Here is a 254430-nt window from a genome sequence, read left to right as displayed (position 1 = left end):
CACTTCCAGAAAAGTATTAATACTTGGACTGGGGAAGAAAACACAGAGAGATGACTACTTAAGCATCCAAGGTTCTTAAATTGTATTTTATTCCTGTCTTCTGAACCGTGTATATTCTATATCTCACCTTATAATTTATACCCTATCTATACTCTAAAGTTCTGTTCCTGAGCTTTCTGTAGTCTGCCTCATCATCAGAACCTCAGGACCAGCAAGTGTAAAGTCAGAAAAGTGGACTGCTTCTGGCAAGTAGGAAGTGATGTTTTGTATTTGGGGCTTGATTTTTCTCAGATTAATAAAAGGAACAATGACATATCAGTCATTTTCCCATAATCGCCTCCCCTGGCAAATCCCATTAGGGCCAAGGAGGTTGAAGCCATGAAGATGAACATCTGGTACAATCCATGTCCATATAGAGCTGAGACTGTCCTGAAAAGAGATGGTCTTAATCAGTGAGATCGAAGTGATGTACACAGACACCTCCATGAAACCATTGGTGCCATCCTGTGGTTCAGTGGGCTCTGAAGTGTGAGGAGGAGCAGGGACACTCTGACCAGGGAAAGGGGACAAAGGAGTCATCAGAAGGCAGAGTTAGGAGAAACAATGGAATGGGAACAGAGGGGAACATACTATGGCACATAGCAATGGATTTTGCACTGATACAGAGTGAGCAGCTGCCCTGCCTAGCCACCTAAAACTTGAAAGGCTCTGAGGGAAAATTCATCCCAGCTATTTTAGTATGGGATACTTGGTCCTTGGAGGGTCTGGCTTCTCACTACTGCTTGTAGAGGAAGCCTAGACATAAAAATTAGGATACATGCCTACTTTTACTGGCACTACTAATGTTAAGTGAGATAAATGTAACTCTGTTCCCTGATGAATTCCCACTTTCTGAGAAGCTGTCCTGTCTCACTGAAGTCCTGATAGTAACCACTACGTTTAGTTTATCTGGCAACTGCTTATGTCACGGGCAATAATCCTTTTTCTGCTAGTACCAACTGAAAACTCTCTAGAAAGCGTGGTTATAGGGACCGACCAGACCTAGAGGTCTTAGGGTTCAGAAACTGCAGTGACTGTAGCACCCAGCAATGCTGCACACAGCTTCTGAGGTTTGATGTTCTCAAACTTGAACAGGGTCAACATCACAGCCCTCCCAACAAGGCAGGTCTCCAGGACTCACAGTCCCTGTCACTCAGAGAGGGGAAAAAGAGGTGGTGAAGTAGAAACTGTTTTACGTGCGGCACCACAGCAGCCAGGCAGCTAGGCTGTCTCATTGCCTCACCAACGATGCGGTGGTTGCTGGGGCAGGGCTCTGGCGGGAGTTTTTCCTTGTGTGTCATGGCTGAGGGCTACTTACACCCACAGAGACCTTTCTTCCTTCCCTTGTTGGCACCAATATCACTGGGGGGTCCCTGGAGGGGAACATTTAGTGTAGGAACAAGCACACGTGTGAGAACTATGCTTGGGTCTGATTCTCCAAATTCCTATTCCCTTTGTAGGGACTCCTGCTGCAACAAAGAGAGCTCCAACTGGAAAGAAATTTCAGGTTAAAGAACTTGCGCTGACCGTGACATCGTAGGAGCTGCAAATTATGGAAAATCTGAGCAAAGAGAAAAGATGGTAGACATTTCTAACCGTGACTCCCAAGGCTTCACCTCTGACTTTGTACCAATGCATTGGCCAGCCAGTCCTGATACAGCTGGAAGGCAGTGGATGTGACAGGCAGCGCTCATCTCAGCCCTGGCAAGAAAAGAACGGAAACTGCCCATATGTAGACACTACCCTCCACTTCCTGCAGCAACCATTTTCATATTACTCAGAGGCTTAAAGGTTGCTGAAACCACAGTGGTATTTGCTGGTAGCTCAAATCAGGTCATCTAAAAGCTTCCTCAGGCACCCTTTGCACTGTTTTTCTTAAAATCATTCAGCAGTAAGAGCAAGGCTACTAAATGTGGACCTATTTTTTAGGAAGAAACAGCTTTAGAAGGAATTGTTAGGAAATATAACACATTATGTTGTGGTAAGCAGCACAGGGTCTAGTTGGAGGCCTGTAGCTAGTGGTGTGCCCAGTCCAGTCTTATTCAACATTCATCAGTGACCTGGACAAGGGGACAGAGTGCACCCTCAGCAAATTTGCTGACGATACAAAACTGGGAGGAGTGGCCGATACACCAGAAGGCCGCGCTGCCCTTCAGCGAGATCTTGACAGGCTGGAGAGTTGGGAGGACAGGAAAAAATTAAATTCAACAAAGGCAAGTGTAGGGTCCTGCACCTAGGGAGGAATAACCCCAGGCACCAGGACAGGTTAGGGGTTGACTGCTGGGTAGCAGCTCTGCAGAGAAGGACCTGGGAGTCCTGGTGGACAACAAGCTCTCCATGAGCCAGCAATGTGCCCTTATGGCCAAGAAGACCAATGGTATCCTGGAGTGCGTTAAGAAGAGCGTGGACAGCAGGTCGAGGGAGATTATCCTCCCCCTCTACTCTGCCCTGGTGAGGCCACATCTGGAGTTCTGTGTCCAGTTCTGGGCTCCCCAGTTCAAGAAAGACAAAGAATTACTGCAGAGAGTCCAGCGGAGAGCTATGAGCATGATGAGGGGACTGGAGCATCTCTCGTATGAGGGAAGGCTGAGAGAGCTGGGTCTGTTTAGTCTGGAGAAGAGAAGACTGAGAGGGGTCTGATCAACACTTATAAATATATAAAGAGTGGATGTCTAGAGGAAGAGACTGGACTCTTTTCAGTGGTGCCCAGTGACAGGACAAGGGGCAATGGGCACAAACTGGAACACAGGAAGTTCCATCTCAATATAAGGAAAAGCTTCCTTACTTCGAGGGTGACTGAGCACTGGACCAGGCTGCCCAGAGAGGTTGTGGAGTCTCCTTCTCTGGAGATATTCAAAACCCACCTGGACGCAATCCTGTACAACATGCTCTAGGTGATCCTGCTCTAGTGGGGGGATTGGACTAGATGATCTCCAGAGGTCCTTTCCAGCCTCTACCAATCTGTAAATCTGTGATTACTACAGGCTGCTTTGTAGCAGGCAAAATTAAGGTGGAAATTGCAGAAGCAATCCAAAGGCAGAGTAAGGGGCTTTACGGAAACAGAGGGTGTCAGCCTCCGGCTTCTTCTGACGTGACGAGATCTGCTCGTGATCATAGTTCTAGCAGACATGAATGGTTTTGAACTTGTGAACACAGGGCCAGAAAAGCATCTGTAACCTGGTAAGAACTGCTCCAGGAACTAGTAATTTGAAAGATTTGCAAAATTTGTTTGCTCTTGTTTTTCTTCTGACTGTATGAGAGCATCTACATTCTATTAAAGCACCTTTACTGTCCTTTGATCTGTATCATAAAATCTCTAGGTAGTTTCCTGCTTCTTTACATGGTGTCAGTGCCACTTACAGGAATTTTGATCTTCATTTACATGAAACATGTTTTGAAGTGGAATTTTGAGAAATGTGGTTTTATTACATGTTGCACTGTAACAATGTTCACAACACCATTAAAGTATTTACAAAAACAAATGTTGTTATGTTTCAGAGTTAAATGAGTTTGTTTTCCCAATGCACCTAAGTGATAGCAAGCCACTCACACCTGCTAAAAAGATAGTTGCTTTTAGGCATGTAAAGAGATTTCTCAGACAGAAACCCCAAACATTGCAAAATGTTTCCACCAATTGTGTAATCAGAAACTTGTGGTTCAGGATTTTCATAGCATTTTTATAGTTTATGGGAGACATCATTGACCTAACAGAATGTTACAGCATCTAGAAATCGGAGTCTGGCTTCACAGCTAAGGGAACAAAATAGGATATCAAAAGGATTTACTCAAAGTAACCGCGGAGCTTGTGATCAGCAGTTCCCAGCTCTTCCCAGCATTGCTGAACATCTACACTTCCTACTGATCTGAGAGGCAGCTGTAGAAGACTACCAATGTGAGCACTGTGGCAGCGCTTTTGTCAGTTTATCTACATTCTGTTTTAAATTTACTGTCCATGTTGCTTCCTTGCTCAAGCCACAGACATTGTGGAGCACCCCAGCCACTACAGAAGAGAAAACCTCAGCTGTGCCTTTTACTTCAGGGGTCAGATGAGTGCCCCATTCATAGCTGCACTGTTTTGTCTTCCCTGTCTTTCCCATCATGCGACAATGTCATCTCAAACATACTTCCCAGAAAGACCCTAAGGTAATCTGCCACAGAGCAGCCTGAACTCACGTGCACATCGCGGGGACAGTGAGCCTGCTTTGGGCTTCAGGCTATTCGTGAAGCCTGCCCGTCCACCTGCCACAGGGGGTCTGTTCTTAGTTCCCAACATAGTCACAAAGAAAGTGTGTAGTCTGATGAGGAAAATGTAAGAAAGACCTATCTGTTTTGTGCTTTGTCCAAAGCTAGACCTGAAGAATCTTTGCTCAATTGCTGGGGCTTGTTCTCTCTGTAGGCTGCTCAACTGTACAAAACATCACATGTGAAGTGCAGGGCTCCCTCTCTTCAAAAACATCAAGAGCAGAGGCACGTCTCACTGTGGCCTCAACCCACAGAATCACATTAGGAATCTCACCACCCCAACTGGAAAGAAATACAGAGATTAAACAGTCTGCAGTCAGTGTTTAGGAGAGGGAAGCACATAACTTAACTTACCAGAAGTCACGTCCCATCACTGGGTCTGATGCTTCAGACCTCTGTGTAAACACAGGAACAGTGCATCTGCACATGGTGTTAACTGTTGCCAAAACCAGAAGAAACACTTTTCAAAGAAATCTACAGTGTAGCCTCAAAACAATACTGAGATTGGCTTTGCCTTACAGGAGGCCTGATGCAAATTGAATTCCATCAAGAGAGAATAAGTGAGGTGTAAATTCAGTATAGGCGATATATTCTTGGAGACCTGACAACTTATGCATGCTGCCAGTGGTGCTGTGAAGCCAAAAAAGAAATTCTTACTTTAAATGTCCTTTTCATTTTCCTTAAGTCAAATTGGTCAGATCTAGAAGCACTTATTATGCACTCTCAGGTATTTCTTAATATAATTGCTGAATTTCAAAGACTAGATGCAAACATTACAAGCCCGTGAGCAAACACACAAATTACATCTATAATGGAAAATGATTGTAAATGTCAGCAGAGGATTTGTGAATTCCTATGCGAAGCTTCATTCTACATGTTAACTACAGTAACACACATGCTGGGGAACTCATTTGTGTTTGTGGTGGTAATATGAAAAGACAACACACCTGTCTGAGGCTTTAGCTAATGACCAAAGCTAATTGAATTAGAAGGGGAAAAGGGCAATTTTGTAAGGGTCCATGGAAAAGTCCCCTTTCTAAAAAAAAAAAAAAAGTTCACAACCAGCTCTATCAGCCATATTTCTTAACAGTTTTTCATAGGAGCAAAATTAATGAAATACAAAGCATTATGCAGCAAACTTGTTAAGTAGCAAATGTTGGGTTTGCTGAGAATTTCTATGCCAGGAAAATTCCTCTTTCAATGAAATGTCAATATGTTGTAGTAACATTTTAGTGTGTGACCAAATATCGTTGACTGACTATAAGCCTTTCTATTCTGTCATTTGTAATAATTTTAATAATAAATGAAGGAGCATTTTGATTCCAGGCTGAGGTCACTGCTACTAGCTGCCCATACTAGAGGCTGTCATGCAGAAAGATCAGAGCTGACAACACTCAGGGGAAGGATCTCTCATAGCTCCATGGAGGAGTTGTATGGAAGGGGACAGCGCTTGAAGGGTTTGCTTCTCTTACAAAAAAAGCTATGGAGGTGTACAAAAGCATAAAAAGAATACTAGCCAGTGTTGAGAAATTTGCACAAAGCAGATTGAAAAATTTAGAATTAAGCTTGTCCTCAAAGTTTTAATGCAGATCTTTTGCGTGTATGCGTACTTGTACATAATTACACACTGCCTTCTGCATGCTGAATAAGTAGTGCAGGTAGTATTTCCTCCCTTATTTTTTTTTCTGAAAAAACTGCGATTGGATATATGGGATCATTAAGCAAAAATACTCTATTGGTAATAATAAATAGAAAATTCTGAGCTACTATGAACCTAATCATTAAAACATCATTAGTATTTATTTTCTGATAATACAGAAAGCTAAACAAATAGTGACATTTTGCTGAGAATCTTAAATGTAATCAGCCTAAACCTATTTACAACATAATAGGATATATATAATTTTTTTTAGTGTACTATGCAACATGTCTATTTATTTATTCTTATTCCTTTTAGATATCATGGCAACACTGACTTTGAGCATATTGCTGTTCTGGTCTCTAAGAGCTGCAATGATAGACCTCAATCAGCTCACAACCTTCTGATAAAGAAGAAACATTCTGATGAAGAAAATGAATTATTTCATCATCAGTACTGAAGTTTCATTGATACAAATCAAGAAGTCATTAGTATCTCAAGATCAAAGTGGTTTGCTTCTCAGTTTGATGTCAAGGAATATCTGCTTGATCTCCCTGGATACTCTCTGGGAGCTGCAGTCTATACAACTCATGTCCCTGTTCTCCCTTGGCTGATGTTTGTCCGTCCAGTTTCAGAGTGATATCCCTGGTTGCAGCCTGCCATTGCTCTTTCTGGAAGTTCTATGACCGTGGACAATTTGAGCAAAAAAATTAGATAGCACTTGCAACTATCTACATGTTTTACAAGAAAGGGCTGAAAACACAGACAAGAAGCCATGAAGACTCAGAAGACTGCTACAGTATTTGATAATAGGAGAACCAAATTAATACAATTAATATAATTAATATAATATGTATATATTATACAGCTGTAGTGTCATACAAATTGATTTAATCAACCTTTTATTTGGAAAGAAGGCTTAAATTAATACCCTGCCCTGACAGACAGTTTTCAATTCTGTATTCATATATAATTTCCCTGCAAAAGAGAAGGGATGTTAAAATCAGATTCTTCTTTTGCAAGTATAGTGAGTTAAGGAAAGTACATAATGGGTAATGCTTAAAAAATCATGTGCTTTTGTTATGGAAAAAAAAAATTCCTGTATTAAGAGTTATGGACTCAAGAACACCTTACAGAAAGTCAGTACCTTGGAGTGCATGCACAAAACAAAGTAGATGAAGACAAAAAGCAAAATCGTAACTCCAAAGGTCTGGACTGGGAGATTGTTTCATTGTTTTCCTGGTGAAGACCAGAATACTATTAGAGCAGGTCTATACATTTTCATTTTAGAAGATGGTGTATGCAGTGAGTTTTGGACTTTTTTCCAAATGGAGAAAATGAGGCAGAAAACTGAAAGTTGATACAATGTCCATTTTTATAGTGAAGCTATTTTAGATTATTGGAATAAATCATGTCTTTTCAAGTCAAAACTGACCACCACTAAAATCTCATGCTATGGAGATTTTTCTTTGCAGAGAGAAAATAATGGAAATTTTGGAGTTCAGAATTATTCTTCAACAAATTCCCTTTGATGTGTGAGACATGATTTCCCTCTAAATATCTTTCACTAGTGAATATATTTAGCCACATGATGACAAATTCTTTTCTTTATTTGAGTTTGCAGTTTTGGGTGGTTTTTTTTCCAGTATAAAGATCAGATTTGCAGATTGGAAGTACTCCAGATCTCCTTTGAGATCTTTAAAAACTAGACTCACCTTCTGCATATGACTCTTAGCAGCTTGGCTGTCTGTTTGCTGAGTTCCTTTAGAAGTCTTGGATGAATAGCACCTGACCTTAGCTGTTTGGGCCTATTAATTTTGATGGTTTGTTTCATAACCTCTTGCACTGACCTTCTGAATTGAGACACAACCTCTCATGTGTCACCCAAGAAAAAGATTCTAGTATGGGAACAGAACTTTTGGTAGGTTCCCTGCTCCTGAAAGAAGGGAGGTTTTGTTATTTTTATGTTTCTTGCAAACTGCTGCTCAGTCTCTTTCTTGCTTTGGTTTATTGTGTTTTCATATTCAACCTCGCAGAATTTATGGTCCTCTCCTTTGCTTCATTTCAACACCTATGTTTTTATAGGTTGGCTTCTTGGTGTTCGTATCCTTTCTCCCCTCGTTGTTTAGTTCTGCCAGCATCCTCTGGATCTATCGTCTCAGTAAAAGGAATATAAATATCCTTCCAAAATAAAGAAAAAAACCCAAGTGTTTTCAACTTAGATTCACAACAACATGTTGCCAAGAAAGGATGCTTGTTTGTCTTTCCCAGAATTCAATTTAAAAGCTCTTGTTTTCAGCTAGAAGCATATATTGTACTTCACAAAAGAAAAGGAAATTATATAGCATTTTATATACGCATTTAAGTGTCTTTGAAGTTTTCTTTCTGCTGAAATAAAATGTGAAGTGTGAAGTCTGTTTGAGAAACAAGAAGCAGGATGAAAGAAAGATGAAGCTAGTTCTCTGAGCATGCAAAAATAAGAGGAACTAGGTTTGTGATCTTGTAAAGTACTGTGCACATCAACTGTAAGTTGATACACACATAGTAAAAAAATTCCATGTAGACACTCATGTTTAAATATAAGCATGCCTACATTTTCCTGGATTGCGCCTCTGGCTTGGTGTTTGGAGCCAAGTCGCATGCTTCATCCTTCTGTTGAGCCAGTGACCTACATTTTCAAGACTTGTGACTGTCTCTTATCTTCATCCCTGCAACATTGGTATCAGGTCCTACTGCAAACCAGTGAACAACTTTGAGCTTAACTTAACTTACTAACTTATTTAATAAACAATTTTCCTCCAGCCTCTGCCACAGCTGGCAGACACTGACTGTAAATATCTTACTCCTTGACTTTCCTCTGGTACTTTCCCAAAGCTGCCCTCTGCTAGTGTGGAACTAAAACCTCACTAATAACTTAGCAGATATTTTTATGAAATCACCACTCATCATGCACAGCATTATTGGTTTACCTTTCTTGTGTCCTCCATGCTCCTCCATTTTCCTTTGGTATCCATCTCTTTGACATATCTTTTCGAAGTAGCTAATAAGCTTTGACACAGTAAAATCACCATCTTGTCATACATTGTATGGTACTCACTGTTCCAGGACAGCATTGCTGCAGTACACAAAATTAATAATAATGCCATCCTTGCTGGAATGATATCAAAACCCCAGATCCTTGAAAATACTATAACAAGAAGAGATGCTCAAAGATTAGCATTTTGCTGCTACATGGGATTTAGTATCCATCTTTATTGGCTGTATCGTTATTGGATGTGTACTGCATATATGCATCAATTGCTTGGTTAATTTGGGGAAGGTGGAGGTGAGATCTATTCTTTTTAGCCTGAAAAAGTGTTTTTCCTGTCCTTGGGTGGGCTTTCTGAAATTTTTATCTGTAGATATATGAATATATTTTCACTTATACTCCAAACTTTTGAGAGTGTAAAGAGGATTCAGTACAAGTGAAACAAGAGACTATAACATTCGAACAGTTTATTTACCAGATACATGACTTTTTAAAACTGGTTTGTTCTTATGTAAGAAGATAATCCACCTGGGAAACAATTTCTGTCATTATTCCCATGGGTGATGCCTTGCTCATCTTTTTAAGAGCTTCCTGAGACAACCACAGGATCTACTGCCTTTGATTTACTAGAGTTTTACACAGCTTAGCAAATATATAAGAAAAAAAGAAAAATAATATAGACTGGTAAAATGATTGTGGTGGCTTGACCTTGGCTGGCTGCCAGATGCCCACCCAGCTGCTCTCTCATTCCTGCTCTTCAACAGGACAGGGAAGAAAGTAAAACAAAAAAGCTTATGGGTCATGATGAAGGCAGAGACATCACTTATCAATTACCATCATGGGCAAAACAGACTCGACTTGGGGAAAGTTAATTATTTATTACAATTTAAAATAGATTTGGTTAGTGAGAAATAAAGACAAAAAAGATTAAAGCAACACCTTCCTCTTGCTCCCTCTTCCGAGGCTCAACTTCATGCTTTATTCCCGACTTCACTACCCTCATCACCCACCACCCCGAGCGGCACAGGAGGTGGGAGTTACAACAGCTCCTCTCTGCTGCTCCTTCCTCCTCACACTGTTCCCCTGCTCCAGCGCTGGTCCTCCATGGGCTGCAGTCCTTCAGGATAAACCTGCTCCAGCGTGGGCTCTGTAAGTCCCACATATCTGCTGTGGTGATGGATGCAGAACAATCTAAGGCTTGTTTGGAGTTGTCGTGTCTATGATTTGATGAGCTGTTGCATCTGATGAACATAAAAGCTATAGCTCAGAGCATGTAAATCATTCCGGGACTGTTCTAGAAACAGTTTAAAACTTCATATTCAAACTTTGCCTTCCAAGCATCTTCCGAGAAAATGATTCAGAAAGCTGGTAACACTGCAAGGCTTTGTCTGCACTGGGTATAGGAGAGTTATTTAGCATTGTGATGCTGCACGGTTAAGTACGACCGCCATGTAGAAACAGAATATATTTGTTGGTCGCTCAGCACCTTTTGTTTCATACTTATCTATCAACCTCAAGTAGTATGTCCGTGTTTGAAAGACTTCTCTGGAAATAACTTTATTTTTGCAGTATGTGGTTGCACTGCATACAGCTTGACCCTGGCTTTCAGGTGCTAACCACAATATAAAAGCTGAGGTAAAGTTGCTTTTGTTTCCAAGCTTATATGACCATTTCTAATAACCAGAGAAGTTTTGTTTAAGAAATCAGTGAATAATTTTTGTCTAGTGCTCTGGATGCATTTATATTCCTCCAAACTGAGATAAGTGTTTAGGACACTAAGTATTTAATTGCACACTACAGCTAATGACATGATGGTCTCTGTCTCCCATGATGTATCACCATTAGACACTATATGGCCACATTAAAGGTGAAGCCAGGATGTAGTCCTGACCCAAAGAAAACCTTGGTGAAACCTGTTGAATTTGACAGCAGCCAGAAATCATTATAACCATTTCAGAGGAAAAAAACCTTTCAACTTTCTACAGAATCCTCAATTTACAGAAAGAAATATTCCAGACTAGCACTTAAAAGATCACCAAGAACTTGCTAGAATCTCCAACTTCATTTTTTTTGGAAAAGACCTTGCATAGGAATTTAAAAGTAAACAACTCTCTGCTGATGGAAAAAGCCCAGGCTTGTCCTTTTGAAGTGTAAGAGAAACATTGCAAATTGTAAGGTTTGAACAGATCTGCTTCAGTAGTTCCATGCCACACAAGTCTCCATTTAAAGAGAGGTATTAAGTCGCTCAAATCTACAAACAGTTACTCAAGCGGTCAGGCACAAAGCAGAACCAAGGATCAATATGTGTATTTACATGCTCTTTCCAGCTATTTAATGAGACATATGCACACAGTCTTCTTTTCACAAAGCAAGAAGCAATTCCCAGCATTTTAGAAAAACACAGGAGTTGACACAGCTGATTTTAATGTAAGATAAATGAGAAAAGTCCATCAATCTGGTGAAATGGGCTTGTGGGGCTCAAATCTATTCTCTCATGTGCAGGAGTGTGTGTGCATCAAAAGACTCAATTTGAGGACTTGGATATTGCATTGGAGAAAATGCAGTGTTAGAAGTATCTCTTAGAAGGGTCTGCAGTTTGTCAGAGAAAGACAGTGGAAGTGAAAAAGAAGAGAAAAAGAGTTCACTTGTCCGTGCAGTTTATACTGTTAAGTTCCTTTTCATAGACTGCTACTGCATGGCTTCAGCTAAAAGCACAAATGGCCATCCGCTGTCCCCTTCCTGTTTATTACACTCATTTGAAGCATTTCCCTTAGCCTGGTGTGACACCAACAGTCAAACAGTCTTCAATAGGAAGAAGTGATAAAAAGACCTTGAGATGGAGAATGAAGAGGGTTACACAGTACTTCATTTCAAAGGAAGGAAGAAAAACTCCAGTGCAGGTGAGCATATACGCATTTATGCTATGCCTTCAGACTTGTTCTGTAAATAACAAATCTCTCCTGCTATATTCAGCTATATTTGAGTTATCATAAGAAAATCCAAATATGCCAAAATTTTAGTTGGTGTAACTAAAGTTGCCAATGATATACGGCAGTATACAGCGAAATATGATGGGAGGTAGATAAAATGCAGTACTAATAGTACCACCAGGCTTGGAGTACCAGTGCTGACAGTCCCAGTCCGAAATGGAGACTAGGAGACAGAGGCATGAGGAGATAGGAGGAAAACAGGAGGCAGTAGTTATCAGCAAGTTTGGCAGCGGTTAATGGCTCGTTAGCCATTTAAGTTTTCTACTGGGTTTTTGTTTGGGTTTTTTTGTTTTGCTTTGTTTTGTTTTCAGGAATCACAGCTAAGAAGAATTTAAAAATAATTTAAATGAAAACTGTAAGAGAGTAACTTATTGTGCAGTAAGCTTTTTTCAACAACTTCGGGGCATGTTGTCAAAAGTGTCAGGAGCAGCAAGGGAGAAAGTACAAAGATATATACTGGAAGGCTTTCAAGTTCACCCTTGTTAACATTTATTTCTTTTAAGTGTCCCAGGGAAGAGCTTCTCTGATCATAAATACCAAGTCCTCAGAGCAATTAGACATCCAGTTTCCAAATGGTTAATTAGCTATGATGATCAGTTCCTGAGAAATCCGGGCTGCACATTTATGTAAGAACAATTTTTAACAGAAAAAAAGCAAGAGTCAACTTCAGTTACTCAGTATGGTAGGATAAATTGTGTGCAATTCTATTGATGTAAATTGTGCCAGTTTGTCTATTATTACAACTTAGCTGAGAGCCTGTTCCCAACTGCAGTAAAAGCACAGAACCAGCCAAGTTGAGAAAAAAAACCCCAAAACAACCAACCCAGAAAACTGACCATAAAAGCTAATATTTATTTAACTAATAATTTTCAATTGTCTTAAAAATACTTGTCAAAGTGCACAAAAATATTGCTGTAACAGAGTAGATGATTGAATATTTCCATTTAAAAGAAGCAGAAAGTCAGACAAGGCGTATGTGGCGCACATACAGAATAGTCTGTGACCACAGAGCACACAGTGGCGAAGCCAGGTCTAAAATGCTCTATCTTCATCATCTACCTACCATGCACGGTTGGGTAGCATGACACGACAGGGCAGCAGAAAGACTTCAGATAAGCAACTGAAGAGAACAGTGCTTTCATTTAACTTGTTAAACAACGCACTGCAAGCTGAGTCTCTACTTGTAGTGAAAGGTGTGTGCCTTGGCTTTAGACCAGACGCAGACTAATCATGGTAGCATGATATACCTGTGGAGTACAGAAGTGTATTCACTGGAGTGGTTAGAAATGGTCGCAATATCTCATCAGCATAATCTAGTGCAATATCTGTGCCACTTCTTGCAGTACAGGAGGAAGACCACAACACAGAGCTACCCTTCCCCCCTTGCAGTCCCATCTGGTCTTGCCAAGTGGTGCAAGCTGCAGAGCTGTCTTGAGAAGTTGGGCAAACGCTGAGCTGTTAGCCCACGCTGCATTGTCAGCACGGCGGTATTGCTGCTACCAGAGGTCACGCTGCGCAGCTGAGCGCTGGCCTGAGCATTTACACAAATCGCTGTTATTGTTTTGCCTGCAGTCTGGCCATTGTGCAAATCAAGTCAGAGTTAAGATTTGACCCCAGATATCCTAATTGCCTTTTCTTATGTCGAAATTACTGCATAGCACCCAAAGGAAGAAGGAAAACACACACAGATACTTAACCATAATATGTTGCATAGCTAGCGAAATGTACTGCCTTCTGTTTACATATATTTGCCATCTGAATAGGGTGGCAATATAAAAACAGTGGGGATTAGCTGTTTGAATATTTAAAGATGACTGGTCACAGATACAGCATTTCCCAAGTAAGTATGGTTGAATAGACAAATGAGGAAAAAGATGTTTGACCTCTGTGCAAAATGATAATAGCTAGAAACGAGACATGAAATGAAGGTATTAGTGGAAATGAGTTTATCATGTAGCACAAAGTTCAAGTTGTTTCATGATTTAAAATGAATGCTACATGCATTAGGTTTTTGAAATAATAGTGTAGAAGCAGAGAACTTTTCAAACAGCTGATTCACATCTGATCTAGACCACCAGCATTTGAAATGTAATGGCTTTTAAAGGACACTTCTGTGGGGTACTTCCTGATCTTATTTACTAGATAGAGAACAAGTTCTCTACAAGGTACAACATGTTGGCACCCTGTTCTCTTTTCCAAGAATGGTCATTTCAATGAAACAGAAAATCATCCTTCTGTTATTCTCTGACTTTATTCCTGGGTCCTAACTCAGCAAGTTCCCATGTAAAATCCTTTTTCCCATGAAGTTAAGTTTGGACAAAGAGAACAGTCTGTTATGCCTTGGTCTTTCTAGAAGAATATTCACAAAGTATTTCCTGAAAACGCTAATGTTAGAAAGCTAGGAAGAAAAGTTAACATGGCATTTCCCACATAGCTGAGCAACTTCTAACTGTTCTCCTCCCTGCTCCAAGGAATCCTTTGAGGTATCATAGAACATCTTTTATGCCTCAGTTACTTTAAAGAGCTTTGCTGTATTGCAGCCTACATTACCTATATTACTACGCCTTCCAAGACCATGCTGACAAACTGCTGGAAAAAGTCCAGTGGAGGACTCCTGAGATACTGAGTGAGCTGGAGAAGTGACACAGGAGAAGAGGCTGAGATAACTGTCTTTGTGCAATCCTAAGAAGAGAAGGCTGAAGGGAGCCTTACCTTTCTCTTTAACTACCAAATGGGAAGGTGCAGAGAAGGCAGAACCAAACTCTTCTTGAAGGTGCACATTGAAAGACACAAGCTGGAACATAGAAAATTACAATTTGATACCAGAAGATTTTTCTTACTGTGGTGGTGGTCAAACGCTAGGACACGAACCTGGAAAGGCTGTGGAATCCAATCCTTGGAGATATTTAGAAGTTGGCTGGACAAAACCTTGAGAAACCTGCTGTAACCTGACCCACCTTAAACAGGAGTCTGAACTAGATGGCCTCCTGACATTTCTTCTAGCATACATTGTCGTTGATTCTATGTCAAGATATGTAGAAATCCTGAAATAAAGTGAGTGAGCAAACAGAAACAGCAGTTGCACTAGGAAGTTGTATGCCAGGATTGTGACAGTCCTACAAGAACAAATTTTAAGATTGTTGGGTAATACTGAGAAGGAAGGTTCATCATGACCGTGCATTTCCAGGCTTTTCTGATTCTAATTAAAAGTAATTTTCTTGGAGTTGCAAGGGAGCTCATTTTTGCATCTCTATTCACTGACCCTAATGAAGCATCCAGGATGAAAAGAAGCCCTGTTTAATGCACTGCTACTTAATTTTTCAAACATTTTGTAGTAGTCTTCCAGGTGGGATTGGCTGAAGATCAAGGACTCAAGCTAGTCCAGAGGAGGGCCACAAAGATGATCAGAGGGCTGGAGCACCTCTCCTATGAAAACAGGCTGAGAGAGTTGGGATTGTTCAGCCTGGAGAAGAGAAGGCTCCGGGGAGACCTTAGAGCAGCCTTCCAGTAGCTGAAGGGAGCCTACAGGAAAGCTGGAGAGGGACTGTTTACAAGGGCATGGAGTGACAGGACAAGGGGTAATGGGTTTAAGCTGAAGGAGGGTCGATTTAGATTAGATGTTAGAAAGAAATTCTTTACTGTTAGAGTGGTGAGGCACTGGAACAGGTTGCCCAGAGAGGTGGTGGCTGCCCCATCCCTGGAAGTGTTTAAGACCAGGTTGGATGGGGCTTTGGGCAACCTGGTCTAGTGGAGGGTGTCCCTGCCCATGGCAGGTGGCTTGGAACTAGACGATCTTTGAGGTCCCTTCCAACCCAAACCATTCTATGACTCAATTAAAAAAAAAAAAAAAATAAAAAAAGTTTCCAAATTATAATGTGGAGTTTTCTAAACACCTTTGACTTGGCATCCAATGTACAGGTGATAAAACTAATTAGTGGGTCCTGGAGTTACAGAGTTTAATTTTCAGAGAATCTGCTTGTCCTTTCTTGATGGATAATGTTGGTATTCATAGCCCTAGAACCTCATTTTTGTTCTTATATGTTATATAAGTATCTTTGCAACTGTTAGGAACTTCAGTTCTTCCTTGTTCACTAACTTTCTGAGGTTTTCTTTAGCAATGTTTGTTAAGTGTTTGCTGTGACATCTAACAGTCTTCATATCTGCAAGTGACATCCCCCTGCTATGAAGAAAGAGAAACTGTTCATTAGCCACTCAAAACCTCAAATGAAGTGGCAAACAGTGAAGACAGTATGAGAAAATTCAAGCCCCCCAAATGTTTTCATAAATGAAGCAAGAGCCTTCTGATATGCAGGAGGCAACCAGAAGGGAAAAAGCAACTGTGACAAAGCACAAGGCAAAGTGACAGTGATGGATGTTCTGTCTGAAAGATGTCTAGAGAAACCCGGATTTATGTCTTGGGTAGCAATTCATGCTGTGTTTGTAAAACCCTCTTATTTCTTGCAGGACGTCCCTCTCATTCTTCAGGCTTGCGGTATTTTGCTGCTTTCTCAGGATTTCTGAATGTTGTATTGCTGGGAGCTGTGATCACATTAATTCAGCAATGTGAGTGACCAAGTGAAATGTTTTGCTTTAATTCTTGTGAAACTGACAGGTATCAATCCTTAACTTTAACAGGTTTTGCAAATAAACTGTTTTGATAAGGTGACAAGACCATTCATGCTTTGTACTATTGTGTTTCTGATGAAGGCAGGAGGGAGTCACTGACATTTTGAGGCTGTGGATCTGCAGAAGGTTGGTGACTTTCAGAGGACCATTGCACGTTTAGGGTGTATGAAGAGGGCTGGAGTCTTTCTCACTTTCCAGTCCCCCAGTCTGAGAGTCCGTTGTATTGCTTTCCAAAGCTGAAAAAACCACCAAGGTTTCCAATGAAAGAATCCATCCATCCATCCATCCGACTGGAAAAAGTCTTTTAGTAATGAAACAGAATTCACTCCAGGTATATGGTACAACTGGAACCCCTGCTATCTCCTCCTTCCCTCACCCTCATAGCCAATCTTCACCTCCTGATGCCCTGCTTTGCTTACCTTAAGTCTCAGCCAGTCCTCCCCAGCATGTACAATGGGAATGTGAGCTGGACATCAGGGTTGGGTGACATAGGAGGCTAGAAGATGGTACACATAGTTGGAAAAGACCTCTCTGAACAGAAATAAGAATGTGTGCTTCTAAGTTTATAAAAGTGGCCTTTGCATTGTCCACAGAATTTGTGCATAAGCACTGGGTCACTGCCAGCATTGATCATGTGCGTACAGAGCTTACCTATGCATCACAGATGTGTGCCATTATCCCTGAGCATCTAAACTTAGAGATCAGAGAGAAATGGTTGCAATTGCCCTGGTCAAGCAAGTTGAACAAGTTTTTAGGATGCCATCAACAAGCATCTGAATCTTGACCAAGGAGTCTAATTTTAGTTTCCTCCTTTGGAAAATCTTGGCCTGGCCTGGTAGTCCCAGTGTTCAGCCTGCTTCTGGAAATCAAAATCACTTTGCACATCAAAATCACATGAGAACACAGGAGAAAAATGAGAATTCAGAAGCACTTCTGGGCATAAGTATCCTACAGTCCTGTTCTCCCTTTCTCTGGATGTGAGTCGTGCCCTCTCACATCAACCCATTCTTTTCTCAAATAAGCTCAATACAAATTTCAGGATCTGGAAAATCAAAGGCGCAACCATGTTATTTGAAAGACAACTGTTGCATACCATGTTGTCAAAAGCACGATGATAATGGACTCTACACTGTCTTTGTGAAGTCGGTCACCTCATATATTTGTTTAATGTATATGATTTGGATGCTCAACTCTCCATTTACCATTTACAGGAGACCTGGAAGGATAAATGAGCAATCTGATTTTCCACTTAAAGCTCATATTGGAAAAATAGTATGGGTTTTTTACACAGTTTACTTGTGAGCTTTACATTAAAATGCTGGATATTCTTGTCCAGGTGGCTTGCTATCAAGTGAAGTGTGGAAGCCCAGAGAAAATCTTTCTGAAAGTGACAGTATCTTTGAGAAAGATGTTCATGAAAACAGCTTACTGACTACATTAAAGGAAAGCTTATGCATGCATACAAATGGTAAGGAAATAAAGTCTTGCTCATAGTAACATAAATGGTTTGAACCTCTTGAAAAGATTAATATAAAAATAAACACCTGCACAAAGGAATTGACCTTTAGATACTGGAATAAGTATGTTTATATTGATAAAGATGTATGAAGTGATCTATTTTAGTGTTCCATCCTTGAAAATTTTAGCAAAAGATAGAAGTGGAGCAGTGTTACTGAAAGTCTTTGTTATTTCTCCATGGATGCCATTGAATTGTACTACTCCTAGTGATTTCAGCAGAGCTGGGATTTTTTCCATGGCTTTTACCCAATTACTATGTAAAATATTTAGTAGAATTATCCAGAGTTCTGAAATATTTAGAAGCATAGAAGGATCCCTAATCAAAGAATGACTATCCATGTTACCACTGTAAAGCAGGGACATTGTGCTTTCTTAAAATGAGCTATACCATCACAATTTCTGCCCCACCCTTGGTTTAAAGCTTCTTTATTCTCTTATTCAAAAGCTGCAGAAAAAGCAAGAGCCAATAATAATGATAGTTGTAAAAAAAAAAAAAGGTGAGAAAAATCCCTTCATCCCAAACTCTTCACAGACTCCGCATGTGAACTCTGTCCCACCGGCTGGAAGCTGCATTATGGGAGATGTTATTTCTACTCAGAAACTCGTGACACCTGGGAGAATAGTAGAAAGTATTGCTCAGGAAAAAAATCTGAGCTCCTGATTATAGAGGATGATACTGAAATGGTAAGCTTGTAAGGCATTCTGTGGTTTAAACATTCTTTTTACTTATACCTTGTGAATCCACATACCTAAGTATAGCTTTCCATGTATTTTTAGAAGCCATTTCTAGTCCAGATATGCTCCTAAAAGGTATTGTGAGTAGAAAGTGCTCTGATGATCGGCTTCTGCATGTTAAGAAACATATGTGTCAAACAGAAGACCAATAGCCTACATTTCATTTAAATAGATGGAATGATATGCCTAGAGGTTATCTTCAGCAAGAAGCAGCTGGTATTTGAAGGATTCTTGCATGTTTTATTCCAAATCAAACCTGTTCAGAACTAAGCTGTCGTAAAGGCCGTTGCCTTTCTTTGGGGGATGGAGCTGTTTCTCTGTACTTTGTGTATTTTTAAATGTCAGCACCAGGTCTGTGGCAATGAAAAAAAAAACAGTTCTGTGGACCAAATCCTCCCTTTTGTGCACTTGATTTTGCTTAAAGGTGACCAGGTTTAGACAGTCACTTCTAGAGCACCCAGGAGGGTGAGCTGGCAAAATGAGCACCTCCCTTCTTTGTAGGGGTGAAAAAGAGAAGATACCTTCAGCTCCTGTTATTCAGATCAGCCTGATCCTCATCTGAAATGTGCTAGTGCAATGGGCCTGGGGCCAGCAAGGAGCCAACGGTTAGCTCCTTGGTTGCTCCACTTACCATCATCAGTCACAGCACTGGTGTAGTTAATTTCCATGTGGTTGGTTTTGTTTTATTTTTTTCCTTCTCGATTTCTTGGAAACATTCTCTGGAATCTTTGCGCATGAAAGCCTTGCTGGTTTTAAAATATTAAATACTACTATACATTACTGGTGCCGGAGTTTTATGAAGTGTCATTATTATGAGAGTTTAATGACATACCTGTCTCTAGGATTTCTTAAATAAACTGAAGGATAAAGACATTGGCTTTGTTTGGACTGGACTAAGCTTTGATGAGGAGGAAGGAAGATGGGTATGGCTCAATGATCCCAAACATCCAGGGCACAGGTAGGTTCATTCTGGAATGAATCTGTGTTGGCTTCCATGACGTGTTCTCAACTCACTGTGCCCGGGCTGTTCAGCCATTAGACCCTGAGAAAGTAGCAGTGAGGTATCAGGGCTCATACTCCAATTAGGCAGCTCAGTCTATTCTGATTTTTCTCATCACAGAATTCTGATCAAAACATGCAGTTAAAACATGAAAATCCTTGACAGGTCTCAGAAGAGAAACTGATTTTATTAGGAGGTGTCTATGCTATGTAAGCTTTTCACTTCCAGCTGTGTAACAAGTAGGGGAACAGAGAAAGGACGAAGCTTACTAAACAAATAAAACCTGTCTGTATGTCAGAGAATCAAAAGAATGACAAGATAAAGACAAAAAAACCCCAGTCTTTGTGGTTTCACTCTTTGTATATGCAAACAATTTTTTTCAATGATCTTCATATCTGTGTGTTGTTTGGCTCTTGCAGTTTTACAATAAAAGGAAGGAAGAAAGAAGAAAAATGTGCTGCCTATAAGTTGACAGAAATGCATGCCGATAACTGCCACTCCCTGTACAAGTGGATTTGCAAGAGGACTGCAGTATTTCTGGGTATCTCAGATATTGTAAAGTGAAAGCGAATAGGGTCTTTGAAGGTTTCCACCACTTTCCAGTGGGTAGGATATCTGATGTAAAATGAAGGGGAAAGTGTTGACCTGAATTGTGATGAATCAGTGCATTGTGATTCTATTTGTGATTAAAGTCCAGGAATATTTCAGGCTTGTGTCTCTCTTCTTTTCAGGATGATGGTATAAAATCTATGTGTCTGTGCATGCTGAGACATTGCCCTTAGAGCTATTAAAATAAGCAGCTTACTCATTTTAAGTAACTTATAAAGTCAGTTGTGTAAACACAGGTAAAATAAGGGTTTTTTTACCAGCCTGGCAACTAGATCATACAGCAGGCAAAAAGTTGTTGCTATTTACTTCAGGTGAAGAGGTGATAATCAGTGCTATGCACTTAAACGAGCCAGCAAATCTACCCACTGGGAGTCCAATATGAGAAGACAGCATAGCTCTACACAAGAGAAAGTCAAGTCTGCACTTGCAGCCCAGAAAGCCAACCATGTCCTGGGCTGCATCAAAAGAGGTGTGACCAGCAGGTCAAGGGAGGTGATCCTGCCCCTCTACTCCGCTCTGGTGAGACCCCACCTGGAGTACTGCATCCAGCTCTGGGGGCCCCAGTACAGGAGAGACATGGAGCTGTTGGAGCGAGTCCAGAGGAGGGCCACGAGGCTGATCAGAGGACTGGAGCACCTCTCCTATGAGGACAGGCTGAGAGAGCTGGGGTTGTTCAGCCTGGAGAAGAGAAGGCTCCGGGGAGACCTTATAGCAGCCTTCCAGTACCTGAAGGGGGTCTACAGGAAAGATGGTGAGGGACTGTTTATCAGGGAGTGTAGTGATAGGACAAGAGGATGCCCCCTCCCTGGAAGTGTTCAAGGCCAGGTTGGATGGGGCTTTGGGCAACCTGGTCTAGTGGAGGGTGTCCCTGCCCATGGCAGGGGGGTTGGAACTAGATGATCTTCGAGGTCCCTTCCAACCCAAACCATTCTATGATTCTATGATTCTAAGATCTAGTATTTTTTCAAAAAAGTTTAATTGCATGTACATTATTCAGTGTTACAGAATTTGGCAATTAAAAACCCCATAAATACCTCTTCAATTTGGATGTGAGATTTAGTTGCCTGATATGATGTCTTTATTCCATTAGCATGCTAGAAATGGCAAAATCATATTCATGGGGCTACAGGGCTATAATCCTTCCTTTTGTTAGTCCACTTCACAGACACTTTTTACAAGTTAAAAATTGATGTTTTAATCCTTCTACATCTTGAGGCTACTGATCAGAATGAGGCAGCAGATCTCAGAGACGTTTGCTTTTTTCTGTCTGATCTTACCTTGAGATAACTTGTACAGGCCTGAGAATAATCTATAGCTCTTCATTGTTGTGTATAACCATAACATACTTAACATTTTATTTTTATACCTAAGAAAAATCAGTATAATGATTAAAATGATGACTCTAGGATATAAACGCAACTCTTCTATTTGAGGAAGATTGCTCTAAGAGACACTTCCACTGCACTTTGCACTGTGGATGTGGTTTAGTTGGTAATTTTTTTGGTGTACAGTAACCTCTCCCTTTGTGGCTTCTATACCACATGTCAGACTTCAGATGTAAGAGTGGGGTGCTCTAACATTTCTGGCAATTGTTTGAAAATTGTTGAAATTTGCTTGGTAACTCCTAAAGGCATTGAGCCTAACATATCATACAATTGCAGTGATTTCTGTGAGCTGAGTGTTGCTTCCATAGGTATGATGTAATTAAAACCACATCCTTCAGCAGATGTTACTTTAATTACACATCTATTATCAGATAAATCATATACAATGAGGTAATTCACATTAATTTGTGAGCACTTGATGAACACACAGTTGCAATGGTGTTGCACATTTTTAACATTATCTGGCTAGCTCCTTGATAACAAAAAGTCTTTTTCATAAAATTGGTACATGGTATGCCATACTTGTATGTAGTTTTTTATATCTCTGTAATTGAGGAAATTCTAGTTTCCACCATGATCTGTTTTCTACCTAGCCCAGAAGCATCCATTTTTACATAGCTGTTTTATATCTCTGGCATCATACATAACACTACACAAACATGCAGTTGTCTCAGTCCCAACATTACAAATGTACACGTAATAGCATACATTCTTCTAAAATAACATTTACCATTGTAATTATTTCTATACGTAGTTGATTAAGCTTTGCTTTTTGTAGCACTTAAACTATTACGTTTTATAAATACACAGCATCTCATCCATTTATGTTTATGTTGCATATAGAAACATCATATAATAGTGATCATGATTTCTGAGAGAAACAGGGTTTCCTTGCTTAGATATGGGAACACCTTACAATTGGTTCCATTTTCCCCCATTATTCATAGATGAATGTGATGGTCTTGATTTTAACTTCAGCCATAGGAATTGACTAAAAAAACCCAGTACTATAAATTTTTAATTATATACATATACAACAATAAAAAGAAAGAAAAACCAGCTAAAGCAAATCAATGCAATCTATAAGTAGTGATACCCTTAGGGTTGAAATGTATTACTTGTTCTTCTGCACTACTCTTTTTTATCCTTCCTTGCTTTTCCATATGCAAGGTCCAGACAACACTGGGCACTCCTATCACACTTACCCTCTTTCTCCAGTCCCACTGCTGCAGTCCACTGTTAGCAAATGCTACAGATTGGACTAATTCCAGTGTGTTATTATCCCCTTTCTCATTTCTCATAATGCTTCCTGGATTCCTTTTGCTAATTCTATCCAAGCAATAGTTGATCTCACTGCTTGGTCTGAATCTGTTGCTCTGTTTGTTGCTCAAGCTAGATTCTTATATGTCAAGCAAGGGCTTTTCTTTAGTTTAACCATCCCTTCAATGCAAGTATCATCATTTAGGGGCCTTAACGTCTGCATTATTATACTAATCTGTTCTGAGTCTAATGTGATGGTGATGTGCTCTGTTCTGTTGACCATATCTCTGGCCCTTTATGTTTTACCATGGCTACAGAAAATAAATGTTCTCTCAGTTTTTCAGCTGGTTCTCTATTGTGGAGCTCTTTTTGCAATGGGGCAGATGGGAGTGGATAACCATACTCCTCCAGACTCTTCCTAGCACAATTGTTAGAATTCCTTGTCCTGGGTGGATCCCAATGTTGTCTAAGTTCCCCTTAAGATCCTTTTCCTGCTTTATGTCCTGGGGCTAGGACATACACAACAACTGTAAATGCAACCTGGTCATAACTCGGGGCTTGTCTGCCTCTATTGCCTAGAAGACTATGGGCAGAGGCTGACAACTTTTTCCATGCCAAATACATTTCTACTGTTACAATTGGCTTGTGCTAATATATATAATACAATGTGATGTATCTACTTAGAATTATCATTTACTACTGCACAGATTGCATCTGTATCAGTTATTATTCCATCAGTCCCCCCAGAATCTGTAGCAGATGCTCAAGAGGAATTCTCTTGATCATTTGTGGTTAAACAAGTATTAGCATCTAACTTAAGAAGCCATTTAATGCACAGGGTTTTTGTTTAAAGGATCTGCTTTTGGGGCCAAGACTCTTAATTATTCTGGGGTCTGATGAGCAGTGATCATTATTTCTTCCCTAATAACTCAGTCTGACTCTGTGTATTTCTCCTTCTTTCCCATTTGTTTGTCCATCTTCTGTTTTTACAGTAACCCAGGCAGTTATGGGTGATACAGGTTTCACTTTGAACACTGGCAGCACCTCAGCATCAGAGGCATCTGGACTTTTAGCCTTATACTTCTCTGTGGAATGGTCACTATCTCCATCAAACCATTAATTGCTATCCCCTAAGTCAGCATCATAATGAGAGGGTGCTTTGGTAAGAGCTGTGCCCATGTCTTGCTTTGCACATAATGTTGCTCTACAGCTTCAATTCCTTCTAGAGTTTTATTTTCTCAGTGTTTTAACTCAGCAGGCTCCTATTTCAACTTTTAATTTCTTGCCTTTGCTTTTGAAGTCTGAATTTCCTGATCTAGCCTATGTGTCACTGACCACATTACCCTTATGCAATATGATGTCTTTACAGGAAAGTTTTGTCATTAACACTTCAAAGTTTGCAAACTCTCAGTCAGTATCTGTGTTATCAAAATTGGGCTCTGACTGCTTCAGCAGCCCCGTTCCCCAATTCCAAAAGCTCTTATAAAATGGAGATGGAGTATAACCAAGATGCTTGCCAGGAACATGTTAGCTGCATTCTGGGTCTTCTGTGATTGCTGGAAGCAGCTATCCACAGAAGGGCTTTCATAGAAAAGCTGTTTGCAGTCTTTGTTACACTCAGAGTCTTATTACGGTCCAAAAATAAACACACACCTTGTATACAAAGTCAAGAAGTCATTGTTTGGCTAGATAAAGTTGTAATGGTCTAATCAGAATATAACAAATTATTAGTCCAGTTACAGTAATACTTCACAGTCCAAATTATCAGAAAAAGAGTCATTAATAATACATTAAAATTACCGACATATACTTCCTAGTAGAGTTTTGTTCATCATTGCAATGCCCCATGAGTCCTATGGTTGTGGTATGTGTCTTCCACGAGAAGAATAGGATACCTAGCCAAGCCTGGAGAGCTCAGTAGCTTCTTTGCTTTCTCTGCTCTGCTGATTTTGCTGGAGCCCAGCAGGCCCACAGATGTACAATGAAACATGCTAAGTAAATATACTATAACCAAAAGGAAATATTATGTCACCTGTCAATAGAAAGGTTCACGTAGCTAACCACATACTACTGTTAAAGGTGCTAACTAAACAAGCTAAGTAACAGATCAGTGAAAGATTATCACCTCAGGGTATGGTTTGTTCTATAATGACTTTTGATCACATTATGAACACAGCATTTCAAACTGATATACAACCAGTTGGGCTGTGCCCAGTAAACCAGAAGAATATGAAACAGCTTTCCCGTACATGTGGGGTAATTGAGATCCCTCTGACCAGTAGATTTATATGCTGAAACCACAAAGTCAGGCTAAGGAGTCCTGATTCTTGAGGACTCTAGCACTGTGAGCTGCACTTCCCTGTGAAACACAACGTGCTTTCTTCCCCGAGGATTTCTAGCTCTAGAAGCCATGCAGTCAGCCTTCTAGTTCATAGTAAACTGTTAGTCTGTTAGCTTGCTAGGTTCATTCCTCTGGAAAGTTTTACAAAGTGTTTTTGTAGGGAGCTAACCTTGCATAGAAAGCCAACCAAGATCCACGTTTTACTGCTGCACCTTCTCCAGGGGCTGACTTCAGCCTCTTCTCCTTGTTCTGTGCCAGCCCAGGAGGTACACTGTAGTTCTGCTGACTTTGACTCCTTGCAGCTGAGAACTGAGCCACTACCTCATATTACATGTGGTAAGGCCATGTATTATATTCCTCATCTTCGAGGCATTTTGATCACCATTTATATTCTGGGGTTTAAGCTGTTTCCTTTTGTTAGACAAAAATATATTTCTTTAAAACTTATACAGAATGTTATGAAAAATATAAAAGACATGGTCTTCTTAACGGGTTCCTAGCTAGTCCTTATAAAAAAATTCTATAAAGACTAAAGCATAGTGTTCAGGTCCTCAGAATTACTCGTGAAAGCTGGGAACAAATCCCTCAGCTTCATGTAAGTTGGTCCCAGGATGAACAAGCACTGGTGCTCTACAGAGTTGTAACTGAAAGAATTAGCATTTGAATCTTGAAGATGTATGTTCAAGAAAAATTTGTTCATGGTTGTGTTTCTGCCTCCTGGGGAAAAATGTAAAGGTGTTGCATGCTTGTAGTTGTAAAGAAATAACGCTAGAGAGCACTGGAAGTTTTGCAGAAGGAAGTGCCTATTGTACTCTCATTTGTTCCCTAAACTAGACTGAAAACCACGTAGTAAAGGCTGGAGAGCCCCAAAAGGGACCTCCTGGTCTGATGTTGGTCATATGCCTCTGCGTTCCTTTAAACCTCTGGAGAAAAATCATAAAAACATCAAATAAATTGGGGAAGAAGACACCTCTGGAAGTCTCTAGTCCAACCTCCTGCTCATAGCAGAGCTAACTTCAAAGCTAGACAATGTCACTCAGGGCAGCTATCTTGTCCTTGTGGGTTTTAGCCAAGGACAGTGCTTACGCAGCTTCTCTGGGCACCTCTTCTGGTGCTGCGTCACTCTCATGAAGGAAGAAATTTTTCCTTCTGCAGCACTGCAACTTGTGCCCGTTGCCTGTTTTGAACATCTGAGAAAAGTCTGGCTCCAGCTTCTGCATACTGCCCTCTCCATTAAGTGGTGGATGGTGGCAAAACCATCTTCCCCTTGATTTTCTCTTCTCCAGGCTGCCTGGACCCTGATTCTGGCACCCCCTCACCACCTCAGTGGCTCGCCACTGGGTTTGCACCAGATTGTCAACACCTCTCTTAAAATAGGATGCTGGAAAGAAGAGACAGTACTCCAGCTGTGGCTTCATGACTGTGTTGAACAAGGTGAACTAAGCACTTGATAGCTATGCTCTTTCTTGCCAGCACAGCCCCTCCTTATGCAGGTAGCTTTCCTCGCCATAGGGGCGCACAGCTTATTTACCGCTCAGCATGTTTTGCTGCATGGAACATGGTGCTTGTTTTCTGTGTTCAGATATCTAGTTACAGGGTGGGGTTTTTTGTGTGTGTTCTGGTGTTTGTCCTAGGCTTAATACCTATTATATACGTGTATTATATATGTACACATACTTTCATACTCTTTCTAAGAGATTTTAAACACTAGTAGTCCATTTCCTGGTTTGCTGGTGCAGAACAATCCTATCATGATGAGACCTCAGTCAGATCTCATCTCATTTCCAGATTTCTGCCCTAATGATTGCAGCACATCCAGAGACACTTGCGGAGGGGGGAAATGCTCATCTTTTTGTATTTATATTGCAAGCTGATACTGTCTTTGTAACTGATGGAGAGGGAGGCAGTGTCAGGGGAATCCTTATCTTGGACACCAAGTTAGAATGTGGTAAATCTCCTCCTGGGCTGCCTAGTTGCTTCCACTTAACTGCAGAGGGCAATAAGACTGTTACTGTAAAGGAGGCTTAACACAGATCACTAGACAGGTGAGATGCTCCCATGCAGTTTTGCTCATTGCTGCAGTCTGGGGAAGGTTAGCATACTGACACAGTACGTAAATTGCAATTCAACAACACTGTTACTACTTATAGATACATTTGTCCCTATCATCTGCAGATTGTAGGAACATTAATTTAAACGTAGCTCAGCAGCAAATCTAAAATGTTTGTAAAGCTGCTCAATGGATATTAATTGCAATATCTTCTGGAAGAATTATAAGATGTCTGTGATCTAGCCACTTTTTGTCCATTCAGTCCACACAACTTATAGATGATTGGGCTTTTACAACAGCTTTGCTTCCAATTTCATAAGCAGAAAGAAAATTATTGCCAAAAACACTGTGACAGTAAATAAATACGTTAATGACCAAGGAACGTCTAACTCTACATGTGAGTGCATTTACAGAAAGAGTTATGGAATACACGGGAAGAAGGAAGCTGATGTATCTGGATTCAGGTCTTAAAATTTGTGAAGCAACAACCTGCAAATACATGATGCATCAGTAATCAGCCTGGCCTACTGGAAAGGGTACTGTGCTGAGGGACAGGAGTGCTGAGCAGTCTTCCAGCCTCTGCCACTGGCCTGCTGGGTGACCTTGGGCCAGCCTTTTACTTTTTCCCTTCCACCTGCGTCCTGGGAATACTGACATGCCCTTCTTTGCCAAGTGCTCTCAGACCCACAGGTTAGAATGCTACCCAAAAGGTAACTCTTGCTCATTCATGAGGGTAAGACACAGGAGCTCTGCTCGACCTGAGGGAAGGCAGGCTATGTCTGTATGGCAGAACAGAGCACATCGTGGAAGGCCTAAACAAATAAACTTCAATCTCAAAGTCCACATGGTGCAGTGCTGCACTGTGCTGGAGGGATGTATCCAGCATGCTGCATTAGAGTGTATTTGCATTGAACAAGGATGGTTTCCCTCAACCACAGCACTGTGGTCATGCCAGGGTGATCTGCAACTGTACCAACACCTCTGCTGTGTCTCACCTTGCAGAGACATCCTCTGTTGTCCAAAGCACTAGATGTTGTTGTGTAGATGTATAGTCTGCAGAGAAATGCACCACTTTTTCCCCACCAATCATTCTCCAAGTCACAGATATGCGGGTTCCAGAAGACCAGAACATACCTTATAACATCATCAAGAACATATTACCTACGGAAGTGGTCCCACCAGGCTCACTGCTTCAATCCTTTGAAGGAAAGCTTAGAATGCAAGAGTGCAGAAAAGGAAAGAAGGCAACAGAGCAGTGTGCTGGAAGGGGTGTTCACCAGCTCCCAACTCCTTCCTGACATGCCATCACCAGACTGCTCAGGAGACAGCACATTCTTCTGCCCACATATTCACCCCACCACTGCTTAGTATTGAAAAATGCATCCAAGGGAATACATGGCACTCAGAATAAATAATCTGCACAGCAATATCTTTGGGAACTAACCTGAAATTCAAAGAGTCAACATGCCCCCCAAAAGCTCCAAAACCCTGCATAGGGAAGAAACCCATCTCACAGGCTTCTAATTCTGTTTGCTGCCCACCTACTCCAAGTCCCACCTGCTGAACACGAAACCACCAGCATGGAAACATTCAGCTCGCAATCCGTGAGCACTGCTGGTTCACTGAGCTCTTTTTTTTTTTTTTTTCTTCCCTTTTCTTTGTAAATTCATAGGTTTGCTCTGTTTAGATGACATCTTGATAAATTCATGGGTTTGCTCTGTTTAGATGACATCTCTTGCTGCAGTGTGGGATAACAATGCATAGACTTTCATTTATGGCAGGAAGTGTCTTTGGTTGTAGCCCTAGCTCTGATCATGCCTTCTGGGTGCCGCTCTTGCACTGCATTATACATACAGACTCTGCTGTCACACAAGGTTTAGAATTGAAACCCAAACTGGAGACGTACTCATGGGATTCACTCAATTTAGCTTGGAAGTATCAAGGCTTGGAAGCCTTCACGAAGTATAAAGGTCCATTTTGTTGTCAGAGCAGCAGTTCAAGTTCTTCAAAATGTGCACCACGAGGCAGCTGAAGCCCTGGGCTGAGCTGCCTGTTCTGTGGCAGAAGGTGCTGAATTCTGCTTTGCAGCCCACATTGCTGTTTTCAGTCTAATTTTGCCTTTGCATGCAATGAAGAAAATACTGTCACACCCACAGAAGGGGTGTCATCTGCAGTTGTTATCACATTTACTCTGTGCATGACTGGAACTGGTAACTGTGATAACACCAGAACATTACTAAGCGACGTTACTCAGGCATGACGGTTAGAAGTGGAGAAGGTGTCTATGTGCAATCAAGAGCACGTGTCAAGATGGGGAAGAGTGTGAGCTCGTATTCATTTGCCTACCTAAACAGAGCCACTGAAGCTCCAGACTGCCAAACTCTAAATGATGTGCAGAGGAATCCTAGACAACAACCCCACCATCTTTCCCTGAGGCAGCAGATGCTCCAAGAAAGCCTGAACCACCAAATATCTCCATATTTTGGCAAACAGTCCGAGAACTCAAGGCTAACAAATCACTACCCCCTGCTCCCCGACACGCGGCTGACTAATGCACAGCAAGCCCTGCTGTTTTACTGGCCTCACCAGCGTTCGTGTACTGTAAACTAAGCATATTAACCGGGTGGCTGGGAGGAAAGAAGAGGGTGAGGCAAGGCTCTACCAGGTGAAGTCAAAAAACATGAGGTGAGGGTGGATCCTGGGAGAAGTTAGGTCACATGGATACATATCCCGGATTACAGCTGTGACCTAGGCTTGTGAAGAAGCATTTTGATATTTAAGCAACGTTTTTTCCCCCAGGTGTCACAAACCGAACAAACTACTGAATGATTAGATGTGAAAAGATGACAACGAGGGAATGACTAGGCTGAACCAGGCTCTGGTTCTGAAGCATTTATTCTGCAAAATACACCAGTAGGCAGCAGCGTGTTGTCACAAGCAAAAGACGTCTTCAGCTTCTGGGGTTATTCAAATGAGAAAAGTGCAGCTGTGACACTGTCTGCACAAAGCAGAAGAACTCTGTTTAGCAGAATTTACAAAAAATACCAACAATTTATTTTAAGATACATGGCATATAGTGAAAGAGGCTTGCTTTAGAAAGTTTAACATTAGCCTGTTAGCTTGTCTGCAGTATTCTGTTAGATAACAAGAAGAGGGTTACGGAGAAGTCAGAGGCAGTCTCTTCTCAAAGGGGCACAGCAAAAGGACAAGAAGCAATGGGTACAGGTTGCAGCCCAGAAATTGTGACCAGGCAGAAGGAAAAGATTTCTTCCTTCCTGAGAATGGTGCAGCACGCCAACAGGTGCCCAGGGAGGTCATGGGATCTCTGTCCGTGGAGATTTCTAAAACCTACCTGGAGAAAGCCCTGAGCAAACCGATCTAGCTGTGGAATTAGCCCTGCTTTGAGCAGGGGTTGGACTAGAAGATCCCAGAGGTCCCTTCCTCCCCAGATGACTCCATGATCCTACAATACACAAGCTGGCAGTGCTGCTTAGCCCTGGACACCTGGCTTATTGATCTGAGTGGAGCTGCCACCCTCAGATACACGGGCAGGAAAGAGAGGGCTTTCCATCATCTTTATGAGCAGTAGGTCATTTTGCCAACAAGTATCTCTTGTTTCTATGGTTGCCATTTCCTACAACAGCCTGGATTTTTTCTTCTGAAAGTGCTATTGGCAATGAGAGGTCAGTGGGTCAGATGTGTGACCCACATCTGGGTATTCATAAATAAAGCTAGAATTTAAAATTAAAGCAAAGAAAATAATGAAAATACTTACAGAGCTAAAATTATTAACACTAAAGAAAATACTTATTAAATGAAAATTCTGTAGCAGTGCAATATCCATTTTAGAAGTGAGGAAAAGAAAAATCATAGTTTTCCAGCAGGATAGAAAGAATTCAAGAAAAATGCCATGCAAAGGCTTCTACTCACCTATTCCTTCTAGAAATTAAAATTCAATTTCCTTTACATTATTAGTCCTAATAGTGAACACAGCATGTAGACTTCAAATCCAAAATAAAACTGGCTATTTTGTAAGTTTACTCTGGAAAATAACTGTGCATTTGTCATTTTCTTGAGGGAAGTGAGAATCTGCTAGGTCACAAAGGATATAATTGCCTAGTCTGCACTGCACTCTTACTGAGATTGCTCTTGTGTCTGAAAATGTGTTTTTCAGAGGAGAGGAGAGGAGAAGACATGTTCCCTTAAAATAGAAACACTGTTTTTTTCCACTTGCTCAAAAAGACTCATGCTTACACTGACTATATGCGATTACATCTTGATGGTTTTGAATCATTTAGAAGAGAGTGATGTGAAAAAAGACTGCTTAGGTGTATATGCAGTGATGGAAAGAGAGACTGAGAGTTCAAGCAACCCGTTTGGCCTTCTAGCTCTCCTTTATGGACTAAAGTTTTTTTTAAAAAAAGACCAAATAAGGAAAGTGGGGTTTGGTTTGGGTTGAGTTTTTGTGGGGTCTTTTTTTTTTTTTTTTTTTTCTTTTCCATTTCAGAGCCTAAATATCCTGCTGTAAAGGATGGTAAGTTCAGGGGGAAACAATGGAAAGTGATTCAGTCAGAGGAGAAAAGTTTTGTTTCGGGTTAGGACCAGTCATATGGCTGGTATGTAGGTTGTCATGAAACAAGCCTTATCAGTATCCAGTTAACAGTATCCACATCTGCATACTGATCACTTTGTGGCTGATGATAGAGCAACAATGATTTAGATATGTTGCATATAGACTGTACCTGAGCAGCACTTCTGAGTAATCTGTTCCATGACTATCAAAGGTTCATTTTTTTCCCTAAACCTTTTTGTTTCTGCACTTAACACTGTTACCAACGTTGAAAGTAGGAAGGGAAAAGATCAGTAATAGAAGATCACGAAAATAAACTTTTTTTCATTTTAATCTAGAGTGTTGTAGGTCACACTGAATGTAACAGAAAAGGTGAATAGGCTATAGCACAGAATAGAAACATTCAATTGACCCATGTGGGTTTGTAAAGCCTGCATGTGTCAAACTCAGAAGGAGTTTTCTAAGTGGGAATAAAGCACAAAAGCAATAACGTAGCTCTTAGCAGGAAATGTCAGGACTGCATGCACAGGACTTCATGTCTGTGTGTTCTGAAATATATTTTTAGGGTTTAGAAGGGCTTTAAGTTTCAATTAAAATCTGTGGGGCTTTTGGTGGTGTTGTGTTGGGGGTTTTTTGGGGGTTTGGTTTTTTTTTTTTTTTCCCCAAAATAGATGACAAAAACATTGTCATCAAAATATGCTGTAGGAAACACATGGTTCATGAACAAGGCGTTAAAGACAGCTCAGGCTTTCTGCCTGTGGAGCTGCTGGGTGAAGCAGGGGATAGCTCGAGCAACTGAGGAACAGCAGCTCTGGTCCTTGTAACTACTGTTACAGTAAAGTGTTGAAACATTCTTTTAAAAGGCATTGATCATATAACTTTTAATTTTATTTTGAGTTAAATTTAATGCATCATTAATATAATCTGAATTTAGTTGTTAAACCATTATAGTACTTGGTGGATGGAGCAGGTTAGAATTTGAGTTACATTTTTATAGCTTTAACTGTTGCTGCAGTTACATTAACCCCAAAATATTTTATACTGATATATATCTTGTTTATCTTCCTTTTAGGTGAATAGGCTTTGTAAGATCATGCACATGAGCATAATGCATCCACAACACAGATTGTACTGCTTTAGCTATTCTCATGAGAACCAGCAAAGCTTTTGTACCTGTGCCAGTCCATTTTTGGGTATTCCTTAGAAATTTTGCTCTGCTTTGGCCAAAAATACTTTTAAAAATATTAATAAAAAGAATGGTTTTTAGTCTTCATTTTCTTCTGTATTCTGAAGGGCAAGAGATCATACAAGAAGAGACAGAATGGTGGCTGAAAATAGGCTTTGAAGCTGTATTGACAGAAGTAACTTCCTTCCTTTTATCTGTTTTTCAGCCTTGCTCAGAGTCATATCACAGTGTATGTATACTTCTGGAGGCTGGCAAAGCTAATACAGGATGCAACCCACTGTATTAAACCAGCCCGTTCCATAACTCAGAGGGACTTGCTCATCAATGGCAGGTGATATCACGTATGTGGACGTGGCAATGCTACCGAGGGAAAGACCACACATTCCTTCTCGGACACCGGTTTCAGGTAAAACATCTACTCGGCTCTTGGGCGTACACTATTTTTTCTCGTGTGCTCTCTCTTTCTCTCTCTCTCTCTTTCATTTTCAAAATTGTCACTGGATAATACTAGAAGAATGCTATAAAATGTTGAATGCAGAAGTTACGGGAAGGGTGAAAACTTGCAAATGGTGGAAGAGATCCTCATGAGATACAAACCACCAAAGCTACTCCTAAGTCAGTATCACTATGGAGTAGTGTCTCAGTTCTGGCCCCTTGTTTTAAATAACAGAATGAGAAACAAAAAATGTTCATTTTTGAATAATGAGCATAATCTCTTTTTTACATATGAACATCATGATCAAAAACCTGTTAGAATATGCTCCACCAAATTATGACCTAGTCCAAAAATCAGATCAATGCATTTTACAATGTCTTCATGGAAAAGGTGTAGTAAATTAACTAGTCAATCAGAAAACTAGTGGCAGTCGAAAGTGCAGTCACTGTCACTGAAGAAAGTACCGAATGACTCCTAAAACCCTCCTGCTCTTCCTCTTTAATTTTCCAGTATTGATTTCCCAGAACCACATTATCAATCTGCGATCACTTCACATATTGGTAACAAAAGACAAAGGGTTAAGTCAATATTCAGGGTAAAGAAATGATTTAAACCAAATTTTTTTAAGAAATAAAATTTCCACTACATGGAAAAAATGCAATAATTCATTCATGAAAGCATTTTGTCAAAATTCTGGATCACAGCTAATATGAATGACAACTTCTCGCTATGAGCAAATAGGAAATGCTTGTGGTCAGAGTAAGATGATATTTTCATGCTTTCAAGGTTCATTAGTAATTAATGTATTTAATTACTTAAGGAAACAACATGTAACGAACATTTTTTGAAGATGTTGTACTTACGATGTAGATTAATAGTGATGATGGTGCTCTGAATGCATGTACTTAAAAGATGAGAAAAAATATTTTTTCATATTTTTACGAGACCTGTATCTAAAAAATAAAAGTGAGTTTACTCTGTTACATATCTAACAGAAAATACTACCTTAGACTGTATGTTCATGCATCCATGGATATTGGTTGTACTACTGTAACCTGTACAACGCAAAGCACAGAGGGTTTGCCTAGAATTTTACCCAGTTTCTAAGGTGATATCATTTATTTGCAGAGGGAGACAGACATCAAATCTTGATTTGAAGACTTCAAAAAATGTCCCTTGATCATGCTGTATAAAGGAAAAACTTGAATTTGAATAGGCCAGGCTTTAATTTCGAATGGAAGTTGTTAAAATCTAGATGGTTCTTGTTAAAACTTTGTCAAATAGATTTTAGCACTCAATATTTTCTCACATGAAGTTACTGGCCACACTAATCAAGTAATTTCTCAGTGTCCTTTTGCCTTTAAATCTTTTCCTCTAACTTTCTGAAGAACTTAAATTATTTTTTGGATGTTTTTCTGTTCATTCTCCAGTGTCTGCGTCTCCTTTAAAAAAACTGGTTACTAGAGATATAACCAGTATTACTCTAAGTCTCAGTTATGCTGTCTCAGTTATACAGAGACAAAAATCTCTTAAATAGTATTTTGTTCACTGTTTATAACTCCCATTATCACCTTTTCCCCATCCTTATATCTGGTTACACTCAAACATGTTTTGCTTGACTGGGCTTGAACTTACTGGGCTGTCATTATGGCTGCCTTTATTGATTGTTTTGTTAACCTTTCTGTTACTTTCAGATTTTATTAGCAATTATTTTTCTACTTACTTTGAAACAAATGGAAAAAGCACCAAATAGCGTTAAGCAGCATTGGACCTCATATCAGTATAGAACATGCTAGAAATATCTCCTTGATGACAATTATTTCTGTCTTCATCATTAACATATATTAACATGGGGTGTATTGCTATTAAAATAGACAAGAACTTGAGCCATATTATCATGCTTTAAAAATTCAAATGAACAATTTCAGGCGCTTGTTCCTTCCTTGAAGTTTTAACGCTTTTACCGAAATTCACACGTACTTATCCAGGTGGTGAATGTTCTTTTATTACAAGAAGTTCTCCAAAAAGAAGAGTTACTTTTACCATAGGAAGAATGGGAGAAAATGCATTTTTTTCCACAGAATTAGTTCTGTGATTTTTAAAACCTTGGTAGAAAATTCAGGAAAAAAATCCGGAAAGGTGACGGGCATGTTGAGCAATGTTCACAAAACAGACTTAAGCTCAGCGTAAGTAAAGCAATGATTAGTGTTGAGGTTCCCCACTGCAGAGTGGACCCCCGCTGAGGTGCCCTGCATTTCTTGATAGCTAAAGGAGGACAATCTAGGATCCCAGCATGGCGAGCTAGGAACTGCCCAACGTAGCTAGTAGGATAGAGCAAGAACGCAAGGTGCTGCTCAGCCAGCCGTTTCTGGGAGTTAGGTCCTTCCCTGCAAGCCAGATAGAGCTGTCTCCTGCACGGACTGGGCTCAAGGTTGCTTCGGACAGGACAGCTTCTGCATACCAAACACACTTACAGCATGTCCCCCTCTATGTGCAGAGGTTTCAGTGCTTCCTCCAGTTTGGAGCAGGAATTCGAAGCTGATTCTCAAAGTGAGGGTCTCAGCTCAAAGGTGATGGGACTTTCTGTGGCAAGGATCGCGAGCTCTCCCTTTGGCTCTATCCCGACTCTGTGACATACTGAAATGTTCGCTGGAGGCTGGCTAGTACCCTTTGCCAGATCTTATGCCGGTCTTGCTCTTGGCCGGGGATGTCTGACTATTTTGCGGAAAAAGAAGCAGCTTCGAGATGGGCATGACGGGAAACACTGCATGGTTAAAACTCTCACCTCAGGGGAGGGAGAGCTGGGTTTAATTACAGCTGCAAATTTGGGAGATGAACGCTCTGAGTGGTAGATTCCCAGACTTTAGGCAAGACTTCAGATCACTAGACTTTGGGAAAACAGAACATGCCCACCACCTCCTGGCTGCATTTTGTGCAAGTTTCAGACCACTAGATGCAATTTTTTGGAGCAGATACTAAAAAACGTGAGTCAGGGGCATAGCTAATTTGCCCTACTAAAACATAGTTGCTGTCAAGATCTAGAGCACATGAGAGGTAAACACGTGGGGAGCTGAACTTCTGCCAAGGTTCTCTAGTAGTTGAGTAAGTGTTTGAAATATGTAAAATTTGGATTTGAGAATGAAAGTCCCTTTACAGATCCACTGCCCACCTCTTTTTTTTTTTTTTTTTTTAGCTTTTCCTTATCCATGAGAAAGGGACTCGGTTTGGTCAAATTATGCAGAGTTTGTTGAAGTTCTCCCAAATGCTGTTCTTATCTCAAAGTCTATTAAATGTATTTTATGAGAATAAATAAAAAGATATAAAAATCGCTGGTGGGACAGTTGCAAAGAATGTGTCAGTTTGCAATGTAATGAAAAGGAAAGCTTACTCATTGAAAACTATTGGGATAAACTTGACAGAATGCACTAATGGTGTTAAATAACATTTAACACAACTTAGCAATACAAAATGTCTGCAGCTGTAAGTTTGGGAGGCTGCACCCAGAAAAGTGATTAAAATGGATTTGTTGTGATCCTGTTCCAATGAGACAGTCAACATCAGGTTGTTGCACAATCAGTTGGACTTCAGCTGTCAGTCACGTGCTTTGCATTACAAGGACGAGGTGATTCTTGGATGCTCAAGCAGAGCATGTTGAGGAGGAGTTAGTAGGTGGTACTGTCTGTGCACATGCTTTGCTGGGCTAGCAGATGCTACTGTGGTGCATGCGGTTCAAAACAGATGTTCAAAAGTAGAAAAGTCTTCCAAAAATACAAGCAAGGATAAATATAGCCTGGAAATCCATTTTCTAATGAAAGGCTCAGACAGTTTTCACTTTCTAGTTTACTAAAGAATAATTTATTCCCCTCCTTAGCCTCCTCGGTCCCTCCAGGGGCTGGCCAGGTCCACCTTCTGCCGGACCCTCACGAGCTTTCCCCATTCCCCCCTGAGCAGGGCGGCCCACATCTGGACACAACATTCCAGGTGTGGCTGCAGCTGCAGCAAGTGGAACAGCACGGGAACTTCCCCTGCTCTGCAGGCCAGGGCTCTCCAAACACAGCCCCGCTGATGACAAGGGTGCACTGTGGGCTCATGCTCAACCTGGCGTCCAGCTGATTGCAAGAGCCCCATGGCTGTAAAGCCTGACTCTTCGAGGTTTGTGCAGATAATATTTATTTTTTCATACAGTCTGAGAGATATTCTTTAAATGAATGGATATTTATTTGAGAGAGAGAATACTTAGCAATAGTAGCAGATTTTCTTAAGCACCTATTTTAGAAGAATTGTGTCCCTTTATAAGGCTAGTGCATTTAAAAGTTTAAAAGCTCTGACTGTTCTTTGAAAATATTTACATTCTAAGAAGAAAAACACTTATGAGCATTTCTGTTTGAGAACAGTGACTTATCTATAAAGTTAAATATAATTTACAAATTTTCTGTAGTTTGTTGAACTAAAAAATTGTAATAATGCAAACAGCAAAGTGTATTAGGGCAGGTTCTCTAAAGCATAGAATATCTTACCTGCATGAATAAACCTTATTTGCCAATCAGGTCCTCAGTATTTTTCTTACTGTAAAACCTCTCCGCACCTTAGCAATTCTCATATCAAATGCTACCTCATTTTAGCCTAATGAGAATCTCTTCTTCTGCCAAGTTTTCCCCTGATGAGTGAGATTTTACACAACACAAATTGCTTACTTCTTTTTAAAAGCCCCAGTGATCACAAACTAAGGCTGTAGCACGGAAGCTTTTTATTGATTCAGATTGATAAAATCTCACCATTTATTGAAAGAAGATCAGTCTACCAAAGGTCCAAATATCTTCCATAAAACTAGCCAGTAGCTCTACAAAATACCCAGCTAAAACAAAATCGAAAATGTGTTCAGAAAGAATCCATGTGCATCTAATTCACACCGTGCTGCTTTAATGGCTTCTTTGTTTTGTTTTGGCAACGTGCATCTGGAAAGGGATGTCTTCAACCATCAGGTCCATTCCTCTGCTATTACAGGCATCACCTAATATCCTGGCAGAAACATTCACAAGTCAGGAATGCCCCCAAGAACCGCCTTGCTGCAGAAGCATTTCTCTGAGTGGCAGTTTTCCCTTTGAGGTCTCCCTACTCCACGAAGCGGTCACAGCTCTGATGCCCCTTAAGCCCCTATGATACCTCCTGAGATGGCTTAGCAACAAATAGGATGTTTGCTACAGATAGTAACCAGGTCTTACCCATCCGTCTGTCTGTCTGCCTCCTGGTCCAGACACACAGGACCCACGTAGTTCAAGCAAAGATTATGGAGGAGGCTTTTAGTTACTTCCTGACAGCAGCAGGAAATGATAAGTCATCATCTTGCCTGTTGTTTCTTAAAAAAAAAAAAAAAGAAAAGAAAAGAGCTGAACTAGCAGCTCTGGAAACACATGCCCCTTTTTATACAGCCTCAGTCATCTATGTAATTCTTTCTTTATTGTTTCTCCACTTCATGGCTTGCACAACCACAAATGTCAGCATTTCCCTACTCCTTACAGGAAACTTGATCACATATGCTGAGCTGCGCATGAAGCCGAAACCCAAAGGGAGCAGCAGATCAGAGACTTCCTCTCCTGGTAGTGTGCTATTTTGTTTGGTTGTTGGTTACTAATTATAGATTTAGTCTTTCCTATTACCCAACAGTAAAACCTGTTATCGAAAGTCTTTACATGCAATCTCTTAATAAAGAACTGATTTATCATTTCATATTTTTTTTTGGCTGGGTTCTCCGATTATACACTTTCCTTGTAAAAATAATACTGCAAGAGATTTTAAAAATACTTTTTAAAAATGCCTACATTGAAAATTTAGCAAAGGAAAGTAAGATTCCACATTTTTTTGGAACCCTCCTGTAAGTGTCTCTACAGGAACAGCAACAGGGACACATTTGGCTTTGGAAGTAGCATAACACCCAGCTCTCTGTGTGCAGTTAGTGCACTGATGATTGCCACCCTCTCTGTACAAGTACTGAAGGACACGTGCCAGACAACGTCAGGCCCACAGAACTCTGCGAGCTGTAAGGGAACATTACAAAATACATCTCAGGCAGCCAGAGAACGGTGCGGTTGCTCATCTTACACATGCAAGGTCAGGAAAATGGCAGTTATGAAAGTGTGACTCTGTGGCTTGTGGAAACACCTTGACCCCAAATTTCCTCAGGTCCTGCCTCTTCCTGAGTGTTTCACTCTCACAAGCTGATGAATGCCAAACGGCTGGAGAGATGCTTGGTCATATGTATACTTCACTGTGCTATGGTGTCGGCATGGGATTTTTTTTGTCTTTTCTGTGCATTCAGGTAAGTTAGCTTGCAGCCACATGATAGGCATGTTAACACAGGAGAGCGTGACCAGAGAGGAGGAACATATCACAGACCGTCCCTGATACTTCCCCTGAACTGCTCTGCAAGGTCTTTCAGGGTGTGGGTGGGTAGGTGGGAGGATGCAATGCTTGAAAAAATTAACTCAAAGGAGAAAGAGAGAATTCTTGATGGAATGGTTGATTGAAAATAATTTAATTTATCTGAAAAAAAAATCTTTCTATTTCACTTTCATGTATGCCAAATGGATGCAAATTTTTACTAAGTAAAATGTCCCCGCATACTTCAAAGAGAAGACTGATGTCAGGCAGATGATTTCTCTGTTGTTTCCACGTATGAAACTAGCATACATAAAGGCAGTGTTAATTTTAATAGTGCAAAGACCTTAAGCTGCTCTTCCTCCTGCCTCCTTTCAGGTTGTCGACACAGGCGCTCAGCCTGGTTCTACGTGGCCCTGGCCCTGGGAGTCCTTGTGCTCGTCCTGCTAGGCATCATAGCCATACTAGCCAAGCAATGTGAGTAGATCCTACTGTCCGCTTCATCTCTTCGTTGCAGACACGGCTAAACCTCACAAGCAGAGTGATGACAAAAGAAAAATTCCCTTAGTGTCACATTAAAGGTGTCAAGTTATACACAAATACAGGAAAATAAATGTAGTGTTCCAAAGGGAACATTTGCTACCTGTCATTTATCATATATAGCACAGATGAAGGGGAGTTGCTACAGTCTACCTTGTCATCAGTGATGCTGAAAGGCTGTAGAAGCAGATTTCAAATCATTATGACAGTCAAAACATTTGGTCTTCGTGACTTAAAAGTTAAAAGTTGCATCCATGATGCTACCTTGAGGCCATCTCACTTAATTACTTTGTAGGATTGAACGAATAAAATAAAAATCAGACTTCAAATCACTTCATTTCATCAGACTTCCCTGGTACCAGTAATATAATCCACAGCATGCTCCAGTTATAAAAGAGCTGTTTCAGAGAAGATATTAATTTCCTAAGAGAAAACAGTTTTGAAAAACTTCAGAAAAACCACGGACATCCCAACCTTCCCTAAAATCTCACCAAAATATTGTGTATTCTTTATATATCCAACTATCAAAAATGACAAACTTATTTTCTTTTCCTGTGCCGTCCATATTATTCAGCAGCTACACCCTTTGCCAGACAGTTATACTCACTAAGTCTGCTCACAACTGAGTGTGTATACCTCCCCAGTGTACACACACCACACACACATATCCTCACATTCACAATATAACACTGGATACAAAGACTACCTTTCCTTGACCCCATTGTTAACCATAATATCTTGTTTTGTTTTGTTTTGTTCAAGTTTTGAAGGACAGAGCAGGAAAGTCGGAAAGTTTGCCTCACTATCTAAATAGCACTGGCAATCATGTTTCTTCAGAGAAGACGGTCTCGGCTGTGCCCCTGAAATGGCTCATGGAGGAACTGTGTGAAGACGGACGGCATGAGGAAAGTTAGTCCTTTCACAGCAAAGAGGATGTGCTGTACGCACACTTCTGTTGTCTCTGTTCCCATTTCTATGGCAGCCTGTGGTTTATGGGAACTCACTGGTACTACCCAGGGAGCATGGTGTTCCTGCATAGAAGTGACGACCAGATCTAACCTAAACATTTTAATGACAATAGTTTTGCTCCTCTTTCAGTATAAACAGTTTCCAGTACTTTCTTTACATTTTTTTCTGCCAGGAGATGCTGTCAGAAATGCCATATATGGTAGATCCTCCCCTTGTCCTGGAGAACACTTTCCAGACAATAATTGTTCGCAAAGAGTGGAAGGGAATTTAGCTTTCCTATCCTTTTGCAAGGATCAGGCAGGGGAAGACCTTCCAAGTCTTTTTATTGTGGATCAATTATTTGTTGGCAAATATTAATGTTTTTTCTAAAGATTGATTGTAATGATGTTACTTTGAAACATTAGAGGAAGCCAAGACAGAAAATGTGGGGGACGTTCCACCCAGATGCTCTGCGTGAAATGGAAAGTAGACCTGGGAATAGCAGTGTTCCCCTTATTTAACACAGTTCCTTCCCCAGCTCCATGGACATAGTTTGGACGTCATCTAAATGCCGGTGTTTTCCGGTCACATCATGTGTCAAATCCACACACTCCACATCACGTCACATCGCACAGTGTCTCCTCACAAGGGCTGCATGTGGGAGGACAAAAAGCGTCTGCAGTTCTCTAGATCCTCCTGGTGCTCTTCACCAGGCAGGTGCACAGGGAGGTGGAGAGCCCGATGGTGTGCAGTGGGAGTGCAGAAGTGCATAGCACCGTGGCAAGGGAGCGGGAAGCTGAGGAGGGGATTGGAGCCTTCAAAGCTCCCTCCACACTCAGAGAAGACACTCTTGGGAGTGGGGACTGGCCGCTTTTGGACCAGCCAGGCACATGAACGTAAAACGCTACAAGGCAACTGGAACAAGTCACGGTATGAGCTAATGGTTCCCTCTCTCCACCCACAGGAGCAATATGTGAGCTGTGTCCTCCTGGGTGGCAACTACACAGGAGGAGATGTTACTACTTCTCTGAGGACACTGTAAGCTGGCATGACAGCAAGAAAAACTGTCTGGCCAGGAAATCCCAGCTTCTTGTCATTGAAGATGAAATTGAGATGGTGAGTCTTGCAGCAGCCCTAAAATTGTGTGACAGGCATCTGCCTCAGCCAAGCATCTCACCCAGTGAACATGGCCCAGATGTCAGGTGTACATACAGGCAAGCAAGAGCCCCATCAAGTGCAGAGCATCTGACTCTCCATGCACGGGAGCTTGTTTTGGGAGTGACAACCGAGTAGAGCTGAAGAGGAGAAGCACAAGACATGCAAGTGTGGAAGTCAGAGTAGTTTTGACTGGGAGGAGGAAACGCTGAGGACTTCCCACCCATTTCCATTACTTGGCTCTGGGAAGAGGGGTCTGATTCAACCACTAAATGGAAATTCAAAGAGCCAAACCTCCTTCTCATTTTCCTTTGGGAAAATGAATAGCAAGGTATGACCAAATGGCTCTTCTGAGAAACTCATCATTACCTTAAAGACCAGGCTTTGCAAGCTGGCTCATTAGGGTGAAGAGCATCACCGAGGGGCTTTTGTTGACAGCTGACAGGAAGCTAGTCAGCCTGAGTTCCAGCCTGAATCAAAACTCTGTGGCAGGTCACATGGATATGGGCTCCTGTAATGGGCTGCTTTGCCTGGTTGGAGACCTGCCCTTGCTCTCCATGTGAGGGACTACATGAAAAGCTGTGTGTGAGACAGGACAGTGACCTGAGCACAGCAGAAGAGCTCTGCTGTTGGGTAACATGCTTCTACTTGTTTCACAGGAATTTATAGACAATAAAGAGAAAGATACCAAATATATCTGGATTGGGACGAAGATTGAAGACATAAAGAAACAATGGACTTCAGCTGACGATCCTGGAGTAAAAGAAAACAGGTGATGATTTGTGGGGGGAGGCTGTCTTCAGCAATAGCAAAGTTATTGTACTCTGCATGGAAATACAACTCTGAATAATCCAAGCTAGTTTCCCAAAGCACAGATCTAGTCCTGCAGCCTCAGACACCTATTCAGGGTCTATCTCATGGCCAGCTCAGGTTAACTGGTTACTGCTGGGCACCTTTGGAAACAGATTTGTTTTCTGCCTGCAAGACCAACCACAGACTCAGTTCATGTATGTATTAATGCAGAGGGACATTAATACACACTTCTCCCACTAAAATCAACAAACTCTCACTTTACAGACCATGTGTTGACCGCCTCCATTGAACGTGACGCCTGTCACATAGCATGGGTGCTCGGATCTGTGCAGCTGAAGGGTCCTTCCCCTCCTCTTACCATTACAATTCATCATCGTGGCTGCATGCAGAGGTTTTCTCATCCTTCTCACACTAATGTTCCTAGGCATCCATCCCTCAGCAGCCAGCAGCCTCTGCTGTGGGTGCCCATCCCACCTACGCACGGCTGTTGAAGAACCGTGCTTCAGTGGGTGACCAAATGGGCGTCACCCAAACCCTTCATTCAGGATATTATCAATATTTTTATCCAGTACTGAATTTAAAGCTGACAACTCATTGCATTTCTTTTGTTTTCTCACCAGGATACCTATAAATAGGATTGAGACTGACAAGAACTGTGCTGTTTACAGAAGAAAAAACATGATCCAAGCAGATAACTGCCAGACTTTAAAGAAGTGGATCTGCAAGAAGAATGCAACTTTGTTGACGCTCTGAGCCAAATTGTCAGACAGGAGGCAGAGCTTTTTGTCAGAAGACTCATCACTGATAAAATAACATGTGATGTAAATAATTTCATGAGACTTGCACAGAAATTTGCATTTCACTGTTCTGTGCTCCCTAAGACTTTGTCTGATGCAAACAGGGAACCTGGAAACTGCCAGGTGTCAGCGTGAAGGTCATGCAACAGGATTGCAAGTCAGCACCTGTGGATTTGGGGGTGCTGAGCCTTCCCATGGACAGATGTTGGCAACAGCTGCCTCTAGGAAAGGGCAGGGGACAAGGGGTACTCATGTGAGGATGAGCACTGTGCACATGAACTGCGTGATGCGCAGGAAAGATGTCATCTGCGGAGGCTGAAGAGTGCGTTGGAGCCCACTGCTGTTGTACATACCCCTCAGGCAGCTGCTGCTGAGCAGAGGCACTTATTTGGATTTCAATATTTTAGTGTTTTCTGAAGTTTGTGTTTTTTTTTTTTTCCTTACAGGCTAATTGCATCTTACAGAAGCCACTTAAGGGCTGGGGAAAAATGCATTTATTAGACAGTGTCTTATTCAGAGTTGATCTGCACAGCTACTGGGTATACAGACACCAGACCAAGCACGAAGTGACTCATAACACTTGTGGTTAATAAGCTGATGGCTCCTATCTTCTGATGCTGAACCTTGGGATCTGAAAGAAAGCTCTTAACTAGGGAAGGGGCTTGGACCATAAAAGGACATTGCAGTGCAAGGAAATGAAGATGATAGTCTGCCTTTCCACCTATATTTTGTCCCTTTACATTGCAAGTTCTTTAATGCGGAACCATAGTTACTGCCTGGAAGGTATGACGATGAGGTACTGAAGCTAAAGGCTGGTGAAATTAATGCCTGTGGGTGCACTCAGTAAATACATTGCTTGGGCATTCAAGTGTCATGGACACACACTATTTCCGGATCTAGAATACAAAAATGTTAAAAGCAGTCTGATTTAGTGCCTTTATTAGATTCATGTATTTGAAAAAAAACCCCAAATAATGTAATGAATTGATTTTTAAGAAATCAGACATATCATTTGTTTCAGCTTTTAAAAACACCTTAGTCTAATAAAGGTAATAACTCCTCTAGCTCTGTAGTTAGCATGTGTCTTTAAAATCCGAGTGCCAAATGCAAGGCAAATCTTTGCACCATTGTTGAGATATGTCCAGCGACTTGTGTTGCAACAGTGAGGAAATCAAGTAATGTGTAAACAGGGAAATTAAAAAAATAACATAGAGGACAATGGAAGTTGGGATGTAATAAACCTCCTGTTTGCAAATCATCTACCTCCTCCTGGGTATTGCCAGGGCCCTGAGCGCTCTGATAGGCCTTAAGGGTCCTCACCAGCCTCTCCTCCTGAGCCTCTCTGGGTCTCCAGCCTCTGCCCAAGCTCTGTCAATGACGTACCTGCCTCCAGCCCTGTCCCATCCCCTGGATGGGACAGCTGAGTCCTACCTACATGACGGGCTGGACAGTTCAACTGGTAACCAAACCAACATTTTCTGTGAATAAAGTATCAAACACTTCTGATGCAAAAGCTAATATTCAGAAAGCTCAAAAATTAGTCCCCTTTCTAAACTGTGGATCTCTAATCTCATATTCTCAGACTGTGGAGCAAAGCAGCTGAGGCACTCTCATACTTACATACTGCTGTCTTGCAAAGGTGTAAAATCTACTTATCCATGCTTACAGACAGGCTTGCTTAAGTAAATTTTCATTTTACCCACCATCATTCAATTTCAGGCAGGATTTCTTCAAATGCCCCTGAAGTTTACTATGTTGTGCTTTCCACAATAAGAAGCTGAATTCTTACCTCATTTCATAGAATTATGCAATAATTTATAGCAGAAGGGACCTCAAGGCCCTTTTGGGGCCAGTCAGGGGGAGATTCTAAGTTCCCGGAGTTTTACTATAATTTTATGTACTTTTATGCTAGCTATATGGGGTTAGCTGTGTTTGCAACAACCAAAAAAAAGTAACATTAAAATCCAAGGTGCTAACAAAAAATGCACAGACTGGAATTAAAGTCCTTATTAGCAATGAGAGAGAGAGAAACAAGTCCATCATGACTTTTGAAATGTAGAGCCTTTAGCTCATCTTTGCTATGATACACATAATTAAAGGCAGCTGCAGTTTCCCAGGTACATTGTCTTATACCAGCACTAGATGTCCAGTGCCTCCATGGAGGGCTGTGATTAATGTCTAGCAACTTGAGAAGAGTAACCAACAGATATTCACACACATGAGCTCTTGGTGTAAAGTACCACAGCTTTAGCACGCACATGACTGCAGCTGTGAAACAAAATGCTCATGAGCAATATGATAATACCAACATACTGACACCTCTCCATCTATGGACACTGACGGGTAACACCTCATTTAATTATGGACAGACAGAGATGCCAGGAGCATAGTAGGAGCTTATAAGTGAAAGTTGAAAAGGTGTAGAGAACTTCAGTGGAAAGAGACCAAGCATGTGATGCAGTCTGTTACGTTCCACTGGCACAGCATGAGGGCTCTTGTGCTGGGTTTGGCTGGGATGGAGTTAATTTTCTTCACAGTAACTAGTATGGGGCTCTGTTTTGAATTTGTGCTGAAAACAGTGTTGATAACACAGAGATGTTTTCATTACTGCTGAGCAGTGCTTACGCAGAGCCAAGGCCTTTGCTGCTCCTCACACCGCCCCACCAGCGAGGAGGCTGGGGGTGCACAAGGAGTTGGGAGGGGACACAGCTGGGACAGCTGACCCCAACTGAACCAAGGGGTATTCCATACCATATGACAACATGCTCAGCATATAAAGCTGGGAGAAGAAGAAGGAAGGGGGGGACGTTCAGAGTGATGACGTTTGTCTTCCCAAGTCACCGTTACACGTGATGTAGCCCTGCTTTCCTGGAGATGGCTGAACACCTGCCTGCCCATGGGAAGTGGTCAACAAATTCCTTGTCTTGCTTTGATTGTGCACGCGGCTTTTGCTTTACCTATTAAACTGTCTTGATCTCAACCCACGAGATTTCTCACTTTCACTCTTCCGATTCTCTCCCCCATCTCACTGGGGGTGGGGAGTGAGCGAGCGGCTGCCTGGGCCTGAGTTGCTGGCTGGGGTAAAACCACGACGGCTCTTCAGAAGGATTTTGGGGCTTCAGATTAAAAAGTGAACTGTACCTTCAGTGTGACTGACTTCCTTGCAAATGAAAAATCAACACAGATTTACCCTACAGAATGCAGCATCAGCATTCTGAGCTAAAGACTCATTTGAAAAACTGCTGTTATTCTCATGTTAAAAAACAACAAAAAAATCCCCCAAACTCAGTGCAGCCAGCCTGTGGGGAGGAGTATTAGTTTGTTTATTCTAGACAGAGAAGTAAAGGCAAGGAAGGAGTCTGAAATGAATAGGATATATCTATCTGTCTGTCTATATGTGTAATATATATATAATAGACATTTATATAGATATAGAGATAGAGATAGATATATTCCTCAATGAGAAAGTGTAACTTCAGGAGACTTAAAGCATACCCTTCTCCATGCATTGAAGATGCCTGCTAAATTGCTGGTTTTCTGGCAGATGTTTCTCAAGTCATGCTGAATTTCACAAGAAAAACTCCTGAGCTGGCTTCTCTCAAATTGGTTGTGGTATTTAGGTTTTAGCAATATTCATGAAACATCTAGTATTTGAGCATTCTTGTTATTACTAATGTAATTAAACATATTTTTGCAGGGCCTTACTGAAGGTCTTACCTACATTTTAAGCAGTCACTAAATCTTGAGTAATTCCACCAATTAAAAAAAAAAAAAATTAAAAGGCCATTGAAGTACTTCATCAAACCGCACTGTGAGTAAAGTGAGCTCGCAGCTCGACCCTTCATTTCTCTGTGTAGCACCAGAGAGGCTGAGGAGGAGTTAGATAGCTGGTTCCAAGCGCAGTCTGCAGTGGACCCACAGCCCATGGCCAAATGCCCAGTAACTCCCCCACTGGCACACACAGAAGGGAGGGGGGGCCAATAATGCAGAAGAATGGAAGCTTGCGACAACAAGGACCAGCAGGAGGAAGACACTTCCCCCAAAGCCTGAGGTGCCCTTGCAGAACCGCTTCACAGCTCTGCAGGCTGAAGAGGAAAGACCCACCACATCAGGAGAGATGCTGGAGTTGAGCAAGGCAGCCCGACCCGCTTCCCGTGTAACAACCAGCACAACGAAGAAAAGGCGACAGGTGACAGCAGTAGGCGACTCTCTTCCGAGAGGTACAGAGGCACCATGTGCCGACCTGACACACTCTCTAGAGAGGTGTGCTGCTTACTGGGGGCTTGGATCAGGGATGTCACCCAGACACTGCCAAGCCTTGTACAGTCCACAGCTGTTGTTTCACACGGGCACCAGTGATACAGCCAGGAGCACTCTGAGGAGTATCAAGGAGGATTACAGAGCCCTGGGAGCGGCAGCAAGGGACTCTGGAGCACAGGTAGTTTTTTCATCAGTCCTCCCCGTCAAAGGGAAGGGGTTTGAAAAGTCCAGTCAAACCTGGCAAATCAGTAAATGGTTACAGGACTGGTGCCACAGCCAGCGGTTTGACTACTTAGACCATGGGAGTCGCTTTGAGAAAGCTGGTCTACTGGGGGTTGACGGGGTCCATCTGTCAGAGAAGGGGAAGGGCATCTTCAGTCATAGGCTTGCCAAGCTGGTGAAGAGGTCTTTAAACTAAAGTTGCTGGAGGAGGGGAACCTCAGTTCATCCCACTCCTATCAGTTTGATGCCAGTGCCAGCAATAGATACCCAGAGCCTGGAGAAGGATCACAGCTCAGCAGGAAAACACCTAAAGTGCAGCACAAAGGAATTCCAGCCACTCCAGCCAGTAAGTCAGCTTCATCGGGGGCCTAACTCAAATGCCTCTATGCAAATGCATGCAACAAGGGGAATAAACAAGAGGAGTTGGAGACATGCACATGCCTGCAGGGCTATGATCTTATTGGCATCACAGAGGCGTGATGGGATGGCTCCTATGACTGGAGTGTTGAGATGGAAGGATATGGGCTCTGGAGGAAAGACAAGCAAGGGAGATGAGGAGGGGCTGTCACCCTCAATGTCAATGACCAGCTGGAGTGCATGGAGCTCTGCCTGGGGATGGATGAGGAGTCCACCAAGAGCTTATGGGTCAGGATTAAAGGGAGGGCAGGCACAGGTGACACTATAGTGGGGTAAGGAAGCCAAGCAGATGAGGCCCTCTGTAGGCAGATAGGAGCAGCCTCACATTCACAAGCCCTGGTCCTCATGGGGGACTTCAACCACCCTGACATCTGTTGGAGGGACAACACAGCAGGACACAAGCAATCTGGGAGGTTCCTGGAATATGCTGATGATAACTTCCTTCCCCAAGTGATAGAGAAGCCAATGAGGAGAAGCGCCATGCTGGACCTTGTTCTCACCAAGAGGGAGGGGCTGGTGGGGGATGTGAAGCTCAAGGGCAGCCTTGGCTGCAGTGACCATGAAATGGTGGAGTTCAAGATCCTTAGGGCAGTGAAGAGGACACACAGCAAGCTCTCCACCCTGGACTTCAGGAGAGCAAACTTTGACCTCTTCAGGGATCTGCTTCGTAGAGTACCATGGGACAAAGCCCTGGAGGGAAGAGGGGCCCAAGAAAGCTGGTTACTATTCAAGGATCACTTCCTCCAAGATCAGAAGCGATGCATCCCAACAATGAGGAAGTCAGGCAAAAACACCCAGAGGCCTGCATGGATGAACAAGGAACTCCTGGACAAACTCAAACACAAAAAGAAAGCCTACAGAGGGTGGAAGCAAGGGCAGGTAGCCTGGGAGGAATACAGAGAAATTGTTCGAGCAGTCAGGGATCAGGTTAGGAAAGCTAAAGCCCAGATAGAATTAAATCTGGCCAGGGACATCAAGGGCAACAGGAAAATCTTCTGTAGGTATGTCAGTGATAAAAGGAGGATGAGGGAAAATGTGGGCCCTCTCCGGGAGACCTGGTTACCCAGTATATGGAGAAGGCTGAGGTACTCAATGACTTTTTTGCCTCAGCCTTCACCGGCAAGTGCTCTAGCCACACTGCCCAAGTCGCAGAAGGCAAAGGCAGTGACTGGGAGAATGAAGAACCGCCCACTGTAGGAGAAGATCAGGTTCGAGAATATCTAAGGAACCTGAAGGTGCACAAGTCCACGGGACCTGATGAGGTGCATCCACGGATCTTGAGGGAACTGGCAGATGAAGTTGCTAAACCACTATGCATCATATTTGAGAAGTCATGGCAATGCAGTGAGGTACCCACCGACTGGAAAAGGGGAAACATAACCCCCATTTTTAAAAAGGGAAAAAAGGCCCAGGGAACTACAGCCCAGTCAGTCTCACCTCTGTGCCTGGCAAGATTATGGAGCAGATCCTCCTGGAAACTATGCTCAGGCACATGGAAAATAAGGAGTGATTGGTGACAGCCAACACGTCTTCACTAAGGGCAAATAATGCCTGACAAATTTGGTGGCCTTCTACAATGGGGGTACAGCGTTGGTGGATAAGGGAAGAACAACTGACGTCATCTACCTTGACTAGTGCAAAGCATTTGACACTGTCCCGCATGACATCCTTGTCTCTAAATTGGAGAGACATGGATTTGATGGATGGACCACTTGGTGGGTAAGGAATTGGCTGGATGGTCTCACTCAAAGAGTTGTGGTCGATGGCTCCATGTCCAAGTGGAGACGAGTGGTGTTCCTCAGGGGTCAGCACCTTTGTCAGTGACATGGACAGTGGGATTGAGTGCACCCTCAGCAAGTTCTCTGATGACACCAAGCTGTGTGGTGTGGTCAACACGCTGGAGGGAAGGGATGCCATCCAGAGGGACTTTTGCAGGCTTCAGAGGTGGGCCCATGTGAACCGCATGAAGTTCAAGAAGGCCAAGTGTAAGGTCCTGCATGTGGGTTGGCGCAATCCCAAGCACAACTACAGGCTGGGCAGAGAATGGATTGAAAGCAGCCCTGAGGAGGACCTGAGGGTGTTAGTTGATGAAAAGCTCAACATGAGCCGGCAGTGTGTGCTTGCAGCCCAGAAAGCCAACCATGTCCTGGGCTGCATCAAAAGAGGTGTGACCAGCAGGTCGAGGGAGGTGATCCTGCCCCTCTACTCCACTCTGGTGAGACCCCACCTGGAGTACTGCATCTGGCTCTGGGGGCCCCAGTACAAGAAGGACATGGAGCTGTTGGAGCGAGTCCAGAGGATGGCCACGAAGCTGATTGGAGGGCTGGAGCACCTCTCCTATGAGGACAGGCTGAGAGAGTTGGGATTGTTCAGCCTGGAGAAGAGAAGGCTCCGGGGAGACCTTAGAGCAGCCTTCCAGTACCTGAAGGGGGTCTACAGGAAAGATGGTGAGGGACTGTTTATCAGGGAGTGTAGTGACAGGACAAGGGGTAATGGGTTTAAGCTGAAGAAAGGTTGATTTAGACTAAAGAAGAAATTCTTTACTGTGAGGGCGGTGATGCACTGGGATAGGTTGCCCAGAGATGACGTGGCAGCCCCAGTCCCCTCCCTGGAAGTGTTCAAGGCCAGGCTGGATGAGACTTTGGGCAACCTGGTCTAGTGGAGGGTGTCCCTGCCTGTGTCAGGGGGGGTGGAACTTGAAGATCTTTAAGGTGTCTTCCAACTCAAACCATTCTGTGATTCTATGATTCCTAGCATGACAGACTTTGGATACTAAAGATGCCAACTGCACCCCTTAAGAGTCAGACGACAAAAGAGTTTTCATTATAACCTACTGTGCTCACAGTTTCTCCAAAACCTCCTTTAAGAACCAAAAATTTCCCATTTTTTCTGAGTCGATCCATAGATGACACTGATGGAAAAAAACCGTAAGAATGACATTATTTTGGAGTTAAAGGAAACATTCAGGTAAATCAGCTCATTAAGAAAGACTAAGACACAACATGGTACATACTCCAGATCCCTTACAATCCCATACAACTCCCGATCCCTTACAATTTCTACCAAATTTGTGAAATGTACCTCCAATATGCCCATAATGCAAATTCTCAGAAAACTTTGCAAGAGTGAACTGCAGAAAATTCCATGTTTCCCTCCAAAGTGACTGTACTGTGTATTTTTTACTATGCGCATAGTACTTCAGCATTTCAGTTAAATGCTTTTACTGAAAATTGACACATTTTGAAGTGTGAAAATGTGTTAGAAGTGATAGAAAGTGAAATGCATTTTTTGGGGGGTCAAATGTCTTATGTCAACCCCAAAAGATTAAAGATCTTTTCATATTCAAAACCTGAAAATTTTAGTTTGCTGCAGTCTGGTGATTTCCCCACCCCACCCCAATGGTGCCTAAGCTGAAAAATACTTTTAATGGCAAAATATCAAGACATAAATCACTGTAATTCAGAGGCTCTGTAAAGATATTTATTGAGTATCTTTTCAGGACTATTGCACATACCATATCCTTCAGAGCTAGTTAATTTAAAAACATTGCAGAATACCCTTCCAAATAATTACATATAAATTAACACATAGATTATTAGGCTATTCATACTGTAGAGTCCTGTTACTGTGCCTATAAAGAATGCAAGCAATTAAAAAAATTTCAGAAAAATTAGTGATCATATATAAATAAATATCTTTAAGTCACAAGGTGTTAACAATATCCATACTCCATGGTCCTGTTAGCATAAAGTCTTACTGTCACGGAAAATAATGAAGGCATAAACAAGACACTGATCAAAACTAGACAGCAGTTAAATTTGCATAAAAACACAGCGAAGGCAAAAATAATTACAAATAGGACAAAAAACCCCAACGAACCAACAACACTTCAAATAATCTGTCAAACACGGTGGAATTTTACAGTCTTAAAAAATGAGAAGACACAATTATCTTCCCTTCCCTGAAGCTACAGTGCACTCTAGTGGCTACTCCAAAATCGGCTCCACTTGCTCCGTGAAGAAGTCCCACGGAGTCCATAGTCCTTTCTAGAGCACCCAGATCACAAGAAAACCAATTTTCCAGATTTTATTCGGAGCAGGGAAGTATTTTGCCCTGCTATGCACGTGAATTTCCCATTCCTCCTTCTCTAGAAACACAATAGGAATAGTCCTTCCAGGAAAATAAGCTGCTTTGCTTCCTCTAGGTCAAATGGCACTTTCAATCTTCAGGTTACCTGCTAGACATGAGCGGACAGAGTTCAGCGGGATTGTGCCCCAATTCTGTTCAGGCTCATAGCAATTCAACAGCACTGGGTGTTGCTGCTGACAATGATATGCACACAGAAGAAAACACTGATTGTCCATCCAGAAATGTACCACTTGCTTGGAAGCCTCACGCTCTGACAGGCACAGGACACAAGGAAACCATGGAGAAGCATCCTTTGCTATCAATACTCTTATTCTCTACTCATGATTTTGCCTATTTGCACTGAGGACTATTTCTAACTTTACAACATTAATGCCTACAGCTTCACTATTATTTTTTCAGTTCAAACTTTTTCCCCATCAGTGCAGATGCTCAGGTAAATAAACGTTCTACATATTCTGACTTTTTTTTGCTAAGATACGTGTTGAGGAAAGGAGACCTTCAGGTGCGGTGCAGTTACATAAATCCTAATGATAGTACTGTCAAGCTAATTTAACAAAATTAATGTAAAATAGCATTAACAAAACATTGAATACAATGCACAGTCACACAAAACGCATTCCATGAAACTGGGAGAGCGAAATCTGCAATGATCCTGCCTAAAACAACAGCGCTCATTTCTGCATCGCCCTGTATCTGAGAGGCGCTTGCTGACCTTCAGGCAGACCCACTTCCCAACCCATCCCTGCACACAGAGCTTGGCTAAGAGAGAAGCAGAAAAAATACCTCCAACTGCACACCGAAAAGGAAAAGAACGAACAGCTGCTTAGGATCTTACAAGAGAAGAGTTAATGGAAGAAATACACAGGCTGAGCAGTAGCTAGAAAAATGGGGCAAGGAAATGACTTAACAGGATGCTGCTGCAAGTCTTTTAAATGGTATCTTTAAAAACAGAGGCTTCCTCCATGGGCAGAGAATTCTGGCTACCAGAAAAGTTATTCACCTCCAGGCAGGAGATGCGTTCCCAAGTCCCAGAGCATAGACATGGCCTGTGTTTACATCATATCAGAGTGCTAAGTGTCAGGGGTGGTGGCTTCATCCACTTTTATCGTGCTAAGCTAATATTCAAGCTACAGACCCACTTCCTGGTTAAATAACATCCAGAGGCTGAGACTCCTTTTGACTCAAGATAGGCACAGTTTCCAGAGCCTTTTACTTCAATCCTGTAAGGAAGAATGAAAGACACGATTACTTTGACACCCACAATCAAATAATGCAATAGAGCAAAGGGAACTATGGGGATCACAGGTTCTCTCTGTACAAAGCCTGATTTACCACAGGCAAGGCATTGCAGGAAGATGATAGCTTGTGCTTTGAACAGAACACCAGAAACATTGTCTTTTTTTAATGGAACCTGGCCCCTAGAATATAAAATCTAGGACTTGGAGTACTCCTGCATCTTGTCTAGTGGTTGCTTAATGCGAAATACGCCCTTAGAGTGGAGACTGGAATTCAGGTTTGCCTTTCTGAAGGACACTGTGCTATCAGGACTGGCTCCACCTTTGACTTCCATATCCTCCTATACAGCTAATACGTTTCAGCAGAAGCTGTGAAACAAATGCCTCTCTCATTTCCCTCTTCCTCAGAACCGAACTCAGCACTATGGTTAAGGGGGTGGTGGAAAACAGGAAGTGAACCTCAGTTCCCACATTGTTGGTGTCCCTATGTAAGAGGTAAGGGTCTCCTTAGCCAATTCTGTTTTCAAACCAAGTGTTACAGTGTTCTGTAATAGGCCAACCAAACTAGTACGGTCTCTGGAAAAGCCACGGAACAAATCCCCACCAGTGTTAACATGACTCTAATAGCAACTGAGCTTAGACATCAAAGTGTTCACCCCTCTAAAGACAGAAGGGGCAGTGTGAGGCAAGCACAGAGGCAGAAGTCTAAAAACATGAAGAACTTCATCACTGAAAATGAAAGCATCAGTGGACGTTTGTATCACAGGCGGGGGATAAGCAAGACCAGGAAGGACTGCAGTTTTCAACCTGAGATGTCTACGTGCTGCTCACATCTCGCATTAAATGCGTAATAAGGTCTTTATCAGATCAAGCCCTCAAGTCTTGGGGATGAACCGAATACAGTCACGTATCACTAGTAATGTCACAAACTTAAGAGTATTTGAATTTTCCACTTTTTGAGTTTATTTCAGACTTGTGAAATCTCAATGCTTTTTACTGTTACTGGTAACTCTACCAGCTCCTGCTGGCAGCTGCCCCAGGATGAGAAGCAGCAGTCTACAAGAAGATGGGACAGCCGTTGGTGGAAGGAACAAACCTGACACTGCCCCACACCTAACACCGGTGGCATAGAAACAGGGCCATGACCACAGAGCAGCTCATGCAACATAAATTCACAGCTTCACCTTTCCCTCCAGCAGCCTTTTGTAGGCTGCTGTACGTGTAGTACGCACGTTCTATAAGAAGTATGAAAACATCTCTTGGAAGCCTCCCAAATATCTTTGCTATAAACATCATGCAAATTGCATGTAGGTTTGCACTTTTGCAAAAAATATTCTATAATGAGGAATTTGTGTTACTGTAATCTTCCATTCCTCCCCACATTGCTTTGGTGTCTTGGTGGTCTCTTGGTTTAACTTTCACCTTGCTATGCTGTCTGTTACCATGAGCTCCCATCTCATGCTGCTTCTGAACCTGGCATTATAAATTTATCTCCTAACTTTCATCTGTCACAATTTTAACAATGCTGTGTGAAATCTTTATTGTATTCCATGGTCTCTCCATAGTCACTCCTTCATTACAGATATTTATTTCAGGTCACTGCCTATATCTGTATTAGTTATTCTTTCTTACTCCCCTATAAACTAGTATCACCAGCAAAAAACCTCAACATTGACTTACAATTTATTGTCTAATGCTTTCCCATTTACCCAAAAGAACTCTTCATTTCTTTTATAGAGTCCAATCCATGGGTCTTGCTTTGTTATCTTCACCATAAAATTCTGTAGGAATAAATCCATATGAGACAAGAAGATTTGCATTTGTTCAGTTATCAAAATACAAAGTCTTTGTTCTAGGGCTAGAAAGCAAAAAAATGATCTTGCCTTTCTCCCAAAAGAAACTGTATTAAAAAATGAACCTACAGAGTCCTGCAGCATCTGGGTCTTGTGCGATCCACATAACTAAAAGAGAACTTACAACTCAATCACAAATCAAATGGATTAATTTTGAGACAGGACCCCTGCAGCACTTAGATATCGTAGTGACAGAAATGCCAACTATGAGAAAACAAGTATGCTACTGAATATTAAGAACTGCTATGGAACTGCAAATGCATCCATTTACTTACTCTCCACAAGAAAGTCTTCAAAGAACAATGAACACCTTTGCAGCTAATGCATTTCTCCATTGCTGATATGTCCTCATCACACTGAGTTTTTATTATCAGATAGCAAGGATTTGTGGAAGACGTTTCAGAGATTAGTTAAGGAAGATCCTTGCCCCAGTGTGTGCAACAGAATTGACATTTGCACCCAGTATGTCCATCATACTGGTGTCTGTGATAGGGTTGACTGACCTACGAGGAGGCTGTTTTAAAATATCAAGGTCTGCAACAGATATGTAAGAATATATTCTCCTAGGTCTTTGTGCTAGATGATATCTTTCCTAATACTGTAGTATAATACAGAAAAAGATGCTCCAAGCTGTAGTTAGGGTAACTATCTCCTAACTGCAAAGGTCAAGACTAATGTATCCACCACCTTGATTGTCATTAACCTATATTGCTAAGAGAGAACGGTTGTCTAATTAAAGACAAATGAGATGCAACCATGTTTACCCTGATAGTTGCCTTTAATGTGAGTATTTATAGCTGTGAGCAACACCAAATTTAACTCAGATAAGCTCCAGGCACTTTCTAAAACATCAACTGCAAAAACTGATGTTTGCAGTTTGCAGAGAGATGAGGCATGCAGCTTTCAAACCATTCAGCTTAAGAGGCTGGAAGAACACACTGGTTCATTGTGCAGCTCCCTAGAAGCAAGATGGGGTGAAACCAGGACCCCCCTTTTGTTCCCTTACCAGTTCCTGATGATTTTCAATCACCAGGAGGGAAGCATTGTACGAAGAGCAGAAGCTCTGACTGGAGTTCCAGTTGGCTTCCTTCTCCGAGAGGTAGTAGCATTTCCTCTGGAAATACAGCCAACCTGATGGACAGAGTTCCAGGGAAGGACAGGCAGGAAAATCTTTGGCCGAAGAACGGTTTACTGTGAAAAGACAAAAACCATTCTACCTACTTTTTCCAACTGGAAAAGGTTTCTGGAGCTTTTTAGCTTGCTTTCTGACTGCATCATCTAAAATCATCTAAGTCTAACCATAGTGTTATTACTTCTGCCCACCAGAATAATTATTGTAAACTACTTATATACTCTGGCTCCTGCACCTTTATGGTTGCTGACATACCTTTGAAGTGATGACCGGGGCAGGTTGGTAGAAGTAGCGGAGAAGGTGATAATAACGTATCCTCCAAGGACTCTTTTATAACTTAAATATTTCTGACAACTGTAGTTTTTGCTTTGCAGTTTTCAGCTGCAAGGCAGTGTTGCTTCCTTGCAGCTGAATTAATAGCTTTGTTTATTATAGTGTCATTTTCTGAAGGACTACAGATTGGTTGCAAAGAACAATCTTCCATCTGTTATTTGTTTTCCTGAACTTGGATTAAGAACAACAGTGCGGTTATAAACTTGAATGCCAGAAGTAAACTAAGACTAAACCGAGCACTCCCTAATGCCACTGCAACTAGTGGGTCACTTCTCCAGCACTTGTCCACAGTTTTAAACAATATGTCATGAGACATCTATTTAACTTGGAGATAAAGTAAGTTCTGAATAAAACTTTTGAGGGACTTCTGACAACCTAAGACTCTGGTAATTTCTAAGGCTAATCATATTTTCTTTTTAAATGACTTAAACACTTACCAAACTGAATACACAAAATCAAAATGATAGCAGCAGTAAGGACTCCAGCAACACCTCGCCACAACCAGACATTTAAGAATAGACCTGAAAAAAAGAAATGTCGGGAATTAAAAAAACCCAAACAAACACAACCAGCTGACAGGGGAGTAGAGTCCAGGACCTATGAAACTGTTCCAAAAAAAAGGTCACTCTCCGTGCAGAGCAGGCTGGGAGCAGAGCTGAAGACTAGGAAGTGTGTGACATTTAGCTTGTCATTACAAAGCTACTTAGCTAACAAAACCTCTGAATTACTCTGAATTTTAGTTACATCATCTGGAACTTAACCTAATAGTGAGGTAGTTCCCAACACTCCGAAGTGATCAAAAAAGAAAGAAATGAGCGTGGAATGAATGAGGGTGAAGACAGTAAGTCTGAGGTTGGCCTGATGCCTAAACATGGCACAGATAAGAGAAATAAGGCAAGCCATCAGTTCCAGAGCCCAAAACTTCTGAGGAACATCCAGCCTTATCCCACAGCGACAGCTTTTCAGAGTCTCCTTTTCTTCCCGCCTCCCTTCCAGGGGCCAGCAGCGAGCTGGGTTTGGAGGTGGGTAGGACCCACCAACTTGCCACGGCCAACTTCACAGACAGTAGCGGGGGACGAGGTGCCCCTGAAAGGCTGCACAGGGAGGGTCCCCTCTCACTGGTGGGCACCCTGCTGCCAGCACAGGGGTCTGCCCGGGCAGCCTCCTACCTCTGTGAAGAGCCACAGCACACAGGTGGGCTCATCTAGCCTCCACGCACAAGGTGAGCCCCACGGCATGTTGGCACGGAGCTGATTCCCAGCCGGCCCCACGCACGTCGCAGTCCACACCGTGCCCGGCAGCTCCAGGCATTTCTCGGGTGGGTCTGTGAGCCCGGAGTCAGCCCAGGGCTGCCCCGGGTGGCCGGCGCCCCTCGACGGCGAGACCTCCACCGGATCGGCCCTTCCGCCGCCGGGCGGGCACCCCGAGGCGTGCCCTGGCCAGGGGGTGTTTCCAGCGGCCCGGCGGCTCCCGGGACGCCGCAGGGCAGCAGACAGCGCGCCCAGCCCCACGGCCCCGCTCCCAGGCCGGGCGGAGCGGGCGGCGTCCCGGGACCGGGAGCTGCACGGCGACCGCCCCCCCGACAGCACGCCCTCTCTCGGTCCCTCTCTCCGGCGGGATCTCCTGCGGCCACGGCGGCCGCCGCCACGTCCCGTTCCTCCTCCCGGTCCCTCTCCCTTTGCCCCTTCACCTTTGCGGGTGCCCGTCTCCCGCTCCGGGGAGCTGCCGCTGTCGCCGCTGCCCCCTCGGCGTCCCATGGGTGCGGAGCGGCTTCTGGGATCACGGGGCCGGAACTGCCGGAGCGCCCGGCCTCGGGGCGGGGAGGGAGGCCGGCCGGGCCCGGCGGATGGGATCCGCTTCCCGCGTCTCCGCGTGCATCCTTGCGGCGCGTGGGCTCGGTGCCAAGCGTACGCCTTTCTGATTGGAAAAAAAAAAAAAAAAAAGGAAATGGGAAATGGTTTCAGAAGAACTTAGCTCCCACCAGATCTCTCTGTGATTCTCTGAGATCAGCAAATTTCGGCACCTCTGGGAAGAAGGAAAGTCCGCAAATTCCTCAGCACAGGTCGCTCCCGCCGGCATCTCTGGAGGCTCTTGGGGTGCTGAGGACAGCTGTTCGGAAAAAGGAAAATGTTTATTTTTGCAGGAAAAATATGTCTCCCGTAAGACACTGCAAGGGCCACATATTTATTTTTTTATCTGCATATTTGGTTTCATGAAATCTTCCCACATTTTATAAAATCAAGATTGAAAAAGAAGATAGGAATTTCTTAAAGGAAAAAGGCAAAAGACAGAGATACCCTCCAGATTGAATCACTGGAAAATGACTTTAAAGTAGTGCCATGATATAGGGAGAAAGTGCAAACATTCTAAGTAAAAAGCATGGCATTTTCCAAAAGAAATTGTTTTCTCGGGGGGGGGGGGGAAGGGTCCCTGCAATACTAGGGGTCTCATGGGATTGACTCCAAAAGTTACAGTTGGATTCTGTGATGCCACCTCCTGTTTGCTGCTATCACAAATGATCTTTGATTACCTTTTATCACCCACTAACATGCTACCTCTAACTTTTCGGAAGAATTGCGTTCATGTGCCACAAGGAGAAATCACTGCACGTCAGAAATTTAGAGTATACACATAGGAAACACCTGCGCTGTGGTCACAGCAGCGTACAGCAGAGAGGCCCACATTCAACTGCCACTAGACAGCTCCCATGCTAGTAGTGATGTCACTGTGATTGCACAGACTGGGGTGGACTAATTTACCCTGCTCTCGGTTGACTTTGTCAGTTCATCTCTATCTCCCTCCCCAGCCAATGGAAGAACTATTAGTGAGTTCAAAATCTTTAGTCAGACCTTGAGGCATTTGTACCCCAAACAAGACATTGACTTCTGATATTTTGGGGTGCTTTGGAAGCTCTCATAAAGTCTACATGTATTAGTCAACTGTTAGTTTCTTAAGGTCCCACTGAACTGGTCCAATCCATTTATTAGAAAAGGATCTGAATTAATGCTGTGTTTCTTTTTACATTTTTTAAAGCTAGTAACCCAGCACTGATCCACTGATAAGTACTTCACATGCAGTAAAAACCACAACTTATTTCTAATGTTTCGATTGTACTCCCCCAAAGCCTCCTGATATCAGTATGCCTCTGTACCATAGGAATCCTGACAGTAAGTAAGAAGGAGGAAGGTACTGAAAGATTAGCTTTTTGCTTACAGTTCCTTAAGTTTTTTTTTTCATTAGTCATATATTCAGCTGAACAAAAATACATTTCTTTCTTAATAGTTATAAAATTTTTACTGTTCTAGTGCCTACTACTTTTTGAGGTGATATATTTTCAGGACAATATTGAGAGGTTCCTGCGATTCCCAAAGTGAAATTGTTTCATGTATAACATGAAACTAGTCAGATGACTAAAAATAATACATGAAATATCTACATTTTAGACAAAAAAATGAAAGAAAAAGATGAAGGATGAATGTAGCAGAAATAACGTTGAGCGGCTTATGGAACATCATGTGTGCTTAGTAGTTTTGAACATTAAAAAAGTTAGTCTCCTTTAGAAAGTATTTAACAGAGGTATTAGCAAACTGTATTTACTACAGAAGTTAAGTTAGTATTTGAGAAGTACTAAGCATTTTATGAAGTCCCAGGTTGAGAATGTTGCATGTGTCAGACAACTAGGTCTTTTACACCAAAAAAGCTCAGTCATTCACCTGCAGAAGTCTTGCAAAACATTATTTTGTAATGTTTTGGAGTAGGAGGCACAAGAGAAAGGAATCCAGCTATGTTAACAGCTGTGTTTGTGTTTTTGGTGAGGCTAATATTCACTAGGATTGTTATTTACTTGCTTATAGCACTTATGTGTTGTTATGTAGTAGAAGACATAGCCCCCATCTTCAAGAACTGACAGACTTAACACTGAAAATGACATGGAGGAGGATAGAAATAAGTAGGGAGGGTTAGAATACGGAAGAGAAAGCACCACAGCATTATAACGACATGAAAACAATTAACACTAGTAAGCTGAATAAGACAGATAAAAATATAAACATAAGCATGACAGGGAGATTAGGGTGGAAACCTCAGATGATATAAAGAAGCTTATTTGCCTTTATCTACAGAACCTGATGGTCTGGCCATCAGTAACGATTAGTAGCTGTACTTCCTGTAAATGTTATCTTCCAGGAAAGCGCAGAATTTCTTTATACGTGATTCGCCATAGAGCAAACATCACGTTTAACACTTTTCAAAGTCACTCACCATTTGAAGCCTTTGCAGTCACAAACCAAAAAAGGTTCCAAAAAAGTCCAATTGTAGATTTTGCCAGTTGAGTTTGGTGTCATCATGTCCCCAGTATGGGTAGCCGACGTCAGAAGTTTCTCCCCAAAATGTCTACAGGCTGTGTATCTGCACCGGGAAGATCTTAGAGGCCTGAACTGAAACGAGAGCATGCAGCTACGTCATCAGCCAGAGACCTCCATTGCTTTTACTGATAGGTCCATTCTCCACCAGAGAGAAGAAAAGAAGCGTGCGTAGCGATCACCTGTGACTTTTGAAATGGTGAGTCATTCTGATAGGAGTTTGCCAGAGCTACTCAACTCAGTTTCCTGTTCAGCATCCTGTGCAGTTGTCTCATAGCTGCAGACAGTGGGGCTGAGCACCTTCCATCAAAGGCATGAATAACATTTGGACTGCTCAAAAAGGTTTCTTTTCCTAATCTGTATCAGTTTAACAGCTTTTCTTCCCAGCATTGCCTGCTGTAGTGCTGAAGGTACTGTAGCAAGAAGTGCGGTCCTCACTGGTGGACCACAGCAAGGGAAGGATGTTGAATGAGAAGTACAGTAAGAGACCCGCAAAGAGATCAGACCATCTCATGGTATGATGAGTATGTGCTAAGAGGGAAACCCATACATCATTGATTTATAGGAGCACTGTAATATTGTCAGCGCTGTCCTTCACCATATTCTTTATGTGTCCTGTAAGCCTGCTTGCAGTTTGGACAGCAGATCTACATTGGCAGTACATCGTTACTGAACTGTCTGTCTGGCAGCGAAGTCCTTTCCTTACATTGATACATTTATCATTTAGAATGATATAAATTTTTTTTTCCATGCACAATAGTGCATTAACTTCCTTTTTTTTGGACATAAAATGTCACTTGTCATTGTAAGGTCAATTCACATGTCTTGCATAGGCACCTGCATTTCTTCACTATCTGTTGAAGTCCTCGATCACCTAAATAATCCAGCGTAGCTGAAAAATTTTCCTGTGTCAGTACTGTCTTCTTCCACCTCAGATAATATTAAATCAGTATTAATAGTAAATAGTTTAGCAACATAACTAAATTTGGTCTGGTGGTGGATTAGGCATATTATAGAACAGAAAGTAATCCTCATTATATATATTTTCAAAATTGGAGTGAGATAGGGAAAAATAATCGGTGTACATGGCATATATGAGTACTACTTGACCTATTTCTGTTTAAAATACTTGTTTTCAAAGACAGTGGCTGTTGAGGTAGGAAAAAAATGCTGCTGGTGGTTTGGAAACCAGGCATGGCTATAAAACTAGAGTATCTTTCTTTCACACTGAGGTCCTAGGCAAGATTCTGTATGGTAAATACTTAGAGCAACAGGTATCTCTGCCAGGAAGAGCTTGCAGTCTAAATAGAAAAGGTCTGCATAAGGTCAAAGAGAAATGATTGTTATCCACATTTTACAGGTGAGAATCAATGTGCAGAGGGCTACAGTCCTCATGGCTACAGAGGAGATCTACAGGCAGGAGAAAGAAAGGAGAAGACCCAGTCTTGTGTGTCATCCTTCCTGTCATGAGATAAATATCCATACAGACGTCTGAACGAAAAGGAAACTGTAGAACAAGTTGCTCAAAGTAGATTTGTTATTGAAGGGCTGCAGTCTCACAGTGTGCAAGTAATTTGAATACTTTTTCCTCTTTTAATATAAAAATGCAGTTTAATGATATTTAAAGTTCTTGACTTGGGATGTTAAACAAACAGTTCCCCACTTTGAATTTCCTGTCCTTAATTAAATTCCTGTCCTTAATTTTCTTGAGTATTTGAAAGCAACCCAAGAGACTATGTTAGCAAGTTAAGAAATGTAACTAAATGACAACAAACTGTTCTTCCATCTCTTTCCCACCTGCCAACTTAGACCCACAGAGAATGAAGTGGAAAGCAAACTGTACCAGAATATGGATTATTTCTTTAAATGTGGCATTTCTTACATGCGTAGGAACATCAGCACAGTGCAGTCTGAAGGTCTGTTCTCCAGTGAGCCTGGAGTTAACACCAGCCCTTTCTCCTCTGCAGAAGAAAAGCTGCTGAGACAAATACTACCCTGTAAAGTCTATGAGAGGAATGAGAAACGTTTTCTAATCAACTGCCTAGTGCAAAATAGTATTTCTTCATTGTAAGGACAGAGTAGTACCTTTTTTTGTTTCCTATTAACTAAAAAAAATAATAAAAAATGGAGGGGGAAGGGATCAAGAAGGGCAAGGCACAGGGCAGTGTGGAGCATGTGCTTGGAAGGGACTCCACTTTGTCCGTCCTCCTTTCAGTGTTAGCGTCTGTGGGGTGTGCTGTGGGGTATGATGGAAAGGGGTGGCAGCTCCCCATTCTGTGGGCGATGCGTGGGCCAAGGTGATAGCATGTAGTTGTGGCCCATGGCTCTGGCAGTGCGGGACGGCGAGGACATCACCGTGCAGGTGCAGATGGGGATGGAGGCATGGGTTGTGGCACTAGCGTGGCCGTTCCTGTGGTTGTAGTGAGGTTGTGGTGGTGACTGCAAGCTTTCTTGCTTCTGTTTCTGTTTGTGCAGGGAGGATGGTGGCTACCAGGAAATGAGCTCTCTAGGAGCAGGAGTGCATGCTCCTGCTACTGTAGCACTTGGCCGAACTGCCACCGACTGAATTGCAGAAAGTAGGGGGGGTCCAGTCCTCCTTCATTTCCTGGCCACTATCTCTACTGTTTATTTCCATCCATTGGGGTGATTTTTCCATCCATAACAAAAATGAATGCTGCCTCCTGCCTCAAAAATGGGGTAGGAGCAAGAAAAAAAGGGAGTGCATGGAGAGAAAACGATTGCAGAAGAGAAGGGATAAAAACAAAGTGAGGGCAAGGGCCAGAGGGTTAAAAATAAGGAACTAGAGAACACCAAGCAGAGCAACTCTCACTGCACTTTTTCATCCTTGAAAGCAACCTAGGAGCCAGCAGACATTGTCCATTGATGCTGGACCCAGAGACATAATAGGGTGAGAGAACAGAAACAGGCCCCACTTCTGTGAGGATCTCACAACAACTTTCCCCCTGATAGAAGGCCACCTTCTCCAGGATAGGAGGAGCTTAGAGCCATATTAATTTCTGCACAGATTTCCAAGTGCCAGTGGTAATGAATGATGCCATTATCTGCCAGGGACCAGAAGGGACGCTCCAGCTCCTAGCACAAGTGACCCATGTCTTCATCACCTGCAGAGCTGCTCAGCATAGTCTCTTCTTAAGTGCTGATGTTCTCAACTACATTTGCTCCCAACAGCACTCTGTGCCGCCTTCCTCTTTGAAGACCTACTTGGCTTTGAGAGTTTTCCTCTTTTCTAATGCCTTGCTGTTTCAGTGCAGCACTCTGCACCAAACTAGAAGCTCTCAGCTTTGAAAAGCCTCCCTGAAGCAGCAGAAAGCTCTACCAGAAGATGTTATATTCTGAACAGTGGTTGTGGAAAGGTTGATTTGCAATGTAGAGATGTGGTGCTTACCCCCCTACCTGCTAGGTGAAGCATTTCAGTGCCAGCAATGCCCAGCATGGGGGGAGCTGCTGACGCTTCCCATCCCAAATGAGCATAACTCAGGTTTAAAACTAGTGCTAGAGCCTCCACGCATAAAGCTGCAAAGAAAAGACTGCCACTGTTGACAGGAAATACCAATACTGCACAGTTTATAAAACATTTTGAAATGCAGTGCCTGTGCCTTTTACCCTGACAAACCCTGAACTACGTTGATGCAATTTTGGGTGTCATTTTTGTATTCTGAGGCATTCTGATGCAGTATTTCATAATGAGGAATGAACCTAGAATATACTTCCAGTACCAAACAACTGTGGAATTGCCACTGTAAATGTCGCTTTCCAATTACATTCAGGCTCATACATGAGGAAAAATGTTCTTTTCTGCCATTGTGAAGATTCAGCTTCAAAGAGATTTTGAGCAGCTGGTATTCAGAGTTGAGCTACACGCATGATTCTAGCAGTATGCACTGCATCGTTCTTGGAGTACAGTTGTTGCCATACAACTGATTGTCAATCAACTGATTGTTGCTATGCAATTGATTGATATTATACTATTGAATGCTGATAGTAATTTGTAATGGCTTGAGAGATATATATATATATATTTGCTTTCTTAACCATAGGTGTACTTGCCAGAGGTGTTTTTTTGCGGTAGTTTACTTGCTAACCCAGTAAACAAAGCAGAGAAATTTAGAGGATAAATGCCTCCGTGTCCTTCTGTATTACAGACTCCTGTGAACTCACGGTTGTGATCTTCACACCCCCGCAGACTGGGGAACCTTTCGGGTTGGGACAAAGTGTCAGCTCACAGGTGTGTCGGAAGTTACTGAAACTGTAAAGAAAAGTCTGTGGTGTCTCAAAATCTGCATAACATGTATGATGGTGTAACGACTGTGATCTGACCCGACCGAGGGTATCTGCCTAGAGCTCTGACTCCTGTGCAGAGGAACTGTTTTTAATTGGGGAAGCAGAGCTTTGCCTGCTTTGCCAGGGACACCCCGCACAGCGTTTGCTCTCCCATCCAAACAGGCAGTGCCCCCATGGGGGCCACCCGTGCTGCGTGCTTGTGCGGTTTGCTCCTGCTTCTACCAATTCCTCTTGCAGCATGATATGTAGGAGGAGGGAGACTCGTCCCCACCTCTACTGTTTGCCACCCCAGATCACAGAGCCCCCCACTTGTAGCAGGGAGCTGTTTGGGAAGGGGGACTGTCTGGCTGTGCAGCAGAGAGCCTGCAGCAGCAGGCAGCACATGCATAGTTGCAGCTGCCTGCATGCAAGGGAGGACCGGCTGCAGTAATCCTCGGGGCGGGGGGGGGGGGGAAGTGGGGGATGGAGGGATTAGGGTTACCTTGGTCTACTTTGGCTTTGTTGTTGGGGAAACCACCAAACCCCATCAAACCAAAACGTGCAAAACCACACCTAACGGAGCTGAGTAGTTTATGGTAAGGTGTTGCTGAGGTGCACACTGCGGTTCAGGGCCTCGTTCCTGTATGGCTTTGAGTATCTGAGATCTGCATGCTGCAACATGGGTGAAGCTGGTGAGACCTACTGGATCACCTCTCAGTTCCCAGTAATGGCTCCCTGCCCAGTATTTTTGCTGAGTCTGGCTGAGAGCAGGGGAAGTTAAGGCTGTGGAAACACTTTGTGCTCTACTATGCAGTTATAGCTGGCTGGCACAAAATGTTTTGGGAGAAAGTTATCCTGTAATGTGTATTGAATAAATACATGGTATGGACAGGGAGGTTTTTGATTTACAAAATATTTTTACAGATTTTTTTTTTTAACACTTTGACAGTCTGCATTTATTGAAGTGACTAATCATAGTCTTAGACATGCAAGGGTGAGCAGAGATGGGTATATTAGAGAGTCCTTGGGTAGAGGAGGAAACAATAACAGAAGCTATCCCAATCTTTTGTTGAAGAAATTAACATTATAATGTTAATTTAATATCTCATCATCTCAGACATTTGGTGGCTGTGGTCTGCTTGTCTGACTGTCCTGACTGAAAATCCCTTTGCCCTCTCTGCTTTTAACTCCTTTGACAATACACACTTAGGATCACTAAGGACTCCAGGGCACTCTTAATGCACCCCAGGATACCACTGACCTTCTTGGCCATAAGGGCACACTGCTGGCTCATGGAGAGCTTGTTGTCCACCGGGACTCCCAGGTCCTTCTCTGCAGAGCTGCTTCCTAGCAAGTCAACTCCTAATCTGTACTAGTGCTTGGGGTTATTCCTCCCTAGGTGCAGGACCCTACACTTGCCCTTATTGAATTTCATATGGTTCCTCTTTGCCCAATTCTCTAGTCTGTCAAGATCTCGCTGAATGGCAGCGTGGCCTTCTGGTGTATCAGCCACTCCTTCCAGTTTTGTATCGTCAGCAAATTTGCTGAGGGTGCACTCTGTCTCCTTGTCCAGGTCATTGATGAATATGTTGAATAAGACCGGACCCAGTACTGACCCTTGGGGCACACCCCTAGATACAGGCCTCCAACTAGACTCTGTGCCGCTTACCACAACCGTCTGGGCTCTGCCATTCAGGCAGTTCTCACCCAACCTCACTGTCCACTCATCCAACCCACACTTCCTAAGCTTGCTAACGAGGATGTTATGAGAGACGGTGTCAAAAGCCTTGCTGAAGTCAAGGTAGACAACATCCACTGCTCTCCCTTCATCCACTCAGCTGGTCATGCCACCATAGAAGGCTATCAGATTGGTCAGGCATGATTTCCCCCTGGTGAATCCATGTTGACCGCTCCCAATAATCTTCTTCTCCTCCACATGCTTATTGATAACCCCCAGAATAAGTTGTTCCATCAACTTTCCAGGGATGGAGGTGAGGCTGACTGGCCTGTAGTTTCCTGGGTCCTCCTTCTTGCTCTTTTTGAAGACCAGAGTGACATTGACTTTCCTCCAGTCCTCAGGCACCTCTCCTGTTTTCCATGACCTTTCAAAGATGATTGAGAGTGGCCTAGCAATCTGCCAGCTCCCTGAGCACCTGTGGGTGCATCCCATTGGGGCCCATGGATTTGTGGGTATTGAGATTGCCTAGATGTTCTCTAACCCAATCCTCCTCAACCTAGGGAAGGTCTTCCTTTTGCAAGACTTTCTCTCTTACCTCCAGGTTCTGAGTTTCCTGAGGGCCAGCCTTAGGATTAAAGACTGAAGCAAAGAAGGCATTCAATAATTCCACTTTCTCTGTATCCTCCATCACCAAGGCATGCACCTCATTCAGCAGCGGGCCCACATTTTCCCTAGTCTTCCTTTTGCTGCTGATGTATTTGAAAAAGGCCTTCTTGTTGTCCTTGACATCCCTTGCCAGTTTTAATTCCAAGTGGACTCAGCCTGAAACAGGTTGGTGTGTATCTGTGCTGTGTGTGCTGTAGGGGTATTGACTTCTGAGGGACTCAAGACTCCTGAAACCAAGTCACCAGACTGCCCATGCAGCAAAAAAGGCCAACCACATACTGGGCTGTATTAACAAGAGCATAGCCATCCAGCTGAGGGAGATGATGGCTCCCCTCTATTCAACCCTTGTGAGACCATATCAGTACTGTGTCCAGTTTGGGATGCTCAAAGACAAACATAAATTGGCATACTGGAGCGAACCTAGTGGAGGGGTAGGGAGCTGAAGCACATGGTGTACGAGGAGAGGCTTTGGGACCTGGGTTTTCTCAGACTTGAGAAGGCTGTCTAAAACTAGGTAATGGGAGAGTGTGGAGAAGAGAGAGTTGGACTTTTCACAGAGGTGTAGTTAAATAGGACAATAGGCAATAGACACAAGTTGGAACGTGGGAAATTACAGCTTCATAAAATGGAAAAGAATGTTTCACTGTGAAGATAATAAGGAACAGATGCCCAGAATGGTTGTGGAGTGTCCATCCTTGGAGATACTGAAAACTTGACTGGATATGACCCTGAGCAAACTGCTCTGGACCTGCTTTGAGCAGGAGGTTGGACTAGAGACCTCCAGAGGACCCTTGTGACTTGGATGACCCTGTAATGCTTTGAAGGGTTGTGGTCAATTTCTTTGTGTACTTGTAATGCAGGCAGCTGAACCAAGAAATTCTTACCATCATTTCCTTGGTAGGTTCATGTGTAACTTCAGTGTTCCAGTTTGGTAAACAGGCTTGAACGTGTTCCTTTAGCATAGACTTCCTTGCTTAATTTTGTTGGCAATAGCCATAAGATCTTATCTTCCTTGGGATGATTTTGTGAGTCATTGTCACTGTCAGGACTGTGATCTCATTAAAGCATTAGAAATCAGTTCTGCAAGAGTGGATAGAGCTTTTAGGCCTTTGGGTCTATAGCGGTGCTGGCTATAGAGCCTCAGGGTCATCTTCCTCTCATTTGTACCTCCATAGTGTCCTCCTCCATGAACTGGCCTCCCTGTATACTTGGTCATATGGTGATACAGCTGAAAATAGAAGTGAGGTAGCTGGAAAAATAACTGTTGCCCTGTTTCAGCTGTTTTAGTTCCCTGATTTGAGACAGGCTGGAAAATAAGTAGTGCTCATGACACAAGAGCAGGGCCATGCAGCTGAGGAGGACGATGACGGTGGAGATGCCTTCATAAAGAGCACTACCTAGAACGTATAAACAAGCTGCAGGGTATGGTTCTGCGATATATGTGAGTCAAAGTGCCAACTCACCATGACCAAAACAGTCTCGCTCCATTTTTAGCCACCTGCATGTAGTTCTCTCTCTTCCCCCATTGCTTCTTCTCTGTCACTCATCTGATTGTGCTATAAACTCATGCAGCTTGCTAACACAGGAAAAGAAACACCTTGCTTTTTCTGACTTAATTTCCTGAGGTGGTCAGCTGAATCGACTCCACATATAGTCAGATAGGAACGAGAACTGCCTCAAGGTAAGTGGCAAGAAGAGGGGAGAACATAGGATGAGTGAATAGGATCTCCTCATTTTGACAGCAGTGACCTGTTAAATTAATGCATGTCTGATTGTGAAACCTTGTTCTAAGCTGCTTCATTTAGTTTCACACTTTAACCTCTGTTTAAGTAAGGAAATTGTGAAGGGAAAAACCCCTGTGCTGAAGAATCAATAGGATCGTCCTGCCCATTCATTAAGTGTAGTCTGGGAGTTGTTTCTTCTAGCTCCTTTATATGATTATTCCAAAGGCAGGTGCTGCTCTGAGTTTTGATGCATAAAAGAGGTAAATAAACATGATGTGGATGTGTCATTGCCTGGCATCAAGCTATAGCTTAAGCTATATGTTAAAAGGCTGTGTCTGGATCACCAGGGAACATCCAAGTCCAAGGGAGGAATTGTCTGGGTCCTGGTGTCAAAAAGTTCAGGTGAATCTTTCATACTGTTCAGTATTTGAAGGATGGAGGGAGTATGTCTGCAAAGTGTGCTTACAGGGAAGACTAAGTGCAATTCCACAGCATGTTTCGTTTCCATGCTCCTCCATGTCTTGCCAGGCTATTTACATCTCTCTTGGCTTTGTTTTGTCTTTTTCTTAATCTGGGCATGTTCATACACAGTGTTTACCTGCCTGTCCTACTTCCTTCCAGTTAACTGACCGTGGAGCCCACTAGTACTGGCTCCTATCCCTGAAAGGTCCAGCATGTGGAATGCAAATGCAGAGTGTGTGAAGTGCAGGTGGAAAGGTCACCTCTAGGAACATGGCACTGAAGTGATGGATCCACCTGCTTCACCCCCTTCCTCAGATGTGAGACTATCAGCAGGTGAGATTAGCAAAGAAGTGGTATTTTTTAGCTATCATTGCTATGGATGAAAATTGCAATACTTTATTTGGCAAGACCTTTAAATATTTGAGCCTCTTGCAGCCTTGTATGTCTTCTCTGTTTGTAGCTGAGACGTATGTGCAAAACCTTGCACAGAAGAGCAGAGGTGAAGGGTACAGCCATAGTGGTCAGCACCTCATCCCTCCTTTGCAGTACTGGTGTGGAGAACAGCAAGTTTGGGATCAGGCAATGACTGTTAGAGTGGAAGATGGTGGAACAAACTAGTTAGGTGAAACAGTGATAAGACTTGTTCTGATGCGATTGCTGAACTTGGTTCACCTTTTCCCTAATAGGTGGTATGTCTTGATGTAATATGTGTTTAGCTGAAGAACAATTTTAAATATAGGAGATCCAACTCTTTCAGCCCATACTTATGTTCTGGTCATACGAATCTGCAGACTTACAAACATCTGATTTAGATGAAATCCTGGGGGAGGCTGAAGTGAAGAAACTTGTTTCAGTAGGTTTAATGTAGAGCAGATGGAGAGGAGTAAAGGACAGCAAACAACTAGAATTAGGTACCCAAGTTTGCTGTCTAAACCTGGGCAATATGAGTATCAGCCACCATGTTAATATTTTTCTGTAAACTGGTGCATGTGCAGCACTGAAGCACTTCTGTGCTGTTACCCAACAAAAGGTTTTGTTCCTTAACATGGCAGACACTGGATGGATTTTGTTGTTCTTTCTCTTTGAGTTGCAGGCATCTGAAAGTGAGGAGACTAGCTCAGAAAACAGTTACCACACTCTGGTAAAACAGGAAAAAAACCAACAGAAGCAAAAGAATGAACTAAGTGCGACAATCTGTGTAAAGAGATTATGATTTAACTGATTATCTGTGCTTCTTTTACTCGACTAATTAATCTGGATCATTTTTACAGATCTTTAGGGTGAGCCTTTGCACACTTACTCCTTTATACAGAGTAGCTCTTTAACTGACCCATAGGACCTCATACTCCATTCTTGTCTGCATTGCTTGTTCTGTGAGGTTGGGCAAAAAGCTTATGACATTTGCATTGTGCTTCTGACCCGCTCCTGTGCTTGCTCTGAGTGCCATGGATGGCCAGTGCTAAGGACCAGCGTGTTCGCCTGTGTGCAGTATACCTGAAATGACTCCTGACTTGTGCATACACAGCTCTGCAAGCATTAAGACAGGTGTCGGTGATAAGAGATGAAGGAATATGGCCACCATTCTAAATTAAAACTCAAATGTTGTATTAAACTCCCCCTGTCAGAGATACTACAGAAATCCTAGAGTTTGTCCTTCAAATAATGCAGAAGAAAATGGGAAACAGTAGGTGGTGTATTATAAACCTGTTTCCATCTTGCTTTGATTTCCAGAAATGTTTTCTGTACTGTATGAAAACGTTGGGAAGGCAGGCTTTCCTAGCCAAGCCTGACAAAAGTTCAAAAGTTTCTCCTTCCCTGGGACAAGAGGAAGTATTTTGAAAGAAGACAACAAAGAGAGCAGTGGATGAATGGGGAATAAGGGAGGATCCCATTTGATACACACAAAAAAATAATATTCTCTCTGAGAAGTAGGCAGAGTAGTGAGGGAAGAAACTATGAGTGGAAGACTACAGACAGACAGTGCGAGTGGAAAAGAGAGAACCATGTATAACCAAAAAACCCTCCAAACCCTACATCAAGGCTCTTAGAAGCTTTCAGAGAAACGTGAACATTCAGGAATGCAGGCACTGTTGTGTCTAAGGGTCAGCCAAGAATTTGAGCTCACGTTAGAGAAATGGCAGCAAAACCTGGCTTTTGTGGTTACAGTCTAAGCAGATCAAATAGGCGAAGGGGTGCAAGCAAATTTAGCGGTCACTTGGTGGCAGCTTCGGGGAAACTGCAGTTTTGGGGAAGGGTGAAATAAGTCAAGTAGAAGTGCAGAAGGCTCTGAGTTGCTGCAAGCCCTTTCCTTGGCTTGTTGAATAGCTGTTTGCAGAGCCTGCAGACTGCCTGGCTGCTCTCTGCAGTTCTTCCTCTGGGCAAAAGAGGGAAGAAGAAACTATCCTGCTGCCTCAAATTGAGGCAATTTCTTCTGTGCAGCACAGGGTCTTGAGGAACTGAAGGGTGACATAGGAGGGGAACCCCTCTGTCCTCCACAGTTTGTGCCTGTGTCACCAGAAAGTTAATCTGAAGTGAAGGCAGAAGAGCAAGTACCTGGAGAAGTGAGAGGTCATCCACTGTTTTCATTTTGTCTGGTTGTAGCAAAGGATTTGTGCCAGGTTCTGAAATGCTTTTTCTGAACCGGGTCATCAAAGGCCAGACTGCTGTTTGTTAGAGTGTTTTAAAACTAGCACTAGTTGCATGTTTTCTTGAATTACAGAAAAATATACACACAGCTCCTTTCGTGTTCTTATTTTTTTACCTGGGCTTGCATTTTGATTGGAGAAGTTAAAATAAAAAGCCTCGATATGTAGTAGGCATATATTTTGTCATGTACAAGTATTAGACGTGTATTAGAGTATGTCTCAGCTGTAGTGCTTTCGGATAGCTTAGAAATGAGTAGTGATTTTAGGGAATGTGGCACCACCTCCACAGACCCTGCCTGCCAGCGAGAGCTGTGCAATCATAAGTTTAGTACAGTCCCAGAGCGGCTGTAACATCTACTACTCTCTTTCTTCAGCATAAGAGGACTTGACCTTGTAGGCTTTCCATGGCTTTCAGGGTTCTCCGTAGTTTGCTCACTGTTGGCACTGGCGCGTGCAGCGTGCATTGCTGTAGAGAGCCAGCTCTGCAGGGTACGGTACAGATTTCCTGAGCACAGGGTGATACCACTCATAAAACATGCTAACTCCAGTATAGAGCAGCATGTTGACTCCAGAACGTAACAGCTGTCAGCATAGTCTGATGCAGTTACCCACCAATTTAATTTTTCTCTTGCAGCTCCAAATAAGGCCCCTCACCTTTTTTTTCTTCTTTTTCCAGTGAACCCATTCAAGGCAGTGGCACATAGCAATGCACCCATCATTGCTGTTCTGGTGTGGATTTCAGACATTGCTTCATCTGCAGCTTTGCGAAGTGTGGCATCAGCAAGCATATTGCTACTGTTTTGAATGACCCGAGTGCTGGTTTGCTGGGTGGGTGATTTCAGTGGGACTGGTCCAGCGATCAAGATGCTTGAGAGTTCATTGTTTGGAGGAACTTGAAATGCTTTTAAGATGTTTTCAGTACTAGCAAATCAGTGTCAGATTTTGACAAGAGGACTGGTTCTTTGTTTGATGACATCTTTTATTAAAGGGGTCGTTACATCTTTATTCAGTTTTCATTCCTGTAGGGTTGAAAAACACTTCCTTTTTGCATTGGCAATATTGTGTTTCTTTCAGACATTTAAAAATGTATTTTGTGACTTACAGGTTGCTGCCATAGATCACTTATGCACTGTGTAATAAACCAGTTGGTCAAAACACAGTTAAATTTCTTTCTCACTCTACTTTTCTCACTTGGCTGCCAGGGAAGGAGTGAGGCTATGTGTTATTCCAGGTCCCAGCACTGGGAGCCTTAGGAAAAAGTACAGGATGTGGTGTGTCCATCTGTATTTTGTGATATAACTTGAAAAAGTACAGAGACTGTATCATTGTATGTGCAAATTCGGACCCGTGCTCTCTGCATGGAATAATCTATTTAATAAAGTGTACTATAATTGTGACGGGCAATGAATAGAGCTCTTAATGGTGAAGAATTAATTTTTGTGGGATGGCGTGTTTGCATGTGTCTGTTTTGCTCAAGATATATATCCTATTGTGTTCTGGAAAAACAAATTTTAGAAGCATGCATAGCTTCAAAATGTACTAATATAAAGCCAGGAAACGCTAAAAATTTCTGAAATGCTCGTGAAAGTTTTGATCCATTTAACTTCACATCGATGAGTCAGTGATCATATCACTGGAAACTTTTTAACAAGATCTTGCCTCTTTTGTGTTCAGAAATTGTTAAGTTCTTGTTGTTCTACAAGGGCCCTATTTTGTCTAGATCTTATCATTCCGCCAAAGTAATCTGCTTTCACATCAGTATGAACTCAGACTAATTTCTTGACTAGACAGTTTCTTGACTCATTGTGGTCATTGTAAATGATACCTACATGAAAGCAAAGCACAGAACCATATGATTTTTATTCCATTTGCTGTAAATTCTGTGCTGAAATTCATTGGCAATAGTAGGGCACAGCTATAGATAGGGACATGATTGGTGCTTGCCAAACCTTGAGATTGGCCTGCAGTCACTGAATTGGGCCAAAATATAAAGAAGCTTCTTCCTTTGCCATAAAGTACTGATGCATTTAGTTGTCTTTCTATACCTCTGACCCACCGTGGTTGGGAGGAAGAGGTGAATGCCAGCCTAGCTGAGGAGCGGTAACTCAGCACAAGGAGCTTCTGCAAAATGGTGCTGATTGTGCACCACAGAAGAAAGGTAATTCTTCAAACTCTGGAGAATGGCAGATGTCACAGATTCTTTGCTGGGGTAGACAGCAGCAATGTGATCTTCTATAGAGACAAGATTCACCAGATAGGAGCTTGTAAGAACAGGGGTTTGTGACTTCCTATATCTTCTAATAATGCAATTCTCTTTGGTGGATAAATGAAGAAAGCACATGAGAAACCACCCAAGTGAGTTCAAGTGATCTGCAAAACCAATGAATGTAGGGTATTGCGTGAACTTCATTGGCAGCCATGAGTGAGTGACAGTGTAACCTTCAAGAGGTACCAGATCACAAAAGGTTCTTCCTGGGAGGAAAAATAAAAGGGCTTTTAAATCCTTTTATGTCTTGGTGTCATAAACAGCTGAAGTGACGAGATGCCTTGCCCTCCCCATATGCAGACCAGCTTTCATGCTCTTTGGATTGCTCTGAGACTGGATTTATTCTGTCAGCCTAGAAAGAGATGATGCATTGTTTTCTTGGGTTGATTTTCTGCTGAGTTAGTGAGCTGTACGGGCTTCCTACAACTCCTTCCTGGTGATGGGGAACTCTTGGTTTGGCTCATGCTATTTCTTGCATGTATCTTTGTCTTTCTTATAAAACTAGTAACAGAACATGAAACTCACCTGTAGGATTTCTGAAAGGATGTTTGTTGGCTTTCCTGGTGAAAGATAATAGCTGGTTTGCAGATGGATGAAGAATTGTTTCGTGTCCATTTATACCAGTGTTTGGACAGGATTATATACTCACAAAAGAGAATCTGGGGAGACTTGGACCATAGTCTAAAGGGAAGAGCTCTCTTCAATAGTAATTGCAATGAAATTAGCTTTTCTTGTCTGCAGCAATAGAGTCTGGAAGATTTTTCTAGTCCTCCCTCAAAGTCCTGTCCTTGAGCAGAAGACATTTGTCAATTTTGTGTAACTGCAGTTTACACTACCAAATTCTTTATGCTTGAAACATAGTAATTAAGATTCAACAGAGAGCAGGAAAGACAAACACAGTAGATTCCTGGCAATTACGTTGTACAAAATGTTTTCTTCAACTGTAAAAGGATGTGATAATTACATTAGGTAGGGCTTAGTATGTCAGAGCTCTTGGTTGTATACCTTCTGTTTATTCAAATATTTTAACAGTAAGCCAGAAAAGAAAACCACTTCAAAATTTGACAATCATGGTAATGCCTTCAGCATTTTTTTTCTCACTTTTTATGAAATATTTGGTTGCTTTGCAAGCCTTTTTGGTGTGTCCAGACTTTGAGGTGCATGTATACCAGCTAGCAGACCTCCCTTTTTTTCCCCGAATACACTCACACACAGGCTATCATACCCAGCCTTTAGCTCTTGGGTGGATGTTTTTATTTCCTTCATGTATTGACTCAGGCATCTAATTTGTAGAGTTGGTGTCCAGACACAGCCTTGTGCTTCAGTGTGGTGATTAGCAACAAGTATTTCACATCCCATTGTAATCCACCCAGTTCTTTTCATGTGCTGTGCAGGGAGCTGAGATGCTCTGGATTAAACTGGAAGCCAAGAACCTGATGCTCAGATACTTCAGGACCTTGTATTTCTGCAACATGCAAGGAAGCACAGTCCAGATATACACCAGCTAGGACTGTCCAGATGTGAATATTTATAGGAGGCACTATGAGGATACATTCCATGCAGCATGAAAGCAATTTAACCATGGCAACATGGGGCTTGAGATCGCCCTTCCTCTCTACTGGGCAGTATAGCTGTGGATGCAGGCACGTGGCTTGTGAAGCTGGCTGGGACTTTGGCTGTACATTATACAGTGGGGTTCTGGATTCAACTTTTAAGTCCAACTTTGTTATGTGCATCTTGTTAATGTGATGGATAGATTGCTTGCAGAAGTTTTGAGCAGCCCCTGTGCATTGTTTTTGTTGTCAGTGAATCAGTGCAGATCCTGGCGTCTATATGTCTGTTCTGAAGAGCGTCCTAGCCATAATGGCACCAGTGTTGAAAAGAAGCAATAGGGAAGTACAGAGGTGGTGGAGGCAGGGATGAGGCTTCACCAGGCAGGTTATACTGAGTTTTGTGCGAAGTGCTAAATAAACGCAGGAAGAAACAGGAAGTCAGGGACAGCTGCTGTATGTGGTAGGCTGGACATGACTGTATCAGTCAGCGTACGCTTGGTAGAAAAAATGCTATGAGTATCTTGGCAAGAATCACAACCAAGGGATTTAAATTCTTAGGAGGAAACAGTGAATGAAGGCAAGGTTCTTAAAAAAAATAAAAATTAAAAGCCCCAAAGCTGTTGTATAGAAGTAACTAAGCAACAAGGCAGTAGTACACTAACAGAAAGCAAGTACAGCAGAAAGTGGATGAATAGCAGCCAAACCAGAACTGTACACAAAACAGAAAGAACAAATCAAACTTACACAAAAACAAGATGGGGGAAAAAAGAGGGATGGGGGTGGGGAAACACATACTTTTGTCTCTTTGTGCTGAAAGCTCTCTGAGTACAGGTCTCTCATAGATCTGAATTGTTCATGTGCTCTGGATGTTTTCCTTCAAAGGATCGAGCAAAGCCCAGGACCCTCTGCTTCAGATATTCTCATACCATGGTATTTATTCTGTTGTAAGCAATTGTGGACTCCTGCAAGAGCTGCATTTTGATCATCCAGGTGCACAGTGCAACTTGCTTCCAGACTTGCACCTCTACCTACCCAGCCTACTTGGCTGTCACAGAGGAGAGTCAGATGACTCAGAGGAAAAGTACGCAGGGGAAAACAAGTACCTGTGATTTGTGTCTAGTTGAGTGCAAAATGAAAAAAGAGATTTTTTTTCTCTTCCCATGGGGTCTTTTGTCTCACTGTTACAGCTTACATTTAGCTTTACATGCAAGGTAGGTGAGCAAAAAGGCAGGAAATTACATTTGAGAGACATGAACAGAAGCAGCACCTCATTGAACAAAGGAGAATTTGCAGGAAACACCTATTGTTATAAAACAAATTCAGGCAAACAGAACCAAATACATTTGTACTACAAGAAAGAAATTTCAAGAAAGGAGTTCTGTGATCTCCAAGTGTGCAGAGATGTCCAGGCAATGGGACAGAAAAGATTAAGGTACCCATGTACTGCATGGTTTAAGCTAATGCCAGTTTACAGAAGGCTGTGAGAGGTTCCAGTGGGAAGATTACATGAGGACTGTTCCTTGCATCCCTTTATGGAAGTAGTTTTTGGGTCACAAATCTCATACTTAGAGAGACAGAGTCTACTGTAACAATTTTGGGTTTTGGAAGGTACAGCTGAGCTTTTGTTATGCATTTTCTAATTGGATCTTACTGTAAATAGGAATAAATTGTGGAGATCTGCTTTGTGGAAGGCCAAGATTTGCAGTAGTTTTGAGCCATTTTCTGATACGGATAGAAAACAGAAAGCCAGTCTTTACCTTAGATAAATGAAGAAGTGAAAGAGAAAGCAAGATGATTTGCTGCTGGTTTCAATTAGATGTGCTAGTATCGTCTGCCAAATTGCTTAACAAAAGCAAATGGTGATCTCCCTGCTCAGTGCTGTTTCTCTGTGCCGATGTTCCATTGCCCAGTTCAGTAGCAAGCGTGTATATTCCAAGGTCTGATATTCTTTGGCAACTAAAAATGGAAAAACACTATATTCTATTGAGACTTTCCATTTATTTAATCCACTTCAATATAAAAATTCATGAAAATTCAGCTTCATTTTGAAAGTGTTTTCCTCAAAATGTAGAACTGTTGTACATGAGTGCATGTACTGTATGTATGACATATTGCAATGCATTGAATAAATGTGTGCTTATGCACATTTTTCTGCCAGTAAGAATTAGAGTTGTATCAATTGTATAACTCCCAGTGAAAAAATGAGTAAGTGCAAAATCTGTATTAGTTGATCTATAATGATGTTTTTTCAAATAAGGAATAATAATTCTGCTTCCTGCTAAAATGATCAATGATGCCAAAAATGTTGAAGCAGAACCACTAAAAAGAAAAGGCATGAAAAGCATTGGCTGTCACCAAATCGGCAGAGGTGAGAGCTGCAGCTGCGTGCAATCCCATAGCAGCAAGCAGGGCTTGTCTGAAAGGTGGGTACCCTTGGGCCATGCTATCCTGGTGCTTGCGCCTGGGTGTCAGTGGCCTGCCTTACCCTAGCTGTGGGGATATCCTCTCTCCTCCATCCTGTCCCCATTTCTCCACCCTTGTGTCTCTTGCTCTGTGGAATGAGTTTTTCTTCCTCTTCTAGTCATGTAACAAAGAGTTATCCCTTGTGCTGAGGCACGCAAGGTCCCTTCCAGTGATCGCACTGGAAGACAGCCTTGCCAGGCAGCTTGCTCATCCAGAGCTGCTCTTCTCACCCCTTCATTGCCACACACCCCACCTGGGGCCCCACCAAGTGCTGGGACCAACCTCCTCACCCAACTCCTCAACGCCTGACCAAGCTAGCCTCCACCAGGAAAAGCCGCGTGGACAGGTGGATCCTGGCCACTGTAGGGCCTCTTCTTCCATATCTGCTCAGGACTCCAGGAACCTGGGCGCCTTTTGCTGTGCCCCTCCTCTTGCCATCCATGTTCAAACCTCTTTCTCCATACCCACCTCCTTTGTGGTTGCCCCCCCAAATAGTCGTTCATTTTCCTCATGTTTCTTTCTGCATTGGCCCTGGAAGGACATGGCATGTTGGCCAGGGCTGGGATACTGCGTGATGCTAGGAGGAAGACCTTCCCATACATCTGGTGTGGAGAAACCTACGTGGCCCTTGGCCATGTTGTGATGGTGCTTTCAGGAGAAGCTAAGAAAGCGGAGCTCCACTGTGGGCAGGGCCTGAGCTTTATAAACCAGGAACGCATCAAATATTTATACAAGTACCCTCCCCTTCTATCGCTCTCTTTCTGAGGCTAAGGCTCCTCCTTCCCAGCAGGGAAGTCAGAGTCACTGCAACCAGCAGCCGCTGGGCCTCATGTCTCATGTCTCGCCTCTTCCCAGGCTGTGAGTAAATGCTTCCCTCCTACTTGCCACACAGCTCTCCTTCATGCAGCAGTGATGATGCTCCACTCCCGAGGCGATGCCCCACTCCCAGCACCCAAGGGCCGTGGTGGGAGATGTAGGGAAAACAAAGATGGGTGTTGCTCAAATTCCAGGTCTCTCTGCTGGTGCTGGCAGCTCCAGTTAGTTTTAGTTTCAGGTCCTCGTGTGAGCTTAGCAGAGGGGAATTCCTTTCTGAGGTGGAGGAGGAGAAGGGCAGGAAGAAGAGGAGGGCCTCGCATGCAATCGGCTGGTAAAAGGGGGAATGAGGAGGCTGGAGGCGCTGGAGAACACCCTGCACTGCTCATACAGTTCTCTGCAAGCTCCATGTGACTTGTTCAGGTGCTGGGCTTGCCAATACTGGGTGAGATGAGAATATTTGGCAGTAGAAGGACACGTCTTATTTCTTTTTTGCTATCATAAAGCAAAGTTGCTTGAAATTTTGCATGCCTGGTCTTTGCAAAAAGTACTATTTTCTAAGAGTAGCGAGGCCTCGGATGATACAGGGAGCAATATAGAGTGGCAGTACTCGAGCCTTGTTACACCTTGTCGTCCATGGGGAACAGGCATCTTGCACCTTGTGTTTTGGAAAGGTCATTGCATTCTCCCACAGCCTCTCCAGTATGGATGGATGGATGGACTTCTTCAGAGAGATTTTCACACCAAGAACAAAAACCTCCACAGCGATTACACCTAGCTCTTTTACAGGGCTCCAAGGCAGTCTGTTTGCTCCCTTCTTGGCTTGCATGACTAGGCTGAAGTGAGGGACAGAATGTCTGAGAAGGTTCAGGACACTTTCTGGTGCTCTGTGGAGAGCTGTCTGAAGAGGGCTGCTGCACTTAGGGTACTAGTTCTGCTTCTTGCTTCTCCGTGTTGATATCAAAAGCAGTGAACAATATTCTGTGCATTAATCATACTAAATTCCAAGTATATAGTATTGATATTTATCACTAAGGAACTTTGCTGTTGCAAATGCTTGAATGGAATATATAGTTACTTATAAATACATTGTACTTTAATTAGAATTCTGTCTAGGTGGAAAACATTTGCTCCCAGAAACAATTCCACTGGATGAAAATAAAAGTATGAATCAGTGCTCACCAATGTGACTGAAGTTTCCAGCATGGAGTTGAGTTAAAGCCAAGGACTAAGCCAGATGCTTGATACCCTGAACTCAGAGTCTGTCACCATTATCAGTGTGTCTGTGAATGCAAACCCACAAGTGTATAGTGTAGCTTGAGAAGAGAAACATGGACAGGCAAAATGGTATGCCTTTGGTATGCAGAACAGTTTGCAAAAGTATGCATTTTATTTCTATCTGTTTTTACAAAGCATGATTTTGTCATTTGTGCTTTTGCGGTTTGCTTTTGCAGCAAAGAATCATGGATCATTGAAAACATGGCTGAGGCCATTCAAGGAAGCCAGAAAATTTTCTTAGTCCTCAGCCCTGACTTTGTCCAGAGCAGGTGGTGCCTTCTGGAAGCCAATCTGTCTGTCTTCCCAGACTATTTAGAAAGGAAGCCAGTGATCCCTATCATGTTGGTGCCCTGTTTTGTGCTGCTGAACTTCTCCTGTTTGACTTATATTGACACCAGTGATGTCCACTTTTTGGATAAAGTTATCAAGGTCATTTCCACTCCCAACCATGAGATGAAGAATGCCACCATGGTTCCTTAGAGCCTCCATCCCTTTACAATGGGAAATCCCTCCTGGCCCTACCTGCAGTGGATGATCAGGTCATTCAAAGGTGGAGAGGAGGCACATTCAGTGAGGCACTGCCTGACTTGCTGAAGATAATTTGTGAAGATACTGAGGTCTCCCAAAAGGCCATCTGGATCATTAATGAGGTATTATCTAGGGTATCACCTTGTTCATCAGTCAGTATTATCTTTGGGATATCAGCTTGCCTGTTAGGAAGCTCACATTTGATGATTGCCATCTTATTTGCTGTGTTAGGCCAGGGCTCTGGTGACTCCTATAAAATTTCCTTGGTCGCATTGCAGTCTTTGCAACTTTGTCTAATTTTTCTGCTTTGTTAACTGTGCCCACAACTACAAAAATCAGCTGTTGAGAAACTTCTGGAGATGTCCCAAGTTGCTGGTGAAGCCAACTCACTGCTAATAAAGAATTCCCTGCTTGTTGGCTGTGATTCACGAGCGAAGCTCCAGTTAGTTTACATTTTCCTTGCGGGGTGCAGAAGGCACTTCTCAGAGACTTCTGTGGAGGAAGAATCCTCTGATGAAGAGATGTTCCAGTGTGCCTTGCGTGATTTCTTCTCTGACTATTCCTGTTGTGTAGCCAAGAGGCACTTCCAGTTCTCCTACTTGGGGGCCACACCAGGGCACTGGGATAAAGGGCCCTGCTTTTGCTGGTTTGTTTCCCACTGCATGGAGGAAGGGTCCTGGCACTGGAATACTGATTATCGTTCAGATAAAAGAGAACTGGGAGGAGGTTAGATACTGGAGAGTTTATACACTGAGCAGTTGGCAAGAGAGATATGTAGTGGACGCTTCTTAGTCTCATCAGTCCTTTTTCTCTTGACAAAAAGAGCTTTGTGTAGCAGGAAGAAAAAGATATTCTCTTCTATTTTCACTTGAACGTGAAAGAATTTCAAAACTAAAGTATCTGCAGCAAAAACGTTTATGGTGTAAATATCAAAGGGAAAAAAAGTCCTTTCTTCATCTATTGAGGTAGCTACACTTACGCACAGCCCTGAGTAGCCACCCACAAGACAAAGGTTAGGGGAAAAAAATTTAAAATACAAAGTGGTTGGAACTGCAGACATTCAAGCACACAGCAGAGGGCTTGTTAAAGGCTAAAACAGGGGGATATGTCCACTAGAGAACTTTATTTAGCCTCCATTCTAGGCTTATTTGCAGGGGAGTTAAAAAGAGAAGGCTAGGTGATTTACTGTCTCTGGAACACAGCATCCTCTTTAATTAATCTTCACTTTAGGTTGCACAAAACAGATGGGACAAGTGTTTATCTCCAAGTCTAGTCTTGACAACACCTTGCTGTATATGAATGTGGGGTAGGAAAAAAAACCCCGGAAGAGTACTAGTGAAAAGGGCAGCAGTGGGCAGAGCTGAGCAGCAGGAGAATCAAGGGAGACCAGTGTGGATTCTGGAAATTCATCCCTTCTGGACAGCAGTGTCTTTAGATGGATGCCATCAGCTATGCGCCCCTTTCTTTCTGGCCTGGATTGCTCCAGTGAGGGCAGCTGGGTAACAACAGTGGTCTGTCAGAAGGACAAATCCCTGACTTCTCCTTTCCAGGGACAACATTTTTAGTCCACACAGAATGTTTTACAAAGCTGATTTCTGGCTACATCAATATGTTTCTTCTCTCTTCTGCACCTCAGTGACCCTCTAAACATTGATTATTTCCAGATGGTAGCTGTTGGTATAAACAGTTACAAGAAAAGGGAAGGGATATTATGCAGGGGGCCTGACTTCATGTGGCAGGGAAGGAAACATGGGACAGTTGCACTGACACACTGCTACCATTGGGCACCACAGGTTGTATGAATTCCCAGACCAAAATTGTTGGGTCCCAGACATTCAGTTGTGGTGTTGCCACTCCTGCTGCTGGCCTGCTCAGCCCAGAAATAATACTGAGACATCTGTCCAGATACATCTTTAACTGGAGACCTAACTGAGGTATCAGGGATATGAGGCATTTTTGTGGACAGGTGATGGATCAGGCACTAATACCTTGTACTTACACTGCATTATTTGCATTTCAAATCTGATTGTACTTTTTTGGCTTGTTCATTTTATAGGCAACCCTTTTTAGTAATGACTGTTAGTCAATTTTGTAGCTATTCTGTCTTTGATGGCTTGAATTTCATACAAAAGAAATGCGAATACTTTAAAGTTCTTTGTATTAAATCATACCAAGCAAGATATAGAAGCTTTCAGGCTTCCCAATGGATTGTGAAAATGCATCAGCTGCCAGGCTGAAGCCTTTCTGAGGTTTTGAAAATACGCAGAATATTTTTGTACAGATACTTTTACACAAAACATGTTTTACGGCTCAAAAAATCAAATATAACTTTGATTGGCCCACTGGCTTACCTTCAATCCAGAATAACCAAAATAGTTTAGAACAAAAGTAATGCCAAATTCTGTTTAAGCACAGTGAACTTATGGAGGGATTATATAGGATATAAACAATGGCAACATTTGGTCTACTGTATCCATCTACGAGTTTTTAAAATAAAGCACTTGGATAAAAATCAAGGCAATAGTGTTATTCATTGTTTGTTCTACTTGCCTCTTTCATTTGTATTGCAGCTTAGGGGATCGTTCATCTCTTAAGTCTTACATGCACTTCAGCTGAAAGATTTATTTATAAATAAAAAGGGTGATACTTTCCATCCAACTTGCAAATTCAACTTGGATCCAGGAAAGCAAAGCTAGGCTCTTAAGGATTCCTGTCCTAAGCTACAGGCTCATTATTCACATAGTGAACTGATAAATTTGATTAAAAGAGGATAAACACATTGCTGTTGATAGTAACCAGTAACAACATCATCTTTCTATCTGTGCTAGTTTTGGCTGGGATAGAGTTAATTTTCTTCATAGTAGCTGGTATGAGGCTACGTTTTGGATTTGTGATGTAAACAGCATTGATAACACAGAGATGTTTTCGTTACTGCTGAGCAGTGCTTACACAGAGCCAGGGCCTTTTCTGCTTCTCACACCACCCCACTGTAACCGTGGGATAGGGGCCGTGAAACAGAAACTATAGAATCAGTTTGAGATAATTAGTGTGTAACCAAGGTAATAGGTAATGAAGCTAACTGACCATGGCAAGGTACAGTGCTGCTATGTTCCATGTACAGTCCCTACCAAACTGAACAATAGGTTTGGAGATATTAATCTTATGAAGTAAGCTGCTATGGACAGGTGCATCCACAGCAAGGATACTGCACATGCCTCCAAGAAGAGGGTCATGCAGCGGACATGGGTGTGAGACCACTGACGACCACCAGAGACCCCTGAGGACCACTGACTCAAATCACTGAGCATGCATGACGGGGAGGAGAATATGGAAATGGATTCTAAGAAATGATTATCATAGGACTGCCTATGGAAAAACGATGAATATGTATGTTTTGATCCTACATAACCTGTGTGTTGGTGCTCACCTGGCATGCACGTTGGGTGGAGCTATCCCCCGTGCATCCAGCGCTGCAATAAAGAATGCCTGCCTTTTAACACTACGTTGGTGTTACAAGGTTTATTCCTGGATTTCGGTGACACCACCAGCAAGGAGGCTGGGGGTGCACAAGGAGGTGGGAGGGGACACAGCCAGGACAGCTGACCTCAGCTGACCAAAGGGATATTCCATACCGTATGACAACATGCTCAGCATATAAAGCTGAAGGAGGAAGGGGGAGGAGGTTTGTAGTGACAGCGTTTGTCTTCCCAAGTCATCGTTAGGCGTGATGTAGCCCTGCTTTCCTGGAGATGGGTGAACACCTGCCTGCCCATGGGAAGTGGTGAATGAATTCCTTGTCTTGTTTTGCTTGTGCACGTGGCTTTTGCTTTACCTATTAAACTGTCTTTATCTCAACCCATGAGTTTTCTCACTTTCACTCTTCCGATTCTCTCCCTCATCCTGCCATGGGGGGGTGAAGTGAGCGAGTGGATGCCTGGGGCTCAGCTGCTGGTTGGGGTAAAACCATGACAGTATCCCACATATCTGGTGGCTGTCCATATTCAACAGAGTGAGGAAATCCCTGTGTTTATACTCTCCAGTTTTGTGTTCTCAGCTGCCAGTATATGCCATGGTATCATAGCAAAACGTGATTTATTTCTTGTTTTTCTATTGCCTAAAATATTTGCAGATTGTTTTGTGGGTAAATGGACATAGTTTCTTTTTTCTAATGAAACTGATAATCAGAAAGATAAACTTTGGTCAAAACTGATCAAAACCCACCACCATGCTGTCTGAAGGGGTAAGATTGTGTAGAGAAGAGAAGATTCAGGGGGATCTGGTCAATGTGTATAAATACCTGATGGGAGGGAATAAGGAAAATGGAGCCAGACTCTTCTCAGTGATGTGCAGTGAAAGTACAGGAGGCAATGGGCATAAATTTAAATACAGGAAATTCCATTTAATCATAAGAAAAAACCCTTTTACAGTGATGTTGATCAAACATTGGAACAGGCTGCCCAGAGAGGTTGTGGAGTCTCCATCCATGGAGCTACTCAAAACCCGCCTGGACACTGCCCTGAGCAACCTGCTGTATCTGACCCTGCTTTGAGCAGGGTCGTGGACCAGACGTTTTCCAGAGGTGCCTTCCAATCTCAACTACTCTGGGCTTCTGTGATTCTGTGATTTTGATATAGCTGATCACTTGCAAAGCAGAAAGAAATTAATGATTCACTACTGAAGAAAGCCTATTTGTTATGTAAAAGCCCTACAGTTCCCAGTAAGACCCACTTAGAATTTTACTGACGATGTTACATTTAGCTTTGTGTTATGTTTGAAGCATGTCCAAAGAAGAACAACGAAGCTGGTGAAGGGTCTAGAGTACAAGTCCTGTGAGGAGCAGCTACAGCTACAGCTCGGTCACAGCCGTGCCTGTGCCTGGCCATGTACACTGTTGATCCAGACCCTGACCCTTGGACCGACTTCTCTGCTTAACCTTAGACTTGATTCATTGCAATGGACCTGCCTGACAGTCACTGGGCTGTGTCTGACCCTGATTACTCCCTCCAGACCTGATTTTGACCCTGGCTTCCTGGCTTGACATCTTGACTTGGCCTTCTATTCACCTAGCAGCTCTGGCTTTCTGTGGTGGTCTGGACTCTTGGCTTAACTTGGTGGCCACCACTAGTCCTGCCCTGCTTTCCGTGCTTGGGCTGTGTGGGACTGAACCCTTCCTTGCTGGTGAGGCCACTGCCTCCACCAGCCATGTTATCATGCATGGCTCCTCTTCCTTTAGGGAGAAGCTGGCCCTTGCTGTGCCTTGACACTGTTTGTCAAAAAAATCTTCAGTTTCCTAGCTCTTCATTCTGTCCCTCCTCATCACTTTTTCTTCTTTCTGAATCTTATTCAAACTATTTTTTGTCAGAAGTTCCTATTATCATGTAGTGAGAAGCCTTCTGGAAGAACTGGCTGCCAAAAACATTCAGACCCTAGATTTTGGTAGCCCTCATGACTGGACTAACTCAGCCAATGCATGGTCTTACATGTTGTCCACTGTGATCTGGATCTAACTTTTAGTTTTTATACACATATGTAGGTAACACACACTGAGCCATACCTATCCATACAGCTCTTTCCTAAGCGTTAAAATCATGTACTTTATGCTTTGTTCCTCTGTGCCCTTTGGGGCTTCTTCAGAGTAACAAGTTGTGGGTAAGACCTGTTTTTCCAGCCTGCACCAGTCCTGGGACACTGCAAGAGCTCTGCTAAATCATCGCAGGTCTTTCCCACCAGGGCACAAGACTGTCACACTGTAGTGAAGTTGCTAAGCAGGTCAGTCAATCGAGCAACACTGAAGACTGAGAAAGAGCTGAAAAAGTAAAATAAGACCAGCAGTTGAGTGGTCAGCACTGGAGCAACAGCCCCAGTACAACCAAAGCCAATGTGGTTAAAATGTTGCTGCAATCAATGACAGCTGATGCAATCTAATATGAACTCTAGTTATTGCTCCAATGCAAATTGTTGTAGTTCTGGTAAATTTATCATATCTTTCATGATCATTGGCATTTCCCTTAAGTTTCCGGTTCCTGGAAACACCTGAACGTGTAAGAATCCATCTGTGTTTTTTTTAAAAGGAAGCACATACCTCCATGTAATTTAACATTGAGAATCAGAATAACTGACATCAAAATAAATTAGTATTATTTTAACAAAACATGTGTGACTCACACTTTGGTCCCGGCAATACAGCAGGGACCATGAATGCATCTGACAGCAACAGGTGCTTATTAGCAATTTTAGTAGCGAAGCTATGGAGGGCATGACAGGCTGGGTAGCTCTTTGATATTTCTATTCACAGCTAGTTTTGTCTATTTATGCTCTGGGCAGTGGCAAATTCTGAAGGGAGGAAAGACTTCTCTGAGAGCATCGAAGCATGCTCAGCTGGGCAGAGGGAAGGGAGATGCTCCCAGCACGTGAGGCAGGGGTTCTGCAGGATATCCAGCAACTAGAAAGACGTTTGAGTGGGGGCAGAGAAGAGCTGCACAGCTTCATCTCAACAACTTTCTGTTATTTTCCAGCCATTCAGAAGTTGCTGTAACCAGGAAAAATACGGCAAGCATTGCTAGACTGACAATAGACTGGAGGAAAGGAAGGTGCTATGGGTGGGAATGGTTTATTCATAATTCCCTTGTATTTGTCTTTTGTCTCAATCTGGGGTCGTTGTCATACATTTGCACTAGTAAAGGTTACTTTTAGTGATTCAAAAATCCCTTTGGGATGCATATAATAAGGGAAAAGTGCAGACTTGTCTATTCCAAAGCTTTAGAGGTGAATCTTTGCACAACAAAAGTCCCTGCACAGATGGCAGTCTCTCTGCCTTTCAGAGTTGCCCTGGAGTTTCCATGTTAGGATATGTGGTCAGTGACTCCGTGGGATGCTTGCTCTGGTGTTGCCTATGCTTACTCACTTAGGAGCTCTTTACCTCCCCTATTCAGCTATTTTAGACTGTGGAAGTAAATAATGTTTGATTCCCCCTAGACTTTCTGATGAAAAAAAAAAAAATTACTGTGCTGCTACTCTTGTTTTGATTGGGGGGGAGGAGAGATTTGTTTGTTTATTTGTTTATTTTTTGAACTAGAAATGCTAGAGGAGTAAAATTTGGTCTAAGGAGATCGCACCGAATTTCCCCATGTTGGTCATGGCATTGAAGAGCAAGGAGCCTGTTGTGTTTCCGAAGAACTGGGATGGCAAGGTTCAAAACTGAACAGACTTCTCATTTTTTCTGTTAAGTACATATGAATAAAAATGGCAAAGATCAAATGATTTGAATAGTCAGAATTAAAATAATTTTCAACTTCAGTTATTGTGGGTTTGTTTCCATGCATCTTTTGATACCACATAGACTTCCAAGAAGACTGGGAAGAGAATGCCTGAATTTCTGATGAAAAAGTAAAGCACCCTTATATATTTACACAGAGTGTTTATATATAATGAAAACCTATCCAATTTCATAAATACTTAAAACAACCAGCAGCCTTTCTTCTCCATTTCCCTCTAAACCAGCAGCCTTTCTTCTCCATTTCCATCTTATTTTTTGGCTTGTTTTTTGGTTTTTTTTTTTTTTTTAACCCGTGAATTAACAACTTAATGATAAAAAACTGTTTAAGACTCAATTGATTTACTTAGGAGGATTTCCATAGAGCATGGTGGAAAGGGCTGGAGTAAATCAGAAAGTAGAAATGAAAAAGGAAGAGAGGGTTTGATACCTGTGAATATTGAAATATTAAGATCTATTCAAGCAATTAGAGCCATTGCTCAATAGATGTAACCAAACAAAAGGGAAACCATTGTAACTTAGAGAATAATTAGTTGTAAGATAAGAAGCTCTGGAACAATCTCATTTTAAACAGCTCGGCCTTGGAAGAACAGATGCGCAAAGATAAGAAAGTTACAAGGTGATCACAAAACCAGCCTTGAGGGATGAGGCAGACGTGATACCAGGACTGAGTCTGAAGACCCCCGAGGAGGTGCCAACAAACATGCGCGAAAGACATTAGCATATGCTAACGAGTTCCCGGAAAATCCATGAATGTGATAAGCACTACTCGGAAATGTAATGAATATGTGTATTAACATAGTATAAATACTTGCTAGTTTTGTCTTTTGGGTGTGCACGTTAGGTGGAGTTATCCCCCGTGCACCCAGCGCTGCAATAAAGAATGCCTGCTTTCTAAAACTTCAAAATAAGTCTTAGAGGGTGAATTATTTTGCCGCTTTCCGGTAACAGATTTTGGCACCCCAGATGGGACACTGCTCTTGAACATCGGCGGATCCGAGGGATCACAGGACTTCCAGCCGGCACCGAGGGATTCTCGGGGAGAACCTCTGATCCCCGGACCAAAGAGTTCTGAGCAAGGACCATCAATAAGGTAAAGGCATTCTTTCAGTATTATTTTCTGTTGCCTGCCCATCAGTCGTAGCGAAAGCAAATCTGCGCAGGGTTGGGCTGTATCCCTGGGGCAAAGGGAAAGTACCCTTTGATTGAAACTGAAGGATAAGTCTCCTTCCTGAAACCGAAGCTCGCTTTGATTAAAACTAAGTCTCCTTCCTGAAACCGAAGCTCAGAAGTTTGTCTGTTGAATGTTGAATACGGTCGTGATCGTAATTGTGTGTTTTTGTGTTTGTTGTTACAGTGTTTGTAAGTGTGTATTACTGTTTTAAAAAGCTGGGGTTAAAATTGTTTTGTGCCCTGTTTTTAAAATGGAAACTGGAACTTCCAAAAGGGAATTGATCTTAAAGAAATCTCCTCTTGGGTGCATTTTATTAAATTGGAAGCAAATAGCAGGACCCCCAGGAGGAACTGCAAAGAAAGATGATCTAATCAAATATTGTAATCAGTGGTGGCCATTGTATAGACTGAATGATGGAGAAAAGTGGCTGGTTAATGGCACTTTTATGATACTCTGTTACAGTTGTTGTTATTCTTAAGATGGGAAGGAAAATGGGATGTTGATTTATTCTCTGCTTTACGAGATCATCCTGAATGGAGCAGGGAATGTAAATTAATACTGAGAGATCCTTTGGTTCTGACCTTGGAAAAAGATAATCAGAAACTCTCTAAGCGTTGTTGTTCGGCGTGTAGTATCAGTAAATGGTGCGTCAAATACGGAGGACCAGACGAGGAGGATGTTTCTGATGAAGGGGAATCTTTTGCTGGAAGTGAGAAATTCGGTACTATTGCAGGGAGAACGAGGGGAGGATTGGGAGGTCGAGTTGTGCAAGCTCTGCTGCGACAGGCAGTGGGGGCAGAGGGACCAGTGACCGGTAAAGTACCCTTCTCAGTGACTGATTTATGCTTGTGGAAAAAGCTGGTGGGTATTTATAGGGAAGATCCTGAAAAGGAGGGAGATGCCTTGCAGTTAGCATTTATCTTTCGTGGAACAGGCATCTCTGGATATTTGAAGATTCGAGGAATTTGAGCAAGTTGTTGGAAAGGGCTAGGAAAATGTATAATAACCGAGAAGTGGTTAAAGAGAATGGGGAAAGGAAAAAGTTGTTGCAGGAAAAGGCAGCGGGAGGCTGTGAAGGTGTTGCTCTGCTTGTGGTACAGGGCAACGGTGTTTGAAGTGCGGGCGTGATGAGGAGGATGATTTGGAATTAATGAAAGATGTTGGAGGTTGCATGGATGGTTTTTGATAACAGGGAGAAAGAGAAGAAAATGAGAGAAGAGCAAGGAGAAAACGAAAGAGAGCGGAGACAGGCACGGAGAGACAGGGAAAGAGAGGGTAACCTGAGAGCTGCACTGCAGGGAGAGTCAGCAAACAGTAACTTCAGGGAGGACGGCAATACTATGGGGGGAGAGGCGAGGCCCCTCCAGCACAAAAAAACCCAGCAATACCTTAGGAGATAATCAGTGTGCATATTGTAAAGAATTGGGACATTGGAAAGATTAAGGACCGTTTTACGCGTCCTATTCCCATCAGTCCAGAGGTTCTGGAGGAGGCATGATACAATCAAGAAGCAGCTCCCTTTCCACATCAGTTCCCCCTTAACTAAGTCCTGAAGGGGACCGGGGGAAACCTCCCCAGCAGAACCCCACAGTAGAGCTGGGGAAATGGAGAATAGATTTTCTTGTAGATACCAGAGTAACTTATTACTTGTCAAAGAAAATTGAGCGATGATACAGTAAGCGTTGCAAGTGTCACAGGGAAAGCGGAACAGCGTGCCTTTTTCCATGCTTTAAATTTTAAGCTCGAAAAACAATGAGTAACTCACCAATTTTTATATATGCCTGAATGTCCTCTACCACTCTTGAGACGGGACCTATTGAGTAAAGTGGAAGCGCAAATCACCTTTAAAGATGGGGAGGTCGAGGTGTTAATTCCTGAATCTAAACTTGTACAAGCATCTGTGCTCCTAATGCAGGAAGACAAAACTTTAGAAACCGGCATTCCAACGGAAGTGGAAAATGCAGTGACACCCCTTGTATGGGCTGGAGAAGTCCCTGGTAAAGCTAAGAACGCCGAACTGGTAAAGATTGAACTCAAAACAGGAATGAAGCTGGTAAGGCAAAAACAATATCCTTTGAATCTAGAGGCTAGAATCGGGCTAAAAACAAGAGTGGTTCACAGTTATAGATTTGAAAGATGCCTTTTTCTGCATACCTCTCGAGCGAGAAAGTCAAAATATATTTGCCTTTGAGTGGGAAGACCCAGAAACGGGTTGCAAATCACAGTACACTTGGACAGTGTTGCCACAAGGATTTAAAAATAGTCCCACAATATTTGGAAATCAATTAGCCAAAGAATTGGAAGCTTGGAAAAGAAAACATAAAACAGGGACTGTGTTGCAGTATGTTGATGATATTTTCATTGCAACTGTAACCTGGGAAGAATGCTTACAGTTAACCATTGATCTTTTGAATTTTCTGGGATTAAACAGTTACTGAGTTTCAAAAGAAAAAGCTCAAATCACACAAGAATAAATACTTGGGATTTGATCTTTTAAAAGGACAAAGAAGATTGAGCACAGAGAGAAAAGAAGCTATCTGTCACCTCTCAGAGCCCCAGAATGCACAGGAACTGCGAACCTTCCTTGGAATAGTGGGGTGGTGCAGGCTGTGGATCACCAATTATGGACTCACTGTGAAACTTTTATACGAACTACAGAAAAATTCACCACCTGAACATTTGGAATGAGACCAGAAATGCTTTCAAACAACTAAAAAGAACTCTGATGAAAGCACCAGCTTTAGGACTCCCGGATCTAACCAAAACCTTTGACAAGCTGTAGCTCTGGGAGTGCTCTCTCAGATGTTGGGAGGCAACAGCAATTGGACAATATCAGCAAAGGATGGCCAGGATGTCTGAGAGCTGTGGCCGCTACTGTGCTGCTAATTCAAGAAGCCTGGAAACTGACACTGGGACAGAAGATGACTGTTTTTGTACCACACATGGTACTCACTGTCCTGGACCAGAAAGGCAGGCACTGGCTGTCTCCAAGCTGAATGCTGAAGTATCAAGTGGTGCTTCTTCAACAAGATGATGCTGTTTTGAAATCCACTGCAGTAGTAAATCCGGCAGTTTTCCTGTCATCCCGACAACTGGAAGAAGAGGAACCCACACACGATTGTTTACAGACCATTGAGGAAGTGTATTCCAGTCGACCTGACCTGAAAGACACCTCTCTGGAAAACCCAGATTGGGAGCTACATACAGATGGGAGCAGCTTTGTGAAAAAAGGGATCCGGATGTCAGGGTATGCTGTGACTACAGTGGATACTGTTGTAGAAGCAAAAGCTCTGCAACCAAAAACATCAGCCCAGAAAGCAGAATTGACTGCGCTAACAAGAGCTTTAGAACTAAGTAAAGGAAAGTGAGTGAATATGTGGACCGATTCCAAGTATGCATTTGGAGTATTACACGCACACGGAGCAATTTGGAAAGAAAGGGGACTGTTGTCATCTCAAGGAACCAGAATTAAGCATGCGGATTTTAAAATTACTTGAAAGTGTACAGAAACCAAGAGAAGTGGCTATCATGCATTGTAAAGCACATCAAACCAGATGAACCCCACAAGAAAGAGGCAATCAACTGGCTGATGTGACCGCTCATAAGGTTGCAGAAAAGGGTAAAGGGATATTGGCAATAATACCTGAAAAGAAGACAGAATTAGGAGAATTCCCTAACTAGGATAGTCGGGATAAGAATTTAATTGAAACACTGAAAACTGAAATACACGAAAATGGATGGGCTGTTACTCCTACCGGGCAGGTAATTCTAACCCCAATTTTGATGCATGAAATAGTAAAGAAAGAACATAATAGCGTTCATTGGGGAACTGAAAATTTAGTGAAACGTACAAAAATCAGTGGTGACTGGTAATATGGTAGAAATTATAAAGTCTGTAGTTGAAAGGTGTGAAACATGCCTTAGGAATAATCCAAAGACACAGAATAAAATTCAATTTGGATCAACAAAACCAGGAAATATTCCAGGAGAACACTGGCAGATAGATTTCACTGAATTACCAAGAAAAGGAAGGTTGAGATATCTATTAGTATTGGTGGATACTTTTACAGGATGGCCTAAAGCTTTCCCATGTTGCACCAACAAAGCCAGGGAAGTTGTTAAAATCTTGCTTGAAGAAATAATACCACGATTTGGTGTTCCTTTTGAGATTTCTTTGGATAGGGGACCACATTTTTTTGCAAGCATTATCCGAAAAGTAAGTAGAATATTACAAATAACATGGGAACTGCATGCCCCTATCCACAATCTAGTGGACAGGTAGAGGGCATGAATCAAACCTTAAAACTACAATTGAGTAAAATTTGCCAAAAAAAAAAAACCCCAAACAAAAACCTCAATGATCTGGATACAAGCACTTCCACTTGCTCTGTTGATGAGAGTGGAAGGATATCTGAAGATTTAAAAAACATACATGACCAAACACCTAATTGGTAGTGGTTGAAAAAGCTATTTTTATTAGTGATTTTTATTATAGTAGTTTGTATTCTTGCCTGCATAATGATTCAATGCTGTCACTGCTGTACTAACCTCTGTTCAAGATACAGTAAGTTTGTATAGTGAGAAATTGTAGCATGTAAGCTACAAATCCTCAAAAAGAAAATAAGGGTTTGATACCTGTGAATATTGAAATATTAAGATCAATTCAAGCAATTAGAGCCATTGCTCAATAGATGTAACCAAACAAAAGGGAAACCATTGTAACTTAGAAAATAATTAGTTGTAAGATAAGAAGCTCTGGAACAATCTCATTTTAAACAGCTCGGCCTTGGAAGAACAGATGCGCAAAGATAAGAAAGTTACAAGGTGATCACAAAACCAGCCTTGAGGGATGAGGCAGACGTGATACCAGGACTGAGTCTGAAGACCCCCGAGGAGGTGCCAACAAACATGCGCGAAAGACATTAGCATATGCTAACGAGTTCCCGGAAAATCCATGAATGTGATAAGCACTACTCGGAAATGTAATGAATATGTGTATTAACATAGTATAAATACTTGCTAGTTTTGTCTTTTGGGTGTGCACGTTAGGTGGAGTTATCCCCCGTGCACCCAGCGCTGCAATAAAGAACGCCCGCTTTCTAAAACTTCAAAATAAGTCTTAGAGGGTGAATTATTTTGCCGCTTTCCAGTAACAGTATCAGCATTTAAAGCAGACATTTGGGGCCCCTGTGTCTACCAGAAAAGTGACCGGAGTCTTAAAGGGACCAAGGGGAAAAGTTACCAGTAGGTCCCCACTGCTTGTTTTCAGCGAGCCTTCTGAAATACACCCACCGGCCGTCCCCTGGCTCACTCACTGGGGACGGTGCAAGAAGTTTCCCAACTTTGAAGAGCTGGTGAGCCCCTCCACGGGAGCCGTAGGAATGGCTGATCTCTGAGGTACAGGGACTGTGGAGACGCTTTCTTTTCCCGACCGACCTCTATCTATCGGTTTCCACATTTTTACAAGCAGCTGCGAATTGGGGAGGGGTAGGCCATCCATTAATTCTCGTGGAATACCCTTATCTCGACCTTCCTTCCACAACTAATTCCTTGAGGCCCCCACCACAAAGCTTCTACCTTGGGGGCGGAGTATTTTCTCCTCTGTCTCAGTCCTACGGACAGTTGCTTGTGCCTTCGCCTCCTTTCCAACATACCCCACACGCCTGCCATAGTTGATCAGTTGCCGTGCAATTTCCCCCCAGGTAAGACCCGGTCTGCCCTGAGGTCCCATGGCTACAGTGGCTCTTAGTCGGTCTTGAATTTGCACAGCATAAATCTTCAGTGAATCAGGTAACCCTTTAATCAAGGGAGTCATCCTATCCGGATTGGCAAACGACAACATCGGGGAAGGCTGGCGGGGAACTAGGCGCCTGTCATGCATTAGTTGGAGGCAAGCCGCCATCTGTACACTCTCTGTAAACTGGCTTACTCCAGGGGTGGGGATAGCAATAGGATCTCCTCTCTCCAAGGGGTCTAACCCTCTGGCCCAATACGCCTCTGGGTCAGGGACCAAGGTTCCCGCTTGTCATCTACGGTCAAAAATACACCAGGACCCCAATATCCCTGAGCCTCTTCCTCTGAAAGCCTTATTCTGTCTCCGCCTGTCAGGGAGACCCTCCACACATATTCAGTCTCAGTTTCCTTAGCCTGCCTACTATACTTTTCCTGTAGTTTTGCTAATTCAGTAACAGTATAAGGTATCTCTTTAGTGGTAACGGCAGGTTTTGCATCTTCACCGCCATACATGACTTCAGTTTTAATAAGTGGCCGGAGCTTGGGAGTAGGGTCAGGTTCTGTCACTGCCCTGAGCTCCTCCCATGGATAGTGAGGGGCAACCTCCCTCGCAATGGGGTCAGCTTCTTTTGATAAGCTAGAAAATCCTGGGTCACTGTCAAGGTCCCCAGGGAGCTGCAACTTCAACTCTCTTTCCCTCACAAAAGCATCTCGTAGGCTACCCTTCAAGTTTTCTGTGATTCTTTTCTCATCCGCTAATGCTTTTTCGGCTAGTTGCCATCTCAGCCATTCCGTTTCCAGTTCTGCCTGTAGTTTTTAACCAGCTCCTGAAGGGACTCATTTGCCTCCCGCTCAGCTTGTGTGACAACGTATTTGTCCTTCTGGGCAGCTATCAATGAGGCTCCCAAGACACCACAAACCACAGCTTTTCCCTTTCCAGGCTTAAACTTACTTTCTTTTGCCAAGTCTCTTATCTGTTCTGCTACAGTTGTTGGGGACTGCCAGTGTCCCTCAGCCCAGCTATGCCCTTTCAGGGTCGGGCAAGCTTTATAGCTCTTCAACAAATCCAACAGTGGGGAGCAGTCGAGATCAGGCTTATCCCGGGTTGCCATTACCTACTGCTGGAGATTTCGGCTTCAACCGAATATCAGTTCTCCTTTCTTCAGCACTCTGGTTGATACCTGTTTTATGGAACCTCTTTACCACTTCTTACAGAGAATCCTGCCAACTACGCCAGTTTAATGTCCCATCCCACTCAGGGGGTGAGGGTGAGGTTAACTTTTTAATTCTCTGCGTGGTAATCAGAAGTAACGACAATTACTTCAGAAGTTCAAACCAATCATAAATTTACTTAAAACTCAGTGGAACTACAAAAGATAGAGGCTTGGCAAAGGTCATAACAATGCTCAAAATCTAGCAGAACTATGAAAGATAAGGGTTTAGCAAAATGTGTGATAATATTATCTTAATGTGCCAAAAATTAAGTTAGAGACAAAGAGAGTGATAGAGAGGAAAAGAAAGAGAGAAAGAGAAGAGAGAGAGAGAAAAGATATTACCACCCTTGGATCCAGCAATGTTCTCTGCTCATAGTTGTAGTCTTCAGGTGGTGGGCACGCGCCGAAAACTTACGTTTGCACTTTTTATAACCCGATGTGCCCGCCCCATTGGCAGGGGTCTGTCATCACTGAGCAGTATGTGCTCAGGAATGTTCAGAAATGTTCTAGAAATGAGTCGGTGGGCTGTGGGGGTCCGGGGGACTCACTGTCCCCCCCCCCTTCAGGGCTGACCAAGTGAGTGGTGATCTGTCACAGGCACATGGCACAGATGGTCGTTGTTTACGTGTTTCAGGAATAGAGGAGTGGTCTCACAAGACGTTATCTGCCTCCACAGGCTCCGTTCTTGTTCAACATTCCCTGGTCATCATCAGCCCATCCCTGTCCATGTCGAGACGGGTGTTTGCGACATCCACTTGTTATCAGAGCCTCACAATAACAATGACTATTAATTTTAGAAATCTTAACTTTGATGTGTCTGCCTTCTAAAGAGCAGCTTTAAAAAGACGTGTGAGCAGCCCTGAAAACTGTTTATTTTCATGCAAGGCACACAAAGCTGGTGGGCACAAGTGGTTGAATGTGACTTGAACGTGCTACAGTGGCTGCTGAGAGATTTGCTGAAATGCTGGCACCATTCAGTAGCATGCAGACATGCCACGTGGAGAAGAGCTTATTTGTAGATTGCTTGTAAGATATTTGAAATATCCTAGATCGGTAGGCAAAAGCAGTTTGAATGGGTATATGGTGTTCCCTTGACTGATTATTACGCTCACAGGGCTGGTACAAGACTCCTTTTTTCTTATCTACTCTACTGACATACCTATATGGTTTTTTTCAGTAGTTAGTTATTGTTTAGCTCCTGTAATACCTGATACTGCATATAGAAATGTAAAATGGAGGACTTGAAGCACCCTGTGCAGTCTTGACTAGGCACAAATAAATATGATACAGTTGGGTTTAGAAAACATATCCAATGCATGGGGTAAAATGTTTTCTGTATCTACGCCTCTGGTGTACTGCAGAAAAGAGGAGCTGAGCATTGCCCTAGTACTAAATGCCAGTATATATACACACAGACATACAGACACAGACACACGTATATCTACATGTTCTTCTTGTCTGTAAAATTCTACATTACTGAGTCACTGTACGATTCATTTAAGGAGTTATGGGAATATATGAAGAAATCAATTAATTATTATATACTGACATAAATTCTTTTTATTGAAATTATTTTAGATCATTTAAATCATTTAAAAGCCACAGCGGTGTGACTCCTTACTCTCCCAAACTTCTCCAGTATCTGCAATGCAAATAGATTGGATGACTTGGCACTTATGTTCTGCATTCATGATCATGGTCATGATCAAAAGTGTAACTTTACCAGTTTCCATGTTAAAATTATTTTTTTCTCCTATTAGAGATCTTATGATGGCATAATAATCTTGTTTCTTTGTCACCTTGACATGACAGCCCCTTTTGAGTGAGGAAGAGTTTCAAAAAGCCAGTCATACTGTCAAGGTACTTCCCATTTACTACATGACCTTGGTCCTCCTCTGCTGCACTTTGCAAAGGGCAAGTGTTGTAGACACTTAGGTGGTAAGGAGGGCTGTTGCCCAAGGAATGCCACCGGAAGAGGGAGCAATGCAATTGCAGAGGGAAGTAGTTGCAAAGGGGTGTTAATTTTGGCTGAGAAGATTTTCATTCTATCTTGCATAATGTTGTTTCACAGCTGGGACTTCCTCTTTCTCTGTTAGATGAGACTGTGTGGGGGCAGCAGGATGTGGAAGGAAACTGCCTGCTTATTTCTGTGGCAGGGTGAAAACCAAGAAACAGTTGGAATTTATATGCTAGGCTGGAAAGCGTCTTTTGAAGCAAAGAGAATAACTGTGATGGCTCAGTCTATTTGCATGGGACTATCCCTCCACAGGAGCTAGGAGGGTGAAGCGATGGCTGTGGGTGCACAGACACCATGCACAAATCAGGCCAAGGATGTGTGCTAGCGTCAGCTGTTGGAGTCCAGTGTGGGCACAGCTGAGGTGGCCTGATGACATCCTAGTGGCATGTGGTTGGGACAGTCCCAGGGGGAATATGATGAGCACTGTGCATCACCAGCCTAGGGCAGAGCAATAGCTCTTCCCAAGCTCACCATCACACTGTGGGCAGTCGCTGTCTTCTCTTGAATAGGGAGGGTAAATGCCTATCTGAATGTTTTTATAGACATTATTAACACTCTTCTAGGTATCAGTGACCAGACTTCTGTTCAGTTCCAAAGATACGCACTTCCCAGGGACCTTTAACTTCACAGATGAGAAGAACAGGACAAGCAGTGAGTTACTGGAGAGATTCAGGTGCTTGCTATGAAATTCTGTTGTTCTTTGCTTCCTTGGTAATGGCTGGCTATCTGCACTAACAAGCATGTTCTCAGCTGCAATTGCTGCCATGAACCTGCTAAGACAAGTGTTATGTGCTTACCATGGTGGAGATGACTTTCAGGTGGTTGGCAATGTACCCTGTAAACCATGCCTCTGTCCAAAATAGCATCCTGGGCCTTGAAAAGCAAGATGTTTAGCAACATGACACCCCAGAATGACATGAGTCAGGCAATGGGACCCATTTCCAAAACAATCCCATGGAACATGGCATTCATTGGGCATATCACATCCCCTGTCACCCACTAGCCTCTGGAAAGACTGAGAAATACAATGAACTGCTAAAGACTATGCCGAGAGTGATGAGTGCTGGGACATGGAAACACTGGGATGTAAATTTAGCAGAAGCCACTTGGCTGGTTAAGACCAGAGGTTATGCTAACTGACCTGGCCCTTCCCAGACAAAGGCCCTACACACTGTAGAAGGAGGTAAGGTTACAGTAGTACATGTAAGGGAACTGCCTGGGAAAGACAGTTCGGGTTGCTCCTCCCTTGGAAACAGGTAAATCCATTTTTGGGGTTGCTTTCACTCGAGGACATGGGTGCACTTGGGGGGTCATGTGGGACGATGGGGAAAACTGGCGTATACCTCGGGGAGATTTAACCTTGGGGGAAAATAAGTCACGATTTGAGTTGTATGTTATAGGAAGTACTATAACAGGAACCAGCTGAACCATCAGAGGATAAAAGCCTCACAATAAACCAGGCAAGTGCAGCGATAACCCTGCACAGACTGGTTTTGGCACCCAATAACCCATGACAACATGCCACCTTTCCTGTCCTGAATGACCACCGTAATAGATAAAAGCCCAAGTCATCGACTAAGTTAACTGAACAGACATTAATGGATATTTGAATGGATATTGGAATCAACATTTGATGGGGACGGCCTGTAGACTTAAGGGAACGACATCTGTGTAGATGTCAAAGGATGGAGTGAGTGTTGATGAGGGAATATGAGCATAATGCAAATGATATGGAATAAAGGGTGGGGATTGTATGGGGCATGGCTGGGATGGAGTTAGCTTTCTTGATAGCAGCCTGTATGGTGCAGTGTTTTTGATTTGTGGCTAAAACTATTTTGATAACACAGTAATATTTGTTGCTGAAGAGTACTTGCATAGCATCAACACTTTCTCTTTTTCCTACTCTGGCCCCTGCCTCCAACTACCATGAGTGGGAAAGAAGGTGGGAGAAGACACAGCCAGCACAGCTGACTCGAATTGACCAAAGATTTTTTTCATACCATACAGTGTCTTACTCAGCAATAAAATAAGGCGGGGTGGGGGGTGGCTTTCAAGGTGGCCGTTGCTCAGAGACTGACAGGATGTCAGTTTGCTTGTGGGAGGTGATGAGTGACTACTTTTCACGACTTGCTTTTTTACTCTTACCTTCACCTATAAAACTGTCTTCATCTCAAGGCATAAGTTTTCTCACTTTTGCTTTTCTTATTCTCTCCCCTTTCTTGCGGCACTGGAATTTCACTGGGACTGTCCTGCAGGAGCTGGCTGCTGTTGAAGTTGGTATTTTTTTCAGTGACATCATCTCACTTTAACATTTTCAGAGGGCAGTACTGGAAAATATACTGCTACATCAGCAAGTCAAATGGATAAAAGACAGACACTGCATTTGTTGACACTATTTAAAAATGTTTTTTAAATAATCTAGATTCCCACTCATCATTCTCTCCATATATATTTCGTCATGCTGATTTCTTTTTTGTTAACATAATTTATGTAGAGTTGTCCATTGTCTCACAGACATTATATTTACCTCTCAGTGGCACAACTTTAATTTTGCAATGCAACAGAAGGAAATGAGAATGAGGATTTCAAGGTATGTTATAGGTGTTTGTGGTGTAAATAAAAGGAATTAAACTGAATGCACTAAGATACAATGAATGATACAGTACAAATAATCTAAAAGAAAAATTATATACTAATGTTATGGGATATACTCTTATGGTTGAAAGCAAATTGTAAATTTCAAGCAGCAATCCTGAACTGTAATGCGTCAGCTAAAGTAGTGAAATGCTGTAAGAGATCTCTCTCTCAAAATGAAATGCAGTGAGAATCCTGAGTGTGATATCTGTATGGCAAAGCTATTTGGCTTATTGAAAATATCTACTCTGCCACTGAAAATACATGGAGTGGTGATCGATACATCTGAGGACAGTTTTAGAGCCGATTGTTAGAATAGCCTTGGATACAGCCTCAGCTGCTAGTCTTGAAGCTTCATCTACATTTTCTCATTTCTGATGCCTTCCATCAAAAATATCTCAACTTACATCCTCATACAAAGTGGTTTGTTTCAGGATGAATTTCTTAAGAGCTTTATCTAGAATACACTGAGACAGGAAGAAACTGTTAAGGAAACAGTCATGCATTGCACCACTTCTCCTATCTTTAATGTCTTTATCAGTGATCTGGATGAGAGAATCGAGTGCACTCTCAGTAAGTTTGCAGGCTTACAAGGCTAAACCAAAGGGAGGTTTAGATTGGATATTAGGAAAAATTTCTTCACCAAAAGGATTGTCAAGCACTGGAACAGGCTGCCCAGGGAAGTGGTTGAGTCACCATCCCTGGAGGTATTTAAAAGACACGTAGATTTGATTTAGTGGTTGGACTTGGTAGTGCTAGGTTAATGTTTGGACTTGATGATCTTAAAGGTCTTTTCCAACCAAAAGAATTCTATGATTCTGTATCATTGAGCTTAATTATGCAAGTATTCATTGTCTGTGATAGATAACGATAGAAATTTGGAATCTCTACATTTCACTGCAAAATCAGTGCAGTTTCATCTGCCAAAGTCAGATCCATTACCAAGGAACTTGCTAAACCATTAAATAGTAATGCTATCCATGTTCTTATTAATCTGTAGGAACATGCTTGTCTATAGGTATCTGTCCCTGTGGCTAGTTTTCAGGTCTGGCATTGTCTCCTATCCCAGACTCCTGTCCAATATGGAAGTTGAATATACTTTTGTAATCTAACAGGGTGGGACAGCACAAGACAGATCATTCTCAGCATCTAGTTGAATTTCAGCACAGCTGAAATTGTTGCTTTCAGGCTTTCAATTTGAAATAAGAAAGAGAAAAAACTGAAAGTTGGAATCATGTGTCTAGGCTGGTTTTGAGAACATCATTGAAAATGAATGATATTACTTCTACCAGTCATGCTTTATGTTGTATAATGGATGTTCAATCCTCCTAAGACATGTCACTTTACCCTTCTTTTCATACAAACATCTGCTTCTGAAGGTCCACAGCCTCCTCCGAAATATGCAGAAACACAGTCAGTTATTTCTGAGTAACTGATTTATATGAGATGTTTCTCATTTCCTCTGGTCTTTTGCCAGGGACAGGATTATTTCCAACTCACAAGCTTATTCTAATGAGTTTTCTTCCTTATGCCTCGACAATATTCTGTTCATCTACGAAAGCTGTGAGAAAGTAGCACATCAAAGTATCTTCCATTCATATGCTAGAAGATCTATTATAAAATTATTATGCAAATATTAGCCATCTGTTAATTTATCTATCAGCATGCCCATTGCTTTCTTAGTCACTGTATCTCTAATATATCTTGATACCTTACACACCTAGAAGATAATACTAGCAAGTTTCCATAATGAGGCCTCTGACTCATTGGTTGAAAACTGATCATGTCTGTTATTTCCTATAATGAAGGAAGAGTGCTTCTCTCTTTTCCAAAGTAGAAATTTGCACCATCCAACAATCTCCTTCCCTTGATATAACCAGATATATAGTTAGAATGCAAATGATAACACACACACACACAGAGGGCAGAGGGGGTAACAGGTGGGCCCTTCCTTGGCCAATGGTGCAATCACAGAATCACGTCCATTTCTTTGTTCCCTCCATCAGTTGTTTCTTGTCTTGTGTTTGGGTTGCATAAAAAGCATCTTTTAATCCTATATTTGCACCTGCTAAACTAGGCCCTGATCTGTGGCCTCAGTACTAGCACTTTGAGCTGTGTTTGAGGAAAGCATTGCACTGTAAAAAGGATTGGACAAAGCAGAATATAAGAAGGACAAAGATAAGACTAGCAGCGAAAACTTCCTGGGTATTGTCTTGCTTGCAGGCTGCTTTAAAACTCAGTGCTGTTGAGTTGTTACACTTTCTTTTTTTTTCAGATTTAGCCTGAAACTTGCATTCTCCCACAAAAAGCTAAGTATGATCTGGTGACTAGCATGTGCCAAAGTTTATTCTGGTTACGTGGCCTGCATGCAGCCAAACCGCTTTGGAAGGAGAGCTGCGCTGCAGACAAGTGAGTTGTGTCAGATCAGGTGTCATCTGAGTCAGAAAAGGATACCGACCCATTTCACTTCCTAGAATAGACATTACATTAATAATCCTTCCCCCATCCACATGCAGATCTTTTTCCAAAGAGAGAAAACACTGATTAATATTTTTATCAGCAGAAAGATTTGCAGAAGTGTAAGTGTGGAAAAAAAAGAAAAAGGTCAAGCAGCAGAGAACGCCACTGCGTTGTCACAGCGTGTAAGAACACACAACTACAAGGGCTGGAATTCAGGTAGACACTGAAGTTATTATGTCCCATAAATGTGACATACACATAAACAGGTGAAGAATATAAAATATTTTAATTCATTTCCTCTGAGCTATTACAACTAGACCTTGGCCCTTTCCATAGAGAGGCACTGTTTTAATACGAATGGATGAACTGCTTGTGTTTTGGAGGAGCTTGGCACAGTCTGGTGCCCAAGTGCCGGGTACTACTGCCCCATTTCCCATCACAATTATCTCTAAAGTTCTCCTTGTGCTGTTGTACATTTCGGAGCCAAATCCAGAGTGCCAGGTCTCAGCTACTTGGAGACACAGTCAAAAGCTCACCTGATCATAAAATTTATCATTTCAAGTTAAATGTTCTAGAAAACTACGTCTGGAAATTAGGGAACATAGACTTCAGAGCAAATTGAAAAAAAAAAAAATAATCTTATATCCTAAAATGAATATATGGTTTCTGAACAGTCTTTATTTTTAACACTGGACTGGTTTTCAATGCAATCCTGACATATCTTACCCTAAATCAAATTTTCATTTTAAAATTAAGATGGACAGTGTATTTCTCACTTCATGCCAGATTTGTACTTCACCTTAACTTTTCTCCCTCCATCCTAACCAATTCTGATATGCTTATGGTCAATAAATGCATTCTTTCATATGTGTAATTTCACTAAGCTAGTCCACGCAAACTTTCTTAATCATCTCTTGTAAGATCCATCCCCTTCATATTCTGGCGCTGCTAGTTATTATTCTCTGTACTTGTTACAGCTGATATTCAGGTTCAACATGGATGGCTTGAACTCTTCATATTGCTACAGATAAGGGTGGGGTTTTTTCCTGTAGAATGGTAGTAATATCTCATCTCTACTGTAAATATTAATCCAATACATTCTAGTACTACACTGCTTTTTTTTCCACAGCTTTGCTACACTGGTGGTTCCCTGTCACTTAGCATAGACTGAGGTGCACAGGTCTTTTGTCATTTCCAACTGCTAAACTCCCAGGTTAATTCTTGTCGTTAGTATGTACTACTGCACTTTCTGTTGTTCCATTTAATTCAGTTTCTTCTACTACAGTCCTCCTCAGGTCATGCAGTTCTTACTGTATTAGACTTTGATCTTCACCCATTTTGACGTTTTCTGTTATTCAGACATAACCTTATGTCACTTTAGATGTTACTAGCAGGTGCCTGCATTTTGCAACAAGGCCACTGCTGAACATATTAAATATTATATTTTTTCCAAAAAGCTTGTTAATAATTTCCTAGGTGGAATCCTAGTCAAATGTTTTAATAACATCCTAATTTCAGATGAGTTAGCCATCTTCTCAGAGAAAGCTGACCAGGATGAGCTATCCTTGTGAATATAGATTCACGTTGGTTTGGGGTTTTTTTCCTCCCATTGACCTCTGTGATTTGTATTACCTTTTCCTTCAAAATTTACTTGAAAACTGCCTATGTTATTGAGGTGAGTCTAGCAGTCTGTATTTTGTCTAGCTATAAGGAACAGGCAATATCTCTCAGAGACGGTATTTGGGGAGCATTAGCTGATCCTCCATAGCAGTCAGTGATACTCCAGAAGCCCTGCGGCAGAATAAACTTCATCTGACAGTAAGTGAAAGGTGCTGTCCCTTCATCGAGGCTTTACTTGTCCCTGTATCTATGCTTTACTGGCCCTTCGAAGAAGACTGGGTGCATTAGAGTCATCAAAGGACAGGGGAATGATCAGATGCCACAGAGTTACGGTATTTACTGCCAGCTTTAACACCAGCTGGCAGAGGCTTGTGACCAGGATGGGTCCTCTGGGATCACAGATGCCTACACATTATTGTGTCTCATGTGAAACATAGCTAAAGGGCATTAATTATAGCTAGTTTTCCTGTAATTTATAATTTCAAACCTATAAAAATAAATCGAATAACAAACAGGCCTATTCATGCCCCAAACCTGCCTTCCACATCCAAGGGAAATGGATGCTATTCTCACGCAGTGAAGCTGCATTGAAAACATCTTCTTGGTCTCTCAAGATCCTTTGTTTAATTAGGTATCACAAGTGGCTTTTGCAGATTTTTTTCTATAAGGGTAATGGTGTCACTGACATTTTTCTAAATTAAATCTGCATGATTTAGTTGGAATCTGGCCTTGAACAAACGTCCTCCTGAATTGGCAAAGGGGCTTCCACAGGAAAGGTTCGGCATAGCTTCATTTCTCCACCAACACCGAATCCAACTTCCTCACTCATCGCATGCCCAAGGTCTACGGACAAGGCACAGGCATCTTCAGCTTTCATGAAACAGGTCTTTGTGTCATACAGTGATCCAGTACTAAGGGGACAAGAAAAACTACTAAACACAGTACGTCAGGAAATGAACGAACAACATGTACTCTAGATGAATTGTGCATTCGGTACATGAAAATGATACCTGCTTTACTGAGTTTTATTGGCATAAGTAATAATGTGCTACTCGCAGTGTAGCTGAATCAAAATTCCTGGGGGAAATGAAGATTTTTTAAATTGATCTGACCTCTACTACTGCACTAGTACATACCCTACGTTCATTTTTATACTGTGTTAATTCTCCCAGAGAATAACTTTTATGTTGATATTTTTTCCATTTTCAAGCTACATCAAAGTCCTCTCTAGGCCCCTCTGTGTTCCCAACTCTACCATCTGAAGTGCTCATTACAAATTCTCGTAAAGTACTGGTGCAAGTTATTTTCTGGATATTGTGTTATCCCCCTGCTTGTCTGGTAAAGTACTACATGGTTTAGATTCGATACTCATAGCAATTGTTATAGAATAATTAAGGAGCATATAGCAAATATTTAATTTGCCTGTATTCTCCTTGCCATCTCTAACTCGTAATGTTTCAGCAGGGTTAGTCTGTGGGCTACTTTTCCTTAATATTGTCACTGGATATCACTGATACACAACTGAATTAAAAAAGCATGACTTCCACTTTTGAAAACTGGATTTCTCTTGTCTTTTCCAGTTCTTTCTACAGTCAAGATGGGATCTGGGGAGCCAGCCAGGCTCTCCAAAAGCCATTCATTGTATTCCATTGTGAAATTCTTGTTGAAGAAATGAAGTAACCGCAATTGCAAGATGAAGTTGTGGTGTTGATTTATGAGACAGGAGAGAAGACTGGCATATTTCAGTTAATGGTAAAGCATCTCTCAGTGTTGTGCAAGGCTGGAAGTTGCTGTTAAATGACCTGGAAAAGATGGTGAGCAAGAAGTGGGAAAACAATTTACATCTGAAAACAAATTTTTGAAATTAGGTTAAACATGTTAGTATAGCAATTGCTACCCTCAAGCCTTTGGTACAGTTGCAAGTTTTTACAGTCACCTATGCTATCATCAGTTAAAAAAATGAATTCCTAAGCACATTAAGAACACAACAAAGTACGGGGATCTGTGTTATTGTTTATTCCACTACTAAGTTTCCTGATATATAATTTTCTGTTTGTATCTCAATTATAAAAAAAAAGTAAAAGTATGTTGAAGCCCAGTGCAGAGAAACTGCTTTCTCAGCAAACTCCATATTTTTCTTGAAAACTACAATTAATCTGTTCTGCAAATGCACTTTATTCTCTCAGAGGATTCCTGCACAGTTGAATTTTTTTTTTTTTCTATTATGTGTCTGGTTGTTTGATATTTAAATTTTGTCCCAGCCCTCATAATTCTCCCTTTTGATGATGTTTTACAATTTACACTCCTTTCCACTGACTTCCTGCAGAATATATTCCTATATTTAAAGGAGGCCCGTGGGACTCACGTCTTGTTGAAAGCTGAGCATTTGTCATACTTGTTTGTTGCTATGTTGTTTCCTTTTTTATTTGAAAATGTGAAACGCTGTGTTCCTAAGTAATTTCTGCCACGATCTAAGGCTTTTGTCCTAACTTAGTGTCCTTTTGAACTCATTTCTTTAAAGCCTTCGTCCCTAAAACTGTACTGCCGTTTCCCTCAGAGCAGAACGCCTCAGCTAGTTTTAAACACATCCATGGTCTCCATCTCTAACATTTAAATCTAGCATCATGGTGACACTAGAAGTGAGATTTACCTTTCAGTGTTTTAGTTTCTGTTAGCACCTAACTGCCTTAATCTCCAGACGGGATTTCCCTTCGGTGACTTCTTTGAGGTATTTTTTGTCATAAGGCTACTTTTTCTAGCAAAACATGCTGATTTCCCAAATTCAAAAATGAAAGCAAAAATACGTTTCCAAAAATATGGTACTTCAAATATGTTGGGGTTTTTTCTTCGTGAAAGAAGAAGGTTGTCTAGTTACTCTGAGATTATCTAGTTCTCTAAAAAGATAAATATATGTATATGAACACTGACAAAGTCTGGAAGCCAAATACAGGCCTGGCTTCATCTTGTTTTTTATAGAAGAACCCTCAAGAAAGAAGGTTGATATACATTTTTAGGCCTTTGTAATGCTGAAAGATTTAAAACTTTAATCACACAGGCATAGCTAATATACAGTCACTCTGCTGGTCAGCTCATGAAGGAAGGAGAATACGTTTTACAAGTATAAGCTACCTTATATCAGAGCTACATTAGAGGGTAATAACTGACCAAGCTGCATCAAGAAAATATCACACCTAGACAAAATAGTTATACTAATTGCAACGTAGAGTTCAAGCACTGGCTTAATTGTAGGAAGTGTTTGTACTGCTTGCTTGCGCTCAGACTCTAGTCTAGGACCAGGAGGAGCAAGGGGGTCTGGAGGAAACTCCTACCAGTCAGGGCTACGCCAAGCATTTCTGTTCATATAGAAGTGTAACTGTGGGGATAGGGGCCGTGAAACAGAAACTATAGAATCAGGTTGAGATAATTAGTTTGTAACCAAGGTAATAGGTGATGAAGCTAACTGACCATGGCAAGGTACAGTGCTGCTATGTTCCATGTACAGTCCCTACCAAACTGAACAATAGGTTTGGAGATATTAATCTTATGAAGTAAGTTGTTATGGACAGGTGCACCCACAGCAAGGATACTGCGCATGCCTGCATGAAGAAGGTCATCCAGCGGACACAGGTGCAAGACCACTGACGACCACCAGAGACCCTTGAGGACCACCGACTCAAATCACTGAGCATGCGTGACGGGGAGGAGAATATGGAAATGGATTCCAAGAAATGATTAGCATAGGACTGCCTTTTCTGAGAAAAACGATGAATATGTATGTTTTGATCCTACATAACCTGTGTGTTGGTGATCACCTGGCATGCACGTTGGGTGGAGCTATCCCCCGTGCATCCAGCGCTGCAATAAAGAATGCCTGTCTTTTAACACTACATTGGTGTTACGAGGTTTATTCCCGGATTTCGGTGACAGTTTTGGCGACCCAGGTGGGACACTGCTTTTGAACCTCGACGGATCCGTGGGATCGCAGGACCTCCAGCCGGCACCGGGGAATTCTCGGGGAGAACCTCCGATCCCCGGACCGAAGAGCTTTGAGCAAGACCCCTGGGAGAGGTAAAGGCATTCTCATTTAATTGAAGTATGTGAAGGTACCTTAAGTAAGGACCCCGTGGCTCCGGGACAGGCCCGTATCGGGAGAGACCCGTATCGGGACAGGCCCACGCCGGGACAGGCCCACACAGGGACAGGCCCACACCGGGACAGGCCCACGTTGGGACAGGCCCACGCGAAGAGCACGGGAGGCCTGCTCGTAAGGCGCGGTGAAAGCTGCGCAGAGTTGGGCTGGAGAGACGTCTCAGGTAAAAGTCTCTGCTAGGCGAAAGCCTGTGGAGCAGGGCCCAGAGGGGAGGGGAAGCCTCCAAGGTTGGGATTTCTGGTGGCAGGAGAAATCCCTGGGATTTCCGGTGGCAGGGGAAATCCCTGAGGGAGCTCTAACACGGGTTGGGGTCCCTCTGACTAAGTGCTTGTGATAGTGCACAATCACAACCACTAAGTCCCTGGGAGATGGGCACTTTTCCGAGTAAGAAACCAATCCCACGAAAAACACCACTGGGATGCATTTTGGAGCACTGGAAAGATCTGGGAAATGTTGATCCTTTGACTCGGAAACAGTTGATTGAATATTGTAATCATTGGTGGCCACTATACACTTTAGAAAATGGGGAAAAGTGGCCGGAAAATGGGACATTGCAATATAACACCATTTTGCAATTAATGTTATTTTGTAAGAGGGAAGGTAAATGGAATGAAATGGCATATGTAGATCTGTTTTTCACATTGCGAAATCATCCGGAATGACAAAGGCAATGTGAATTGGTTTCAGCTAGTTCTGTGGTAATGGCATTAAAGGGGCAGGAACCTGATAAAAATTTGGAAAAGGTTGCTCAGCTTATGATATTGGTAAATGATGTTTTAAATATGTGTTTAAAGAAGATGATGTTAAATTATTGGTTAAATATTGGATATTTTGTTGGAAGATACTGAAAGGAAAATGGTATTAAATACGGCCAGAAAACAAGTAGAAGGAGCTCATGCTCATACAAGGGACAGTGGACCAGAATTTTCCATCCACAAATCCTGAGTGGGACCCTAATCAGCCGGGACCCAGAGGGATGCTGACTAGATCTCAGAAGTGGATTTTGTTTGGTGATAGATATGCAATGCCAAAAGCAATTAAACCCCCACAAACAAAACCACAAACAAAAAAAACACCACGGAAGAAGCTATACAATTGGCCTCTATATTTATGGGACAATCAACCCTAGAAAAAACTCCAGAAAATGGAAGGGGCTGAGTCCAGAGACTTAGGTAAAATGCTTGAAGTAGCCTGGACTGTGTATAACAACAGAGAAAAAGAAAAAGAAGTCAGACAAATGCAAAGGGATGGAAAAATTCTGGCAATCTTGACTGAGAATAATAAATGTGTAAAGCGAAACTCAGCCATAAATCAGCAGAGGGTGTTGGTGCGACGGGGCGGAAAGAGAACTGGCCTTTCTTGAAACTGTTAAAATTTAAGCTGGGAAAATAGTAGATAAAACACATCAATTTTTGTACGTGCCCAAATGTCCGTTGCCCTTATTGGGACAAGATTTATTAAGCAAATTAGATGCACAAATAATTTTTAAAGATGGAGAAATCAGATTACTAATACCAGAATCAAAAGCCATAGAGGCGAGGGTGTTTATGTTACAGAATTCCTCCAAAGAAGAACAAATTCCAGAAGCGGTGGACAATGCAGTCACTCCCTTGGTATGGGCAAGTGAAGTTCCAGGATGATCCAAACTGGCAGAACCGGTAAAGGTGACTTTAAAACCTGGAGCCAAGCCGGTAAGACAAAAACAGTATCCTATTAAGTGGGAAGCCCGGAAGGGATTAGAAGAATTAATTACAAAATTTCTAGAGTATGGGTTGTTGGTAGAATGTGAGTCAAAATACAATACCCCTATATTACCAGTAAGGAAATCGGGAGGTAAGGAATACCGATTGGTTCAAGACCTGAGGGCCATAAATCAAATAGTTCAAGATATACACCCAGTAGTGGCCAATCCATACACTTTACTGACATCTTTAAAGGAGGAACATAAATGGTTTACTGTACTGGATTTAAAGGATGCCTTCTTTTGCATACCTCTGGGTATAAAAAGTCAAAGCATATTTGCTTTTGAATGGGAAAATCCAGCTACAGGACGAAAGATGCAACTAACATGGACTGTACTTCCGCAAGGATTTAAGAATAGCCCCACAATATTTGGAAATCAATTGGCAAAAGAATTAGAAATGTGGAAGAAACAGAATCAAGGACAAGGTATATTATTACAGTATGTGGATGACATTTTGATAGCAGCAAAAAGCAAAGAAACATGTTTTGAAATGACCATCAGTTTACTGAATTTCCTGGGCCAAGGAGGATACAGAGTTTCCAGAAACAAAGCCCAGATAGGGAAAGCAGCAGTGATTTATTTGGGATTTGAGATATCTCAAGGACAGAGACAATTGGGAAATGAAAGAAAAGAAGCCATTTGTCAGATCCCTGAACCTAACAGCCCAAAGGAATTGAGAGCCTTTCTGGGAATGATTGAGTGGTGTCGACTCTGGATTTTAAATTATGGACTGTATGTGAAACCCCTATATGAAGCCTTGAAGGAATCCAAAGACCGATATTTGATTTGGACACCTGAATGCCACAAATCATTTAAAGAACTCAAAAAGACATTGATGACAGCCCCCGCATTGGGTTTACCTGACTTAACCAAACCTTTTGAGCTGTTTGTTCACGAGAGGCAACATCTGGCCCTTGGAGTGCTGGCACAACGGCTGGGATCCTGGAAGCGACCAGTGGGATACTTCTCTAAACAACTTGACAACGTGAGTAAAGGATGGCCGGAATGTTTGCGTGCCGTGGCAGCGACAGTGCTGCTGATTCAGGAAGCCCGAAAATTAACCATGGGCCAAAAGATAGTGGTATATATACCACACATGGTTATAACTGTCTTGGAACAAAAGGGGGGTCACTGGCTATCCCCTAGCAGAATGTTGAAATACCAGGTTGTCCTATTGGAACAAGATGATGTGGAATTAAAAGCCACAGCAATTGTAAATCCAGCAATGTTCCTGACAACAGAAAATCCTACTGAGAAATTGGAACACGATTGCTTGGTAACTATTGAACAAGTTTATTCCAGCAGACCGGACCTGAAGGACGAACCTTTGAAGGATCCTGATCTGGAACTGTTTACGGATGGAAGCAACTTTGTGCAAGAGGGAAGGCGAATAGCCGGATATGCTGTTGTTACCACCGACAAGGTATTGGAGTCAGGAACACTACCTGCAAATACATCAGCGCAGAAAGCAGAATTGGTGGCGCTAAAGCAGGCTTTACAGATGGCAGAAGGGAAAAGGGTAAACATACAGACGGATTCCAAATATGCATTTGGGGTGATCCATGCTCATGGAGCCATCTGGAAAGAAAGAGGACTGTTATCAGCCCAAGGATCACCGATAAGGCATAAGGAGGAAGTTCTTCAACTCCTACAAGATGTGCAGAAACTGGATCAGACGGTAATCGATTGGCAGACAAAGCTGCAAAAGAGGCTGCAGGACAAGGTATCCTTGCACTAGTACCAGTAAAACAGATGAAAATTCCAAATTTAAAAGCAAGATACAGCAAACTAGATGAACAATTGGCAGAGCACTTAAAAGCATCTCAGAATATGGAAGGATGGTGGGTAACACCAGAAAATCAGGTAATAGTAACTCCACAAGTTATGTTAGAACTTGCAAAAGAGAAACATGAGCAGACGCACTGGGGTGTAGATGCTACGGTTACAAGTTTAAGAACATCTGTAATGTGTCTAGGATAGGAAAATATGAGTGGAAGTATTGAAAAGTGATTATTTCAAAACTTCCAAAGGGGGGAAATGTAACCGTGGGGATAGGGGCCGTGAAACAGAAACCATAGAATCAGGTTGAGATAATTAGTTTGTAACCAAGGTAATAGGTAATGAAGCTAACTGACCATGGCAAGGTACAGTGCTGCTATGTTCCATGTACAGTCCCTACCAAACTGAACAATAGGTTTGGAGATATTAATCTTATGAAGTAAGTTGTTATGGACAGGTGCACCCACAGCAAGGATACTGCGCATGCCTGCATGAAGAAGGTCATCCAGCGGACACAGGTGCAAGACCACTGACGACCACCAGAGACCCTTGAGGACCACCGACTCAAATCACTGAGCATGCGTGACGGGGAGGAGAATATGGAAATGGATTCCAAGAAATGATTAGCATAGGACTGCCTTTTCTGAGAAAAATGATGAATATGTATGTTTTGATCCTACATAACCTGTGTGTTGGTGATCACCTGGCATGCACGTTGGGTGGAGCTATCCCCCGTGCATCCAGCGCTGCAATAAAGAATGCCTGCCTTTTAACACTACATTGGTGTTACGAGGTTTATTCCCGGATTTTGGTGACAGAAGGGTCCCTTTCTTAACAAAGCAAGTTGTAGGTGAGAGAAAAAAATTGGCCTTTTAAAAGCAATTCAGTATCAACAGGCACTTTTAGAAACATTTGGGTTTTTTCTTTTTTTATAGATGGAGCAAACAGTAATGCGTATAGTTTAAGTCTCAGTTCAATAATTCTGTTATTTCTAATGCTGAAATAAGGAAAAAAGCACATTCTTAGTCATGTTAAAAGGACATATACAGCCACTTCACGGAAACTTTGTAGCACCTCCACCAATGGAAATTATAATTTTGATAGGGAAATTACCCTTTCCCCCACATACAGCCTCCCTATATGTCAGTTTGTACACGCTCATTAGGGACTCGGTAGAGTCTGGTAACTTGTTCTCCAAAGATTTGGTATGTACTCAACATGCTCAAGTGTAAATTACTGGGGTAGGAAAAACAAACAAAAACTTCAAACAAAACCCAACCAACCAACAAAACCCTGTATGGATGAAACTTGCATTTCCTATGCTGGAAATGATCCTTCTCCCGGGGTCCTCCTCCTCATCTAGCAGTTGATTCAGCAGGAAAGGAAACATTGGCTTTTTCTTCTTTTCAGAATAGCACCTCCTTAACATGGAATGTGGGAAGAGCTTAATCAGCAAACAGGTTTAACTAAGGAAGCTTTACAGAGCGTTAATGTGTATATTTGTGTCCATGTGTATGCATACACACACACACATTTTCTTTTTAGCATGTATTCAGCCACTTCGCTCTGCTTGTTGATACTTTCATGAAGGGATCATTCCGGTTAACTAAAATCAAACTGTGCAGGGGGAGAATTTTTATGTGATCTGCATCACAGCTAAAAGTGGAGGAGACAGCTCTTACAAACTCGGGATTCCCTGTCCTTGGCATCAGGATGAGACCCTGACCAAGTCAGTGTGAAATGTTTCACCTTTTCCTTGCAGTGGGCATGCCGAAAGATAATAAAAGAATCCCAAAGTGTAAACTTAAGGTTTATTTAAAAACTAAGATAACAAAATCAGAAAAAGATAATTTTGTGAAAAAAGAAAGCACAGAAGCAGAGAAAATAAATCACCTCAAATCAAACTTCCTCCTTTGTTAGGGATTTCCTTGTAAGCAGTGTTTGCTCCTTAGTCCTGTGACTTTCTGTGGCTTTCTGGGTTTGATGGACTTCATGTAGTTCCACAGTGGCCCTAGGGCAGCTTCCCTTTTTCTGTCACCTCTGATGCATAGTTGCTTGGATCTGCTGCTTGCTGAAGTCTTCAAACTCCCCCTAGGACCAGTGGCTCCCAGGGAAGAGAGATTTCTCTGCCTCTCACCTTCAGCAGAGCCCACCTGATCAAAGGAAAGCAGCTGGAATAGGAAAATACAAGGGCAGCCCTCCTCCAGACTGCTCCATAACACAATATAGAGCCCAGTAAATTGAGCACAAACAAATAGCCTCTCTAGCATAGCTTCCTCCTGAAATAATAATTTAGGTTCTGGTTGCTGCCATTGATATTATTCTGTTACAACTACATATTCTTACTTTGGTCAGTGGGGGAAATACAAATATGTTTCTAAAGAGTCCTGATGGATGAGGGCAGTGAGAAGTATTGCTTGTCTGAGGGACATCAAAATGTGCTTTGAAGTCAGAATAAGAGAGTTTTTTCCCTGTTTGATTCCATTTTCACTACCCTTGGCCACAACTTTCTGAGTAGATATTCTTTGATTAAGCAAAACCTTTTTTTTTTTCCTAATGAGAAAGCATGACATCACTATCACTTCATCAAGGAATTCACAGGGCTTTCTCTGTCCTGCAGATGAAGGAGAGATCCATGAATGGCACCATTTTAGGTGGGAATGATTCTGCCTCAAAGGACATGGTAAGAATGATAATCCTCATAGTCACAAAAGCCCCAGTGTCCCAAAAGCTGCTGAAGCACATTGGAAGATCTTTGGTAATATTCACTATTTGCTGATCACGTCTCTGCTCTACTGGTACCACCTGTTTCTGGTGTTGACTCTAACTTTTCTGTGCAGCAAAAACCTGAATGCATGATTTTCTTCTTTGGTCATTATCCAAGAAAAACAAGAGAGTCCTCTGTGTCGTCATTCTCTGTAGGTCACTCATACTTCTCACCAGATTCTTCACAGATAACTGTGGTTTTGATTTGACTATTTTCTGTCCAGTTGAAGCTATTATTGTGACTCTGTTTTTCAGGCTTGTGCTCTCTACTGCTCTTCCTCCTGTTCAGGGCTAGGTCTAAATCTGATATACTTTCCCTGACCTACATAGGACTAGTGGTGATTCTATGCACAGAGCTGTGGTGCAGGATCATTTCTGTTTTGGTGAATCACATTTTAGCCCCACAGGGTCTGGTATGCAGTGTGGTTTTTTAACAGAGACAGCTTTTTACAGAGTAAGGTTTATACACATTTGACTTTGTTCTGTCGATCATATCTATGACAAATGACAATGAGTGTGATTGCACTTTTCTAACAGGATATGCAATATAAATACGTGTTAATCTTTGCTTGTGGCTGCAGGGAAGAGCAGTGCATGGCAAGGCTTTGAAGTGTCTCGTTGTGCACAAGCAGGGCTGTGAATGTACAGGTATGTATGCACGTGCCTATGAGATATATGATCTGTTTGTGATCGCACCTATCACCGAGGTTGGACTCGTATCATCTAACAGTGGCTGCCTGAAAGTCTGGCATCTGGTATGAGCAAGTCACCCAGCTTCCTAATGTGTGAAAATACAAGCTCCTCTGGAGAGGGATCCATCCAGTCTCAGACACCCATCTTGGGAAAGAGCGTGCTAAGCTTTGCAAGGTCTCTAGAGGGAGCCTGTAAGAGTCCCTTTGACTAGATATTTAGACAGCTGAAGATAAATGAGGTAAATCCCATCTGCCATTCCTACAGGAAGCTGGGGATAACATTCCTGCCTGGACCTCTTGTTTTTAGCTCTCCTTCTGCCATTCTGAAACATCTGCAGCTTTTTCACACATATTTTGTGTTGTTATGGATCCATCACAAGATGCAGTTTGTACTTTGCCATATCCAATGACAGCGCAGGAATAGTAAGTAGTATCTCCTTCTATATTAAACCTGAACAGGCAGAGAAAGTCAGATTTAGTTGCATTCCTGACCTAGCTGGATGCAATGCAATCATTATCACTTCCATGAAAGACAGAGTGACTCCTGGACTTGCTGTTAAACTATATTATTGTCAGTGGGATTAGTGGGATTAGAAGCTGCCTTGTTGGAGTCTCCCCCACATTACTTTCTTCCCCAGGCTTCAACAAAAGTATATGGGCTATACTTTCCCATCCAGAGACCTTTCCCTTCTTTGGTAGCCTCCATTCAATGATGCTGACATCACACTCTCTCTCGTCCCTGCCAGGTATATCCTTACTTTCTCCACTGAACTCCATCTAGTCAGGTTCCTCCTTCCCCACCAGAACTACAGCTGTGTCCTCTCTTGCCATCTGAAGTGACATGCCTGTGTTCCCACGTCACTTACAGGCTCCCTTTGACTTGTCACAGGAATGTGCTGAAGCACCTGAATCTCAAGGAATCAGGTTGCTACAGATCACTGTACTCCCTGTTGTTAGCTCTGGGTTTTTTTTTTTTTTTTAACTGTTTCCAGACGTTGCATCACAGTGACTTGCTGGAATGAGCTTACATGCTTGTGTTATGTTCCACGTTGTTACTCCACTTCCACGTGTTCTCTCTCTTAGAGCGTATGAGACCAAGTAAGTAGTAATGACCTTCTGATTGTGACTGAAGATATTTCTAGAAAGGAAAGAAACAATGTTAATACATTAAAATTAGATTTTCTTCACCAGAGGTACACAGAAAACATAGTGCTAAATAGCCAACACAGAAAGTACAGTGTGCATCCAGCCACACCATCTCTTTCCACAGCTTCAGAGGCTGAGTTTTTCCATTTTTATTTAATCTCATCTCTCTTCCTGGGGCTTCTTAGGAATAGACTAAATAGAATAATACACCTGTGATACCATTAAAGCTATACATTGTAGTTAGCCAGGTATGACTTGATACCTGGAGATACTCTCCTATTCTGATTGTGATGAGAAAGCCTTTTCAAAGCAATGGCTCTCACAATGTCTGTTCAACTTGTTTGGTCTTGGTTTGTGTGCTAAATCTCTTTAAAACATAAGTCAGTTAGGCAGAGAGTTTGCTCCTTCCCATGGGAGCATGCCTGGCAAGAGAAGCTTCCAGATGCAAGACTTCAACCATCAAGATGCATCTTACTGTGGAGGTTTTTGCTACCATACAGAAGTGCTTGGTGTATATGTCTAGCAATAGATTATAGACCCCTAAAGACATCTAACATGAGAAGACACAAGTGTAACTCATACAGGTCAAGCAACCCTGGAAACAGCCCCATGAATTTAGATCTCACCAGTTCTTCCTCGTTGTCAATGATCACTAGGTCTGACTTCATCTTAGTACATATGTTACGGGAGGCATTCCAGTCTTTTTTTTCCATCTTTTCGGAAAAGAAGTAGCATCTTCCCTCATTTTTTTGCCAGTGTTGGGGGCAGCCTGCAGGAGGGAACAACAGGTGTGGAAAAATCCATGTTCACACTAACAAAATGATCCCATTACAAGGGAAAGGTAAGAGAGTAAGTTACAGCCAGAAAAGTACCTGTGTGGTTCTGCTCATTGTTTTCACCAGGCCTCCAGGGCTCCCTGCCAGTCTCCGTAGCTAATGCCAGCCCAAGAGTTACTGGACACAAGTCAGAGAAGTAGAATCACAGATAACGTTATCCTGCCTTCTAAATCTTTGCTCAGGAGATAAACAGAAATGGCCAGGGCAAACAGCAGCTTTCAGTTTTCAAAAGTTTTATTTGCCTGCTGCAAAATATGGCAATAATTATGCTACTGAAAGAAAGAACATTACTTTCCATTGCCAGGCAGGGTACCGGGAGGAAACAGGGACCTGGAAAGGGATGATTCAGGGAGACAGGGACTGCTTGATATAGCTTTGTTGGTTATCCAGCAGCTCTTAAACAGCAAAAGGGGATTGCACTTAGTTAAAATGCTAAGAATGGAGGGGTATTTGAAAAGCAGTACACACACATTGATCCATCATGCTCACTACAGTGCTATGATACCTAAGGGACTGTTATATTCATGTCCGTTCACCTAGCCATGGGCTCCTCTGCACTAGCATGAGAGAGTAATCAGTTCTGCCCTCTGGAACAGTAATGCCATGCTGACCAAGCACTGCTTTTAAATAAGATGAAAATGTGAAACGTCTCCGGCCTCGAGAGCTCATCCTATGAGTGTACAGGATTAGGTTGTTTATTCCTGAGCTGTCAGATTGTTTGTTTTTTTTCTTCTGAATAAAATCTAGACAGCCCCCCTGCCTCCCCTTCAAAGGCAATCTAGCAGGCTTCTGGAAACTGTTTTTTCAATGACAGAGGATTACGTACCTATTTTTGAGTGAGGTGAGCTGCTTGCAGCTGGATAATCTGGAAATAAGCATACAATTTCTGCTTTGAATGGCTGACCGTTTTGCCATACTCTGTCAGAGCTCTTCTGGACCTCTTGGCCCCCACCATCACCCCACACAGAATGCCTACTCCTCACCTTTTTGCTCCTCCATTGAAAAAAATCCAAAACTATAGTACCATACTATGGAGCAGATTTCCAAAGATCCTAACTCTGAAACTTAAGAAAAAATGCTCCACACGTTTTCAGCATTGCAGTAAATGTGGTGTACAGTATACGCGTAACTATAGCAATAAGAAATAAGAGCCCTCTTTGAAAGATCAGTGCCCAAGCCAATCTGTTCTTGGTTAAGCGTGCTCCCACACAGCTTGGAGTTGTGCTCATTGTCTGCTCCTACCCCAAACAACTGAGGTGAGATATTCATGCAGAGCACAGCTGTGCCCCAGCTGGAAGCTGGTCTAACGTTCCCCCAGGCCGAAATGAGACAACAGTGTTCAGACTACAGGCCAGTCAGCTTCACCTCCATCCCTGGAAAGGTGATGGAACAGCTTATTCTAAGGGTCATCAATAAGCGTGTGGAGGAGAAGGAGATTATCGGGAGCGGTCAACATGGATTCACCAAGGTGAAATCATGCCTGACCAATCTGATAGCCTTCTATGATGGCACGACTGGCTGAGTACATGAAGGAAGAGAGTGGATGTTGTCTACCTTGACTTCAGCAAGGCTTTTGACACCATCTCTCGTAACATCCTCGTTAGCAAGCTTAGGAAGTGTGGGTTGGATGAGTGGCCGATACACCAGAAGGCTGCGCTGCCATTCAGCGAGACCTGGACAGGCTGGAGAGTTGGGTGGAGAGGAACCATATGAAATTCAACACGGGCAAGTGTAGGGTCCTGCTAATAAATAGTGCTAATAAATACAGAGTCTGAGTGCCTTTTTTTTACTGGAATCATAATGAGTTTGCATCTCCTAGTGCAACACAGTTGTTGAACTACTCTTTTACAAATTGCTGAAGTATGAAATGTAAAAGCCACTATAGACTTCAAAAACACACTGCCTAGGAAGTCCTACTAATCTACATTTCTTTCCTGATAGCAAGCAAGAACGAGACTTTTGGAGTTGTGAGAAAAAAGTTTCTCTGTAGCACCTAAACCCAAATGCTGGCAATGTATAATACTATTTTAACGTTTGCAATTCAAAGATCAAAGTTGATCAATAAAAGTCTAATTTTGTGAAGACTAAATTGTATGGTTTGCCCTGTTCCTTTTAGGGATTAACTTCCGATATATTGGTATAGGGAAAGTGAGTCTTAGATATCACTGTAAAACAAAACAAAACAAAACAAAACAAAACAAAACAAAACAAAACAAACAAGGAAAGATGTCTGTCTGGACATTTGAAAACAAATGTTCTTAAAGCTCTGGTATGTAGAATTACATTCAAACTTGTATACAGAGATGCACAAGATAGAGTACGCATTATATTTTATAGAGTATTAAAACAGATAATCATGGTGGAAATAATGAAGTTAAAGCTGGGGATTGAGAAGTTGAAGAAGCAACGACATGTTTGGAAGAGGGGGAAACAGAATTTACTCTTCAGGAAAAGTTCTCAGAAACATTATATGAACAAATGTCAGGGAGAAGATGAAGAAGCTGGGTTTTGCATATAGCCTGAGCCTGTGGGTGGAAGCTTGAACTACTTCTTGCAAGTTTACCCTGAAGTCCTTAGTATATAATAGTACCAAATACTGGTACTAAAACTACCTAACATATTTTTAAAGCATATATTTCTATGAAAAATTAGAAATGAATACATACTGGTATGCATTACAAAAATGAACACGACCCTACTAATTCTCCTACTGGACAGAAATCAATTTACAACACACAAATGGTGGGTCCAGATTTTCTCCTGGAATATTGTCACCTTTACCTCTGAAATCTGCCTGAGAGATTCAGACAGCAGCATTACTGAAAATGGTTCAAAGGCACCGAAACCTAACAAAGTAACAATGTGGTATTTTCTAACTGGAGCAACTTAACACTGAGTTTTATCGTGCTTTAGTCATATGCTAATTGGAACATTAAGGATTTCTTTGCCTTTTACCGAATCCCTAGAGCAACAAGGAAAAATAAAACAGAAAAATCTGTTTGAAATCATATGTTTTTCATGCATATATGCATTACTATGCATATATCTTGAGGCTGGATATCAACTCCTGGTTTCAGAAAAGAGCAAATTTAATTCATATGAAGACGCATTTGAAACAAAGTCAGATCGGCCTGTTCTTGCAAGACCAGCTCATGAACTGCAGGGCCAATTTTTTTACTTACTGGCAGATAAATTTTTTCTCCAGAAAAAAAAGAAAATAATATGACACTAGTATAAAAATCATAAAAATTTTTGGTCAGGTTCCGCTGAGTAAAATTGTGGTCATTTTAATGAACAGAAATGTTCTATGCCTTCTGGCTTATAGACCTCTTGTATGATGGAGCAATATCAAGAGGTGACAGTTTAGTTCATTTAAACAAGCTGTTCATCAACAACGGTATATTTGGCAAAACAAAACAATATAAAAAACTCATTAAGTCTTAGAAATAAAACAACCAAAATGGCAACAGTGAAAACTATGCTATTGAAATTAAAAACTAATTTGATTTAGTTTCTCAGGTGTCGTGGTTTTCGGCTGGGATAGAGTTAATTTTCACACAAAGCTGGGAGAGCACAGACAGGACAGCTGACCCAAAGTAGCCAAAGGGATGTTCCATACCATATGACATCATGCTCACTATATAAGGGGAGGAGCTGGCCAGGGAGGAGGGGTCACTGCTCGGAGATGAGCTGGGCATCAGCCTCTGGGTGGTGAGCAAATTGCATAGTGTATCACCTGTTTTGTATATTCTAAGTACTGTTGTTGTTATTTTCCTCTTCCTTTGCTGTCCTAGTAAACTGTCCTTATCCCAACCCACGAGCTTTACTTTTTTCTTCTGATTCTCCTTCCCATCCCACTGGTGGGGGGAGGGGTGAGAAAGCGGCCGAGTGGTGCTCAGCTGTCAGCTGGGGCTGAACCACAACATCAAGCTTGATCTAGATCTCAAGTCTCTTAGGAGTATTTTTTTGGTTCACTGAGGCAGTACTGAACCCAACAAAGTAACTATAACTGAAACAAGTCTAATGACTCCTCATTCAACTCTTGATTTAAAGCTCTATTAAATGCTGGTAATTTCACCTTGTTATGTTGTGTTTTTTAAAATTTTGCCCTTCCTATGGTATTTTACATTTTATAAAGGTCAGAGCACTATCAGACATCTGTCATTTACTCTTTGCCTTGAAAAAGAGAAAACAATTACCTTCCCTAACCCTATTTTTTAAGTTCCATGGATCAAAGGTTTTGGCATGTCTTCACAAAGAGTTTCTCCATGTGCATCTCTGGTGGCAAACTCTGGGACTGGAGTGTGATTGATTGTGGAAACGTCTTAAGCTTGCTCAACTATCAAAGGATGAAAAGAAACAAGCAACCACATCTGAAATTTAAAAATGATTCCTTGAAAATATTCAAAGGAAAGTACCACATGACTCAATTAAATTTTGTATTTTTTTTTAATGGCTCTAAGAATACTTTCTTTCTAAAAAAATTATCTTTTTATGTATTTCAAAGATTGTTATGAACCTAGTGATATATATGCAGAGAGACCTAGTGCTAGGCTTTTATTTGAGTAAGGTGTAAACATATTCCTTTAAGTTGTGACTTAGCCACCTCTTTCAAATGAGCCTTTATTCATATTTATTTAAAGATTTTTGGTATTACGGACATCTTGGTGACATGATACAAGATCATCACCTTGAAATATTCTCACAGATAACAATCATAATACTAATAGACATTATCTAATCTTGACTTGTTTCTTTAAAATGTTTGTATAATGAATTATTTATTGTATGAACATTGTCAATTTTTTAATTGGATTTTGGCTTTTTTTCCTTTTGGAATTTTAAACTTTCAAACCGCTTGACCGTTTTACAGATTTCCTCTTATGGCCACAGTTGGCTAAAAACTACTGTCCTGTGCCTTCAAACTAGCCTTTTGTTGCTACTGGTTTTGGATGTCATGACTTAGATGCCAGTCAGTGGGTGAAAGTCACAAATTAATTGCAGTTATTACATTTTTTAGCAGGACTTACACAGGAGTATCAGACACACTGCTAAGACCAGTAGGAGGATTATCACAGCAACCAATACAGTGACACGTGTTCTGGAGCAACAGCTTTTACCTACAGATAGGCAGAAAAAAATAAAGATTAGGGGAACAACTGGAAAAGGAACCCTTTGTCTTCATTCAAAGATGCCCTTTTCGGGCTCACACTGAGAGAACTCTTTCAAGTTAGACAAAGCCCTTTGGTGCTGTCCCTGCAGGTGTTTGTTCTTCTTGTGATAGATACACTGCGGACACATTCTTTTTTCCATCACAGACATTCAACCTGAACCCTTCTGCCACTGCCTTGAATGCTTTGATAAATTCTGCTGTACTTGATACTAGAGTTAAGTGCTCACTGGGATCTGCCTTCTCAAAATACTATGAAAGCAAAACCCAATCAACCTACTAGATAAAGGTCCTGCCATGTTATACTCCTCAACAAAGCAAATTTTTCAGAGGAGTTGAACTATTTCTATTTTTATTGTTGTTTATGGACTTTTGTTCAGGATTTACTTCAAGGGGATCCTTGCACTATTCATTAGTCTGCCAACTCAGTGGATACTGGCTGGGTGATATAGAGCACAAGCAGGTCCAAGAGGGGACAAATAATATGTTCAGTGGCTGACTGGACTCGTCAGACACTGAATTAAAAGGTAAAAGAGAGCTTTCCAACTCTTCCTGCTTCATATATCTGCTAGACTATTTACTTACTCCTTCTGCTGTCTTTGAAGTTCGTGGTGTCTGTAATGACAGCTAGGATCTGAAAACCAAATTGAGGTTTTTTGCTGCTACTACCCCTGCTTTGTAAAGTAAAGTTTTAGGTAAATGAGGAAGTCACCCTAAATATTCATCCTAACTGCGGTCAATATCTGGTCTGTTCTGTCTGGTAACCTCATTTTCACACCTACTCGTGCATTACTATTTGAATTACTAAAATGTTAAGGAGCTGTCATACTTAGTATAGTATTAAACTAAGCTGATTTTAAAGCAGTCTTTAAAAGAAGGTGGCACTCAAGAAGAACTCCGTGCTGTTAAGTTTTCTGCCTGAGGAGTTTTGGTCAGGAAATGGTTGCACCCTGAAAACATGTCGATTGCACTAATCAACAGATCTATTTGATATGTGCAAATTATCTACTGATGTATTAGTCCATGTGGTTACCAACAAGAATGGGAAGGGTGGAGAGAAGTTTTAGTGGCAAAATGGAAGCTCGTAGGTAGGAAGTAGGTGACCAGGTGGCAATTCCAGAAATGAGCCCAGTACGCTCTGCAGGACTGGAGGGAGAAATGAGAAGGCAGCATTGTAGCACCTGGCTGAGAAGATGGAGTAAGGATCCAGATTTCTAGTTCTTCAGGAATTTGGGACACATCTGGTGCAGAGTGTCCAAACACTCTGGAGGAACAGATTTCATCTTAACTATAAAAGAGTCAAGCTGCTGGACATGATATCTAGAAGGTTTTAAGTAACTTTTAAAATTAATAAGAGCAAGCTGGCAGGGCGTGAAAGTTGTAAGTAACTCTTAAAATGAGGAAAGAGAAGCTGACATGGGCTATAGAGCAGTTTAGGGTGATATTACCATTATGTGTGACTTGAAAACCACTCCTCAGGAGAAGGAAATGTCAGACTGTAGAAACAGTCAAGCAGAAAATGCAAAACTGACTGTCATTTAAATAAAGTGCTAAGAGGCAAACAACAGCTATGGCACACTTGCTTCTACACATATACGAGAAGTCTGAAAAATAAGACTGGAAGACCTGGAATGTCCCACCCAAGACTAAAATACTCAGATGTCAGGTACCTGAAAATGGGTGGCTTCTGCCACCTGACATACCAATATGCTATGTATACGAGGAAGTGGTTAAAAGGAAGAGTCATCATAGTACTAGACTACATAAGGAAAAATAGAGTGCTAATGGGTAAAAGATGGGAATTACAGGAAGGAGCTGAAAAGGACTGCTAAGAAAGAATGAAATCCATGCAGGCAGACTATATACTATTGAAGGATAACATCCTGGCAACACATGGCCAATACAAAACACCTGCTAAGAATGATCTGGGAACAGGCAAAAGGCAGTTGACACAGCTGTTAGAAGCAGATGGTAAACTTTCCATAGCGGTAGACATTAAATGAAGAAAATAGAGAGTCTCACAAACCCTGGGAGATCAAAGATTACCTATAAGAAAAAACAATTGGGCAGAAAAGAACTTGAGAAGGAAAAGACTTCAAACATGTTTTCGAACACATGTTTCAAACACATTGTGTCTTCAAACATCAAGAGATGCTGGAGGTCTGTAGGCCAGTAGATGGTAGGCTATCCAGGAAGCATTCAGAAGATAAAGACGTAGTAGAGAAGCTAAATTAATCCCTCATATCAGGGTTGACTGAGTGAGAACTGGGTAGATCTTCCATTTCAGGGCAGTTCCTTATGAGGAGCCACATGAACTGGAAGATGTATAGCCCAAATAAAAAAAATGGATATATGTGGTGGGTTGACCCTGGCTAGAGGCCAGGTGCCCACCAGAGCCGCTCTCTCACTCCCCTCATTCACTAAACAGGGGAGAAAAGGCATAATGAAATGCTTGTAGGTCAAGATAAGGACAGGGAGAGATCACTCACTAGTTATCGTCACGAGCAAAACAGACCAAACTTAGAGAGGGAATTCATCTAATTTATTACTAGGCAAAACAGAGTAGAGGAATGAGAAAATAAAATCAACTCTTAAAACACTTCCCCCCACCCCTCCCATCTTCCTGGGCTCAACTTCACTCCCGGCTTCAACCTTCCCCCCCTCAGCGGCACAGGGGGACGGGGAGTGGGGGTTACGGTCAGTTCATCTCACGGTGTTTCTGCCGCCTCTTCATCCTCAGGGGGAGGACTCCTCTCATCGTTCCCCTGCTCCAGCATGGAGTCCCTCTCACGGGGTGCAGACCTTCAGGAGCAAACTGCTCCAGCGTGGGGTCCCCCATGGGGGTCACAAGTCCTGCCAGCAAACCTGCCCTGGCGTGGGCTCCCCTCTTCACGGGTCCACCAGTCCGGCCTGGAACTTGCTCCAGCGTGGGCTTCCCACGGGCCGCAGCCTCCTTCAGGTGCCTCCACCTGCTCCGGCGTGGGGTCCTCCACGGGCTGCAGGTGGAATCGCTACACCCCCTCATCCTTCCTCCATGGGCTGCAGGGGGACAGCCTGCTTCACCATGGCCTTCACCACGGGCTGCAGGGGGATCTCTGCTCCGGCGCCTGGAGCTCCTCCTCCCCCTCCATCTGCACTGACCTTGGTGTCTGCAGAGTTTCTTACATCTTCTCACTCCTCTCTCCGGCTGCAAAAGCTCGCTCTAAGTGTTTTTCTACTTCTTAAATATGTTATCACAGAGGCGCTGATTGGCTTGGCCTTGGCCAGCGGCGGGCCCGTCTTAGAGCCGGCTGGCATTGGCTCTGTCAGACACAGGGGGAGCTTCTAGCAGCTTCTCACAGAAGCCACCCCTGTAGCCCCCCCCACTACCAAAACCTTGCCACGCAAACCCAACACAATATACTAACAAATTCCAAGAGACATTAGGTGTGAGATAGCTGGATTACTACTGTCATTTTGTAATCCCACTTTTAAAGCTGTCTTTGTACCCAGAGACTAGAAGGTAACAGATCTAATGTGAATTAAAAAAAAGTTCTAGAGGAGATCTGTGAACCTCATGTCTACTGTCCTGACTACATAGTCACAGAATCATTTAGGTTAGAAGCAATCTTTTCAGATCACCTAGTCCAATTTCCCTGCTCAAACAGTATCAGCTAGAGCAGGTTGTTCAGGACCATGCACACTCAGGCTTTGAATATCTCCTGGGATGAAGATTCTACAACCCTATGCATTTGGAATTATTCAGAAGGAAAGCAAACAAAAATCAGGGATGTTTTGTCTGCCACATGGTTTTATAAATCCATGATTCACCTCTACCTTCAATGGAGCATGCAGTTCTACTATCCCCATTTCAAAAAGCTTATAAGAAAAGGTTCAGAGAAGGGAAGCAGTAAGTGGCTGTGCAGACTAGGGTTCTGCAGTATGGAAAGGAGATGACTAAGAAGAAGCTATGTCAGAGTTATATGAAATTCTGAGTGTCATGGAGACCTTGGATAGGGTTTGGCTGCTTATTGTCTCTTTCAGGGAACATCAGCTGAAACTAATAGACTAGTTCAGAGTAAAAAAATGCAGCTGTTTCTTTGTGTGATGTTAAAATGAACTGTGGATTCCCTCATCGAAAGCCATTATAGAAATCAGGTCCGTATATAGAACCAAGGGGAGACTGGGCAAGTTTGTAGAAGAGAAATCCACTGAGGGTATGTAACTAGAACCACAATCTCAGCAAGTCCCTGAGTAGATGCATGCACGTGAAAGTATTACAGGAAGGTATCATATACACCTACCCTCTTCTTATTCAACTCTAGTTGTTCACTTATGCCCGCTGTTGGAGACAGGAGGCTGGGCTAAGTGGTTTCTTGGCCTGGCCCAAAATATCGTTGTGTTCCTATACTAGTGAAGCCAACAAGTGTTTAGTTGCATATAACACAACACATCAACTGCCCCCTGCTCTGACTATGTAAAGCAGACAATTATCTTCCTGTCTCCCATACGGTTTGATATCACTGCATTTTTGGAAAACAGGGTACTGCCTCCTCTCACTGTTTAAATTCATATCAATTTAGTAGACAGCTAAAAACTCACCAGACGACGTATAGCTAGCTGCAGCATTTCTGTCTAGGGATTGCACTTTCACTTCTGCGTATATAGAACCTAAAACCAGGCAAAAATAACAGAGGAAGATGAGAAACAACTTAAATGGAACAAAAATGACTGAAATTATGAGAAATGCTAAACACATGACAGCAATTGATTTATGTAACTCTATTTAACTATGCTGAAATAATATTTTTCTCCATTGCATTCACACCCTAGAAGACTTGCTATAGGCAGAAACAGATCAGGTTTATTTTCAGTGCAGACAATAACAAAGGAGATATGGGCATGGGCACACACGTTTTAAATCTAAACAGAAGCAGATAAAAATGTCTAAGGTTGTCTGATTGTCTTATTCAATTCACATGCATGTGTGAGTGGTGAGAATGGCTACAACGTCAAAGTAAACCTGAAAACTGCAGACTACGCTAAATTTGAAGGGGTTACCAGTTAATGATAAGATGGTGAGAAAAGAGAAAACTATTCTAACATCTGCAGATAATAAATACAAACAAGTATGGAAGAAAGCATGTGGGGAAGGAAGGAACAGGGACACATAAAAAGGGGCTAGAAAGTAAGAAATATGATGTTGCAATTTTGTAAAACATTCAAAGTCATCCTGATACACAACACTGTCCCCCTTTGTTTCTATCACCATACAGAGTTAATGTCTTCTATGAGTTTAAGTGCATTCTTCTGGCTTATGGAATTAATTTCATTCCTTTGTGAACACTGCATTTGATCCAGGGAATCCACTATCAAATAGAAAATAGCAAACTGGAGGAAAAAAGAAAAGAAGCCAGAAGCCAGTGTTTGAGCTCTTTTCTGTAAGATTTGCGTAATCACTGGGAAATACTGTGCATAAAATAAGTGAACACATAGAAGAAAAAAGTTGATAGGGGTTTTCCAGAAAGGCACAAGCAGAGAAACATAAAAATGCTATTGAAATTGTATTAAAAGTGTAAGTAGGAGTACATGGATTAAATTATAAGGAAAATGGAACTTTTAATCAGATGGCATCTCTTGTGGCTGCCTGTTAATTTAGCTGTGAAGTAATCTGTTGAAAAAGGTGATAGAAACCCTGTTTCTTGGGGCATTAGAAACTCCAGCCATCTCAAAATAGATGCCAAGGGATCACACTTTATGCAAAAGACAAGCACAGGATGGCAAGAAATAGAAACTAGTATTTCTGTCAAAGGGATAGTAAGGTTAAAAAGAAAGGGAAGAAAAAACAAAATTAAACAAAAGTTTATGCAATAATTCTTAGTGCATTAAAGATAGATAAATTTTAGGTTAGAATTTTGCAAAGTTATTTATACTAAATCAAAATAAATTTGTCTATGAAACATTTTATGCTTTACTTATTAAACAAGTAGTTTGTACAGACAAAGTCAGGAGGAAAAAGCCCCAAAGCAAGGCTAAGCAGGCTGTGCGTGAGACTGCTTCAAACAACAGAAACATTAGGCACTCAATCTCCTGATTGATTTCCTGTAGGATTTGCTGCCTGAGAACGCGCCTGGTGCAGGGCCAATTGATATTCAGCTATGGAATAGTCTCCTAAATTGATAGAAACTGCTCTTAATACCACACAAGAAACTCTCCCTCACACTTGTGCCTTAACAAATGAAAAGTACACTTTATAACAATCCCCCTTTTTTTTGTTAAAAAACTTGCATAGACACCCCACTTGTGCATTTTTCATGGCATTGGCCCTCACATTTCCTTCATTTACTTTGGGGCTTTGGTGCTCCACAGCACTCTTTCAAAATAGTGGAAGGGAGGCTCCAGAGTACAAAGAAAGCTCAGTGCAGACCGATTAACCTACCTTGGACATCAGTGATCTTCTGTAGTCTGGGCCTGCTTGAGTCAGTCAAATTCAATTCAGCGTAAATGACATTTTCTGACATACTTGCTCCCCCTTCTTTTTGACTCTTGTTGCTGTTCTAAAAATGGTACTCTGGACTGAGGATGATTCATAGCTCCCTCCCCCCTCTAACCTTCAGCAGGAAGTTCCTTCTTTCTGTCACACAGAAGCTTGTAATAAGAAGGGAAACCTACTTCTAATTGATCTTTTGATAGTAGCATCTTAAATGTAAGGTTGTAGCCTTGATGTTGGGAAGTCGTTGTGGCATTAGTAGTATTTTGAGTTTCCAAATCTTGACACTCTGTCCTCCCTGTCTCCCTTTGTATTTTGAAAAGAAAATCTTTATTCCATGAAATGGAAAGGAGAAGAAAGGTACAGAGATTTGGAAGTCAGAGCAAGGAATCAGAGTGAATGTCTCAGGGTGGACCCATGGCACATCATGGGGAGCAGCCCTGTGGAGTCCAGAAGACAGCGCTCTCAAAAGCAGACATCTGAAAGCATGATGCGTTTGCCCCTGATCCATAGAGGAATGTACCCAACGCTGTAAAAACAGGACCCTGCCAGACTTTAGGGCTCTGTCATGTGTCTGCAGATCTTCTAAACCAGAACCAAGCTGACTTGCTGTGTCCTGAAGAATGTGGGTTTTGTGCAGCTCAGAAACATGTTCTTCCCATCTGTAGGTAACTTCTGATGGCAAATGGGGATTCATAAAGTGTGATTGTCCAGCTTGTTTTCAGAAGGGCAAAAGGTGCTTAGTATGCAAAGGCAGAAGCTAGAAATGACTAGTCTAAACTAGACAAGCCCTAGGCTTTCCAGGTTTTTAATTCCCACATGACTAATGCTTTCACAGAGGGGGAGGTGGCAGCTATGTGGACACTGTGATGTGAATGATTGTTAGAGGAAATATCCTAGCTCATAACAGCATTTACCAATTGAAAATGCCAGATATAGCTTTTGCACTGAGAGCAGCTGTAGTCTGTCAGGAGAAGCCCAATCACCTAACCTGATCTGATGGCTGACAGCAGCTCAATGTGAGCCAGCAGTGTGCCCTGGCAGCCCACAGGGCAAACCACATCCTGGGGTGCATCAAACACAGCGTAACCAGACGGTCAAAAGAGCGGATTATTCTGGTATATCCAGCCTTGGCACCTCCTCACCTTGAGTACTGTGGGCAGTTCTGGGCCTGTTGTGGTTTTACCCCAGCCGGCAGCTCAGGCCCAGGCAGCCACTTGCTCACCGCCCCCCCGGCAGAATGGAGGAGAGAATCGGAAGGGTAAAAGTGAGAAAACTTGTGGGTTGAGATCAAGACAGTTTAATAGGTAAAGCAAAAGCTGCGCAAACAAGCAAAGCAAGACAAGGAATTCATTCACCACTTCCCATGGGCAAGCAAGTGTTCAGCCATCTCCAGGAAAGCAGGGCTCTGTCATGTGTAATGGTGACTTGGGAAGACAAACGCCATCACTTGGAACGCCCCCCCCCCCCGCCTTTCTTCTTCTTCGCCCAGCTTTATATGCTGAGCATGACAACATATGGTATGGGTATGGGTATCCCTTTGTTCAGTTTGGGTCAGCTGTCCCAGCTGTGTCCCCTCCCAACTCCTTGTGCACCCCCAGCCTCCTCACTGGTGGGGCGGTGTGAGAAGCAACAAAGGCCTTGGCTCTGTGTAAGCACTGCTCAGCAGTAACTAAAATATCCCTGTGTTATCAATGCTGTTTTCAGCACAAATCCAAAACATGGCCCCATACCAGCTACTACGAAGAAAATTAACTCTATCCCAGCCAAAACCAACCCAAGGCCCCACAATTTAAGAAGGATGTGAAGGTCCTTGAATGCATCCAGAGAAGGGCTGGAAGAAATGTCCGCTGAGGAGTGGCTGAGGACTTTGGGCTTGTCTAGTTTGGAGAGAAGGAGGCTGAGGGCTGACCTCATGGCTCTCTACAGCTTCCTAAGGAGGGGAAGTGGAGAGGGAGGTGCTGAGCTCTTCTCCCTGGGATCCAGTGACAGGACATGTAGAAACAGCTCAAAGCTGTTTTTTTTTTTTTGTCAGAAGAGGTTCAAACTTGACATTAGGAAACATTTCTTTACCAGCAAGGTGGTCAGACACTGGAATAGGCTTCCTAGAGAGGTGGCCGATGCCCCCGGCCTGTCAGTGTTCCAGAGGCATTTGGACAATGCCCTTCATAACACGCTTTAACTTTTGGTCAGCCCTGCAGTGGTCAGGCAGTTGGACTAGATGATCGTTGTAGGTCCCTTCCAACTCAAATAGTCCATTCCATTCCATTCCATTCCACTCTAAAGCCTCCTGCCCTACTTGAATACAAGGGAAGATGAATGTCTCAATACTACCAGCCTTGCTATGACTTAGCTATACTGTGATTGAGAAGGAATGTGATATATTCCCACAAGAATTTGAAGGGGAAAATGTTTAGTAAGAGTTAAGATCATGTTAGTAAGCACAGCACAGCGATCTCATTTTTTATTTGGGACATAACTCTGAGTTGCGTCTGGATGATTATTTTGGAATCTCAGGGATTCTCTTCATAAGCTTGCTTTCAAGGCAAATATTATTGTTTTTCTGTCCATGCTTCAGTTTTAGCCAAGATAATTACTAGCTAATAAATGTTAATCAGCCCAGTGAGGAAGGAATCCACTCTGATGGTTAGTTACCCTCCTAATCACTCTGGGGTTTGATGCTGGTTTTTAAAGTCTGAGGGTGATTTTACCTGGTGTACTAATTATTGTCAAAATAAGCAGATACTCTGCCTTGGGGAATGTGGGGAGAGAATTTATTGAAAAGTACCAGTATGAAATTTGAAATTTGGAAGAGTCAGTATAATGACAAAGGACATAACTATCATCGGATTTGCTCTTCTAATTGTTGTGTATACATTGGGGAAAATATAAGAAAAGAGAACAGCAGATGATTTAGCTTTTGTAAAATTGGAATTCATAGGTTTGCACAGGTTGTGTGTTTTTCAGTAAAAAAGTCACTGCCTCATTATTACCTGGCAATCAGCAGGTAAATTCCCTGCCATGCAGTCATTGATGGATATGGCAGGACCAGTTTTAGAATCAATCACATTATTTAATAACTAAGGTGCCTAGTTTTCTATACTGACCTAAGTACAGGGAGTATGTAGATAGTTTGAGACTAGAGAATGATTACTGAAATGCCAGTGAGCAAATACATACAGTAACCCATCTATGAAAGCTCTGGATTTAATAATTAAGCAGCAGCTGTTGAAGAGATGACTGTATTCCTGTCTTCACTGCATTTTAGTACATTGCTTTTCTGATTTTGAACAAACTATACTAGAAAGTATTTTTTATGACAATAAAATAAATGCCATTGCCCATTGAACCTATTTCTTCCAAAGGGGGACAATTTTCTATTATGTAAGTATCTTGTCATGTTCAGGGCCATCAGATCTGGAATACCCTGCTACCAGGTGGTAATTACAGAGACTTCTTCAACGGGACAGTGATATGTTCTGGTATTCTGGCCCTCACTTCTTATACTCAGAGGCCAAGGTAAGCCAAGCAAACACTAGCTGTGTGAGAGAAAGAAGAGGAAGTGAAGCAGTTTCTTTGGTGGTTGATGACTCAGAAGTGCATAGTGCAGTCAAACGAACATTTGCAGTGGATCTCAGACCCGACAGTGAGAGGTGTCCAGAAATATTGTGACAGGCAGCCTGCTCTGGAACGCTAATGTCTCTGATTAGACCACTCTCATTTCTCTGGAGCTCCTGGGGATGGAAGGAAAAAGGGAAAAATAAAATTACACGATCCGTTTTTAAATTGGGAGCCACAAGACTCTGGCATAACTGCAAGTTTTGGATGCATTTTAGGCAGTTTTCCTGCTGTTTGGATGCATAACTAGCCATCTCGGAGAAAGTCATGACATGAGTCCCTCCTCTGACAGCAGAGAAGCTCTCTGAGAGAGGAGAAGAAGGTGGAATTTTGATCCTTTTTCAATTTAAGAGATTTTTTTCCCTAATTTACCTCTAAGATGAGTAGGTACCAGACTCATGCACTGAAATGCAGTCAGATAAGTAAGAGCCAGGAAGCTATGTTCCATGTATGTGGATTTTCTGGATCATCCTAACTCCCTTTGCGTGCACATTGTCTGAGGGACCTTCAGCACTATTTTATTGCTCATTTTGCCAAAAATGCCCTGCCATAGCATCACCTCCTAGGCACTGTTATACTACCAAGACACAAAAGGGGTTTTTCTCTTTGGAGAAGAATTTTTATCTTTTGTAGTTCAAAGTTAAATGATGACTAAATATGTCTTGGACAGTTACTTGCAACTGCAGCTAAGAGACAGGAATTTGTAATTCACTTAATCCCTTTCAGTTCCTATAGCCACGGATAAGATATGAATAGCTGGTGTTACCCAAGGTGTTGTGTGTTGGCTCTATCTCTCAGCTGTGCTTTACTCTCAGAATGTCAGAGCCAAGTCCATTTCCCCACCCACAAATTGCTCAGAAGGGGGACTTACATTAATGGTTTTAATCATGACTACTTGATCTGCCTCCTTGGCTGCTTTCTCTGCAATTTTGACAGTATCATTGTCCCAGTCAACAAAGTCCATGGCCATCATTCCTTCCACTGTACTGGGGAAAGAGTAAGGGGCAATGGGGAGGTGAAGAAAAACATAGAATCATAGAATCACAGAATTGTTTTGGCTGGAAGAGACCTTTAAGATCATCAAGCCCAACTGTTAAGAACAATGAGAAGATAAGGAAGGAGATGGGAGAAAAAAGATAAAGGAGGAGATTGTTAAAGTATCACAGTTGATAGATTCCTGCAACAAGGGAGTTCAACTTGGCAGATCCAGGTACATAGCTCTTTCTTCCCTATCAGCAGCATTTCATTTTCATTATCTTTTCCATTTGCCATTCCTCATAGCTACATTTTGCTCTGCTACTTTCAGAAATGTGTTGACTCAGGACTCACTCTGAGGCCTCCTGCTTGAGTATGTGTGCAATGTACAAAATGTCAGGGTAGCCCATACAACTGGAGATGTTGTTACGAGGGTAGTAGAAGAGGAATGTGAGACACATCTCATTCATGGTGCTTGGCCCACCCTGCAAAGACAAAAGGATGACTCAGAGCTCTGCTGAGACACAACGAGGAGACTATTTCTCCTCAGGAAAGCACTCTTGTTCACAGCTCATGCAGATCCTGTCTGCTTTAAAAAAAAAAAAAAAAAAAAGGAATTATTTTGTTTGTCTGAGAGTTAGAGAATCAAAGTATCCTCACAAGAGTCTGATAAATAGGTTACTCTGCACTTTTATAATGTAAATCTACTTATTCTCTCCTTCAGGAAAACTACCATATTTTTATTTCAATCTACAAGATCCCAAAATCTGAAACTTTGGAAAGTTAAACTAAAACATTCAGGGAATTAACGGAGTGTAACATCCAGATCAGAATTTTTTAGTTGATCCCTACTTTTGGAATGAGGCCAACCAAATCAAGTTATGAAGCTTCAGTATGACAATAATTGTTTACATGCAAAGTTCTGCAAAACTGATGTCTGGTCTGAATAAAAAGAACTAAAAAGAATGTTTTCATATTTTGAGAAGTCCAAATCAGATCTGTCACCAGATTATGCCAGTTTCTATATTTGACTTGCGCCTGTCCACTAAATCCATGTGTTCAATGATTGAAAACTGACTCGGCTGCAAGTTTTGCTACTTGCACTTGACGTTTTGGACAAGAGTTAGCTTGTATGGTATTAGACGCAACAGAGCTTTGGAATCTCTTCATAAGCCTATGGTAGGAGGGTCTTGCTGGAGACCAACTCTCCAACCGTGGAGCAACTGTGCAGGGCATGCCTCGGTATGTCTATAATATTGTGTCTGACACAAGAAGCTTTTGCCAGGGCTGTATTTGTTTGGGAAGAGAGAAATATCTGCCCAAAAGATTTTAATGGTAAAAAACTAATTTTAAAAGCAATGGAAGATTTGTAGGTAGAAAAACAAACTTACAAAAGTAATCCCTGACCGATCCAATGTCTGAAAGTTGCATTCAACCAGGATCTCATCACCCTAGGGAACACAGTAGGTCACACAGTCAGAGCAGTACAGGCAAAGCACACAAAACAACCGCTCACGACATGGGAACTAGGAAACTGTGTGAAAACAAGGGGTCACAGCCTGAAGTGGAAGGAAGGACAGAATATGTCGCTGTGCTCTGACACCTTTGGTACTGACCACCTCCCCAGCCCGCCCGCCCATGGCTACATCCCAGGGAAGGATCATACTGGCTTGATTATGAGGATTTCCTTCATGTCTCGAATCTCTTGCAGTCTGAAGTCATACTTATTGTCCTCACAGATGATCCTCAGCTGCTCACCATTCCTGGGGAAGACAAACAAGAGGAGAAAGTTGTAATGTTTCCAGGAAGGGGCGTGTAATAACGGATTCCTGGATGAAATAAAGAGCGCTGAGAAAAATCCCCTCCAGAAATCACGCCTCATCTCTTTCGCACCATAACTCACAGAATGTATTTTCAGCAACGGTCAGTCCCAAACATACAGTTGAAATTTCTCACCTAACCTTCTTTGGTCTGGAGTCCAAATATGGACTTTTTACATGTCAGTAACTGTTGTGCCTTGAAACTTTCACCTTTCAGATGACAGTCTGGGATCACAAAAACTAAGAACTCCAACACTTGCATTACAAAACACTGTCCTAACTATAAAGACTCTCTGACCCTAGCAGACTAGATTTGGCAGGCTGTGTAGGATCTCCCTTGCAGATGCAGATGTATCACACGTGAATTCTTCCTTGCTATTTCTACAGTGCTTCATGATATTACTTCTTAGGTGGTCTCTGCTTTGCTTGAGCTCTGCTTCTCCATCCAAGTTACAGGTCCTTAGATGTTGCTAAGTACATCCACAGTGCATGCTGCAAGGTGCATCAAGGCACCCAGCCCACAAATCTTTGGAAAGTGCTAGCTAGCGAGACAGAGGGAGGCTCACTCCTTGTCTCTTGCTCTCTAACATAGCAGTCCAAGTGTTAGGCCAGTTTGGGCTGGAGATCACAAGCATTGAAACTGAGGGATGGCTTTGAAGCCAATAGGTTTTATTGATGACTACTTTGCTCCTTTTCCAAGAGACAACCATGTTTGCCAGCTATAATGTGCGACTCCTGCAAGACACTGGCAGGCATAATTGGGGAGCAGATATATTCACAACGCACCTTTCAAGTTACAAGATCCCTGTTTATTTAGATTAGTTATAGCAGACTCAGTTTGTTTCCTAAGGTTCTTAAAAAGTTTTCCCCTGCTTTTGCCATGTCAGAATTAGGCCGCAGAAGCTGCTAGGTGAGTATTGTGCAGATACCATTGGCTATAGAGAGGAAAAGATGCATCACAAAATTATGCTGGTCCCACTTTTCTGTGGTTGCCTTTGAAAGAGCTTCTGGTCACTTGGCCCCATGCTTTGGCATGCTGGGGAGTAGGTAGAGAGGTGCAGGGCCAGGGTGTTTAAACCATGTTTGATTGTAGGCTGCCATTGGTGTTTAAGGATAACTGAGGAAGGCCGTCTTCAAGGGCAGATGTGCATTTTTGGAACAACCTAGATTCTTCTGAGTAATATTTCGTATCTGTGCTTGGAAGCCAACATCTGCCCTGCTCATGACTCAGCTTTGCATTGGTTGGGGGCGGGGGGAGGGAAGGCCAGGCACTCTGCTGTTCCACAGCTTGCCTACAGTGCAGTTCAGGTTCCCTGCATACCTACATGGTCAACTCGGTATGTGTGGAGGCTGCAGAGTGAGTCAGCATGTGAGGCAGTATGTGAGACAGTGCAGGGGTCTGGGGATTTGGCGTTAGAGCACAACCATCTAAGGCAATGCCAGAGTTTCCCCTTGCCATTCACATCACACCCCAGAGCATGCACCAGCAATGCCATCTAGACAGGCAGGGAACTTGATCTTGAAGGTGTCACAGTGAGCACGCTAAGATTAGAGTATCACTGCAGCATCTTGGCTACACTCATGTTGCTAAATATTCTAGGATGGTGGATTGTTCTATGACTCACTGGCACGGACTAAGTGTCTGTCTCCCTGTAACTGCAAAGTGGTGCTTGGCTCATGTTGGGTTATTCTGACATTAGAAACCTAAGGACGACATAGGTGTTATACCTGTACTACTGAGCACTTGGACCTCTATGATGCCTCTTTGGCCTAAAGCACAATTGTTTCTTAGTTCTGGGTTTGATTTTTTTTTTTTCCCCCCCAAATTCTAAGTGGCTGAAGTAGTGTTCAAATGTTATGCTGCAGACCATTATTTGCTGTTTTCATAGCTTGAAACTGAGAATTCACGCTTCATGGGCTGGGGTGTGATCAGAGAGTGCATAGGGGTGCTGAAGTTTTTAGTGCGACAGGATGGTGGAGGAAACCAAACCCAGTGTAGTTTTGCCCATACAGCCCACGGGAATCGGTACACACAATCCCCAGAACTGTGCCTGTGCAGTCTCAAGGTGAGTCTGGTTAGCAGAACCAAGCTATACAAGGGCACTGTCTAGCAGCTGATTAGTGTGGATGAGCAGCAGTCCAGTACTTGACCTCAATGCCTGGACCTGTTTTATTTAACAGAAAGCACAGTCCCGGCCTCTTAGTCTCTGCTGAGCTGACCCTTCTTTCCCTAGAAGCTAGTTCTTTGTACTATAATTCAGACACCACAGAGTCTCGTGCACTGACAGACAGATGGAGACTAAACTGGGAACATCATTCTCATCCACTCAAGCCCAAGAGGCAGGGACTGATCCCATGGCATGGGCAGCAATACTATGAGTTTCCTTCTCTTACCGGTATTGAGCAGCTTTCACTCCTCTGCCAGACAGGTGGGTGTGAAGCAAGTAGGCAAAGACATGCAGATCTGGAACCAGCATCCCATTCATCTGCAGTTCAAAATGAAGTAGGTCAAAGCCTGGCAGTCAGAGCTCAGCACTATGTTTCAGACCTGCCCATCAAGTCAAAAGCTTGATGAAACTCGTGTAATTGTCAGCTTAACTTTTTTTTTTTTTTTTCTTTAAAAAGAGGTTGAAGCCCATTTCCTTAGGCAGGTCACTACTCATTGAAAGGTTGCGGTGGTGAGCCTTTCTGAAAATTGCTCTTCTGGCTTTAGATACTCTGGCATAGTTGTCTGAGTTTGTGATAACTCATGCTGGGTACTGTAAGCATATCTTGCTATCAGCTATGTAAAAAAACAAAGACAAGATACCGGAGAGGTAATAAGTTAAACATGCAGATACATGAACTGTAAGAAAGAGCAGATAATAGAAAAAGTAAAAGCAGAAATTGTAAGACACTGATCAATGGGCCATTAAAAGAACCATCAAAATGTAAACCTTAAAAGGTTCAAAGAAAATCTTTGAAAACTGATGAAAAGAAGAAAAACAAGATTACTTCAGGGAGCAAACTTATGGGGACTGTGGCACTGCGTAAAACTTAGGATGTTCTAAGTGGATTGTGGGAACACACAAAATTTATTGTGGGATGCTTAGGGAAGAGAACAAAAGTAGGGAAAGAGAGAAACAAACATGGGAAAATGGAGACAGGAAGAGGAGAGTCCAGTTGTACTTAAACTGCTGGTCAGTATGTTTGTCTGACCAAGACTGGTACCTGATCGCTGCAGTCTATACTATCTTATTAAACTCTGTTCCTGACTATTTTCTATGTGTGTTCTCTATACTATATATATGTGTGTGCCTGCGTTTTTAGGGTGGGCTGATCTACCAGGGAACTTCAAGCTGGAAAGACCCAAGGTCCAGGCCAGAGACTGCATAAAATGGACCCTGGATCTGTGCACAGATGCTGAAAGGACTTGTGGTCTGGACCAGAAATCAGAGACCCACAAATGTGATTACATATGGGAGATGAGTGAGTGAGTGTATGGTTGTGTTCCTCTGGTGAACTTTAAGCCTGATTAGTCAGAGAGGAAGAAGAGGATTGGGTCCTATGTGTTGTCCATGCTCGTGTGGGCATCATTTGCGTCTGTGTGGTGCCTGTCAAAGTACTATACTCCTGTCTATGTTGATCTGTTCGCGGCCAGCTGAGTCTGCTCTCTGAGTGTGTGTATTTGGGTAGGCTGTGGGTGTCTGTATCTTTGGAGTTTGCCCCCAACCTCAGCACTGACGGGGCCTGGAGAAGAGGAAAGTGGCAACCTCATGTCTAGCAGTCCTGGAGAGGATAAATCCCCTGGATCCCATACTCCACTGAGGCTGATTATTGTTATCAGCCTCTTGGCTGTGTTTTGAGGGATGTTAGATCTCCGCTCTAGAAGTCCCTTCTTGACCTGAGAGATAGCACCACATCCTCTCAGGCTGGTACCTGCCTTCCTGCACCAGTATCACACACCTATGGTGGGACAAAGGCCTCTTGCATGTGGTGGAGAAGACTCCCTTGGGGGTCTTGGGAAGTCACTGCATCCTTTGGGTTTTGTTTCCCTTTCACTTAGATGGGGTGAATAGGTATTCGAGCCACGGTTCTGATATGCTTACACAGCCCTGCTAATGCTCGTGGGCCAAGTCTTGGGGGTCTTCTGAGCAGTTTTATTGGAATAGATATCCATATTTCAATATGCAGAAATGAAGGCTAAGATGGCACCCTGTACCAAATGGCTTTTGGACATGTCTAGAGCAAGATGAAAACCCAAAGTAGGAAAGATCAAGAAGGATTTCTTATGGCTTTGCCAACACTCACTTCATCAAACTGACTGGAATTGCAAAGACCGTAAGATCTGTAGGATTCTGCTCCAGGAGGAATGAAATGCACAGGGAAAGTGAAGATGCCTGTTTGCAGAACCCCCACGTCATATTTCCGTAGCTCAGGTGTATAGTAGATTCGTATCCCTGAGCTGTCGATCAAGCCTGTGAAAGAAAAATGACCGCTTCTTCAGAATGAAGAATGACTCCAGAAACATCAGAAGTGGGGCCTGAAGCACAAACACAATTCCCAGTCACAGGTCGGGAACAGGCACGGATTAACAGGAAGGCCTGCTTATAGTCTCAGACGATTCTCATAAAATTACTCCACACTTTTGTTTCCTCTTGTAAAATGATAGCAAATACCATGGTGGCATTCTTCATCACCTGTCATAAGGACTGAGTGCTGGAGGTCATGGTAGAAGCCTGAGATGGTATTATTAGGCTCTCAGGACTTCATCCTGACCCTTGATACAGCTATTTCTCCTGCAGCCACTCTGTCCCTTCCCACTCTGCTCCTTTTTCCCATGATGCCCACATTTCCCTGACATTTTCCCTAACACTCCCACTAGTTACATAGCAGAAAAATGTGCTCAGCTTTTTTGATGGCAAGATGTGTCTAATCTAAGCAGATATAGCTATCTGTGTTTCTAAAGCTAGTTTAAGTTCTTAAATGGGAGTCCAGTCTGGTTGACTCTTACTGTCCTGAAGGTTGTACAAAGCAGCATATGAAAGGATTTCATGCAGAAGGATTTCATTTCTAGTAGGCATGTAGATGAGGTCTGAAACTTCCATCCTGAAGATGTTCTTTGTCAGACAACTGTCAAGCATTACCCACCTGGTAACAAGTCAAAATTGCTGTAATGGATTTCTAGTCGGATGTACTGAGGGTCCCAAGGTGTCCCTATGGAAACTGCAGCTTCATCTGGAAATTGGTAAGACTAAAGAGGAAGAGGAGGAATAAAGTTATATGGAGTAGTTAGTTTGTAACACTTTTCTGTTTTTTTCTTGACTGGAAACTTACAAAAAGAAAGTTTTTATTTTCTTACATTTCTGAATATTTATTTAGACGTTGTTAGAACAACAAGGGTGGTACTGTTCATAACAAGAAATGGGACCTGCAGGCTCACCTGTCCTCCAACAGCCCAGCCCACAAGCACCTGAGAGCACAGGGAAAAATCCGGATTGGCTCCGTAGCAATCATCTATGCCACCGGGTAACACGCTGGCGTTGCCACAGGCATAAACAAGAATATGATGAACCAACGTTATGTTGTGGGGTGTTATTATAGGTTCGAACTGTAACCAAAAGAAAAAGTCAAAAAGAGTTATTGTCAACCCTAAAATATTTCTTTCCCAGGCAACTGGAAAGAGCAGTTAACCATAACTTAAGCAAACACATAATCTTATTCACAAAATAGATGGTAAACTGGATGATGCTTTATCTACTTATTTTGGTATGCACTCAGCAGAGTCCATTTTTCCAGAAAGGATTTGCATCTTCCTCTAAAGCACCTCTCCTTCATCAGAATTGCAGGGATGTTTATTTGACCTGTTATGCTGAGCAGTGTGGTTCCAGACTAGAAATGTAAATAGTTTACTTCATACACAGTTATGTTGGCTGCAAAGCAAGATAAGGGACCTTGATCTCAGATTCACTGTAATTCACTGCTCCCCTCAGTTGTGCCAAAAGTACTAGCATCCATAGTTTAAATAAAATAGTTTAAAATAAACCCTGCAAATAGCTTTTTACCAGCACTGATGAGATCAGGCCTCGAAATCCTGATGTTACCACAAGAACTGACTAAAACTCCTGAGTTTGTTCTGTAGGTTACCTGTTAAATTCTTCTTTTTTTCCAGTCCATGTAAATTCTTCCCTATGAAATTTTGCTTTATGCCATTGCAGTGGAACATCTCTTTTTAAACCTTCAAAACCCAGGAAACTAAGAAGGGTTGCTTGACCTTGAAGCAAAGTCATCTTAATTTGAGAATTAAACTAGGCTTGCTTTGGAAAATTCCTGTTTCTTTTCTTTGACCTACATTTTTGCATATTCAGTCTTGAAAACAGAACTGCAAAAATGTTGCTTCTGCTTTTCATAGAAAAATTCTTAGCAATTTCCAAGGATGAAAGCAAAAGTCCTTTCAAATATAGAAAATTCTGGAGGCTCCCTTTGCTCTCAAAGATACCAACAGGTAACACGGCCTGAGCTCACCACACTGAGACATCAGACTTGTAGCAAGGTTTCTTCAGGTGTGATGTACATAAAGACAAAAGTAATTCCAAAGCTAGAAACAAGACAGAGCTTATCTCCACACAAGCCAGACAAATTAGCTGGCTCATCCCAATGGCACTGAAGGACAGATGGAATGCTCCCAAATTTATACTAAAATGCTGTAAAAGGCAGAATTGAATGGATGATTGAAGGAGCAAGGCTGTCCTGTCCTGTTTTTTCTTGAGTAATACAGCCTGCAAGTTTACCTTGTAGATATGGTGTTTCTGCTTGACCATGGGCAGTGGGATAAAGGTACAGGCATACTTGGTTTCTTCAACTGGAACAGCAAACTGGCAAAGAAACAGACACACGAGTCACCTGAAGGTTCCCTTGGCAACTCAGCAATGTCCACGGGGAATTGGAGAAGCCAAAGGGAGGCAGTGCAAGGAGAATGAGACCCAGAACTGGAGAGAGCAGGAAGGATGATGCATTTAGCAAGCGTTTTTGATAACAATGAGATGAGAAGATGAGACTGCATTCTGGTGAAAGGTGAACACATGTCAGCTCCACCAGGTCTTAAATTCTTTTCCTTTCATATCTTTTTTTTTTTTTTTCCTCCCAAAAGGGAATTGCATTATTAATTTGCCTATTATAACATGAACTGAGCATAGGAAGCATCCATCCAGTTCAATATACATTCTTAACTGCTGGTTTTCTGGAGTCACAAGCACAACACATGATAGCACTAATCCCACAGATCTTGACATAAAAATACTGCCCCTCTTTCCTATGCAATAATGCCCACGCTGATGAGCAGATTCTGCTTCGTCTTGAGTAAGTGCTGCCTGTGTGGGCTGATGCTGCTTAAAGAGGGAAGGTGTTAATGCAATACCACACTGAGCTGGTACTTTTGGACTCCTTTTGACAAGGATGGTGTATGTACCACGAGGTGATGCTAACGAGGGGCTCCAGCTCTCCTGGCGAATCCTTATATCTGACACTGAGATGCTGCACAAGTTAACACTGGAGGCAGCACACACAGTAGCGTGTATTGCATTTTCTGAGCTTTTAGCCAGACTTTTCACAGAGCATTTAAATGTATACTCATTATTTCTCTTCTCTGTGATATTGTGTAGCTCCCATGAAAATCAGTAAATATCTTCAGTATATTATTGATATTTTTATATGGGTCTATATGGATGGAACAATAGCCCTGTATACATAAGTGCCTGAGTTAATAATTCTGTTGCAATTCAATAGCACCACAGCCTGTGTTTGGCTCCTTAAACTCTAGTCAAGGGAACAGGCTACACCTTACAGCATCTTCTTAACAAGTAAGCCTTTTGACCTCCACACAGCAAGCCTTCCCTTCTCACTTCATTCCCACTCTTGCCAGCTCTATTTGCATGTTTCCAAGATCAGTCATGCCCATTTCTCAACCTGTGCAATCCAAATGTTCAGCATGGTCATGATCAACTTTGCAAAGAAAGGCAGAAGAAGGGAATCTTTTTAACATGTCCAGTAATGCTGTTATCCAATACTTACATTGTCCAGCCTCAGGTCATAGGTGAAGAATATTTTGGGATCAGTTGAGTCAGATGGGCCTCTGTACCTCATCAGGAAAAGAGATTTGGAAAATCTTTGGCCTTTAAAGAAGTGGACTGTGTCATCAGTGCCAAAAGCAGTAACAAGACGTGCTGTGTCCATCTGTAATGGGAGTGTTTAATTGGAAAATCTCCTTCATTCCTTTCCATCAACCACGCACCCAAGTATTCACCCTACATCATGTGCCTTATACCACTGCACATGTATTAAAATGCTATCCACATACTAACCCTGTGCAATTAAAAGTCACCGAAAATAATACAATCATGTGTATTTGGTACATACCTAGACATGCAGACAATATGTCAGAACATACAACAGAAAGTAAACAGTGTAACACAGAAGATTTGTCTGGTCCAGACAGAGACATGTTTTTTTCCCAAAGAGAGGGTGCTAGCTAGAAAAGACCCAAGGTATGTGGCAAACAAGAAAGAGATAGAGAAATTAGGAGGATTTTGAAGACCTGTGTTCAAGCTTGAGAAAATGTTGAGATTTATATCTTCCCAGTTCTTTGATGGAAAACATTATAAGAAAACATCAATGACATCAAAATAGTGCCCTTGAAATGGGCATTATAAACGTGGCCATATGGTTCCATTTTTTTGTTATATTCCTGTTATTGTACTGACATGAGAAAAACCTGTCATTCTCAGATCTGGTCTGGGGGATCTGGGAATACAATGGGACACGAGAGCATGTTTGTTTGGGATGTTGCTTGAGCAACCCCCTTTCTTACTGTGATATCCAGGTCATTCACGTCACACGTCCGGAGGTGGCGTTTGAACAGCATGGTGGTGGAGGTTTCATTTTCCATTACTGACAGCAGTTGGTAGTCCTGGCTCTCATCTTCCTCAAGGGTTGCCTCATCTACCACATGACAATCCTGGAAAAGGAATGGTAGTCAAAGAAATAGAGAGAAGAGCTTCTGCTTCCTACACTCCAAGAAGTCATGTTTCCAAGTACCACTGGTGGGAACTGAGTAATTATCAAATTTACCCCACCTGGAGTACTGCATCCAGCTCTGGGGGCCCCAGTACAGGAGAGACATGGAGCTGTTGGAGAGAGTCCAGAGGAGGGCCACAAAGATGATCAGAGGGCTGGAGCACCTCTCCTGTGAGGACAGGCTGAGAGAGTTGGGATTGTTCAGCCTGGAGAAGAGAAGGCTCCGGGGAGATCTAATTGTGGCCTTCCAGTACCTGAAGGGGGCCTACAGGACAGATGGTGAGGGACTGTTTATCAGGGAGTGTAGTGACAGGACAAGGGGTAATGGGTTTAAGCTGAAGGAGGGTTGATTTAGATTAGATGTTAGAAAGAAATTCTTCACTGTGAGGGTGGTGAGGCACTGGAACAGGTTGCCCAGAGAGGTTGTGGAGGCCCCATCCCTGGAAGTGTTCAAGACCAGGCTGGATGAGACTTTGGGCAATGTGGTCTAGTGGAGGGTGTCCCTGCCCATGGCAGGGGGGTTGGAACTGGATGATCTTTGAAGTCCCTTCCAACCCAAACCATTCTATGATTCTATTATTCTAGTATTTTATTCTCCAAAAAGCTCCTCTGCTTTCACTGGTGATTTCCACAAACCAGTTGAAGGGAACTCGCATCCAGTCCCTGCTATATCCAGCTGCTCAAGGAAAGAGCAGCCCCTGGGTCCCATCACCCAGAGCATGGCCTGGATAGGATGGATCCTAGAGGATCTTCTCTGCTCCCTGAGTGACCTACTGCACTCTGGGGAATTTTAGCACGTCTGGCTCAATCACACAGGGTGGGAAGTAAAATAAGCCCTGTTGAAGAACAGAGGTAGTTCAAAAGTAAAATATTTTGAGCGTACCAAAGCTTCTACTTTAACTCTTAATTTTTCCATGCCACCTGGAACCAGGGCCTGGTTGTGGACGCTAAGCTCTCCTAGAAACTACAAGCTAACCAATGGCTTTAGCAGCATAGGCCTTAGTGAAAAAGACAAATAATGCATGAATGAGATCATCAAATAGTCATTATTTGGTAAAAAGGTACAGAAACATGAGGCACAGTTTGACAAGCATCTAAATGTCTAATTCCTGTAGAAATCTTGCTGGGAACTGAATGAGCCACAATAACTGCTGCTATGAAAATATGAGGTGAAAAGGTGGGACTGTACACACAGCAGTGGAAAGGGAAGAAGGATAAAAAGGAGTAAAGCTCCAAGTTGACTGACTGAGATCACATCATATTTTTGTGGTGAAGGAGTTCAAATGACCAGAAATGAGAAGGCAGCAGCTGCAGACAGGATGAAAATGTCTCCAAGAGAAACCTGCAACATAATAAAGCAAATGTCTCCCTAATGTAGAGCCATTAGGTGCTACATTGAAAAGATTTGGTGCAATATTCGACTTTGGAGGGATGAAAGAGAAAAATTTTACCAGACAAGAGTCTAGTCAAGGAAGAATATTTTTATGTGAAATCCTTCCTCGTATTTTTTCCTCTCATCTCTGTTCCTTTAAGTGATTATTTCAAAACCTGCTTGCAGCTTTTGCTAAATTTCCCAGTATCTCCTCTAATATTCTTTCTTCCACTTGAATTTATCCATGGATTTGGAGTTTCAGATTACGCTAAGCAATTTTTCTGTAACCCAAATCCTCACTTTACAAAGGGACATATCATGGTTTGAAAACACAACTTTTGTTTTTCTAGTGTTTTGAAATACCTGTTGCACTCTTTCATTAAAAGTTCCAAATTCAAAGATAAGTAGCCTGCAAATGAACTACTTTGAAGTAAATAAAATATTTAAAATTAAATATACCTTATGAAAGAGGAAGGCAGTAAACAGCTGAAACCCACCACCACCACCACCTTTCTGAAAACAAGCCTTTTTACTAGTTTTTTGACCCATTGGACATTACTCAGATAATGACTTTGTTAACGGTTGTAGTAAAGGGGAAAATGAAAACAAAAACCAAGGATGCGAGAGAGGGGGAGTTAGGAGGAGGAATGCAAATGGAAAACCTCACTTAAACTCCATTTACAGTAACTAGCATATTTTTCCTTCAAATTGTCTGTTCCACGGGTTCAGTGGATGTGATATACAGCCCACTGAGCAAATGTGGATTTTTGTGTTCATTAATGTGTTTGCTTACTGGAATGTCTCCAGACCTAAACAATTGGGAGATATTTTCTGATATGTAAAAGAGTTGAAAAAACCTAAAACTTCTGTGGGACCAAAATTATTTTCTAACATAAACAAAGAGTTTCGGCTACCAATGCAGAAAAACATTGAAAATGTAAAGTATCGCTTCTGAAAATAATGGAATGTTTAATATTTTTGAAACCAAACACTTCAATTTTTCCTTTCAGGACGTTCTTTTAGGAGAAATTAAATGCTTTGGGTTTACTCCAAATCACTTTTTTAAAAATCATTATTAAAAAATAAAGAACAAGCATTTCTTCTAAATTGATCATAACTTTTCCCCCTGTAGTCATTCACAGCCAAAAATTCCCTGTCTGTATTACAACCACAAAAAGATTTCAAAACTGGCTTTTACAAAAGCGGTTTCGCAATCAGCTAGCGACCATAAATAAGGCTAGCTACCTCACCCCTTCCAAAGTTCACCCATTTTAGACAAGCATCAAGACATATTTCATGCAAAACATGTTTTACTGTTGTGTGAAAAGGGAACTGAAAACAGCTGAACAAAATTAAACCACTGTGACCAGCAAACATTTCATTCAGCATCAACTCTTTTTCTTTCTGTATCTGGACAACATTAAACCACCTGTTTCTCTTTCATGTTTAAAACAAAACAAAACAACCCAAACCCCCCACCACTCTGAGGGGGTTTTTTAGCACCTTCAGTGGTATTTTGTTCCTCTAAACTCTAGATGTTTTAACGTAAGGCATCTATCTTTAGTGATTGCCTTTACAGACAATGGGAAAACCAGCAAGTCCCAAGGTTGTCATATCTTTTTCCTGAGGGAAACAGTTAAGGTCGTCAGGAAGAAGCAGCTTTTGGAGGTGAACATGTCTCTACTTACTGCAGAGGAAACCAAATAAATTAACCTCTGAAGAGCTTCAGTGAGGGAAAACATGGGAGTTTCATCTGATGCCTGGCTGAACTGACCTCTGGTTTGGATGAATCAGAAGTTACACTCCCAGCAGCCTCTTCTAGCTTCATGGTAGGTGATTGCTTCAGTCATATCCAATCGGTTCTAGCTGTGGTTTTGACTTGCAGATGGAATCAGTTTATTTGCCTAAACCACTTTATCTAGTGCCATCTGGGATACCATAGGGTATCATCTCAGGTATCTGCATGGGGCTAGCAGGTATGACACAGGACCTGCAGAAGACCTGGGCTCTTCTGGACTGTCAGTCCGAAGCCATGTCAACTAAGCATCTCAAATGGCCTCGGACATCTACCTTTAGCCAGTTGAGCCCATATGCTTTCAAGCCAATATACTTGGAGCATGACCCTTGGGCAAAGGGGGATGCAGAGGAAGTCTTTTCAACTTACAGAGAAGTAGATGCTGCCATTTGGGAAGACACCTCCTATCACAATGTCAGAGCCAGGCAACTCTCCATGAGGGCTGAATCCAAATGCCACCCAGCCAGTTGTATGGACCTGCAGCTCAAATGTCATCATCTCCTGTTCGTCATGGTCCCAGCGGAGGCAGACCATGTTTGAAGGCTCCAGCAAGATGGAGAAACGCAGCAGTGGAGGTGCAGGCTGACCAGAACAAAAGGATGGGAAGAACAAGAGGAAGAGCACAGCCTTGATTCTTAAGAGAACGGCCATCATCAACAGGACTACTGCAGTTTCTGAGTCTTGCTGATACCTTGGGTAGCTATTCTGTTATGAGGGGCCCAGTTTATATGAAGTGCATGAGGCTGGGCCTGTTGCCAGAAAGGAGGAGTGGAAATTGACTGTTCTGTATCCAATTTAACCTGTAGGAAAGATCAACACTTTACATAATATGTCCTGGCACCCTGCCTCAGTGAAACCATACTAAGCCATCCCATACACATCTTAAAACATTTTTAAGAGCTGTTTTGTACAACACAACAGAAAAAAGCAACCTCCTACCCAGTACTCCTCAGAGTGGGTGAATGCTGGCTCTCCTCAACAAGGAAAAGGGGCTCTTCTGACTAACTTGCCTTTCTGTTGCACATGCTGACATGAACCCTGACTATGCCACCCTACTGTCTGGTGTGATGATTATTGGCAAGTTTGTTGGGAATGGGCTGGTGAGTCTTAGTGCCATGGCTTATCAGAGGCAGCTACTGTGGCAGGTAAAAAGGGCTCCTGGACTGTAGGGGAATAAGAGAATAAGAAAAATGCCTTTGCTCCATGCACTATACCTTGGTGGGAGTGAGTGGAAGGAGAAAACGGCATGATCTGTTGCCCTGCCTAAGACCTTTCAGCATAATAATATGAAAACCAAAGAGCCTCAGCAGGTTTCCAACCAGTTCTGCCAGGAAGTACCTTGTGCATCTCATCTTATGTTTGCCCAGTTGCATAATCCACTACAAACCACAGCCCAGGTCTATGGATTTTGAATAACGTGGTAATTTATTCCTATTTACTTGCTAGGAAAGCCTAGAAAAGCCCATTTGTATTAATCCAAGACAAGTGCTCGCAGAACAGATGAGTAACAGAGAAGGAGAGATATCTAATCTGATCTTCAGGGACAGGGCTTAAACAGATCAAATTGCATACAGATTGCTTGAATCCCAGGTTACTTTGTTGACAGTCCTACTGTAGACAGCAAGTATATTTGGGGTTTCTTTTGTGAATTATCTAACACAATGCCAACATTTTAATTTTTTTCTGCTCCAAAGAGGCCCAAGACACTGTTCTGGCAACACTAGGCAGGGCTGAGGGATATGGTAATGCAAAGCAAGTATTTCAAGGCTAGGACAGCACAGGGATATCAAAACTGAGGGACTTCAGCTCCTCTGTGGGGAGAACCAAAGACAGAGTGAATGATGAAGTGGGGAGGGAAAAAGTCCACTCTTAAACAGAAAATCCCTTTCTCACATGGTAGGGAGCATGAGATTAGGGGATGCAATTGAGACACTGCTGAAATACATGACTGTCCTGGGATTACAAGGAGGGATGGTTTAGCTGTGTGACAAAGATTAGAATTGTATGGTTTCTTTGATGGAGCAGGATGTGGTGGTTGTATGCCAGTGCTGAGACGTGGGAGAGATATCCAGGAACAGGAAGATACCACAGATTGGCAGTGAGCAACATGCCAAAGAAGATTGTAAAATTAAAGATGACCTGATTAGAGGAAAGAAGATAAAACTGCTTCCTTTAAAAAACTAAGTGCTCATACAGGAGCCAAGTGTGAAAAGAAAGAGGAGAGTCAGAACCACAGGGTGCGACGGCACACCTGAGGATCTGCCTCAGGCAGCAGACAGACACAGAGAGAGAAGAGGAAAGCAGTGATGTTTCACTGAGTTTTCCCCTTGGGGATTATGATGATGTACAACAAACTCAGGAAGTGAAGGAGAATGAAAGTGTTATGCCCAGTACTCTTTTGAAATGACCCTGAAGGCTCCACTGCTGAAACCCTTTGCCAACAGCACGCATGTCCCTGACACACAGCCAACTCCAACCCCCACATCTCCCCAGCTCAATGACTCCCTATTGCAGTGCAGGATGGGAAGCATAAGATTCCTGTTATAGCCAGTTGAACTGATGCCAGTGTTTAATTTCACAATATTTGACCTTCTGTTGAGGTTATTTAACACCTTTGCTTGTTCTTGGTCATTGGGCAAATCATGCCTGACAAACTTGGTGACCTTCTATGATGGGGTGACAGCATCCGTGGATAAGGGAAGGGCAACTGACGTCATCTACCTGGACTTGTGCAAGGCATTTGACACTGTCCCGCACGACATCCTTGTCTCTAAATTGGAGGGACATGGATTCAATGGATGGACCATTCGGTGGATAAGGAATTGGCTGGATGGTCACACTCAAAGAGTTGTGATCAACGGCTCAATGTCCAAGTGGAGAACAGTGACAAGTGGTGTTCCTCAGGGGTCGGTACTGGGACCGGCACTGTTCAGCATCTTTGTCGGCGACATGGACAATGGGATCGAGTGCACCCTCAGCAAGTTTGCTGACGACACCAAGCTGTGTGGTGGGGTAGACACGCTGGAGGGAAGGGATGCCATCCAGAGGGACCTTGACAGGCTGGAGAGGTGGGCCTGTGAGAACTGCATGAAGTTCAACAAGGCCAAGTGCAAGGTCCTGCATGTGGGTCGGCACAATCCCAAGTACAGCTACAGGCTGGGCGAGGAATGGATTGAAAGCAGCCCCGAGGAGAAGGCCTTGGGGTTATTGATTGATGAGAAGCTCAACATGAGCCGGCAGTGTGTGCTTGCAGCCCAGAAAGCCAACCGTGTCCTGGGCTGCATCAAAAGAGGTGTGACCAGCAGGTCGAGGGAGGTGATCTTGCCCCTCTACTCCGCTCTGGTGAGACCCCACCTGGAGTACTGCATCTGGCTCTGGGGGCCCCAGTACAGGAGAGACATGGAGCTGTTGGAGCGAGTCCAGAGGAGGGCCACGAAGCTGATGGGAGGGCTGGAGCACCTCTCCTATGAGGACAGGCTGAGAGAGTTGGGATTGTTCAGCCTGGAGAAAAGGCGGCTCCAAGGAGATCTAATTGCGGCCTACCAGTACCTGAAGGGGCCTACAGGAAAGCTGGTGAGGGACTGTTTATCAGGGAGCGTAGTGACAGGACAAGGGGTAATGGGTTTAAGCTGAAGGAGGGTCGATTTAGATTAGATGTTAGAAAGAAATTCTTTACTGTTAGAGTGGCAAGGCACTGGAACAGGTTGCCCAGAGCGGTTGTGGAGGCCCCATCCCTGGAAGTGTTCAAGGCCAGGCTGGATGGGGCTTTGGGCAACGTGGTCTAGTGGAGGGTGTCCCTGCCCATGTCAGGGGCGTTGAAACTAGATGATCTTTGAAGTCCCTTCCAACCCAAACGATTCTATGATTCTATGATTCTTTTAGGCCAATCTTTAACAAAATACTCCATTTTACCAAAAAAAAAAAAAAAAAGGGGAAGTCACAGAGTTTTGGAAATGTGGAAAGACATGCAACCTTCACCTCAGAGACCACAAGCTGTTCAAAATTGGATATCCAGCCAAAGGCAGTTATTTAGGTTGCCTTCATGATCAGTGGCAGAGGGAGCCTAGACTAACTTAGACCAAACAACTATTTTTTAAATGACTTAAGTGACATGGAATGAATCCAAATTGCAGCATTTCTGTACCCTTTAAATTTCTTCTCATTTTTTTAGTATAAATCTAATCACTCATTTCAATACAGTTCTAATCCCCCCCTCAACTCAATCTTAGTGTGAAAAAACCTCAAAATCTTGCTGAAGATTAGCTATAAAACTTTTAGGGAAGTATTTAATTTGAGAGTAACATGCCTAGATATATAGACGTCTAGACATATACAGGTGCATCTCTATTCATAAGCTGTCAGTGGAGCCCTGACTTAGGAGACCTAATTCAGTTGCCCACACACAGGTGTCTAGTGCCATTTGAGATGCCCACTTGTATTTCAGCTGGCCTCATCTGCTGCTCCAGGAGGGCATGGGTTTCCTGCCCTACCTGCCTCATCTCTGTCAGCTCTGTGTGGATATCTGCGGTCACTAGGCCATCTAAAATAGCTATTTATGCATATTTTAAGACAAGAGATTCATGCCTGCAGTGACAATAAAAAGCCTGGAGCACAGGTTTATACCTCCTCAAAATGAGGCATTAATGAGAAGGAAAGACAGCATTTTAAACACAGCTGCTTCTGCCAGTGTTCATGTGTAAGGACAGGGGATCCCACTTCTAATAATGTTGTTGTTGGTAGGAATGAAACTAAATATTGCTGTTTAGAATGGTTTCAATTACCATTTTCTGACTTTATCCTTCATTTTATCCAGGTGTTAAGCACCACTGCTCTGTAGCTATGCTCAGACTAATATTAAAGTCTACTTTTCTCTTTACTTTTTTTTTTTTTGAGGGGGAAATTATGGAAATATGCTGTATTTTGTTTTAGAGCAAAATGGTGGGAAGACCACTGCCTGTTAGACAGTAAAGGGAACAACAGTAAAAGCAGTAGAGCTGTTCACTTATTTTTCAAATGAAATTTTTTTCTCCAAAAATGTGGACGCACTGAAACCCAGAGCTTTTCATATAGACATACCACACTGCCAAAAGTTTGTCAGGGAAGGCTTTCAGTTCCAAGTGGAATTAGGGACTGAAAATAAGAGAAAAAGGAAACAACTGCCCAAATGAGCTAATCAGAAAGGACATTTGGTAGGTTGATATCCAGCTTCTGGACCAAGTGTTGTGGTATTTGGAGCAAGGCTTGAAGCTGAATCCTCTATCTCAAGTCAATGCACACTCAGCAGAATATCCACTATTTTGGCATCGATTCATTGCCGTCCTTTAAAAGGTCTTAGCTATATTACCCAAGGGAACATAAAAGGAGGACGTTAATGAAGGGCAAATGAAAGGACAGTGGCAAAGGGAATGCCGTGGGTGAAAATGAATGGGTTGTAAGTGTTGGCAAGAAGAAGGGGGTGTCAGTGGGGGAATCAATGTTTTCAAGACTAGAGTAAGTGCAGGCAGCTCGTCTCTGTGCCTTGTGACCAGAACAAAGTTTGCTTGATAGAACTTGTTACAGTGCTTGCAATAATTATAACATTTCCTATTCTCTGAACAAGGCATATTGGTATAGTGCGAGTGTGTAGACTAGTGGTGTATTAGCTTATCTGCTGAAAAGGGAAGAAGCAAATATGCTTTAGTGAATTTACTAACTTTGTTTCCCGATTCTCAGCAGTTCAGGTTTCAAGTATGACAAATACTTCTTGTCCCTCCCCATCTCCATCCTTCCCAATGACTGTGTCCTCTAGAAGGCCTTAAGATGACGTAGGACTATTTTCATTTGGGAAATGCATTATGTTGCATTATATTGTGCTATGAGCTGCTGCAGTTTAGATTGCTATGCTTTGCAATGTGGTGCACAGTACTATATCATACTGAGATGGATGATACTCCCTTATAAGACATTGTATGACATGTTATTGTATTATGCTGACTATTGAGAATAAAATTAACCAGCAATTTTAAAAATGACTGAAGATTGATACCTGGACAGATACTCCAACAGAGTGGTAACTTGAACCTTTGGTAACTAGGCTAAAAATATACTTGCATTCAGCACCATCCATTGCTGCACTTCTTTGACAGCCCTCCTTTTCCGTCTTTGGATCCATCCCAGATCTTCTAGGTTTCAAAAACCTGTAGACTTCATGAAAGACGGTGCTAAGCTGACTTACCTTTCGTCACGCGTCTGCAGGACTGCTTCTACTAAATCATATGGCGAGCCCGTAGCGAGAAGCGGAGGAGATACAGGCTCCTTATTGAGTAAAGCACGCAATCCTGAAGGAAAGGTGCTGGCATAGGGGAGATTTTTTTCATGAGCTGCATTGTGAAAGGACTTCACCTTTGCTTAACATTATTTCTCGGCTCTTTTACTGCTATTAGCTTGTTTTTCTGTTGCAGTGTTGCACAGATATTGCTGTTTGTGCAGTTGTCCCACTGCAGCTATGAAAAGCCCTCTCTTTTCTCACAGACTGAAAATCCTGGATGCCCTGAACAAAACTCTGAGGATAAAGAAGTTATAGTTCTCTTTATATTAAGTAATTTGCCAAGTGGGCTATGAGGGAAAGAGATGGTACAAGAGCATGTGAGGGATATTTAGGGAAGGGGGAATTGTAGGACTGTAGTTCTTTAGCCTCCTTTCCCTTCCCAAGCTTCAAAGGGGTGACATAAGTACTGTTGAAGGCAGGGCCATCGTAGGTTATGGATAAAGGCCTTTTGGAACAGATATAAAAAGCACAGTGTCTACATAGTCATTTTGCTGAAAGACTTGTCATTTGAAAGCTAAGAGCACTGGGAAGGATAAAGGGTCAAAGATGACCGGTTCCCAGGCTGACAAATTGGCTTTTGCTATCTCACATAACAAATAGGAGGGCACGTGCACACCTATAGCCGCAGAAATTTATGCCTGGCCATAAACCTTTGCACTGTAGCCCAGGAGTAATCAGGAGGCTCTCTACTTGTGGAGGTCACAGACCTGGGCAGGTAACAAAACTAGAGATCGATTTCTAGCAGGAGGATCATGAGAGGAAGCAAAGAGGTTATTTGAGCAGTGCCGTGTCTGGAAATAGGCATGGAATGGTGAGAATGACAAGTGTCCCCTGCTGCCCCACTCCGGCCATGCCCCAGGAAGCTGGAACCTGTCTACCTCCCATACAAACACACAGGATGCCACTAAAGAAACTCTCATTATTGCTTGTTTCTTCCTAGCAGAAGCAACAACTCAGCCCATAGCCAACCTTTTGTATGTGAAGAACTAGCAGTTTGAATGTGATTACATGTTAAACAATGTCTGTAACACCTTTTTTTTTTTTATTGTGCAATCTAGTTCCCTGTGTATAATCTTCATTTATGTCCATCCCATACACTGCAGTGCCATGTGGATACTGGTGCTGATACAAAGAAGTTCCAATCAAGTAAAAGATAAGACTGGGTGTTTTGTTGGAAATAATTCTTAGAGCTTTGTCTGTTCAATACTCTTGTCAAACAAGTGATTGGTCCTCACAGCATGCAAGTACTTGGAGCACGAGGTCACAGAGCTGACAAATGGGAAAAATTTAATTCTAAGAGCTTAAATCTTCCTAGATTTTCCCTATCACAAATTACTGTAATTCTTGAATTCACTGGGCCTACCAATGATTTTACTGTGACAATTCTGCTTTAAAAAAACCCACTTGTAAATAATGTGAGCAATCTGTCAGTTTCTCTGTCAAGTTTCTTTGTCAACAGAAAAATTCGAATGTCTTTAATCCATCCAGTCTGACAAACATTAAAGGTTTGATAAATAGATAAAAGCCAGCATTACAAATACTTTATACTCCTGGTTAGCTCCTTGCCCCAGGGTAGATGATCCCTGCTTATTCACGCAGATGTTACTAGAGTCATGGTGTGTTATGTGTACATTGTGCATTGTGAAATCAAAACAATGCAAAAGAAGGGCAAGGGGGAGCAAGCTGCAAAATCTGTGCTTTAGATTTCTTGTACTTTTTTCTGAGAGCTTCTTAGTTGCATTGATTCAGTGAAGTAATTGCTAAACTCATACTTTTTTTCAGTGTAGTACAGACATACTGCTACACTCTAATGGCTCAACTCTACCCTCATATAACATAGGATGCTTTTTTTGTTATTTGGGTTGGGGTATAACCCTGAAGCACCCTGTTCCCAGGTAGAGATACAACATTCTGGATATAAACAGGGACCTCACCACTGTTGCACATTGTTCTATGAGATATATTTGGTGGACTTAGTACTCAGTTATGGGGGGGCATTAAAGAAGACCCATTAGCAATGCATTTAAAATTTAATACAGGCAACCTGTAGTGACACTAGATGGCATTGAAACATCAGGGAAGGATCCAAAACCAACATTCACGCAACACCTCCCGACCAGCTTGCACCTCTGTGTTGTTACACAAATTGGGATTGTGGTGTTTTAAAGTGGTTGCAGATGATATCTGTATTGACCCTGAATAAAAGAACTAACTTCAGGATCCAGTACAAGGAAGACTTAGAGACTTAGAGTTAGGATCCTTATGGTCTGGGCTGGGCTCTGGCAATGATACTGTGTTTGACTTACAGCACTTATGCTTAGACAGCCTCCTAGGAGGGGTGGTGAGGTGCAATTATTGAAAAATGCATTCAATTCCAGAAGCATCAGGGCTAGGAGCATGCTTTATCATTATTTTTTCACAGACAACATTGTCTTCATGAGATTTCAAAGACAGAACAGGTATAACATCTTGTCCACTGAGCCTTTGTGTTCTCACAGCTTGATTTCCTAAAGATTTGTGTCCGACTACTGTAAATACCTACTGTTGCAACAGTGCTGGTTCCTGCAACTTCTCTTCAACACAATGACATGATTTCCCAGCACTTCTCCATGCCATGATGCCTTACACCCCAAATCAGTTGTCTCCGCTGTAAAAAGCCCAGCTCTTTCTATGATGTCCCACATTCCCTAATGGCTTTTATTTGGCCCAGCTCCTGATCAAGGAGCAGTGTATCCTTACAGTGATGCAGAAACAAGCATGTGCTCCCTGGGCAGCCAGTGCTCTCATGCTGCTCGGTGGGCCAGCAGAACTGACCAGGACCACATTCTCCTGCCTTTCCCTCACTGGTAACAGCAATAGGGTCTCACTCCTCTTACAACTGTAACATACAGAATCAAATATTTTTGAGAACACTGTTCCTCTGCCTACTTCAGCTAATATCTGCTAATAAGTTGAAGAGCTAACAGGGGAAGAGGACACCAACCAGAAGATAGGCAGACCAATGTGCAGAGACAGACAAGAAAGCAGCCACCTCATTTCCTTGGCAGATGTGGTTAAAAAATGACACTACATCACACAGAAACAAAATATGATGCATGGTTTAGGCTTTTCAATTAAGTAAATTGATCATTCAGTGTTTCTTTTCTCTTTGAGTCTGCACTGACTCAAAGAAAAGAAAGATCTTTCTCCCAAGTCATTTCTATTTGTTTCTGCCATCTCCGAAAAAAGTCCAACAGTTATCTAAAAGAGCCCTAATTAGGAAAGATTTTGAAGATGGAAATCACTGTGGAGGCTGAAGGAATTAAAAAAGAACAGCAGGTCAGCAAGGAAGGGAAGACAGGAAATACCTGGCAGCCAGCTAGCTACAGTGAAATGCCATCTGTCTGCCTTCTGTGAATAGAAGGATAACCAAACTGAATTGCAGTTTCAGGCGGCTTTGTCACTTTTCCCTCAGCACTGAATGCCTTGAAAAACCCATCAGCAGATGCCATGAGAAGTAATATGGTGCTACTGACTACAAAAAGCTATTGAAATGTATTAATTGTGAAGAAAAAGTGGCTCCAGCACACAAGTCCATACATCAAATGAGGTTTACAGCTTCATTAGGACTATCAAGAGCAACTTGGTATAATTGACCCCAAACTTTGTCTCTGAGGTAGAGCAGACAAATACACAAGTGCACAATTGTGAGAAGACAGATATTTTAACTCGGAGCAGCCTAAGCAGTCAAGTGAATGTACCACAACAGAGATGGAGAATGAGCAGCAACAGAATCAAAACAATACAAATTATAGTTCCAGGGTATAAGAATCTGACCTTTTACATTACGTGTGTCAGGATAAGTACTCTTGCTGTTCGTAGTCCACATTGAACCCTTGCACTTAAACATAAACCCTTTGCTTCTTATCTTTTGTGTTACCTGCAAACAAACAGCCAAAGTATTTTCCAAATATCTACAAAAACCTATCTGAATAGTCCCTAAAAATGACGGTAAGTCCGACTCCTCCATCAGCTCCCACCAGGGGTGGGACTCCTTCTCTGTGGAATATGATAAGGGCTCTGCCCACATTCTGCAAGATGCTCACCCACCCTGGGTATTCTGTGCAATCACCAAAAAGCTGTGTGTTACAGAACTCACTTTTCCTGGTACATCATTTTAGTGATGAATGGGAATGTTTTATAGTCTCCAGGAGAGCTCAGCTGCAAAGGAGTCTCTCTGAAGCCAGAGATACAGATAATTCTGGTACTGCAAGCTGGCCTGTTTCTCAGGAATGTCTGCATCACAGCGGGATGATATTTGTCTGCCAAAATACCCTTATAATTCACTGCTCAATTACACTCAATAATGGGCTATTGCCCTTTTTGGGTCACTCCTCTTCCAGGTGTTTCTTCATGAGTCCCAGGATTTGCCTGAAGCTGAGAGAATGGTCACACTGCGTCATGCAGTCCATGTTCTCTGGGGTCACCCTTACCATTAACTTTCTATTCATCAGGAGAGCACACCTGCTACCGGCCTTTTGTCATGCAGTCACCTCTGTACCCTGTCAGACGGCTTATTTACTCACTATTAGATTAGAACTGTGTGAGGACCATTTTCGTATCCTTTGGGTTCTCCTTTTGCACAAAGAACCTGTGGGAGTTTGCTGTTATGGTGACTCTTAACACCTACAAACACCTATTTCTCTTGGGACTACTGCAATATCACTGCTACAGTAGCAGCTGTATTTTGTAGGACAATTTCCTCATTATTTCCTTTTAAATTGCGGTACTATCTATAAGCCACAGTAAAGCATGAGAGTTGTAGTGAGGTGGGTGCTTTACAAATGCAATGAAAAGGCAGTCTATTGTCCAAAGTGTTGAATGTTCAAATGAGTTAAACATATAAATCATAGGGGTCATAGAAATCTGTTTTTTTCAGGGTATTAAGTTAAACTTCCTATGGAGGACAATTTTCCTAAATCAAACCAGCTTGATTTAATCCATCCTTCTTGTTGATATGAATAGTGAGTGGAGTCCCTGCAGAAGTGGGCCCAGAACACCATTCTTTGTTGCTGCTAAAGAACATAAATTACCTTTCTAAGTCTGTTAAGAAGGTGTGACAATGTATTTCCATCTAGTTCTTCACTATTAAAAAGTGGGAGATAAAGAAGGAGGAAAGTAAAGATGCTGGGTTTGATTTCTCTTATGTTTTATACAGAAGTAAATCCAGTAATCCTATCCATGAATTATTCCTGATTTATGCTGAAAGGATTCAGATTCTGAAGTCAATGCATTTGTTCTTTTAGATCCAGGAAAATCTAAAATTCAAAAGTCTACTATAACATCAATAATAAGCCACTCTCCACCTCTACAGTCTCCATTTTATTGCTGCTGGTTGTGAAGGATCTCTGATCACAAGGATGTAGATCAGGAAAAGGAATGGTTTTCAAATTCTGTTTTGGTTACCTGGACTATTTCAAGGTAAAATGAACATTAAATATACTTACAATGTGCACAGCCTATGTACAGACAGATACAGCTTATATTCCTGAGTACAAATACCTACAAAATATACCAGGTATGCAACTGAACCAATCATCACTTGTGCTGTGTATTACTTAATTGGTGGGAAAAAAAGAGAATTTTTTGGAAGAGCTGTTTCACCACTGTGTTCTGCTTGATCATTCCTTATAGGCTTTTCCATTTGGGTTTCCAAATGTTTCTCTGGAATAACATGTTTCCTTGTGTTCTGCACATCATTTTCTATTGTGCCTGTGGAGGGCACAGTGGGAGTCAGTCTTTCAGCCAGTTCACTTTTCACATTGTCAGCCATATCTTTCCAGATATTATCTGCAATAATAAATAAATAAAATGATAGGGTAAGACTGCAGACCCTTAGCAGCAGATAAACATACGATTGCCACAGATTCACAAAAAATCAGTTGAAAATTTTCTCTGGGATCTTTCAACTACCCTTGACGCATTCTTTTGCTCTAAAAGTGAAGTGCACTGTGGTCTGGTGTCAGATATCACAAATATTTTGCTGTCAGTAAGGAAAAGATCTGTAGTAGTACTGCCAGTACTGCCAGTCTTCTTGCTGCCAGCTGCTATAAAACATAAGTAATACATTTCTACAGAAGTGAGAAATAGTGGCTCTATCCACCACATTCCAGTGACCATCCATTATCTGCACACTGTGTATTATCATTTCACCTTACTTCAGACAGATTATATTAAATACAAAGAAATACCAAACACTGATATACATGCACGTAGTTCTCCAGGTAGCACATGCTTACGAATATTCTCTTTTTTCTTTTCTGGTGTAGAGAAAGAGCCATCACTCAGCTTCCTCAAAGTCTGTGTTTTCTGTTTTGCTCTGTATATTTTTGGTTCCTGGATCCATGCATGCTTCATTGCTTCATCAGGAGTCATGCGCAGGGCAGGTTCCCACCTTAAATCCATGGTAGACAAATAGTTATTCAACTATTTCTAACTGCAAATTAGTTTAAGCCAAAAGATTCAGTATTGTCTTCTGAAAGTCAGGTCATGAGTATGTTTTTTGAAACAAAAGAATTCTAACTGAAAACATGGAAAAATCTTATGTAATCTTCTCCACCCTTCAAAACTTTTTATGTACTTCAGCACTGTGTGCTTTGCTGATCAAACCCTCTACAGCATCAAACCATTTTTCATATGCAGCTCACGGTGTTTTTAGGTTAGGGAACCTACTGAATATTTATTTCAAAGCTTTCACATTCTTTCAAGACAAGCTCCAAGAAAGGGAACGTAATTGACACATGGAGTAATTCATTAAAAGATATGACTTCTGTAATGTAACTGCACCTGAAACTACTGTAGAGACATTGTTTAACAAAACTCATGCGAGATCTTATTATGGAAATGAAAGGTGTTTCTTTTTTTTTTTTTTTTTTTTTCAAAATCTCTACATTGACTTTATTCTCTCACAGGTTTCATTCACTCTGTTCTCACACCCACATACTCACAAGTACCAAGTGTTCCAGCCAAGACCACTTGTGTGTCACACAAAGGACAAGGGTTGTCAGCTACTGAGTCCTCATCACATCTCTGGAGTTCTTGATTGGTGATGATGTACTAGTCTTTAGATGGATCTTGTCTATCCTTTAGGAGTCGCCTGCTGTTTGGGCATGGTCCTATGGTCCTTCAGATCAGAACCTTGCTGACTTCAGTCACCAGAAATGTTGGACTGTTTTCCCTTGTATTTTGGAATACATGCTTGTTTTCCTGTCAGGCTAAGGTTGCATATGTAATATTCTGCAAGCTCATTGCCATGCAATTGCTGTGAGCTTTGAGATTTTTCACTGCTGGTCACCTGTGCTGTGGTCTCACCAGAGTGCAGGCTCCCTGGCTGTGACACAGACAACACGCTCCCCGGTTTTACATGTGGGAGCAGTGTCCTTTGTTACTAATACATAACATTCTTCCAACCCCTGTTCTGCTCTCTCTTCCAGTGGTCAAACACACATACGTTCCCATCTGTACTTCATTCATATCAATCCTAATATTTGTGTTACTAATCTCTATATCAGTTGCAGATTATTTTGTTCTGATTTGTCTAATCTCATTGCTGTTCAGAACTGTACAGCAATAATGTAGGAAAAAAACCAGATTCTTTTCATCACAAAAGCTGAGTGAATCTGATATTTTCATCCACAAAACTGGCATATGCAAGTTGAACAAAACTGTTTGTGAAGTCATGGCAAATGAATCAGGCTGCTTTGGATGGACACAGATTGGCAAGTGAAAAAGACAAAATAGTTCAATACTTTTTGTCTCAAAATGAGTTTTCATTTCAAATCTCACTTCATTCCTTTGAAAATTTAAACAATCCCAACATATAATATTTTTTTCCTTTGTGACCTGAAATGACTTGTTTACAGGTTTTTTTGCTTCACTGCAACTATTTTCTAAATGTTCTGATTCAGCCAGCAAACCAAAATGGATCAATGATTCATACAGATTTAGCAGAGAACATTAAAAGGAACCTTCTTGTGAAACAGAGAGGGATGTTGGTTTTTTTTTTTTTTCATGTAACCACAAGTTAGCGTGGATTTCTTTAGGAAAGTACTACTGAACTGCTAGAAAGAAACTTATGGTCAGCGCTAAAGAAGACACAAAATAGTAGCCTTGCATAAGATAGGGATAACACTGGAGAAGGTATGGGACAAGCTTCTGCTGCTATTACACAGTATAAATTAGGATCCAGGCTCACCCTGAATGCCGTACTGCACCTATGCAAGAGGCCAGTATTTGAGGCAACCAGACAAAAGTTTGCTCCTGCACGCTCAGTCTTATAGTTTGATGGATGAGTAAAATCTCATTAGTAACCATCTCCCAAGCAAAAAGACCTATTAGTAAAATGACACCTCATATCACCAGAGTCCATGGAGTCCCACTCTGTAAAATGCTTTGTAACCTGACTGCCTTGGAAAAGACACATGATCATGTTTGAGCCATGTTACTTCTCCCACCATTCTTCATTTATTAAAAAGGCCCATTTACCTTGTGAAGACAGATGATACACTGGTGACACTAAATCAATCTCTCTTCCCCCACACAAACACATAGCCACTTGGACACTGATGCTCCCACCATCAGTGTGGTTTGCTATTGGAACAGGTTGCCCCAAGAAGCCACGGATCTCCCTCTTTGGAGATACTCAGAACCCGACTGGACAAGGTCCTGAGCAACCGACTCAAAGTTTGCTCTGCTTTGAGTGGGAAGGTGGGCTAGATGAATTCCAGAGGTCCCTTCCAACCCACATTATTCTGTGATACTAGGTAAAAAGTTCCTGGCATAGAGAATCTGTAGGATTCCTACCTTGTGTGAAGACTGTTAACAATTGCATGTTATTTGCATTTAGGAGTTCACAAAAATGTGCAAATAATCAATTTCCTTTAAGAAAACAGCTGTGGACCACTTGTCATACTAGCTATTCAGTAGCAAAATACTTGCCTGGAGTAAAGACAACAGTTTATCCTAGAAATGACAGGATGAGACATATTAAGACTCTTCTCGTATTCTGAGCTCTGGTGATTTATAAAAATCTATTCCAATCAAGAGAACAGAAAAATACAGTCTATCAAATAATTCTTGAAATGTGCAATGTGCCTGCTGTCCATGACAAATAGGTATAACTATGATAAGGACAAAAAGGGCTTAAATCAGCATGCAAACTACAAGGTACCACTCTGGTAAGTGTGCTAAGTAATTCTCCACACTAACTACCACAGTCAAGAAGAAGCAAGCAAACAATACTGTTGATTCTGGGGTGGAGACACGGCTGAATGTACTTTGCATTTTTATCCCCTGCTAAGGGGGAGACGTATGGTCTATTGGAAATAAAGAGTGTAATCTCATCCAAGGGAACATGCATGCAGAGCACAAGATCTTTGTGAGCCGATATTCAACGAAGCAGAACTGTTTTCATATATATACCACAGCATATCACCTGATTGCCAATCCCAAGGCCTAACACAGAAAATATAGTCAAGACATTCAAGCCAGCTAACTCAGCTCCCAATGTAGCTCCTTCTGGAGGAAACTGGAAGACTTTCTTCCCACCAGAGCAGGAGTTAGTTTTAAGTACAAAACCAAACTTTGATCTCCAGATATGCACTGCCTTGGGACAGTGCATTACCATGATCTGTGTTATCCGAATGAACCTTTATCTCAGATAAAACAGGAAGGATTTAATACAAAGGCCTCAACAGGTAAAAAACATTGCTTTTAAAGTTTAGTCTCCGGCATCAGAAGATGAAGATCTGCTTTTAGATATGATGAAGTGAGCTTTCTTTTGTACCTTGGACTAATCCCATATAGTCTTTCTGTGCCATGATTTCTCCCTGCAATAAGCTGTGAATAATAATAGTTATCAAATGCTACCTTGAGGAAAAAAAAAAATTCCAACAAAACCCCCCCAAAACTCCCCAAAACCCCCCAAAAACCAAAACACCTCAGGAAAAAAATCCAACAGAAACAAGGATTTTAAAGGCACAGGAGAACGAAAGTAAAGTCAAAACTAGCCTGCTGCGTATAAGTCAAAACTATGAACTCACATTAGACATCCTTTCAGAAAGTCCAAGAAACCAGCATCATGGGTTTTCAGCACTGTGCTTAGATCCTTGGAGTCTGGGCATCTCTTTTTTCCCTTGCTGTTAGTTATGGATTTAGGAAAACCTTTGGAATCTTAAAAATTAAAGACATGCTCAAAAAATTATGTTAAAAATCCTCACCAAGTCTTTAAGAGAGTTGCAAAAACAGTACTCATATCCATCCCACTAACTCTGGTTTTGCCCTGTTGGATTGACAGCCTGCTAGCACTGTGGCAAACAATACTGGTTACATCCTAGGGACTGCATCCTACGCTGTGTTTTTTTGTTTGTTTTGTGTAATTTCCAAAACCAAATTATACACAGAGGAATGGACTTAATGTAAATTAGTTCCCAAAGCCCACTGCGTTCCTTTTAGCAATAACATTTTTAAGGAGTAACAGTGGAATGGATTTCCCAATCCCTTCCCTATGACCTTGGCAATGAGAGGCCCGTAAGACACAAAAAACACAGTACCAGGTTCATTTGCAGGCTTCATGTTACCCATTTGCTTCTTTTCAATACCTCTTCCTGAAAGAAGTTCTGTCAGCTAAGCAGCAGCTATGGTTCTCTGACCCTACTCTCTACCAGGGATATTAACTAGTGATTAACTAGCAGGGAGGAATCCCACAAGGACAAACAATCAGAAGCAGTTACCAAAGAACATTCGCTTTCTTGATGCAGCCTGGATAAAATCAGCTGGTGGAAGACCCAATACCTTCAACACAGAAAATGAATTCATGGAGTTACTCTTCATTTCACAAACATATATAACAACTGTCAGGAGAGATGAGATATTTCACCTTTCTCCATATGAAAAGAAGCTGAATGCAGCAGTTTACTGTGAAATGTCTACAAATCATTTCCTCTTGTGCCATTTATTATGGAAGGAATTAAGGGATTCCTTAGAGATTTCTCACACAGAAAATGTGATCTTATAAGGGAGGACACTGGAATCTTCACTACCATAGAAGAGTCTAAGAACAAGCATCTCTGTTCATGACAAGCATCATGACACATGTAGGAGGCCACATGGAGAGATGCTGTCTTTGAAAAATCTGGTACAAACTAACATGGCACTAGAAGGATCAGAACTAGGGATTGAGTTCAACATCACATTGCACTTCAGTGACTGGTATGGAGTAACGAAGTAACTTGCTTTCATGGGTCAGTTTTGCACCTATGCTGACATTTGCACTGGGTAGGTGATCTGAGGTAGGAGGTGTGTATTCCTAAAACTCTTTGAAGAACAGTTACAAAGATGACAGAGCCAAACTCCTTGATAGGGGCAGACAGTGAAAGAAGGGGCGACATCCACAAATTGTGGCATGAGAAGTTCAGGGTGACTATTAGGAAAAACTTTTTCACCAGGAGAGTAGAACAGCAGTTGAGCAGGTCACTCAGAGGGTTTCTACTCAAGCCTTTGAGGTTTTCCAGATTTACTGGACAAAGACACAGTTGACTAATCAAATGCTAGCAAAAATCTCTCTTAGTTTGGACTAAGGAGATCCAATGCAACCAACATGTTTGATTTCTAAGAGACGATGAGCCTTTTATAATTTTATTGCTTTTCCTTCTGCTAGATATGCTTCTTCTGTTCTAACTTCTCCATACAAATTCTAACCAGATTATAATATGTTTCCTTCAGAAGCAAGTGAGTGAGTGTACAAAGCAGAGTTTGGCACGTGAAATAGAAATAACAGTTTTGCATTAGAGCCCATCCTTTCAAAGAGCCCTTTGGCTGTAATAAACCTCCCTTTAAAAGGCCAGACTATAGACAAATATATTTCATCATCTCTTGACATTTCTCTTTGTCGCTGGCAGTGTAGTATGCAAATGGGTTTGTAATGAGTATGTAATCAAAATGATGTAATTCAAAAGACAATCTCAGAAGTTACCTCCATGATGCAGGCAAGTTGGTCAACTTCATTTTCCCCTGGAAACAGTGGGTAGCCTGTGTAAAGCTCAGCTATGATACAGCCTAAGCTCCACATATCAACAGCCATAGCATAAGGGTGACCAAGAATCACTTCAGGCGAGCGATAAAACCGGCTCTGAACATAGGTGTACACTATATCAAACCAGAAAATTAGACAAGAAGCAAAATATCATAAATGGGACAGAAATGTGGATTCCAGATTTCACAGAAAAGTGAAAAACATGTTCAGGTATCATATATCTACTCCATCCATTAGCTGCCAATAAAGGATTGCTCATATAGGCTCTGAAAACCTTTTCTAATTCCACCCTAAAACCAATGGGTGATATGCTTTCCACTATTCTATTTGGAAATTGTTCTTCAACAAGTTTTGCTGAAATAAATTATTCTACTAATGCTGTGATTCAGCTTATTCCATGTTCATTTTCCTACTTGGAGGTCTTCCCCTTGCATCAATCAACAGTTCTTCATTATCACAGGTTTGCACTGTAGGAAATACTGGCTTCACTAACACCTAGGGAACATGTCCTACTGCCTTCTGATTTCCCCATTAAAGCATTATAGTCCCACAGCAGATATCAAAAGCTCTCATTCTGAGATTGGGACTCATCATATAGAGTAGACTAATCCTTTTACCTCTTGTCATTCAGGCAACTGAACACAATTATAGCATGCAAAGTCTGTTATTTTCTTATGCCTATCAATCTGCTGCTCACTTTGTTTATATTCCTGCACTTCTTTGCATTCCCACATATTCAACATCTTTCTGGAAGGAAAGCCCCCTGAAAAGTAAGTGCTGCACAATATGTGATTTCACCAAATCTCTGCAGGTACAGAGTACCGTGGTGGCTACCTGCGCCCTTGTGCATTTGATCAGTTCCATAATTGTTGTCTGCTTTTTGTCATTCTTGTCACTAATAAATAGCTGGCTTTTTGTTTTCTAATCTCTAATCTTGTACCACTTTGAGAGTGGCACCAATTTTTTTTCAGCTTACAGAGTCTTCTCAGATATGCTCCATCTTTCCTTTCACTTCTTTTCTGTTTCAATTTGTTACTCTCCTCAAATACTTCAGGCTGTGTCTCAGATTCCACTCTACTTAAACATGGGTAAAACTAAAATTATTATCTGCTCCTATAAAACTGGGCTCCTGTAAATCTAATGGGCTGAATCCCAAAATATAGATAAATAGACTTGGCTCAGCTTATACATCAATCTTTCATAGGAAAAAATGAGCCATTTAAGACTTGTTTTGTTTTTCTAAATTAATAGAATGCAGAACAGATTTCTTTCTTGTTTGTTTGGAGGGTTTGTTTGGGGTTTATTTTAACAAATGCTGTACATTAATTTCTCCCTTCCATTTTTTTTTCTCCTGCACATTCTGCTTAAATCTTTGATAGAAAAAAACCCCAAACAAACAAACAACAAAACAAAACCTCAGACTTTGTAAAATTGTAGCATAGTTCCCATTTCCCCCATTGTATTAATCCAAAAAGTGCTAATTATAATTTAACCATCCCAGTGGGAAAGGATATCTGGACCTGATAAACTCCTTGTTAAGTGAAGTATTGGGATTATCCTCATAGTCTCATTTCAGCTAACCGCTCTTGCAATGCAATTCTGATTTCAACAGCGGTAGAAGGGCTGATCAGCCTTGGGACAAAGAAAAAGCATGGTAATAGCTTAGTTATCTCCTACCAGTGTTTTTGCACCACCAATGGCTGAAAGGTTCATCAGATTTTGATTAGGGGCATAGGCCACTATATTATTCCAGGGAACTACAGGCCTGTCAGTCTGACCTTGATGCCAGAGGTGGTCATGGAGCAGATCATCTTGAGTGTCATCATGTGGCACATACAGGACAACCAGGTGATCAGGCCCAGTCAGCACGGGTTTATGAAAGGCAGGTCCTGCTTAATCAAAATGATCTCCTTCCATGACAAGGTGACCTGCTTAATGGATGAGGGAAAGACAGTGGATGTTGTCTACCTGGGCTTTAGTAAAGCCTTTGACACAGTTTTCCACAGCATTCTCCTGGAGAAACTGGCTGCTCATGGCTTGGATGGGTGTACGCTTTGCTGGGAAAAAACTGGCTGTATGGCCGGGCCCAAAGGGTTGTGGTGAATGGAGTTAAATCCAGTTGGTGGCCGGTCACAAGTGGTGTTCTCCAGGGCTCAGTACTGGGGCCAGTTCTCTTTAACGTCTTTATCAATGATCTAGACAAGGGGATTGAGTGCACCCTCAGTCAGTTGGCAGATGACACCAAGTTGGGTGGGAGTGTTGATCTGCTTGAAGGTAAGAAGGCTCTACAGAGGGATCTGGACAGGCTGGATCAATGGGCCGAGGCCATCTGTATGAGGTTTAACAAGGCCAAGTGCTGGGTCCTGCACATGGGTCACAACAACCCCAGGCAACGCTACAAACTTGGGGAAGAGTGGCTGGAAAGCTGCCTGGGGGAAAAGGACCTTGGGGTGTTGGTCGACAGCTGGCTAAACATAAGCCAGCAGTGTGCCCAGGTGGCCAAGAAGGCCAGCAGCATCCTGGCTTGTATCAGAAATAGTGTGGCCAGCAGGACTAGGGAAGTGATCATCCGCCTGTACTCAGCACTGGTGAGGCTGCACCTCAAGTACTGTGTTCAGTTTTGGGCACCTCGCTACAAGAAAGACATTGAGGTGCTGGAGCGTGTCCAGAGAAGAGCAACAAAGCTGGTGAAGGGTCTAGAGCACAAGTCTTATGAGGAGCAGCTGAGGGAACTGGGGTTGTTTAGCCTGGAGAAAAGGAGGCTGAGGGGAGACCTTACGGCTCTCTATAACTACCTGAAAGGAGGTTGTAGCCAGGTGGGTGTTGGTCTCTTCTCCCAAGTAACAAGTGATGGGACAAGAGGAAACGGCCTCAAGTTGTGCCAGGGGAGGTTTAGATTGGATATTAGGAACAATTTCTTCACCAAAAGGGTTGTCAGGCATTGGAACAGGCTGCCCAGGGAAGTGGTGGAGTCACCGTCCCTGGAGGTATTTAAAAGACCTGTAGATGTGGTGCTTAGGGACACGGTTTAGTGGTGGACTTGGTAGTGTTAGGTTAATGGTTGGACTCAGTGATCTTAAAAGTCTTTTCTAACCTAAATAATTCTATAATTCTATGATTAGCTCAATCAAATAAATAGTTTTTCCACATTATTTAAAATTAAGAAAGCTTATTAAGAAAATTACATCAACTTGACTTTTCTGCAAACCTCTTTGGTGTTCATAGCAGCTTGATCCAAAATCAATAACTTTAACTGAACCTTGGCCTTTGTGGTATAATAATATATTCTCCTAAAGAGGGAAAAAAAATGACAGGGAAAAAAAGAGTTTTAACACCACATTAGGTTAGTGAATACTTTGGAAAAGAAGCAATGCATAACACATTGGATTTACACTTATTTGCATAATAAAAGCTTAAAACTTCAGCTCCCTTGGGAATACATTTGATAACTTGTAGGCATCCAATAATGTGCAATTAACCAAAGCAGAGGAGAGATTTGTAAAGGTACTCCATTTGAGAGACACTAGTCCCTTACACACAATCCAAGCCACTGCACTGTACAATGTGTGATGCTCTCAAGGCACCAGCCAGTGAGAATGCTTGCTGTGTGAGCAGAGTGAGCTACCCAAAGCTCATTCTTGCAGTAGAAGGCAAACTGCATCTGGTTGCATGCTGTGCTAAATTAACCACAACTATCCTTTTGTAACCACAGAAAGCCCCTGCCCCACGAACAAGTTGTACTTCACAATTCTTCTCTCAGTTGCTTTCAACCTTCTCCAGACTATCTGTAAGCATACCTCTCTCCACCTCACAACAGTGTGATGCAGAGATCTCAAAGTAGTGATGAATGGAAATGGTCAGGTCCTATGGATTATTAGCTTGGTGCAGATGGGTACAGCACCATGTGCCTACAATTCCAGCTTGAGAAGTGATTCTTAAATAGCTAGCTAAGGGATATTTGCACTGATGAGTAAACATAGCTTATTAGCTCTCTTCTGCAGAGTTGAATTTTATCCTCACTAAAAATCTAATTCAAGGATTTCCTTGGATTTCCTTTCTGATCATAGAGTCTTCTCCACTTCTCAGCAGAGAGATGGCTACATTTATTAACCAGTTTTAAAGTGATTATATGTCAATGCTTTGCAGGAGCAAGCAGTTCCCAGATTGCTGCCAAATAATGACAAAGTAGTTTATTGGGTAATTAGTGGGCTCATAAGGAAATACTGTGTGTGACAGGAGGGAGAAGCTGCTACTGATGAAAGTCAAGGCAAGGACTGACTTCCACTACCCAGGTGCTCTTGGTTCTGTTATGGGAAGAAGCACCTTCTCTCTGCAGCTAGCTATCCCTTCATGCTCATGGTAGGACTCTGTCTCTAATACTGAATCTCTCACAATGCAAGGGAGCTGGTTAACTGTAAAACCAGGTTCTTGGGAGCAGTGATTACCTAGCATGAAGTCCAGAGAAACTCCATACTCTCTCTTACATTGATAAATATCACAGGAGGCAGATGGAATAACAGATGTGAGTTTCAGGCAGTATAAATTAAATTCATGAAACTGTACAATCGTGGAATGAGAACAAAATTCTCTCTTAGTTAACTCACTAAATGTTCTCTAGCATGTTACTCTATTTAAATACAGACTACTCTCATTGATCTTGCTAACCTCATTCCTTGTCAGTTGCTGCATGGGAACAGATTTTGTCTTGGGCCAGTTGTTTCTGATTAAGATATTTTGATTATCTTGCAAGTCTTCACCTCTCACTGCAAACTAGTCTGGCAAAGACAGTGGCAAAACAATGGGTACAGAGAGTATGTGACTCTTCAGACTTCTGAGTCTAGATACATTAAGCAAAGTGAGAGCAGAATTTCATCCTTAGCATTTTTATTTTTCATACTGTTGGAGCGAGTCCAGAGGAGGGCCACGAAGCTGATCAGAGGGCTGGAGCACCTCTCCTGTGAAGACAGGCTGAGAGAGTTGGGGTTGTTCAGCCTGGAGAAGAGAAGGCTCCGGGGAGACCTTAGAGCAGCCTTCCAGTACCTAAAGGGGGCCTACAGGAAAGCGGGGGAGGGACTGTGTATCAGGGCATGGAGTGACAAGACAAGGGGTAATGGTTTTAAACTGAAGGAGGGTAGATTTAGATTAGGTATTAGGAAGAAATTCTTCACTGTGAGGGTGGTGAGGCACTGGAACAGGTTGCCCAGAGAAGTTGTGGATGCCCCATCCCTGGAAGTGTTCAAGACCAGGTTGGATGGGGCTTTGGGCAACCTGGTCTAGTGGAGGGTGTCCCCGGCCATGGCAGGCGGGTTGGAATTAGATGATCATTGAGGTCCCTTCTAACCCAAACCATTCTGTGATTCTGTGATTCTATGATTTTTACTTGAGAGATGATTGACTGATTGATTGATTGCTTCATCGGTTCATTTGCCGTTTTGAAAAAGAAATCAAGATAAATTTTCACTTGAAATGAAAATAGAATTAAAATACTTTAGAAATCTCAGAAAATTGCAAAAATTTGAGATTTGGGCTTAAGGAGAATGGAAATGTTTCACCTAGCATGAATGTTTAGCAGATACAGCAGCAGGAATTGCATCGCAGATGTTCCTCCAGAAACAAGTGAGCACCCTAAATACTGTACAATAGAATTACTTTGTCATTTACTTGGCTACTTGATTTTATAGTTCTGCATATGAAATTAAATAGACTTAACAGGATGACCTGAAACAGGCTGCCGTGTGAATATTTCCTTGCATTGTCCTTCATATTGAAATACTTAATTTCACAAGCACTTTTTTCTTTCTGTAAGCAAAATGTCATTACCTGAATTTGATTCATATTTGCATACATTTTGGCAACCAGATAATCATGTAATAATACCACAGTGAATGAACTGAAGCAATGGAAAGAATCACTCAACTCTAGTACTAATACCATCTGAAATAAATTATATCTTCTGTACAAATACCCTATTGAGTTTTAAGGATTCTTCTGAGAGTTCCTCTCGATCAGTAAGAAATAGGATGAAGCTAACATATTCTGTACAGAATAACAGGTTATGAAATTGCTGTACTTACAGGCTTCAGATCACAGTGAATGATTCTTTCCTGGTAGAGCACTTGTAAACATCTCAGCACACACTGAGTGAAGTGTCGAATTAAAGACAAATTGAAACCTTGGAAATTGTTCTTTTTGATCAACTCATACAAATTTATTCTGCGGGGGTTGTGGGGGTGGAAGAAGAAGACAGAAACCAGAAAAGAGATTAGGGAACTTATTTTTGAAGGCATGATTAGTTGACAGTGCATTAAGAGAGTATTTAGCCTGCCTTCCTACATGAGGGAGGACTCATGCAGAAGAAAAGGACTTAGCTATTTTCCTCCTTGAGAATGCTATTCTGCATGCAATATGCACAAACCTCTCCCTGAGCCTCCAGATCTAAAGAAGATATAATGTCAGTGGACTTGCTTGCTAAACTATGCTGTGCTATGTTATACAGCTGTGCTGTTTTCAATCAAGAACAACTATCATTCAGGAACCAAGAGAAATAAATTTTCTTCTGTTTCCTTTCGTTCTTATTTGTCTTTGCTTTGGCACCTTATGTAAATAATTTTTGTCTAAAAAGTCTTTAATCAGCAGTAAATCGTGCTAGATAAATACACCCATAAAGTCAGGTCACATTAGGTGTTTATGTTCCTCCTGTCACCATTGTATCTTAGCTCCTTCCAGCAGTGCATGAAATGGTGTTGCTAACTTCTGTCAAGTGTGGTAGGCAACACGTGAACCCTGCCCTGGACCCCAAGGGCACCACCAGCCCTGATGTCCCTGCCCAGCCCACCCCGGGGCTCCCCCCACCTGCCCAGGGACCAGGACCCCACCTCAGCCCCCTCGGGGCTGTCAGCCCCCGCCCCAGCGAGAGCACAGCAGGGCCAGTCTCCAGCTCCACACAGCCCTGCTATGGGCCCCGCCAAGCCACCCATGGGTCTACTATGGCCCTGACAAGGACTGAGTGCTTAATGCGTGCGTGTTCCTCAGAGGAGGAAATGGCCACTGGGATGGTGGCTATTGAAGGGATGCACAAGTGTGTCCTCAGCAATATGATCTCAGCAGGACCACATGCATCTGCAAGGACATGAACTGTAGCTTTCTGCCTTCCCCGCTTATGCATCCGCTGGTGTCAGGCAAGGCTCTTTCCTTCAGAAGTAAATGAAGTTATAAGGACCTGATGGAGAAGTTCACAAATTAAGGGGGTTTCACTGTAATTTAGAAGCAATAAAAATTACGCCATAAAAATATTTTTACATGACAACCAGTCCTCAACTGTTCTGCAAAGAACTGAACATATTGGCTATCCCATGAATATTTTCCTATGAGTTTCTATAGCAGCTTTCTGGAAAGACTGGTCTGTGACTGTCCTGGACAAGGAGTCAACTTTCATCCCTGTGTGTCTCTGAGTAACAGACTCACAAACAGCAACACAATGAATTTAGGTCTGTTTGAGATCAAGCCTTCCGCACAATGATGAATCTTCAGCAGGGCTATAACATGTGTAGCAATGGGGCTTTACTTTAAGGGATGAGGAACCGTGCATAGCCTCTGTAATTCCACGTTGATGCCCTGATTACAAGGAGGTCGGCAAATAAAATGGTCTGATTTCCCTGAAATTTCTCCAAATTTCCTGCTAAGATGTGTCCTGCAGCATACATTCATAGAAAGCAAGAAACAGCTATATTTTTTAATTATTTAATATTATTCATGTTTATATATCCTGAAGTTTACCAGTCGTGAATTTATTGTTTTACTCTTTTCCCCTGAGGTCTTTCAGGGAAGATGACTTAATACACAGCACAGAAAATATGGGATGAATCATGTCATTGTCTGTGTGAAGTCTGAACTGGGCCTTTTTCAGTTCGCCTTTGGTGACCAAACACTCAGTTATGCAGTCTGTATTTAAACAGTATTCCTCTCCTGTAACATTAAGAGAAGAAAATTCTTCCAAAGAAGGCATAAAAATTAAAGCTTGTAAGGCACAAGATCTACAACGTTCCTTAAGATTCGTGTAAAGGAAAGTATACTTTACCCCAGCAATTCAAAGGAAATACAGAAGTGATTGCGAAAGTAGAAGTATTCCTTCATGTGGATGATATTGTGAGTATCATCTTTGTCCTTCTTCAGAAGAGCATCAAGGATCTTCACTTCTACCAGAGCCTGGCTGTGAAATCTGAAATATCACAGGACATGGGAATGGTAACATTAACTCAATCTAGCATTTGTAGCAATACAAATGTTACAAACACCACAATCTTAATGTAAACTCAACATGGGGGACAACGATTAAAAATTCACCATTCACCCCTGTTAACTACTCTAACTTTGATTCATTATGGTTGTTGCCTAGTCTAAATACACTGGCCTTGTATAGCACGTAAGAGTAGTTATTTTGACTTGTCTGAAAAAATATTTAAATGAAAAACAGTCTCAAATGAGCATCCAGTGTAAAATCTTTTCAAAATCCACAGGAATGCTTCTATTTACTCGAACAGGGCCATATTTCACACCTACCACAGTCAAACAGTCAGTTTTGAAGAGCATCTTCACATTTAGTGTTCACCGAGGGGGAAAACTGAACAGCTAAAACTCTGTTGCATCATTCTCATCTGCTTCATTGACTCTGGTTCAAGCTAAACTCAACTAAAAATTTGTAACCAGTCACATAGAGAGAAGAGGTTGCTTAGCACCATAGTGTAGAATTTTTCATGTTAAAATGAGCGACTCGAGCCTCCCAGCATATTCCTGTGGGTTTGGAGTCTTGGTGGGAATGTAGGCTGTCAGCTCTCAGTCGTGCAGGGCTGGTTACCTGTGCTGTGTATTAACTGCATCACAGATACAGACACCTCCTTGTAAGTCTGGAAAAACTGTGCCTGTGTCTCCACTGGGCCCAGGACAATTCTGAGTCCCTGACATCACCTTTCTGCGCTCAGTTCTCACTGTGTTTAATGAAAGCCTGATGTACAGGTGGTTTGATTTTGCTTTGTTCACATTATCCCAGATTGTCATTGCCTATACAATAAAGAGCTGATTGTACTGATTTAAAGTTAACAGACGTCTCACCTTTTCTTATTCCTTATTATTTTCAATGCCACTAATTCATTAGTTTTATGGTCCAGGCATTTAGCCACCTGCCCAAATGACCCTTTCCCAATCACCTCCAACACTTCATATCGGTACGCAATATGGTCATGTAAAACCTTCAAAAGAAAAGAAATAGTTCAGATTCAGATAGGACGACAAAGATCAGGTTTTAAAGTAGTTCTCATGTGTATGAGTTTGCTGTCTATGAAAGATGCTGGACTGGTAGCAAGTGAAGTCTACATTAAACAAGGGCGACAGAGGAAATAAGTGTGTGCTTCATTAACTCACCTACCTCGCATCAGTCCTGAATGACACGCAAAGTGGGTCTCTCTAAGATTCTCTTCTGAGCTTTAAAGTGATTGGTACTGATGTTTTCCCTATGTGAATATTTATCTTCTAGAAACAACATTTATCTCACATAGATCACTTAAGTGTTGGCAGACAGTCACTGCAAACTTATTGAGCTGAAAATGAAAACCATAATTTTTCCACTTACTTACCTTTAAGTAGGAACCATGCTCATCATCGTAACAATTATTATTCTGGGTTTCAGGCAAACCTTCAATCTTTTTAGCTTCCAGCCCAAGAAACCATAGCTCTGTATAATTGAAAATTTCTTTTTGCTCATAGACTGTTAGCTGGTTTCTAAAATTTTTCAAGGCTTCTAAATCAGAAAAAGAAGAATATAAAACAAAAAAAAATCAATAAAATGTCAGAAACCCAATGGCAAACTGCTTTTACAATGAAACATTCTCTATTAGAGCATGCCACTTTGAGCAGGAGTCTGAGTAGCTGACTGTTAGAGGTCCCCTCCAACCAACATTTCTATGATTCTAAAATGTTGACATTTTGCATGAATTTATGTTTCTTTTTCTGGCTTACAGTATTATGTTAGCATTCATCATCTGTCAGTAAGACTTTTAAGAGAGCTTAGGTGAAAATTATTTGATTCTGAGCAAAGTTATATACCTAGATGTTTTTGAAAATCCCATCTGTTGTCTATCTGCTTCAGCAAGCTTCATAGCTTATATTACAAAAATTGTATGTTTTTATTAATTTGACTGTCATATTTATAAAATGGCAGTAAGCTTTAGTTAACCAAAGCTTTTAAGTACTTGTTTTTCTGATAGAAAATGTCGAGTTCAGATGCATGAGGTAAGGAATTAAATGAGGCCCAGATCTGCAGTTCTCCTAGTTCTGATTCTTCCTGCATAGAAACATTTCAGCTACCCTAACACCTCCACTTACATCATTTTAGATAAATAATCAGACCGTAGCATTACAAATCAACGTGTTCTCCAGGCATGCATGTGGGTGTTTTGTTAAACAGTGGCAGATCTTCATCCACTAATGGAGGGATGCTAAAGGCCACTATTTTTTTTTTCTCCTAGACTCCTTCTAAAAATAGATTAACTTTGCCAGAAACCTTCTAGATCTGAGAACTCCCAAAATGCAACTTAGCCCACATAGATAAAAAGCAACACAGCTACAAGCAAGTGGGAAAAGTGTTTTATCACTGTAATAGAATATTTCTGTCACCTACATGACCTGTCGTAAGTCTTAGACAAATATACATTCTTTTGTATAATGCATACTTCTCTCATTTATATATTTGTGTTAGTCTATTCATTTTCCTATTGCATACATCCCCAAGTAGGATTTTTAGAAATCAATGACCCCATCCATATTCCTTTCCTCCAAATTGTTTGTTAAATATTTCAGTGACCATTTAGCATGGGACCTCTGGTCCATTTTGTATCCTGACTGCATACACTCCCTGTTTGTGCAGGTAGCCTCTCACTCCAGTTTTTACAGCATGCTCTATCATATCCTACCTGAAGCTGTCATAGGCAGTTTGACACCGATGCTGGTGCTTTCCAGTTCTGATGATTTTGTCTGGGCTCTGGTATCAGTTTCAGGAAGACTGTTTGGAAGGCTAAATTCAGAAAAATTGCCTCGAGTTCCATTTTCCTGCCAAGAAAAAAAAAAAGTAAATTCTGTTTTCAGATATTTTCAGGAACGTTCAGCTGATCTGCAATTATATAAATATGTACAAAAATATATTTAAAAATGCTACATTCCCGAAGACAAAACTGCAAGATTTGGATATTGGATTTCTTGAGTGATCTCTATGTCAATTTTGTGCTGAGACAGAACAAGCATGCTTGGGGACTGGAACGCCCTACTTACCTAGAGAGCACATTCTGCGAATAGCACTAGAGACTATTGGACCATGGAAAGATAAATCTCTAAATAAGAGAAGGAAGTTCATCTTCCAGGTTCATTCAATACATGGGCACTCTCTTTCTATAAATGCTACAAACTGCCATGGTTTGATTAAGTCGCAGTAACTTGCACGAGCTAGGGTAGGATCTGAGTATGGTCTTCCTAGTACAGAGAGCAGGAAAGACAGTATAATAGGCATTATCCATCTCAGATTTTTATGTGGGCACATCCACTGGAAAGCTGTGCTAGAATCCTTGAGAATGCTTGTGCAGCCCACAGAACTGCAGGGACACCAGCTTGGACCTGCACACATGCACACTTACAACAGAAACATCAAGATTAGTATGAATGGGGAATGAATGGGCCTGTGCAGGTGCAGAAGTACTTGACAGAACAAATTGCAGAAGAAAGGATATACAGATGTCACCTGTATCAGCAGGTCATCAAGATCCTAGCACATGCAGATTCTCAAGGCTCCCAGAATGGGAAAAAAGCAAGGGATATACTAGAGAATCAAGCCACGAAGAGATGATGGAGGGTTGGAGATCAAAGAGAGACAGATAAGGAGACAGCAGAGAGTGTGCTCTGGGATAAGGGTGTAAGGTGTGGGAACCCAGGTCATGTTCTCCTTAATCCCTTCATTGAGGGGAAAAGGCTCAGCTGGAGACAATGCATCCAATGGCTCAATACCTGGCTGAAGATACAGAGAGGGCTATGGCTTCTACAAACACAGGGTGAGGAACAAGAACTGCTGAGCAGAAACAGGATCCATCTGATGAAGCAAGGCAAGAGTGTCTGCAAACAGATTTGCTAACCTAGTGAGGACGGCTTTTAATTAGGTACATCAGGGAAGAGTCATCATAACCTAAAGGCCCTGATACTTATGGTGCAATTCAGTCATCTCAGTATCTGCTGAAGGGGAAAAGAATTCTGGGAGATTTCTGGACTGTATTCTTATTGCAGGTGATCTGAGATACGCTGCTGGACCTGTTACTTACACGCAAGGAACAATTGGTTGAGGATGTGAAGGTCAGGGGAAGGGCAGTTCTGGTTGCTGTGATCATGTGCTTGTGGAGTATAAAATCCTCAGAGAACTGAGCGAGACAGATAGTAGCACTACAAACCCTGATCTTCAGGAAAGCAACTTTTGGCTTGTTCAGGGATCTTCTCATCATAAATGCATGAATAATGCAAGAGTTCACCCTCTCGAATCAGCAGATCGTACCAGGGCTGCTATCCAAAGGCACCTCAGCAGGCTGGGAAAATGGGCTCTTCTAAAGTTGATCAAAGACAAATGCTAAGTCCTGCACCTGGAACAGAATATACTCATGCAACAGGATAGGCTGGGGGACAACTGAAAGGATGCAGCTTTGCAGGGAAGGGCCCGACAACAACCTGAACATGAGGTAGTAGCGTGCCGTTGTAGCAAAGAATGCCAAACACATCCTGGGCTGTATTAGCAAGAGGATATGCAGCAGGGTAGGAGAAATTATCTCCCCCTCTATTTAGCATTTGTGAAGCCACGCTGGGAGTACTGTGTCTAGTCTGGGGTTTCCCAGTAGCACACAGACATTGACCAACTGGAGCAAATTCAGGGCGTGGTCGGGAGCCGGGACCACATGATGGACAAGGAGAGGCTGCAGGAAATACATTTGTTCAGCTCACAGAACAGGAAACTTCAGGAGTGATCTTCCTGTTGTCTACAGTTACTTGACAGGATGATACAGAAGAAGCAAAGCCAGACTCCTAGGACGATTTGGGTATGTGGCTAATGGATACAAGCTGCAACACAGGAAATGCTGATTAAATATTAGGAGAAACATTTTTCACCATGAGAGTGGTTCACTATTGCAACAGGTTTCCCTGAGAAGCTGTGGACTCTCCATCCTTTGAGATATTCAGAACCCAACTGGACAAGGCCCTGAGTAACCTGCTCCAGGTTTGCTCTGCTTGGAGTGGGAGGTTGGGCTAGATGTCTTCTGGAGGTCTGTGCTGGTTTTGGTTGGGATGGAGTTAATTTTCTTCACAGTAGCTAGTATGGGGTTGTGTTTTGGATTTATGCTGAAAACAGCATTGATAACACAGGGATGTTTTCGTTACTGCTGAGCAGTGCTTACACAGAGCCAAGGCCTTTGCTGCTCCTCACATCACCCCACCAGTGAGTAAGCTGGGGGTGCACAAGGAGCTGGGAGGGGACACAGCTGGGACAGCTGACCCCAGGTGACCAAAGGGATATTCCATACCATATGATGTCATGCTCAGCATATAAAGCTGGGGGAAGAAGAAGGAAGGGGAGGACGTTTGCATTTGTCTTCCCAAGTCACTGTTACATGTGATGTAGCCCTGCTTTCCTGGAGATGGCTGAACACCTGCCTGCCCATGGGAAGTGGTGAATGAATTCCTTGTCTTGCTTTGCTTGCACGCGTGGCTTTTGCTTTACCTGTTAAACTGTCTAGATCTCAACCCACGAGTTTTCTCTCTTTCACTCTTCTGATTCTCTTCTCCCATCCCACTGCAGAGGAGTGAGCGAAGGCTGTGTGGGGCTTAGCTGCTGGCTGGGGTTAAACCATGACAAGGTCCCTTCCAACCTAAATTATTCCTTTATTTATAACTCTTCATCCTTTGAGAAAGTCGTGATGACTCACAGAAGTGGGACAGGATGGAGACACAAAACATCAGTCTCTCTCAGTGTCAGATGGGTATAAAAGCTATATTCAAAACCAACACATGGTTGTAAAGATAAGAAGAACCCAGGTGATGTGATATGGACAACCAATGAGCAATACTAGTCTACCATGTCCTTGCAAGAAGTCCTGACTGGTACCACTTGGATACAGGCATCTTGGTGCTTGTGAGTTTTGAGATAAGAATGAGCGAGCACAAATGAAAATGGGTTTGTTTTAAAACAAAATCATCTTCCCATACTTGCACCTTACCTTGATACTTTCTTTTGCAATATTAACTGCTACAAAAGCAGAGCAGCCAGGTGTGAGCGGCACCACTTGAACAGCTCAAGTACAGGTCTGTGCTGACCCAGGTCAGTCCTACTGCTATCCTGCTGAGCCCCAGCCTGAGGACTCTGCTCAGTCCCCATTCCAATACACACTCCCTCAACTCAGCAATGCTGTGTTGTTTCTAAGGAAGGGTAAACAAAGAAGGTCTCCAAAACAGATGGCACATAATCATGCTTTCAGGATTGAAATGTTTATTGCCCCTTGGCACTTCTAAGCCAAGCACAAGGCTTTCTTATTGGTGTTTATGCAGCTTCTTATGGAAGTCTATAAATTCCATTTAAAGAATGAAAAAAAAAATCCAAACAAACCCTCTGTAAAACACTTGGCTCCAATCTTTTCACAGAAAATAAAATGGGGGTGGTTCATTCTCAGATCCAAAGCTTAATCATTGGGTTTTGTAGGAGTCGAGTGCAGGTTTGACTTATGAAGGCCACAGAATTAAGGTTTAAATAAAATTTATGTTTTGGAGAGTAACCTATTCCACCTCCTCATTCATGCTATTTTGCATCTTGTAGCTTCACCCAATGATACATAACCCCCCTAACCAAATTAAGTCATTTGTAGTAGTAGCAAGCTGCCAATTTCAAAGTTAAAGTATTTGACTTCCCAAACAAAATGCATTAAGTGGAGACTTCCAGTGCTAGAGATATGAAAAGACTTCATATCAGAGCCTGTAGAACCTGTCAAGCCTCTCAGTAAAGAGACTTCATTGAAGCAGAAGAAAGGTGAAAAAAGGAGTGATCAGAGTAGTAGTGGTGAGTAGTGCAGGTCCCTGATTTGTTGGGTAGAGAAGCAGCAAAGGAAGACAAGTACAGACAGGAAATGGACACAGGATTTGTGAAAAAACGAGAAAGAAGGAACACCAAAAGTGAAGATGAATTCAAAAACTTTCTGTGATGTTGGTTCTCCATTAAAATATCTGGAGATACACACCACCGTGCTGGTAAGCAATTTATCTATTTGACTGTTTATAGTTCTTCCTTTTTTTTTCTCTTTAACTATGGCTGAAAACAGAAACTGATGCAAATGTTGAGGCTAAATTGCTTCTCTCTTCCCACACACACACACTCTTGTTATACTTTGCCACTGACGCTCTCTTTAGCAGTACTAGAGAGAAACTGATTAACTGCTCAAACACAAGATGTCTAAGAGCTTTATAACTCACCTGAAGAGAGGGGAGGCCATTCTGCAAGCTCTTATTTGTTATCTGAGGCAGGCTGATTTCAAGGGGGGGAAGATTTGCAGTGTCTGCAACCAAACCATGCTTTGCTTGACCTTCCAGATGTGGGAGGGAAAGAACACCGCGGCTGGCTTTCTAAATAGAAAGCATAAGTAAATATTACATAACGACCTAGCAAGCAATTCTGTGTCACACCTTCGAAAATCAGAGGGATTTAAAACTTTAGAAAATGTGTATGGTTCACTTCTGACACCTAATGGCGAAGGGGAAAAGAGCAGATACTGTCCGGCAGCTCTCAGTTGTATTAATGGGCAGGTGGAGGTTGTGCAGGCAATCGGGCAGCCTGGCACATTTTAGGGCATGGAAGCTTCCCCACAAGAGCATGTCCATCCAGCATCAGAGAGGTGACTGCTTCAGCTGGAAAAGGCGGTTGGGCTTGGAAACTGAACAGCCGTTCCAGGCAGCAGGACTCCTTTGAGCGGGGAAAATAAAGCATGTGTAGGGTAATAAGCAGGCATGAAGAGTAAATGGCAGGCAGCATCAGTAGCTATTCCCAGTGGTAGGAGAGAAATTGGGATTGGACTGCTGCCAAACACCAGGGGTGGAGACACTGAGAGGGTCTTCCCTGCACTGGTTTCTCAATATTTCCTCCCCCCTTATTTCCCAGGGACTTTACTTTGACTAGGCCCCTTTGTTGCATGCCTTGTGAGTGAGGAAAAGGCAAGCTCTCTGCTTGCCTTTATTGAAAAATAAATGTTTATACTCATTTGAAAACTCCAGGATTATTACTCCTTCCTTTAGACTTCTCCCATTTGTTATTTGCAAAACACTTCTATGCCACTCGATCTTTAAAGTCAGTCATTTAAAGATGTGGTTTTATGAATGTTAGGACCTCTAATATTCTTGGCTGTCTAAAGCGAGAGAAATCACAATCTTATCAACAAAGAAAATTTTCAAGGTAGACTATTTCTTTGGCAAATAATTTAAAAAATATTTGAAATAGATCTGAAATAGATCAGCTATGTGCTATCAAATGCATCACAAGGTCCAGAGAGTTAAGGCTACAACCCATATAAAACTGTGAAATTTTTATCATCAAGGAAGGAGAGAAATGTATTTGTCAAGCATTTAACAACAAAAGAGAGGTTTGATATTTTTTTCAAAAAGAAACAAACCTCTCAATTCAACCAACTTGAATAAATAAGTTTACTTTTCCAATACTATGGAAAAGTCTTTAAAACCTTGGAACGGAGATTTCAGTGAACTTTTTATGAAAGCTTCAAGAAACAAAAGTGGCTAGGCAGAAGAAATTCCTCAAATCCTACTGAACAGCTAAGCTAGCAAAAACGAAATACTCACAGGCACTTGGGACAGTCATACAGATACAGGGGAGATGGAAGGGTGCAGGGAATGAAGGACATCCCTCTGCTCAGATTCATTTATTAAAAGGGGTCTCAAAAAACAAGTATTGAGATAATTTTAAAGTCAGCTGAAGAGTCACGTACCTGATGGAAGACTCTGTTAGATCCCAGATGATCTCTCTCTTGAACAGTCAGTTGAGACTGAGAAAACGCATCCACATGGGAAGACTGCAAACATGAAATGATGCTTTCATAAAAATGATTCTGGAATAAAAAGATCCTGAAATCTCTGGATGCTTTCTGTGTTTCTTTCCTTTGTGGCAATGCCTGTGCCAACACAGTGTATGAGAGAGGACCACAAAAGCTGCTGAAAACGCTCTACGCTCTAGCAATTCCTCTCACAGTCGAACAGCTGTTTTGTGGGCAGGTGCAGAGACAGCTTGCTTTGCCTATTATGCCTCTCAGCATGCTTGATATGCCCGTGTGGTAGTGAGTGGAGGGGAAGGGGGGGGCCTTTGCCATCCCTAAATATGTTCTCGAAAGCAGATAGAAAGTCTGCTTAGAAGGACAGCCTTAAGCTGCCTCACAAGGTAGATTGTGAGTCCATCCGTTGCTAATAGCAGCATTAAACTGATTCAACTTGTGGCACAGATTTTATAAGAACACAAATCAGTATTTAAATTTACTGAGATATAGAAAAAAATGCATTGGTTTCAATGGACAGATAATATTAGCAACACATAGGAAAAAAAAAGAAACATGGGGAAAGTGCTAAGCAGCTCATCATTTTTAAGATTCTACTAGTGCTTTCAGCAGCTTTTTTATAAAAATGAACACGATAAGTAGCACTGTACATTTCTGTCCAATAACAGACTGTAGTGAATTGCAGAAATCTTGACAATAATTTAGATACTGAAACTCTGTTGCTACAGCAGCTTGGAGCTCTGCTCCATAGGCTGGAGTGAACCCCACTGGGTTTGGTCAAATGTGCTACCTTGTCCCTGGGCTCTGTGACACAATGTCATTCCACTTGCAGCCAAAAAAATCATAGAATCATAGAATCATAGAATGGTTTGGGTTGGAAGGGACCCCCTGCTGCGGGCAGGGACACCCTCCACTAGACTATGTTGCCCAAAGCCTCATCCAACCTGGTCTTAAACACTTCCAGGGATGGGGCATCCACAACCTCTCTGGGCAACCTGTTCCAGTGCCTTGCCACTCTAACAGTAAAGAATTTCTTTCTAACATCTAATCTAAATCGACTCTCCTTCAGCTTAAACCCATTACCCCTTGTCCTGTCACTACACTCCCTGATAAACAGTCCCTCACCATCTTTCCTGTAGGCCCCTTTAGGTACTGGTAGGCCGCAATTAGATCTCCTTGGAGCCGCCTTTTCTCCAGGCTGAACAATCCCAATTCTCTCAGCCTGTCCTCATAGGAGAGGTGCTCCATCTCTCTGATCAGCTTTGTGGCCCTCCTCTGGACTCGCTCCAACAGCTCCATGTCTCTCCTGTACTGGGGCCCCCAGAGCCAGATGCAGTACTCCAGGTGGGGTCTCACCAGAGCGGAGTAGAGGGGCAGGATCACCTCCCTCGACCTGCTGGTCACACCTCTTTTGATGCAGCCCAGGACACGGTTGGCTTTCTGGGCTGCAAGCGCACACTGCCGGCTCACGTTGAGCTTCTCATCAATCAATACCCCCAAGTCCTTCTCCTCATCTTTATCCAGGTAGACACATCAGTTCCACTGTAGAAGTTTTGAAGTGGTAGAACAGCAATATTTTCTCTAGAAGCAGAGGAACTTGGAGGCATGAGTAGGGATCTTTAATTTAGAGTTTTAAAATAACAAATTTGAAGCCAAAATTATATTATGGATGTGAGCTGCAGATTAGAAACACTTAAATAAAGCGGCATGGTATTCTTATTTATCTGTTGTGCAGCCAGGGTTTCCATGGCCTGTACCTGTCATGCAGTCTTAAATGGGTAGAGCACATGCTGGTGATAAGTCATTGCTCTTCAAAATGACAGCCTATTCAGTGCCAGTATCAGTGCCAGGGGATCACTTTTTAAAGGCCCTTCGTCATGGACTTCAGTTAGTCCACATGAAAATATATCTGCATACTGGGGGAGAAGGCTGAATGTGTTTTTTACTGGCCGTAAAACATCTGTCATGATGCAGCCTAGCTGTGCTGAAAGGGCCTCTCTCTGAGCCTGAAAGAAGGGACAACTCAGATTAAAGTGCTGCATCTGTGCCAATACAGTGAATATATATAGGATCTGTAGTGGGTGAGAGATGCTTGTGTACACACTGATCCATGCACATACAGTGACCCCGATATATCCAGAACGCATCGGCATTGCTACAAAGGTGCAGAGTAAGCTGAAGGTAGACGGACAATGGATCTGACGCATCCTGCTCTGTAAGTACAGAATAGGTGCTCAGAGAGGCTGTGGGAGCTCCATCCTTGGAGATGAGGCTAGATTAGAGACCTCTAGAAGACACTTCCACACCAAACATGGAGAGAAAACTATGTACAAATCTACCTACCATGAAGAAAATGCTGCCCTCTGACATGCAGGTTCAACTGTCTCACCGTCAACCAAGAAGACACCACTAAAGCTGGGCAGACCAGCTAGAAATTGCCCCTTGGACAACTGTGTTGTTAGTGTCCATGGCAGCTATTTTCCCTTTCTTTTAATTTTAAAAGTCAGGGGAGAAAAATACCACAAATAAATAAGTCCTTCTGCAAGCTTAAGTGGTATACTTCAGATCCAGAACAAGCTGGGAACAACAGCGCTGGCTTTAACTTTATTAGGCTAATTGGGTACAGTTGGAGAGGAAAGGTCATGGATATTTGTGGAGCAGAGGAGAATATTTGGAAAAGGAAAGGTACTAAGACCTGTCTTTGCAGGACATAGTAATTCCAGTCTTTGGAACTGGATGGAGATCAGCTGGCCAGGGGTAAGGGATTATGTGCCATAAACCCAAAACATCCCCAGAGCCACCACAACAAATGCCACTGGAAGAGAACCACTGGATTATTGCTTCCTACATATGAATGTCCTAGGACATGATATACTTTGCCCAGTGCACCCAACGTCCTTGTGGTCACTATCCTTGTCCTGGTTTTTGGCTGCGATAGAGTCAATTTTCACAAGAAGCTGGGGAGGGACACAGCCAGGACTCAAACTAGCCAAAGGGATATTCCCTATCATATGACATCATGCGCACTACAAAAAGGCGGCTGTCTAGGGAGGAGATGCTCACGGATGGGCTGGGCATTGGGCTCCAGGGGTGAGCAAATTGCATTGTGTATCACCCGCTTTGTATATTCCGTTATCAGTACTGTTGTTGTTATTTCCCTCTCCCTTTGCTGTCCCAGTAAACTGTCGTTATCCAAACCCACGAGTTTTACCTTGTTCTTCCGATCACTCCATCCCACCAGGGGGGAGGAGTGAGCGAGCAAGCTGTGTGGTGCTCAGCTGCCGGCTGGGGCTAAACCATGACAGTCCTCCAGCGTGAATTTACATGGATGATCTATGGAAAACCCAGTGCCAGAATATTTTTACAGACAAACACTTCACATGCAAACTACATATCCTGCATTTCAAGGGAGAATCACATTTGTTATGGAGTCTGGGATCCACACTAATAACTCCTCTAGATACATCAACCCAGGTCTTAATAAGTCAATTAATTTTAGTGCATGTTATACTTTTTCCCACATCTCATCTGTACTTTACTCCCAGCTAGCTTTATTTTTCAGTTTCTGGAGTTGATGAAAAGATTACACTCTATTTAGAGACAGTTTCTTAACCACTTTGTGCTTTTCTAACTCCAAGGCAATATAAAGCCAGGATTTTAGAGAGAAACAGCTATCACTGAAAACCAAAGAAACTGTGGACTTCACATACCTGTACAGACTGCAGAGTCTTCACTCCAAAATGGCATTTTATTTCTTAGTAGTACTTTTAAAAGCCTATGCAGTGATGTCTACATTACTTTATATAAAGTTCAAAATATATTGTATTTACTAATACAGCATGAATCATTTATAAAATGTCTTTAAAACTCAGCAAGAGCTAAGGAAGCAGGTGAGTGAGCACCAAAACATGCTGCCAGAATTCAGAATCCATCTAATTTCCATTCACCGGGGAAAGATTGGACATTTCTCCTTTTACACTGCAAAAGCAAAATCAGCCTATCTGTCCATGGCTGTGCCTTTTTTTAATCATGGAAATTTGTGATTCTCTTTGTCTCTCTTCTCAAAAGCTACTTATTAAGGGTTTATACTTCTTCAGCACTCTTTGGCCAATTTATTCTAAACACTTTAAAATCAATAACTGATCAGCCCTCATAATATTCCCCCAAACAGGTACATAGAATAATCCTTTAGCAGTGGGAAACCTGAGCTGTGCCTGCAACAGTCCTGCGAGTGGCAGGTGGATCGATCAGTTAGTCCACAACAGTGACTTATTTGATGGTCTTGATTCAGATGACCCATCAGCTGCTGCTCTAGCAAAATCCTGTACATCTACTATGGGACCTACAGCTGAGCTGTTGTGACTGGTTTAATTCTGGCAGATGCACTCTAAAGAAAAACTGAAGCAACTGTTACTATTCCACTCCATTTCACTCCTGGCTGTCCTACTCCTATAGCGCTTGGCCTGTCCTACAGCTCCAATATTGCACTTCAGTACCAAACTATCATCTCATGCCATTCCAGCCCTTCAAATTATGTATTCAAATTATCACTCAAGAAACAGAACAATGTCCTCATTCACTAGCTAGTCTGCAATCATAAGGAGTTTTAAGTACTAAGCATACAGCATTCTGCAGAACCAGAAATTTTGACACATTTTCATAATTCCCAAAACGTCAGCTTATTTTTTTTCAGTTCCCAGTTGACCATAGAAATCAGAAATGGATTAGAATTTTAGAAATTATAAAATACACAGATATATAAAGTATAGACTCCATTGTCTCCTCATTTAAATGGACACTTCCTTCTATCAAAACTGAATAAAGCCTGTAGAGTACATAGAGAAAATGCAATGTAGGTGTTAAAGCATGCAATATATTAAAAAGCCATAGCAAATGAAGTCTCACTCACTCATAATACAGTAGGAACATGAACATTTTCCCCACCTTGTCAACTATTTCTGTCAGCATAACTGCAAGAGTCGTTAACTGCAGGACAGAGGTTGTTTATTCCATTCGGCGAATGCATTTCAGGAAGCCCACCTTCATCTAGTCAGAGCATAGCAGGATCAGTTTCATACACAGTACCCTGATCAGAAAAAAATCGATAACCCTTCTGCTTGGCTTCAGATTTAAATTTTTATCCCGGAAATATGCCAGTGACTATTAGCTGCTCTAGCATTCTTTTGGTGGCCATCTGTTCCCTTTCTCAGCCTCCTTCTAGCCAAATATAATTTTCCATATTTATCATGGCAAGTCAGTAATAAGAAAGACAAATATAACAGGATTGGCTGTTCTCCTTGCCGTTTCAGTCTGTTCCTTCTCACTGAGCTCATGTGCTTGTGAAACCAAAAAACACTTGAACGTGTATTTTTTCAGAATTTGTCACAGTGACCTTGCTATACAGTGAGTAAAATCTATTCACCAAGACTGCCAGCCTGGAAAATGAAAATAAATTAATACCTCAGGGATTGATTTCTTGTTGGACATTATGTTTCATTTACTGAAGACCAAACTGTGGCACCTTGGTCTGTGGTTCTTGTTGGCATCAGTGCAGAGCTGCTCTGCCTTGTGAGATAATGAGGCTCTCGTTTTGGTGCGGATAGTGAGACAGAGCTTAGCTGCCATCCTGTCTTTCCTCTTCCCCTTCTTGGAGTTGTGCATGTGTGACGGAGCACTGATGGAGGCGTCCCTGTCCCCCCCACCATCTTAGAGGAAGATCTAAAACTGAAAATACATTGTGCTCTCCTCTTTCATACAGCCAAGGAATGGCATGTTCCCTGCTGGTCTTAAATCTGTCGACAACTCAGAATAGTTCTACTTTCACTCAGAAACGAGGGTTTTCAAAGAAGAAATACATGCTCACCCACAGAAGCTATTCTAGAAGGCTGCCACTTTTACTGATGCTCCTGGAATGAGCACCACTTTTCACAACGTGGTCAAAGGACAAACAGCTATTCTTTTGCATTCATGGTGGTCCAAGCAATGCCCTTGCCCAATATAATTGATGATGTGCACCATCCTAAAAGGCACATCACTCCCATTTCCATCACTCCCACTTTACCATTCTCCCAAGCTTGGCAACTCTAGTCAACAAATCCTTCCCAGTATTACACCTCACATACAAGAGAAACTTCTCATTCTCTAGCCAAATAACCCCACAGACTGTCATGCCAGCAGGGCAGGTTCAGCCCTGGGAATGCATGGAGGTGCCATGTGCTGCAAGACAAGTTAAACAGCACAAACATTCATCAAGTGCATGTAAGTTACATCACTCCCACACAAACATATACAGACAAACAGGCATGTGCAAGCACATACAGTTAGTTACACTCCAACTCTTGTATCCCACGGGTATATCAAACATTTCTGAGCAATTTTCACCAAGGTTCATAAGAAGGGATTTAACTAATGTGGTCCGTGGCATATATTCTAACTGTGAAAATACAGATTTGCGATACTGGAAATTATCAGTGCAGCCCACTGCTGATATCATGTTTATGTACTACGTAGATGGGGAAGTACCATGATCACTACTGGAGCTTGCCAAGAGTACTCAGTGTTCTTCTTTTGACCAGCTGTGCTAGGTATATGAAGTGGGGTATATGACAGAAAGCTACACACTGCTTTCCCTCTGGTTTGTTGTAGCGCAGCCATTTTTTTAATTGGAAGATTTATAATACAGCTTTACATAGCTGCACAAGGCCATACATTTCCCTCTCAGGTTTCGACTTTTGTTAAGAAACTAGTAACATTTCCAGGATAGCCTACATAGAAAGGTGTGAAGGACAGATCTGGCTATGCATTCAATTGTCCCCCATTAAAAAGAATGCCCTCTACTTTATTTTCTTTAATTTATTTCTGTTCTTTGTAAGGCTTTCTATTGTCCTCTTTTTATTTTATGACATTCTTGTAAGCATATTCAAATTTGCTGTGCTAAGTCATGCAGGAATAGAAACAATCTTTAGGCTGATTCTTTTCTCATACTTGAAGACAATCGACTAATTTTTTGACAACACAAGAAACTGTATAACATTTTCTCCAGCATTTCTCAACAATACTCTCAAAGCAAGAGAAGCCTGCCAGGATTACTACTAAGTTTCAGCCATGATTCAACCAATTACTCCAAGTCTGCTGGAAATGGAAAAGACGGTTGCAGAGTTTCTGACTTCTTGAGAATGTGTCTTCCACAGAAGAGTGCAAAAGCTTGGGATATGATAAAGTCAAGTTTCTAACATTTAAATTATTTGTTAGGAAGTTGGCTTTTTAAAGTTTATTAACAATTCATATCGTTGTTAGGATCTGCTCTTTCTCCTAGCAAACAAGAAAAACAAATTAATAATGCTGTTCAGGTCTAAAGGGACTCAAAACCTAGATAAGAATCATGAATGCAATTTTACATAGGAGGAAATTAAGGCATTGTCTAGCTCAGGGCATAATTATCGTAACCTTGGACATAATTCCAAGGGTCCACAACTGAATTCAAATGGAATTTGGGTACATGGGGATTTTCCAAACAGCTGTTTGCCTGTACAAAGCCACCAGGACCCTAGCAACATCATCTTTTCTAGGAAACAGACTGGGCAAACAAGACGTAGCCTAGAAATCAGTGCTCAAACAGGTTTTTCTAAAGCATCAATCTGTTCTTAGGACTATTCCAAGAACAGAAAATATGGTTATTCCTGGACTCACAAACTGAAGAGGAATCACATGAGAAGCAGGAATTGGACATGGACCAGATAAGCTGATTTAGATCGAGTGGGGTGCACAGATGAAATGCAGCTCTAGATATGTTGAAAAGTCATAGGCAAAAAGATGATAGGCAAATAAGATTATCATGATGGAAAAGAATTTTTGACTTTCCTATCAAGCCCTGAAAGCCTTGTAAGATCTTCCTTTCAAGAAAGACCTCCAGCTATTTCTACCGATCTGCAGATTGAACTTGGGAAACATCTGTCTCACCTCTGTGATGACTGGAAGTGGAAGCTGGAGAGGCTAGTCCGGAAGAATCAAGGCCTTTCAGTTCTTGTACAGTTTATAACTGCACTGACTAAATACCTTCCCAAATACTATAGACCTCAGACATGCACCTATACATTCAGATGACTTCCTAAATAATGCCATGTGGGGAGGAAAACCAGGGGCATCATTTCACAACTTCATTACTTAAGAGGGGTTATACTGGTATAAAATTGGTAGCACATCAATGAACAACCCCTTGCATTGATTTTACTGTAGGTCATTTTAAACAAAATGATCAGATGTTAGGTTTAAACTGAGAAACATACATTTTTAAAAAGGCAGAACTTCTGATTTCAGATTAGTACAACTCAGATTTCTATAGAACATCTTTTTTTTTTCCCCAAAATAAAAAATAGACCTGCTGTCTACAATATACATATAATTTTAATAAACCACAAAGCCAATCATGTAAACCAAAAGGTCAATCAAAAATCTTTTGCAGAACCCTAGGTACTCTGGGATTCTAAAAATTAATCATCTGCTCACCATTTATGCAGAAACCTCTAAGATAGTCCTGTAACTTAAAAATTTGAACAGTTCTTAACTTTGCAGCATTAATAATGTTAATGTTTTCATTAAAAATTGTCATCTTAATTCCCTTCTCCAAAAAAAATTAAATTATGATTAATCCAATGAAAATATCATATGGAATTGATGGTGGATGGTACAACTGATCAAACTGTCTTTTTTCTGTTTTCTAACAGCTATTTTACATTCCTCACAACAGGTATGTCATAATCTAATACAAACATTTGTACATCAAAAATAAAAACAAATGCCAACCACTGTTACCTTAGGCTGGATTCTTCTATTTCTTCTCATTTGTAAACAAGAGTTATTGAAGAAGCTGAAATCACAGCAGCTGTCACTGCTTCTTTCTTTCCCCATAATGACAAAGCTCCATGTTTTAAATCTGTCTCCATTAAATTGTTCTCCTTGTAATTTAAACCTGACGCTGCCGTTCATCTAATCCAACCCGGCCACATAGGTGCCCCTCTATGAATAACAGCATGGGCAGATTGATGATTTTTATGGGTGAGCTGGCTGGAATCAAATCACATGTTGTTTTACCACAGTTCCACAGCATTGACACAAACTAAATAATATCCAAAACTGAACTGCGAATAGTAGCATATTTGCTGACGTGCTATGAAATCTTTGAGGACTTAGCGCAAGCACAACATGTTCGTCAATTAGGCTCAGCATGATTGCAAAACTGTCCCTTGAGGCACGGCGAGGTGCATCATTTGCTTTCCTTTTCTTTTTTTTTTTTTTTTTTTGCTTTTTCAAAGACACAGCCATGGCTTTAGCTCTCCTGCTATAAACATAAACTGTCTAATGAAGGTAATTCAAAGGTAATTCAGAGTTTTAGTGAGAATCCAAAGAGTGCCCCCAAGCATTTAACTTCAGCTTCCTCTCAGCCGGCAAAACTACTTGCAATCTCGGAATGACTGTTTCTAGGTAGTCTTGTCTCTGCTTAAATTTTAATCCTCTATGATGTGCCCTCACAGTCTTTTAGATATTCCATTAGCAAAAAAATGCCTGCAGAAGGAGCAGCTTAATCCTGGGATATTAAGGGAACAGACTTCAGTGATCTTTTATTCAGCATGCTGTAATCTATTTTTGTACTCCTGACAGGCTCCATCAGGTATTAGCTAACACTTAGTCTCAATTCATTATTTTCTTTACTTTTCTTCTGAGAACGATAAAGCAATTCATGTTTCATAAAGAGCAGAAAAATGCAGACAAAATGTTTGTCAAAGTGAAAGACAGATTTTAAAAAAGCAAAAGAGCAACACAAGCCTTATGACAATAAAGCTATAGTGGGTTTGGAATCAAAAAAGAGAAAAAAAAAATCCAAATTGGCTTTTTGAAAAAGACTGGAATTAATACCAGTTAAATTTCTTATATTTTTAATGTTAAAAAACATTTTACAAATAATAATATTATTTGATCCTTATTTTAAAAAGTTTTCATGCAAAAAAAGATTCAGGACCACAGAGATATTTAAATTATATTCTCTTCTTATTCAATTTTTATTTCCTTTGGAAATTTAAAAAAAATGGGAAAGAAGGAAGGAAGGAGAAGGATGAGGAAAAAGACAATTGGATGACAAAACATAAATGCCAAGAAGTCAAAACCCAAAACTGTTTTAATTAAAAAAAAAAAAAACAAAACAAAGAAACAAACAATAAAATCTGAAGACTAACTTTTCTTACAAAACAAATAGTATCTCAAAGCTTGAGAAAGATTTTAGATAATCAGCAGATTTTGTTCCACACAACAGGAGATACAGCAATAAAAATAATAAATGGAAGGGCTTGCACAGTAACATCTATAATGAAATTCTGGCTTTGCCTTCATATCCTGCTTCAATTCACATCAGTGAAGCGTTCTTCTGTTTCCGGGAACCAAATTTAGAGCTTGAAAGGAGAGAAGGAATGTGATGGGAAATGGAGAAGCTGTATGAAATTAAGTAAGTTTTTTTGTAAAGTCTAGTGGAAGATGGATCATTCCCCGGATCCTGACTCACAGTCACTATCAACTGAGCAAGTCAACAAGGGAAACGCAAGCTTTCGTTCAAGCATCAAGAAACCTGTCATGACTCCACTAGTTTTCACAAACACAATGCTTATGAACTTGACAATCAAAAGATGCCAAATAACTCTGATCATTTTAGTATAGGTTACGATACATGCCAAATTAATTTGGAGGTGTCAGGAGGGGGCGAATTGACTCTGTTTTCAGATACTTGAAAAAGTGAAATTGATTTGAGAGGAGATGAGTCAGTCTTGCAAATAATCGACGGACTGTCGCGGTTTAGCCCCAGCTGGCAGCTAAGCACCATGCAGCTGCTCACTCACCCCCACTCCCCCTGGGCAAGATGGGGAGGAGAATGGGAAGACAAAGGCAAAACCCGTGGGTTGGGATAAGGACACCCTATGCTTGCACACTGCTTCACTGCACTTCTGATTCTTGCAGCCACCTGTATGGAACAAAACTCTTTGCTATACACAAGAAGCTTAAATACAAAAATTACAAAGCAAATTAATGCATACTAATCAATACAGATGCATGTAACGAATTACATTTGTTTGCTGCCCCGTTTTGGGGTTCCTTGAGGAGTTTTTATTTGATGAATCTTTTTTGGTTAGTATTTTTATACATTATTTGACTGCAGTTATGAGTCAGGTGAAAGGACAACTTTGTGCTGTTAATGATACTTAATGCTGCTAGGCAGGGACTGACCCACAAAATGTGGTCTCATGTAAAGCTGACACCAGTGGTCATAGCCAATGGGTAGGTAGAAGTGGAGGAGGAAGATAAGATCACTGCAGAACAGTAAGGTGTTACACACCAAGAGGCAATCACAGGCTTTTGCAGCTAAATAGCAGAGCTTGTTAGTCGGTAACCCAGGAGGAATCTTGGAAGAAGAGGCAACTTAAGAAAAAGAGAAAACATTTTCAAAACTGGACAGTTCAATTCTGAATGCAAAATGCAAGTAAAGCAGATAACTGAATACAAAAAAAATGGGTAGCTGTGTATGCAATCACCTGAAAACGTGAAACTTCATAACTTTTTATGACTCTTAAACTGAGACAGATCAAGTCCCAGTGAACAAAATAGATGGTCACAATTTTTCTGGGCAACTGCATCACGGCTGCCAGAGAACCATTCGATAGAAAAAGTACATGGCAAATATAATCTGAATGAGTGGATAAGTACAGGAACAAACTTTGGGTCTGCAGATGAACCGTCTAATAATTATCAGAAAACAGAACCCAGATTAAAAAGAAGAAAAAAACCCAAAACAGTAACAACAACAACAAAAAGAAGTAAGTCTGTGTCTTTCCAAGATTTTGAATTAGGCTGATGAAAGAAATTACGTCTCTCTCCAAACCTTACTTCGCTTACATCCTTAGTCATCACAATTGCAAATATATAGCTCCTACTAAAAAATAAAGACAGCCCTATCCATATATTTTTTGATTAGGAATAAAAACAGATCTAATGATTAGGCGGAAGTATGTAAAGGCAGAATGGAACTTCCAGCACATCCCTCTGCCTGTATTTTGCTTTTGACTAGCTCTGGTTGATTCCCTCTGGGTGTTTTGAATGGTTCTGCCTTCCTGCAAGGGCTGTACATGAAGCCCTTTAGGGAGGCTGGACTGTCTGCTGCTGGTATCTACTTTTAGCTATTTCAAGATATCTGCATTTAACTACACAGGTTCTATTGGCCAAAAGCCAATTTTCAGAAAATGCTGTAGGCACTTAGGCATATCAGAAATGCAGATGCATGCTGCGTGCAGTGGTTCACTGCTGTCCGCTCCCTCCTGCTCTCATCCAGTGCCTCATTTAGGAGTCCCTGCCCACCTCTTTCCCCAGACCTGCAGCAGCACTGAGCCTCCGTAGAGGCACGGTACTACGGCTGCAGCCAGAGGTACAGAGGTGCCGTAGTACGAGGAGGAAGGGGCACAAGACATGAGAAGGGTCCGAATTGCTCCCCCCCGCCCCCGCCACTAGCAGCACTACCATCCCTGCTGCAACCTCCTCAGGGTGCTAACAGCTCTTGGCAGCACTGTATTTGGCAAAGGGGCCAAGTGAGCAAGCCTGGCAGACCTCCTTGATTCACCTCTGATGTTAATGTGCATCATTGGCTGGCAACCACTGGCCTAGCGAGGTATTTCTCAGTGCCTGGACACCACGGGAAACACCTGGGATTCGGACTGCAGTCTGCACTTCACGTGCTGTTATTAAACTGAGCAGTCAACTATGACTTGAATAACGTGGTTAAGGCAACACCTCTGTGGGGGAGACATGAGTTAATTAGCAGTCTGAGGCACTGATTCAGCAAGATATTTCAGCACACAGTTAATTTGAAGTATGCAAGCGGTTCTATGCACTTCAAAGGTGAGTGCTTACAGTCTTTGCTAGATCCAGGTACTAACACAATCTCAGTACACACGCTGAATTTTAATACATTAAGATCACTGTACTGAAGATAGATGTGCCAAAAAGTCCATACCTGGCACATGTGTATTGCTACCGTTAATTTAAATAAAAGATTTTAAGTATATATTTTGCCCCACTTTCTTTTTGGAGAAATGTGTTAGAAATCATGCCCCAGGGGGATCTTAGGAGAAATATGTATTTAATAATGGAGCTTTCCTATTATTTGGGGAAAATATTTTAATAAAACTCTCTTCATGTACATTATGAATGCAGAGAATATTAGGGAGATTTCAAAGGAGAATTATTTCCTTAACCACTATATATTATTGTACAAAGAATGGTTGGGGTTGAAGTAGGTGATCTCAAGAGGTGCCTTCCAACCTAAACAGTTCTGTGACTGTAGTATTGCAGTCTCACTGTTTACCATACACACAAAGGTTATGCTGACCTGTCTTTTTTACTGCTGTTACCACAGTCTCGTCTCATACTTTGGACAATAACACTCATTTTCTTACCCTATGTCAAAGACACCCCCTGCATGTTCAACTACAGAGTGTAAAATAATGTCATCATCAGAAGAGTAGTGAATCATATTGCATGTTAACAAAACCATAATTTGCTTATAAATCCTTTTTCCTTTACAGGGAGATACACAGAAAGCATGAAGAGTGTACAGAGGAGCTACCGCAGTACGTGGTGCGTAACATGTCTTAGGAACGATACAGATCGAAATTTGGGAGTTAGGCACAGTTCCTGCTTAGGAACAGGCTGGCCGTGATGTGCGGAGGACACAACACTTCACATCACTTCCCCACTCTTTCAGGAGCAGCTGGAAAAATCAGCCTCCAAATTTCTTTGGCAAGAAAGATGAATCAAAGCAAATGAAAAAAGGGGAAGTGGGAGCTGATCTCAGCAGAGACGAGCTCTCTCGTGCTCCACGTGTACACAGTTCAGCAGAGAATATACACACTATTATCAGCTATTGTTTATTACAACCTCACTGGGGCTAATGAAGATACAGTGCACAAAGGTGATAAATGAGGAGAATCAGACTTCCTATATGCAACCACATAAATTAGAGGTGGAAAAGATATCCCATACAGACCATGATTTTTCTTCAAATGATGGTTTCAAATCTATTCAGTGCTACAGCTATATCTTGCTGATTTAAATGTTCCCAGGAACTTTGGCAGCTCTCCACTTTGCATTTACAGTTCCTTTGCAGGTAGCCTAAATTCAGCCAGCTCTTAGTAAATTTATCTCATCTGCCTTTGCTTTCTGCACCTCAACCTTCCCAGAAAAGGCTTTGGGCCATCGTGTGTGCCCAGGCGCAGGCTGCAAGGGATCTGTCAGAAGGGCAGATGGAATGGGTGGGGGCAGCCAGGCAAAGCACATGAGCACGAAGACCCATCCACGTGGCAGGAAAATGAGCTCAGAAGTGTTCACTTAAGGATCTTTCTCTCAAGCATACCAGCTGGCCTGCTTCTTCAAAGCTTGCAGGGTGGCAGTGGCTTCATGGTTACTTCTGCACAGCCGTCTGAACACAGTCAGAGAGAACATCTTTTACAAGGGATATGAGTTCTACCTAAAACTGCTCCAAAAGAACTAGATATTATTAAAATTATTATGATAAATCTGCTAGGTCTTCATATACACGAACACAGACTTTAGCATCCATCATGTCCTGCAGAAAATTAACGTCTTTGATGTAAGATATGACTAAATTCAATGAATGCTGAAGTGGTCCAGGACAAGTAGAATTTTGAAACTCTTAACGGTTACAGATTATATAAACCTATCATTATGATTTCCGTGATTACCTAAAACTATCATTATTCCATTTTATCTTCAGTTCCCTGAAAAAAGTTATAACATTTAACAAGCGATATTCCAAGATTTTTTAAAGCCAGAGCAACCCATAGTCAAGTACAATGTACACTGGAGGCAGTGAATGTGATGGATTCTAGTAGAATTTCTATGGAAGAGGTTCTAGTATTTTACTATATTTCAAAAACAGCTTAAAAGATTTCAGAATATAAGCATTTCCTTCGGAGCACTCCAGCTTATTAGACTGAAATAGTGGTCTTGGAAAAGAAAGATGATTACCAAAATTGTTCATTTTTTAAGTTTGGAATCCTATGACCAAGCATAACCAAGTATGAATTGTCATTATGAATGGAAAATGGGGAAAGAAAAATGCCTCTGAGTTTTCAACTAATGGTCCTTAAAGGCATTTTAACCAAACTATTTGGACACTAGTGCAGGAGGCGAGAAAATCTGCACCTTAAATTAGTATAATTCTATTGTCTCGCTACATTTGAGACTAAGGCAGTCTTCAGTGTTGAAAGCCCTTCTGTTCTCTGGCCATAACCTGATTAAACAAAGACATAGTTAATGCTCAGCCAGACTTCTACATTGAAGAGAATGTGGGTCAGCCACCCTAAAAGCAACTCTCCCATTATCTTGGCTCCCTCTTAAACACAGCTACCCCCCATGCCAGGAGAAATTATCCATCTTGTTAAAAAAAATGCAACCCAGTACAAAAGATCACAGGTAAAATTCTCTACGTGCCAAGCAGTGAGAACACAATGCTGCCTTGCTTTAAGTTCTTCCTAGGGTATCCACCACAGGTCAGCTCAGAATTGCTCTGTTCAGTGAATTTTGCTGGGCTTTTCCAAGGTCACCAGGAAATAATTTATAAATAAATAAATAAATAAATATTTACAATCTTAGTTATTACTGGGTTTTATCCTCAAAAGACTTTATCAAAAGCCTCCTGAAATCAAGACCGATCACAATTTCAGTTGGCTTTGAAGCAAAGTTCCGGTCCCGGTGGCCTAAATCATGTTGCTGTTGTTAAAGAGTGAATTTCCTGAACTGAGTTGGTTGAAATTCGATGTCATATTCTGAGAGGATATAAAATGTAGGTAATTGGCAGATATCCCTCACACACCATGTCTTTTCCTACTGGGACATGTTATCACACATAAAATGCCAAATACAGAAGAAACTTCATATATCCAAGATTGCTATTGTCTGCTCTCCCCCACCATGGGTTTAATTAACACACATTTCAAAACCAATTACTCTTTCGTACACTAAACTAATATTTAGAATTAACAACATCCTTCTGGATAGGTCCAGACTGAGAACAATTGACAACACCAAGGAGATGACCAAGATGCCTCTTCACGCATACTGAGACAGACTACAGAAGGACAGAGAAGAGCACCATAGTTTTATGAGCATGTTAAACCAGCCCTGTTGCTAAAAGGAGGCTGGGAAGGGGGTACAAGTCTGCTTCTCCCTTTGCTATTTATTCTTAATCCTCAGCTGTCCCCTTCTTCATGCCAGCACAAATGTTCATAAAGTCCTACAATAAATTGGATCAAAAAATAACTCAGGTTTAAATTTAACCAGCAAAGCAAACCCAGCTTAATTTTAACCTGCATCGGTGCTCTTCCAATTCACCGTACACTGGCAGAAACGTTCCCTGTGGTTAAGGACAAGTGATGGGGTCAGGGAGGTATTCGAGTGCCTCTTTCAGCAGCAGTTGTCAGTTTATGATGCCTTGCCAGGCTGATGGAAGTACCCTGTTGGTAGCATCTCTGTTGTGCTTTGACACTGCCATTACTGTCTGACATTTAAACTGGGAGCACAGAAGTATCTCAGCAAGCTGTGGCCTTTCTTGCTGGGATTTTTAAAAGTAGAATAATTAATATTCTCAATCCCTAACTGCTCACAGTCTCAAAGGCAGCCATACCAGGTGAGAAAGACAGATGTCAGGAGGAAAAGAGAAAGAGATACTGTCTCATAGCTTGTGAGTAATTCTTAGCCATGAATTCTGTGTCAACCTAAAAGCTTTGACCACTATTATTTTAAAATGGACTTTTATTAAATACTGAAATGCTATCCCTCTTGTGATTACATTTGGAAGAAGTAAAAGCTTGTGTCCCTGCTCTGTAGAGCTGTGAAGTCCAGCAAACATTCCTATGAAATGGTGACAGAGAAACTGAATCAGCTGCACTGCACTCACAAATTACATTAATATGATTTTTACCCAGGTAGAGGTAGGTAATAATGCTTGAGAAAAATTATAGCAAACATCTAGGAAAGAACTATACATTAAAGCTTATTAATTGAATGAAATAATGCAGGGAATACCTACTAACATTATTACTCACTTCATCTATGAAAATGTAGAATAAAACTGTGTCATTGATATATTTTGACAAAAGGTAAGATGATTAATGCTATTAAGTTTCCATTTGGTTTTCTATACTAGATGTTTTAGATTCAAAAGAGATAGTTGGAAAATAGAATATCTTCTGGTTAATTTTTTTTCCATGTTCAGCAAAACATACTAGATGTTTAAAGCTGCCAGATACGTTAGGGCACTAGTACTGTAATATAATGTAATATTTGATCAAGTGATAATTGCATTTTTTATGAAACAGTTGTGTTCGAAGAACAATAGACATCCAATATGGAAAAGATTTATAAGATCATCTTCACATCAGTGCATATTTGTTTTCTATAGGAATTAGAGTTGAATCTCACTTTTCTAAGACTCACTGTCACTGGATAATCAAATGCTAGACTGTTGATAACTGGGAAGCACCAGTCACTGCTGATGCAAATACGGTATAGATATCTGAATGTCCTGATACTTATTTTACCTTCTGCCAAAATGCTACATACATTCAAAAAATCAGCAGACCTGAGGAACAGCTAACTACACTGGCAACTACCACTTAATAGTCTCACTGTCTGTTTTCATCTTTTTTTCCTAATTTCATTGTAGTGCATTATTTCTATTTACATCCTCTGGTGCTCACATATGTTATCCAACTCTTTGATACGTATACACTTTGCAAATACAAATGTTAACCATATAGCTCTACTGTACTGGAATAATAACTTAGTGTACTGCCCTCTAACGTTGATTTCCTACATAGTTATAAGCTTCTGTTCGCATTCTAAGAAATGTGCACCTATCTTTTAACGTTTCTACTGAAATGGGGTTCACAAGTTATTTCTAAAAGAACTACCTGATTATAACTCTTTACAATTCTTCAGTGTAATGAATCCTGCAAGATTAATAGAATTAAAGGAAGATTTACAAAAATATTTTTTGTAAAAAAACCATGAGATACCCAAGAAAGATGTCTCATCTGTTCAAGGAGGGAAACAAAGATAATCTGTCACCTTTGGCTCTACAAGATGGTCTATCTCCGAGCAGATAAATATCATCTCTCTTTCATGTTTGATCAGTTCTATTGTCTCATATTTCAGATGATTCCTTTGTTCATCAGAGTATGATAATTTTTAATGACACCATAAATATAATTGCCTTGTCCCCAAGGACTGTAATTATGAAAAAAGATTTGGTCAGAGGAATTGAAATACCTGAGCATGAAATAGAGAGAAGCTTAAATACACTAAGGACCATGTAGATTCTGTCCTTTACACACAACGCCAATTAGTCAAGCCTGAAGTCCTTTTGTACTCTTATTCAGTAAAGGCTAGGGAAAATTAATTTTTAACTTTTTAGAAATGAGTTATATTTAAAAAACAATTAAAATAAAAAACAGTGGGAAAAAGAACATGAAATTTCAGATTTTCAATACCCCAAGTGTAGGGGAACAACGTATGCTCAAAGTCTTTGTTTAAAATGTACTTAAGCATTCTTATTATTGGGGGTGTGAGGAGTGAAAGATTCAGCACAGCAGAAACAGCCTTCATTCAAAGATCTGCTTTTTTCACAGCTTGTTGGCTTCTTCTCAAGAGAACAATGCCACATGAGCAGAGGCAGACCAATAATTCTTTGAAGTAGCAGGACAAACTGTTTTAAAATGCAAAGAGCGGGTTTCTGCACAGAGAATCACAGGAAGTGGTAACACTGTTTTTTTCATTTTTGTGGTTTGCACTAATATATTACTAGTCTGTTGGGTAAAAGAAAGTTAACAAAAAGGATCAAACATGAAAGACAGATGGTATTTATCTGCTTAGAGACAGTGCATCTTGTAAACGACATCTAATCCCTCTGTCGAAAATTAAAGAGCAGTTTAGGGAAAAGGAGCCCACAGAGTTGTACGAAATTCCTGATGCAATTGATCTCGGGAAATGGCATTTGGGCGTTCTTGCTCCTATTAAAAAAAATGGGAAAAGGTTTGTTTCCCTTATTAAATCCCATGGATCTGAGTAAACATTAACTTACACCTTTATTATTTAGCTACTCAAAAGATACAGAATTTCATATTAACTGAATATCTGAGAATAACCAATAGAGACCGGGGAAATGAGGGCTGGGTTTCATTCTTTCCATAAGGCAATATGCACATTGTTTTTAATAAATATGCACTAGTTTCTTGTTTTAATAATGTAAGTACTATACAGTTAAAAAATAATTTGTCATACCATAATTTTACCTTAGGCAACATCATGTTTTGTCTATGTAATGACTCCAAGTAGGGCTATATATTCCCTTGTTAATGCAATTCACTCAGTCGTGACCAGATCCTTTAAGTAATACAGGGAGAAATGCATTTGTGTCATCTGACATAGCCAATATGCTTAGATAGGAAATTATTTACATTGTGGACTAATAAGTTTGAAAGCTCGGTCTCATTACTCAGTAACTATCACTTCAACGCTTTACAAAATCCACTAACTATGCATGGTACCATGGTCTTCAACAAAGACCAAGGAGCTCAAAGCAAAATCCTTACCGTCTGAGCCTGACTAGTGTTGCTGACTTCCACTAAGAGTATGGACATGCAAAAATATTTGCAGGACTGTAACCGAAATTTAGAAGTGATTTTCAAAATTAATAAAGTCAATTGATATGATTAATTAGACTATATATTTTATTTTTTAAAAAAAATACAACATTCTAAAAAACATTTATATCTGTAATACATAAAAATTTATTAAAATCCACATATAAGATATACAAACATTAACAGAATTTGAGAGTGGTGACAAACTTTCCAAGAAGAGGGTGGAAAGTGATAACTTCACTTTTCCAAGAAATGTTTTTTAAACTGTGACTTTCACTTGTGTTAAGAATCCATTTAAGATATCAAATTCTATAACTGACATAGTGCTATCCAGACTATTTTAATGCCAAGAGTTTAGATATCAGAGAATTATCACAAACCCACATCTCTGAGTATAATACACCAAAGAGCCGGTGACCCAGATGTCACCTTGAATAAATAATATTATTATTCAGTGGCACTTAAGGATGCCTAGCATTTTGCAGAATAAAAACTCATTGTAGTATATAAACAACAGTCCTCCGAAATGGACGATGCCATGAAGCTTTTGCTGCCCACCCTCTATTTGTAAGCAAACCAGTTTCCAAAGTCTTTTCCTTCACGTGGCACTTTGTCACTGACCACTTAACTGCTGGTAGCACTGGGATGCAGTGGTTTGACTCTTGCTAGTCTGGAGAGGCCAAGTCTAAGACACTGAGTAGGTGACTTAACTGAAACATATTTCATGGAGTTATTACTGCTTCCCGATGCAGCTGAAAATAATTTTAAAACAAAAAGAAGGTGTAAGAAGTTAAGGGGGGAGGGAATCATAAAACTGTTGTCTTTTTATAGTTTTCATAGCAGAACAAAAAAAGTAGTCTAAGGATATTGCAAAAAGGTCTGAACAACATACCCCAGAAGCACACGAAAATCAACATACTCACCGGGAATCAATCTATTTGGGAGCCAATGCAGCAGGTATAGCACACAGTTTTAAGTAACCAGCCACATACTGGAGCAACACTGGACAAGCACATAAAAACTGCTCCCAGTGTACTGTGCATTTTCAGGTTCTCCACAGAGAATCACACAACTAAACACAATTCTAAGTGGGAAAAGGTTTGAGAAAAAGGAGCCAAACAGAAAGAAACATGTACAGAAGAGTAAATATGAAGGAAAATCAAAATAAGAGGCAGGAGTCAGCAGCAGCATGCTCAAACACTTTAAGAAAATAAAGCTTCTAAGCATTTGCTTTGCTAAAGCAACTAAAACACTCCAACATTTTTCTAATATTATTTCTTTAGAATAGATACTAGTGCAGCACATACCAGAGATAAAGAAAGCTCTTACTAAGAAAGAAATGGCCATAAGACGATCTCTTGACTAAGAGTTGATCCACACTCTGGAAAATATTTTATTATCCTCCCCACATAAAGGAGTTAAGGATAACACTATAAGAGGGAAAGAAGCAGGTGGATAGCTTTTTTTTTTTAAAAAAAATCTAAGGTCAAAAGAATACCTTCTGTTATAAGAGGGCAGTAATTTTTCTGAAATATTGTTTATTTGTTTGCTTTTAGGAGAGATTGCTAAATGCTTAAGTCAACTAATGTATCTGTTTATAGACACAATCTCACAGGTACCTGGTGGTATCCATTTAGGCTTCTTGTCTGTTACAGGACTTGAGGTATGCAAAGGCCTCCCAACTGGTTCTGAAGAACTGGACATCATCTTCTGTGTCAGCTCAGATTTTTGTTCCGTTATCCGTAAAGGAGAAACTACAGGTGATACTTAGTTGGAAAATAAAAGTGACCTTAGACAGACGCTCTTTTAGCAGGGAAATCATCACACTACATAAGATGATAGAACATTGTACAGCACAAGCTCTCTGCATTGAGTGAAATAATATGTTACTAGACTGTCACATCTTTAACAGTATATATTTATACAGTCAGTCCTCTTATACTCTGGAATTTCAATCCTGGTTTGAAAATAAGCAGCGTAACAATTTCTTCTTAAAGACCTGACAGATATCAAATTTCTAAGAGGGAAGATTCTTCTTTCACCTACATAAAACAAATCATTCCTTGTCATAACTAAAACTAATTTTAAACTAAATTACATGTTGTAAACTCAGACCTGAAATTAAAACACATTACCAAGTCAGACACAAGATTAACACCATAATAAGAATTTTCTTAAGCTATTTAAAGTAAATTGTGTTAGCAACACAGTGAAAAATTAACTCTGAAGGGCATGCATATTTAATGTTCTTCACCAAGTCATTAGTAGAACTAGTATTGTTTAGCTATCCTTGAATTAAAAATTTATAAATGCAACTGCAAGAGGAGGGTCTGAGATTATAATTTTTTTTTTTAAATCCTCAGATCACTGTTATTTGACCTTTTCTTAAAAGCTAGATATAGTCATATAAAAAGAGATTAACTCCATCTATTCACTTTTGTCTGCTTTTATTGTAAGGAGTGTTAGTTTACTACAAAGCAGGGTCTTTTTCAGGATTTTTTTCTACTCTCCTCCCTTTTCTCTGCATATAGTCATTTTCATCATAACCCTGCACAGTCAGTTTGTCAGCCAAATTTATCTATTCCTTCAGTGAAAATAAAAGGAACTTTTACTATAAAGAAGTCTTTCAAATTCATAATACAAACTTACCTGTAGTATTAATCTTGGATTTGGGAGTTTTCTTCTCTCTTTCAGCTGGTATCTTTTGTCTGGTTTTCTTTTTATTTCCTTTGGCTTTCTTCTTTTCCGTAGCAAAGTCTTCATCATCACCTTCACTATAATCTGAATCTTCTTCTGATTCCTCACCTACAGCAAGGAAAAGGCATGTCAACTCTTTACAGTAAATGCAATTTACTATTACTCCAGGGTCTTCTAATCACATTCTGGACATAAAGAACCAGGATATCTCAAGGACATAGTAAAACAAATTTGCATGTATTTATATGCTGAACTGAGAAAGAAATAGCCTCCATAAAACATTCCATATTTACAGAATTCTTGCTCTGTACTTTAATAACGGAACACCCTGGTATAAACTACATACAATAATTATTTTAGCAGCAGAATTACCAGTATTCCTCATGTGCAAGATGAAAAAGTTAAAATTATTTGCCAGGGCTTCTGATTTTTACATATTCTTAGTCATGATTAAAGTGGAAAAACACTATGTCTAATTTCAGCTGTAAGAAAGATTTTATAGATTTATTCTTAAAAAAACCCCAGACATTAGCAAATCTTAAAAATGCTTCTCTATCAACAGGAATATCTGGATTATTCCCCTGATATTTCATTTCACAGATAATTCTGTAAATATTTTCCAGTAAACCTAGCAGTAAGGAATAAAAGAATGGATAGAGACATGTTAACCATTGGAGAATAAGAGAGAGACGTCTATCATACTGTGCAGGCATTCGATACTACACTGCTACCAGAAGCAGAGTATGAGGCTAGGCTGACCTTCAGTCAGATGCAGCGTGGTTTTCTAAGAGTTGAGAACTGGACGAAGGAAAAGAAAGGCAGCCACTTTTTAAGTAAGCTTAAACAAAGCCAATACTGAAAGCGCTAACACCTGACTACTCCAGAGTCACTGTTTTGATGCAACCCTCAGACAACTGGAAAAAACAAGACGAAAACATTCCTGGACAAAGAGGGTAGAAGAAATTTGTTCTGACATACTGCAGCAAATGTAAAGAAGTATCATTTTTGCCACTTTGGGGAATGCATATGCATAAGCTCCAACATTTAGATTTAGTATCAAAGTGCAATTAAGATGCTATTAGTATTGAAAGAGGGAGGGGAGGGAAGATACAGTAGAAGCAGTATGCATTTCACTGAAGATATAAACTAAGTGTAAGGCATCACATTCAAAGCACATCTCAGGAGAGGGTTTTTATAGAGAAGAACTTACTGGGTACAGACTCTGGCTCAGAGGCAGTAGCATGCTCTCCATCATCACTGTCAATGGTCAGTAACTTCTGATGTGCTGAAACTTTAGATGTTGCTGTCCTTTTCCTACGGTCACCCCTGGGTACGTCATCATCCATAACCTGATTGAGACCTGGAAAGCAGAAGGTGGTCTAATGAATTTAAATTCACAGTACATCTATTCTCCTACTCAAAAAGGAGCAGGTATTTGAGTCCCCAGAATTAATTTCTGTGATTTTGAAGTATACTATACAGATGTGTATCATTGGCACTCGTTTTCATGTGATTCTCTTTTAACTGACCAAACTGTACTTTCTGGTTGTGAAAGTTACCAATATTATCTGTAATCAAACTAGCAAAAGGACAGAAGACCAAAAATAAAAGTGGAAAAATGAAAACATTTCCAATGGCACAGCAAACATTTTGGCCACATTTATTTGATGCTTAGGCATTACAGGCCCATTAAGGAGTTGAGGCTAAGTGTAGCTTCTTCAAGAAGTAAATAAACTCAGCATCTAAAAACATCACATCTGTTGCTTTTTCCAACTAAAGTTTAGTGATCTGTAACAATCTCATTCAGCAATCCCATTTTAAGACTGAGACTAAATTTTTAATGAAAAAATTAATGCAGCCTTCATCCTTCAGTCTTTATTTAACACTCCTTTTTTTTTTTCCACATAAGTGAAAACCAGAAACTAGTGGAAACAAAGAAGAGATAAGCTACTTAAATGTATCTTGAAATGTTGTTTCTGAAAAGACAGAGAACAACTTACCTAAAAGTTCACTGTCTACACTGCAGTTGGAAAGAAGGGGTCTCCTATGTACCTTTTCTGATACAATATTCTTACCTGTTTTAGGATCCAGAAAACAAACAAACAGAAAATTAATATAAAAAAATTAGTATTCAAAAACCACATTACAAAAAGTCAAGATATTAAGAAATTAAAATAGGTAACAATCAAACTATATGTTTGGAAGATCTTATAGAAGAGTTATTTTTCTCACAGAAAAAAAACATGCAAATAAGAAGACAGGCACTACCTAGGAATTCTCATTTCCTTACCATGACATCTTGAAATAAAATACGACTTTCAAGCTATTTCACTGTAAAACAAATTAAGTCATGTTCAAATTCACTGCATATAAATAAAGAGTGTTGCATTGAACTGTAAAATAACCTTGTTCTTCTGAATTTTGCAGCTCAAGGATATTTGCAGATTTTTCTTTGACAGATAAGGCTAAGGCAACTTCCAAATCTCTTTGATAAAGTTTGTCATCCAAGGATAGCCTGGAAAAAAACCAAAAAAACCATGCTAAATAATAAAACAATGCCATGAGTGTTACAGATCTACTTCTGACTCACTGAACTACTTTAAATTCAAATACTTGTAAAGAGATTAACATTTCAACACATTATAGCGTATCATATTACGAATATTACTTCCCAAAAAGACTTAGACAAAGTATACACTAATATTTAAAGCACACTACACTCAAAAGTATTATACAATTATTGCAAAACATTTATATATATATATATGCACTAATAATTGGCATTATCACAGAAAAAAATTATTATGGTTGTTTGACATACCACACTGAAATGTAATATTTATACACAACTTTAGCACCAAAATAATCAGATTTCTTTTTTCATTGACATTGACTTTCTGTTTTCTTTAAATATGTTCTTTTTTAAGGAGTCAAACTTGTCTTTATGTTTCTCAGTTTTAGGAGTCCTTAAGTATCTCAGAATTATTACAGTTATTTTGCACTGTAGAGATATCAAGATAAGATCTGACATGCAAACCTGTTTCTGCACTTATGCAGGCTGCTTGCTTGAGTTCTTTAGAGCTGTAACAAAATAGACACAGCTCACTATTGAACTCAGGCAAGTTTTCATGACTCTCTGCATAACCACATTATCCCTGATTTGCAACTACACCAATGAAGTTGAAAATGTTTATCACATTAATATGTTAGTTGTTTATTCTCAGCTGCTTAAAACTCTAAAAAAAAAAAAAAAGGAAAACCGAATACTATTATTGAAATCCAGCTTTACACAGAGTTGACCACATTTCAACACTTCATACCTAGGTGTCTGCTTTTGTGACGGAGTCAAATCTTTGTGTGGCTTTTTTTGCTTCTCTTTTTTCTCCTTCTTTGGATCCTTCAGCTGTGTTCTGGATTTTTTACTTGAAGGTGCAGCTATATGTGCAAAGTCTTCATCTGTTTGGGAAACAGGAACAAGTTTTAATGAGTTTTCCTATATTCTTCCATATGATCAAAAGAAATGATTCAACTTAATTTCATCACACAGTGAAAATATACTAAAGATAACCTTTTTGAAATGAATTCTATTTTTAAAGAACATAACTATACTATTCTTAAATATATTTTAAATGAAAATTTAACATGAGTTCTTTTGCATATACTTTTATTCAAGAGGTAATTATCTCAATTTTTATTACCAATATGGCAATAAAGCTTCAATGTCCAATGTGTTACCAGATTTTCAATAACTGTAAGTCCACCTTTTGATATGCTGAACGGCAATCAATTATAATAGTAATCTCTGTCATTAAACAGTTTTAGAGTTCTTGATGCTTTGGGAATTGTTCCCCTTAAAGACTCCCATTCTTAAAAAATGTCAGGTGCTCCCCTTTTTCTACCATTTTCATATTGCCTCTTACCAAATATAGTGCATTTCTCCAATTTTCAAAGAAAATTAGAAGGCATGAAAATCGCCATTCTTCCAACTGAAGACATTGCAGATCACAGTGCAAAATAAGGAAAATATCTTCAGTATTCTCTAAATGACGGAGAACCTTAGATAAGATCACTAATGTTTCTGAGAATTTAGTTTTCTTTAATATTACAAGTAGTTGCTTATAAACTAAGAAAAGTCACGCACCACATTTAGACTCCTGAAACTAAGAATCTCCATTAATCCACATGATTCACAAGAGATCTTATATTTACTTTATATTTATTTATATTTAGATATTATTTACTTTCACCCTCCCCTTCCCACCAATTCAAACTGTTCCCTGGATCCTGCAAACAGCATGGAAAAACTAACAAACCAACCCCACATGAAAGCAACCAAATTATATAAGAAAAATGCATAACACCCATTAGGGCTTAGAGGTAAAAGAGGACTGTCATGAAAACAAATAGCCTGCAATCTATTTTTCTTATCAATGGAACTCAAAATTTGACTGCTATGTCCCTAACCAAAACCCATCAACATGCAGAGCTGTAGGAGAAACATTAGATCTACATACAGATGACTCATACCTCCTTTATATTCCCATTTACAATCCTGCGAACTGATAATCAGGACATGGACCAACCAATTACCACTGAAAACTGAGGCAAGGAGAGAAATAGATTTTCCTGCAACAAGACACAGTGTATTCACCAGTTTCCTGACATGCTGTCATTATATTCTGGCTTACAGCCATCATATTTTTGTTGAATTAGGATATTTACCAGGGTGCCCAGATTACTTCCAGTAAAAACAGTTAACAGCCTTCTCAATGAACTAATTCATTAAAAACACTCTGATGATATTTTGGGTGGTTGCATTAGTGCTTGGCATTTTTGTTACATACGAAAACATGCCACTTACCATCATCTTCCAAATCCCCAAACTGAGAATAATCAACAATTTTCTTGTTCCTGTGGCAAAAAAACCCCCATACACTATTAATCCTTTCAGACTGAGCACCTTGACTTGCTAACGCTTGACTTTTGGGTAAATCACGTTTTACAAGAGAAGCGCAACACATGTTCCAATGTATTGTATAACCAGTGCTACTGTATACAACATGGTTATTAGGAATAGCTTCTAGATTTTTTTTTTTAATCTTAAAGCAACGGTTCTTTTTGTTGTTCTCGTTGTGGGAGCACTGCATACTCCTTATGTACACACTGTCTCGGAGCTGCTACTGTGCAACGGAAATTATCTCCCAGGTGACTGTTAGGCGCTTGAAATGCGTTTTCCGCGCACTTTCGAGGCCGTTTCCTGTGCAGGTGTAACGCCGCTCAGAGGGCACACCAGCAGCGCTTTCAAAGCGCACCCCTCAGACGGGATCCCCCCGAGGGACCGCCACCCGCCGGGGCCGCGCTTCGTGGCACACAGACGCCCCAGCGAGAAGCCCCCCGCCCCCTTCCCCCGCGCTTCCTTCCAGCTGGAAAGGTAAACGGCGCACGCCCGCCCTCACGCCCCGCGCTACAACAGGCCACGGAAAAGCCCGGTCTGGAGGCGCCGGGCTCTGAACGGCGGGGGGGGCCCGACCACTCCCTCAGCCGGCAACGGCCGCCGGCAGCGCGCGCCAACGAGGCTTTCTAGGAAACGCCTCCCAGCGCCCGCGCGCCTCGGGGCCCGGCGGGTGGCGGCGGCGCCACTGGCTCGCGCCCCGCGCTTCCCCGCTCCGCACGGCACGGCACGCGGGTCCCCGCGCGCTGCCGCACGCACCTCCTCACCGGCCGCGCCATTCCCGCTCCCGGCGGCCGTGGGGGCGGGACACGCGCGCGCCGATGCCCCCTCCCTCCCTGAGACCGCTCCCGGCACATTCGCCACAAAGCGGGCGGGTGGCGAATCTGCGGCTCCAGACGCGAAAGTTCTAACGGGGAGGCGGGAACCAGCCGGTGTCGCCGCCTTCCTCAGCGGCCGAGCCCACCCCCGGTGCCGCCGCCGCGCCCCCTCGCTGCCAGCCTGTTCTCCCGGGTGAGCTCCCCAGGTGAGCCAGGAGGGAGGAAGACACCGCCCCTGCCGTTCGCGGCGGGGGAAGCGGCTCCAGTCCCTGGGGGCGCTGCCCGGTCCGAGCTGAGGGGCTGTGTTTACCCAGGGGGTTTGGAGCCTTCTTGGGCGGGTAAAGGGCGGCGGGATCCTGAAGGCCCTTCCCTCCCGCCGCCAGCTTTGCTCCTGCTTTTTTCAGTAACGGGAGCTAATGTTGCCTCTCTTGGCGTGGGCCACCGGTGGAGCTGAGGGCACGGGTTTTGGAAAGGGTGTTTGGCCCTCTCCGCCGGGGCAGAGCGGCTGCTTAGCAGCGCTGGGGTCAAAGGCGTTTCATTATTACCGTGAGGCGATTTGTAGCTGATTCGTTTAATCAGTTTCCAGCCTGTAGGTTAATTCACCAAAAAACCCACCCAAACAACCTATAAACTGGTCCTATGAATTTTGTTGTGGAAAATACACCTTTTTTTTCCTTTCATTTTCTGCTTCTCCTTGGAACGTGGTTTTTAGCACTAGGGAGGTTTCACTGGGGAGATTTCATTTCAGCTGGAGTAATATGTCCGGCTTGGCACGTAATGCTCAAAAAATAGGAATGTAAATGAATGGATGAGCCCTAGTGGAGGGAAGCGTTACAGATACAGGTATGTGCTTTCATCCTGTAGACAGTTCTCTTGCTTATCTTTTGGCTTATTTTTAATGGTATTATTTAAAAATAATGACAATCTATCCTAAAGCAGGTTAGAACATGACAAAATAAGCTTTTTCTAAAAATGATTGCAAACTTCCGCTCTCCCCCCCCCTTCTACCACCCGCAGAAAGGAGGAAGTAAAATCCTAATGCACTGTGAAGGATTTCAGGTTTTGAGACCTGCATGTCTGCAGTTACAGTGCCTCAGTTAAAGTTTGCTACTGATGAGGATTCCTTCTGTTATGTTTCTACCTTTAAGTCAGGAGGTTTATACTGTAATTTGTAAGAGTAATTACCCAAATTCTTATATTGATACACTCAATTACAGTTTAGAAACATTCAGTGTTTTGGAAACTGGTATTTATGCTTCAGCTACAACTTATATATTTGGAAGTCAAAACTGAGATGAGTATGAATATCTATGAAAAAATAGGGATTTTAAATTTTTTTGCCAGAAGCTGTTAGTAATTAACAAAGCCATGTTTTTAGTTAGCATTTTTTACTTAGGATTTTACGAGAATGTAATTCATGTTATTTTCATTGTTAATGCAGGAAATCAACTCAGGAAGATGAAGCCTAATACAGGAAAGATCTGCACTAGGGAGAGAGACTATGTATACAAATTCAACGCTGGAAATCAACATTTAGTGCTTACTGTGCCTCTCAAATTCCCTGTGCAAGAGAATATTAGTCATTTGCATGGACGTCTAATGCTTCTGCACAATCTGCCATGCTTTGTAGAAAATGGTAAGAATTGATTTCTTAAATTAGTGTAATATATCCATGTCCATAAGTGTCTTACAACCTGCTTGAAGAAACTGAAAGAAGAGTATTTACTAGAACAGTGTTAAAAAATGTGGTTTTACACCAGCAAAACATTAAAGAAAATTACTGTCAGTACTAGGGAGTAAATTGCCTAAGTAAAAGGTTTTCAGAAAAACTTTATTTGTGTGTTTCCTAGATGATTACTGATACTTCTGCTGACATGTTTTGTTGATGGACCATTCTCTTCTTGTTATAATAGACCTGAAGCAATCTCTTACTAAGTTCATAGAAGAGGAAACTATAGAAGATTATGATAGAGAAGCTGAAATGGCTCTGGAAGCAGTGAAATCAGGAAAAGTAGACATAAACCAGCTGGCAGATACTTGGGCTAAAGCTTATAAAGAGGTAAGATTAAGGCTGAAAAGTTAATATTCAGGACTTGTTTTGTGAGAGTGTGTGTGCATGTATGGACAGAACCACATCTGTGAAGATGCACAGTTACACTGAAATTCAGTTTTACTGATCAATTCTTACAGTTTTTTTCTTTTTATCTGAAAGTGATCATTAAGTCTTCATCCTACAAGTTCTAAGTCAGTTGTTTTGTTCTGAATTTAGTACAGTCAGAAGATACAAAATTGAGAGGTAAACTGTTAGTAATATTCAAACAAAAATAGACCTAAGGGTTGTAGGACATTAGAATCAAAGCAAGAGATAGTAAAGTGATGCTTCTATCCTAAATCTCAAAAATAGCAATGAAGACTCCAAAGTGAAAGTGTATAGTTGGAAGAGACTTTTCAGCTCATTTTCTGAGTTCATGTGACTATTTTACGTTATTTAGCAATGATGAGGCTTTAGCTGGCGTATTACATTCAGGTTAGGATTAGATCATTTCTTGACACTTCTAACCTACACTTCAATGATACAGTCTCAATTTGCCAGCTGAATCTGGTGGGAATGATTGCAAATGTAAGGAGTGTTTCACAGCTTGAAAAACTAGCGTCTTTGGACTGTTCTTTGTACACTAAAATTGCTTTCCTTAAATCAGTGCTGTTGATCAAATTCTAGTGACATCAGAGGTTAGTCATCCTTTCTAGCGAAACATTTTTGTTTGCACAGCTGTTGTTTTGGGCCCTATCTAAAATTCATCAAATGCAAATATTGTTGCAGATATTACGGTTCTTTCTAAGTTGGTAATGGCTGAAAACTTGTAGTCAAAACCTTAATGTTTCTGCTGTTAGTTGCTTTGAAAGAGAAGGAATATGGGGAGAGAATGTTAAAGCTAAAGCAGAATACAGAAAACAAATAATAAAAAGATAATTCATGTATATTGAAGGTTGTGCAACAGTATGGATGCCCAGTTGGTTTTGCCATTGTGAGGGATCCGTATATGTCCTAAGAGGTACCATATGCTTTCCAATCTCTTATAATTTTTAGACAACATTAGAATATGCAAAGCCTGAAGAAACCAGCTGGGATGAAGATTTTGCTGATGTTTATCACGATCTGATACATTCTCCAGCTTCTGAAATGCTGTTAAACCTGGAACACAATTATTTTGTTAGCATCTCAGAATTAATAAGTGAAAGAGATGTGGAATTGAAAAAACTACGGGAAAGGTATTCCTTTTTTTTTTTTTATTATTAAATAGGAGTGCACGCCACTGGGTGTATACAGCTTGTAGGACAATGTGCATCAACTCGTATTTGTCTATGTAAGCCCTATTTTAGTTTTATGTTTCCCTCTTTAAAGTATTGTAATACTTAGCCTATATTTTTAGGGTCAACTATCTTATATTCTCCTCACTCACTGAAAGCAATAAAAGCTAAGGCCATCAAAGTAATACAAGATTTGATTTCCATTGTTCTATCCACGTTGTAAGTGGTATAGCAACGTAAAGTACTTCAGGATATCTAAGCATGTATGTACCATGTTTTGCCTTTCTTATGATGTAATTTAAGTGAAAAATTGGAAGCGAAAAGATGAGCAAAAGACTTGAACCAACTTTAAATCAGAAACTGTTGAATTTGAAATTTAGGAAAGTCTATGTGGGATCCTGAGTTTCCAAATAAGCTTGAATAGCTGCAGGTGGCTGCTTTGCCCACAAGAGGGAACACATACAATGCAGAGTTTTCTTTTTCTTTTTAAGACTAAATAGGCTAAGCAAAATGAATGCACACAAATATAGATATACTATAGATACTAAATACTAGTGAAGCTTGTGAGATGCCAGAATATTCTAAGTAGGTATGTTTTAGCATTCTAAGTGGCAATATTCCTCTTGAGTTGTGTTTAAGTTCATATTATACAATGCATACCTGTTTATATAGTTTCTTCTAGACTGAGTCGTAACGTATCTCTGATTTGGGAATAAATATTGCCAATAATGCGTTAGCAAAACTTCTTGCTGCTTATTGACTCTTCTCAAGTATACATCTAGAAGAAAGAACACTTAATCCTAAGAGCAGTAATGTTGTAGAGCTCTAGTGTGATATAGATTCCAGAGGAATTTATCATATCTGTGATAATCAAGAGAGTCTATATGTCAGTGGCAGCTGAGACTATCCCAGATGCGTGTAGGTGGTGTTCTGTTTACACAGGAGCTGACTTGGAATCCTTGACCCTCAACTCAAATTTGTTTTGTGGATATTCATTGCTAAATCTGTGCTAGCATAAATCGATTCCTTGCTGAAGACTTAAGTGAAGCCAGGGATTAACAAGACTAAGGAGGGATGAGGTATTGGATGAACTGATGACAGCAGGATAGCCCTTTAACTCCAAGTCCCCTTGTTGAATGTAGTATGAGCTGGAAGCTCATCTGACTGTTAAAAATAGGTGTGCTTAGCCTACTTCTTGGTGTTTACCTGTGTATGTCATCTGTGGTTGGGGTAGGAGGAAAGCAAGGGACTGAGTATGTTCAAAAACTCTTCTAATGATTAGGATAGTAAAGTGCTTTTTTAGAGTATCTGGAGATACTGTTGTACCTTCTTTTGAGTATCTGTGAGGGCAGACTTTAGATGTATGAATTCCAATTCCAAAACAAACAGATGGACAAAGTACTGCATGATGTATCTTTCAGCTGTGTCTTCATTTATATCTCTGCTTGTGATGAGCATTGACCAGCTGACTGATACGACTGATCATTGTATCAGTAACTGTATGAACAACAATGGATGTTCTTCTGCCAGTTTTTTAAGTGTCACTTGTTGTAAATCTGCATTTTCTTCCCTTTCAGACAAGGAGCAGAAATGGATAAGGTGATGCAGGAGCTAGGGAAATCGCTAACAGACCAAGATGTAAATTCATTAGCGGCTCAGCATTTTGAATCTCAGCAGGTAAACTAAGTTCAGTGAACTAGAATACGTCATGCAAATAATTGTCTTAAAAAGAAAACCCAAAACACTCAAATTATCACTGTCGTCTTGTTAGGATTTGGAGAACAAATGGACCAATGAATTAAAACAGTCTACTGCTATCCAGAAGCAGGAATATCAGGAATGGGTGATAAAGCTTCATCAGGACCTAAAGAATCCCAACAACACCTCGATCAGGTATTTAGTTCCTCTCTGATGCTTTCATCTCTAAGACTTCAAAAGGACTTGCTTTTATGTAATCCTTACTTCAGATTAACCATTTAAATAGGATAATCAAAGAAAAACAAAGGCAAATAAACCATCATAATTATTTATATATTTTTAGGAGTTTCTTCACTGTGTAATGTTATAACCTTTCTGTACCAGCTAGTGTTCTAATCCACTAACTACAGCTTGAGTTGAATGGGTGAATGGGGTTTCCTCCTATTTTGCCTTTATTTAAAACGTCTATCTTTAACACTGTTTCACAAGGCTTTCTGTTACCACTTAAATATGTTCTGCAGAATATTTGTAGCTTAATAAATGGTAACACTATCACAAGTTTTGAATTAATAAGCCTTATGTATGTATTTTTTTAATGCATACATCACTAGACAGCTAAAAAAATGGATTTTTTTAGTGTGAACACTGGCGAGAGTTGAATGAAAAGCTTTCTGATTGAGGAAATAGCAGGAAAATCACAACTTGTAACTTGGGGAGATCCTTATTCTTTATCATTAGTAACCAACACCTTTGCTACTAATAAGAAAATAGAAGGAGTAAAACCTAATACTTTCTCATGCCTCACGTTAGTAGAAGAGCCTGTCTGAGTAGATTCAGGTGGACACAGTAAGGAGTTTATGGGAAACACAACACCTTTGAACAAAGTGGATACCAGCGATAAGAGGAGACAGGCATGGATCATAATCCATGAAATACTTCATCATTTTCTCTTAAGTGTTTTGTTTTGGGATAAGGAAGCTGAGTGTATGGAGCATGAGTGAAGAGAGAGAGGAGGAGAAATATATTGGAAGATGATGCTGTATGTTTCGATTTCTCACTACTTTCCTCAGGAATTTGTTGTCTGTGAACTTATGTTTTGGAAGTCTTTTGCAGTTCTCAAGTTAGTCCAAGAATGTCCTAGGACTGCGTAGCTCACAAGCAAGCAATCCTAGAATATTTTTCCACAGAATTGTCATGTTAGCTTTGATGATTATTTCCATGAGGCTGTAAAGATAGTGAAATTACAAAGGCTATTCATAATTATTACTGTGAACCTCTTCCCATGTTCTGGCCTTCTACTGCTGTAAAACCAAGGTGAAGTTGTTTAGAGCTGAAAGCTGTAAGAAATGGACTGCTAGAGGTCCAGAGGTGAGTACCTCTGAAAGAGAGTGAGGATGTTTTGGCTTGATAACCGTGGTTGCTTTTAACAGGTGTGAAGTGATGATATTTTAATCATTGTATACACATACACTAGTAGAAAGTGTGATCTCCCTGCTAGCGTTGAGTCCTGAAAACTGTAGGTCCCTAATGCATTTGAGAATAATGCACAGGAAGTCTACAGTAGGGCAACTAGAAGCTTAGAGAGAGAAAAATTTGTGTGTATGTGTATATATATATTTTATGTCTATATATGTAACACATGCATACGTATCTTTATGCATCTAGTTGCTTATATGTGTGTGTGTATTTATTAATGGTTTATCTCAGTTCTACCTCATCACTAGGCATTTGCAATAAGTGGAATTGCTTGCAAGTTTATAAAATGGTCCTTTATGAAACATCTTTGAAGATTAGACGCTTTGAAAACAAAGAGAAACTTTTCATTAATGCAGAAACAAATTGGAGAGATGTTCATGTTCTTTCACATAGCCAAAACAGTACTTACTACCAGACAGCTGAATTTAGGAAAAGAGTTAAAACCAATATCTGAAATGTTTCCTGGTAGTTTGAATACCTTGGAGCATTTGATATGGCTTTTTTTAACCTCCCATTTTGTGTGGGGAAAGAAGAAATGTTTTATCTAGTAACTTCATAAATAAGGTTATGGGTATTATAAATTGGCTTAGGGGAATTTAATTTTTTTCCTTTTATTCCTATGTTCTTTTTATGTTATAACTAGGTATTGTGATTTATCTAACAGTGGAGTCTACTCTCTCTGCTGGTACGCTCATGGAGTATTGCATGTCAGAAAGGCAAAACCTCAGATGAGCGAATTTCATTCAAATAGGTTTAATCTCTTGGTTTCCACAGACTAGCTGAGGAAACTTTGGATAGCTTTCACAAAATACTGCTGGTCTTGAACAAAAATTAGGATAAACTTTTCAGTATGTTTCTCATCATTTTAGTGATGAAATTAAGGTTCAGCCCAGCCAGCTGAGAGAATCTGTAGAAGGAAATGGAAGAATTTACGAAGAACAAAGGCTTTTAGAAGAAAGTTTTACCATTCACTTGGGTAAGTAAACTGACACCAAAACCAAACATAATAACAGATGCTAATAAATGATCTAAGATATGTATTATTTACAGTATTTAACTGTCAATGTATATAATATATACAGTTTGTAATTGTTTTGTATTTGTTCTTTACAAATATTCTAGAAACAAGTTTTTATCTACTCTGGCAAGGTGACTAGTGTATAAAAGCACACTAACATCAAAACACATAGAGGTTAAAAATTATATTTTAATATTTCTTATATTTAGTAAGAAAATGTGGGTATCAAATTCAATTCCCACGATAAATTAACAGAAAAATAGATGCTTAAAATTTTTACTTTTTGTTTATGCAATAGAGACTTCTTACACGGTCTGACTGCATTAGTATTTCATCCATTGCCTTATAATAGGGAACAAGGCTCATTTCAGGTATAGATAAGCCTTGCTTTGTGACAGTATGTGAAAATATTGCATTTTTACTCTTATTTTGTAAAGTGCTGATACGTATGTAAAACTGAATATATGGTTAAGAACTTTCCTTGAGTATTATTGATTATATTTCTCTTATAGATCTTTTTCACAAAACGTAGGGGAGCATTTTGATCCCTTGCATTTTAATAACAATCCTGAGTTTCCTCTTTTACTGTATGTATTAAAATCATTTATATTCTGTACAGGAGCTCAGTTAAAGACCATGCATAACTTGAGATTACTGAGAGCTGATATGCTGGATTTCTGTAAACATAAGCGCAATCATCGAAGTGGAGTGAAACTTCACAGACTTCAAACTGCAATGTCTCTCTATTCAACTTCTCTCTGTGGCTTAGTTTTATTGGTAGATAACCGTATCAGTTCATATAGTGGAATCAAAAGAGGTGAGTCCTCTAATGGGGTATATCATGTCAGTGAAAATGAATATCACTTAAAAACTTGCTGTCTTCTCTCACACAAAAATACTTCCTGTAAAATTAAAATGTACTGGAGACCCTAATGTTTTGGACATGGCATTGCAAAAGGGTAACAAATGCAAAAAGAGATGTGGATAAGGATGGGGGACAGAGTTTTGCTCTGATACAGTTACCTCTCTCATCTCTTTCCTAGGTTTTGTGTTTGAGTAAGGAACATATTGGAGTGAACACTTCAATGTTGATTTCCCTGCCTTAAACTGACATTATCAGCAGCGGCTTCTAACTCTCTATTGTCAGCTTAGCATACTGAAACCTATTTGCAAAGATGAAAATGAAATACTCTTAAGATTTTAAATTGATAGGCAAATGTATAAAAATACCATGCACTTTAGATATCTGCAGCATTATAAATTCCATTAATAATTAACAATAGGAATATTACTTGCCTGCTTCTGGAAGGCTTGATTAGTAGCCATTTTAAGTGCATGTCTTTTCAGTAACTGGACGCTATGATGAAGATGTTTTGTATCAAGGTTAGCCAATGAAACATGTTTGTTCCTGTTCCAATTTTGTTCCAATTAGATCTTGCAGCCACAGTAGAGGAGAAAATTACAGATTGTGATACGGTCCCTTAAATATAATCCTCAGTAAATTTTGATTTCTTTGAGTTCCGAAGGGTCTTTGGCAAACTTATCTGTGGGCACATTCCACAGCTGTCTGCTCCACCATTCTTTTTGAAAATGTTGCGGAAATGAACATGTCTCATGTCTCGGCTCCTCTGACCTAGTCGGATGTATTACTTTAAACCATCAGTGAACGTCTGGTTGTACTGAGACCCCAAACCACTATAGGCGGAAGCTGAGGTTTGGGCACATTTCTTTAAATCCACTCTGTGGTGAGAGTGGCAGAAGAGCTGTAATAAACACCTTTGAGAGGAGACTTTGCTCTTAAACTGTTAAAGCTGTTTGTTGCAAGAGTACTAGCCAGAACCAATTCTTCCTAAAAGGCTCTTTAAGAAATAAATACACTAAGGGGTTCAAAGGTTTGTAAAAGTGCTATATAGATGACCTTTAAGTAATACATTGATGCTGTTGTTTAGAGAGGTAGTGGCTTGTGCAGTCTAAATTTCTGGGTTACAAAAGTGCAGAAACAATTTTTCTGCTTTTGTTTTAAAGCTGGGAAAAAATACAAACCTAATAGCTTTTATTTTGTGAGGGGCTAGAAGCTCCCTCAAACCTCTGTGAGATTTTCAAAGGTAGTTGGAGTAAATGAGCTTCATGTGAGCACACTGTTTATCCAAGCATTTTACATTGTTTTGAGCAACACCAATCACTTGGCAGGTGCTAAATGGAGAAGGGCTCCAGTCGTAGGAAGTCCTGCAACTTACTTGGTTGACATTGTTTGTTTAGCACTGTTCTAAGGAAGCCTAAGAATATGGTTCACATAGTGTATTTTGTTAGTTCTGCTGTGTCTGGCAAACATTTTGGTATTGCATCTTTGGTAAATCTGTTATCCAAAAATGGTTATGTTTGTCTCAAAATTCACAATGTATCTGAGGTATTTGCAAGACTGAAAACCATGACTGCAATGTTTTCTGTATTTCTTACAATGTGTGAACAGCAACTAGCAAAATATACCTTTGAAATCTGATTTGGGCACATCTCTAGAAAACAGCCTTGATCAGAAGGTTGAACTTATATATAACTTTCAACATGCTTATTTCATTCAGACTATTTTTTCTAAGCTAGATGAATAGTTTCTTTATATACTTTATATGTATGCATTGCCAGCTTAAGTCTCTTACATTAGGACTTTGTAGGGCTACTGTGACTCAGGTTTTGAGTATGTGTAGCATGCTCAGGCAAATGATAAAGTAAAATGAATTTAAATACAAGAGATTTTTTCATTTGTTTGTTTCAAATAAAATGTCTAGTGACCTTATTTTATCTTGATACGCAGAGAAAACACAATCTTTTGGAAAACTCCCTGAGTTTTGGACACCAGAATTTAATAAAGCCTTTTGAAAATAGATTTTATGATGGGGAATTCCTGTAAAAAGATAAAATACATTAAGATTTTTCTCTCTACGTTGCCTGTTCCGGTCGCAGCCTGTTCACAGGAGTGTAAGGTGTTCTCCAGATAGGCAATCAGAGTACATTAAGAACTTTAAGGAGGATTAGAGTGGGTACCTCAAAATGGGAAGTAAGTAGGAATTGCTTAGTATAGTCCAGCTCCTTGCTAATAGCTTGTTTTGGCTCCCATTGACTTGCTTGGAGAGAAGGCTGGACATTAGGATAAGGAGTTTAGAATACCAGTCACAGAGGCAGTATCTTATGATCCTAATTATCAGTATAGTATTTCCAAGTCTGACATAATATTTGCTTATCAGAAAAAGTAACTTGCAGCTCTTTTTGACTTATGACACTTTTCTTTAGCTTTCAGATCTTTGTTTTGAGAACTAAAAGGAAAGAACTGTAATTACTGCTTTCCCGATACACTGTTGATGAATTTCATTAATAGCTCTCATTTTTCAAAACAAACAGGGCTGCTGTTGTTGCTGCTGGAAGTATCTATTATGTATGTTTTAATAAAGTATCACAGATTCAAGGACTGTTCTTAATAAGGCATAATTTTTAAAGCACGATTATATTTAATGCACATATATTATTGCTGTTATTTTGGGGTTTTTTGGTCTGGGTGATTTTGTTTGAAGAGTGACAGTACTCAAGATTTTTTTTCCCTAAGCAATTTCTTTAAAAAAAAAAAAAAAAAAGTTGTCTGACTTTTTAAGAATTTAAAGAAGAATACAGTAGGGCTTTGTCTGGTTTTAGGGGGGGGTTGCCTTTGTAAGTGGCCTTGCTTGAACAGTAGAGCGGAATTATGTAATGTTACTAAGCACAGCCTTATGATGTGGATTTTAATTTTTTTTTCCTAGATTTTGCAACTGTTTGCCAAGAATGCACGGATTTCCATTTTCCTGGAATTCAAGAACAGCTTGAAATTGTCCAGAAGGTTGTACTTAAGGCCAGAGCACAGCGTAGCAGTAAGTCGAAAAGACATCATGGTCAGTGACAACCAAAATTACTTTTCTTGAAATAGAATGGTGGTCAGCTGAATGTTTATGGTTACGGGCAAGTTAATTTCACTCTTCTTCAGTTACCTGATCTATAAAATGGAATGTTCTAGTTTATCAATAAAGTATAAGAAGTCTGCATGAAATTCTGTCTTCACAGACAACATGTTCAAATGATATCTTTGCTGCTATAAGACATACCTTACAAAAAAAAAAAGTCATTAGGTTCTGATCACACTTAAACTGCATGGGAAGTGTATGGGGCCATTGTGCTTTCCTCTGCAGTTTAAATAACAACACAAACTTTATCTGACTTGACTTTTTTATTTCTATTTAAATGTAAAGCTTTAAAAATTGCAGAAGAGGAGTTGCGATTTGTAAGTGGACACTGAATAATAAATTGACCAAATGTGTATACTTTTTAGTGCTGACCAAATCCATGTGAATGGTTTACTTTGCAGTTATATTTACAAATGGCTGTGAAGTTTTCTGACCACATGGTGTTAAGGCAGTACTTGTACATCATGAAACTCTGTTTTTCTTGCAGAGAACTACTTATGTGGTTTAAATACGTCAGTAACATGAATAGATTCATGAAAGTATATAGAGAAACAAGTTTTCTTAGGAACCTGCGTATTGCTGTAGACTGGAGGAAAATACTGAAAGCTGGTTTTATACTGCTTATTTATGTAAATATCTTTAAAATTTTTCTTGTAATATTAGGAACAAATTTGTTTTAAATAGTTACATTATATAAAAAGCAATAACAAGGTACTGTGTAGTTGTGGGGGCTATTTGGAAAGTTTAGTATTAAGTTTGAATATTGTGTTTTCTTTTGTCCAAGTGAAGAGGTATCTGTAGGATGATTAAATAAGAAAGGTAATGATTTGAGATGGGATTCAGTTCAGTGTGTATTGAAGACAGCAAAGACACTTCCTGTTCATCCCCCTGCTCTTTGGGGACTTTATAGTAACTTTATGGTAAAAATTCAAGCCCAATATTACCTCAGTACATCAACCTTTCATGCCAAAGTGTAATTAATACGTGGTATGTTTAATATGTGTGCTATGTATTTATATACAGAAAACAAAATTAGTGGAAATGAAGATAAATTAAAGAATATTGAACGAAACCAGTCAAATATTTTGCCGGGTGAGTTCTGTTGCATTTTCCCCTTCTTCTTAAAGCAAATTGTGGTTTATAGATGCACATTTTTAGCTCTGAAGTCAGGACATAAATTATAAACTAAACCCGAGTTGACCTCAATCAGAGGAGAAGGATGTTCTTGTGGCTAAGGCAGAGAACTGGGTGTCAGGACATCTGGTTTCTATTCCCAGCTTTCCCGCTGTGTCATGTGACTTGGGGCAAATCACTTAACTTCTCTATGCCTAAAATTTCTTTTCAAAATTTGAGGGTGAAAAAAAAAAAATATCTCTGAGCATCTTAGGAAAAGGTGAAACTGAAATACTAGCAACTAATTTTGGTTTGTAAATAATTATAAATATGTTACTGTTGTGATACAGTAAAGCATTTTAGGATGTGTTTTTTAACTTTGAGAATGTACAAATCCATTCCTGTCAAAGAGGAAATATCTTCTGTATATATTGTGATTTTTAGTAAGGAAAGCTTCTGTGGAATTTGAAGTCTGTGGAACAGAGTTGGAGGGGGAAGGAACTAAATCCATACAACCCATGCTTGAATAAGAGGGCTTCTTAAAATTGCTTTCATGATTGTCTTAGATCTTGTTAGTGTAAGTGGCTTATAAATCAACTTGGGTCCTTAACAGATAAATTTGGGTGAATCTTCCTGCAGTGGCTTGTGTATTATTAATTTTAGATGATCACTGCTGGGGATTACTACCTCCTTAGCAGCCATCAGAATGGAGTACATACCCATTCTTCAGCTGTCCCAGTACAAAGGTAGTTTCTTAAATGACGAGTGAAAATAGGCTTGAAGATAAATGTTTATCTGTTGACTGAAAAACAATAGGGGTATTGCATACCTGCTTTTTTGTTCACTGTAGTATAGACTTTTGATCTCCAGCAGGAAGGTAAGATGGAGACACCTGTATTTCACTGCCCCTGATGCTTTCTCTGCCTTTGATAAATGAATGCAAGTCTAAAAATATCCCCAACAAGATGTCTTGGTAACTTTTTGAACACAACTCCATAACTAATCTTTCCATTACTATGAATTATTTTAAACTCTAATGACCATTGATACCTTTGTTTTCCAGTTTATATTGCAGTTGTTATATAACCCCCTATATTTTTGCACAGACCTTTTGCATCCTTTATTTTAACCCATCCATTTTTGGTATTTCCGCCTCCCACATCTGTCTGCAATTCAGTGCTTACATTATATATTTTGAGTATTACAACTCCTCTGTGTTTGTTTTTCTGTTTCCTGCTATATATAGCTCATATCCGCCTGTACTGGCACTGTTATGTCTTATTACACCAGGTGTCCGTGATGCCAGTGAAATCCATCAAAGCAGGGAAGTGAGTGTAGGATGAATGTAAAACAATTATATTCCAAGAGATTTTAGGTCAGTTGGTTTCTAACTTTTTTTTTTGTCTCCTTATGTAAGTGTTCTGATCTGTTGTATATTTGTATTTACCTTTTGTCTTAACTGACCCTATCCTTAACGTTGCCTAGCAATTGTATTTCAGTACAGATCACTACCATGATGTCTTGCCTTCTTGGTTTATATTATTCTGCAGGAGAATTCTACATCACACGCCATTCAAATCTTTCTGAAATTCATGTTGCCTTTCACCTCTGTGTGGATGATAATGTAAGATCTGGTAACATAACTGCTCGGGATCCTGCAATCATGGGACTCAGAAATATTCTCAAAGTTTGCTGCACACATGACATTACTACCATTAGTATTCCTCTCCTGTTGGTGCACGATATGTCAGAAGTAAGTAAATGTAAAGATTTAGTTTGCTTTTATCTTCTAGGATGCATCAAAAGTGATTTTTGCAAAGGGTTTCATGCTGGTTTAAGCCAAATGGGACAGCTTTTCCTAGTCACATGCTTCTGCAACATCATTGCACTGTCTCCTGGCACATCATTGTGCTGGCACTGATATCTGTATGGTGACCCAAACTGAGGAACTGAACCAGTTAAAAACATTTCATAAGAACTGAATCACTTTGGGCTTTTTATTCCCATCCTGCATTTTGGACACTTCACTTCCTTCATCCAGCCATTGCACAATTGCACAAGTATTAATGAAAGGTGGGACTACATGCCTGCAAGTCTTCTGGCAACAGCTCTTGCTTAGAAACTATACCTTCAGAGTCACTAATGCAATAGTGATAGCAGATCCCTAGTTTTAATTGTGGCTAGTTAGAAAACCTTAAAACTAAGTTTTATGAGCAGAAGAAATATCCCTAAACACCACCTCAGCAGCAAACAAATTTCACCTTTGTTCTGAACTGTCCCCTCCTTCGCTGCCTAATTACTTTCATCCTTAATTTCTGTCCCTGTTTCCTCTATAAGTCCACCAAATACCAGCTGGGCAAGAAGCAGCATATTGCTGAGGCTCTTTGTAGATACAAGATTACTTATTGTGCTGAGCTTTTGTATTCTGTTCTTCAGTGGAACACTAATGTGTAGAGTTTGTCTCTTAATCAACTGTAACTATTCACAGTGGACAGTAATTTAGTACCACTGACAACCTCTTTCTTCTGTCACATCTGGCTCACAACATACTAGCAGAGAAGAAAAGGGGATGGGGAGGCAGGGAGAGAACCAGTGGCCAGGCAGTACAGTCATATGCCTCACCTCCTTAGGAGATGAAAAGTCTATAAACATAAAGAAATGAGGAGAAAAAAGATAATGCTGCCATTACTGATATCCTTGCATGGATAATTATAGTCTGTTGTGGGTTTTTTTAAATAACCCTTTCATTTTTCACTTGTAAATTTCAATACTGCCTTTCCTTCTTTGAAAGTGCCTGGCTCAACAAGGTAAGGCTCACCAGTGGATTACCTCTAACAGTGACTTTTTTAATAGAATTTGATTGGCACACAGTGTAGAAGTGCCCCCTTTTTGCAACATCAGGGTCTATTATTGTGAAAGTCCAAGCAGTGCAAAAGTTTAAAATGTCCACTAATGAAGCTTCTAAAGGATATACTTCCATACATAATAGTAGACTTTTAGGAACTTATGGGACCCAGTTACTATATTTCATAAATTTACTTTTTTTTTAAGTCAAGTGGCCATCTGACTATATTCTTTCTCTTTTTTTACCCTTTCTTTAAACCTTGTTAGTTTTAGCTTTCATTTGCATATATGTATTTTAAAATACAAATAAAGCACAAGACCAAGTGTTCAATATGCTTTGAGAGTGTGTTGTTGCTTGGATGTGTGAAACTGAAGAATTATCTTCTTGTCTGGTGCTGGATTCTTAAAAGGTCCTGGTAAAACAATTTACCTTTTGTATTAAGGTTTCAGTCTTTGCAGAGTAAGCAGAAAGTGACCTGTATGATAAGTGTATGTTTAGCCAAAACTGCATTGTGTGAATTGCCTTAGCAGCATTGCTTATTACAGTGCTTTGCAGCTGGCTGACCTAATTTGAAACACACACATATGTAACTTGTTGTTGAGGGAAAAGTGGATAATAACAGATTTCTGAAAGTTAACCTGAACTTGGTGCCTTCAGTAGCCCCAGTTTTGAATCTGCATTTACCACCTACATAAAAACATTTTTGTAAAGTGGTTAACCAGGAGCACAGCTGCAGAGATGTTTGCATGCTTCGCTTTGGCAGGCATTCATCATGAGTTTTCTCTGTGCTTTTCCCAAAGGTTTTCTTCTTGAATGGGTGCAAGAATGGTGTTCATAACCTCACAAAAGTCATGAGTGTATTGATCTCAGTGAAGCCATTACACTTCATTATTACTGGACCTTCATATAAAGCTAATTTTTTTTTTCTATGAAAATTAGGAATTTTGTTTTCCTTAAGACGAGAACAACAAAAAAGATTTCTCTGTTCTGATCATTAAGTTAAATGAAGGAAAGAAACTGGGTTTGATACTGGAGAAAGGCAAAAGCAGACAAGTTCAAATTCAGGATAACTGAGGCGTTACGGTCTGATCACTGTTCAGAATCTAATATAAACTGATACCTAAACTGGGGAATGAAATGGCTCTAGTAGCATGGGATTGCTAAAAATGCTAGAGCTGGCATGCTTCCGTGGTCGTTTCAACATAGGATCCATTGCTGCTGTCCACACGGCAGCACTGAGAAAAATGTGACTCTTCAGGGATCTCAGGCAGCTGTCTCTTACCATAAGTTAAGACAAAAATGTTTTGAAAAAAAAAAAGTAGAAATGAAGAGAGTATAAGCTGTGTAACAAATGTTTATGAACATGGTTTATGTATATAGAGAGGTTATTGATGGGTGTGCTAACCTCAAAGATTTCTCATCTGAGTTTCCTGGTTTTAAATGTATAACTGCTCATACAGTGTTTAGGATTTGCATAGGTATACTTTGTGTAAACATATTGCTAATTCTTAACTTACTAAAATTAACTATTGAAATTTGGTTTGAAATCTTTGTCTCACAAGACATTTATGGACTTCAGTGTTTTCATTACCTGGTTATGACAGTGTTCTGCAAAGGTGCAAGCCCTTAGCTTTATAAAAGCAGCAGCCACATGTAGTGAGTCTGTCACAAATTTGTTCAAATAAAAAGGTTTGCAGCATATCTTTCTAATCAGTGAAGTTTGGCCTCTTTTTTTTTTTTTAATAATAAGCAGAAGAAATCTTAATTTGACAACAAATCATTGCATCCTAAAAAAGAGCGAGGTGTGGTCTCTGCTAGTGAACAAAACTAAAAGTCCCAGGGCAATTTTTTTTACTTGCTTGAATGCTATTAACCAAGCCTCACTATAGGAGATGAGGTGCTTGCTTTTTTTTTTCCTACCCCCTCCACTGTATTTTGAATTGGTTACTTAGCCAATCCTTCTTCATTTCCACAACTGTTACTTAGTTTGCATATAGAGAAAAATTCTGATAGCATAGCAAAATCATGAAAATTCACATTTTTAAAGATGAATTAAAATTTAATCATTACTGCATCATTTTCAATTCTTGTGGCTTGCACGCAGTGACATTCTGGATTCAACCTGTTATTTCCCTGAGTGCCCGCAAGATTTAACATCTATGTTCCTCTGAAATAGTCCAAGGGATAGTGTCATATCTTGCTGTTTTGATCAGCCCTTTTAACGTTTAGTTACCTCTATTGATTACACAAGGTACTCCTGAGTTGCCTTCAGAGCAAGAGGATCTTTCTTTTTAGACACTTGTTTTTTACCTAAGCCAAAACTGTGATCAAAACTAACAATAAATGCCTACGTTACTTGTGACAGAAAGCACACATAGGCAGATAAATTACAACAAAGACCAAGTATTTCTTCCAGAAAGCTTGGGGGCGGGGGGAAAGTCCAGCATTGTTCTGATTAATGTGTTGTATGCCCTAAAAGCAGCATCTATTGATGCAGTGATTTACGTCATGAAAAAAGTCTTCTGAAAAGTCATTTCTAGCTTATGCTGTTTTTAACGTATTATGTATTTTGGGAATGGCAGGAAATACTCCCACCTAAGTAGGAACTTTGGCTTTCAGTAGTTGTTTAATGCAGCTACGTTCAGTGTAATGTTTCAGTGTTATCTGTTGGCATTCTTAGGTAACCTTGCTTCTCAAATAACTGGTTTTTTTAAATCCTGAAATCAAGCTCTTTGAACATGACAGATTGCACAGTGTTTGACTTTGCAAAATAAAGGTTGGCTTTACTGAATAGAAAATTATGTACAGAGTAGATTTGAAAAGATATGTAGAATGATAAATTTCTTTCCACTTCTATATTCCTGTATTCAGACTAGAAAGTGCTCATTTTGATATTGAAGAGTACATCAGAACAAATAGGTACTATCTTCTGTCTGAGAAGTATTTACAGTGACAGTCATTCTGTCTCTGACTAGGAATGTTCATCTTGATATAATTCACTTTGTAGTGTACAGTCAAAGAATGTTTAATGTACTCAAGTATTTAAACTGTTACTTAAATTATTTAGACCAGTGCTTGTAGTCATATCTTAAGCTATCTTAAGCCAGCGTGGTTTTCATATCCCATCTTGGTATTTAACTTCAGGGAAGAATTTACTTTCTATTTATATCTGAAACTCCTCCATCAGATGAAGATGGATGTTAAGAGTTAAAACAATCAACATAAATGCATCTTCAGAGGAGAAGGGTTTCTTGCAGTATCAGAGAGAACGTTTTTACTGAAAGCGGGAGGTACGCCAATAAACCTTAACCAGAATGATCAAGAATAGCTGGGAATCATCAGTTATGGCTGTTAACATGTGGTCAGGAGCCTATCTTTGGCTAGCTGAAGCACAAATTTGACAGTTATCCATTGGATATTATACGATTTTCTAAAGTTCCGCATAAGAATTAGACCCATTTGCAATGACATTAATGGGATTGTCAACAACACTTTGATTCCAGATATCAGCTTAAAAATGTATAGACTGTTCTGACCCTGAGCTCTCCTACCTCTAAGCAGTAGCAGTGCTTTTATGGTCACCTATAAGGTATATACCACCTGCCCAGAATACTCTGCAAAACTGAATCTCTTGGATGCTGTAACATCTGTAATGCTGCTTGAATACCTGATGGGGAAAATGTAGTTCTATGGCAAAAATATATTATTTTTAATAACTTCTCTGCTGCTCTTGTTGGTTAGATCCATTGGGCATTGAGGCTTTTCTTTTATTTTTAGGAAATGACCATTCCATGGTGCTTGAAGAGGGCAGAGCTTGTATTCAAATGTGTCAAAGGTACGTTAGTGAATGCTTCAGCTGTTTGCGTGGCATTTGGTAACATCCAGCCTTAGCTCAGGCTGTACATTTTCCCCCAAAAAAAGGTGTTTTTCAATACTTTATGGTTTGTTAAAATATACACTTACATTTTTCTCTTTAAAATTATTAACTATCCTACCAGGAAATAGTCTCAGACACTTAGAATGGAGACTAAAAATGTTTTGAAAGTATCTTTACAACTTAAACATAGACAGTAGAAGAAAAAGCCCTTACTGCTGGTTTGAGCAGTCTGTGAAGGAGAACAGGAGCTGGTGGTTCTCTACAGTATAATTTCCAGTGTCTTTTGTATTTAGATTGCCTCAAATAATGAGGATTCCCCACAATTTTCCAAGAACAGTTTATACGTTAATTCATCTCTTTATTGAAAGTCCTCAGGGCTCAACTTGGTTTTCTGTCTTTCCAAGTGGTGTTATTACTTACTGTGTTCTTGTGTGCTGCACTTAAATACTTCAACCAGTCATTTAGACTATTTAAAATGTTAGTAGTGTTAATGTGCTTTCTTCCACCTACTCAAGGAACCTCTTCCTGTTATGACCTTTAGTAATTCATAATGGAATATCATCCACATAGCCACTTTCATTAAACAAGTATTTTTCTGAGTGTCTTTATTTGGCACTAGTGTGTTCCTGTGGACGTTGTAGTTCATTTGTTACCATAAAGAAATGCTAGCATAAAAATGCTGTATTGTAACTCGAGCAATAAATGAGTGCTGAGCTTTTCCCATATAAGTAGGTCTAGGTAGTTTCTGTTGCTGCCAGATTGTCAGCATACTTTTGGCAAGAGGCTTGTACTCATTCACGTGAATGTGATCACATCAGAGCTAAAGGAAGGAGCTATTTCTCAGTGAAAGCAAGCCACTGAAAGAACTCATAACACGCACATTTGGAGAAACCTCTCACTTCTGCTGGCTAGCACTGTGCTGTACAGTAGGAGTGGTTATTCTCCTCTTCAAGGGTATATTGATTTTCTCCATAACTTATTAGCTTTTCCAGTTAAAACAGATTTCAGTCAGGAGATTGGCTAAGTCTCTTTTAAATGCGATTAACGACATACCTAGTTAAGGCAGTTAAAATCCTAATTGTATGTGAAAACTCCCTCGCTGTTTGATAATGGTGTAACTGATGAGGAAGATTGCGTGGGTAATGCATTTATTATGAATACTGTTTTTAAGGTTTCATGATGGAAATGGCCTCGTGGGATGGAGGAATTTCTCGAACTGTACAATTCTTGGTGCCACAGGTAGGTTAAACCAAGTTCATATCCAGCCTGGGAGACTGTTGGAACCAGAAGTTAAATGTCAGCAAATCTAGTCTTGATTTCTTTGCTATGCCCTGCTCTTTTTGTGTGAGCTTAAATTAATCACTGTGGTTTTGGTCCCCTGCCTATAAAATGGGAATAAGAGGGGTTTATATTTTTTGATATCCTGTAGTATCTTCTGAGGATGCTAAAATTTCAAACTGGGAAGTTCACCTTTACAAATGGTGAATACATCACCTTTGAAAAAGATAGTTTTTTGCTATTATGTACTCTGAAGAGATGGGCTAACCTTGCGTTATGTAGGTTTAGGCATTTATTAGGTAGATTGCCTAACAACTTGGAAAGTTGCAATGCACTGAGTTCAGTCATGCTTCCACAAACTCATTAATGACTCTAGGTATTTGAAGTTAATTGAAATTAAGATTCTGAAATTATTTATTTTTGAGTTTTTGCTGATCTCGAGAATCTGGAAGTTTTCCAAAGGTGGCCAGTACTGAGTTTTATTTGTTCTGAAAAGTGGTACTGGAAGTAATATAAAAATCAGAGTTACATTAGGAGAGAAATAACATGTATTTCTTGACAAAGTAGTAAACTACTGAGCAAGGAGAAAGCCAAGAATAAACCAAGTACTGAAGTTGAATCTAATTCTAGAATTCAAAGAGCAGGAGTCCTGTAGATAACAAACAGCACTGTCCTGTTTATGGTAAGCAGAAATAATCAATTACTGGAAGAAGAAATCTACTGGAAACAGATATGTCACATAAATACACGAACAGTATTTTTAGGTCAATCTTTTGATTGAATTGAATAGAATTATAACACATAGTTTGAAAACAATCTTTGTGGACTTCTGAAAAACAGCAATTCTCTTAAATGTCAAGAAACACAGTTGAGAGGGACTTAATTCTTCCAAACTACAGCAAAAAGCCAAAGCTTACTGGTGTGTGGGGTTTTTTGTTTGTTTGTTTGTTTTGCCAGACAATTTCTGAGGAAATGTTTTACCAACTGAGTAATATGCTTCCACAAATCTTCAGAGTGTCCTCTACATTGACTCTGACCTCTAAGCACTGAGTCTTGTTCAGCAATAATATGTATCCTGTTGACAAAGGATGAGATTACAGAGATTCTGGAATGCAATGTCTTTTTCTGAGGGCTGATGACCTCGAAGTGGTATTTGTTGCAACTTCAAGAATCATGCCATCATAATAAAAGATAAATGCTGTCTGTACTTGGACGTTAGTAGTTGATTTTTGCCTCTTGCTTTCTGTTTCAGCAGAGTATTAATGTTGAATTCCTCACCTTTATCTGAAAGACATTCAATGTAACTTATTGAATGTAATCTACAGAAATAGAAGTCATTCTCATACTTAAGTAGTAGGAATAAGAGCTTATGGTAGGAATAGGTAGGGTGGGGGTTTTTTTTTAAAAACATCTTAAACATTTTAAAACATTTTCTGAATTTACTCAATGATATTTAAAAAAAAAAAAAAAACAACAATATCAGGTGTCTCCTTAGAATAACTTTGACGTGATTAGTCACAGTTGTCTTTCCAGGGTCACAGTGACCACAAAATAAAATATATTACTGCCTCATGTTACCATTGTTACAAAACAAAAGACATGAAACAAGCGTTTAGCCTGCTGTATTTTGTAAATCATGGAAGTGTTTAAAAAAAAAATCAAAATAATATACCTGTGACAATAATTAGGATTTTTAATTATTTCTTACTTTTTTTGTTTTTATTATGTTAACTTTTTGCTTTATTTCAAGATTTCACATTGACAGGTCTGTCACATGAACAACTTAATAGGAACACCATAGTGTTCTGGACCCTGTTGTACAGGTGTATTTTGCTGCTTATTAATAATTAATGTTTTATGACTGATCTAATAAAAAATGCCAGGCAGACAGCTCAAGATGCAGCTATGAAATTTCTTGGGACAAACTTGAATCCAGTGGAAAAAAAAAAAGCATACACCCCCCTGCCTCCCCATGATGGGGGACAGGGGACAGTGGGGGAGTTTGGGAACTGCCTTTCCTCCATTTTGGACAGTCAGGCTGTTTGAGCTCATGTGCGGACCCAGGTGGCTGGAAGCAATCCTTCAGCACAGAGACTGGCCACAGGGAAAATCCTGCCTGAAAATGGGATTCTTGGGGTTGCCAGGAGAGTCTGGCTCACAGCAAAGCAGCTGGGTGGTGAATTTCCCAGGGAGTTTCCTGAAGTCCGTGGTTCTGCTCTGTAGGAAGCATGGCGATCCTGGCAGAGCTGCCTTTGAAGCTGAAATCTCTTCCTATGCGTTGCTGAAATTCTGACCTTGAAAACTGGAGATCCTGGAAGCCAACTAAAAATCAAATTATTTTCTATTTTCATTATGATTTTTTAAATTATTATTATTATTATTTAATTTGATAAATCTGAAGATTGCAAAGCTCTGTTCTGGGGAAACTGCATAATTTAAAATTCTCACAGAGAATCAAAGGAATATTAATCACTTCATGACATTTATAAAGTTGCCATGTAATTAACGAACTCAGCTTAGTATTTTTGTTGAGTCCTGCATGCTGTACAGAAGCCATGTAAGTGACCCAACAAACATCTATTGCTGAACTGTCAAATGCTTGCTTTTCTTCTGCCAGCAACTTCTAAAGAAGAACCATGCAAGTAATGTGACCTAATTTGGTGTTCTAGAAAAGAAGGATGTAAATTCATCTAGAAGGAGCTGGATTAATCCTGTTAGAGCTCATTTTACATTGCTGGCCTTAAGCTGAAATCAAACTCTGGTCCCAGAAAAGCAAGTGCTCTAACCACTGTTCTGTTTGGGAAAGGTGCAGTAGCAGAAGTATTCCTTTTTATAAGTTGTGAGACTTGTCTATGTTGTGGAAAAGGTCTGTGTTACATACTTGGTACTTTTATGTATTTATTTTTCTTCAGTTAGTGCATCTACCAACAAGTAGCCTGTGGAACACCAAAACTTCTTGAGCAAATAATCCGGCTTATACTTCTAGACTCTTTGTTCATAAAAAATAATGCCCAAATTCTCCTGTTATTTTACCAAAATACGAAGACACCATTTAATTAGTACCACTTGTGTAAAACTGTCAGTAATTTCTAAAAAAATAATTAAGATTTTTGCCTTTCATTTTTTGAATATATGTGTTTTCAGTTCTCAGTGGATTACATACGAACTTTTCAATACAATAACCAATTGGTCTTTGATAGTAAAAAGAACAAGCAAGCTCTAGTGGTGATGTTTTGGAAAATCAAAGCAGTAGGAATGGTGCGGGAAAACTATTAATTCCACTTAAAATTATACGGAAGCGTGGCCCTTGTAAATGCTGAATTGGCCTGCCAAATTGAATTTTTGTCTAAAGAACATCTGTTATTGCCATTTTTCCTATCTATTCCCACAGAAGTAGTGCTAACCACAGTTTTTTATTTGTCTTTGTCAAAAAGCAGAATATAGAGATGGGGTGACCTAAACTGTACTTTCTGTTTGACCTGTACCTGGCAACCGTACAGAACAGTAGCATACAGACTGCAATTTATGGAGGAAAGCCACGTGAGAAATCCTGTTTGGGCCATGAGAAGCTATTTGAGATTAAGAGGAAAATGACTCAATAGGCATGAGGTTTTCTATTTGTATATGCAGTGCGGCATTCCTTAGAAGGAGGACAGTATTTATTGCTTTGAAAATGTTGTGTAAAATTGTACATGTAGCTTGTACTGAATAAATTATTCTTGTCACTAAGACAAATGAGGAACGAATGCCATTGTTAGGCTTTTTTAACCTGCTCATGGTGACCAGTATGAACTGCAGGTGCCCTTTACAGAATCTGAACTGAGGTTATTGCAAGAAAAAAGAACTAGAGAGTCTCAATTTGTCAAGGACATCGCTAACTGACCTTCAGTCTGTTGTCTTCAGCTGTATGATCTGTGTCCTTTTGCTTACATGGTGACTGATGACTAACAGGAGAAGAATATGAACAGTTGAGAAACAGATTTACAGACCTCATCCTGACCAATCTGCTTTTACCCTGTCATAATTCCAGAAATTTCACTGTCAGTAGATGTCATTGCCTGGAGAGGTAAGAATCATATCTGAGGTCTTTCCCTCTGCAATAGTTATCTCTAGATAGCAGAATCTAAGTTAGTGAAGCACAACTGAAATGTGTTATAACTTTTCCCGTTGTATGAGAAATGAGTGAAGCCACAGAAGGTGACTATGGAGAGGTCATACAATTTAAAGGAGGAAATTATGACTTAAGTTATGTGTTCTAACCCAGGTCTATTATTTCTGTGAGCTTAGTAGTTGAACAATTGATTTGATCTGTACCTCATTTTCCCCTCATTAGAGGAAAGTTTACTTTATGCTTGTGTAGTATTTTGAGCATTAGTCTTGTATACCATGTTTATTTCTTGCCTGTACTATATCAAAAAATACAGTGCTGTTCCCTGGTATTCACACCAGGTCAGAAGTGTAAAGAGATGCCTGTCCTCTTCTTGTATCTTTGCATCATTGAGGTATCAGGACAGACCAACAGTGCTGCATAAAAATAAATTCATCACTTCATACTGTATACCGGATGTGGTAGAAGTCAGTAGCAACCACAGAATTGTTGTCCCATGGGACCACAGAATTAGAAGAATATATTATTATGCACAAGTACGAACAACCTTATTTCTGGTTGCGTAAGTTGAAGGGCTTGACATTGTGCTATAATAGAATTTAAACACTAAGTTGTAATCTCACCCCAACATTTAGAAGCAAGTGGAACAAAGCAAACATGCATCACAAGGAGCAGCACTCAGAGGCCAGCCACAACCAGAAGCAGTGATGAACTGAGTACCCTGGTAAAGCTCGTTACACTTGAGAGAAAGAAGGGAGTACCTCCAGCAACAGGATGCTGTTCTGTATGTGAAGGAGTCCTTAGAAGAGCATAGTTTGTCCTGCTAATGGCTTAAGCTAGTTGTTAGCAAAATTCCTTGGGAAAGCTGGACCAAACCCAGAAGGCAAGAAGTAGCAGTTACAGGTAGCTTGGTCAGCGGGTGGGAGCAGTTCGCCTGTCATAAGCTGTGCCTCCCCCTTGTGCTTGCTGGAAAACGGGCACCAGACAGCTCCAGCAAGCAGAGTGGGGTAATACCCCTCAATCGGAAAAGTCTGTAGCTTGATAACAAATGTAGCTTTGAATCCTCTCAGGTAGAAAAGCAAGTTGAACTGTGGTGTTGAACATGCTGAGCGAGTGCTGCAATGGGTAAGTTTTATATCAAGTGGGGACCTTCATACTATGGCAGTATTTGCCAGGATGCTCATCTACCGGGCTGAGCCCCAGAGAGCATGTATAACAAAGACAACCTAAATGATAATATGAATGAGCTCAGGCATAGCCAGTTGCCCATGTGCTTGTTATTCTTGAAATGGAGATGAATTTATGAATACTTAGAACGTTTAAGTTCCTGGGAAAATTTTCATTCCCATGCTTCAGTACCAAGCACTTCCATAGGTGGCTACAGGCTAAGCATGGGTGGCAGGCTCGCAGCTTCTAAAGTAGGTGTATAAATTGCTTCTGAATTCCTATCTGGAATGTGCTAACTTCTTTCTTTGCACATGGTACAGACTGTCCTGGTGATTTTAGGCTATAGAGGAATCCATGAGAAACCTTTAAAGCTCTGTTAAAGATTTATTGGAGATTAGGTCAGATTCTGAGTAAAGAAAGGTGGTTCATGGTTCTTTATTTCCATTCCTGCATCTGTCAGAGTAACCCACAAAGGGAGAAAAACAGTGTTCGCCCTTTATAATAAAGGCTCCGAAAGAGAAAAGCCATTGAATCTAGTTAACATAAGATGTGAAGTAAGTCTCGCAAGCTCTGCCTTGTTACATAAGCTGCCCCATACAAATTGTCATGTCCAAAGTCCATAGCTTTAGGAGGACCTACCAACAGTATTGTTGTGGAGGATGCTGTGTACAGCAGGAGTGACCCACCTGTTAGCTCAGACATCTACACCAGTGTACCCTGGGGAAGGGAAAAGATGTTTAGTCTGTTGCCTACATCCCGTTGAATAAGTACAAGGAAGGTGGTTGCTGTCTGTAGAGGACAGAACTTATAGCAAGACTCCTGGGGGGCCATCCCTGTCACTAGGCCTGTGGAAGGCTGGGAAAGTGGATGACCCACAGAGGTGATGGCAGTTCACACAGCAACAGGCATCGTACCTGAAATAGCTGGGCTGAGTGGATGAAAAATGGAGGGCACCCACTAATCCTATCTAATAAGAGCATTAAGGTGCAGGCATAAGGAAAATTAACCACATGGAAGAATGCAGTGTAAAACAGCCCAGAGAAGCTTCTTGTCAGTGAATAGTCAGCTCTTTTTTTGCTAAATTTAATAATGCCTTTCAACAAGGAAAAACATTGACTACTTTAATGTTCTCTAAAGTGGCTGTGACAAAAGGAAGAGTGACAGTACAAGGAAACCAGCTGGAACAGCAACACACTTTGGACAAGGCCAAAGGATATGGCTGGGAATTAACTGATGTAATTTTGCAGACCGTGAAACATTCACTATGCGTTTAGTAGAATATAGCAGAATGGACTGAGCAGGCCACGAAGAAGATTGCAGAGGTCATGGAAGATAAAGAGTGGGGTGGCAAGTGCAGCTTGGGGAAGATGAGATAGCTTTAGCAAGCAAAGCCTCCTTTGGGCACTTCCCACGTAGTACTTTTTCATTTGAAAATGCACTATGGACTTAAGTGCATGGTGCATAGTTCTTGTCTCACTGACGAGTTTCTCTGCTTTCAGAACAGTGGAACACTGCTTTCAACCAGCCCTGTGCAGGACTGAGAAAAGGCAGAGAAATTTTCTCTAGTGGGGATGATTATCAATACTCATAGGAAAGAGAAAGTCACAGAACAAAACAAGGTTCTTGTGTCATATAAATATGAAGTATCTAGTATCAAATATTCTTTGTAACATAGGAAAAAAACCCAAAACTAGCAGTGTTAAATCATAAAAGAACTCGGCACGGACTAGCACGTAATGATGTGCTATATCTGCACTTCTGAGAAGAGCCGTGGTAGATACTGGCATGTTTCAGATGGCTGCTGCAGTTCACAATGTCTTCTAAATCTTCACTCTAGTCATTGGGAACGTGGCAAAAGATACCGTGATAGAAAAGCCACCAACCTTGTGCAGTCCAGGGCCCCCTCGATGTGGTGTTAGTTTGGATTGTCTTTATTTTATTTGTTTTTATTTCACAGTCACCTTAATTTAGGAGTCACCTTTTGCTCTGTGTTTTGCTGGTGTAAATTCAAAGTCTTCTAAAGTTCACTGACTTACTCCAAAATTACACAGATGTAACTGAGAGCAGAATTTGGCCTTGTGTGCCCTTCCAAGGGTGCTAAGTTTGAAGAGATACAGAGTAACACTGGCTAAATGACAACTGAAGGGGAATATGAAAACCATCTGTAAATATTTAAAGGGTACAAAGATTAAAGAGGAGGCGGGTTTGTACTGTGTGTTCCAAGAAGGGTTTCAACTTCACTAACAGGGATAAAACTGAGCGAAGAAAAATGTGTAAGAATTAGAGAAGCAATATTTCTAAAAACTTAGAAATCAATCTCATAACGTACAGAAATTTCTCTGAGAGTGGAGAGGTATCCACTGTGTAGTTTACAAAATGACAGGAGGATACAGCTCTGCCTTTGTGTTATAAAGTACTCTTAAGCTGCCTGGGAGATGGCAAGACGGGGCTTTGTGTCTGCCTTTCTGATTGCTCAGCTGAAATGGATTGATTTCTCCCCCCTGCTCTTCCATCTTTGGGAAGAACACGCATGGCTGTCTGGGTCCAGACAGACGTGGTTTGTCCCCAGTTGGCTTGAGAAGTCGATCGGCTTTAAATCTGCACAAAGGAGCATACCATGGAGAAAAACTCTTCGTTCCTTCAGGACGTGCTTTCCATGAAAGATAAAACCTTGGGGGAAGAAATCCGTTAGTTAAATTAATTCAGGTTTGGATAAGAGGTATAGAGAGTCATACACTACACGACATCGTTGGCTCTTTCCTAATGGGCATTGGTTCATTTTTAGCAGTGCCAGATATCATCAGAGCATCTTTGAGGCCTAGTGGTTTCAACAGGGGCTCAAGGCCCTTGGCCCCCATACAGGAATGGACCCTGTACATAGAAATTTAGGAGTGCCTTGAACTGGGAAGTTAGTAGAGTTGAACCTGGTTTGGTTGTCTCCCAAAAATCTTATTTTAAGCACTTTAAACTGAACCATAACAGCTCCTGCCTGGCATAAATTATAATCCTCCAAAATGCTCTGTACTCACTCATGCAAGTCATTTATAGTGACTGTTTCAACTTTGTTCCAAAGAACGCTTTTAAATCCCGGCAGAAATAGCATCGCTCCACAAACAGGGGCCTGCTTCCTTCCGCCACTCCTCGTGTGTGCAGCATCCATGTTATCAGTCTTCTGTGTGCCTATTTCCGCAGCGGAAATCCTACCAGTACAAGCCAGCCAAGCCTCCTTTTTTTGAGAAATGAATCTTTCCTTGCTCACCAATAAAAGGTGGAAATTGCAGTGGGTCAGTGACATGAGCTTGGCCTCAAGCTTGACCAGCTACACAAGAGGATGTGAGTGCTTCTGTTGAGTAGTTTGGAAACCGCTGCCTTACCACCAGTTGTTATCTTGGATATGTTTTTAGCCATTTCAGGCAATTCTCCCTGCCCATGGAAGTGGTTCTTTCTTTCAGGCAGTTCATAAATCACGGGCAAGTCTTGCAAGCTGATGTTACTACATGCAAAATGGTACATACCACGCTTGTGTTGATAGCTAGTCCTGCTCAGCTCTGTTTACGGAGCCTTCCTGTGAAGAAATACAAACTGCAGATAAAAATACATTGTTGGGAGTTGCTGCATCTTTCTGAGGTTCGCTTGATTTCTAAACCTTCAAAATAATTCAGGGAAGTGCTGCCTAACCATGAGGGATATTGTGTTTTCCTTGGTGCATACGCTTTTACTGGTGCCGGTTTCTGCTGTTTCAGTAGATGGAATTTGCTGTGCAGACTGGGCCACTGCTCGTTCAGCTCTGCCTTTGATAATGGATGTGCTCTGGAGTCCTGAAGGTGGCAAAGTTTGCCCATAATGCATCTCCTATTTGTCGTGCTTGTGAATTGCTTGATAGCTAACAGTTATCATGAGTCCCAACAGAGATGATGATGTGCAGGCAAAGCTAAGTGATGGATGTAGCACTCAACAGAAGTAGTGCGAGAACTCTGCACATCCAGCCCGTGGCACACAAGTGGCCACAGCAATACAGAAGGCAAAGCTTTATATTCTGATTACCATAGCCTTAATAAGAATTAGCTGCCTCACTCTGAAGTACCCAACACCCAGCAAATTCACACTCCCAATGTTTTAAATTATCTAGTCTTTTTAAAACATCTGTCATTGTGTCGAACAATTTATTCTACTAACTTGATATAGAAACTGAAAAACTCAAGTGGTTGAACAATATATGATTGACAGTCACACAGAAGATAGGCAGCAGACTTCAAGGGTGGTTGTTGTTAGCACTGACACTATATACTGTGGGCCAGATAACGGTAGGATAAATTACAAAGAGACAAAATGTAGTTGATTAGGAAAACTTCACTGACTGGGAACATTATCAGGATATAGAAACGTTAAAATCCTTTAAAATCACCTGGACATTAAAAATCACCTGAACAGTGGATGGGATGTTCTGCCATGCAGAGATGGGAGCAACCTTTCTCCTTGTCAAATAGAGAGGCCACTCCTTGTTCCCATGGCTTTCTCTCCAGCCTTATGTTCACATCCACCCCACCACAGGCACCCTGAGCAGGAAGGAAGCTTGTTTGTTGCTTTTCTGTTTGTTGGTTCATTTTTAACATTTAATTCACCACTTGCAGGACACAAAGTTCTGTGAGATCAGAGCCCATTACATACTCCAGGACATCCAAGTTCTTAACTCAAAGGCTACTGGAATTAGTGAAATATGAAAAGTCAGGGACTTGAGAGCACTGGAGATCTCCAGATCAAATTCTAGGAGATTTGATCCATTTATTATTAAATGGATTTCTGTCTGGCCAGACTTTCCTCACAGCCTTGGCCTTTTCTGCCTCTGTAGCCAAAAGCACCAGCAATCATTGGTGTTCAAACCATCGTGGTCTGTGGTAGGGTAAGTAACATGACCAAACTCTGATAAGGCCTCAGAACAGAATACGAGCACCCACAGGTCAACTGGAGCTAATTACATGTAATTGCAGTCCCATACCAGAAGCAAGACCTTTACAAGAGACTTCCAGCCAGACCAATGTACTTAAGCCATAACGCTCTCTGCCCCTGAAAACAGCAGGATTTGAACTGGGATTGCTCAGTTGTTCTGCCATGACTGTTATCTCTGAGCTATCAGATTAACTACAGTTCAGTTCATGAGCCTGTCTTAATTCTCACATAAATAAAATATTATCTAGGGGAATTTAGCAGACTTTCCCCCCAAAAAATAGAAAACCATGGTGAAGACAGGAAAATTATCAGCTGGATAAAGCAGATAAAAATAAAATACTATGTTCAGGAGGAAGACTCAAACCGACTTTTACTTAATGTGATCCAACTGATGAAGCCAGAGACAAAACTTTCCAGATATTTCCTAGAAAATCTCTGCCCATCTGTTTAAACTTCTTTGGTCTGTAAAGAGCACCATCAAGGCTGTTTACGCTGAAACTACGGAATTTGAAAAGCCCCAAACCTTCATATGATGAATCTTTGCTGAATGCCATTGTACCGGCTGACTTCACAGTCAGTCTCCTCCACTTGGTTGCATGCCTAAGCCAAATTCAGGGCTTTTTATGACAAAGTAATGTTAAATACTGGCCCTACTTAACTTTGTGGGAGTTTTGCTATTGACTACAGTGGGTCCAAGACTTCACTTCCCAGCATATCTCTAGCAGTACGTAATGGTTAAGTAAGAAAATGAATGTGTGCGAAATATGCAAGACATCAAATCTTTGCAACTCTTCTAAACAGAAGATCATCTAGCAGCCAGATCTAAAGGCTCAGCATCCAGCCTGGGCATCAGAAGAACAAGACTCGCTTCTTCGGTGTCACCAATGCCTCATGGCCTCTTTAGCCAACATATCCCCTTTCAACTACTTCATTTGAAAACCATGGGTTATGAAATTCACCCTTGCAAAATTGAGATATACAGTACCAGAGTGCTAGGTAAGTGTCATAATATACTTAAACCACCAGTGGGCAGATGGTTTTCCAGTAGTAATATATACAGCTCCTCACCATTCAAACATACACTTCCCAAAGCCCCCTTGTTAGCAGGGTATCAGTGTATGTCATGTAAATCTCATGAAAAAGGACCCTTAAACATTTCATTCACATCAGTAATGCTGTTCAGGTTCTTATGTTTTCACAAGATCTGGACCTTCGCAGAAAAAGGGAAAGCTCTGAATATTTAACTTGCAGAAAGAAAGAGAAAGAAAAAGAAAGAAAAATCTATTGCAACAGGTCTTTGCAAGAAATTGAATCAGATACCATCCAGTGTGTTCAAAAGATCACCTTAGTCAGAGAATTATTCTTAGCCCTATAGTAATCATCGTATGTTAAGTTAGATGGTATCTCTCTATGGCTGGAAACACGGCATGAAGGTCAGCCATGGCTTGATCTTTTCTAGAGTTGGCAAGAGTCCCACTTCAAGTGGGAGGTTAGACTAGATGACTACCAGAGGTCCCTTCCAACCAACATTTCTATGATAGCATGATCTCACACATATATTGCAATTAAAGGGACCATGTTAATTTTTAAAAAAATCTTTGGGATGTGCAGAGCTCAAGGGTATTCATATATAAAGAGTTTAAAGCAAGGGGCTTTCTGTCACGTTGATGCTTTGTCTCTGTACACCACACTTTAGAAAACAGTGTATCTTACTTTCACTTACAGTGGGAAATAATTTGCTGAAAGTTGACAACAACATTTTCTAGTTTTTCTTCTCCCCATATTTATTTTACAGTAAATAGGTATTTATTGATGAGGATGATCAGACCCATTGTCTGGGCGTGAGACCCACCAGGCGAGGCTCTCCCCACCTCACATTGCAAACTGAGGGGGGCTACTGCCTCCAGGGGTGTGGGACTCAGTAGGGCATGCCAGGAAAAAAGCATTTGGAGATTGCATAAGACATACTATGGGATGTTTAGGGGAAGGAGCAGAGGTAGGGAGGGAGGGATCAAGGTGCAGTGGGGAGGAACAAGTGTGGGAAAACAGAGGCATAAGGGGTGAAAAAAGGACAGCTGCATGTACGCAAATTGATGGTCAACACAGCCCTGCACCTGGTCATTGCAGTCTCTCCTGTCTTCTTGTTAAACTCTGTTCTTGATTATTTTCCTGGGTGAAGGGCTCTCTATTCTGTGTGCACATGTGTCTGAGGGCCAGCCGCTGGTGAGGGGTCCCTGGGTCAAAAGAGGCCATAAGTCTGGGGAGACTGGAGACCATGCCTATTGTGTGGGTGTGGGTATCAGTGTGTTTACTGGCTAGTGAATATCACGCTGGACTACCCACAAGCAGGGTAAGAGGCTTGGCAGCCAGGTGTTGGAGTGGCTTTAAGCAACCAGAGGGTCTGAGAGTTGGCTACTGGAGGGACTGTGGCATCTGGGGGTCAGCTACTGGGAAGGCTGGTGGAGAGAGGCTGTTTGTGGACGTCTGTGCATAAGGCAATAGGGAGGCCAGGGATCCCAGGGCCACATGCTGGAGACACTCAACATCCAAGTCCAGTTACAGGGAACAACTGTAGGGCATGTGTGTGTCTGTGTAGGTGTGCGAGGAGGTTTGAGTACCAGCAACAGGGCGTGCAGGACTCAGGGGCTTGTATGTGCAAGTGCCAGCAGCAGGGGAGATCAAAGATCAGGGGAAGTTTCTGGATAGACTGAGTGTCTAAAAGCACATCAGCTACTGGAAGGATACATATAGCATATATGTATATGAGTATATTTATTTGTATGTATACATACATGCATACACACATGTGTATTTTCCACTTAATAGGCTTTCAACCCGATCAGTCAGAGAAGGTAACAGGATGAAGCCATTAGTGCTGTTTGTGTTTGGTTAAATGCTATGTTGTCTGCCTCTGTTGATCTGTAGGATTGGCCACATAGATACGTATGTACATATTGTGTGCATGTGCGGCTACGGGGGATGCACGCTCAGCCTTGCTACTGGCTGGACCTGGGGCTATGGAGCAGCAGCAGTCTCAGATGGATTTGGCAACCCCTAGCACTCTGGAATCCTCTGAGTCCCAAAAGCTCTGACATATTTTTGTGCTGATGGGGAACTTGTAGCTTGTCTGTCCCACAGCTAAAATAAATCAGATTCATCATTATCATATATGCAAAACACACAAAAAAGTCAAGATGGAGAACTGATTTACTTATGACTACAACTCTGCAGAACTGTGTAGGGCCCTAATTCAAGAAAACAAGTATTTGTCTAACTGCAAACATATTAAGACTTAAAGTTATATTTGTACTTAAGTATTTCTTTAATTGGATTTTATGACAAAAGGGAGCCATCTTCATGGCTGAGGTCACAGTCAAGGGTGTTGTTCCTAACTCTACTTCTATCCACAATAGCCTCAGCATTCAGTAGTTCTTCCAACCCAGGTTAGGTGTTTTTTTGAGTGTATGGACCAAACTTCACACAAGGCTTTCAGATAGACTGGTAACACACCTGCCATGCAGTGAGGACACATGGCCCATCCAGGTGTTCCCTGGCTTCTGGGACATGCACAGTTGCTCTGTATAAACTGACCCACCTCCATCTGAGTGAAAGGCAGCAGCAATGAGCAGCAGTAGGTGATAATATTTCAGCTGATGTCATGGCAGTGGGAAGAAAACGCGATCAAGGCTGAGGCATTTATTTGAGCAGGGTGGTAGAGACAGCACCCTAATTCCTATGAGAGGAAAAAAAAATGCCTTTGGATCTTTCCTGACTGCCCTTCCCATTCACCAGGGTTTTCATCTTCCCTCCCCTGCAAAGGCATCAAGAATGTGGCTGTATACAGTACATGCTGAGTCCATGTAATTTGTGTATTTTCTGCATTTTTATTGGGAAAGATGCATTCAGCTGTGACTTCTAGGAAGCTCAGGCCATGCACATAAAGAAAACCTCTCTCCTGTCTATCCAAATGCCAAATGATGTCTTCATTTTTGAGTATCCAAACTAAGGCAGCTTAAGCAGGTTTGCTGTCGGGTGGAGGATGCTCAGTGCTTTCTGAAAGCCAAGACCACATATCTGAAGTTTAATGCATCTCTTAAACGGGGGTACTTGGAATCGCAAACTGTCCAGGAAAGCCTTGGTCTGCACACAGTGCAATGCCACAGCGAAGGGGCACAAACTGGCTGCTTCCCTGCAGTCTGCTCACGACGATGGCAGCTCTTGCTATCACAAGTAGCTCTGTAAAGAAGGATTCTGCCCAGTAATAACTGCCTGCCTGATCACCTACTTGCTGCATAAACCAGCTTAATTTTTACAGTGGAGTCATACACAGGTCAGACCTGCCAGACGCCTAGAAAAACAAAGCAGAACAAGAACAAAGGTGGCAAACGTGAAGCAACCAAAGACAGGTAAGGATGGGTCAAGCTGGAGAGGGCAACAGGATTCAGCAGCAGATGGTGTAAGAGGCTTTAACCTCCTGTATTTGTGTCAACCAGACAGTAATAAAATACAACAATCCAGGACGCGTTAACATGCACTCCTATGGCCAGTTCTTAAACCAGTTTCTCAAGGTGGATTTTATTGTGCCATGAGCACAATTATTTTTCACAACATTATTTTCATGATAGGTTATTGCACATTAAATTACAGCATTCCCATGCCTTCAGGCTTTTTGTAACAGTAGGAGAAATGGTGGGCTGGAGAAGACAGCTGGGTTTGCACGTGGTATATGTCAGTTTACTTAAGCAGAACCATTTTACTGCTGCTGGAGGAATGCAGCAAAAGGTCAGTGCTGAAACTCCACTAAAGTAAGTTGAGCACACATTCCAGCTGCGAACATATGCTCACTACTTGCTTGATCAAAAAGGAAATTTCAGAGCTCTGCTACATGCTTGCCTTGACCCTGCTCCATACCGCCTGTCTAGTGTGCATCAGACAAACTATTCTTTAATCCTGCATGGAATACGCATTCTGGTTAAAGGATGCTTGGAATAGTTGCATATCATCATTAGTGGCGTAATCTTAAACTGGGCCCATGCGTATGGAGAAGTGCACAATAGTAGGGAGAGGGATGTCAAGAGAAGTATTACATGAATGCATGAAATGTGTGGTTTTATTTCTTAGTCCTGTGTGCCCATCACAACCTGACCCTGTCCAAATGAGACTCAACTTCGCAGGGGAAAAATAAACTCAACATTATTATTCAGCTCTTGCATTTTCCTTGCCTGCGTCTTCTTCAAATGTTTAATCTTCTAGTCTGCCTGATCTGGTTAGTGTCAGAGGAAGAATTCTGTGCTAACCAAATGCACAAAGAAGCCATACCAATGTAATTGGGCTGTTAAAAATTGCAGAAGTGAAGCTCTTAGAGCTACAAGAGCCTTTGGCTGATTTAGAACATGCCCTCATAACATCACTTGATAAAAATAAGACTCTGACTTTTTAATAGAACAAATTACTTAGGTTTTATATTTAACCACAGTCACTGTTAAAGCTATAACTGGTTTTCAGAATATTTTGGGAATCTGATCTTGACCTTCCATATGTTAAAAGCCATCACAACAAATACCTTACACTGCGGTTCCTGACGAAGAAATAACAAGGTGGCTACAACCTTAAATATAAAGTGTTTATTTTGTGCTCAGATTTGCTACTCTTATATCAGAGTAAGTATCAGAAATTATCGTTTCAAGGCAAGGAAGGAGGCAGTCTTGAACTAGAGAAACTCATAACCTGCATAATGTTTGGAAAGAGCGCACTGATGTTCTAGTCACTCACAGCCTGCTCCCAGACTCCAGTGTGGAAAATGGCACTAGAATTGAGGACCTCTCAACACACTTGGAGAAAAGGATATTTTGACACAGAGACGTGGGTTCCTTTCTGAAAATGGGACTTGCAGGCTTTAAAAATATTACCCAATGACTATGGTAATCAACCAGATTAAAACTGAGCTTACTGATCTCACCTTGCCTTTGGGGGTGTGCCTTGGAGAATGTGTCCAGGAGGTTGAGGGTTGAGGGAAGTGATTATTTCCCTGTAACTGGCACTGGTGAGGCCACATCTGGTGTGCTGTGTCCAGTTTAGGGCATCCCAGCACAAGAGAGAGGTCAACAAATTGGAGGAAGTACAGTGGAGAGCCATTAAGATGCACAGGGAGCATTTGAAGATGTTCAAGGAGAGGCTGAAGGTGCTCTCAGCAACTTACTAAGGATCAAGGTACTGCTAAGCTGTTTGTAGTTTTCTTTTGACTAAAGAAAAAATGCTTCTGTTTGTTTTGGAAAGATGCCTTTTGAACAAAGTCCTGGATCATCAGGGAAGTCGTTCTGTCATCCTTCTGTGGAGAACTCACAAAATTTGAATGCTGCAAGTCTGTCGCAAATATATCCCTGCTTCAAGCACAGAAGATGCCAACAGGGTGCAACTCTTAACAGCTCTCTGCAGGAACCGTACAGGTCTCATAGAATGAACAGAGCTCATATTATGGTTCAATTCCACTTTTTTAATGCCATATTTTACCTTTTTCCATGTTTCTTTTTATAATTTCTTTACTAATCCTGTTATATCACTGAGATATAGGCTGTCTCATCTCCTTCACCTCTTCTCTAATATTGATACCAAAAAGAGGTTCACTAACTCTGCTTATTTTGCACCCTCTGCTACTTAATGCTCTGATTTTAGAACTACTTCTACATATGCCTATCTTTACTGCTGTAAGTCAGGCCAGTTCAGCAATCTGCAGCAGCATGTGCCTAATTTTGAGTATGTGAACAGTCCCAGATTCCACAGGAGCCAACAACCGCAGACTCTAAAAGTGCAACTTGCTCAAAGTTAGGTACTGGTTGATCCCAGCCACCTGCCATATATCTTTGGTCCTTGATGATGTAAGCCACAATACTTACTAGCTACCTATTCTCCACATATTTTTTAGTGTTTACTCTGCACTTTAACTGTTTCTATTTTTTTTTCCTGTATGCCCCTGCAGATCTGAGATGTTCCTCACAATTTCAAAGATAAATTTCCACACATATGCCTGCAAAATTCCTTCAAGTCTCTTTTGGTGTCTTTGGTGTCTTTCTGTCTCAAAATGATGTGGTTTTACTATTCTTCTCCCCTTTTCTCCATTTTCTGGACAGACTTCTTCCCTTAATCTTTTTTTGCAGAACTAAATCTTACCGGTTTGATTGCCTTAAACAGCTTACCTGTCTTGCATTCCTGGTCCCTTGCAAGGTCTGTACAAATTTGGAGCTCCTCAATAAGCTATGGCATAGCTTGAGCCCTCTTTGCTGTATTACTCACCCTGCTGTTGAGGAGCTAAAAAATACCCTGTTCTCTTTCCCCTATTCAGAAAAGGAGCTACAGAAACAAAACCTGAATTGCTGCATCTGTATATAAAAATTCAACCTGTTTGCTTTAGCCTGCAAACCTGATCAGATCACTTCTGAAATGGCTCCATTTCTTCATTTAGCTAATGAATTTTCTCTTTGGATGAATTTCTGGTGACTAACTGAGCTTTAGCCACCCATCCAGGTAGCTTTCTGAGAATGCAGCCTGCAGCTTTACTAGACCTCTGGTGATGAGCACAGGATATAGTTTTATATGCACATTTATATGAAAAAAACCTACTGGTACTCTCATAGATCCAGTTTAACCTCAGTTCCCTTTTAGTCAGTCCTGGAAATCAACTTATTTATACTAAATAACAAAAAAATAAAACTCCCTTACCCTCCCACTCTTGTTTGCCTATTTATAGAGGTTCACATAATGAGCAACAAGAAAGGAAAACACCAGCTCCATCTTTAAGCTAAAATGACATTTTGGAGCCATCGAAAAGTTCAGGCTGACAGCTGTCTCATTTATGCTCCCAAGGATTCAAGGCAGAGCATAGAATCTTTTGCACAATTTTAAGGACAGAGTTCTATAAGGAAAAAAACATTTACATTTAAGAGTGGTGCAGTGCTGGAACAGGCAACCAGAAAGGGTAGGGAATCTCCAGTCTTTGAGGATAATTTTTCAGAGCCCTGAGCGCACCAGAAGGCTGTAATTGCTCAGTACAGCCTCACCTATGCCCTCCAACCTGCACCTTCCGCCCATTTGCCCATTGCTTCAGGACTTCCATTTAGACTGAGATCTGTGCCTTCAGTCCTGCCCTAAGTTACAGCACAGGTGCTCCTCAGTCCGGTTCCATGCACTCTTGTGTTGTTATTTCAATTTCTTGGTTTGACCTTGGACCCGACTTGTGACTTGTTACCTTGCCTTTGTGTGCTGAACAGTGGACTGTCAATGGGACCTGTTAGTATCAGCACCCCTGCTCTGCTCACCCAGTTTGGGAGCTGGTGAGGACCTGGGACTGTGCCCTGGCTGGAGGCACTGCCCCTGCCCATGCTGCTGGCTTGCCGTGCCTTGTGGAGCAGCCCTGTTCTTGCTGCTGCCTGATGAGGTAAAGGATTTGACCGGGCAACCTGCTCTTGCTTTGGAGTTAGCACTGCTTGGAGCATGAAGTTGAACTTGATGAACATACCAGGTCCCTTCTAATGTAAATCTTTCTGTGATTCTGAATCACTAGTTACTCAGGGAGTTAAGGAATCAGAGAAGATTAGTGGGGAAGGACGGGAGAAGACATGATGAGTTCTTCAGTAATATCACTGACAGTCTAAATTTCCTCCCTGTATGAGCTATTACATGGTTGCTCTTTTTGTACATGCAATACCATAATGGGCACATTGCAGAACAATGTTGAAACCAAATAAATGAAACACCCAAGGAAGAAATAAGGTATTTCTGCAATGGGCAGGATAAGGCTGAGTCTGAGAAACCTGCCATGGGCATGACAGCAGTAGTAACAGGGAGCTGGAATCCCACAGCTCCTGCAATTTAATTTCAGAATCATAAAGGATTTGGAGAATCTATTTTTCTTGCTCTGGTTCAACAAAGTATTCAGAGCATGAGGCAGCTTTTGGGAGGTGGCTGGTGAGACTTGTGTCCCTGAACTCCTGCTAGCTAGGTAGCCCTAGGGGGCTTAATCACATGCAAAGCACATGCAGCTGACCACAGAAGCCAAGGGTTTCCAAAACCCTGCATGGGTCACTTAGCTCAATCTGGAGTTTTGATGCCCTTCAAAAAGCTCTCCCAAGTGCAGATCTGTATGCAAGCAGGGTGAAGATGGGGCACATTTTGCAGCCATTCTGCACTCACCCTTGTGTAGCTGGGAATGTGCAAACACTCTAGCACAAAACAAAGGAACATGGTCTTTGAAACACCCTCCTGAACATCCAGGATGCTGAGACACTTTCCTGATGCAAGTTTGTGTGAAGAGTCTGCAGAGCTTCAGATCATGAGCTTGAGACTGCTTTTCAGAGTTCGATTGAGAAACGTGTCTGTGCCATTGGGAGAGAGGTGCAAGAAGTTTCCAAGCAGACACGGTCACTGCAAATGCTGCTGGACCAAACACCAGCCTACATACCTTTACCTGCACTCTGTGTTCTGCTCCGTTGCTGCTGGGCACCGGGGAAGGGATTCATCTCTAGAGTAAAAGACTTCCATTGAGGTGTCTCCACATAGCTCCTGTAAAACACAGACCTTGCCAATGAAGGTAGTGGAGTCCTAAGAGTGCTTCAGGTGAAGAAGACACCTCCTGGCTGGTGAGCTGTGTCAGTTACTGGGTTCCTTGACTGTATTAACTATATCCCCACTGACTGTACTACAAGCTTAGACAGTCAGTGAACATGGACCCACCAAAATGTAGGTACCTTCACAATGATGTCTGAATACAAAGCAGTTTCCCACCCCAAGTGGCCTAA

At 41.3% G+C, this 254430-nt stretch overlaps 8 protein-coding genes across 19 annotated transcripts; 3 read left to right on the top strand and 5 right to left on the bottom strand.

Moving 5' to 3' along the window:
- Positions 1 to 11552: 11552 nt before the first annotated feature.
- Positions 11553 to 20515, top strand: LOC129201497 (killer cell lectin-like receptor subfamily F member 1). Its single transcript, XM_054812901.1, has 6 exons — positions 11553 to 11848; positions 16403 to 16501; positions 17901 to 18032; positions 18615 to 18766; positions 19660 to 19775; positions 20237 to 20515. Exons 1-6 carry the CDS (start codon positions 11785 to 11787, stop codon positions 20379 to 20381), a joined length of 708 nt encoding a protein of 235 aa, XP_054668876.1. The 5' UTR covers positions 11553 to 11784; the 3' UTR covers positions 20382 to 20515.
- Positions 20516 to 33474: 12959 nt separating this feature from the next.
- Positions 33475 to 44433, top strand: LOC129201501 (killer cell lectin-like receptor subfamily F member 1). The gene is made up of 7 exons (XM_054812911.1): positions 33475 to 33624; positions 39174 to 39251; positions 40408 to 40506; positions 41332 to 41478; positions 42482 to 42633; positions 43332 to 43444; positions 44106 to 44433. Exons 1-7 carry the CDS (start codon positions 33543 to 33545, stop codon positions 44236 to 44238), a joined length of 804 nt encoding a protein of 267 aa, XP_054668886.1. The 5' UTR covers positions 33475 to 33542; the 3' UTR covers positions 44239 to 44433.
- An 8206-nt stretch (positions 44434 to 52639) lies between these two features.
- LOC129201494 (C-type lectin domain family 2 member B-like) lies at positions 52640 to 62282 on the bottom strand. Its single transcript, XM_054812892.1, has 7 exons — positions 62144 to 62282; positions 59907 to 59992; positions 59574 to 59800; positions 58321 to 58404; positions 57425 to 57609; positions 56246 to 56346; positions 52640 to 54550 (listed from the first exon to the last, which is right to left on the bottom strand). Exons 1-7 carry the CDS (start codon positions 62144 to 62146, stop codon positions 54433 to 54435), a joined length of 804 nt encoding a protein of 267 aa, XP_054668867.1. The 5' UTR covers positions 62147 to 62282; the 3' UTR covers positions 52640 to 54432.
- A 45545-nt stretch (positions 62283 to 107827) lies between these two features.
- On the bottom strand, positions 107828 to 131554 carry LOC129201495 (C-type lectin domain family 5 member A-like). Of its 7 annotated transcripts, XR_008575424.1 has the most exons (9): positions 131428 to 131554; positions 129591 to 129659; positions 124870 to 124959; positions 120666 to 120704; positions 119876 to 119956; positions 119630 to 119772; positions 118886 to 118995; positions 116293 to 118308; positions 108432 to 108528 (listed from the first exon to the last, which is right to left on the bottom strand). XR_008575424.1 is itself a non-coding variant. In XM_054812893.1 (8 exons), exons 1-8 carry the CDS (start codon positions 131507 to 131509, stop codon positions 108363 to 108365), a joined length of 780 nt encoding a protein of 259 aa, XP_054668868.1. In that variant the 5' UTR covers positions 131510 to 131554; the 3' UTR covers positions 107828 to 108362. The 7 variants fall into 7 exon arrangements, 6 of the variants coding, with proteins under 6 accessions (XP_054668868.1, XP_054668871.1, XP_054668873.1 ...); XM_054812893.1 differs by lacking the exon at positions 116293 to 118308 and having other exon boundaries at positions 107828 to 108528; XM_054812895.1 differs by lacking the exon at positions 108432 to 108528 and having other exon boundaries at positions 116204 to 118308.
- A 3418-nt stretch (positions 131555 to 134972) lies between these two features.
- On the bottom strand, positions 134973 to 150760 carry LOC129201489 (putative DBH-like monooxygenase protein 2). Its single transcript, XM_054812874.1, has 13 exons — positions 150479 to 150760; positions 146737 to 146883; positions 145941 to 146102; positions 144662 to 144745; positions 143314 to 143481; positions 143022 to 143124; positions 142182 to 142348; positions 140286 to 140377; positions 137738 to 137834; positions 137463 to 137522; positions 136426 to 136556; positions 135968 to 136082; positions 134973 to 135212 (listed from the first exon to the last, which is right to left on the bottom strand). Exons 1-13 carry the CDS (start codon positions 150758 to 150760, stop codon positions 134973 to 134975), a joined length of 1848 nt encoding a protein of 615 aa, XP_054668849.1.
- A 7727-nt stretch (positions 150761 to 158487) lies between these two features.
- Positions 158488 to 194537, bottom strand: DYRK4 (dual specificity tyrosine phosphorylation regulated kinase 4). 2 transcript variants are annotated; one of them, XM_054812873.1, is made up of 15 exons: positions 194412 to 194537; positions 190545 to 190686; positions 185541 to 185624; positions 184021 to 184170; positions 179451 to 179586; positions 178116 to 178279; positions 177595 to 177731; positions 176564 to 176704; positions 174561 to 174699; positions 171695 to 171776; positions 168427 to 168599; positions 167186 to 167246; positions 166496 to 166625; positions 162695 to 162849; positions 158488 to 162245 (listed from the first exon to the last, which is right to left on the bottom strand). In XM_054812873.1, the coding sequence occupies exons 2-15, from the start codon at positions 190566 to 190568 to the stop codon at positions 162010 to 162012; spliced, it is 1812 nt and encodes a 603-aa protein (XP_054668848.1). In that variant the 5' UTR covers positions 190569 to 190686; positions 194412 to 194537; the 3' UTR covers positions 158488 to 162009. The 2 variants fall into 2 exon arrangements, with proteins under 2 accessions (XP_054668848.1, XP_054668847.1); XM_054812872.1 differs by lacking the exon at positions 190545 to 190686 and having other exon boundaries at positions 194412 to 194463.
- A 10949-nt stretch (positions 194538 to 205486) lies between these two features.
- RAD51AP1 (RAD51 associated protein 1) lies at positions 205487 to 213819 on the bottom strand. The gene is made up of 9 exons (XM_054805516.1): positions 213762 to 213819; positions 212913 to 212962; positions 211372 to 211507; positions 210457 to 210566; positions 210052 to 210126; positions 209262 to 209411; positions 208004 to 208159; positions 206974 to 207120; positions 205487 to 206106 (listed from the first exon to the last, which is right to left on the bottom strand). The coding sequence occupies exons 1-9, from the start codon at positions 213779 to 213781 to the stop codon at positions 205979 to 205981; spliced, it is 972 nt and encodes a 323-aa protein (XP_054661491.1). The 5' UTR covers positions 213782 to 213819; the 3' UTR covers positions 205487 to 205978.
- Positions 213338 to 235622, top strand: C1H12orf4 (chromosome 1 C12orf4 homolog). 5 transcript variants are annotated; one of them, XM_054805495.1, is made up of 14 exons: positions 213338 to 213482; positions 215262 to 215456; positions 215734 to 215879; positions 216909 to 217090; positions 218707 to 218806; positions 218901 to 219022; positions 221173 to 221279; positions 221941 to 222138; positions 225107 to 225235; positions 226328 to 226396; positions 227968 to 228170; positions 233040 to 233097; positions 234311 to 234378; positions 235375 to 235622. In XM_054805495.1, the coding sequence occupies exons 2-14, from the start codon at positions 215279 to 215281 to the stop codon at positions 235465 to 235467; spliced, it is 1653 nt and encodes a 550-aa protein (XP_054661470.1). In that variant the 5' UTR covers positions 213338 to 213482; positions 215262 to 215278; the 3' UTR covers positions 235468 to 235622. The 5 variants fall into 5 exon arrangements, with proteins under 5 accessions (XP_054661470.1, XP_054661462.1, XP_054661452.1 ...); XM_054805487.1 differs by lacking the exon at positions 213338 to 213482 and adding an exon at positions 213901 to 214013; XM_054805477.1 differs by lacking the exon at positions 213338 to 213482 and adding an exon at positions 213907 to 214026.
- Positions 235623 to 254430: the final 18808 nt, after the last annotated feature.

This window comes from Grus americana, chromosome 1 (assembly GCF_028858705.1).
Source record: "Grus americana isolate bGruAme1 chromosome 1, bGruAme1.mat, whole genome shotgun sequence".
Lineage (NCBI taxonomy): Eukaryota > Metazoa > Chordata > Aves > Gruiformes > Gruidae > Grus > Grus americana.
This window is presented reverse-complemented; position numbering and strand designations above follow the sequence as displayed.

What these genes read in the sequence shown, in the direction of transcription:
- LOC129201497 (XM_054812901.1), top strand. Translation starts at nt 11,785, where the DNA reads ATGGAGAATGAAGAGGGTTACACAGTACTTCATTTCAAAGGAAGGAAG. An exon ending in GATCACATTAATTCAGCAAT is followed by an intron (nt 16,502 to 17,900) that starts GTGAGTGACCAA and finishes ATTCTTGTCCAG; the next exon opens with GTGGCTTGCTATCAAGTGAA. An exon ending in TAGAGGATGATACTGAAATG is followed by an intron (nt 18,767 to 19,659) that starts GTAAGCTTGTAA and finishes ACCTGTCTCTAG; the next exon opens with GATTTCTTAAATAAACTGAA.
- LOC129201501 (XM_054812911.1), top strand. Translation starts at nt 33,543, where the DNA reads ATGGCAGGTGATATCACGTATGTGGACGTGGCAATGCTACCGAGGGAA. An exon ending in ATCAGAGACTTCCTCTCCTG is followed by an intron (nt 39,252 to 40,407) that starts GTAGTGTGCTAT and finishes GCCTCCTTTCAG; the next exon opens with GTTGTCGACACAGGCGCTCA. An exon ending in AGACGGACGGCATGAGGAAA is followed by an intron (nt 41,479 to 42,481) that starts GTTAGTCCTTTC and finishes CTCCACCCACAG; the next exon opens with GAGCAATATGTGAGCTGTGT.
- LOC129201494 (XM_054812892.1), bottom strand. An exon ending in GACTTTCCTTCTTCCCAGAG is followed by an intron (nt 59,801 to 59,906) that starts GTGCCGAAATTT and finishes TTTTCCAATCAG; the next exon opens with AAAGGCGTACGCTTGGCACC. An exon ending in AAAGCATTAGACAATAAATT is followed by an intron (nt 54,551 to 56,245) that starts GTAAGTCAATGT and finishes TCTTCCTTACAG; the next exon opens with GATTGAAGTAAAAGGCTCTG.
- LOC129201495 (XM_054812893.1), bottom strand. Translation starts at nt 131,509, where the DNA reads ATGTCAGAAAATGTCATTTACGCTGAATTGAATTTGACTGACTCAAGC. An exon ending in GAAGATCACTGATGTCCAAG is followed by an intron (nt 129,660 to 131,427) that starts GTAGGTTAATCG and finishes GCCTGGTTTTAG; the next exon opens with GTTCTATATACGCAGAAGTG. An exon ending in AGTGTGTCTGATACTCCTGT is followed by an intron (nt 120,705 to 124,869) that starts GTAAGTCCTGCT and finishes GCTTATTTCCAG; the next exon opens with ATTATCCAGCTGCAAGCAGC.
- LOC129201489 (XM_054812874.1), bottom strand. Translation starts at nt 150,760, where the DNA reads ATGGCCGTTCTCTTAAGAATCAAGGCTGTGCTCTTCCTCTTGTTCTTC. An exon ending in ATTCCAGTCAGTTTGATGAA is followed by an intron (nt 140,378 to 142,181) that starts GTGAGTGTTGGC and finishes TTTGAACTGCAG; the next exon opens with ATGAATGGGATGCTGGTTCC. An exon ending in CTCAAGCAGGAGGCCTCAGA is followed by an intron (nt 136,083 to 136,425) that starts GTGAGTCCTGAG and finishes CTCTTTCCCCAG; the next exon opens with TACAGTGGAAGGAATGATGG.
- DYRK4 (XM_054812872.1), bottom strand. Translation starts at nt 194,441, where the DNA reads ATGAGAAGAAATAGAAGAATCCAGCCTAAG. An exon ending in ACTGCCTATGACAGCTTCAG is followed by an intron (nt 178,280 to 179,450) that starts GTAGGATATGAT and finishes TTTCTGATTTAG; the next exon opens with AAGCCTTGAAAAATTTTAGA. An exon ending in TTTCTGAAAGGATGTCTAAT is followed by an intron (nt 162,850 to 166,495) that starts GTGAGTTCATAG and finishes CATGGATTTAAG; the next exon opens with GTGGGAACCTGCCCTGCGCA.
- RAD51AP1 (XM_054805516.1), bottom strand. Translation starts at nt 213,781, where the DNA reads ATGGCGCGGCCGGTGAGGAG. An exon ending in TCACAAAAGCAGACACCTAG is followed by an intron (nt 210,567 to 211,371) that starts GTATGAAGTGTT and finishes GTTTTTTTCCAG; the next exon opens with GCTATCCTTGGATGACAAAC. An exon ending in GCCTAAATGGATACCACCAG is followed by an intron (nt 206,107 to 206,973) that starts GTACCTGTGAGA and finishes AATTATTTTCAG; the next exon opens with CTGCATCGGGAAGCAGTAAT.
- C1H12orf4 (XM_054805495.1), top strand. Translation starts at nt 215,279, where the DNA reads ATGAAGCCTAATACAGGAAAGATCTGCACTAGGGAGAGAGACTATGTA. An exon ending in CCCAACAACACCTCGATCAG is followed by an intron (nt 219,023 to 221,172) that starts GTATTTAGTTCC and finishes TCATCATTTTAG; the next exon opens with TGATGAAATTAAGGTTCAGC. An exon ending in AAGTTTTACCATTCACTTGG is followed by an intron (nt 221,280 to 221,940) that starts GTAAGTAAACTG and finishes TATTCTGTACAG; the next exon opens with GAGCTCAGTTAAAGACCATG.